The 288358-nt window shown below is 39.4% G+C and overlaps 1 protein-coding gene across 6 annotated transcripts; it reads right to left on the reverse strand.

Moving 5' to 3' along the window:
• Window positions 1-6195: 6195 nt before the first annotated feature.
• Window positions 6196-169745, reverse strand: sorcs1 (sortilin-related VPS10 domain containing receptor 1). 6 transcript variants are annotated; one of them, XM_029278307.2, is made up of 28 exons: window positions 168801-169745; window positions 89409-89476; window positions 78865-78964; window positions 59200-59358; window positions 50971-51044; window positions 47734-47798; window positions 46191-46309; window positions 45892-45981; window positions 43676-43855; window positions 42448-42594; window positions 40451-40553; window positions 35790-35866; window positions 34143-34234; window positions 33663-33770; window positions 31368-31485; window positions 29480-29613; window positions 26438-26551; window positions 25801-25972; window positions 24581-24767; window positions 23777-23910; window positions 22298-22424; window positions 19915-20027; window positions 16177-16311; window positions 13585-13684; window positions 13000-13105; window positions 11711-11868; window positions 11520-11567; window positions 6196-9238 (listed from the first exon to the last, which is right to left on the reverse strand). In XM_029278307.2, exons 1-27 carry the CDS (start codon window positions 169728-169730, stop codon window positions 11530-11532), a joined length of 3948 nt encoding a protein of 1315 aa, XP_029134140.2. In that variant the 5' UTR covers window positions 169731-169745; the 3' UTR covers window positions 6196-9238; window positions 11520-11529. The 6 variants fall into 6 exon arrangements, 3 of the variants coding, with proteins under 3 accessions (XP_029134140.2, XP_020494740.2, XP_020494739.2); XR_010664729.1 differs by lacking the exon at window positions 11520-11567 and having other exon boundaries at window positions 11711-11864; XM_020639084.3 differs by lacking the exon at window positions 11520-11567 and having other exon boundaries at window positions 22298-22421.
• Between the last annotated feature and the right edge of the window lie 118613 nt (window positions 169746-288358).

Raw genomic sequence — 288358 nt, forward strand, 5'->3', positions numbered from 1 at the left:
ACTAAATGATAAGTTAATAAGGTGCATGGTGAATAATGGAACAACAGAACTAATATATACAATATAACTGTAAAGGTAAAAATGAGATAAATAAAGTGACCGTAGTGCAATGATGGATAAGAAACAACAGGAATAAATTAACCAGAACTGAATGAATACTGATATAAAATGGATAGAATAAAGTGATGTAGTGCATGAGACCAGATAAAGCAGAGGCAGTTAAGGTGCATGTCAAATGGAAGGAAGTAAAAAAGCAAGGTTCATTGATGTGTTTCTGAAAAATAACAAAGAAGTGTTTGTGCCTCAACCTTCAAGCATGTTAATGATACAGATTAGAAAAAAACAGATTTTACAAACAAACACTCTGGGTCAGCAGAAAGAAACACTTAACATGTTGTGTCTCAATCTGAAACGCTGAGGAGGGGCCATGACAAAGTAGGCTATTGAATGTATTAACCTGGGGATAAAGACGTGATTTATATTTGTGGGAGGGGAGCATGTGCTTGGGCAAACTTTACACAAGATATCATCTGTTTCTTCAGAATACTTTGGCATCAGCTGATGTTACCAAATTTGGCGCCATTATTTTCTACGTTTTACCCACCTATCCCCATACTATTTAAAATATCATGGGTTTGACATTTTTACTCCAACCTATGCCTCAACAGAAGACGTTCATGAAAATAACTCAAAATGCAGATGAAACAAATGTACATAAACTCTTCAACAGATACATACTAGCTTCAGCAAATGTAACAGGCTACCAGATGTTTGAATGCTGGCACCACCAACACAACCATCCTCACACTCATACTGACACAAACACTCTCATATCCCTGAGCAAAAGCAACACACTGTCCTCCTGCCCTTCCCTCTCGAAGTTTTCTCTCTTTGAGCAATTAGGTCTCCCTCCTGCAGGAGTCTCATCTCTGTCATTAAGCTCAGCTTTTAATTGAACATGACGTCATGGGCCATTGAATCTGTCATTATCAGAGGTGGCCCTAAGCAATGTGGGGATTGGAACAGACTCAGTGTTCATTATAAGCTAAAGGCAACCACCATGTCCAATATGTAGGTAAAAGCTGTCGTAGCTTCTCAGCCTTGCAGGAAAATGCTCAAAAATAGTTATTTCATAATAATCTGCATTTAAACCATTTTTTCTTAAAGAGTGGGATGCACCATACAGTATCAAGGCAGTGTAAAATAATGTGATCTGAGAGGAGAAATACACCACTTTGCATTCAAAGTGGTGCTCCAGTGAAATAGCCTCACACAGTATTTTGGGCATTTAAAAAAACAAACATGATGAGTAACTCAACCCTGGTGTGACACTGACCTAAAAAACTTCTACACGTTGTTCAGGAAAGGACAAAGAAGTCCCAAAAGTTGAATATTTTCAAAATCTAACCTTCAAAAAAATCCCTTTGAACACATTTCTAAATTCAAACTCGACTGTGAGACAGGCGACTCAGGTGCACTCACACATGCATGATGGAACAGTTATGTAATATACAATGAGGTCAAAAGGTCAGTTTTCTTTTAGGGCAATTGCACTATTTTTCTTTTTGTTTCAAACTTACTAAGCCTAAAATAATTCAATGATGCCTTTAGTTTGTTACATCCCTCTGCAGTCACATTGCACACTGTGCTGAGCTATTCAGGTCAGGTACTATTCATATTTCTACTTGCTCTCATGTGAAGCTTAATCTTTATTAAAAAAAATGATTTTTCAACTGCATTGGAAAAGGAAAACTTTCTACACAATTGACATGGTCGTGTGTTCTGACCTTAAACAAATACATGTACCTTCAATATTATGTGAGTGTCTGACTCATGCTGCAAAAATTCAGACTTTAAACCGTGGTTATTCTCTTAAACATTCCTTTGTGCATTTATTAATCCTTTATTTTGATATTAATATTTTAAAGCTGCTGTAAGAACGTTCATTTTGTGTTGATTTTGGTAAAGCATGTGGGTCAAAAGCAAAGCACTTAATGCTGTGACTTAAACGTGCTAGGAGTCCCACCCTTGTTACCACTATAGCATTTGATGTAATCCTCCTGCTATTTACCTCTACCAAGAGCCTCTCCTTTGCTCTCTGAGAGTCTCCTTCACACTAAATCCTCAGTAATACCAGCCTGTATTGGCAGCCGGTCCCGTGGGGGCACTGCAGTATACTACCTTGAGATGTCAGCAGAGCCAGCCCTGTTTTGGAATTGATCTCTTGGTAATCTTCTCTCTCCCTGGGGCAGCCGAGCATCTTCCGGCTAAGAACGATTAAGGAGTCCGTCTGTCCCTCCCTGCGCTCCATTCCCGAACGCTCTGTCTGTTTCCCTCCCTCGACTTGTTGTCAGCAGCAGAGGCATCAGTACACATCAGTGATGACACCGCCCTGTGGCCTGTCCCTCTCCTCTTTTGTTAAGGACAATGAAGGCCTGTGGATATGTGCATCATGTGAACTATGATGACTCCCCGCCATGTGAAGCGCTCTCATCATCAGTGTTACTCAGTTGATGTACGTTCCATGAATGCCTCAGCTGAGAGATATTCTGTACACTGGCATGCAATGATATGAATCCCTCAACAATCAGTCTGTGTTGGTTCGGCCTTCGCTGTGACGACAGTCATTATCACTGCTGCTGCTCCAACCACAGCTATTTTAGGCACCACATAAATAAGCGTAACAGAGCCAGCTGTAATTACTGCTATCCTTTATGCACTATCACTCACTTCAGCATCATTATATTCTGCACTGAGACTTGTTAAGGTTATATCCATGCAGAAATTAACATCTTCATCTTTAATGACTCCAGCTCAGACACTCATCCCTATTTATGAGAGGATCCTTTCTGCTCGACAAACTGGTCTTAACTTCCCTAAGCTGTGAGGGGGAAGAAGGACTGAGCTTTGTCGAGTCAAAATACTGTTAGGGCTGTTTAGGTTTCTCCCAACTAAGTTGGGCATGAATTATGTATGAAAAAATACTAGAATAGCTCCTTTTAAAGTGCTTGAGTACTTTAAGAAAACTTTCAAACTTTTTGAGGTTTAAAATTTTGAGATAAACGTTTAAGCACTAATATTCAGCAAGATGGGACCTGAGTCAAATGTTCTTAATGAAAAGGCAGTAGGGTTTTAGCATAAATATATCAGCATATTTTCCTTAATTAATTTGAATTGAGGAACTTCTATTCTGCTAGGTAGGAGGAAACAACATCAGTAGGGGCCAAAAAAACAGCTTTAAGTGTGATCAGACGCAGGTGCTAACAGGCACTTCACAGGGTTTAAAGATTACATTTTTATCATCATCATCATCAACAACAACAACAACTTTGACTTCACCATCAATATCATCCTCATATTCTTCTAAATATCAAAACCGTCCACCACCTCAATATCATCATTGTCATAAATGCCATCAGGAGTATTAATTTCAATATTGAAATGGGTTTGGTACCACCGGGGGGCTACAGAGGAGAGGAGTCTAGCTCATGTAGCCTAGTTTCGGTAAGGAGGATCGTTTTTTTGTCTGTGTTTTTTTAATAAACCAATAAGTTTAGAATTTGATGGGAGCCCGAACTGGGAACCAATGAAAGGAAATTAATGTAGTGTCATCTGGCAGGAATGTTGCCACTTGGCACTGTTTTGAACACTTGCTGACGTTTCCGCCTTTCTAGATAATTTTTCTTTTCAGATGTGCATTGTTTTGGACAAAGCGTCTTGATCAATGAAATTGTAACATTGTAACACTGAATCCCAAGAAGAGTTGGGGATCGTCATAGCACTAGTATGAGAAATCAGAAGAAAAGGGGACCATGCACTTGCCCTTGATGCACCCCTGTGCATAAGCTGTGCGGTTTTGACACTTCTCCCCTCCAAATGACTCTATAGGATCTCCCTAGGAGGTACCAGCAGAGGGCAGATTCTGAGATAATAAGCTCAGAGAGTGTGGAGAGGAGGATTTGGTGGGTCACTATGTCAAAGACAGCTGAAAGATCTAGCAGCAATAGAGCTGCAGCCTTTGACACATTGAACCCCCAAATCCTCTGTAAGTGCTTACCTGAATCAAGCAAGGTCCCACTGCATAACTTCATGTTACAGAAGTGCATGTTAAAGAGGAGACAGTTGTAGCTGAATAGGGTCTGGAGTGAAGTTAAGCCTGTTAGGTTACAATTGACACTTGAGTGACATAAGGAAGATATGATACAAGGGTTCATATACGGAGAAGAAAAGAACCAGAGGCATTTTGATGCTGCCGGCAATGCTTTTTAGGGGAACCTTGGGTCCTTGCAGTGGTGGCTTTTACTTTGACATGTGCCATATTTTGAAACATGATATTAATATTAAAGAAAGTCAACAAACTGTATTCCCTGATGGAAATTATATAGCACCTCACCAAACTGCAAAAACTGTTCAGGACTGTTTGAGGAACATGACAAAGACAGAGGTCCTCACAGGTCCAAACTGACCAACCCAGACCATAGTGGGCCTGAGTATTTAGATTCAAAATCCAACTGAGTTGCAACAAAGAAGCTGTTAGATGTAATACTTAGCAGAGCTTTATTTTTCTTTTCTTTATTATCCACAACTACCCAGATTAAGGCTGGCACAAACAAGGAGAAACACCTTTTTTTTTTGCTGGTCATGTTGCAATTTACACACCTCGCTTTTTTTGCAGTTTCTTGAGTGTCCACTTGAGGCTAACTACAAAAACCAAAGAATCCACATTATTTATTATATTAAAATGCCAAATGTTATAGCAGAAATAAACTGGTTTTGCAGTCTGGTTCGAAAACCTAATTTTTTATCAATAGCTTGTTTGTTTTCTTAACACTGTATGTTTGGTGTTTTTATCAGTTTTGATCATATTAAGCCAAAATGTTCATAAATGTACATAATTGGGGCGTATCTGAGTTGACTGACAGGTGGACTCGTAGTGGCAATTTGCCATAAGACATAATAACTTTACCTCATTGTCTGTTACAAGATAGACCAGGAGTTAGTGTAAGCGCCATTTTTGCAGTAACAAGTTTGATTATTATTGTTTGGATTATGATTTCCTAGAGCATAGCAGATAATATTTTTTGTGTTTATCTTGGGAGTATGTAATGGGATTATTCCTATTTTATTTTGAAGGTTTGTTGTGATTCTCTAAGACTTCCGTAGTCATGTGATCAGGAGACAGGAAGTAAAGTGTATTGTTATGTATTACGCTGTCTAAGTGAAATAAACGAGTGACGGCGGAGCAACACGGTAGTTTTACCGTGGACACATGGGAACATGTGTGAAGCCAACTCAATGCGTAAAACAGTGTAATGTCGTCACTATAGAGTGGTTAAGAAAGAACTAAGTTTAAGAACATAAGTTTTATTAAGAAGACCGAAGAAACCACTACAGTTAGGTTGAGATAGCTTTACCAAATGGCCACTGCTATCATTGGGCTCCATAAGACCACTGCAGAAACCAATGTGTGATGTCACTGAGACAACGTGCATGTTTTATATGTTCTTTGATCTTCATCCTCTAAGAAAGACTTTTGGGTATTGATTTGGCAATCATTAGATCTCAAGTCAACTGAGTATCTTTGGGATGTGCTTAAAAAAAGGCTGCTTATGCCTTCTTAGCATTTGTGTCAACTTTGTGTCTAGATTTAGCTACTGGAACAATTCTAGATTCTGTTCAAGTGGGGTAACAGTATAAAAAAAATAACACCAGAGACCATGTAGATGTCAATTTTCAGTCTTAAAACAAACCCTTCTCACTGTACTGCTTGTTATTTTCTCCGTAATTTCTGCTAGCTTCACCCTCGGGCATGTCTGTGCTGTGCTAACAGACAAACACATAGAGCAGCGTATCTCAGCGTATCTCTTAAAGGGGGTGTCATTTTAATGAGACTGAATGTATTATATGTACATATTTTTAGAGATTATGTTATGCTTTTTAGCTTGTAAATAGTTTTAACTCTCAGTGAGATATGTGTAACTTGTATAACTTATTTATGCATTTTCTCAAAGTATTCTTTATTTATTCAGTTTTTTTGTTGTTGTTATAATTTCATGTGGATTACATATGTTCCATATAACCGGACACCTTCAGAGCTGTTTTGGTAGCACAAGATAAGAAGAATAAAGAATAACGCATGTTGTTCAATACTTTGGTTGCTTAGTGTTGCGTGAGGAAGAAAATACCAACACATACTTGGTTTGTCTGTTTATAGGTTGAATATTACGCCCCCAAATACATAGTATTTCTTTACAAATGTTGTAAGAAAATGAGAACACAGTTAACAGACGTCTTTCCATTTAATAAATATGATTATAAATGCATAAAACAATTACACACAGCACAGTTGAGGTCAAACAAAAACACTGTAACACCTTACCGTCTGTTCTCATACAAAAGCTGTACAGTAATAAAACTCTTTTTTTTTTTCATTATTATTGTCATTTCTCTACAAAAATAATAATCTTGCTAATTCTGCAGGGGGGAAGGGATGGAGAGAAAGAGAGAGGGGGAAGATTGTGTAGCTCAAAGCTAGTCTTCAACATCATACCGACTCAGAACACTCTCAGGTGATGTTTCACCACAGCTCATCCTCACCAGAAGGCCAGAGATCCCACAGGGTTAACTGGACTTTGTGTCTGTTCAACCTGTCCTTCCCAGGCTCCTACTGCCTGTCTCCCTCAAGCTTTTTTTTTAAATCAGAACCTTTTCTGAAGTGTAAACCTAATCCTTCTTAGAATACAACTTTACATCTTTGCTTTTGAAACTTGAAAATAAATCTTGAAATCTCCTTATACATACAAAATCAAATTATTATTGTATTGCTACATTCCCTAGATGTGTTTTGCTTTCATAAAAATCCAACAACCGCTATCTAAATTCAGCCTATAAGACCATGCAATGGTACAAGATAAATCCCCTTGTAGCTGAGTTTGAATTCTGTCCTGCAACCTCAGATAGAGCCCTAACAGCTACACTGGACAATAAGATGGTGGAGAGCTGTTACCAAAATCCATGTAGCATGCAGCTTGGAAAACACTTTTTTGTTTTAATCGGGGTCATCACATCTCATCTAAAAATATTGGTAACCTACCCAGCTTTACGCAAAACAAATGTTAAAGTATGTCATCTACACAACTTGTAAAAACTGAAAGAATTCCCTTTTTAGAAGAAGAACATCAAACAAAATGGAGGAAGGTGAACTTCAACTGTTTACAAGATCTTTGCGATAGAACTTTTATAAGCAACATGGGGCTTGATTAACCCTAAAGAATGGCAACACATCTCTAAGGTGATTCACTACTTTGTTGTATACTGGTATGCTGCAAGCTTCAGGTTCTTGTATCTCTGTTTTGAGCACTGATTTACATCAACAGACCAACAGCAACAGCTTTCACAAGTCTTCTTTAGTCTTTACACTACAGTGTATCAGACATGTGTTATGGTGAATGGCAAATCAGTAAAGGATCCAGTGGGGAAGCCAAATCTTGCAAATGTGGTCAATAGATAAGTTTGTAAGCAAACTCCTCAGCTGGCATGGAGTTCTGAGCAACCTTGTAGTAATGGATGTTGAATGACATTTAGAAAATATGGACTTTAGAGAATCTAATCATTAACCTTGCGTATAGTTCATGTTTGTACTGTAGGTGGAGTTACAGTGATGTGTGAACAATTGAAGGAAATATCTTTCAAACTGATAAAACCAAAACTCCTTCTCTATTTCTCCTTTCCTTCCAAACGAAAAAGCATCAAAATCAATCTTTTAAAAAGTTGCCCTCAGGAGATTTGAAAGGCATCAATCAGGCATTTGCATCTGTCCGATATCACTCACAAAGTACCACATAGTTTGACAGTCGCTCTGAACACACTAACCAATCCTTGTGTAGCCTTGTAGCAGCTGCACTCGAGTTCCCCTGCTCCGACAGCGCTGTATAATGAGCTGGGATGAAAATGGGTGCTACCAGAGAGTGGCTCAGCACATTAGCCTGAATGTGTCACCAACCTTGATCTTGGCTGAACACGTTAAGAATTCAAAAAAAAATTCAACCTCTTCTTATTCTGTCCTACAGAATGCTCTTAATGCGTCACGACCCCAAAAAGCACTCTTCCGTCTCTCTTCACCTCTCTCTGTCTGGCTGCCGCGCTCTTTGGATTCTCCCACTAAGTCGCTGTATCTCATTACAGCCACAACCTTAAAATCCAAGCTTTGAACACCGTACTCTGCCTCCAGTTGTGAGCTGTGATTTGGGGCGTGGCTGAGAACGACTTTTGGAATGCTTTTCTCTGTTGGATAGTCTCCTCCCGACATTTCTCCGTTTCTTCTTCTTCTAATCCTAAAAGGTGTAAGGTCTGGTGAGTTTTGGGAATCTTCTGCAAGTCAGAAGGGTGCAACATAGCACCCAAGCCATCAAGTGTCTCTTTATCCGTAGCACAAAACATTTTTTTACAAACTGGTATGTATCATAAATAGTACCAGAAGCGTTAGATTAACAGCAAAGGTTAAATTACTCCAGAAACCCTGTATTTCTGTTACTAAATTAAAATCATAAAAAAAAAAAAAATATCTCAGTAGAAAATGTGTATTGTGCCATAAATCAGCTTTCCAAGAGACAATGGTTCAAAAGCTTTGAAGTACCCTATTCATATTTTATAACAGAATTCCTGTTTTAGTCTGACGTTTGTTATTAAAATACACAAATTTATAACATAGACATTCATGATTTACAAAATAAATGTGTAATTCACTCTAATAACATACTTCATAAAAGTATATTCATATGAATAAATAATACATTACTGCTGTTAGCTTCATACAACAGCAAACCAATCTTAGATATGGAAGCAAAACAAAACATTGCTCATTTGATTTTTTTTCACCCTCCCTATTTCATGCTGGCTTTCCTTCTTTATTATGGATCTGACTTTCTATAAATAGATGGCATTTCTCAAAATGTGTAATTCATTGGACATACGGTATGTTAAAAAGAAAACAAAAAATACAGTATGTTAAAACCTGTACACAGTTTTCTTCTGGTTTGAACAGAGCACAGTATGTGTCAGCAGGGTCCAACATGCACAGGTATAAAGCTCAAAACCATTGTGTCCCAATTGGTAAAAAAAAGAAAAAGCAAAAAAAAGATCAATGACGCAGCTGGAGTGGTAATCCAGTCCAGAGTTTAGACGATGTACGTGGGGAGTTCTGTGGAGAATTTCACATGTACATGAGGTTTCATACATCCTGCGGGTAGAAATGGGAAAGAAACAGGTGTCAGAGGATATTCCACACAAGACAAAAAATACATAAGTGGACTTGGGATAATGTGCATTTTTTTGTCTTTGGAACAAGCTAAAAAAGTTAATACCAAAAAAGCTGTCAGCAGCTACTTGCTTACTTACACATCCGTCAGGTTAAAGCCACCATGGCATCAGTCAGTAAGATTATATCAAGTCCAACATTCACTCTGATTGTTGTTCTCTTGGTCCTCTTCGACAGAAAACAATCCCTCAATTTCCATTACTTTCACCAGCTTGCTCCTAACTCTTAAGCCTGGCTCAAACTGCAGGATAATCGGGCCGATTTGAGCTCTGATTCTTCCTTCCCGACAATCGAGGGACTCAAGGCTGCTCAGAACCGATAATCTGCTCAGATTACCTTGTAGTGTGAGCGGTACAAAGATCCATTCTTAACGTCCCCGATCTGCCCGGCGATTGTCGGGACCGATTTATTTCAAACATGTTTGATATTTATAATTTAAAATCTTGACGATTACGTCATGAAAGGGCCCGGCAGAAATTGTTTGTGACTACAATATAATCACGAGAGACAAGGGGGACTGTAGTCATGGCGACCAGCGGCAGGATGCAACCCGGTGTTTTTTTTAATTTTACGGTACAGATCATCAGTGCAGCACTTTTCTGAAACTTATCCATATATCTATTGTATCTACTTTCCTCTATCCTACAACAACTTCCACTTCCTTCTCTTTCACTAACCGGCGTCTGTTGGAGTTTTCAAATGAAACTTGATTAATAATTGTCAACGCTCCGTCCCGATGTCACTCGTACAGTGTGAACTCTCCGGCCATGCCCGACAATCAGGTCGTACAGTGTGAGTACATAAATCTCAAGGTCTGGTCGTCGTAAACAATTCAGTCGTACAGTGTGAGCTGTACAATACAAACGGGGAGAAATCGCACAGTGTGAGCCAGGCTTTACACAACCTGATTAATAAGCTTAAGAGAACTTAATAATAATTTATTTACATGCAAATGTATCAAGAAGTTAGGTAGTGATATGCAGATGATTCTAGATAAAGGAACCATTATTTACTAAATTACTTGATCAATATAACAATTATACAAATGGTATGTTACAGCTTATAAAGCATGGCATCTCAATCCAGTTGAGCTCTGCAGACATTCACTTTCCAGACATTGAGAATCTATGATAAGAAGCACTGAAGCTGTACGAGAAACTGTTGATGGATCATTGCATCACTAAGGCTATGCCCCCTGCTACTTATAACCTTGTCGTGTTTATGTCTTAATGTCAACACTATCCTGGCATTTAAGCTCCTGACAGACTCTTGATAAAAAACCTTTCCAGAATCCCTTGGGGGGGAAGTTAAAAACAATAATGTAGACACCCAACTGCATGCTGTCTATGTCTTAAAAGTCAGTGTGTCTTTCCTGATCCATAAAGTTCCTTGGGATCCTTTTCCAGAGTTTCACAAACAACACCAGCCTTGACCAGCAGAGGCTAACTCTGCATGGATAACTGCATGCTTTGCTAAAATAATGCAACACAATTCTGTACCAAGAAAATGGTACATGGGCTGCTCTTACACTTAGTTTTTTAAGTCTTCTGACCACTTAAGTGCTTTCACACTACATCACATTACTCACATACACAGACGCACATTCATACACTTCTTTGTAAAGCACTTTGGGACGTTCTGTCCTTGAAAGGTGCTTTATAAATAAACTGATAGTAATTATTATTACTGATGGCAGAGGATGCTACTGTATGTAAAGTGGCCATCAGTTTCAGCTAGTCCATTCAGATACATTTGTACACAGCTTTGCCACTGGGAGATATTTTTTTACTGTGGACAGTAGAAGCTGGGATCGTGCCGCCGACCTTCCAATTGAGAGACAACGGAACTGAGCCACAGTCGCCCAATTCCCATTTTAAACAGCTTTATCAGCCCGACATTGGAGCACAGCTGATTTTGGTCATACAATAACTGTTTTGTGTTGGTTAGCTCTGACATGCACAGCCTTACCCAGAATAAAGTCAGGTTATGTGCATTCCCATGCTTGTTAGAAAGTATAGAAATTAATTATGAGGCTAAAAAACAAGCATCAGAAGGGGTTATTTAGTCATTTTGAAACTATGTTTTAAATTGGTGTGCACATGGTCTAAGACAATTGTTGTTGGATTTTTGTCAGTCATCTGTAATTCAAGGATATGAAAACAATGAACAATGTGTTAATTTTTCAACTGAGAAGCAACTTTACTCGGCTCTGTTTAGCTCTCCTTCACCTCCTGACCGGACCCTTTCACTTCTAAGAAACATAAAACAAAAAAAGCACAGGATGAGACTGAAGAAATGGCACATTAACCGTACAATGGTATGAAATAATGGATACAAAAATAAATAAAAAAATCCAGCCACAGACGAGAGTAAGAAACCGGAGCAGATATTTACCGATGGGCCGCGAGTTAAACTCTGTGTCCAGAATCTCCAAAGAATTCACCAGGTCCCGCTGTGAGCTGGGCGTGGCCTCTGTTGGATTAGCTGGACTCATCATTTCTTGTTCTTTTTCGTTCTGCATCTGCGCATAGACGTTGAGGCCTGGGATCTTCCTTGAGGAAAGATTTACAGTGAGGCAATGGGATAAAGACAAAAAGCCTAACTAAAACAAAGAGAGTGAGGACATGACCGGGGAAATCAATAGAATGCTAGATATAACCAACTGGAGCCATGCATGTCTTGCTTAGCCAAACTCTTTGTGATGTCTGACTATGATGGCAAATCCATATTGATCAGCACTGATATTTAACAATACATACATTGATAAGCAAGCCAGCTTGGGATGTGATCACAGAAATGTTGGAAGCTTGGAGAAACCACAAGGTTCACAGATTAAAGGTCCAATATGTAAGATATCTACTGAAATTAAATCATAAAATGACCTTACTAATCTTCAGACTTTAAGGAAACATGCTATGTTGAAGTGCTGGCTTCCCTGTCAACACTGCAGCAGTGAGTATGTCCTCCAAAGTTTTGATTCCAGTGCATGGAATGGTTTGTTTTTGTTCTGACCACAGAAGGGAGGCGCTTTTAAGCTTTGATATGCAGGTTAAAGATGGCTGTTTTGAGTGTTTATTTCCACTGTAAAACATGATATTAAATTAAGGAATATCAGGTGACAAACTCCAATGATAGTGTGTTATCAGCGTACATACATTATGACCCTGACCTGCAATTCTTTAAGATGATAAAGCACTTAATGTTCCATGTAAATCTTCATTCACACAAACACAAGTCATAATAATTGTCTGTAAATCTAAAGTTTAATCATGTCCCTGCTTGTCTTTAAAGCTTATAACCCCTGTGCCCTTTTCTCAGGGCAATTCACCTTGGTGAGGAGACATGATTTAACATTTGATAAAAGGTCAACTGCCCACGTTCAAAGGGCTTCATATTGATAGCGGCTGACGGCTGACGGCTGACTGACATTTCTTTTGCAAAGAACGACCTGCCAAAAGAATTTCCACATGATCCCCACAGATGTATGGTGGAAAAGCCAATTCACCACAAATGAGCGCTGGGGTCTGTTAGGAGCCGCATTTGACAGGCGGCTCTCAACCTTCTCTGTAGCCTCACAGGCAGCTTTTGTTTACCAAGCCGTCTGGATGCTCTGACACCTTTTCCAGCAGCTATCACGTACAGAGTGAGGACTTTATAGACACAACATTTCATGAACACTTTACCTCTTGAATTTGTAGATGACAAATACAGCTAAACCCACAACCACTACTGATAGCAGCATTAGCATGGCAGAGCCACTGTGGTTCTCGCTGGTGTCCACTAGGGGCGCTGCAGACAAAGGGAGACAACAGCAACAGAGTATGAGCAGCACAGCCACCAATACGTCCTGTATTTTGCAACCAGGTGAATCATGCAATGAGCAGTCAACAGCATAAGTGAGACCTCACAGATTAAATCACAGATGAATCATTTTTATTATATATAGACTTCTCTTACTCTTTATCTTATAAGCCCCTTTAGGACAGTAGCAGCATCCCCAATAGGAAGAGGCACACATACTTGTAACGATGCTCACTCTCTGAATGTCTCTGTGTAGCTACATGGTGGGAGCCAATCAGACATAGGGGTGGTTATTAGTTAGAAGGGGCAGCAAATATAATAAAATGATACCTCACTGTCTGTTGTATCTAGGTGTCCTGATAGTCTACATGCTTTATGTATTGTCCCATTAAGTATAGAAAAACAGATTTCCCCCCAGAGTGAATCTAAACACACACACACACACACATGCAGCCGTGTTTGTTTACCTGCTGAAAGGTGTGCCGCGTAAACGGTGACTTGGACCCCTGGTCGCAGAGTGAACTGCACAAGGTTTTGGTTTAAGGCGTTGAGCAAAACCTCAGAGAGCTGTTGGAACACAAAGAGGGACAGGGTTTGAATAACACCGAGTGATTTTTTTTTTTGCACAGGGTTCATCCATTTTCATTGTGTTGTAGTAATGAAATAATTTAGTCAAAAAAATATCAGTTTCTGAATGTCTGTCAACTTGGACCAAAAATACATGAGTACATCACATAAATTAAAGATGTTAGTTTAAGTTAAATTTGCAGTGGAAGTTATTTTTTAAAAGTGGATTCAAGAGAAAGACCAACTTCCTAAAAAAAAAAAAAAATCCACACTGGAAAAAAAAAACATTTTAAGGTTACCTTTTATTTCTATAACCCCCTCTATTTCAGCCCTGCTCAGAACAGGCTGTTTCTGTGTCTGTAGCTTTAAATGCAAATGAGCTGTGTCTGACCACGCCCCCTCTCTGGAAGGGCGAGGCTGACTTAGCCTTTCTTTCACCATACCCAATTGTTTATGGTGAGAAGGCAGATTCAGAGGGCAGAACAAACACATGTGAGAGTGTCATCAATTTGAAGACGGGTTACTGCCCTTTGTGATGTCACAAAGGGAAAATCTCCAAACAGCCTGTTCGAGCACACATTTTCTGAAAAGTGGAGCAGGCAAAATACCAATAGGATGGACGTTTCTCATAATTTGGGGGTTTGTAGACAGATTAGGGACACATATTAGTGTTAGAAAAACATGGTGAAGTGTATTTTGCATAATACTTTATATGACCTTTAAAGGGTAAACTAGATTAATTATGTTTTTTATCCACTTGGGGGCAGCAGAATTATGATGATCTGACAAACACCTGCCTGTTTACACATTCTCAAGTTTCACAGAGTGTGTTCTGGGAGTCTGCAAGCTGTTCTAAGTCACATTAACAACACTCTTAACGAAAGCTATAGCAGTAATGAAGCTTCTGATATTTCCGAAAGTCATTCCATTAGAGGTTTCCAACTTTCCAAAAACAGACAGACTATTAAAACAAACATTTAATTCAAAACTTGTAAACTCCAATCATCCAATCAAATCAAAGCAAAACTCATCAGCAGCTAGTACACCGTTTACAAGCAGCTTTAGCATTGTAAGCTAACTGCTAATTCTGAAATGGATAGCAAAGCATAGTGTTACTTACCATTAAGATAACAACTGAAAATGATCATCCAAAACCATTGCTTCTCATTTTTGTTGATTTTTAATGAGTCTATCAACTTTGCTTTCATTGATGCACTTTTAGTCTGTCTCTGTGGGAACTATTTTTGGAGTTGTGATGCACAATACAGAGGTTACAGCCTCACTTGATCTCCGCTTTCCCAGACGGGCAGGAGCTGCTCTGCTCTGAGAACAACTCATCAGGCAAATCAGGCAGATTACCCTGACCCGGAGGTAAACTAGAGCTGGAGTCCACTGTTATTCCTTTCAAATGTATTCCCTCATAAAGGTTATTTTCATACACTCAATTATAAACCTCTATCCTCCTGAGGGAGTGAGCGTTAAACACAGACCAAAAAATGAGTTCTCTTCAATCTGGACTCCAAAAACAAGCATGGATGTGCAAAACAAAAAAATACTCCATTTCCTCTCTGCAGATCCCATTTTTCCTCCGCAGAGGCTTCATCTATCTCATCTGCCTCATTTGCTAAATTAATTGTGATACGAGTAATTTCTGTGGAGCTCCATTCTCCCCTTTATATCCCTTAGAAGTTTAAATTTAGACCAGGCCATGACTAATTTATTTTTTTCCTAATGCCAGGGTCAGCCAGTCTATTATACATTCTAATGAGCAGAGCAAGCACTCCATGTTTTAGATGCCAACCATGAATGGAGATTTATCGCAGGTTTGCAGGAAGAGAGGATCAAGCAGGCGATCAAGCAGGTGAGAGCAGGGAAGGGGAAGAGGAAAATCTGATTGATTTCCTTCCCATGGATTAAACATTATTATCAGTCAGTATCTATTATATGAGGCTCCGAGCTAATTTGGATCATCTTGATATGCTGGTGATTTAGTGAGCTTGATCAACCGCGATCATTTCTTTGACCAGCTTTTTTCGAGACTCACCTCCTCAAACCCCCACAGGATGTGACTCGGGGGATTTTCAAAGCCGTTCCCTCTGATAACTTGTTAATGCTTGTCAGGCTTATTGATGAGCCCATTGCACAGATTCCTCAGGCATGTACCAGAATTAGACTCATGCAAAGACATGGACATGCTTCAGTGGATCAATACTGACATCTGCTGGAGGAAGGAGGAACTCTAAGCTAAGACTTTGTCGGGGAGCAATTACTGGACAAGCTGCCGCTGTTAGAAAAGGGATCAACCATGACTCACAGAACAAGAAGAAAAAGAAGGATCATTGCTTCACAATTGTACATGAGGTCAGGGCCATTTTAGAATGAGGATAACAAGCTGAAATCCATCCACCTACGCAAATACTGTGCAGGGATGGAGAAAAGAGTGACTATGCTGCAAACACAGCCACAGACAGAGCAGAGCAATGTTGTCCCACCTGATCTAAATGAGCAGAGCTCTTCTCCGGTTTCCCCTCCGTCAGCTGTTTGTCAGGGAGGAGGAAAAACTCTGCTGCTGTGGGTAAACCTGGCAGGACGGTGACCAGAAGCTGATCTTCTCTCACTCCCGTGGACTGAAGGGAAGAAGATGGAAAAGATTCAGAGAAAAAAATTAAAACAAAAAAAAATTATACAAAACGCAGAAAATCGTATACAAATAATTATTAAAGTAATGTATTAATACATAGCTGTGTTACAGGTTCTGGAAGTCATGCATTGTATGTGCAGCTCATAGATCTGAGTCCAGTTTAATTGTCATAATTGCACTTGAATAAATAAACAGTTTTTAGAGGCAGCAGCCTGTGCTCTCCAAACCTATTCTGACTCCAGTATGATGCAGACGGCCCTATTTACTGAAGTCGATTGTTTGCAGAATGAAAGGAGGACTGCAGGACTTAAAAATGTAAACACACGTTCAGTAGAAACATGTAAGAACTGTTAATCAGTAAGAGATGATAATCTGGTAAGGGACAACAACGCTTTAGAGCAGTGGTTTACCAACCCTCCCCCCCTAACAATGTAACTTAAAGTCCCACCCCTTTACCTCTGTAGTCCAATGACATTTAAGCAAACTGTAGATTAAGCAGAACCTCAGTCAACTTTCCCCTTTCTTGTAATACATACAGATATCCAGTGCTAAGCTTTTCTTGACTGAAATTAATACATTTCCCTAAACATTTTAAGGAAAAACCTACAGGAGGGGACCTGTAGATGTGACACCAATCACTATGAATGTGTGTGATGCAGCAGCATGTACACTGATTGGCTGCGAATATGGATCATAAAAATTAGACACAATAATTTATCTTCTGATATTTTTGTCACTTTGCAGTGGTCGCCTCTCATGTTTTCCACACGACAACATGCAAACAAGTACTGAAACTTTAGATTTATTTACTGACTGTATACTCACAGGACAACCATTCTGCCCCCTGCACACTTTCTAACTTAGGCTGGATGGGGCATAGAAACATTTCCTCTCAATAAAATACCTTTTCCCCTCAAAGTTTCTGACAAACTGCCAACAATGAGCAAAACAGGAGCAGTGAAAGTTTGTATTCTTCTGTATGTGCGTGTGTGTGTGTGTGTGTGTGTGTGTGTGTGTGTGTGTGTGTACACACCCTGAGTATTCTCTCAAACAATGACAAACAGTCACAGCTGCTAGAGACGGAGAAAGAATCAGAATTTGCACAGGGAAAGCACCTGTGGTTGAATCCACCCTCGTCAAGTTGATTGATAATGCTCAGTACGGCAATGCCCGCATTCAGAGAATTAGATGAGGAAGGAGACTTTATACACAGACAAGCAATTTACATTTGACAAAAGCCTTTGAAAAAGCTGAACTAAAATATCCCCAAGGGACTTTTTCATAACCTCTTGGTTATGAATAAATAAACAACATTTTCGCTGTGGCTCAGTTAGTAGAATCATTCGTCCCTGAAGTGGAAGGTTCAATCCCCAGCTCTTTCATCAAACCTCAGATGTGTCCTTCGTCAAGACACTTAACCCTAAGCTGCTTCATCTGCGGCATATGAGTGTGTATGAATGGATTAATCACTTCTGATGGCTCTACATAGCAACCTCTGCCATCAGTGTGTGAATGTGTAGGTGTGACCTGCGGTGTAAAAGCGCTTTAAGTAGTCAGAAGACTAGAATAGCTCTTTACGAGCTAAAGCCCATTTACCATTTATTGTATCGTAGCCTTCATCAGAAATGAAATCAGTAACTATAATCACCTGGATTAGTGATCCATTAGAGCCATATTTAAAGTGGTTTCCACATCAAGGACAACACACAGAAGAGGGGACAAATGTGCAACAGGAGCATCATTGACTGAAAGTCTTGCGGTCCTCTGTTTCTATTCAAAGATTATGTGTGCCTTCTCTTTCTTTTTGGAAACACTATCTGACAGAGGAGCAGATTTAAGAGCCACACTGAATGACCTTCATTTGCATCTTTTTTGCCTACCATGAAAGTTAACATCAAGTAGCAGCCTTGCTATGTGTCTTGTTTGTCAGGCTGTTCTGATATGGGTATGACGTGGGGGTTGTCACTTTATTGCAACTGTGTTGTAGGATCGTCTTGATGAGTAACCTAAATGAACCTAAACCGATGTTCATGCCATGTGAGTGCAATCTGATATAAAAACCAGCATTATCCTGACACTTGCACAGTATGTAAATCCCGCAGCCTGGGAGCTCTCAATAACAAAAAGATGACGTGAAGGGCTGGCGGGGAATCATGAGAGTGAATATGTTTACAGACGACTTATCCAAGTATAATTTACATTAAGTTTTTATCACAACAGCACATACAGCAACAGTATGGCAGCCTCCAGTAGCTGCTCCCGCTTGTGTTTCCATGGCAACGATAAACACATCGGCTCAGATATGGCAGTCGCCCCGACAAGACACGTCCCGCTACAACTATAAAATTAAGAATTTCTCAGGGTTTGATAAGTGTTTGCAATATTTGAGGTAATGTAAGTACTCAACAACAACAAAAATATAGCATAAATTCAGTCAATGATTCATAATTAATTTAGATATTTTAATGTAACATTTCTAATAAAATACTGAAAATACCTTTAAGTGGATGATGAATCTGATATTGATTGATTGATTGATTAAATTCATTTCAGACATATCAAATAAAATCAAACATATCAAAAATACAAAACAAAATGAAAAGCATGAAAATACAATAAACAAAAAACAAAGTTAAAATTATTTCACAAAAAAAGAAAAAGAAAAAGCAAATGACATATTCAATTGATATGCCTGAAAAGGAGTCGGAAGAAGTATAAAACTTAATATTTAATATACTTAAATATTGAATGCATGTATATGGTTGTTGTTGTTGTTGTTGTTGTACTTGGTCTGTGAGTGAGGGTGTTGTTTACTGCATGTTGTCATTGATTACTGCAGCCTCTGCTTCTTGTTCCTGCTCTTGCATGGATTTTCTTCAGTGAATCCTGTGAATGTTTCAAGCTATCATGTCATATTTCTATCTGAATTTTCTTTTTTTTTCATGTTCCGCCTTCAAGGCTGGGGTTTTCATGAGAGGATGATGTCAGTAACAAATAACAAAACAGACATGTTCACTGAAGACTGAAGAGCCTGGGTATATTTTTGGCATCAATTTAGATTTTTGATTTTTTTTTAAGGATCAAAAAGTGTGAAAATATGATGCAAGACGGGCAGATGGCTTCTTTCCTCTGAAAAATATTGACGTAGGAGGATGTTGTGGAATAAAACAGGAAATTAATGAAGGAAAGATCTGTACCTTGACATGTAATGTGTACATGCTGAAATCATGTCTTACACTTGACAGGTCAAAAAGCACTCCGAGTGCCGCTTCAGGTCAGTGCAGATGAGGAACGTACCCACATTCATTCTTCTGTACACCTTCAACATCCACAGCCTCGTTACTGTTTGGCCATAAACTCTCAGAGTGTGTGTGAGCAACTGCAATCATCATGCTCTTGAACTGAATTTTTCCCCCTTCTCCTCCCTCTTGCCTTGTCACTTGTCATCATAAAAGTCAGATTCATGTCTCAAAGCCTCGGGGAGGTCACACTGCATTCATGCTGCGTCAGTGGTTCAGTAGAGCACGGTCAGTATTTACCAGATTTAAAGAAACGGTTGCCATTTGAAAACCTAAGAAATAGCTTTTACCTGGATCAGGGAGTTCTTGATGACTCTGCTCACATCCAGCCTCCATTCAGAAACATCAGGGTTGTGGTCGTCCAGGTTTGATGAGAAGGCGAGCAGATGGGATCGGAAATATTCTGCAGGCACAGAAGAGTTTATGCTTGTGGGACATGTCATCTCTTTAATCTGATTTTGTATTTAGATTCAGCTCACATGGATTCAAATCCCCTTAATCATAAAGGTTATTACATTTAAACTTGGATCTACTTCCAATAGCTCAACCATTGTTTCAGAATTTTATTGAACCTAAACTAGGGCTGGGCAATATGGTCTAAAAATATATTCTCCAATTTTTTTTCACACCAAACTCGATTTAAACAATAAAAACTAATAAATGACATAGACATGAACTAAAAACAAGTTTTGCTTGTATTTTACCGATACAATTTTGCAAAAGAAAATTACATTTCACTTAATTAATTAATAAAGTCACTTTCTATTAAGGGGTTAAAGTGTCATTAAAATTGCACTTTTTAGTGTCAGGGTGAAGCAAAAGAACAGAAGAGGCAGATCACCTTCAGCCAAATACCTGTGGCATGGTGGCACATTACCTGTGCCCAGCCAGCCACTCTGTAGGAAGTAAACAAGGGGGGAGGATGTGAACTACGGGAGCTATTACTGACATTGTAGCTATAAATATATCTTAAAAATAAAAAATCTGTATTCATTGTTTTTGCTCAGTTTTCTCCCTATCGTTCCTCCTGCTTCTCCCTCTATCCCACTGTCCAAGCCCAGCACAGTTCAGCAGATGTCTGTTCATCATGAGTCGGGTTTTGCTTGAGGTTTCTTCCCCTTAAAAATGATTTTGTCCTCGCCACTGAAACTTTGCTAAATGTTGCTTAGTGCTGTGCTCATGATGGATTCATGTTGGGTCTTTGTAGATAATATAACAATGAGTAAAGTCTTTGAAATGCTTTCTCCTAGTAAGGAGGGGGTGATGATTCTGACAGCCTAAAGTTATGTTACCTACCAATTGTGCTAATCTATTACATATTGTGATCAAATATATTTAATGAAGAATGCTGTGCCATTAAAAATCAGTTATTGAACTTTCATGACTGAATGCCTATAACTGACGGCAGACACTTTGAATTTAATAACATTTATGAAGAGATTGAGTTCATCATGGATTAGCCACATATTGTAGACAACTAATTTTACTGGTTCCACTCCCCATCCAGCAGCTCATATAAGTGAATCTTGAAATTACAGAAATAAAACAAAGAATAAATAAATACTAAAGGAAGGTAAAGCTGCACAGGTAGTCCCTCAGCTGCTCTTCGAAGTTTACCACACGATCCACAGATCTTAAGCCCAAAGGGAGAGAGTTCCAAAGTTTAGGAGCAATAGTTTCAAAAGCACAAGTCTCCTTAAGTTTTGAGCCTGAAGCGAGTAACAGGCAGCAAACTGTGATCAGAGGACGTCAGAGACCTGCTGGTTATGTGGGGCTGCAGTGGCTTTTTAATGTAGGAATCAATGTGAAGAGCCCTAATGTTTTTTTTTATTATTATTAATAGAGACAATGTTATATTATTATGTGTATGTAAAAATAAAGCATGCAATAGGTCAAAGCTGTACAAAGAAGTGTTATTAGTGGTTGTTGTGTGACAAGCGTCTGTGGACAGATTTTTTTCTGGTAAGAGTCTCTTTCCTGTTTAACTGGTTTGGTGAATCTGGAATTTTTCCAAAAACACGTCCAGTCTTTTGTCCTTTCTGCTTGTAATTTCTGCTTTTCTTTTTTTAAGCAATTGCATTGTCTCACCAGAGTCACATGTTCGTACAATACGAGATTTATGATAGAATAAATCACAATACAATACGATATAATCCAATACCAAACCATACCATACCATACAGTTCTACTGTATTTCAGACACATTGATGTTACGATACGGGACGGTGCGATAGTATACGATACCATATGTTACGATAGGATGTGATAGAAAATACCATACCATAGATAGATCCGATACAATATGGTAGGATACGAGACGATAGCTACAGCACAGTTATATTGTATTTCAGACATAATACATACTTTAAGTTGTATTACTGGTCGACGGGTGATACCCATTCTTCATGCAATATTTATTATCTATTCATGAGCAACATTTTTTTCTATGAGCTCACTCGACAGAAAGTGGGTAATTTTTGCAAAAAAAACAATAAAACACTCAAGATCCAAGTTGTAAACTCAAGCTAATTTCTCCTTTGGTATTGATTAAAATCAATACTAATCAATCAGTATTAGAGTTACTATGTCAAATGTTATGATACTTCTTGCTGGTGTGTCTACACAGCTACAGATCCCCGGTGGAGATGGAGTACCAAGAGTTGGACAGCTCACCGTGGACAGCGATGGTTTTTCTGTCCTGCAGAATAGTATTCCCAGCGGACACCTGCACCGTGACTGTACTGATGCCTTCCCGGGAGAATGTGCATGCCACGCTTCCCTCCAGGGTGATTAGAGGCTGCTGGGGACGAGATAGAGAGATAGAGAGAGGGTATGGATGAGGGGGGATAGAGATAGAGAGCATGAGAGTCTGGGGGGTTCCAGTGAGAGACTCTTATCAACGGCTGGTCTCACACTGCTGTTATTTACACTACGGAGGTGTCAGCCTGCTGGCACACACACACACACACACACACACACACACACACACACACACACACACACACACACACACACACACACACACACACACACACACACACACACACACACACACACACACACTGAGAGAGTTTGCAAAAATCTGTGCTGTGCTTCATACAGCGTAAGGGCCCAGAGAGAGTTCCTTGTTGTGACACTGGCAGCCCCTTCCTGTCATGACTCACGTCTCCATTTGGTCCTCAAATAGCAGAGAGATGCTAATACAGCCACAGTTTATTACAGCTTGACATAAGAGGCTGTCCTTGTGGGGAAGGCCTTTGATGGTGCTGAACAAACACATTTACACAATCATGAAGACAGATAGTAAGAGTGCAGCGTTGCTACATTCGGGGCTTTCAGTGTTCAGAGCATCTAAATCTGTTTGGTCCACAGAGATGGAGGTTGGTCTTTAAGTGTCTCAAAATCATCTAACAGCCCGTGCTAGCTATAAACATCTTCTCAGATTCTAGTGGTATTTTATAAAATGCAGTTTTCCTTTTAAAGTGGACATATTAAGGATAAGTACCCTGAAATTCCCCCAAAATATATCCCCATGTATCCTTAGCGGTGTAAAGACGTAATGAGGTGATGTTTTAAAGTTTTTGGGTCACCGTTTGCCCGATTTCTGGAAACACTTATTTTCTTAAATATGTTAATTGGTTTGCTTTTTTTTTCCCAGTCTTACAGCTTAAGTGCTGTTCTTTATTTACAAAGAAAGCGTCTTCTGATTCTAAGTGACTGTGACAACGTGTCACTCACTTCCCTTAGAATAATGTATTTCCACTTTCACTGAATTGGCAACAGAAGTTTCAAATCTGTGTGCAAAAACCAGTCTGCTTAGATACAAGGATGGTATTTTCAACTCTGTAGGACATAAGCGGGGCTGCCTGGCAGCTTCAGGTGTTAGCTATTGCAGAAAGAATAAATGACGATTCACATCACTGGCTAACAGTAATTAACCTGCCTTGTGTCTCACATACATCAGCATGCTCTGCATTTTTCATCTGAGCTGATTAACAAGGCTGCAACTTTTTTTGCAACCTGGATACACAGAAATAGCTAAATGGAATAATGATTCTCCCTTTTCAGAGCAGAAGAGTCAGCAACCTACTTAATTGCAGAGAAGAGGTAAAAGTTCAGAAAGAAGAGGGAAAAGTCTGGAGTGTACAGTACCTCTGTGTTATTTCCGATCCACCAGATGTAGGTGACCGTTCCCACTTGGCTGGGCCACAGAACTGCAGTAAGGTTCACTTCCTTATTCCTCACAGCCACAAAGGGAGCTGAGAGATGGATATACTCCAGCTGACCTACTCAGACACACATATACATCACAGAGTGAATCTAATGCAGTGCATAGCATGCGCCCAGCAAAAAAAATAGAAATAGAAAAACAACATCTTTATTGTTTCGAATTAAAACAAAAAGTGAAGGTACTGGGAAAGAGTTGGGCTAGGGGGGAGGCACGTCTTTGTTCAGGATTTTCATCCTGACCTGGGACTGTTTGCTGCCATCTGTGTGTTATTTTTCATCCGTGTCACTCCTGAGCCTGCAGTTGCTCTATTTGTCTGGCTGGCACAAAGGATTGACAGATCGGTGGGGGCATCTGCTCCCTGATCAATAAGTCAGTTCCAATACATCTGTCACTCCCTGAATACACTTGGGGTGGTCAGCCCGGTTACATATGAGGGCTTCTGTGGGTGGAGCGTCTGTGAAGCATACGTCGACTTGAGTGGGAGTGCATTGGGATTTGTTCTATCTTACTTGTTTGTTTGGTTATGGAAGAGGAGCATGTTCTTTTGCAGAGATAAAGCACAGAATGTGGTACACAGTGTACGGGGCTGACAGCAGCAATTCCAATGAATGTGATAAAAAGTGGAAAGCAAATTTAAGGCAAAAAAGCAAGAAGGAAAGACTAAGAAGATACAATAAAGAACAAGTTTTTACACACAGGTGTTTCAAAACTCTGGAATGTCTCACATGTCACATGCAGGTAGAGCATAGCCGTCTCTGAGCCCAGGCTGTTCTCCCCGGTGGCAGTAACCCGGTAGATCCCCACGGCTTTGTAGATGTGTTTGATCCCATCCTCAATGGAGCTTACATTGGAGTAGGTCAAAGCATGGCCGTCCCCAAAGTCCAGAGTGATACTTGTCCTCGCACCGTCACCCTGCATAAAAAAAAAGGGAATTGCTAATTCGGCTCTTTATCAAAGACTCCCTCAGGTTTCAGGTAACGTATGCTATTCTTACCCTGAAGGAAGTGGATGTTGTCAGAATGTCGTGACTAATAGGATTGTGGAATGCTGTTTAAAAGCCTACAATTTTGAATTTTGTCTTACGTCATGAATATGGATGTGAATATTAATTTCTGGCCTCTATCCTGACGGGCAGGTCGCAGTGGTGCCGTCAGGTCAGGCAGCCACCCCATAAAGCATATAACCTGTTGTATTGTTACAGGGGGAGTTTTCATCTTTACTGTAAGTGAATTGTTGGATTGTTCATGTTTACATAAATTATTGTTTTTAATGTGCTAGCGTCCTTTCGGGCGGCTGTGGCTCAGTTGGTAGAGTCATTGGTAGAAAATGGTTATAAAAGCTCCAGTCCATTTACCATTTAGTCCATTTACTCTCCATTCAAATGGTCAATCCCTACTTTCTTTTTACACATAAAGCTAAAATTGCATGTAGCTCTTGTGATTGATTATTATTGACTTTATTCAAGCTTTAAGTGTATAATGTCCGGATTTCTTTATTTCTTTATCTCAGAATATAATATATTTCACATTTGTATTTTTATTCTAATACCTGCCTGGTTCTAATACATTAAAGAAGGGATGCAACTGCTCAGCTCATTTTTTTGTACAGTCAGGAGATGTATTTTAAAGTAGAAGGCACATCTGCCAACCTTAGCCATCTGCAATTCCATATTCTTAATTTCATCAAATTAAAACAACTTTATTTCATGTAACATAAGACAAAGAGAGTGACAGAGTGCTTCTCCTAAATTATGACACATTCAGTTGAATCACAGAACAAATCCAACATTCTTAAAGTATGAACTAACACTACATCATTTTAAATAAAATAAAAATACAAAAAGATTCACACCCTTCTTCCCTTGTTTACCTTCAGTATATAAAAAATATTGAGTTGGTTTGACAGTTTAAAAGATTTTTTTGAGAAGTACAGAAAATCAGCTTACCTCCTCCAGAAAAACAAGGAAGGTGACATTGGTGCCCAGTGTGGCCGACAGCGTGCCCTCACTGGTGACCAGGTGGAGACCTTTAGGCGCTTGGATTGGACACTGCTGCCTCCTGGCTGTGTACTCCAAACTGACTCCAGCTGTACAGTTATTAGAGACTACTTTTCTATATCTGGGAGTGAGGAAAAACACAAACAGCATTTACTTACTGTTTGACTGACTCCATATGCAGGAGAAGAAAGAATTCATTGTCATTCGCTTGTCTGACATGTGCCAGAGTATTCTGAAAATATTGGAAGCTAAACTGTAAGACTTTTTGGTATTACTTACTTATTTAACAATTACACCTATGCCAGGTGTGCACTGTTCGATTCTGATTCTATTGTGTGTTTGCAACCCGAACCTGAAGTTTCAAAAGGCACATATGGCCAAAACATGGACAAGATAAGCTCTGATAAGGAAATGTGTTTTTTTTAAATACATTCTCTATGATAAAGCCCACTTTTTTTTCTGCCACTGGAAAAACTAAACAATTGAGCCATTTCAACTTTAGTGTATAGTTCATTTTACCCAGTACCTGCATGTCTCTATAGTGGATGTATTGTCATATTCTGGTCAGCTCTCATCCTGCACTTACCCAGTGCTGTTAAGAAAAGTCATCCCTGTGGTGCAACTCCTGGACATTGTTGATGGATGGAACCAAAAGGCTGGCGTGCATTTGCCGTTTGTCCGCCTCTCATAGCCATAATCACTGTAAAGATTATTAGCAGAGAAAAAAAGAAACCGTCATCCAATCAGGGACCACAGATAAATCACTGACAAGACAGATTCCAAAATTTCTGAGCCTCATGTTGGACACTTCAAACAAGAAACAGACTATACCAAGACTTTGACAAGTTCTTCTTAATGCCTAAGATAACCTTTATACGAATTGATCAGAAGATTCGATTATGTTCCATGTTGAAAATAGATTGAATGCCATGTATTTTACACTTGCAGAAACAAGTTGACAGAGTTGCAGAAACAGCCTGCAGAAACGTAATGTTTCTTTTTACATTGACTTCACAGTAGCTACAGCAATGGATCTGAGCCTCTTTGGCGCTTCTTAAACACATCCCAGAAGTTGTTTGTCCTACAAATTAAAAGGCAGAGCAGCGCCGCATCCCCAAAATGATAGGGACAAATTGCCCCAATTAGAGCTACATGCACGCAGATGCAAAAAGTGTTGCGATTGTTAATGAAAGCTATTAGGCTTGGTGATTTATGGTTTTGATGGTGCTTATTCCAAGAGCTGCCTCACTCAAGAGACCTGCAGATCTGGGACCAAAGTAAAAAAAGATGAAAAAAAAGAAGAAAGAAGGAACACTAATAATGCTGATAATTCAAAGAAAGCAGTATGGAAGAATGTGGAAAACTCCTTTTGTAGTTGCAGATGTTCCAAGAATATCAAACAGCAGCTGTAAAAAGTACTGTGAACATTATCATTTATTTCTCGGAATAATTTGACCTTTAAGCAGTGAAAAATGGCACACGTTCATGGGAAATCAATTGAACATCTTGTAATGAGTACTCAAACTCCCTCTGGTCCTCTTTGGGTCAAAGTTAAAAAGGAAACAAAGGAGCTTTTTAATAAATCGTTTTAGTTTGATTGAATATATGAAATCATGACTAACAGGGGTTTTTCTAAATGTCCACTGTTGGATTGTTAGTCCCCTTTTGGTGGATGTAAAATGACATCAAGGTCCCCTTTAAGTCAGATTCATAAACGCACGCCTGCGCGCACACACACACACACACACACACACACACACACACACACACACACACACACACACACACACACACACACACACACACACTGTCGGTACATGTTTAAGCAGCTGACTGGTTTCCATTTATCAGCAGCAGCCTCCGTGAGAATCTGCCAGGGGTGCTCTACAATTATAATCTGTGGGATGTTAACCATGACGTTTGATCTCTTATCTCTAATCCCTCACTTGAACTCAGTCCCCTTAAACCCTGGAATATAGGAAAATGCATTTGCACACATAAGTCTGACACAGAGTGCAGAATACTTGGGACAAATATCTTGGTTTACACTTAAATCCATTGTGAAAGCTGTTCTCCATCCATTCATCAATGTCACGTTTTTTTTCCACATAATCTTATCTAACTTTTGAAAAGCTTAGCTCGTAATTTTACACTTGTGTCTAATTACACAATCCTCCAAATATAGGTCTTAAACAAGAGGACAATGGCCAATGGACATTTCCTGAAAGTGTAGGGAAGTTGCAGACGTGTTTTCTTTCTATTTAGGTGTCTTTACTGGTCTACATTCTTAAACTGCTCACATTTGGTGCTGAAAGGGGACATAGGATAACACAGTCTGCAAATAGATAGTGAATATTTGTTCAGCCCACTGTTACACTTGTTGGCTGTGAAAAATTTGACACAAAGAGTGTACAACAATCAGTGTATGCAAAGTTTTCAGTTTGCAGGGAAACAACACTCTTTTGTCCAGAAATACAAAAGAGATTATTTCATTTGGGACCATGAGCCATTCATCAACGGCCAAAAAGCACTAAGGTTGAGAAGCATTTTCTTTTTTTAAGTCCTTTGCCCAGCTGTTTTAGAAAGTTACTAAAGAATAATACATACGTCCAAAATAAATCCAAAATCTATGCAGGGTAAGTCCTGAAGTTGAATGACATGCTCTGTGATCAAGGTAAACTTCAAACACAACTTCACCACATTTTAAAGAGCATGCTAAAAGATTTAGATTTGGGTATCCTTATTTTTAAACTACACTGGGAAACCAACATTATGCTGAATTACTGCCCATGTGGAGGGGGGACTTGTTCAATCTTTTATTGTAAAATTCAATACAAAATTTTGGCTGCAGTAGCTTATTTAAAGGCGAAGGTCTGGGGAAGTTATATTGCACTGATGTTAAAGTCTTGAGAGCTCACACATGACTTATTATAAAAGAACAGTCAAAATGAAAGCCACTGGGTTTGAGGCATTCTAGATATTAGTCTTACTTAAGGTCAAGATTCGAAATCCCTGGATCAAGCATTTACCACTTACCATGATGCAACTACAATTATTTTCATTAGAGCCTTCCTGCCTTGCCAACACTCCACATACTAAACAACTCCATGCACCAGGCTTTGTATTATAGAGTATATTCAAAGTCTTCAACCCTGATGATTTTGACATGAGGCCTTTGTGGGTCTTAAATGACAGATTAAAACCAAAATGGATTTACAGAGTTTGTTTTCTTAATTTATTTGGGCCTTAAACTTTTGAGGATACATACATACAAAGCCATTTTGCCCCAGGTTTTATGGACCTGACCCCTTACAAGGATGGAGACCTGCAGTAATAGCATGGTCTAAAACCATCCCTGACTAAACATAAGAAAAAATTGTTCATACACCACATATTCAGTGATATGTATCAGGCCATGGCACAAGAAGAATTTTTGAAGCCAGTATTCTGGAGAGAAAACAAATGAATTATACAACCATTTTCATGTGCTTAGTTGCATAATTGTATTCGTTGACTACCTTAGTACTTAGTCAGCTGACTTTTCATTGAACAACCTAACAGATGGAATGCAAGTGGGATTGAATAAAGGAGTGTAAAAAAAGGTCAAATAAGACAAAAAAATGCTCACCATTCAAAGTCAGCTTCTGTGCAGTCACAGGGGCCAGACGTCATCGACACAGAGTACGTCTTTCCCATAACGCACCTGGAAGGGGGCTTCAGTTTCCGGTAAATTCTTTTCACTCCCATGAGGCACGGTTCTCCCTGCAAGGTCGATTTCAACAGAGAACCAAGAGGAAAATCACACGGAGAGAGTTTTAAAAAAATGAGCCGCTTTTGTAACTTGCCACCATAAATAATTTACACGATGCAACCAAGCATAAGTACATCTCTGGGTGTGTGAAAAGCACCGCTGCCTTACTTCGGCTTGTTGTGCATTCCTGTTCAGCAATTTCTTTTATTTTTTTTTAGGGATTTGTGCTGTGTGGTGTGTTAAACTAAACAACTGTTCCTCCGTCACGAGTGTCAGACCTGAGAATGTGCTGCTTGAGTTCTTCTTTTTTTAAAGGTTTTTTTTCATTTGTTGTTGAGATATTGAGAGGAATGAATAAGTAGGAAGTGCAGTTTCAAAAGCTCCCAGCAACCAAGCCATTTTTAGACATGTATCTATGTGTGGGAAGTAGATCTACAATCAGTTAGAGTACAAAAAAAAAAGATAAGAGGATAACACCAGTCTGTGTCACTGCATCCTCCCATATAACTACTGCTGCTTTTTATTACCAGAACTTTCTGTCTTTGTGCATTAGGTGTCACTAGTGAGATACTTTAAAATCTGGCTGTTCCAAAAACAGATTCAAAGCGCCGGAAATTGTCCTTAAGTTCCCCAGTGGTCCTTAAACACAAACACTGCCCTCTATTTTGAGGTGGTGTTCACCTTATTTCCACAGTAAACTTGGACCCATGGACGTCTACAATTAGGCAGGCTATCCCTGTAATTGGCTTGGACTTTTGTCATCTTCCATGCTATATGTTTGGATCATCAGTCTGCTCAGAGCATATGGTTGTCCAAACCAATAACAGAACGTGGCCATGACTAAAGGTGCTTACGAAGTCCCTGGCTCGGCTTCAGGCCTGGACAGGTTGAGGGGTTTTCAGGGAGGTTTAATGTATGCAGGGGAAAGGGGGGAGGGCTAGGGTTGGATTCACGGAGCACTAGCAGCATCCGCAGCAATCTGCAGAGAATCTGCATAAGTGCTCTGGGTATCGAGAGACATCCCGCTTCAGTCCACTTCCTCCACAGCCAGGCTAAAAGCAAAGCTGGTCAGCCACTGATCACACATTACTCTAATGATGACAGCCTTCAGTTTTGCCAAGCGGCCCTGCTCAAGCTTAACTCTGTTATTGAACCTTGGGAGGCATTGTAGAAAAGATTACAAGCTCGTCAAACTTCAGATTGGTTGACTTTTAATGACGGAAGACTGAAAACTTATTTTGGAAGAAATAGCTCCAGCAGTCAACCTTTAATCCTCTTTGGGTTTTTTTTGTTTATGCAGCAGAATGAGGGCGTGTCAATAAGCTGAGAGTGCTGACATAAGATAAATGGGCTGAACCTGATATCAGCCCCTTTGTGTTACCTTGAGCACCATGTTTACTCTCTACAATCTTATTTGGATGCTAAAATGCTGTGTTCTCTTTAGTGTCCCCAGGTAAACCAACAAATACAAACCTGGTGACCAGAACAAGCACACAACTTTTTGTTATGTCTATAGCTGATATACAGTATATGTATAGTAAAAGCAAAGGCTGCATTAACAATCACTACTGAGTATGTTACACAGTATGTTTGACATGTTCACTGAATTCTCTTTCGGGGAACTCCTATGTACATATATAAAGTTATTATGGGTATTCAAATTCCTAGATGAGTTAGTTATAAAGATATGTTTACTTTTCCTTTAGTATTTTTATTTCAAAATATCAAATTTTAATCAATAATAATGATGATAAAATGTTTGTACCTCGTCGTGCAGGTGCCATGTCTGATAATCAGCCTCTGTACACCTCCTGTTGAAGATGGACCTGAAGTCTATTTTCACCAGCTGCCACTCTGACCGATGACTGACGTGACCAAATATACTGGAAAGAGACGCAAAAGATGCTTCTCATTAGACACATACTGCAGGTAATTATTAATAATAATAACAATAATAATAATACATTAGAATTACACAATTTTTTTCTGAATACTCAAAGATGCTTAACTAAGAACAACGGCAACACAAAGAAAACAATACAGAGAAGAAATAATCCTAAAGAAAGGAGGATGAGAACAGAGATTGGAATTATCATTACACATATTCCAAACATTGGGAAAGTGGTAATCTGTTTCAGATATTCCACAAGGAGACCAAAACCAACAAAGAAAACCAACCCCTAACCCTTAATTATACTTAGTATAATTATACTATACTGTCACCTCATCACTGCAGCACTATAGGTGTACAGGTGCTTTAATCATTATCATAATAATCTCTGTATTTCCTACGTAGGTGATCCTGAATACATGCTAGTATGATAGTATATAGCTGTGCTAACAAGTATTGTTATTCCTCACATTCTTCTAAATCAAACTCATGTAAAATGTCATGAGCAAAGTTTGGTGCATAGCAGTGCACATGCTAAGGACAAGCCGGTGCACATGCTAAGTAGAGCCATTAAGGAAACGTTTTCCAGAAGCTTTGTGGGATCAAAGTGATTTGATATCTATCGGTAGGCTTTTGTATATCAGCCAACAAAGATTTCAAAACAGTATTTAAGTAGTCAATTTTGTGTAGGCTTTAATGTTCCTAACTAGAACCCTTTGACAGGCTGCATCTTGTGTTAGCTAACAGTAGCGTAGGTAGCTAACTAAAAATCCGATGTGATGAAAGTGCTACAGTGACTATACTGCCCAGCTGGTTTAAACAGGTGGCTTATACAGGCTTGGTCATATGATTTATTGGCCGAAAATATCAGAGATTTAGAGTGATAGAAACCGCTGAATAACAGAAGACCTTGGTACATTATCACCGCCTCATACACCTTTACCCATAGAAATCTAATAATCACAATAATGTTATAGTAAATCACAGAATCTAGAAATCTTTCTTTTGATGTCGTTTTATTGACTGGCAAGTTTGGGCTTATAATGTTTTGCTTCTGAAATGCTCAATCATAACGACTATCCACATTTTTTTTCAATGATCAAAACAAAGTAGAATCCAAGGTTATAAGACTAACCAGATAAATATTCCATCTCCAGCTAAATTGAGTGGATGTGTTTTCTGCAGTGACCCACTCGCCATTCATACCACAACATATTTATCACAATCAATCTGTCAATTAGCTCTAGGGGCACTTGACCATGACAGGCACTTACTGTAAGAATGAATACAAATTGATAAGAAAACAATGCATGATGGTCTTATGAAAACAAATGGTATACTTCTGCTAGCCGAGAGGCTCCATGCTGGAGAACTTATTTCAGTGCAAACCTGCCGGTGTTGTCTGTCCACTGCCTCTTTGCCTCCCCACTCTTGTTTCTTCTTTGTTACTATCGCTGTGCACTTTCCTCTCCTCTCTCTCCCTCTCTGTCTCTCCAGCTGTGCCCTTTCACTCTCCCGTAGAGCTGACTACTGAGTTGACTGTCAGTCTGTCATTTGTGGCAGATGTCATGAAACATTGATGTAATGGCTGTGGAAACCCTTTGCTAACACATCCCCAAGTCCTAAAATCTCTGCTGCAATAAGGGAGCAGGGCTGTGTCATACCATATGCATGCACCCAGCTCTGGGCCATTCTAATGATAAATGGGAAAGTGCACAAAAGGAATCGTCATAAATCTGCTTTCTGAGGACGAGCCGGATCGCACACACTGCTCTTTCCCAATTTTTAATGCAGTTAAAACTTTTTAAAACAAAGTTTCTTGTTCTTTTTTTCCAGGCATATTTTTGATCATTTTGAGCATGTTTCCTTCATGTTCTTCAAATGGACAGTCACGCTGTCGCTGGCTGCCAAGGCATTGATCTCCTGTGATCATAATCTGAAGACAGCCAGTTTTGATGTGCAGTAGACCTTGTGAGAAATCTTTTTTTTATTCATGAAAAAGAAAACAGTCAGGCAGTCAGGAATGCTGAATCAAGCAGGCTCAGATATAAAGGCATGAAAGTTTGGGTTGCCACAGAGGAGAGCAGAAATACACACAAACACACACACAGGCTATTTCTTTGATTTTTCAGTGTGAATGATAGATTTCCATGTTGACAAATCACTCACGTCATGATGAGCGTCTCCTCGCCGGGCTCTCCCAGCACCCCGTCCACAAACAGAGGACTGTTGGTGAAGCTGTACTTGCTCCACTGCCGCCCTTCGTCAAAGCTCAACCTGGCAACACAAAAAGGAAGCAATGCTCACAACCTCGAATGTGTGCACAAGCTAACGACCCTGAGAGGTGTATAACGTCTGCATTTTTCATTCTGCGCAGGGCTGAGGCGCTCTGCTCACTGAACACTGATCAGCAGAGCCAGACTCATTATGGCTTCAAACAACGGAGAGGGGAAATTGAATGACAATTGTCAAAGCAGCAGACTTCTCCACCATGGCTGGTGGGTTTTTTTTGTTGAGCCAGAATTGTATCATCCCCCTGTCTGAAGACAAACTCATTTGCCTTTGTTTGACTTACTTAAGACCTGGAGCGTCCTCTGAGAGAATTAGTCATGCTGTGACAAATGCTGCGTCTCTGTCATAATGACTCACCACAGGTGTCGGATAGGTAGCGGAGTGTGTCTTATGGCGACTAAGGCTCCTCCTTTGTCGAGATACAGTACTGCGTACTCCTCGTTGAAGATCTACAGAGACACAGAAAAAAGAAAAAGAAAAAGAGGGTTCACTCTACAGTGGCTTATTAGCCGTGTACATGTCCAACACATGTCTGCTCACACCCACGCTGAATCATTAAAGAAAGTGAAGTAATAATACACCACACACACACACACACACGCAAGACACACACACATAAAGTATACATCACAGACAGAACTTGCTACATCAGCTTCTGTATAATAATTTTTTATTGCTGTGTTGAATTAGGAACAAGCCTCATAAATTAAAAACATGAGGTAGTGAAGTAAGGGAGCAAACCCACCAGCACTGTATGCACTGAATCAAATCACTGCCAAGATTTCATTTGATTATCAACCTGAAACATGTTGCTTAGTGTATGAGGATAAAAAGCCTTTATGACAAAACCAGAGAGAGGGAGGGCGAGGAAGAGGAGGAGGTGGAGGTGGAGGTGGAGGGGGAGGAGGTGGATATTTTAAGTGGCAGGGCAGTCAGTTCATAGTGCTCCATATGGCATGTGGGTATGATTGGCTCATCCTTAGAAATATTAATTATCAGGTGCAACGTTATGAATCACATTCATTATATGATATTTACTGCAGTCGGTACATGTGCGAATATTTGCAGAAAGCTGATCTCAGCCAAAGAAGTGCTAATTGACACTAAAAAATAAATTCACAAAATATGCATACCTCCTGATATAAATCATGGATACATCTATATTTAAAATCAAGGTGACAGCTTGCATTGGTGTATAAAGAGGTATTACTATTATTGGTCTAACATGTTGATAAAATGTGAGAGGGGCAGAATATTGGAAACACCTTTTTAATATGATGCACTCAAGTAAAAACGTGCTCACCCACAATGAGCAAAATAATAATGAGGACAGAATGAAGAACGAATGTCTCTCTTATGGGTGAAAAGAGAACAAAATAAACCATGGGGAAAGTACACTTAATGGCACAGCTGCTGTGCTGGATAGAAATGGTTGTGTACTCATGTAACTAATGAATGTCAACTAAATTTACATCTGTGGTTCTTTTTTTTTTCTCATTTTAGTCAAAAATATAATTTAAAAAAAATCAAAATACTGCAAACATTTAGAGGTCCGCTACATGAGTCTTTTTCAATGGGTGTTTTTTATTTAGCCTTTAAATAAAGCAGCTAATGGGCTAACATTAACAGCTGTTACACTCCTACATTTCTTTTTTAACACTCCAAACCTCGAACATATTTATGTTCTGAGGTTTGGCTGTTGTTAAGTGGGGAGAATTTAAATACATGATATTATAATAATATAAGGTTATTAATAATATAACATAATATTAATACTTTAATACTAATAATATTATAACTGTCAATGGGCTTGTTGAAAAGTGAGAACATCTATGCGTCATTGGCTGTGAAGTGTCAGTGCATCGTTGTCATGGCAAATGTCCAACTCTCTTTTTTATCATAATTCAAAAAATAGCAACAGAAACATTTTAGTTTCATCTTAAAATGTTCCCAAAAGAAGAGAAGAATTCAATATTACTTGATTGTAATGAGACATGTCCTCACCTGTCTCCACGTGTTTCCAGCGTCCGATGTGATGAACACACTGACGTTGCTGGTGCTTAGCTCAGAGCCGATGGAGCCTGGAGGGAAGGCGGGCGTTTTTTACAGAACAGAATAAAAAAAGGACAAACCACAGTGAGTGCTTGAGCTGGGTAACTGCATAATGCAGTCCAAGATCAAACAAATTCCCAATTTTTATAAAGAGCCTTCATATTGGCAGTGGGGATTCAGCAGGGGGGCTCCAGCCTGCAGCTGCAGACTGGGACTATAATTACAGTTCTCCACAAGAGCTGCTGTTACTGTGCCGTGTGACTCTCACGCACACTCCAGAATTATCCAATAAACTCCAGATTATTATGACATCACTTCTGACAGTTTTTAACAGGGCTTTCCTGATGTAGTCGAGAAGGATGTCATTTCTTTAATGTAACGAGTAATTCTTAAACACCACACTGTAACATACTGTTTGTGTTTTAGAGGCATGATTTTCCCCTTTTCTAAAACCTCATGAAAAAACAATGAGTTTTGTAATCTCTGATTTTAAAGTGTAATAGCAGACAATTGAAATATTATCCCCTTGCAGCTGTGATCATATCTATACTTAAGCAGAGAAGTACTGACACGGCAGCAAAGCTAAGTAGCCTTGTAGACGAGGTAGAAAACAAAGCCATTTCAGATTTTTATTTTATTTTCATTTTTTTTTGGGGGGGGGGGGGGGCTTTTGTGCATTTATTCTACAGATAGGACAGTGGATAGAATCAGAAATCAGGGAAAAAGAGAAAGTAGGGAATGAGATGCACGAAAGGAGCCACAGGTTGGACTTGAACCCGGGCTGCCCGCTAGTAGAACTTCAGACTGGTGCGTGCACACCAACCACCACGCCCCCAGCGCCCTCATCAAAAGGTATTTTAGCCACCAAAAATGTAACTTCAAAGAATAACAACCATTTTACTCACCATCAGTTAATATCAGTGTATAAGAATATTTGAAAATTCATCACTTCAACGTCACACAACCTTTCCTGTCGCTGCTACGTTTTTTGAACCAGACAACTTATGTCATCCTGAGCATGCCGCACTCTCAACCGGATCAGCTGTTCATTTATTAAAGCTTTCCTCATGGCTTCAGCAGTGCACTTATGCAAAGTGAAGCTCTTTTGTTTGAACAGCCCGCCATCTTCAACATCTTAAGAAAAGTGGAAGTTGATTTCATCAGAGTTGATCGTTTCACTTTCTGACCCTAACAGTTAATATACACACAGTAAGCTGCATGCTGTAGGAACACAGCCCTTGTACAGTTACAAAACGTGTCTTAAGAAAAAAGAAACGATGTGACAGCAAGAAAAAGTGACAGAAATATTTGAAATGTCATCTATATTTAAACCGGTATAGCTTTTTCTACTTGGGGATTTTTCATAATTGATTATTTTACAGACCAGATAGTAGTAAACATCTTCAAACCGTTTGCAGCTCTGACTGATTGTTTCTCCAGTGTTCCTCCATCTTTCTCCCTGACTGTCTACACCAGACACATACAGTATATCTAGTGGCAATCCAAATGTCATTGAACATTGGTTTCACACTAACTTTCATTTCAAAGTCTAAAGTCGGCTGAGTACTGGCTCTGCATTTCAGCACTCTGCTTGTCGTCTTTTCCAACCGACTTTTTAAAAAAGGAGTGACATTGACTCTCATCCCCTGGAGTATCCCACCTTCACTGGTGGCCAAGAAGCGTTTTTTCAGAGCTGGACTCATTTGAATTATTAGCATAAGGAGGTTTCAGCAGATTTAGCACTGGCTATGGAGAGTGACAGAACAGAACATTCTGAGCTAGGGAGATAGTGAAAATGTTTTTTTCCTGGTTTTGCTTTAGTGTCAGAAGAGCTGATGATTTGCTATCATCCCTTTAGTAATTGCTAAATCACATTAAAGTTACAAAATATGTCCTTCTTAGATTTGGCAGAACATAAAGTGTCTTGATAAAAGCACATCATGTATGTTCTCTGTTTCTCTTATCATCTTTGTGGTTTACATTGCTCTGCAAAAAAAAAAAAAAACATTTTTCTTTAACCTAACCTCCCAACTTTGACCATAAACTCCTGTAGTCTTTGCTATCATTGCAATAGTAATACAGTTTTAGTTACAAGGTGCTTCCTATCCTCTATATTCTCTGCCTTCTTATTCTGTGCACCATTGGAGAGGCCATACATAATTTGTCAAACGCAATCATTTTAAACAAAATAATTGGAATCTATCTCTCTATCATATTTGGTGAGATAGCATAGTCTGTAACAGGATCAACACTTTAAATGAGACATTTAACCTCCAAAATCACACCTCATAACCATTTTAACAGCTCCAAATCATTTTGGATGGTTTCCAGAAAAAGTCAGCAAACACACTTATTTAGGTGCTCACTAGATATGATACAGCACCTGATGAAGAGCCTGGTCAGGCTCGATGCGTTGTGTTCTTTAATGTGTATATCAAATAAATAAGTCCATCTTTTTGAGCCATAGTGTTGTGAGTCTTTGTCCATCATATCTAGTGGTTTCTTTGTGTGCCATAGACTACATAGAAGAGGTTTTATAAGTGAAGCCAAGGTGAAGGTGCCTTAAACCTGCATTCTTTCAAAGTCCAGCAGGGGGAGACTCGATTTATTTAAAAAAGAAATCTAAAGGTATATAAGAATAAATAAGAATACCAGAAAATGCCTCCTACTTCTCCATCTATAATTAACTGAGTTTATCTTAATCTCAAAATCTCAATAATCCTTTTCTTAAAATCTTCATGGTCTCCACTTCTAGTTTCAGCTCTTCTTCAATTTAGAGTGATAACACACGTTAAAAAACAATAAAGCAGAGTATACTATAGTGCATAAATATGTCAATTCCATGGCAAACACTGTCATTTAAAGATCCAAAACAGCAAAAACAGGGCACCGTAGAAATGCCAAACTCAAAACCTTATAAAAGGAAGTCCACTAACAAATAGATGATATCACAGTTGCATCATCTATTTTTTTTTATAAACAGTGAATGTCAGCTCACAATCACAATGAGTCCAGTTGGTGAAACCTGATCTCAGAATTGTTTTTTAAAGGCTTTATATGCATATTGTGTATATTTTACACACTTAAATATAAAATAAATCAAGTATGTTCTCTGAAATAACTCTCTATCTTCAGTTTGTTTACATTGCCAGGACGGCAGCTGACTCCTCCCCTCGTGTATAAAAGTTGTTTAATTGAGGGACTAGAGAAAAGAAGAATAACATACTGTACTCACTGCTTAACTGTGTTTCTAGATCACGCTCATTTCAGGTAAATTTACATGCAGTGTGAAGATACCAGCATAATAAAGATCGCTAGCATTAGCATGCTAACACAACAATGCAGCACGAGTTGTTTTGGTTTCATGCTGGAGCTCAATCAACGAGCAAGCGACATCTGCTGGATCAAAAAATCGCATATAAAGCCTTTAAAGTCTTTACACAACCAGACTTGATAAGTAAAGGAAATAAGCCCAGAATATAAAGAAAATACATTTACAAATGGGAAGTTAAGCCATGATTGGCATGAAAAGTGATAGTTATGAGCTTTTCTTTTTTCACTTGATAACTAAAAAACTACCCTACATTCCCTGTCTGTTTGTTTAGGCTGTTTTGTCGGCTAAATGACTACAGAGATCGAACCAAATCAGTCGATTGTTCCATAAAATTTGTTTGATTCACAATGTTTCACAGAAGGTCCAGACACCAACACGTTAAGCGTAAGCTTGGCCTTCTCCAGGCACCCGGGGCGTGTGCCGATGTGTTATTGACAGTGCAGGTTCATGGGGGAGTAAATATCACTGAGGTGTGAATACGCCTGGGGGCTGCTGAACTCATATTCCTCTATTTCTTTCTTTTCCCCCCACTGAGTCAATGAGACCCACTGCTCCCCCTCCCCCCCACCCCAAGATTCATACGAACAATGGTGCTCTGAGGGCTGAACCTTGAGAATTGTATTTTATATTTGGTGTTCTGGCCTGTGTTGTGTAATCCACCTCTATTCAAAGGTGAGGTAACACGGGGACAAACAAAGGTATCAATATCTGTAAACAGCTGAATGGAGTTGCATAAAGGAACATTGAGAGCTGCAGTGCCATGTTGGAAACCTCAATGCACAAATATGCAGGCATGCGTAAGAGGCAGATTTCTTTTTTCTTTTCTTTTTTTCAGTTGGCTTTGTTTGTCTTACTGACGTCTATGGTGTTCGTCTCTCCTCGTTGGAAAAACAAAATTGAATTGAATTGCCCAAAGTTGGAAGAAAGTAACCAAAACAATACTGACATTGTTCCCTTTTTTTAGATCCTTGCTTGTGTTGTACTTACTCTCTGATGTACGTCGCTTTGGATAAAAGCGTCTGCTAAGTGAATTGTAGAGCTGTAAATGACATTCTGGATTTTGAATGCCAGTAAAGAATGACTGATTCCAACTTGAAATTGAAAACGTGCTAACATTCATTGAGTTTAAAAAGAAACAATTGTCGAAATGAATACATTAGAAAACATTTGAAAACATGTATCAAAAGGCTGTCTTTTCAAAAGAAAACCTCTCTGCGCTTCAAGAGAGAATACAACGAGTAAACAACATGCCACTCAGCAGAGATTTTATCTCACCCACCTGATGTGACAATGATTCCCGGCGATGACTCCCTGCTGGCTATGTTTCCAGATGTGTAGGGATTTGCAGACACGTGGAGATGAAGATGTAATGAGCAGTATGGCTGTGAAAAAAGAAATCAAAAAGTCAATTATCAGAACGATGGAGCAAAGCCAACAGTGTCAGTTAAAAAAAACGTTCAAAAGACACTTGTGTATGGAGCGTCTGTTGGAGTGACTTGGGTGCAACCTCCCCACTGAGTTTGATCCCAAACAGCATATCCCCATTGGCCGGCCTCACCATTAATTTTGATTGGGTTAACCTTTACCGACACAATTCTCATTACGAGCCAGCAAAATGCCAGTGGTGCAGGCCATGTTGTGACGGGCTGTTTGGAGGTTTATTAAAACTCTGACATTTCCTGACAAATGACTGTATAATACGGAAAGAAGGCGAAGCATGCCGCAGAATTGCTAATTGGTTTATCAAAAAATATGGTGATTACTTTTTACAGAAAGTCACATTAAGGGAAAGTGTGCTAATGCGCCTCTCAGATAAAGCACTAAAGAGGATGTAACAGTAATTAAAACCATGGAGTCTACACTGTCATCATAGTCCGCTTACTTTCGCTTTTGAAGACGACGTTCAACAAAACTGAGCTTCAGCACATCTGTTTGTTTCTGCAGTTAAACCAATAGAAATGGTCTATCAGTGCATTCATTGTTATTTCTGTGTATTCGTATGTCATCTTTTGAATTGTTGTCAAATGGTACACCCACATTATTAGCATCTGTACAAAGTTAAGAGGAAACAGAAAGTCAGGAAATAATTCTACTTGATTAAGAATATAAATGTAACATATTAACTTTCATATGAACCTTCTGTTCACAAGATATACAGTTTTAACCCCAGCTCTGTCCACAGGTAGGAAGTCTACAAAGATGTTCTGTAAGTACTGTCCAATTACCATTAAGAAAAATAACAGGTTTAAGTAGATATTACATAAAATACATTAAACCAAATTAATTCACAAAGTAGTAACGTGAGCAAACTATTTCTTAACACTCCACTTGATGTCTGAACTCTGTCAGAATTTCAGTTTTTGAGATGTGTTCACATATGAGCAGAGTATGAAGGAATGTATCGTTTAACTAGAAAAATATGCTCTAGTTAGAATGACTTTTTTCAACGTAAGTTTAAGCATTATCACACAGACAATGATTAGCACTGGAGCTCAGCTTTACCCTACCCTCCGTCCACTGTCACCATGTTTCAAGCCTCATCACATCATCATCAAAAAAATATAACATAAAAACCCAATAAAGGGAGGCCTTAGATTTATTTTTATTTTTTTACAAATTCAATGACTGCTAGAACTACTGCTTTGTGATTCTTTGAGACGCAAGCAAGAATCTCCCAATTGGAAGTTGACAGCCACATGTTGGCGCTGTTTTTTTCACCACACGTAACTAATTATAATGACTTCAGCTTTAAGAACAACTTTTAGGATGTAAAAGTCTTAAGCTTTCCACTTTTAAAGAGAAATGAATTACAGTTAGAATTCATGAAGATAAAGGCTGTTCTTTGGGCAGAACTCTTTTGTTCTGGTTGAAGAGAAATGTACTTTTAGATTCTTTGCTTTACTCGTCTCAACTGTGGCCTCCGAGTGCAAACACAACTCGACTGTGAGGAGCACCGAACTTTAAGGAGCTTTCAGGAGGAAAGAAAGATGGGGGGGGGGAACAAACAGTCTGCTTCTCTGTCTGACACCTCTTTCTCTCTGTGTTTCTTAAATGGGAGGTCGGCTTATTGGACTGAATCAAAATGGCTGACCTTTCAGCTCAGCAGCCTCAGAGCACTCAGCTTTGACGGGCGTTGCTCTTTTTGAGCGCAGCCTCTCGTTGCTGCTGGGATCAGTCAACTCCTGTCAGGGCCTCTCTCTCTTGATGGAGGCACACACACACAAATATACAAACACGTACGATGCCCGGCACACTCCCAGATACCCAGACGCTCACCAGCACGCAGTGAACACTGTTGCCTCGCAGGTCTTTGCTCGGGGCCTGCAGTAGCCTCCAGTCTCTGCCTCTGTTGTAGGTGATGTGTGTCTTCACTTGGTTGTCCGTCTTTCTGTTGGCGAGGAACATCCCCTTTATCCCCGCTACCTGGAAAATAAGAGAGAATACAAAAAATGAAAACAGAGGCAGGCTCCACAGTCCTAAAGATATCACGTATTTCCATATCTGAAAGACACGTTGCACAAGAAGAATGCTAGACACTGCAAAGTAGATCGCATGCCCTGAGGCGATGCAGCCAACACAAGCTAACCTCTTATGTATTCCAAATACAGCAACAAACACTGAGTGAGTAAATGGTCGCAGGCCCGGGGGGACTTTTGAGTAATCAATGTGTGTCGTAAATGAATCTGACTCCCTGTTGGAGGCCCATAGGAATAGCTCAGAGATACTGAACCGAATCAGCGACGGTCGCATCAGGCACTGAAACTCCACTTTAGTAATTGACAGATACTTCAATCTCCTTTGGAGGAGAGATTTAGCATATCCTACGTTTTTGGGTGGCGACCCCAATCAAGAGAGTGAATTTGATTCTATCGTCAAAGACATGAGCAGCATCATCAACAGCTAAATGATTTGATTCAGAGATAAGGTTTTGGCGCTGGTATGTCTTGAAGAAATTAGATCTCCCAGTTCCAGAGGCTCAGCATGAGCTCGACACGTACTTCTGTTTTCTTTTTGGATTAGGTGCATTTTGTGCAGTAATATCTGCAGTTATTCATCAAAGAAAGAAATAATCTCAGGCCTCCCCAAAAAAATCTATATCCCTGGCACAATACCCCCCCCCCCCCCCCCCCCCCTTCTGCCTTTTGTTGATGTCAGCACTTTGAAGCTGCTTCGTATTCACACAATGTACTCGGAGGACTGTAGGCCTACCGCAGCTGGGTTCCTTTCCAAAATGACAAAACAAGTATGTTCCATCATCTCTGCCTTCTGGCTCTGAAATATTGATCAGCCTTCATAATAAAGTTGCTGGCTGGGCACTCATCAAGTGGGGCATCATACAGTTCTAAATAAAGAGTTTGGCTTAAAAGAAGTCTGCAGACTTGAAAGAAGGTGGTGGGGGGAGGGGGGGGTGGTAAACCTCATGTGCACTGTACAAAAACTAAAGAGTCTTTAGTTTGCTGCTTGAAGTGAATATGTTTATGTTTTAACTTCCAGAATCATTTACCTCATAAAGGTCAACCATGACGTTTCCCTCGAGGCCCATGCTGCTGACCACATTCTCCAGAGCAAGTGTGTAGTAGACCCCCGTTGTGTCCGACACGTACAGGTTGTAGGTTTCGTTTTGGTTCCACTCCTGCACCGCTGCAACCACCCGGTTTTCATCTGTACTGATCACATGCAGGTCCTGGCAGAGAGACAGAGTTAACATCAAGGGACTACAGTCAGACATAAAATAACTCATGCTGCCACAGCGCTTTATATTCCCTTTAATCCCGTCGTTGTTTTATGTGCAAGCTCTGTGTGACTCTTCCTTAACTCACTTTCACGTTCTTGTGTACTGAAAATATGTCTTCTTCTAATAAGGTCTGTATAAGTCAGAGAAGACAAATGTTTGTATATGGCAAAAACAACATAAATCACAGCATCAACCCCAAATGAACAGGATGAATTTTTGAATTGTGTTGGTTACACAAGTAGTAGACTATTCAGATCATTGTAAAGGTATGCAACTTTCAAAATAAAATGGAAGTGTTTAGCATGTAACCTTTTATTTTCCATGAGTATAAGTGCTTATTAGACAATATTTCAATTTTTAAGGCACCAGTGTCCTAGTGGTTGGTTTACTCGCTCCATGTACACATGGCTGTACGCCTACAAGCGTGCCAGCAGGGTACAAATCTGACCTGTGGCCCCTTTCCCTCATATCATTCCTCACTCTCTCATTCCCCAATTCCCACTGTCCTGTCTCTGCAATAAGAGCAACCCCCCCCCCCAAAAAAAAACAAAACAAAAATCAAAAAGATATTCTAATTTTTGTCATCAATGTGCTGAGGATGTTTTTTTAAGTTAACAAATTCATATTTTTAATCCCATGGTTCAAATGATCTTTTAAGTTCTTAGCATCTTAGACTTTTTGATGTGTTATTTCAATAATTGCTGCTGTGCTACACCAGTGTGTTCTGAAACCATGACTAAAAAGCAAGAGACAGCGTCAGCATGTTTATTCTGTGAAATAGTGTTCATGGTGGTTTACAGTGCGCGAAAAGGACCAAAAAATAAAAAATAAAGAGTTAATTTCAGACCTTAATCGCATCACAATAAACACATTAACACTGACAGCACTAGTGAATTCCACTTTAAAAACTTAATTTCCATTTTCATTATCAGCAAAAGTCTTCTACTTGCAAGTGTGCATTCCTAGTTTTTGCAACAAGAAAGTTTATCTTTAAAAGTTCATAATGTGTCACTAATCAATAAAAACATGTTGTTATAACACAACATCCTGATGAAAGGAAATCTATTTTAATGAGGAATGTTCTTGCAGTAATTTAAAAAAAGAACAGGATGCACATTTGCGATTGTGGCAGCACTATCATTCACTGATTGTTGTATATTCTTTATTTTGATATAAGGTGTACACCCTCTTTGGAAAATAATTGACTTTGCATTCTTTTTTTTCTAATTAGTGCCTGAAGAATCGGTACTTGACATTTCTTTAAATGCTTCAATTTGCTTCATTCATATCTAAAAGACGTGCTCTTTTGTCTCTAATAGAAACATGCCAACTTTAAGATGCTTTTTTTCTGACACTCCTGCTGGTTTTAATTATATTCAATAATTAGAGATACTTGATCTGCTGTATTCAGGTATTTGAAAGAGGATGCTCTTATCATTAACACTATGTCAGGCTCATTGGACAGAGATTATGCAGCTGAGGCCATGCTGTTCACTTGTGTGCTTCATCTACCTCTCACTGTGCCAGTAACACCTTGCAGTGAGCCGACAGCAACCAGGGCGCCTGGGGCTTGATTGAATAAAACATGTTTAATTGTCAATGGGGACGTGACAAGCAAGGCCGCGCGCACTCCCAGCAGCTCGGAATAACAATTCTGGAATCACTGCAAGAGCTACTTTTGGCCTTGATTCGTCCATAAATAACAAAGAGAGTGTCACGCGGAGCGAGCCATGAATGGGTGTGACTTTAGCCGGAATACCAAACAGAGCTATGGGAGCAAATAAAGAGTCTGTGAATGCAGAAACCTCCTGAGACAATGCAGCACTGCAAACTCAATTTGAAATACCTCTCATATATTATAGTACTACTACAAACAATAACTTTAAATAATTATTTATAACAATAAATATTTTTTTAATCATGAAGACGTAATGAGTCATTTTCACTTCCTTTTTATCAGGTGTTGTTTTTTTGTTTTTTTTTACCTTGGGCAGGGTGTACTTGGGCAGCTTCATGGGTGTAAAGACATCTCTTTTCGCAGACACATAGTAGATTGGCCGCCCTGCCGTCGACACCTTAAGGTGATGATACCGTTGAGTGAAAAAGATTTTTGGAGACACATAAAAAAACAGATAAAGGATTTTTCACCAGAACAGGGTGAATGCTACACTAATAGCCCCTCTCTTAGAATGACCTTGAAATATGTCTTATATAAAATGCCCACAATTTCTGCCTCATACACCACTCTAATGCTTTTCACTGAGCAAACTGGACAATTACCTACCTGGACAAACACATACTCATCTTGCACCACCAGAGAATTGGGGTCAATGTAGCCAGGGAATGGTTTGCCCTTGTTGGCATCGGTGCAATTCTGCAGCTTGCAGGTGACATACAGCGCCTCTGCTCCCACACACACACACACACACACACACACACACACACACACACACACACACACACGTCAAGCAATGGCATCAGCAATGGTATTAGCCAATGAAGAAAGGCAGCCTTCACCCTGAGCCAAGCGGCCTCTTTTGGCTTCCTACATTACTCGTGTCAATAAAGCAGATCAGGGGAAAGGGAGGAGCCGGACGGAGGGGAAGACAGATGACCAGAAAGGCCAATTGCTTTCTTTGCCTTCAATCACAGCGCCTGCAGGGAGCCTGTCTCCACATGTTAGCTCCAGCCAAATATGTGTCCACTTCCTCCACGTACACATGATCAATAGTGATAGTCTCTGGCTGTGTGACTGTAACATCTGACACTACTGATGTTTGCTACGTTTGTTTGTATTGCTGGCTTTTCTGTGTTGTGTTGGCCGCAGACAATCGGTGGCACGGACACTTTGAAGGCTTTTTGGATGGAAAGAGAAAATCATATTTTTTTATTGCATCATTGCATTGTAGATTTATTCCATTGTTCATTTTTGATTGAACATTTTGTGTGATCAGTGAGGTGGCTAAAAGGAGACTAGAATAGAAAAAGGAAGGGTTGTAGTCAAAGAAGCAGAATGTTTTTCTTGTTTTTTGTCGTCCTGTTGTGTTTGGTATAGCTGTGTTGTTGTATATGTTGTGGTTTATTTGGTTGTCATTTCTATAATCTCTAACTGATGTTTGGTTGTGTTGTGGTAATTTGTTGGGTTGTCTGTATTACTTCCTACTTTTTTCAAATCAATTCAGATATTCTCTTGTTCAGCATCACTTTGTTTTACATGTAGTTTTTTGAGCTCATGAGGCCCCCATAATGAACTCCTGATCACATAATAAGGATATAAAATAATTCTATTTTTACAGGCTGAGCTGTCCTCCCTAAAATAACAATTTCTTTCTCTTTCTTTCTATTTCCATAAACAGTATGAAAGTGTTTTTTTTTTCAAAATGTAAACAGACAAAATATAAATAATGAATACAAACGTTAGCATTAACTTGCAAGACATAACATATCAATAATGAAATAAACTATGGTTAAAAAAAAAGTTTTTCTAATCATTTGGCCATCAAACAGAAGAAGTCAATTCAGTCAAATACAATATAACAACCTTCAATAAATCACTGCTCATTGTCATTTAGGAGAATGACTGATTTCTCACTATACAGGACCACTAAGCTATATCACAAAAAAAAAAGATTCTAATGCATGCATTACTTCTCTCTCCATTGTCATTGTGTGTCCCCAGACTCGGCCATGTCCGCTGTCCTTTTACATTACCCCCAGAGGAATTGTTCAAACAACTCCCAATTCCTTTCTACTTTTAACACAATGCTCACAATACAGTACAAAGACAGGAGAAAATGGAGAGCTGAACTTGGAATTCAATTACTCACGTCCTTCAGAGATGCTGGTTTCCAGGTGGATTAAGCCCGGCTCTTTGTCCAAACCCATTTTGGACCTGAAAGTCAGACAAATGTGTTTCAGGAACATTCACTATTCGTCTTTTTGCCTTTTGACCGGCTGCTCTCACCGACCTAGCTAATGACTGACCTGAAAGATGTAAACTGCAAAAGTCCGACACATTTATAATTACAGAGAAGTTATGTGCTTTGACAGCTGTGGTAAACATCAGCGGGGACAACGGTCACAGGAATTACTGTCTTTTCTTCTCCATTGTGGAAGGTATGCTTAAAAGTGCTCAGAAAAAGGAGCTAAGGTTTACTGAGCGATCTTAATGTTAAGAGCCCCTGAATGTCCTTCCCCCCCCAGACTGATGGAGGAAGATGTTTCCTGACATCATTAGCAGAGGAAAAGCCATTGATTTCTCTCTGCCACAGTTTGGGATGTCCACAGATGGAATAGCATATAATCATTACAGCATTAAATATGTATTAAAAAGACTGGGGGATCAGAGGAGAGGCAAAGGCAGCGCACACATTGAGTGGGAGAGAACAGGGAGGTGGAGAGACATGAGGGAGAGAAAGAGAAGGGGGGGATGGTGTCGACAGGTAGCACACACATGAATGGAGAAAGAAATAAAGAGGGTTTGTGTAAGGGGAATGAGAAGCAGACAGAGTGAGACAGTCAGAGACCACCAAAGCTTCTCATCATTATACGTATTGGTAGTATTGGTGATTTCCCAGATGAAACACAGCTGTGAATAGGATGGCCTACTTAATCCGCGCCACATTTCCATTTCCTCTGAATAATCCATTCAGGTATAAGAACAGTGTGAGACAGGCAAAGAATAGCTCTTTGAGTTAGAGAAGCTTTATGGTTTGTTTAAACTTTTCCCCCGCTCATTGATGGGAAGTAAAACTCAAGTCGTGTCTTTGTGGATGACACTGGCTTGGTCTCTGGACAGACTTAAAGGCTTTCTATGTGATTTTTTACACTTAAATGTAACATAAATCAAGTATCTCCTCTGAAAATAACTCTGTGAGTCATGACTGTCTACAATGGGTGTAACACCCGAGTCCCACTGTCTGTGATGTTTTCAGAGTTTTCAGAGTCCTATCATCACCGAGTTTACATCGCCGGGACTGCCGGCTGACTCCTCCCCTTATGTATAAAAGTTGTTTAATTGAGGGACTAGAGAAAAGAAGAATAACATACTGTACTCACTGCTTAACTGTGTTTCTAGATCACGCTCATTTCAGGTAAATTTACATGCAGTGTGAAGATACGAGCAGAATAAAGATCGCTAGCATTAGCATGCTAACACAACAATGCAGCGCAAGTTGTTTTGGTTTCATGCTGGTGATCAAGGGCGACATCTGCTGGATCAAAAAATCGCATATAAAGCCTTTAATGTCAGAACAGGTGTTAAAAATTGGACTCCTGAGATGGTGCTTGCCAAAATTTCAGCATACATCGAGCTCCAGATGTTTTTGTAGAGATTTGTAATGTCATATGCAAAACATTTCATGGCTGCACTCTGACTAAGCTCGCAAAGTGATTATAGCTGAACATGTTGGAATTGAGTGCGCTGCATGTAAAAGTTTGTGCCTTTACACAAATGGACCTGTGCTGTGTGAGCGAGCACTTCTCAGCTTGGCCCCGAATGAGCTTACAAATCTTCATCTCCTTTACATGTTTGGTGGACACATGCACAGCAGACATAAGCTCCATCTGCAGCCTCATTACAGGACATCCGCCACACCTACCACACAGTGTGTGCGTCCCAAAAATAGAACTCTGACAGCTTCTGCAGCATCAGCCCTCCAGGCTCCCTTCACTCCTGGCTGCCCCGCTTGTTACTACCCTGACAGTTCTGCCGCAGTTTGTTGGGGTGAGAGCTTTTTTTGTTAAATGTTAGTTACTGAATCGAGGCCAGACATGTATAGATCCCGCTGAGTTGGACGGCACTTTAGTGGTAGCAGTGAGACCATTTAGCAAAGAATAACATAGGAATGCCGGAACAATAATATTAAATTCAACAGTTAAAAGGTTTGGGGAATTTTTATTTGAAAGAATTGAAACAACTCTGCAACAGCTCCAGATGGACACATCATTTCACAGTTTAGCATTAAAAGCCTTGCTGAGGGGAACCATTCGACTATTTAAGTCTTCATATATGAGTAGTGTAGGTCATATTTAAGGATAGCCAAACTAACGATTCACTAAAGAAGTAGTTTGAAGGCTTTCTCCAAAGTGGAACTGGTTACATAATGTGATTTTCCACCAGGCTAAGATCAGGCATGTCATACACATGAATAATGGAAGTCAACGGAAAAACTCCAGCTCCTCACTTTTTTGGAAAGGCGGAAAGGCAACGACCTGAACTGATCAGGACGAATGGCTTGAAGGTCAAGCTAAGTTAACATGTTCCAAAACAACAAACTACCATGTACACTCTAACCTTACCTGACCTTTCTGCCGATGCCCTTCAGTTTGACTCGCATGTGTGTGGATGTAGGTTTTGCAGGAGGTTGTTGATTAAGAGTTGCACACTGACGGCAACAAATACTAAAACTGATGGAAAATGGATAGCCATGTCCGGGGAGCAGGTCAAAGGTGCAGAGGAAATAAGGATGAACAAGTCATTGCAGAAATGCAGTCAATGAGGGAAATAAAATGCCCTCTGTTCATCACTTATCAGAGTGTCAAACAGCTCTTACAATTCACTTTGCTGCTGTATATGAACACCAGACTGTATAGAACATGCAAACTGTTTTTCTGAAATAAGAGAAGAGATATCTATTACTGTGGAATGAAAATCAATGTGAGTGTAAATGCAGCCAGTGAAAGTCATCTTGTGATTCAGATTTTGTCAAAAATATAAAATACATGTGTTCAAGACTTGTATAACTGGCTGGCTGGAATTGGATTAGGCAAGCTAACACTGTTTATAAATGTACATTTGCTGGATGAGAGACATGACTTTACAATCACTGTGTGGAGAAAATGTTTCACAGTGGGTCAGTGGGTACATTAAGCTGATGTTCGGGCTGGAGATAGTGTCTAAGTTAGTATGGGTGTTAAGATGCTCCTAAAAGATTAGATTTTTCAAAGACAAAGCGCTAAAGCACAGAAGAGAATTTGGATAGTTGTCTATTTCTCATAGGTCAAGATCGTAGTTTTTAATGTCATATGATCTACTTGTTCCATATCCATATTTTTGTACTTACCAGTAGAAGCGATTGGGCGCCACTCTTTCATGCACCAGTTGCCACCTCCTCCCAAACTCCACTGAACTGTAGAGCTGAAGCAAGAAAACCCAAGCATCAGTGATTATTTAGTCACAACCAACTTAACACTAAATCTACTTTATCATTTTGTACCACACAAGCTTGTTGTCACTTATTGAATGTTTTACTTTGCATGCAAAATGATGTGAGATCACAGAGGATTTTCTCTGGATTTGTTTTCATACATTTATTTACTTAGTATCTCAATTAAGCCGCAGTGGAAAAGAATGGGAAAACAACTTCCCCACAAGCATACTCATACAGAAAAAATATACTGTTCATACAGGTTCATTATTTAAATCCACTGAATGAGATTACAATTTTTACAAGATTCAAAAACTGCAGGTGAATACCATGGACTACAGACATTTAGAGATTCAAGCATTTTCTGCCATCCACAGCATCATCCATTACTACAGAAAGTGATTTTTTTCACACACATATGCACACATACATACACATACAATAACAAACACATGTACATTCCTTTAATGTCAATAATGGACTGTGAGGCTATACCCAATTTTGGCCTTTGTTTCTGCTCAGAAATAGAACATTTCATGTCCAGGCCCTTTAAATGCAAACATCTTTTTTTTATTGCCAAGAGTGAACTACAATACTTAAGGATTGTCAACCATACAAAGAGGGGACCTTTAAATACTTCATTGGAACTTTCTGTACCCTATTATTTATCTAAGTTTGTGGGAGTGTTTTTGACCCTAAATATGTTCAATGTTTCTTTCAAACAAACTGAAAATTTCACTTTAATGTCACCCATATATAATTTCCTGAAACAAAAATTCAAAAATTAAACAATGAGTGTGCAACAACTCCAAGGTCCACTGCTTGATACGTGCTACCCAAGTGTGCACACACACATTACAAATTGAACCATCAGGAAAGATGTGCAGGAGCTTGCTTTTGCAACGGAAGAGGAATAGCAAGCTTCTGTAACAAGCCTGGAATGGGTTTGGGGGGATGTGGAGAGGAGCCTGAGCATAGTAGGTGGTCTCAGCACAGCTATTGTTCTCTTGTCAGTAAATCACTGGATTGCTTAGATTTTATAACACTACAGAGGATGGATGGAGAATGAATGGGAACTCTCTGTGTAATAGAAAGGCCGGTAGAAAAAGAACCATAAAGGGTTTGTGTGTGATGTGTGAAAAACAATGTAACCACACTAATCAATTAAGTCCATTTTTAAATGGGTTTTGCTATTAAAATTTCTACTTCTTTAAATAAAATACTTTCTCACTGGAGTTTTAGTCATCCAGTAAATTTTGATCTCATCGCATTAAATAGTTCTCGTAAAGTCAAGCCAAATGTCTTTGTCATAAAAAGATGTGACAGCAGTTTGTTTGAAGTTGAATCAATCTTATCTGATTATTAATGTTAACTTATACAGTATAACTACATGTTTTATGTCGACACAAGTCGACCTGACTTGTGTGTAATCATATGTGCAACAGGTTGCTTTGTCTGCGGTGTCCACTCGTGACATTATTTGCACTGACAGCTCCTCCTTGTCATAGAAACCAATGCTGTACAAGAATTTCAGGGCTCAGCATCCAGAGCTTTAAAACACCCCATGGGCATCAGCACTTTTCTTTTTGCTGCACTGACAGCGCTCTCAGTTTGAAAAAGTTCATTTCATGGAAAATGGCCACTCATGTCCATGTCACTTGCATTGACCAATCAAAATCAAGAAGGGGCGTGACTTCCCATACAACAACCATCCAAAATGTTGGACTATTATTGCCATGTTTTTCTAGGGTACTTTTTTCATGATCCAGAGCTGCTTTTAATGCAGTTTGATGGCATGGTTTGTTATATTGGATTTTTTAAAAAGCAGCTCAAATATTTATTAAAAGCGCACCAGAGACACATTTACCCTCCATTGTTTTGTTACGTTTTCTTTGAAAATTTCCTTCAATAAAATCTCACTTCAAAGGTAAGCGGTAGTGTCATGAGAAAACTTTGGTAACCTAGCAACAGTGAGTGAAGGTGAGCAGCACTCTGAGATTTCGGTTTTGAGATCACAGCCCAAAAACATGGATAACAAAATGTGGTTACATAGGATGATCACAAATTAGAACAAAGCAAACTTTAGTATGTAAAAAAAACACTCTCAACTCTCTTTTAACTAAGTGCCGGCAAATTGTTACTTAGAAGACATTCTGTCCCCTCATGCCACAGATGGACTGTTTCTATCGTGAGTTTACTTTCTGCTTTAGCCGACAACACAAGTGCAAATGTAATGAGATCATCCCAGCTCAGTAAATTATGATTTATTCTACAGTTGAAATGGTCATGGGTGTATAGCTTTCTGGTTTGCACTTTATGAGCCTGCAGTGGCGTAACTGTCTTTACAGGTTTGAGCGTTTTACAGAAGACTTGTGCCTAGCTAGTAAAAATGTAAATGAGTATTCAAAACAATGAAGGCATTCAAATATAATGTCACTGCAGCAGTAATTTAAAAGTTTCTGATATGACATAAATTGTCTTATCTTTCACTTCACTTCTTTTGTAAGCTTTTTTTTTTTTTGCAGGTTCTAAAAAATAGTCTAAGCCCACAGTTTAAAAAAGATAGATAATAAGAGAGACACATACATAAGAGAGATACATTTCATTCACTTAAGGTTCAATGCAAGACCTTAACTCCCCCCCCCCCCAGAAAAGATGCTCAGTACATCAACTACCTCACTGACATACTCACTGAATCATTTGTCTCCAAACACACCTGCGTTCGGTTACAAAGCACAACGACAAATCCGTTTACCCAGTAGCTTACAGCTGCATTTTAATGAGGCCTAAAACTTATTGCAGAGTGTTAAGGCTGGACTTTTTCTATTTAAGGCATGAGCAACCATGCAGAATGTGTAAACAATCGTTTATTAGCGGATAACAAAACTGCGACTCTGTTTGGTTCTATTAATTTCTTTTCTAATTGTGTTTATTTACTCTATCCCGGCGGCTGCCGTCTTGGACTGCATCTAAGCTCGCACGAGGAAACACTTTCTCTGTCATATCCCATGAGATGTGAGTAAAATCAATCATTCTCATTTCATTCCAGTACAATATAACTTATTATTTTATTTATTTTTTCAATTTTTAATGCATTATAAATAACAAATAAATATAATATAAATCAAAGATTAAGGTGCATTTTTTGCTCAAACACAAATAAGCTTAAGAATTTATTACGCCTTTTGAGAAACAGTAAAACCTTGAGGCAAGCCCTGACCTGGTGCTGAAGTTATGTGGAGTATATATCTTCCCCTTACTGTTCCCGCTTCACGGATTGCTCAGCAACGGGCATATGCACACTATATATTCACTGTGACTATTGCATATGATGTGTGTATATTGTTATGTCAAACTGGGAGAGACAAATGGCCTGGGTGGTGAGATTCCCATGACTTCCCAGTCTTGCTGTGCTAAGCAGATGCAAACTCAAGGGGTTGAGGCTGAGAGGGTGGCGGCTGATGGGGGGGGGGGGGGGGGGGGGGTATGTTGGGAAATCACTATGACTAATTATCCTCCCACAGCAAGTTAGTACGTAGCCGTGACAGTGAAGAGGCAGAGAGCAGGAGACAAGGGAGGTGAGGGGGATGAAGGAATCGACACAGCCTCTACAACCTCCAAAGGTCTCTCAATCAACAAATGTGGCAGCGCTGCCAAAAGTAGGTGAAGGAATTGAAAGAGAAGCACTTTTTGAGAAGAGGCGATATGAGCGAGTTAGGGCATGGGTTAGAGAGTGGGTGAGTAAGTTGGCACTGGACATAAAAAGCATTAACACAGCATCACAAATAATCTATAAACAGCATTTTCACTTACACTTCAACAGAAGTAATCCTAAAAGAAATGTCTCACTGTTGTTAAATGTTCTTGGAAATCTCTACATTTTTAGACTCAACCCTGTATTGTAGGGCTGTGGCTCCTTGACTAGAGGTAGGGACTTTGCAAAGCTCTTTTGACACCAAAATGCAAAGCCAAATCTGCCTTGCGTTATTCTTGACTGGGTTGCAACATTTGTCAGATGGTCAAAAACTACAAGAATTAAACTTCAGTTGTAAAACAAAAGTCCATCAGTCTCCATTGTATTACACAAGTGGGAATGCTTAAATCTGGGTTGCTACATCATGATGAACCCAATAGTGTAAAAAAAAAGGTCAAATAATGCAGAAATGACTACATAATAATGGAGATTCATAAAAAGATTCTAAATACATGATTCATTTCAGCAATTTGAGCCAAGCAACATCTTTTACAATGCTTGTTTTCTGAATGGAGTTCTGATTGACCGTCTCTGATGCACTTGAGGAGAAACTGAACCATGATAGGCTGTTTCAGCCCAATTCCTAGCTTGAGGGAAAAAAATCAAAACCCCCTCAAATATTAAACAAATTTGCAAGATTCATGGATAAAAGTAAACCTTTGAATATAAGCTCAAATGTACTCATGTTTTTTGTGATGCACCAAAAAATGAACTTTGCTTTTGGTCTGAGCACACTGTACTGGTTTACACCAGAGTTATGATTTAAAACCATGTCCATGCAGAGAAAATTTATGTTTGGTAACCCTTTAAATTAAGGTTATAATATTCCCTATTAACTGGTTTCTTATTAGCATGCTAATTAGTAGCATCCTGGCTGCTTATTAGTCATTATTAAGCGCTTACTTGTACCTTATTCTATATGACCATAATTTGCACTAGGGCTGCACAATATTGGGAAAAACTGACATTGCAATATTTTTGTTTCCTGCGATATAGGGCATAAGGGAATACTTTTGGTCAATGGCCTGTTAATTAGCATGTTGAAAATTAACTAATTAATGGTAAATGTGACCTTAATTTAAATTGTTACCGACTATTTTTTTCTGATCTAACAGGCAATTCACACCTGTATAATTACTCACATTAAGAAGGTAAACAGTTTTCGTCTATTTGGTCCCAACTGGTATAAGGGTTAAACCTTAAGTACCCGCAGGCTATGTTCTAGGTCCACCAATGTATGACATCTGTGTGGGTGGTTATGGTTGGCTGAAGGCTGTTATTGGTGATGAGAGTCAGTCAATCCTTGCCAGATCTTTGCATGTACTGTAGCCAGTGAAGAAGAACTGCCTGAAACACTGAAGTCAAGAGTTTGTAGTGTCCCTGACTTCCTTTCATACTGTTGGCAGGGATATTTGGGTTACTTCTGAGAGTGTTTGAAACTCCAAAGTGTTTTTAAGATGTTGTTTTTCGCAGCTATGAAGAAATGTTCTTCCTTTGCCTTAAACTCAAATCAACTAGCTTTGTCCAATGGGTCGAGTTTTGTCAAGAAAAAGAAACTTGATGTCTGGGTGTTTTTTTTAAGAGACTTGTGAGAAAATAGATGAATCAAGTCAGGAGGATAAAGTAGCCACAACTTGTTTTCACTGCTGTAAAAGAAAAGTAAATCTTCTAAACCGTCTGCACTGATCCAGTACTTTTTATCCAGGAGGGAAAAGTGCTATAAACTCTACCTGAATACATACTCATTCATAGACTTAGACTCAAAATATTGCCTTTAATGTGTTTTTCTCAAGCACACTCCAATATATGGACAGAAAAGGCTAGGGATAGAAATGCAATCTTTGCAGTAAGTTGACAACTTGTCCCAACTCCTGGACTAACTGCTGCCATTCTCTCTCTTTTCTTTAGATAAGCAGTTTTCAAAAAAACATAAAAGCACAAGCAGATAACCAGCATAGCTGACTTATTAAAAAAAGGAATCCTTTACACTGACTTTAACAAAAATGCTTTGGATTGGTGAGGTTAAACTTGTTGTACTCAATTTCCAAATCAATGTCAAGAGGCTCTGCATCAACTTGTTCAATGTCTCTTCTGGGTTCAATTCACCCAGAATTCAATCTGAAGTGGCTCATTTCCAAAGCAAATTTCAGTGAAAGATTATAAAAATAAAAACTGGAGGGCAATCTAAGACTTTTATTCTATAATTTTTATGAACCATTAAGAGTATCAGGCACTAACTATTCAAGGCTGTACGTTTTTTTTGTGTCTTACCTTTACATTCAAACCTAAAAGGGGTTTAGGGATAGAGGGATAGACTACTCACCAAAGTCTATCTTTCTGATGAACTCTGATGCATTTCATACGACACTTTGGCACATAGAAGCTCAAGGAATTTTAAAGCATCCATTCGTATGTGAATTAGACAAGGGCTGGGTTTTTGCAGGAACCTCATGATACAATATGAATGACAATACTGAGGTAACGATCAGTGGGCTTGTATACGCAGGTATACGGCATAGTATACCCACTTATTTCTCAGCCTGTTTGTTTTCCTATGGATGAGAACAGTCTGGTTTGAATCACTCCCATATTAGGACTCTGTGCAATAGGCCTATACTACAAAAGAAACATAGCACATAATATTTGGTTAACATAAGGCTTAGTCTCAGGAAGTTCAAGTGTTTCTTGTACACTTTGAAGGCCAGAGTAGGCCACTTTTACATGCTATACTCACAAACCGTGCATCAAGTAATGAAAACGTCTTTTTCTTCCTATTCTATCTTGATCCATTTATAAGTAATAAAATCAAATAAGCTGTTGTGATGCCGTCTAATGCTTTGAACCCACAAACCCCATCAGATTATCAGTTGACCATTATCATATAAGACAAGTTTGAAAGCTCAGACTCTTATTTACATTTATCCATCATTAAGTTGGGAGTCAAGGCTGAATTCCAAAACAGGAAAGTGAAGTGAAAAACGCCTGAAAACTCGACTTTAAAATGAATTAGTTAAGTGATTCTGTTTGGGGGGTTACAGGCATCTCTGACTCATTAACCAGCACATTGTAGGACTGTCTGTTGGGTGTGTGTGTGTGTGTGTGTGTGTATGCCCTTGGTAAAAGAAGAATGGTTTCATTATTCTAAGCTAAGCTAAAGCTATTCTGAGGCTAAGCTGCATGCTTAATGCAAACAGTTAATTTAAAAAGTGTATAAATTGGATTGCTTTCTTTTCTTTCTCGGGAGGGGGAAGGTGTTAGGCTGTGTTTTAAATTTTCCTGACTTTCCTGTAATGATAGAAAAAATACCTTTTGACTTGGCTGTAAATAGCTTTTTTTTTAAATTTCATGAAATGAATTTAGAAGATGCAATGCTTTCTGAACCCAAGCAGCGGCTAAACAACCTTGTAGAAAAATGGAGAGCTTCAAGATGAATACCCTGACCAGAGATATCATGACACCTTTCTGTGTATGAAGGCTCATAAAGTCAATGTATACAAACAGATTATCAAAGTCTAATTGAATGATTGAAAAGTCCACATTAGACTGGTCTACTTTGTGTCTTAAATATACTGTATTGAGTAGAAAGAAAATGTTTTTTTTCTTCAAGGTTGTTCATTATTACCTTGCCTAAATAGATATAAAAAAAAACGATATGACTTTTAACAGATTTAAAGCTTTAAGATTGAAAGGCACTGAAAGGATAATAAGAGATCAAATAAGAAATACAACCTTTATTATGTTTTTTTTTTTGATTTCCTGCCTCAGAATAAGAATTTTGTTACTCTGATTTTTTTTATTTATTATTATTATTATTATTTTTAAATTATGTATTATTTATTATTTTATTTATTATATCTTATTTTATTTTTTATTTTTTTAAATCAATTTTGTAGTATTTATCAATTTTTTTGTACATTCTTATTTTTTTTATTTTTTTATTTAAATTGTACTGTATTCAGTTAACAATGTAAATTTCCCCGTTGTGGGATAAATAAAGGATTATCTTAGCCTATCTTATCTCATCAAAACTTTGACTCAGAGTCAGGTCATTTTGACTTACAAAAATCTACATTATATCTCAGAATTGTTGACAATCAACCGAAAACTTTGAAATATCTCTAGCCTTTATCTGTCGAAAGAGAGACATCCTTTTGAGTGAATTTGGAGCTATACCTGAATTATACAACCCTTACTTCTCCACCTCCTTCCTGAACAAACCTTATGAACTCTGGCTGAGTGCTTTGAGCCAAACTCTTGTGTAACAGGATCTCACATGTCTGCTCTGAGGCAATGCATCCCCCCCGTTGTTCCTTATCTGACTTTACACTCAGCTTTTTTTCTTGATACCTCCGAACAGCTGAACAACTGAAGGGGATTGGCCGTTCTCTCACCTTTTGGTCGTGGCTGTAGGCCAGAATCCAGTCCTCTTGCTCAGGGTGGAACAGCAGACTGAGGATGTAGAAGTTGAGACGATACTTCTGGTAGGTCGCTCCTTCGTCGGAGCTGATCAGGAGGCTGCTTTCCACCTCTGGATCAGTGAGCAGCATGATCTGAAGGTGACGCAAGAGTGTGGGGTTAGGGATTTATTTTTAGACGTCAAGGGGGAACTTCACTTTCAACCATCACAGAGAAACACCTAAAACAAATGTTTTACTTTTTAACTTTTTATTTTGACAGGGACAAAGAACTTGAATTAACATCAGTATCATGAACAGGATGTTAGATGTAAGATGCCAGAGTTGAAAAGAATACAGACTTTCATCCAAAGTTCCATAATAATAATACCATCTTTACAAGTGACAATAAATAGATTCAAATAAACACATTTAGAGTAGAGGTAATAAAAAAAGTTAGAGCTTTCATTCCTTTTACAGCAGAAAAGCTGAGATCTTTCATATTCACAACCATGTGAAAATGAGCCAGCAAAAATGAGCCAGATGTGTTATAAATAAGAGTGATTCCTTATGCATACACAAATCCACTTTAAAAAAAAATGTAATGTTAGGAAATTAAATGAGTTGTTTAGTTACAAAATAATGCCCACGCTCGCACGGGGAGAGCATGCAAACTTCACACAGAGGCACTGTCACCACCGTGCATGTGTGGGTTCACTCAGGGTACTCTGGCTTCCTAACATGGTCCAAAGACATGCTTGTTAGGTTAATTGGTGACTTTAATATTGCCCATAGGTGTGAATGTGAGTGTGGCTGGTTGTCTGTCTCTATAATATGTCAGCCCTGTGATTGACAGGTGATCAGTCCAGGGTGTAACCCCGCCTCTTGCCCCAGTGGCAGCTGGGATCGGCTCCAGTGCCCAGCGACCCTGAACGGGAAAATCATGATGGATGGATGGACAAAATAATGAAAATATGTCTAGAGATAAAACATCTCTAAAAAGTCACATCCAGACTCTATAGAAAAGTTATTTTCAATATGGGAGAGGAAATATACGGAGCCCCTGAAAAGTAAGAAAAAATGAATTTTGTGCGCACAAGATATTTATGTACGTACTAAAAAGTAAGCTTTGCCTAAGCACCAGTTTTCTATAAGTTATAAAACTGTACTGTAACTTACTTTATTAACATGTACACATACAAATTTAAGTCTACTAATTATCACTGTATGACATTTCTAGGTTAAAGTAAAACATGATTTTTCGAGTCATCTCCATAAGGCTGAACTGAACAAGGCAAATTCATTCAAAATTAACTTTTGCAAACATCATAATTATAATCATCTTGTGCGCACAAGTTAATATCTTGTACACACAACATAATTATCTTGTGCACATAATTTCAATAGTTGGGGTTAAGTAATGGAATTATGCCAATATACATTTAAAAACCTGTAATTCACTTTTGGTTTTCAAAAAATGCTTCGTAAATGTGAACGATTCATCAGTTCTTATTTTTCTTTATTCATGGAAGCTTGGAGCTTCATTTCATAAGGATGTACGCTAGGCTTTTAGAAACAGTTTGCCTATATCTGTTCAGTCACTACTTAAAACATGACTGTTGACTTTGTTTGAACTCTCTACTGTACGTTTAGAATTAGTTCCATTGTGTTTGAGATGTACAACATGTTACCAGAGTCCAGCAAGTATAGCAGCAATGGATGAACCATAACAGGAGATTATTGTTACCATAATCCTGTTTGTAATGATCTAAAGTCAACACCAACATAGTTTGAGCACAACTTACAAAAATTACAAAACCTAAATGTTACATAGATTGTAGGGATATACATTATTTGAAGGTAATCCTAAGAAATAGTGAGACAATAATCAATGATACCAATACAGGAACTTTAGACCTAAAGCAGAAAACATAAAAGTATCCAAAACTTTCCTCAAAATAAAAAAATGATCCCAGAGTTAAAATACCCATAGGATGAAAGAAATATTGTGCTCATCTTTCTACATTTATTAATATTGCTCTGTTTATCAAGAAAAAAAAACTTCCAATATGTAATTATATTCATGAAATAATTTTAATATATTGTCTATATAAATATGACTGGAAAAAAATAAACATGTTGAAGAAACTGTTTTTATTGGATCATGTTCTACTTATAGAACATGTTAATGCTACTCCTGTTCAGAGGCTTTTCATTATACTGTCTATATATAAATATAATCTAGGAATATGACAAGGATTTGAAATTAGTGTGAAACTTTTTACTTCCCAGATTTTTCTTTGAATTCTTCAGAGAATATTCTGCAAAAAAAAAAAAAAAGAAAAGACAAATCCACGGAGAGAGACAAGAAAATCAAGATTTAGAGCAATATTGAAGATGTAACATGTGTCAGAACTTTGGCTGCAGATTAGTATGTTCTAAACTTGTCATCCATGGACAGGGTCTAAGTGATGAGGCGATATTTGAGACAATCATCTGTATCCTCTAACCCATAGGCTTAATGGGATAATCAGTATGATACATTCTGCGGCATGTGTGTGTTCTCCCTCCATGTGAATGGTGTGGCTGTATGCGTTTCATCATTCAGTTTTCTGCTGTTTGTCTTGCTCTTCATTCTCGCTGTCTATGCTCAGTCAGGCCTTGAAAGCACTAATTTCCCAGGAGCCCCTTTCTTTTCTTAGAGGTCCAACAATTTCTTTTTACCAGATTCTGGCAGCGTCCCCAGAAAAATCACAAACAATTCCCCGGATAATATCAGATGCAAATATTATTGAATCTGTGGACCTGAAGACTCACAAGCTTTCTCATCATTAGGAGTACAGTGGCGGGGGAGTGTGGAGAGTCACGCTTTTGCATGTATTGGTGTGAGCATGTAAATTTTTGTCTTTGAATGAGTCTGTGTGCTGAGGAGTCTGAAACCAACACCGGTAAATACTGCCCCCTGGTGTAGCCCTCATTACAGATAATGCCTACATTTACAGGTTAAGCTGCATGTGTGAACCAAAGACTGTATATAAATATGGGCGTAGGGTTGGCGACATCACCCATTGGTTTCTGAAGCAAACTTTTGAAGCCAATCGGTGGTGGTCGCCATATTGGAAATGCTGACTCAAACTAAATTTTAGGCAGCCTAGTAACAGGGAAAGAGTCGGAGCTGAGGAGGGCCTTTAGCCTCCTGACAAATGGCTACAACGCGCCTTTCTGTCAGTCAGATCAGCCATGCCCATTATTATGAATAACTGTCTTGGTATCTGTTGAGTTCATGAGTTTAAAAAAATAATCACCCATTGTGTGCATTTACAATGATCTATTCACATTGTTTTGAAACAAGGCTGTAAACATGTTTATTTCTGCCATTTTGTTGAACTGGTGTGTATGTGACTGTCAGGGCTTGCAGAGCCAGCCTCAAGTAGTCGCTCGAGGAACAGCCGCTTTTTGCACTTCTGCATTGGCTTCATTTTTCAACACCAACACTTTCAACAGTTGCAAACATTACGGCTGCAGCATACTTTTTTTACTCTCATGTCCGGCCTCCTGAGACCCATTATGGTAGCGGTATGACATTTCTAAATGATGCCGATGCTCTTCCTCATTTAGGGCCCTCCGCTGTCAGTCACTGTTACTATAGTAACCACACACAGGGTAGGATGACACTTTACTAGATGGTGGAGTTAAAGCTGCAGTTTTTATTTAAAAGTTTTAAAAGAAATAAGAATTGTGTGAGATAATCTTGATCTCATTTCTCAGGGAGAAAAAAAATCACGATTCACATTTGAGCAAGAATCATGCGAGTACACACTTCACTGATCAAATCTTTAAACAGTATCAGTACAAAGAAACCATTCATTTCTCCTATGAGTACATGTGCAAACAATAACTGACCACATTTTGTGTAGTTTGAACTTTTTTTGACTAAATATTGTCTTCTTCTCCATGTCTGGTCTCTCTGTGTGCACAACACTTCAGCCATGTGTGTTCGGAGGCATTAAGATTTCTCTTAAGATTTCTACCTTCTGGCGATTTCTGTTTTGATTAGTATTTATTCTTATACTATAGATTTTACTGTTTCAATATGACATATTTGTGATTCTGCTATAAATCTAGAAGTTGTGTAATTTTTGCAGGTTTCAGCCAACCAAAAAGCACATTATTATTAATCACGGTAAATATCTATTTGTCTGACATTTCACAGTTAATTACATGGAATTCATATCTTGCTTGTGCCAGTATTATTGCCAGATGATTAAGAGTGTAACTTTGAGTTTTGTTGGATGTACAGGTCGCTTCAGGTGTTGGAGCACCGCTGAAGTTCTTGCCTGTTGCTAATAGGTCGATGGAAGTTGTCATGTTAGTGCGGAGAAAGAACTATCCCTGCAAACCACACAGGAGCTCACATGAGCTAGCAGAGGTGGCCTTTGGCATGACAGCCTCCATGTTCCCATTATGTCGTCAGACAGCAGTGAGAGAGAGCATATACACACTGCTCTCACAGTCAATATCCTTCTCAGTATGGCACTGCACAGCAAAGTATTTCTGGTTCTCTTGCCAGTGACTCATTTGTCAGCACTCGCTTGGGTAGCAGCAGCCATGGTGGGCAGACCCGCTAACACAAGTTCATCAATCACTGAAGGCAGATGTAATGCCACATACGTGAGCCACATGCTGACCAATCCAATCAAATGCACTCAAACACTGCCTGAACTACAAATCCCAATAATCATTTTGCTCTCTCCCTGAAATGCAACTCAGCTGGAAAAGCGGGCAACTTATAATTGGCTGACATATTTCTATTTTTTTTTTGATTTCCACTACATTAGGATATCGGGATCAATACACCCTAGTTAAATGTTTAGGCACAATATGGAGATTATGGGGCGCTTGTGCAAGAGGCTTTGTTTTTTGGTTTATTCTCTAACCTTCCTTCACACTTTCAATCATAAACAAATAAGAGAAAATGCCAGAGGACATATGCCATAACACGAGGATTCCCGTAGTGTAAAGCTATCCAATTCTGGGGAATGAAAGTGTAAAAATATGGGGGCTTTGCCTTGTTTGCATTCTACACTCATCCATTTGCTCCACATGAAGCTTTTCTGCATGCTGAAGTTGTTTGAAATGAAACTTTTGAAAGTTGATGTTTGCATGTGATTTACACTCAGCATGCTAATCCAAACACACAACAGGCTTAACAAGAGAGTTGGATTCCAGCTTCTTATGAGCACAGACTATCAGAATAAAAACACCTTGAGCATGCAATTCTTAAAGTTCAAAGTAAACAAAATATTTTGGACAATACTATGAGAAAGGTCCGCACACTGTTCAGCTCCCAATGGGCAATTTGATGTTGACTGATTTAAACAGGGAAACGTTTGGATCTGCAAGATCATTTTTAAATCTGTTGCCATGATGTCTGTGGCTGTGGCTACATGGATACATTGGAGAGGGTAATGAATCATGTGCTATTGAGATAGGTTTGTCAGATGCCAAACTTATAAAGCTAACTTGAAGATTGACAAGGAAAGAGACACATTTTTGGTAAGGGATAGATTTTTTTCTAACAGGTTAGATGACTTTCTGCACCCGGTACAGCTGCTAAACATGAGGCAACTATGACACAGATAACGATTTAGTTTAATATTACATTGCAATCTGTTGTGAATAATATCTGCAGGGATGTACATTGTGCTTCTTGCTCAGTAAAGCTCTCTTTTTCATCCATCACCGTCCTCTCCCTGTTAGCCTCAGCCACTGTATCAAACAGTATACATGGGCTAACTGGCTCCTTTCTTAAGATGTTGTGTGAACCATAGACTCTAAGTATTAATGGACAAAGCCTGAGTGAAACCTGTTACTGCAGGGGGCTCTGGAGGCTCATCGACGGCAACCGTCATGCTGGAAATCCTGCCTCAACCAAACTTTCAATCAACCTCATTTCAGGCTGAGAGCTGAGGCGTGTTTTAAGCCTCTTGACAAACCGTTACATCGTGCCCGCCTGTCAATCAGGTCAGCTATGGACAACTATGGATAACTCCTATCGTTCATAAAATCAAAATGGATGTGTAGTAAAAAAATAAAATTCACTCCCCGTATAGTGTGTGTCCATTAGGACAAAACTCATCAGACCAATATGTTTTTTTTAACCAGACTGTAAACATGTTAATTTCTGCTGCAAACAGGCATTTCTGAACGTGGTGTGTGGTGTTGTTCTGCTGACAAACTGAAGGATATTGCACTTCCACATTTTTCATCAGATTGCCACTTGGTGTGAACTATAGTGCTGTAAAGTCACTTCTTGTTAGATGACCGCCACTGAGACAAAGTGTAAACAAGCAATTTGGCAACATTGTGGCCACGGCAGAGATGCCATTCCCCCTTTTGACAGTTGTTATATTGTTAAATCGACCATTGAAACTACTTTTTTTGAGGTGAAAAAGTTTAATACTGTTGCTTTGAATTAACTCAACAAAGTTATTCTGGATTTAAATCATGAACCTCGTAGCAATCCATGAACTGAAATAAGGAAAATGCTTAATCTGCGTGCAAAGTTAACAATCAAATGTTTCTTATCAGCACTGGATTAATATAGAATCCACACTTGTACATTTATAGCAAGTGAATAATATTTCACTTGCTATTTGACTCACACACAAAGAAGTAGTCTATAAGTGTGAGAGAGAGTGTGAGTACATGCACACCAGTGTATGAGAGACTGTAAATCATGAGGCCAAAAAGGTTGAAAATGACAAAGGTTAATGAAGCGTATATGTGCTGGCTGGAAGACATTTAAGATATGTGTAAGGAATACTTGAGTTAATTCCACCACCGCAGTACCGTAAATACTCTGAGATAGAATATTAATGAAATTAGCTTCATATTTTCCATTTCACACAGTCACTCAGTAATTGGATTGTAACTCCTCTCCATAAATCTTTGCCTAATATCCAGCAATACCCCGCAATAAATAGATTTCTGTTGCTGTCAGACTTTAAGCGGGTTTAGACTGGAAAAAGTATTCAGAGAGGGGAACAAAGAGAAGAGCTTGGGATTTATTCGGTCTGTGGCGAGTCAATTCTTGAGCTTTACAGGGATAGCAACTTTATTGGGAATGATATTAAACAAGTTTATGAACGGATTTCTCTCGAATCCTGTATGTTTTTTTTTTTTGTTTTGTTTCCGAGCAAAGAGATGACTTGTGAATGATCCACCTAAGGTTACAGTCTGAACTAGGATTGACAGCAGCCAGCAGCAATCTATAAAGTCGGCCGCTATCTTGTATTTGAAATCAATTTTACATGACAGGGCACAGCTCTGCCCGGAAAAATAAAAAAGGGTCAGAACCAGTTCACATTTTTACTATTATCTGAGATGTGCTCCGTGATTTTTTAGCTTTGAGCTATGAGACTTCCAGTTGAAGCCTACTGTGCCAAGTATGTTTCCTTTCACTTCTGAGTCCTTCCACAAGTCTTTTTTTAGCCCCCATGAATATCTTAAATGTTCTAGCTCTTCTCTGATTCCTCTGTAGCCAGGTGAGAATTGTTCTGTAAGATCCAGCAACAGACAGTGAAAGGGAATAAAAGACATATAACCACTTCTAGCTTTCTTTATCGATTCTCTGTATGTGATGAAGTTTGCTATAAAATGGATACGATTCGTCGGGCCATTATCTATAAATACTCCCCCAAGCCTAAGAAGAAACTGTGGAATATTTCACATCCGTATCAGCAGATGCTGAGAGAGAAGGAAAAGTTAGCTCCGGGTTGTACTTAAGACAGGTACAGGAGGTACTGACTCTCATAATTACAGCCAAAGGGCAGCCAAAGAGATGCAGGTCTTGCCAGGAGAGAGAAGAGAACTCGCAAGAGGCTGATAAATGCCAGTTGTAAAGACATGCTGGACCAAGCTAAAGGTCTCAGCATTTTATGTCGTCACTGCAGACCCTTTTGCCAAGAATGTAACAAGGAGAGAACACAGTGAAATCTTCAAGGATCAGCTCATCCACCAAAAATATATTTCTCTCACCTGACCTGTTGTTGGTGTTAAGCCTTGCAGATAGTTGATGTGCCACACCCAAAAGCAGTGATAAAACACTAAAGAATAGAATGTTGCCGTATGTTACATAGTATTACCCAGGGATCACATTAATCACAGGATGCTATGATGATGACACATAAAATAGTTCAATGCCATCAGGATATTTTTTTTTCTTGAGACGCTAGCTTAGCCTCTCCTCCAGCATTTTAATGTGGTTGGTTTAAACTATTACTCATACAAACATTAATACATTTATTTAAGGAGAGATTAATACAACTTTTATTTTTGGCAATACCAATTTAAGAAATTCAGCCAGTCCAACTAAAACCAAAAAAAATAGTCTGTAAGTGTAACTGTGGGACTGACTTCCTGGATAACATAATGGTGTTTGCATTAAATGAGAAATACATTCATTTTCTTTGACCTAAAATGAATAAAATCTAATATCTCTGACCCTTGTGGGCCCATAATAAACCATATTATTATTTGTGAACTGAAAGATGTGGCCTACCTGCCTGTCTACATGCACTATGCCACTGCCCCAATTAGCAAACTCTTCCAAAGGCTAGCCACCCAAAACTGGCAGAGAAAGTTAGTTGCTACACAAGTGGTATCAAATAGTATACAATCCCAATGAATGAGGTCAGTCTCATTTTTCCTTCTAAACAGTTAAATAATAACTTTAAGAGTAACCAGAACCACAGAAACACTTTATTTTTTAATGTAACTTTCCAGTTTTGTTTTTTTTGTTTCTCATGTAAATCCATTTAAAGTTGTGTTTATCAGGTTCTAAGGGGACATCAGCAGTATTAACTGTTCAGCACAGACAGAGAGAAGACAGATCTGTCTTGACAGAACCTGCGGGACCGTGTTGATTACACAGAGACAGGTCTCAAACAAAGTCAATTTTCTTTTGATTTCTATGCCTGCGAAATGCTGTTTTTATAGGGGCCGATTTTTCAGAAGATTTGTAGTTTGTGGAAAAAATGGGTCCAATATTTACTCGTTTGGCTATCGGGCAAAATAATTGGTACTATCATTCACTTCTCCAATAAAGCTTAATAGACTAAGGACTCGCTGCTATTCCTGATAAATGGCACGCAGAAACATGTGACACAGTGACAGAAAATGATTCTCTGTGTGCCTTTCCCCTCTGAATCAGCTCCAATACAGAGGCCAGTGCAGACTCAGGCGTTTTGACCAGAACAATCTTTTGAGTGTTAAGGGCTGAATACTACCATTATTCTTGAGATCCAGAAATACAAATCAGCCACGTCCAGTCTACATTTGGTTCAAAACATTACAATTAACAATTACAGTTACTAATTTGCTTATTGCCAGCTACTGCTTTTACAAAATGCAACAAAGCTAATACTAGCAGACGTAAGGGGAGACTGTCAGTATTACTAATGATTTAACTGCACCCTCCGAAGAACAAGACAGGCCTCGGTGTACCCATGTGGAACCATATAAACTGAACAAACTGTCAGCATTGACAGCACATAACAAATCAAGTCACTCCCGCTACTTTTCCCCATGAATATTCATGACAAACACCAGCTATCAAACTCCATCAAGCCACGCCGAGCATCGTTCAGGACATGAAAGCCAAAAAAAAAAGATTGATACAGATATTCATAATTATTACTTCTCTCTTCCCCGCCGTCTCGTCTGTCGCATCGACCAGGTGCTTTCAACTGTTTGATCCATCCTATTAAATGCATCTCCTGTCTCTTGATCTGCGGCATTTAAGCCCCGGCTAATTGAACAACTGCCTGACATTTTAACTCACCCAGAACCCTGCCGGACCTGGCAAACAGCAACATGTCAGTTTTCTTGCCTTTCAGTTTAATTGGGTTTCCATCTCCACTGGCGAGCTAGCCGCCCCTTATGGCAAGTACATAAGTTGGAAGGCGTGCAAGCTGTGTGTGAAAACACAGAGCTACAGATTCATCATGTATGAATGAGCAGCGACAAGACAAACAAGATGCGTTTTAGATAATTAACCAGCAGCGTTCCCACTTAGACATCTTGATCGGTCTTGAGTTACTGAAATTATGAATTCTTCAGTGATCATTAATAAATAACAGATCAGCATATGCCATTTGCTGGATGCTGTTGCTCAGAACACGCGTTAGCATGAGTTCATTCTGTTGCGGGGGGAATTCAGGTCCCTCATCCCAGCATTTAAGTCTGTGATCTTCACTCCCCTGCTGAGGAATCCTGGTAAAGGCATGTGAAAGAATACTGATGGATCCCAAAGCTCACCTAAATTCACCTATCCTATCGTCTTTACAGCTTCACTTGTCTCCCCCTCTATCTCCTTGTCTCTCCCTCCGTCAACCTGTCTCCATCTCCTTCCATCTCTCTGTCCATCTGCATCTGTGTCTTTCAGCCTGTCTCTCCTCCTGTGTCTGTGTCTTCTCCAGGGCACTTGCCTCTCAACTAGTTACAGCCATTTCGGAGATTGCGCCTTAGGGCTGACAGATGTTGCGTCCCCCTCCCAGCACCCCCCCCCACACACACACACACACACACCCCCACCCCCCACTAACCACCACAAACGAAAAACCATCATCCGTTAGCTTGTCCTCGATTGCGTTGGCACTGCTGTGTACGCGTTGTTCTGTCCAGCAAAGCATGACTGATTCACTGCGATTCATTTGGCATGTCCTTAGAAGGCCAGTGGACAAAAAAAAAGACTCTTCACCTTTCCTTCTTTATCTCAATACATTGTGCAGTTCCAGGATGCAGTGATATCAGTATGTTGTTGCTGCTGCACCAGGTGGTATCGCTCCGGGTATGTTTTGGTGTAAGTAAGTATGTGCAGTAAAAAACACTTGACCTGTTTTAATCAGGAACTGCTTGGTAATTGTGCCACTCAGTAATTCTGCTGTCGGCCACCTTTAAGTTTTGTTCCACAAGAGAAGTGTTGTTTATTGCATTCTAGAATTGTGTATTTCCATGTATAAGCTGTAACTCTTATTTAAATATCTTTAATCTCAAGGGGAATCTCCTCTCTTTTAGCTGTCACTGCAAACTCGCTACATCTGTTCACTACAGTGCTTTTCTCTAATGAGCAAAATAACAGTCATACACTAATCTCTGTGCCAAGGTAGAGTTGTTAATGCATGTAGTTAAATAACAGGGTCTTTTAAAACACTGAACCTTAAAGTCTTCAAAACAAATGTCTACCACTTCCTAGTTTTGAAGAATGTGCCTATTGTGTGTTTTTCAAATAATATTACAAATTTAGGGATAACACTGAAGTTGTGTCAAAATTCTGAATTTTATAAACACAGCTAATAATCAGATGTCTCATGAATACTGGAAACTATTTATTTGGTTTGCTACTATTATAAAAACTGGCTGATCTGCTGCAGCATCTAATCAATCAGTGACATCCAATAAGGTAAAAAAAAGACTTCCTTGGACGGCTGCTCTCCTGTATATCCTTCCTCATCACTCCTCAGATTTACCTCATCTCTCCTAGATCCTCTTTCCTAAAAGTTGCAGTAGGTGCTTTGGAACAATCCTTCTGGTGTTTCCAGATCTCGTAAGAGAAACAAGCAACCGGATCTATGGAAACAAGCCTTAACAAGCACTGTGAATTTTCAAATAACAACAAACAATAAGAAAGAAAGCCTAGGACGTATGCTATACAAAAACTAATCCCTCTAGCTGTTTTACTTTTGATTTTAGATCAGATTGAACAGGATCATGCAAACAATAATCACCAATGGAGGTCTGTTTCCCAGCTTCACAGATGAAGACCAAAGGTCAGGGTTGGACTATTAAACATATCCATTCCAAACTACATAGTAGTATTATTACTAGTAGTAGGTTGGTGTTAGAGTAGTAGTAGTCATGAACACTTTCTCTACGACAAAAAAAACACATTCAGGTTAGGACATGACCAAACGTCCCCAAACGAGTGTTAGTGGACCCTCAGCAAGCATCAGGCCAGTAAAGCAGCAAACTCTCATATCAGTGTTTTCCAGCATAGTGCATTGAGCTTATGATTGTTAAATGTCCCTCTGTTCGAGTATAGTTTATCATGGTCTGACAATAAAGAATGGTTAAACCACAATCTAATTCCTTCAACTTTCACTCAGGAAAAATCAGCCTTTGAATTCGAAAGAAATTAAATATTTTTTTACCAATCTTTCAAAATCAGTGCATTTAGAAATTAAAGTGACTGAAAATATTTAGACTCAAGCTTCGGCTTATTATGCCAACCCTTTCAACAGAACATATTTTGTAAGGACAACACATATGAACAACATTGAAATCCTTGTAAAAATACTAACCTGGTATAATGCCAAAGTGTGTAATAGACCAGTTTTTCATATTGTCCCTTTCAGTGAGGGACTTCTGTCCTCCCTGCTCTTCACACCTTGACTATTAGGGTGCTGCCAAATGATCCATATTTGCTAACCTTAAAAGCATTTGAACAGCACTGCCAAAATGTATCGGGACATATTTATCATCAGAACGATGCCACCTGACGAAGCTTTATACTACTCTGCAAAGTCACAATCAAGGTTTCCTATTGTTCCCTCCTGGGTCCTTTAATGACCTTTACCAGAGTTACCGTATCTCAGCAATGGAACGAAAAATTACACTTTTTTATTTAGTAAAGCCAGCGGTAACGGTTTTTCCTTGGCTTGTCCTTCTGTCAGATTTATTTTGATGTTGTTGTGTTCCAAGATGATTATTTTGCTCCTCATCCCTCTACATGTCAAGTACTTCACTACCTGTGTGTATTTGTTTAGCCCCTTTGATTTTGTGCCCGTCCACGATTTTTTCCCCCAAAGTGGGTTAATGTGTTAAGTCAGATATTTTTATACCAGCAGCTGACAGTCTTATGTATTTGTCATCCAAAAAGGAAAACTGACAAAGCCATGATAGAGCAGAATTAGCCAACGTTTAATGCATATAACAGATGTTTTTTTGTACATAGCTTCTACTAATTAAGAATAGCTATTGTGAAATACTTTAAATAACTTGGATTCTATCAACCCTTGGTGTTTTGCTCGTGGAAGAAGCAAGACCTTGTAATCTGCATTGTTCCCTAACTTTCTTTTCTATACTTGTGCGCTGATTTGCAAAGCTGCACATGAATGATGTTTCATCATGAAAGGGCTCCCTCACTGATTCAAACATGCACAATGGACCAAAAAGCATCAGACAAAAGTTAACCACAAAAACAATGGCCACAGACACTCTCTAATACACTGACATCAGTGGGCAATCAGTCTGGTATTCCAGAGCCCGTAATGATTACAACATCTTTAGGTAAACCAAAGACCTGTCCTCATGCAAGACGACACAACCTCAAATAGTAAACCAGCCAAATGGAAAAAAAAACAAAAAACCTCTAAAAGATTCTGCAAGCTTCAAGGATCTTTGCATCATACAACCAGACTGTTGGACGTGTCAAAATTCTCACTAATCCATCCTCCCACAAGGTTTTTTTTTCTCCATAACTTTTATAAACTGTTTTCAAAAAAGCACTTCTGAATTTTTCTCAAAAGTTTCAGGACAGCTCGCCCCTGAAATCTCGTAAGTACATTTAGCCTGTCAATCTATTAGGAAGCAGTGTTTTTGTCCCCACACATTTGAATTATACTTAAGATTAAATAGTTTACTTAAAATCTTTTTCAAAATTCAAAAGGTGTTCAATTTTTGTTTCTATTTTACACCGTTTACATTTTACACCCCATACAATAACAATAACGAACACAAAAGAAGTTTCCAATGAAAACATTCAACATAAGATGCTAAAGGTCCTCATGCTTCTACCCTAGGACATAAGGTCAGGGTCAGATCTATTGTCTTCTATTATATACTTGTTGTTTTCTGTCTGTAAAATGTCTGACTATTGGACTATTGGATGATCTCCTACAATCCAAAAGTTAAATTGGATTTGCTGATTGTAAGGTAGATACACTTTTATTTTGAAAAGCAGATCATTCTGATCAAGGTGGAACTTCTTGAATGACAAGGTGCTGATTGTCCCTGCTCTCGTTCTTTCATACAAATATATTGAGCCTGACATCTTTATTAGGTTCCTGCAGGGTGATTTATGAATATTATATCATGTGTAACATTCCTTTAATTTCTTGCATCATACTCTAGGCCTGACCCTGTCTTTTCTTTCCTGCATTATGTTTTTTCTCCCCGTTTGACTTTTCTGTCATTTTGAGGACAGTTTGAGGATATAAAATATTGAAGTTCACTTTTAAGCCCGAGCTTGAATCCAAAAGTGAGACAATAAACAAAAGTCTTTGAAGCCTGACAGTGGGAGAGGTCTCATCTGAGGTGAATTCATATTCCACCCACCTGCCTGTTGTTGCTGTCTGCGCCACACAGAGCCGTAATTGTTTCCAAACACTGAGCATGCAAACACATGCATGCGCACACACAAGACAGACACAAACAAAATTAAGGCCCGTTGCCGTGAATACACTTAAGCCCGGGGACTGTTGTTTTAGTCGATACATTCATGAGAAAAGCAGTTGAGTGATGTATTCCTTAAAGAGAACTCAGAGATGGAGTGTAAAGAATCCGTCTGTCACTCATACCCATCCAATGAAAAACACAAAAACCTTTTTGTTTTCAAACCATTAGAGACATTATCCATTTGTAGACTGAATGTGTGATTTTTTACCAGCACTCTCCATCCCCAGCCATTTACTGTAATAATGTGCTCTCACAAAATCTCAGACTAAAACCCAAAATCGTCTCCCTAATGTGTACTCCAGTTGTGTTCTCATGTGCAGGCTCACTCTGAACCACAATATGAAAATTGATGTAATTGCTCTGTCTGTTTTCTACATGTGTGAACCATTGGCCTCCTCTATTTATTTATTTTGTTGCTGTTTTTTCTCTCTCTCTCTCTCTCTCTCTCCTCACCCCTGTCCAATCTTCCTTATCACTTGCTCACTGTCGGTTCATTTGTTGTCTCTTTCCCCCCTCTCACGTATCTCCGGTTCTCTTTTACTTTCTTTCCTTTTTCAGCATTATATCTCTCTCTCTCTACTTCAGTGCTTCACTCCCTCTATCCCCCCTCAGCCACAGAGACCTGATTTACTTCCACTAGTGGCTGAAGAGAGGGGCTTTTGTCTGCCACCAGCAGCGGTCACATGGCGCCATGCCGGGGGTGACAGCAAGAGCGACGGACCTGCATTCTCTGCTACCCTCCCTCACAAACATGGGAGTGTGAGTGCGAGGGTGCTTGGAATTCACTGCATGCATGTGGGAATAACAGGGCTTGTGTAAGTGTGTGTGTATTTCAGATTGAGAAAGTTCCTTTTTATCAATGCTTGTTTGGACATCTCTATTTTGTTCTGTTTGCTCGCAGTTCATTTTTTTCCACACAAGCATAACAGATAACACTGCCGGTCGACCATCTGTATATCTGTGTAACACTCTTTCAGTGGGAAATATTTGAACAACAACTACTACATTTGTCCAAAATGTTTACTGTCACCACTAGATAAATGTTGGGTCACCAGTGATCTCTAGAATGTTTTACGTAGAGCCTATAGACAGTAAATGGACATAGCTTGTAACGAGCATTGGACAGGAGGGTTGATAATTGTATTTTACACACGTGCCCAAAGGACCCAACAATGATGTGTTTATGAGGCACCAGTTGCAGTGGTTTAACTGTTCATAACATACATGGGCTACAGTAGCTCAGTCTGCAAGGACCTGAGTTGGGAACCAGTGGGTCGCTGGTTTTAAGTCCCAGTGCGGACTAAAGCCTTCAAATTGGTTTGGTAGCTGAAGAAGTGCCGGTTCTCTTCCTGAGCACTGCTGACGTGTCCTTGAGCAAGGCACCCCACCCAGCTCAGGAGCCCTCGCTGTGGGCTGCCCCCTCACTCTCTCCATTACTACATACCCAATAGGATCCTGTTTGTGCATGTGTGTGTATTTCAGCCTAAGTGTGTGTAGCATGTCTTCTTCTTTAACATAGTTGCATGGAGGATGGCATCGGGGAGCGAGGGGAAAAGTGGGTTTATTGAGTCTTTTTAGATTTTACAGCATGAAAGACAGAGGATGCATACATAGCAACATCACTGCTGTATAAATTAGCGCACATTTTGAAATATGAACTGAAACATGCAAGCCAAACAGAGTTACAAAAAAAACCCCAACACGATTCAGACTCCGCCTGTGAGGCTCACTTCAGCACTGTCATACTCTGTCTACATTAATGTAGAGCTGAGCATGACAAAGTCCTCTCCCCAAGTAGAAACTGTATCATAGTTAAACCCTTTTGGTTTGGGTCAAAACCTTTCTCCCTCAGCAGCTCTCACACAAGCCTCACATATTTCATTAGCCTTAGGTAAGGGCCGGAGAGTAGTAAAGTTAACCCTCTTACATTTATCTGCTATGTCTTCATGGGGTCACAGGTGTAGCTATAAACTTGTAGTTTTGTTCATATTTATATCTTTGTAAATGTCATGCTTATAAGAACTGAGGATACCAAGAGTGTGAGAGAGAGAGAGAAGAAAGCTAAATATGTGGTGTGAACGCTTGTAAGACAAAGATAATTATAATGGCCTTCAGTGTGTCAATGTGATTGAGGATGACAAGAGATAGATGAGAGGATAGAAGACAGAAAAAATCAGATGCTATGTGTATTGTGTGTCTGTGAACCTGATGGGTGTGCTTGAGTCGTTTTAATGGTAACCTCTGTGTGTTTGTGAGAAAGTATGTCTACGTGTTTCTCCATGTCCCAGAGTGTGTGAAAAGATATTAACAGCCCCGTCAAGTTATTTGCAGGTCTTCATCAGCTTAACTCTTAGTGTGTTTAAACTGAGGCCTGGTGTTTTTGAGAAAGCAAGGTGTGTAAGGATCACAGAGCTGCTGAATCACTGATCCATACCGGTATTAAGTCCTTTTTTTATTTTAGGGGAAATTTTGGCTTCTATATGACAGAGACAGGAAATAGAGGGGAGAGAATGGGGGACGACTTGCATCACAAGTTCACAACAGGTGGCCCTGCACCAACTGAGCCAAACCATGCAGCACTCCACTGCACATTTGCTCACACACAGGCGCTCCCATAACCACATCATCCCTGTCCGTCAAAAATCTCAGTTGGCTCCCTGTCCCGTACTGTATACAATTCAAAATCCTAACTCCTCACTCACAAAGTGCAAGGCCCCCTCCTACCTCACTGATCTTCTCTCCTACCTGACTGATCTTCTCTTCTTCCTCACTGATCTTCTCTCCTACCTGACTGATCTTCTCCACTGTCACACTCCTTCCTGTAGCCTCCGTTCTTCTGAAGCCTGACTCTTGTCTCCACCAATGAAAACCAAGAACTGTCCTGGGGGGATGGAGCCTTCTCCATAGCTGCCATCTCCCTGAGGAACTCCCTCCACAAACATATTCAAGACTGCACTGACCTATCCACATTGAAATCATTGCTTGAGACTCACCTTTTTAAACAAGCTGTGATGTGTGATTTTATTTGTTGTTGAATTGTTCTTGATTATATGATCTGGGTAATATTTTGCTATGTTTGATAGTTTCCTCCTAATACTGTTAATTCATTTACAGTGCCTTGACTACCTGGACAGTGGTTTTTAAAATAAACTGTATCACCACAGAAAGGGTATTTTAAAGTCAGTCTAAAATCAATTGCAACAAAAGGCAGCCAAAGACATTTGTACTTCAGTTGGCCTCTCACCTACTGTATTTTAAATCAATACCTGCTATGAAATGGCATGTGATTGAGTCCTCCATTCATGGAAGAGTATTATTTACCTAATCTACCAATTCTACTGACAATGCACCAGCCATGGATAAGCCTCAGAAATGGATGGATGGACAGGCAGACTGATAGATGATGGATGGACGAATCCACCCATCAACCAAAATCGAGTGTACAAAGCGTGAAAGGTCAAAAATAATTTAAAAGAAAGCATTTTAAAACAATTGATCTCAAAACTGATGTAGATAGCTGAATTGATGTGATGACAGTAAAGGGTAAATTATACAGATGTTGAAATTTTACAATAATGACTTACTACCAAACATTGGTTCTCACACTGTATAATGGATAAGAATAATACAACGGCTGCATTGGATTGTATCATGGCATTGGGCTCTAATATAGGGCAGCTGTGGCTCAGGGGGAGGATGCATGGTGTTGAACTGATCAAATGATTGGCAGGTTCAATCCCCACATCCTCCAGATCACATGTCAAAGTAACCGTCTGCAAGATACTGAACCCAACACAAACCAAAGGCATATTTGTCTGAATGGCAATGAGCTGGATGAGATCCCTGTGGGTAGTCTGGCACCTTGAATGGCAGGCCCTTAGTGTATTAGCGAATTCAATTTGTGAATGTGTTTGTGGAATGTGAGTGGCCTTATGACTAGAAAGGCCCTATGTGAGCAAAGTCATTTTTTTACTATTTATCTTTGGCTCCTGTTACACACCAAACATGCCAAAAAAAAGACAAATATTAAAGCTTTATGCAGGCTGTCTTGCAGTGTAAAATCTATCAACTGATTTTATCGGAGGCAGAATCTGTATGTGAAGGATACATTTTTTTCCTGACATCTTGAAGGTGTGCTGGCTTATTGACCTTTCTGGATACAGTGGGCTTTGGCGGTATGCTCGGAAATAGTCCATGTGGAAAGCAAAAGAGGCGTCACTCAAGAACTATAGTGGAATACAAGAAACAAACAGCTCTCAGACCTCTACATATAATTGCAGCTAACAATCCATCCATAGGCATTGTGTCTCATCTCCAACTACATTATGGCAACTCAAGTTGCTTATAAACCAACCTTCACATGGGAAAAAAACGTCTTAGCCCAAATATCCTTTACTCCTTATCTATGACGACTACTAGCTACACACTAAAATACTCGTAATATACCATTTTTTCTATCCCCCTTAAGTCTATAATCCCATCAAACCTAGCTTTGTTATCAGCATGTTTGACACCTTTAACTGACCTCAGGGAAGGCTTTAACACTGACAGACCAGTGAACTGGATCAGGGGGTGTACAGGGTTCTGAACAGGAATGGGGTTGCATTTCTTCTTCATTATGAGACAATAATTGTCTCTGAGAAAATTACGCTTCGTCGATTTGCGTCGTGTAAATGGAGAGAGTGGAAAATGACAAGAGTGATCACAGACAGCCATCAATTGACCACAACCCAGGGAACTGTAAGACTGAAGGAACGGCTGCAAATATGAAACCTATCCTGTCCTGTCCCCCTTTTTTTCATCTCGTGTTTAAATTGATTCGGTCCTGGAAAGAGAACAAAAAAAAGAGCAATAATAGCCAAGCTCTCATTTGGGAAATTGGAGAGTACTTTCTCTGCTGCCAGCGACCTGTCTTTATAAATCCAACATGTTAATAAGTGAGTTACTGTTCAAAGCACCTTCTTGACATTGTGGAAAATGTCAGAGGAAGAAGCAAACATCAAACAGACAGAGATGAGTCAGACATCAATATATGAGCTATTTGATTTCGCATACTTGGTGCCAGACCAACAGTGAGCAGGAAACAGAAGCAACCCGCATGATCAAGACAATTATGGAATTCAAGTAACAGCAAAAGAACATTACCTTTCTCTTGTTGTTTGGGCTCACGTATAAATAACTGAGTATTGTCTTCGCTCCCACTTTGTCGTTCAACTTCTGGTACGTCGCTCCGTAGTCAGTTGACCTGAAATGTAATCAGAAAAGGACTGATGAAAAAAACTGATGAATTACTTGTTGCAATTAAAAGTCCTCCCTGGAGAATTCTGTGCGAGGTGGGAATAGAGCTCTGACGTTATTAAGTCCCTTTTGTTCTCAATGCAGCGAGATGCAAGCTAGGAGGAAAGGCCAAGTCATTACAGTCGATGGGTGGTATGTACAGCAGGTCACGCACACAAACAACACAACCTGAAACCAGAGCTATCAATGAATGTCTAATGGTAACCTTAAAAAAAGAGTAACAAGTGTTTTATCAGTGCAGTTAAAAAGCAAGATTATTCTTCTATTGAACAATGGCAAATCCTGCAATCATAACAAAAGTGTTCTGAAATGTTAACACCATTTGTCAAATCTTAACACGCTCGAAGATGTGTGAGAATCGAAGTCTCTCTTCCCCTGTCTCTTCCCCCTTTCTGTGTGTGTTCATGTTTGTCTTCTGTGTGTGTGTGTGTGTGTGTGTGTGTGTGTGTGTGTGTGTGTGTGTGTGTTACCATGTGTTTCCACATGGAGCTCGGTGTGGATCCACACACTTTGCCTCCAATCAAGCCTGCACACCTGCTGCTCCTCTGCAATTAAGCCAGCTACAATTTCTAGGCCCGGCTCGGTCTTCCACTTGTCACCAGATCAGCCATTAACCCGGCACTGGTAATCTGTTAAAGGAGATCTTTTATACTCACTTTCACTATTAATTATACATCAGTCTGGGACACCTGATTAGTGTGTAGCTCAAAAACCTCCTTATTTATCTGACATGGCGTCAATGAAAACCCTCATTTCAGCCTCTGCCTGAAACAGTTCATTTCAGCTGCTGTCTCTTTAACCCTTTGACTTCCGCACTAAGAAATCCATTTGCAAAAAAATATTTGTTGATAAAATTGTGTTCCTGCCTCTTCATTAAGCAACATTTCAGGTTATATTTTTCGGATTACCCAATCAGGAAGCAGGTATGCAGGTCAACCAGCTGTTTAGGGTTACTTTGGGTATGAATGGATTTCTTTCGTTTCTGCAACAAAATGTTTAGTTTTTTCATATATAAACATCACAGAGAGTAGAACTTGTTAAAATAACCTATCATATATTTAACAAATTGAATGAGTAGCAATTGAATGAGGATTAACAGCCAAAGATCGGTTTTCAGAGTTTTAAATACAGCAATATGGTGGCGGAAATAAAGTCAACCACGTGATTACAATGCAAGTCAAAGGGTTAAGGACACCCTCGATGTGACAGCCAGTGTTTCCTTGGCAACAATAAACATGTCTGTCTGTAACATATATTAATATAAAAATTAAGGATTTCTCTGGCTTTTAAAAACAGTTGGAAATATTTGTAAGATATGATGTAATGTAGGTATTCAACTAAAACCAAAATAAAAATTCTGATATTTTATTATAAAAATTCTACATATTAAAATTTAAAGCTTGATTATAAAGAAGAAGAAAAAACTCAGCTACAAGATCTCACCCCGAAAAATCCAGCATGTCTTTGTCTCAGGAGTCTCTGGAAACTCTTTCAGTCTCTCTCTCACAGCCTCAGACCTTTGCAGAATATTAGCGTCTCCGTTGTGTTGCTTTCAACTTGTGCTAACAGTTTAATTGTTGTGTGATTACTCACATGCTGGGATTTTGGTCTCAATTTTTCGTCGTCCGACAGTTTACATCATGACATTATACGAAATTGACCTGTTTTGATGCCTATAGAGCTTGATGTGCTTATTTTGTCGCTAATGATCGATGGACACAATGATGGATCATTTTATGCAAACTATTTCAAATGAGAGACACAGAACAACACATTTGTTTTGTTGCTTTCTTATTAATGACCTGATGTGGAATCTTTCATAAAGATTTAAAGCAGCTGTGGAGGACAGAAAAACAATTACTCATTAATCTTAATGAAACATGACAGGCTAAAAGATACCTGAAAACAATCAGTTTAGTTTCGCTGAGAACATGCTTGGTTGTTCATTGTGTTATAGAAGCTCTCTTCTTCCCCACAGCACTTTTAAAGTACTTAAACATGTGTTTAAATAGCTAAAACAACAAGGACTGTTTCATGTGGGTGAATGATCCACAAGCCCTTTGTATGACAAACCAAAAAAAATAAATACTTGATAAGTGCCATTGTCCATTTGCTCCTCCTCTCCTCTCATGCCTCCATCTGTGTTTGACCTTTGGTTTTGTCTAACGTGATCGGGACACAGAGGCAGTTAATGATCCTACCAATAGCCACAAAATCAATTGCTCTCTTATTTGAGCCTAACAAAAAAGAAAAGAGACAATTATGAGGGAAAACAACCAGATTGAGAAAAGCAATAATCGAAAGCAATAGCATTTTCAGACTTATTTTAGAAATATATCATCCTTATTGGAGATCATATCTTTCATTATTCAATGTTTTATCTTTTTCTTATTTACTACTTTTACTTGTCCATGCCCATTGGCAGGCGTTTAAAGACCTCTCCAGATCTGCTGAGAAGGGTTTGTCAGTGGCTCTTGCTGAAGAGAAAGGATTCCTCCTGGGCCCTGAGGTGAGCAGACGGCCCCTCGGGAGTGAACTCACGACACCAGGATCCACTGCTGAACCCTCTGGAGGTATCACAGGCCTATCAGCGAAACACCGAGGAAGGACGGCGTCCACTTGACAACCCACAGGATGCCATCTCTCACTTTTGTATCCCACAGAGTCACAGTGTCTATAGTGTGCATGTAAGGGACATTAACGCCTCCTAATGAAGGATATGTCTTCGAGATTTTTTTTGAGACGAATTAGAAAATTTACATTTAATTTAGGTCTTAACTAGTGCTACTTTTTGTCTATGAGATAAAAGACTTAAAGAGCATCTTATCCTAACTGTTACTTTGCTTTGGGCAAAAACTTTACAGACAAAGACGAGTGACAAGAAAGTTTTGAAAAGCAGCATCGAATGTGGGTTGAATTATTAAAATGTTGGCTACAACTCTAATGCAAAATTTGTGTTCTGTTGAAATTCAGCCTTTGGGACTGTCATAAAAAAAAGTTGAAATGGATTATTTGTGCTCTCAGGTCTAATATAGTTTGAGCTGGCTGAGGCTCAATAAAGGAGCTTTTCTCATTTCACATGAAGATAGAAATGAAACCCAAAACATGCAAATCTTAAAGATGCAGCAAAGACACCGCAGAAAAGTTTGTGTGACTTTAAATGAAGCGAGACTAACGTGGACTGATGTGGGTTTTTTTTTTATCTCCACCTTCTTTCCATGTAGCTGTTAAATCCAGACTAAAGACCTTTTTTGAAGGGTTCTGAGTTAACTGGAAGATTCACACTTTAAATCTACAAACAGCAATGGAAATACAGATATATTCATGGCACACAGGCAACTTTCTCACATTTACCAGCCCTTGTAATTTACTGCAGGCTCGTTCAAAAGTGAGCACATGCATTGCCACCAGGCAAACTGGTCGGGTCCAGTAACATCCATCAGAAACCATCAACACCATGGGACAATGACATCATCAGACTATTGATCTGCTTCTCTGAGGCCTGGCTGTCAAAGAATCATTTAATTTAAGGGGCCAATGACTTATTTTTTAGTGTCATAGCAACTTTTAACACGAACCAATAAAATTGGCCAGGCCCTGGCAGATCCTGTGAAGATGAAAAGTTACAGCAAATGGAGAATGATAGTTTCTCAAGGACGATGATTCTGAGTGAAACTTGCCAGGGACTTTTGAAAAGGCCATTCAGTGGTTATGTGTGGGTGTTAAATGCAGCTCTGACCACGCTGCTGTGATTTCATCAGATGTGGGGATGTTGGCTCCACAGGGGTTGTAGATGAGCCAACAAACCAGACTGTCCACATGTTGGATCGAACAACGGGGGAGTTCAGGTCACATTGTTTTAGGACACAAGAATGACAACAGTCCTTTTACAATGACATAGCTCACTGCATCCAAGATATATATAGAAGGGCTTTGCCCTAATAAAAAGATGGTGGACATCTTCTGCAGGGTGTTTAGTCCCAATGATGTATGGCTGTTTGCTTGTTTTTATCAGATTTGAAATTAGGTACAGTTTTTGGAAATCTGATATTTGTATCATTTCATTGCTTCTAATTTGATCATTAACTTAAAAAACAGTGCAAAGTCAAAGGAACATTGAGTCATATAAGTTAAAACAACCCATTTGATAACACCCAGTTGACATCCTCTAATGTTAGCGTTCAGCCTAAAACTTACTAAAAACTGCCAGCTAGCTAGCAAACTTTGACCATTGCCTCTCTGGATTTTCACTTACAGTATGATCTTTTTTTCAGCTGCTGTTACAGCTTATGAGCGCCACACCCTTTGAGTGGGTAATGGCCACCATGTGCATGGAGAATTACAACCTGAAACACACTCTTTCACACACATAATTACAATCAGAAGAACAAAACGTCCTGCAATTTAACCAGTTCGGAGTGTGAGAGCTGCCTGCCTTTTAGGATAGTTAAAATAAGGTCAGTCCTTGCATTAGTGAGCGAAGAACACCAGCAGTGAGGTTTGAGAAATGCAGGAAAATGGCTGCAGAGATGATTGTTCCAGGATGAATTTATGAGACCCTTCACACTCACCCACAGTATATATCTGCTGAATATCAAGCTAAATCATACCCTTCACTCCCTCCCTTCACATACGCAATTCCTTTCCATTTTATTGCTGTCCTTTAGTGGCAAACTTCCACTCTTAAAGCCAGAAATATTCAAGTCTTTAAGAGAAAAGGGTGTCATTATATGACAGTAACTTCCTGTTGAATAAGCTTGGGGTGTGTACTATTTTCGTGGTTATAACTTAGATTATTAAAAAACTCGACCTTTCTGCTTTTCAAATGGACAAATCTGTACAATTATCAGGATTTTTCTTTGTTTCAGCAATCGACTCTGACTTTCTTTGGTCCTCCAGGCAGGCCGACCGGGTTTGGGTCTGTCCTGAAGCTTCTTTACATTCCCCCTCTCTCTCTCTCTCTCTCTCTCTCTCTCTCTCTCGCTCTCTCCCTGGTTTCTGACTCAACCACTATCCTATCTCTAAAATAGAGGCCTAACAAGCCCCCAAAAACTTCTCAAAACACGCTGATATTAAACCATATGCAATGTTGCATGTTTTTGTGACATATTTTTGTGTTTTCTTAAATGTGCTCAGGCTTTGATTTTCTGAGCACCTATTACATCTGCCTTTCAGGCTGAGACAAAACTGCAGCCTTAGTTGTTTTATCTCCTAAGCTTTCATTTTTGCTAGTATGAATTTATGGTTTATGTTTGATCGGTTAGTTTGTCTTTGCAGCTTAAAGACATACAAAAAACTAAATAGAATAACAGATTTTTGGCCATATCCATTTATATATCCAAAATTACAAAAGGATAGATTGATCATTCTCAAAAATCCCAACCTTTATTTTTTCTTCAATGGTAAATTAACTGTACCTATACTATACTGGATAGCACTTTCTTAGTCTTCTTAACACTCAAAGTGCTTTTACACCACATGTCATTAACACACATTCACATACTGATGGTGGGGGCTGCTAAAAAGAGTATCCATCAGTATGAATTTATCCCATTTAAACACTGCTGGTTATGCCACCGACAGCATTTTGGGGCTCAGTGTCTAGCCAAAGGACACTTGTGACTGCAGGTTCTGGGATTACCGATTGAGAGATGAACATCTCTATCACTTTGCAGCTGCACAGACCTTTGCAGGATATTAGGTTAGTAGGTTTAAGCTGGTACAGCACCAAAGTGAATAGACAGTAGGTAAATAAAGAGTGTATGCAAAACTGAGGGGGAAAAGCATTGAATCCTACCAACGTTCCTGGATGTGAGAACTTTTGCTTTAAATATCCGTTGGCATAAAGCAATACTTGACAGATTGATAGACTTGTGCATGCTCACATCAAGCCATGTGATTTCACGAAATAAAGGTTTCAAGCTGTTGCCTCATGCTGCTTTTTGAGGCCACAGCGGGCAGAGATACCTAGTTTAGCATCAAATTTTCCCAGAGGAGTCGTGGACTTCTGGCAGACCAGTTGGCCACCTTAAATACAATTATCTGTTACATTGCTCCTCTGTCTTTTTACCTGGCTGTAAATTGCCCAATCACATTCTACACTGTTGTTATACCCTCCCTCCTCACAAAATGTGCACTCTTTTCACATTCGTCTTTTTCTGTCCTTAAGCTTATCCACATGCACATTTTATTCATCACTCCATTAGAAGAGGCTTTGTTTTCTCAAGGCTTCAGATTCATCCCAACATGCGTGAAACATTAGTACTCGATGCACCATTACCTGGTTAATGTTCACTGGAGACACAGTAATATCTTTACACGGGCCAGTTGAGAGCAGTCGTATCATGGTACATTTAGCATAGCTGTTTGAAGGAGCTAAAGCCTGTGTAGACTTATGCCCATGTGCCTATATATAAAACTGTGCATTGTTGGCTCTCTTTTATCCTCGAGGACAGACAGAGGAGAGAATCAGGAAATACTGCAGTTCTACTTTTGTCAATATGGAAGTTTACCCATTATAGATTCTTACACAAAGTCAGGTTTTTCTTTTCAATGTTCTTATAGTTTGGATTGAGATAAATCAACAAAATGTATTGAGAGTGTCACAAAATCCATAATTAATAATTCATTGGATTAGGTATCATGGATTAGTCATTGCAAACGATTTGATAATACAATAAAAGTACACATTTTAAAAATGTTCAATGATGAATAAATATTTAATAATGAAGTCAGAGTTTTGGGGCAGATAAAGCCATTGGACGCAAACACAAACACGTTTTTACTTTCCCTGATTTTGTCCAAGTACTTTCTGCAGCAAAATCCCCCAGTTTCCTCTAAAGGCTATTTCTGTTTTGAAAATCAAACACTACTTATAAATTATATTACATTGCATAAACATTTCAACCCAAATTAAGACCACTTAGACGTAGGATTAGATTCGGTAAGATTGTGATTTATTTTAGGTTCAAGATTTAGAATTGGAGTTAATTTCCAGGTCAATTCACAATGTTTATCTTATCTTTGCTAATAGCTACTTTGAATACATCAATTTTAAGGTTTGCTTTCCCATGTTAAATCTTCAAGATAGATTTGAGACACATGCAAGATCAAAAAAACATTAAAGTTTGTCCGAATGACATGATGTAGTTTGGCACTTTGGGAGACACATTGCAGAAGTTAGCAAAAGGACCGAAGTGGTTCGTCCTCCACGAACGAGAACTATTTCTCAAAGCTTTTGCCGAAAGGAAAAATGCTGGCCAATTTGTAGTCTATAAGTGCGATTGGTATTCATTTAGATTTTGTAATATGCACTGATTGACCTTTATTGTTTATGCAAATGACCACCAATGCAAATATAAACACATTTTCAGTTTGCAACTTGCTGCTGCACATAGTGGAACAGATAGCCCCTAAAACATTGAGAAACTTTTCTTATGAGTGGTGAAGGACAACAACTGAGTTGATAGAATATACAACTCCATACAAATGGCATTTAATTGGCTTATGTGTTTACTCTTATTAAGTGATAGTAGTTGTAGTTTACAGGTGGCTGAGATGCCCATTTAAGCAATTAAGGCATGACATGTCTGAAGAAAAAAAAAACTGACCCTCTTTTTACCTTGAAGGTCACATATTATACTCATTTTCAACAAGTTTAAATATGTTTTAGAGCTCCTAAAATCATGTATGTGACGTTTCTTGCCAATAAATCAATTTTAGAATTTTAGCATGCCAATAAATCCCATTATTTCAGCCTTATTTAGAACAAACACCTAGCTGTGGGAGTGTCACTCAACTGGGGGAGGGGTTACTGCCCTTTGTGATGTCATGAAGGGAAATCTCCAAACGTCTTGTTTGAGCACACAGTAGGCAAAAGATGGAGAGAATGGACCTCTCATAACTGGTGGGTTTGTAGACAGACTAGGGACTAGAAACATTTGAAAGTGTATTTTGCATAATAGGTGACCTTTAAGCACTAAATACAAAATGTTAGAGTCTGTAGGAGTAAAGACACACAAATAATTTGTGATCTTTTTCTGCCCCACAGTTCAAAATTAACCTTGGAAGGAGGGAATTAAATAATCAAACTTGCAAAAAGAGTCTGCAGACTTAAACTTCACAGAAGAAAATTAAGCTGACAAGTATAATCCCTAGTGTAAAGGTAGGATTCTTTGACAAAATTACAGAATCTAATTTATCCGTGTCAACAACTGTTGCAATAAAAAGAAAAGGGAGAGGGAGTAAAGAAAATAAAGTGGGTGCCACAGGTTGCCTTGGCCTGTGTGTCAATTGCTAGTGCACTAAATTGATCCATATTATTGCACAAAGGCAACATATGAAAACAGTGTTTATTGCTGTTAGATACTTGCATTGTTGAGTCCACCTTAAGAATACCATTGACCTTGTTTTTTTTAGAGGAAAAACATCTTGATTTTTTTTCCACACTGACACTCATTGAACTCACATGAAATAAGAGTATCATCAACTTGTTTCAACACTTTATTGAAGTTGCATGAGGATTTCACCAACTGAAACATTTAACCCAAAATGCCATGTTTTTACACCATAACATCAAATGTAAATCATTTATATATCGCATTAATTTTTAATATGTGCCTGCCTCCTGACTCCTGTATCTTTTTAAATTTAAGAGTAGAATCTAAAACAAATTCTGTGGGTTGGATAAACACGGAGCTTCTGGTGAATGTTCAAAAGTTCAAAAAGTTGAAAGGAATACAGGTTTTTTGTTTTTTTTGGTTAAGTTTTTTATTCTGTATGTATTGAACTTCTCAGCTTTTCCGTGTTCATTTTTATATAATTTAGTTGTTGTAAATGTTGCATATTTTTCTGCTTTCATATGTGTTCATATATTTTTAATATAATTGCACAAATGGGTCCTTGGACCTTTTGGATGTTGGCTCTTAACATTAACATCCACTCTAAAAGTTCATAGGACCAGTGCCAAATACCCCCGCAGGCTGCACATGGCACTGGAATGCCAACGCTCCCCCCACATACCATCAGCAACCGTCACAGTGTGTTCCAGCAAGGGCCAACGGCACTGGGATGTCAGTGTTCGCCGTCAGCCACCACAATCAACTGCTGCAGGCTGAACCAGCGGGGGGCACTTGGCACTATGGGCTTCCAGTTTCTCACCTCAAGCTATTGGCGCAATGATGCCAGCACCTAGCTTTTCTAAATAACCATGACAGCCACAGGCTCAAGCGATCCCCCTCAATCCACTCTAGTCCAGCCATCAACCACCAAGGTCAGAATCTGCCATCCAGATATAACAAACCTCCTTTATGTAATTTCATCAAACACCAGTACTAACCAATCTTATTGTTTTTATAAACCATTGAGAGCCGTTCCATGATGTCTATCAAAACACAGGCAATCAAAGTTTACATTGAGGTTACTTTCTAAACCTCCCTACTCAAAAAACTTTGGCACCAAGAACCTGTTCAGTATCCTTGCCCCCTTCCTCTAACAGCAGATTTGTCATCTACATCCATACTATCCACTTCTGTTTAACTGTGCAATCTGTCCATAAACCGGTCAACAATAATTATATTTGCAAATATTGTTCACACATAGTTAATTCCCTGGGCTTGTACTAGTTATTCTTCAGATACTCAAATTTGGTACCTTTTGCTTATTCTGTTATTTTTACAGTACATATTTTATAATCTATATATTGCTATATTTCCTACGGCTATATTGTGTTTAACAGCAACTATAACTACCGATTTTCCCGCTGGAATTACTAAGGTATTTCTGATTCCAATAACTATTGCACTCCAGTTTAAGTGCCAAAATAAAATAAAATTTCAAAAAAAGCTTTTCATACCGATTTTTACTGAAACAGATGATCTTTGGTTATCACCAAATAGGCTTCTGTAATAGAGCCACATGCTTCTTCACTGGCATCGAACAACATTACATCAGAATGGAGTCAGAAAGGAGGCTGACGCTGCGAGCAAGGCAGCTCCACGTTCAAGGCTGGTCAAGGTAATTTGTGGGAATACGCTGCCAGCTCCAGCAGCAATGATTAGTGACTTTCATGTGAGGGATTTCTGGTGCCCAAAGACATTCAAACTGATTGAGGACATGCGGCTGCTCAGGCTCGTCATTTGAGAGATCTTTTTTAGACTGCAGCCTCTTTTTGAAAGCTCTGAGTCTTTCATTTATTCACATTATGAGATCATATGAGTGTTCTGTATTTCTAACAGCAGTGCTTGAAGCCATTCAAACTACAGGATTAAAGACTTCAAAAAAAAGTATGGAACCATAAGTCCAACATTCCCCTCTGACCGATTTATTGTGTCTAACTTCTGCTTGAGGCTTTTCTAGAGATGTCATACACTCACATTGCGTGAGAAGCTTACCTCCACAAGGAACTCTCAGTCACGCTGTTCAGGTTGAAGTCAAAGAGTTTGGTCAGCATCAGAATCACCTGCAGAACAAGACAGAAGCATGACAATCAATACACAGGTCTACTGGTCAAATGTGTGGCATTCAAGTTCAACAGAATCAATTCACTTTTGACAAGAACAAAAATGAGCAGCTGTCAAACCAGCAATCAATTTATAAAAGACCCCCTGATGCATCTTATAGCGTAAAGCAGTTTTCTCTTTAATGCCATTGAAGTTGTTCCAGATTTTGTATTCATTAGCAAAAGTAATACAAAAAAAACATATTTGGTTTTTGAAGATAAACTGTTGTTGATGGCTACAAATCTCGATGGATGCCATCAGAATCAGAATCAGTTTTTATTTCCAAGTACGTTTACACATGCCATTCGAACAATCCAGAGAAAGTGTGAAGTCTCATCATCACTCGATATAGATGTGTTTTCATCTGGATTTTTTACTGGATCAACACTGAAGCAACACCCATTCATTTTATTATGATGTATTCTTCTTGCTTGTAACCACTAGTTTGTTCTATTGTATTTTGGCTATGATTTATGTAGTGTGCTATTTTCTAATAATCTAATGTCAGGAAAAACTACCATAGCATAGGGGCCACACCACTTAGAGCAAAATTTCAGTAAAAGAAAAAAAAAATGTTATTCAGTCAGGACAGTGAGATCTGCATTTGTATGTAAAAGTCCCTGACGTAACAAAAATCGTGGTACATGTTTTTTGTGGAGTCTGAGAAACCATACAAAAACGATATGTAAAAAACACAACAATTACATTTCAAATATTCAAATTATCGTAAAAAATTTACTTTATATTTTCTGTTAATGAGAAATGGTACACGTTAAAAAATATAATATTAAAAACACAGAATTTCCATTTTTACTTATCGAGTGTCCTATTATCTAATAATGTAATGGTTGGCAAAGCATCAAAAGTACTGAACATTTTCCAAAATACACAGATACCTCATATTTGTATTTACTGAAAGTATTTGGTGAATTTATTATTTTGATTATATAACATATAAAAAGTTTGCTCTAATCCCATTATGCCGTTTACAGTGCAATAAGAAATGTCTTATGCTGTAATTGTATCGCACATTCTAAGAGAGATTAAGCTTTTATTTTGAAATGTTATGTGAAGCCATTCTCATAAATCCCATATACATACAAGAGCTGAGCAACATTACCTTTCTAATGCAAGTACCATTATAACAAAGACAATTCAAAATGTTCGTAACTTGTGTTTAAATGTTCTTTTAAAACATTCATATGATCCTGTGTGGTGTTGAATCAGTAACTTTAAGGCCACCTCTCCCATCAAATAGCTTCGTTTTGTTCGCTTGTGGGTAGCTGTACTACAAAAGTGCATTAGTAAGCTCAAGCTGCCACTCTTTGTTAAGACCAAAACATTTCAAATTGTATTAAATACCTGAGTAAGACAAATCCCTGTGTACAATGAGGTGTTAGTGTTCTTCAGTGTCTTTGTCAGGATGAACTTGGCTCAATGTAACAATAGAGATCTACACCCACACACCACTGTGATCCAATATGCATACCACCATACATTCCATTGTTTAACGTGAGCCCCTTTTTAATTGTTCCAAACTCATTACTTAATCATATCAGAATGATTTTAAACACTGCACTGTTAATATTCCTCATACTGCTCACACCCTCAAGGTGTATGGGATGAGGGAAAGTGGGTCAGCCAAAGTCTTCAGGGAAAAACAAGAGGCAGAAACATCACATTTTTGCTCGTAGCATAAAAAGAAGTAAAGCAGCACGGAAACTCACAATCTATTTACTTTGTGACTGGAGGTGTATTTGAAATGGAGAGAACTCGGAAGAAGCAGAGGAGGCAAGAAAAAGTCTTCACAGGGAATGCTGCAGTTTCAGTTTAATAAAGTCTTTTGTGTGTTACTGACTTCTTCCTTCCCATGATGTTGATAACTCTGAAAATCTGCGAGGAGATTTTGTGGTGATTTTGACAGTTATCTGATGACCCTCAAGCACTGTGGGTAACCCATTATGGCACATTGGTCAGATGATGTGGCGTGGGCGAGGAGGAGATGTTGCAGATGGAGAAACATCTTCTCACAGTAATGTCTTTGCTTCTGATGCTCTGCTACATCCTAAGCTCTGCAATCGGGAAAAGAGCTGTATGTATGCGGCATGGTGACACATGCAGATAGGCCTATATCTGAACTTCTGAGTAAATGAACAACTTCAGTGTATACTACTTAAATGTGGTGCCTTCAAAGCCTCTTGAAACACCACAATACACAACAATGGCCTTGTTACTTTACAATATAGGCTCTAATGTTTTATAATGGCAACCAAACAAATGACAGTTTAGTTTCAATTCAAGTTTCTGTCAATGTCTTGATGCTGAGTTTTGATAGATAATTTTTGAATGTATTGGGCTAGCCAATCCCAGGAATAATCAAACGGCAGCTTTCTACCTGTTTAAATCAGCATTAGAATTGCCCTTGGGCCAGGTATTTATTTTTAGACGTCTGGTGTTGAGTGTTGTTGATATAGCACTTGCTAATGCAAATCCAGAGCCATCATATAGCCTTGCATTCATGCCATTTAGAACAGTTTCCAAAACCTTGCATGATTGGGCTAACCAATAACTATGATATGTATAGCAAAGCGTTTTTTTTACTCATCTTTCAGTGACCAATCAAAAGGGATTGATTTCAAAAGGCATTAGCCTCTGCTTCCAATCCGAGTCTGACTCAAACCACATTCAGACTTCTGTTTGAAGGCACAATATTTACAGTATAGGTTTGTTATGTCTCGCCTTCACTATGAATGTTGCATCGGTGTAATGGGGGGGGGGGGGGGGTTGAAGTGATCCCCCTCTTTACTGTGTTCAGAGGTAGTAACAGAGGTGTTACAGGGATGAGACGGGATTCGGGAGAACAGCCCTGTGTGTGTGTGTGTGTGTGCATGTGTGCGCACATGTCTGTCTGTGTGTGTATGTGGAGTTCCCGCTGTACTGTGCTCCAACAAGCTTCCGCAACACCATAACGCAATGTGCATTATTAGGCTGGGACACCCATGTTACACCGTTGCGGAAACAACATGAATGTCTTAAGGCGTATGACGGTGGAGCTTTGTTACTACGTTGTGGCGGAATTGCACTTCATGTTACTCGAAACTATGTCGATCATACCTGAAAGACTTTCAGTCGACTTCACAGAGCCAGCCAATAACCAAAGTGTTTCTCGTTGGCCTGGCTGCCTTTTAATATATATATTTTTTTAGGCAGGCAGACAAGCCACTATGTGACTTGTGTGACTTTGTGAAACAGTTCCACCAGCATGGGGTTCCAGTGAGTACAAGCAGAACAGATGCACCTTGGGTAGTGGAATTACATTGCGAGGTTGGGGGCAACTGTGATCAAGCTTATTAAGTATGCACTAACATCTGCAGTCTCCCCCCCACCACAAAAAAAAACAAAAAACACCCAAAACGTGTGGCGCACCCTGCCGACCTGTGGCTACCGTTGTTGAGGATGTTTTGTGAAAAACAAGCACCGGCAACACAAGTAGTAAAAAGGCATTGACTAAGAGTTATTCAGGAAGGAGCTGGGCGTGTTTTTAGCACAGGGAGATTTAGCCTGGGGAATGAATAACCTCAAATGTCTGGACTAGACCTTTGCATGCTAATGACTGACCAAGTCCATTTAGCTGCCCAGCTGGAGGCTGAATTCACACTCGCCCCACACTGCTTCTCTCTTTCTCTGTATTCCCTCTCTCTCTTTTTGACCCAGTCCCCCTCGTTATTTCTCTCATCCGTCTCATCCGAGCGCTATTTTCTCCTGTGAGTCTCTGCGTACGTGTGTGAGATGGGGGGGTGAAGGTGAGGATAATGGTTCAATTATGTTTTTTAACACATGTGAGTCACTCTGCTGTGTGTGTGTGTGTGTGTGTGTGTGTGTGTGTGTGTGTGTGTGTGTGTGTGTGTGTGTGTGTGTGTGTGTGTGTGTGTGTGTGTGTGTGTGTGTGTGTGTGTGTGTGTGTGTGTGCGTGTGTGTGTGTGTATGGAGGGGTCAGTGTGTACGTCTGGCTGTAGGTGAAGGTGAGAGACAAGTTTTGACTTCACAGCTCTTAAGTTTCCTCCTCTGGCTTGTGTGTCTGTTTGTGTGCGTTACAAGCTGTGATAGGTAATACTTCGGCCCCAGACTGTGGAAAAAGTCCTCTAAAAAGACTGAAGTATATAAGCCGTGTGACTTGGCTTCATTAGTTGAAGGGCAGTGTGCGTACGGGGGCCCTTCTGTCTGCCACATATGGAGAGTTTGTGGGCAGTCATCAGCGAGTGGCCCTGTCAGATGGGCTCCCACTGGAAAGTGCATATGCCCCATCACTGACCATGCCAATTAGGCCTGAGGGCTTCTCCCACTGTAAATACTATGATGGGGTAAGGTTTCCTCTTCACCAGGGCCAGAAGAGCCGGCCGCTGGACACACACACACACACACACACACACACACACACACACACACACTCATTTCTGACAGGGTGGAGACAAACCATGACCATGAAGGCATCAGAATGAGACTCAGCTGGTGGCAGTTTGTTACAGAGATACAGTTATTAACCCTGAAGATCCTAAAGTACCTCAGAGCTCACTTTCTATCATTCAGTCCTCTGGAGTGCCCGTCATTTTAAAAATCATTTCAACACACAATAAAGTGAAAGTTAAATTACTTTTACATGTACTTTAGGTTGTAGTCAAAATACTTGACAAGAAATGAACATAATAACACTGGGGGCATTTTTTGTGTGCAAATTTTCTCTAAATTTTTTCATCTCAAAAATGATTTTACCAACTCAAAACAAAGACATTGTAAGTTATTTGGTTCAAATTCACAACTCATCTAAATTGTAGGTAAACGCCAGGACCTCATTGGCTGTCGCACCTTCTTTTATATAAAAGCTTAGCATAAAACAGGGTATACACTGCAAGATAATCAGACCAATTTCGGACCTGATCACCCACTACCAAAGTGAGCAAAGGCCAGATTATCTGATGCTTCCAAATATTATCCGTCTGGATGTACCTGTGGTGTAAGGTGTGTTAAGAATCATTTTATCCCTCCACAATCTGCTCGGAAGATGATCGGGCCGCCCCCATTTGCACTCTAAATATTAATCATGTTCAATGTTTGCAATCAGAAATCCTGTTGTGTGGAGAGAACACTGAGGACAGCTAAGCACGCGGACTCTGTGAATTTTCACAATGAACGAAACAATAGCCAATGAGGATGCAAGCTGACTGAAGCAGGAAGCACAACAAACGTAACCATGGCAACAAGAGCAAACGTGAATCATAAAGTTATGTGGACTTTAGAAATGGAGGACCAACTTGTTGATTTGTGCCTCCACCTCCACTGGACATACTCTGACAGTTGTACATTATAACTTTAAAAGTGTATTGTTTGATTGTTTTTTTGTCTAAGGTTATCTTTTACAATATTCAAACTCAAACCTGAGCAAAAAAGCTCAAAAAGCAATATATTCAGCAGCAAATTGAAATAGCCTATGTGTTTTTTTCTAAATGAAAACAACTTGGAACAATCTATTCATAATAGAGGTACACACTGTATACACCCCACCTCGCCATGTTGTCTAAAAAACTATAAGACAAACTTGGAACAGTGGCTTCAGGATCACCAGTCATCCTCTGTCTGCTACAGGCAAGATAAGAAGAGAGACACATGAAGATGGCTGTGAAGTTTGAAGGCAACATGCGAAACAGAAGTTGAAGCTGTAAAACCTTGACTTTCACCGCAGTGTTGTTAGTACCCAGCTGACATTGAAACCGAGCTCTTCTGGGGGTTAAGAACAAAAATCTAGTCTTCTAAAACATTACAGATTACTTTTATTGTAAGTATTACATTCATTCAAGGGTAGTCATTGTTTTGTATTGGGATGTGACAATGGATCCAATGACAGCATGCAATGAAAGTTGACATTCATCATCATTAACAAAATCATTGTGTATCAAAACTGTAGTTGCAGGGCATTTGGCAACTTTTACACTATTCCAGCTTTCTTTGAATCTCATTTTTAAGGACATGGATCTAATAAACAGAGACGGGCACAAGTCACTTATTGCAAGTCAAGTCTCAAGTCTTTGGGGTAAGTTAAGTCAAGTCTCAAGTCTCTGAGGGGCGAGTTAAATCAAGTCTCAAGTCTCTGAGGGGTGAGTTAAGTCAAGTCTCAAGTCTTTGAGATTAGCTGCACGTCCAAGTCAAGCTTCCTACGGTTTTCAGAAATAACAAGCAGCTGTGTTTTTTTCCCATGATGCTTTGGATGTCCTAAAAAAAAATGTCTCATAATAAATAAATAAAAACATCACAGATGCCTTTGGTCTAGAAACAAAACGTCTCAACTGTCAAGAGGAATTAGCTCACTGTGCACAACAGTTACACTGCAGCACTGTCACCCAATCTGACAAACCAGATCAACAATGATTACATACCCCCCCCCCCATACTTTACCAAACTAATTAATATATAAAGAGGGGATTTCACAGTTTGGTCATGTCTGCTTGTGAATGCTGAAGTTCAAATCAACTGAATGTGTTCATTTACTTTTTGTGTTACAATAAAAGTTTGAAACAACATTTAAACTCAGAACTATTCAGGACTTGTTTTTCTTCTTTTTCTTTACTCTGCCTGTAATAATAATAATACCATCAAAATGCGATTTATCCTCTATCACTCAGGGAGCCGGGATTTTGAAGGATAAAGAACTAAGTTCAAAGAAAAACTTGGATGCATCTTAAGAGTTTGTTTCAGAAGGATTCCAAATGTGTTTAAAGGGGGGGAAAAGTGCAGCGGTATTAGTCATGCAAAGGAAAAAGAAAAAAAAGCCTCTGCTCCGGGTGGGGATCAGGAACAACTGTGTCTGCTCTAAGCTTTAGGTGTTTAAAATATCTCCCTATTATTTCTTTTTAATCAAAAGTATGCCTTTGCTGCTAGCAAACACTGTTATCTTCTATACTGTTTGGTAATTGTCCTTGGATGGAGGAGAGAGAATATCATCATGGATCAAAATACCCAAACGTGTATAAACAACAATTACCATTTCCTGGGGCACAAAGAAGGCAGAATAAACAAATATGAAATGCAAAGTGTACGCACACATTCTGCCTCTCCCCAAACAGGGAAATGCACTGGGTTCATGTTCTGCAGGGCATTATGAACTATTTGTTTTTCTCACATCTCATTTTTGTAATCACGTGAGACCAGATCTCTCCAGGGGACGGATCTTCTTGTACTGTTTTCATTACTGTGGTGAAAAAAAAAAAGAATCATCCAAACACAGAAGACGACGCATATATTAATGGCGGGCAAAAACAAAGTTTCTTGCCGCATAATGAAACCGAAAAGTGTTTGGCAGTGTCTTTTTTCTTTTTAATCAATGATTGAATTCAGTAATAAAGACTGGAAAACACTGCAATGCACACATATAATGATGTAAACAAATATCACCGGTACACATCTCCATATAGCTCAATATGTCAGGCTCACAGGGAAAGAGGGGGATCATCCAGCCGGGAACGCTTCTCTCTCTGTGGATTAGCCTGTCACATCTTCCTTTGGAGCACTCACCACTCGTGCCTGTCGCTAATTTGAAAGTGAACATACCTGAGAAACAGAGTTGTTTAAGGGTGCATGTCAAACATCCCAAAAATAACGTGTCTTCATCTGCATCGAAAATTGATCAAGACCTGTCAGAGGTGTGTGTGTGTGTGTTAGTCCCAGGGAGGATATATTTGCCTCAGCATACTGATGTTCAGCCTCTATGTAGTCAACAAATAATCAACTCTTCGGTGGCCTCATTTCACTTGAGATTGTTCAATCTTCATTAGAAGGGATAGAACGGCTTAATTGAAACCCGATGTGGAGGGTGTTATGTTGTGCCATAAAAATGATTACAACCTTTTCTCTCCCTCCCAAAAACAAACACCTTTAGATTACAGATATAATACACATTTTCTATTTCAGATTCCCATTGGTGCAGAAATATTTGTCAGACCTGTGTTGTTAACAGAGATGCTCACAGAACACTGAGGAAGTCTTGAGCTTGTGTTACTGTACCTGCAGTTCCATGTTGCCGAGTGTTTGATCAACACACACCTGCCACTTTTTTGGGGTTGTTTGTTCTTCCTCATGATGATGCTTCCTTTTTGGATTCCAAACCAGTTTTTTTTTTCTCTCCTTGATCTTTAGCTATTTGCTGCTTCTAATTGGTTGTTAACCCACTTTCTTTTTCGACTTGAGAGTATCCTTCCAAAGCAGTGGAGGAATTCAGTGGATGAAAAGTATCGCGGTTAAGTGGCTGATCTTTTCGAGTGTAGAGCGGCTAATGCATTTTAAAACATGAAAAGCTTAAGGAAGACATTAAGGGCATACTTAGTGCTAATGAGCATTAATAGAGTGCAGAAGGAAAATGATTACATGCAGATCAAGATCACATGTTATTGGCTGTTTTTTTTTTGTGATGTGACAGTATGACAGCTCTTCATTGCACATTTAGGTTTAATTATATATGCAGGGGGAAACTGTTGAGGAATCACATGCATGGCAATGTAATGAATATGTTGAATGTGTCAGTGTGCATGCAACAGAGGAAGTACAAGGCTATAGGCTTTTAATACTTAATTCTCTCACGTGTGTGAATTTATCCACACATGCATATTCTTCTTGAAGTTGCAGTGATTGTAGTTTTTGTGTGTCTCTTTGTGGATGTCTTGTTTATCTTTGTTGTCATTTCGCATATTCATTGTGTCTCTCTTTGTAGATGTGGGTCTCTCCTTCAAAAAAGAAAATCATTTCAGAGAAGTTTTGTCTTATTAAGTAGCTCTGTGCAATACTGTGTTGTACTTTTCTGCATATGAGTGATTCTTTTGGCATCTTGTGCCTTTATTGTAGAGATGGGACTGTGGATCGAGTTGAATCAGGGGGATAGAGAGAGACAGGGAGAGAGAGATAGAGTAGGGACTGACCTGCGGGAAAGGAGCTACAGGTTGGATTGGAACCTTGGCCACCCGCTTGGAGGACTACTGTTATTTTTTTCTCTTTGTAGTTGTTTTATGTCTGTCTGCAGTATTTTGTGTTCCCTCTGTTTTCTTATTTGTATTTTTGCCCTGCATCATTTTTGGCTATGTCTTTTTGTAGTTGATTGTTTTGCATCGCTCTTACTGCGTTTACATAGACCACTAAAAGATCCCAAGAGACTGGTCAAATGAGGCCCATATGGGAAGAATTTTCATTCTGATTGTTTCTTCCTGGTTGTAGTTAAAGTATTCTGACTGTGCATTGACGCACAGGTCTGACGGTCCTCTTGTACTCCAACCCTGTTTTATATTACAGGAGAGGTATGTACTGCTAAGCTTGCTGCTTAATTAGCGAGAATCGCATTAAAAAAGTATGGGTACAGTACACTTGAACTGTAAAAAATAAACATAAACAAGCCCAACACAGTTTCAGCAGACGACTGGTCATCATGAGTCAGGTTTTGTTCGAGGTTTCTGCCTCTTAAAAAGAGTTTTTTTCTTGCCACTATAACTTTGCTAAATGTTGCTTAATGCTCATTATGGATTAATGTTGGGTTTTTTGTAGATAACATCAATCAATCAATCAATCTTTATTTGTATGGCGTCAATTCATAATAAATGTTATCTCGTGGCATTTTGCAAAAAGCAGGTAAAAGACCTTACTCTTTGTTATTTAATATTACAAAAGAGCAGGTCAAGAGACCATACTCATCATTATGTTACAAAAACCTTACTTATTGTTATATTACAAAGACCCAGCGTTAATCCATCATGTGCACTTTAGCAAAGCAGCAAAAGTTACAGTGGTAAGAAAAAACGTCCTTTTAACAGGCAGAAATTTTGGGCAACTCCAGGCTCACGACGAAACAGCCATCTACCGAAAACTGCTCTGGGCTTGATAATGGGATAGGGGGGAGATATAACAAAGAGTAAGGTATTTGAAAGTAAAGACAATTTAGAGGTGGGACAATGGAACGTCTGGCACACAGCGAGGGGGCTGATAAATGTTTACGCAGGTCTTTACTGAAACAATACATTTAGAATCCATGTCAACAGTAAGAGTTTGAATCCCTAATCACAATAATTTATTTGGGTTAAAGAAATATTGCAAATATAAACATAGCTTCTGTAAGTACAAAATAAGTTTGATGACTTCTAAAACAGCATCAAAAAAAAGAAAAAAAAAAGGAGAGAGTAAGGGTGTGAGTGCTTATTGCTATCTGTATCTACTTGCGAGTTTAAAAAAAAAAAAAAAAAACCTTCCCAGCTTTAAAGGTGCGATATATCTACATAGAATATACATTTAGGTAATAAATCACAGTTAAGCACTGTGTCATAAGGGGGAGATAACACCTGACACAATTATTGAAGAGGAAATTCATGGGCACTTGTCTGGCTGATAACAGACAGAGCATCACTCAAAGTGTATTATGTGTTCCTGCACTGAATGGAAAGTTTTAACAACCTTGTTCAACTTCAAAACTGCGAGTAAATCACCGACATAAAGTAAACAATGTTTGAGGGAGGAATCATCTTCTCTTTTCTGATTATTTGAACAAAGATACTGAAAACATGAGCCTTAATCATATCAGTCCATTTTCCTTTTACCCTGGAGATTTGTTCATAAGCAGCGGATAAATAAAGAGGACCTAAAGACCTGTGCTGCATTCAGGTGCTCCTCGGATGGTCCCAGTTTCTGAGTTACGAAGTTGATCTTCCGACTTCAGTGTGTTCACGTGTTTTCAGTTCATTGTGTCTGAGTGTTGTAACAACAAAAACAAGCAGCGTGGACGAAGACGATGTGTAGATTGTCTCTGTTACAAGTTATATTTGAGCAAAAAGTTGATGTGCAATACGTGAATTACCAAAAAAGTATCTTAACATTAACAAAACATACTCTCAAAATCTCTCATCATTTACGTTCAACAGATTGGCGTCAGTGTCTTTAATCTGAGGAACCTTGTTGTCAGCGTGGATTAATTATTCAAATTGGCATTGTCAGGAGTACCACTGCTTGCCTAATTGTTAAATAGGCCTTTAAATGGATTTAAAATAACATCATCTCCAGCCAAGACACTGTAAAGTAAGAACTAAAAAAGAAGAATTTGTCAACTCTCTCAAAGAGAATGGAGCTTCATTGATTTTTCTTAATTTCATCCAGTTCAGACGCTTTAGGGCTGGGTAGCTGTTGCCCAAGGCGATGCTAGATTAAAAGAAGTCCCCTCAGGACTTGCCTGGAGAGCCAACCCAGTGGTGGTAACTAACAAGCTCTTATGTTTTCTCCCATCTTTCTCTTTGTTCGCATTATCCGGGAATTAAAGATTCCTTCTTCTCATCGTTTGCATTTGATTAGAGGTGATTAGACGAGGCTCTGATAAAAAAAAAAAAAAGAAAAAAAGAAGCTCACCTTTCTTCCTCTACGGCTTAATCAACATAGACAACAATTGGGAAGCGGCATTGACCCTCTTTTGTTTTTTGTTTTCTCCTCCTCCCTACGTCTCATCAAAGCACTGTGTAAATTGCTCTTGCAAATGCCAAAAAACTGTACATGCAATTATTTCTGTGGGGATATCTGTGCTACGAGAGACTGACAGAGACAAGAGTAGAGCCAGGAATGTAGACAGATGATGCTAACAGAGACAAACAGGCTGTCCAAAGAGGGGAAGTTGACTCATCTATTCAGGCAAAGCAATGTACAAAATTGTAAGGTCATGTATCCTGGTTATGACATTGTCTAAACGCCATGGTAGGGACATGATCAAGTGCCTGGAAGAAGAGTCTACTTGTATGTAGAAAGCTGTACCAAAGCCAATAGGAGCATTGAATCCGACGAATATGCAGCACACAAAGCAATCAATGGATTATTAATAACTCTGAACTTTTACAACTTTCTATGGCTGCAGCTATGGTTTTTAAATACTCTCTGAGATACACCTTTTATTCAGGAAGGTCAAAACCAAACTGTCTGACTTTACTTAAGCTACCCCATATCTCAGCTACTCTTGGCATCCGATCCCTCTCCTCATGATACCGGCCCTGACCAAGAATTCAACCCAAGCCCGCACAGGAAGTCATTCAAGGCCAGGCTGTCGGGCCAGATACAGCTTTGGCTGCAGTGATCATGTACAAGCTGAGACAGAAGGCATGCTGGCTCCCTTTTTTAGAGGGAATAAATCCAAGGACAAATGAGCAGGCTTGGCAGGACTGAAAGCGAAAGGAAAGCAGGCGAATCAGAGGAATTGAGTCGTTTCTCTCTTTAAGTATCATCAGTGGAAGCTCAGTGGCTCCTAACCACAGAATCAATTTGCAGACAGTGCAGTAAGGAGCATTGATCTGAATGGGTGTCATTACCTGCAGGTTAATGTACACGACATGAGTAAACATGATCAATGTCTATCTAGCTGTGGCCTTCAGTGTGAACCTCAGCACGATTGCAACTCCTTGTGTTCCCGCTCTGCAGTGATTATTTTGGAGAATGTCACATCAGTCTTTAAAGTTATGATCCTTAAGACATGAATGAAATGAAAACACATCTTTTGAACAGTATTTGCATTCTTTAGTTGTTGTTCCACATTATATCCACATTTGTCTTCTGATTGCATTACGATCCTTGCAAAAAAACTGGGCATGATGTGTGTAATGTAAACTTGAAAATAATGGTAACATGATTGGATCTCAGCAGCAGGCAACAAAAACCTGAATCACCGGATGTTGCAAAAACAGGAAAAAAGGTCACTTGAGACATAATGGAGATCTGACAAAAATGCCCAGTAATAAATTTTCTAACTTTTTCATTCGATGTAAAAGTAATTGTTTAGAGATGACAATTGAATGATACAACAGAGCTGAAATATGATCACAAAGCAGAAGAGCCACAGAGCATTTTGTTGTCAGCCTGCAAAGGGATGAACCATTAGAATAGTCTTAAGGGCAGACCAGCAGATAAAAATAAAACTCAAGGCGAGTTAAAATGAAAAAGAATGCTAAAAAATGACAGGTGATGACAGGACTGACAGAGAAGGAAGTGAGTGTCCAAAGAAAGTACAACTGTAATGGGCTTCAATTACATAGTTCCTTCTGGTTTATTTCGACCACTCAAACACCACCATGTTCAACCCACACACATACAGTACATGCATACACTGATGGTGGAGGCTACCACTCAGGATGCCAATCTTCCTGCTGATTTTAGGGGTGGGAGCAATTTCAGGCTCAGTTCTGTGGAGTCAAACCAATCTTCAAATTGAAAAGTGGGTGATTATGGATACAACCATGGGTATTGCTGTTCTTTTGTATTTATGATAAAGTAGAACATTCATGTGTTTTTCTTCAAAGATTGCAGTACATGTGAACAAGTACACAGAACTGTGGGGTCGATCAAGATTCAAGGCGGTGATTAAGATGTAGAGTGAACTGCAGAACCATCTATGTACTACAGGAGTTACCTTGACAACAAAAAGCAAAGCCCACAGTTACAATTTTGACAACATAAAAAAAAAAATCCCCCATTCATTTAATTTATGTATTTCAAAGCTTATAAAACTAAAGTCTAAAACATATCTAAAATGTTTTTTTTTTAAGAGCAGTTGGCTAGTTACCTAACGACAGGTTCTTCAATCATCTGTTTTTAATGGACGTTTGTACGTTGTTTTTTTAGCTACACTGTATGTTAAAGAGCCCATATTATGCCCTTTTAGGGGTTGGTATATTTAATCTATGTACCTACTTTTGTACGTTCACAATAGATAAAGTTTGAAAAAAGTGTCTGTTTCATGTACTGCTCCTCCTTGTTCCCTCTCCGCTCTGAGTCCGTCAGCTACACTCTGCTGAGCCCACACTGTTAGACCCCACGTGGGCCAAGTCTGCTCTGATTGGTCTGCCGATCCGCTCTGTCATTATTGGTCAGTTGCTCAGCACGGTTCTCAGAAATTTCAACATGAGCTGCTGGGCTTGTCACAACAAGCCAATGGGCTTAGATCAGTGATCTCACACTGACAATGACGCCGCACTGACAAATCTTTATCGAGGGGGGCTAGAACCGAGCGTTACATGCAGCTAATGCTACAGCTAACAGGAGGACGTAGGAGAAGCCGCGTTTCTGCGGACTTTGAATTTTTGCACATAGATGTGCCTAAACATGCACAGGACACTTGGAAAACACACTAAAGAGCATATAAAACCAGAAAAAGCATAATATGGGAAAATAAGGGGTAAAAAAGAAGATATTTAAGATTTTTGAACATTATTGTTCTGCACATTTGATGTTCTTTGTATTTCAATTTGAAAAGGGACTTTGAAGAAGGGGAGCAAAATGCATGCATACTTTCATTAAGTTTTACCGTTAAGGCCTGATTGTACTTCAATTCTTACTGCTTTACTCCAGTTAGTTGCTGCTTTAGATTTTGCAGAGGGTCAAAAAACAACACAGCATTGGAAACAAATAGAGGCAAATCCCAAAGAGGCAACGCTCAAAGGAGATTAAGCGTGATGTTGTTTGGGTGGAGGCCTCGTGGTGGACGAGCGACAGTGATTGATTGTTGACCTGCTTCTTCCAGCCTCTTTATAGTTTTTAATGGTATTCCTAACACCAACCAATTACTTACTGTGGTATCATTTAAGCCTGCACCGTCCAGTGGATGCCATAGGAAATTTCAAACTGGACGTGTTCCAAGTTAATGCATAAATTAATAAGTGGCTGACTGGGAAGGGAAGGTAGAGTCTATAGCAGAGTGCAGGGGGAAGGATCACACTAAATACAGCTGCACCATAAAAAGTAATAAAGTGGCAGAGTTATTGGTAAACCATAACTTTATACTCTGTTATCCACAAGTTGTTTTAATGCTTGCCAGCAGCGGCCGCTATAAGCTACAAAACTAAGTCTCAGTTTACCTTTGTTCGCTAGAAAAGGGTAAAGATAAAATGTAGGATTCTCTTTGAAAGGAGTCCTCAGAGAATCCAGGTGCAGATCATAGAGAGAAGAATATCCATCAGACAAGTGTTAGTAGCTTTCAGTCTTTAATCAATGAAGAACTACTTAACTATCTATTACTTAAAGTTTGAGGCTGACCTTGTTCCAGAGATTTATAGGAATATAGCAGCGAGAGAAAGAGCTGAGTTTAGACCTGTAATGTTCTCACTAATACCAAATCTGTTAAAGGCTTGTCAGTAAATTGACTGAAAGCCCCGAATAAGATGATGTTCCTGTCTCACTAATTCATTTGATTTGTAGGAGTTAAGCTGTCAAATTCAATGCAGATTTGATGAAATAATAGTTATCCAAACTAAGATCACATCAGAAAGGGAATATGAAAGGTCATTGCCTAATCCGTCAACTTGTTATGAGCAGATTGATTTTTGTGGGCTTTGACAATCCCTTGTAATTCTGCACAATTCGGCTGAGTAAATGACATTTTCAAATGTTCTCCCTGGTCGAAAGAAATGTGAATGGAAGGGTTTTATTGTACGACAGCTTCGGTGTGTTCAGTGCATTGTAATTACAGTTGTGTATCCAGGAGATATTGTGATTAGCAAAGGACATGTCGGCGTGTAAAGGAGCCAGAGCCCAGCTCGACGTCGCTATTATTTTCCTCCTTTCACCAAATGAACCCTATCAGCACTTGCATGGAATTTGCCTGAACAGTTTCCTTGTCTGCATATTTACCCTTTATAATTAAAAAATCGGCTCCCATGGTGAAGGAGGTAATTGTTACTCAGGAGCCAGACTACACAGCAAAAGAGGGTCTTGTGTAAATCAGCAGTCAAATATGAGGATTCATTTTCTGATGGCTTCATATTGTCAACATGAGTGGGTGCAGCAAAGTCCTCAATTATCTTACAAATTGCACTTAAGTCAGAAAACTGTCACGAAACTGAAACGATAAACAGACAGCGCGTCATTACATGGATCCTTTCCAATTCAAAAAAAAAAAAGAAATGTCTGAGAGCCGTCTGTGCATTCTGTCACAATTACCTCACACTTAAGTAAAGCATTCCTGAATAACTGATCAGTTTCTAAAAGCTGCTCCTGTCTTAATGGGCAAAGGATGGACACATCATCACACTATGCAGGACCAAGATGCCCAGAAAAGGGCAACAAGTGTGGAGATTGACAGGAGTTCTTATTCCACGGTTTATAATACATTTTCAATGGAAAGTTTTGTCACTATACATAACATATTTTAGCTGCTTCAAGCAGATGCTTCTGCAGTTTTTAAATAAAATGAAGCTAACAGGGTCTTCCTATTTCTTGCTCTTGGACCAGAAGTAATTTACAGATTACCTGAAAATTATTTCAAAATAAAATGTAGATTCAATCACTTGTTTCAGATTACTGATATGATAGTAGTAAAAAAAAAAAAAAAATTCCATTTCCTACACCAACTTTGATTCCTAAATTTACTTATGAACTGAGACCAAGTATCCAGCCGATACCAGTGTGACACTTATTAAGTGACTTCTGTGTACTTTTGTCTTTAGAGGTGATGACTACTATCACAGTTCCCCATAGTGTTGGAGGTGTGATCATTATAATGTAAAACTGCTTCAAGTGCAAAACTCTTGCAGAAACAGTAACCCTGCAGCTGCTGTTGATGATTGTGACAACAGTGGCCTGGAATTAGCTATTTTTTCTCTAGACAAGTTGTCACTAGTGGCTGTCACAATACCCCCATGGTAGCAGTAAATCACAGTTTGCTTGTGCTACTTTTTGGTGTGGCAGAAAATGAATGATTTCTGATGAAACAAGTTGAGTTTATTCAGAGCCAATCAATTTTGATATTGCTTCAGTGAAAAGGCTTGCTTGCCAAACTGTGCATTTGGCAGTATCAGAGGCTTTTTTGTAATACTGCAGGTAGAACAAATCCAGACAAAATACATTAAATATTTCAAATGAAATTAACTACTGTACCTTGGTTATATGTATAAAAACTCACTTTGCACTGCTTGAAGTGATGATGAGTTAAGAATGAAATACATGTAACAACAAAAAAGTTAAGGCTTTTTTTACATCATCACATTTGTTTTAGATAACATCTGCTTACGAAGGACCCCATCATTTAGCTTTGATATTTTCTCTCCATTAAGGTCTTTTCGGTCTGCCAATTTTGGTAAAATATTTGACTCTTTGGCTGCCTAATTCTACACTATGTTCAACAACTGTGTTTATCTGCTCTTTCATACTGGGCCATCAACAGAAAGTGGATTTAATGAAGATATTTAAAAAAAATCAGCTGCCTACACGGATCAACTTGTGACACTAAACCAAAACAGTCGTGTGGCATAAAACCAAACTGAAAGCTCAAACATGCTATAACCACTCTGTAGGGCTGAAGGAAACCAAAAAGTTGTGTTCTTCACCTTAAGATGTATTTCACAATCACGCATTTCATTTAAATTTCAAATAAGAGTCGTTATAACTGTAAATCAACATGAAGAAAACACTTACTGTGACAGCCTACCAGAAAGCTATATTGTGGGCCAAACATTTCAGATTACCTATAGTTATGCATATCGCAAAAGACATCTGTTCTCACATTTGAAGCTAAATTTAGTCAACACAACTGCCCCATGGTAATCTACTCTCAAACATGAAATAGATGATCCCCTGGCCATATAGGCCCCATTCTTCTGAAGTCCAGATGGCTATGGTGTTCAGTAAGGCTGTCTGGGGATTCATCTAAGGACATTTTCACATTTCTAGTTCATTTGCTCAGGGCCAAACCATGTTACAATTTGTTACGTTGTTGCGTAATTACCTCAAGTGTGGTCTATGTTCACAAGGGGAAATTTACATCCAGATCAAAATGTGTGATGTGCAAGGAAAATGCTCTCTAATTGGTCAGAATTTAACAAAGACTATTGACTTCTGCCTGGCTGTGGCTGCTCCAAAGCCACTGTCCAATTTCAAAATGGACAGACAACTACACAGATAATCTTCCTTAACCAAGGCCTGCTCATCCACTGAAATTGTTTCCAAAGATCTGTCAGGTATGCATATGACTACACCTCCTTGCGAGTCCACATCTGTCCACAATTCCTCATGCTGCTGCTGTGGTAGTAAACGGCTACCAATCCAACCCATATTGCATTTTGTGACTGACTATGGTATCTGGTTTAATCCAAAATATCAAATGCTTCCTGCAGCTATGTCGGATCGAGGTTGATTAATGTTCTTATGAACGGACCGCACCTGAATCTGGAAAAAGACGCAGGCATGGGGTGATTGTTCGATCTGCATTAGGCTTCATTTGACAGCTTTCACACCAGCGCAACCACACCGCACCAACTTGGTAAATGGACTTAAGGTCCTTTACCCCAAAGGTTAGGTGTGAAAACACCCTAATAGACTAAAGCAGATTTCACTTGCACTTACAGTTGCCCTCCAGCTGGACAGAGAGTTTTTACACAATACTTTTTGACAGGTCATCAATCTATATAATTACTATGATTATTGCAGCATGATTGCTGTACAGGAAGATTTTTGATGAAAAAAATGATCAATCAACAAGCTTGTACTATTTATCCTCCTTTTAATTTGTTTTTTGCTAACAAACATTCCTACATTGGTACTTTTTTAAAACATAAATCATGATAATTTCATAACCCTTTCCAGGTAATTGAACTGAGCCAAATGCAACACTTTGAACCATTTAAAGTTATAAGGGTTTCAATGGTTGTTACATTTTAGAAGATAGAAAAAAAATGTACAGTTCCTTGGCCAGCTAAAGTACAAAATGCTTGGGTGAATTGGTTGAATCGTGTTATTTTCAACTTTTTTTTTATATCTCTGTTTGTATTAAGAAAGTTAAAAAAATTAGAAGGTTACCAGAAAAAGACTGGCCTCATCCCTGTGGTGATTCCTGGATAATAAGCATTCACTTTGGGGTTTTGGGAGAGTAGGTACTGAAAGATGGAATGAAAGTCACTTGTTTTCTTTCTTTGTGTTCACAAACTGCCACATCTATTTTCTCCAATCTAAAGTCAATCTTCACAGTGTGTTGCACCCTGTTGTCCCTTCATCCAATTTCTTCCAGGGGAGCACCTCTCCTACAGCAGGATGCTCTAGCAGGTTTCTTTCTACTGTCTTCTGCCATTCCTTCTTCCAGTTCTTTAGAAAGTGATTCTATGGCAGGACAGTCCCATTCTTAACACTGATGCTAACAATTAGGTAGACTTCTGTGTTGAGCTGGAGGCAAAAGCTTACTGGAGCCAGCACTGCACAGTCCATCACCATTAGGACAGTATGATTGTTCTATGGACCTTTAGCACTGAGTGTCCATGGTTGCTTCATGGAACCGGGCCAAATGAGACCCTCAAGATAGCCATGTGTCTCATAATGCTGACACTTTCAACAGTGGCTCTGAGTTGTTCCCATATTGGTCCCATACAGTCTTTGGGTGCTTCTCATTACATGAAACTTGCTCATCCTCTAGTACTCTCTCCTGTACTGATCCGCAAATTGTTTCACCTCTGCCGTGATGACAAATCGAACAATTCCTTAAACGCCCATGTTGGAGACGACAATCAAGCAAAGAGACAGCTGCTGGAGGAGCTCCGAGATGAGGGAACTCAGGTATCCTCACAGGTGTATCCTTCGCAGAAGCCTTTTTACTAAAAACGTGACAAGGTTGGTGATGGTGTTTTGGGATTTGCCGAAAAGTTGCATCTCCACAACGTTCATTACCTTTATTTCACAGTTAGAACTCACAGCAATGATCTACACTAATTTTTAAAAATGCAAACACTCCCGGACTGCATAGTAAAGAGACACAACTACACACAGGATAGTTCAATTTCAAGGTGTTGATGCAACACAAAATCAAAAGACGCTGTTTTGTTTGTTCTTTAATTAAATCAACATTAAGCTCTTTGGTGAATTATAGTTAAAATCACAATATGCAAGTTAAATAAAAAGCCTTGTTTATCGCACCAAAACTCAGTGAACTCAGTGAGTATCAGATCTCACATGTTCCTCAATACACATTGTAACTGTAATATGCATGTTAATACATGCTGTGTGTTAATGCATTATTGTATACGTCGTCATATTACTTAAAATCATTACCAAACAAACATTTTCTGACTTTAATACTTGAATATCTGGACACATGAACATCATACACCACACACTGATCTCTACATAAAAGAGAGCTTCAAATGGAGATCAAATGATCCAAAATAATAAAAGTAATAACACTAATAGTTAGCTATGTTAAACATTTGACATCCCTTAATGAACAAGGTTTCTTATCTAAGACTTCTATATGACTGATATATCTATATATACGTAGTATTTAAATGAGCGCTTCCCTGAACGTGTGTACTGTGCTGTGTGGTTTCTGCTACACAAGCTGCGATTATGAAGACGTTTCTATATTGAAAAGCATAACAAACCTCTACATTTCCCCTCAGCTCCATCGAACATTTGAACTTCTTTTAGCTTCTTGTAACCAACCTCAACGCCATTTGGCTGTTGTTGTCAGATAAAATCGAAATGCTTTACTAGCATAACAGTTATATTGACTCCATATGTAAAACATTTCTAGTTATGATACAAGTATTCAATAAATTAGAAAAAGCATTCTGCATGAAAGAACTTGATTTTTTTTGTTGTAGATTTAGAAAAGTAAGACCACAGATACTACATTCAAATAAACCCTCAGGCTCAGGTTTTTATTTCATGTATATATTCATTTATGTATTTTTTATTCAATTATCAGAAGTTGTTGCTTTTCGCAGGATTATAATTGATTTAAACGGGCGACAATTATACACAAAGTCCTTTGTTGTGAAGATAATCTCTGTTTTATTTCTTGTTTGGCTAAGATGTTGTTGGTAACAGTTTTGCAGGAAACAAAAGAATACTTAATGGGTCAGCTTTTCAGATGCACAATCCTCTCTCAGACTGTGTCATTGAGTGAACGCCAACTCTAATAAAAAAAAAAAAATCAAAGGCAAGCCATAAATTGTTTTGGAAACGCAGTCTGTGCACAGCTTTGAGGGTGCCAGAGCTGGGTGAAAATTGAAGCAGAGTGAATGTGTCTGAACTTAGACAGATGAGATATCAAATTGGCGGGCAGAAGTGTGATAATCAGGGAACTGGAGTCGGAAAATTGCATCAGAATGGAATCATAAGCCTGGCCAGAAGTGAGGATTTGCTGATCCCTGACCTTCTGTTTCAGAGCTGAGGATTTTAAGTAATGAGATCCATGCAGTGAAACAACTCCCCTGTCAGACGGCCAGACTTCAGAATGTGAGGAGGAGAGCGTCTGCCACTACACAAAGCAAAGCAAACGGATTTAACACATATTTAGAAACGTGCTGTGGCAGCAGTGAAAGACGCTAAGGGTTAAGAAGGGAGAACGAGAGGAAGAATGAGTCCTTGCATGAGGGGTATAATGTGTATGAAGGGCTTCTCCAGTGTGTGGTGTAGAATATGTTATTCACCAAACATCTTTTAGATCAAAATGCAGTCTAAAAAAAATGACACAGATGAGTTTCAAAATGAATTGAAAGAAGCTGTAGATGCTCTTACCACTCAACTTTCCTTTCAACTCTTTTTCTCTATTCATAACTATCACTGTTACCCCCGAGTGAGTCATTTAGCACACCTCAAAGGTTAAATTTGTGATTCAGTGGCAGCCATCATCATCATCAGGTCGTATTGGTTGTAATAGATAAGATAACTGAGTGTTTGCTGTCCAGCTCAAACTCCTCTTTCCTGCATTTTGTTTCTTGACCATCATTCTGTTTATGGATATAGCAGTACTGAAGACACAATGAAATAAGACTCAAACTGTTAACCTCTATGTGAGCATCGGTCCCTTTTTCTTGTGATCACTTGGTAATTGCTCCCAACACGCTATTTTGCCTGGAAATGATCCCAAATAAAAAGAGAGAGAGCCTTTGCAGCCCGACAACGTTGAAAATCCCCTCATTAATTCTGCTGTTATCACTGGACTGATTAGATCGTATTTAGAGAAAGTTGCAAGAGGGTTCAACAGCTTGAGATGTGGAATTACTAATTTTCTGCAGTCTAGAGAAACCTTTTCAATGACATCATTTAATTTCGGATAATTAGTGTGAATAATTAACCTAATTGGACTAATTTGCTTCATTATCTTCCTTTCACAGATTGTGTATGGCTGGGCGCCTCGTGTTTTCCATCCCTTTCGTTTGTAAAAGCTTATTATTAAGAATGTTGTGCAGCTACGAACACATTTAAATTAAGCAGTGAAATTAGAATGTTTATCTTGGTACTGAATGCATCGTTAAAATAAATTTAAAGAATTATCTGCCACATATGCAACAATTAACAGGTTCGCATATCATCATAATACTGGCACTCATATTTCTGTAATGAGGATTATATAGGAATATTTATATAAAGCTTGGGTTTTAAGTTAACTTTTAAACCTTTTACTTTATCCTCAATATTTGTATTATTGTGCAAAATACAAATGAAAAGAAGTCCTCTTCTATTCTCTTAAGCCTGATTCTCCATACTCTTTGTACAACCGGACACAAGGACCATCAGTAAAGGGTTAAAAATGTTCCGGTGGAAGGTTCCAACAATGCAAGCAATATAGCCGTCAATGTGACCCAAAGGAAGTGAATTATTCTGTTAACACACGCAAACCAAAGACAAGCACACATGGTATCCCCAGCAAATCTAATGCAAATCCTGGAAGCCTTTACAACAATCCCGTAATGTTATCACAGAACAGCATCAGATGATGCATAATTAGGTGTCTCAGTGGTGAAAAATGTCCCAGCAGCTACACAAACAGGTGGCAAATCTGGTTATGGCGGTGTCAGGAAATCTGAATCAGCTTTGAGCCACTCTACAAGGCATTTGGGATATGATTTACAGTGGACAAAATGAGATGTGTTCACATGTTACTCATCCTATGTTAGGAGATTGCTCGTCCAGAGATAAAAAAAAAAAAAACAATATTAGTTTTGGGGGAGGCTTATACCATTTAAAAGTTAAAGGTCACATATTATACTCATTTTCTACAATTTTAAATAAGTCTCAGAGGTCTCCAAAAACATGACTGTGAATTTTCTTTCCAAAAATCCACTCCGATCTTGTATTTGATCATGCCTATAAACCCCTCTATTTCAGTCCTGCTCAGGCTGTTTCTGTGCCTGTATCTTTAAATGCAAATGAACTGTGTCTGACCACGCCCCCTCTGGAAGGGATTGGGTGGCTTGGGCTTTCTTTCACCATACCCAATTGTTTACAGTGAGAAGGCAGACTCAGAGGGCAGAACAAACACCTAGTTGTGGGATTGTCACCCACCTGGGGGAAGGGTTACTGCCCTTTGTGATGTCACTAAGGGAACATCTCAGCCTGTTTGAGCACACATTTTCTGAAAAGTAGAGCAGGCAAAAGACAGAGAAGATGGACTTTCTTATACTTGGTGGGTTTGTAGACAGGCTAGGGACACAAATTAGTGTTAAAAACATGGTAAAGTGTATTTTGCATAACATGTGACCTTTAAGGTTCAGATCTATATTTTGCCGCTCTTAGCTGTTCATGTGGGAGTTAGCAAAATAGGGTTAAATCCACTTGGACTCGTACTTTTTCACATAAAAATCTACCAAACATAGAAGAGTTTAAGCTGCAGCTATAATCAGTGCGCACTATGAATTGCCCTATGCATAAATGCAACTTTAATGTTGACTATTATTCCACAAGCTGATTTCCTTTGATGCACCCTTTCTCAGGGACCTTTAAAAGGAGCTGCTTAGTGAGTGCCGTAAAGATTCAAGGGTGAATAATGTCCCGACTTCCCTTATCAGGGTCTGACACGCTAGCTGACAAAGTATTACCATAACAAGCTGCAGTGCATTTTCATGACTTAGCAGAACTGTTGGCGTCAGCAAAACAAAATATGGCTACAACAACATGCTCACCCCTGATCTTAAGACATTGGAAGAGGGGAAAGGAAAAGAGAGGAGCAGCAGCCTTTGAAAATACATTCATTATGTATTTGATGCTAATGTGTATCGCTAACTCCTCAACAATAGGGCTAAAAAAAAAAAACATGCTGTAGGATCCAAATTTAGCACAGAGGCGCACTTTTTTTAACCACAGTGTTCCCATTACTGTATCAGGAAAACAATCTCTAATTACCTTCATGGGATAACATTTGGAAAGAATGTAGGGCATTAATAAATTTACCTCCCCTACAAATAAGAGTGTCCAAAAAATGAAAAAGGAAGCCTTTCCCCCTGTGTGCGCCGTGTGAGACATGACTAGGAGTCGTGCCAGCCGCTTGCAAATGCGGTCTGAGCCCCTCAATAGTGATCCTTTAAGCTGCTATCAGCACAAATAGAACAGAAAGCCAACTGCTTTACATTTTCATTGATTGAGGATTAACTTTTCTTGTGATTAAAAAAATGCTCTTTCAAAGAGGGATGTCTCTGTGTGGCCATTAGGGCTGCATCTTGCCTCTTGCTCCCCACCACCCACAGCGCCCCCACCCCCCCCCCCCCCATTGCTGTCAGCAAATCTATGATATCCACCAGCAGCGATTCACGGCGGGGCCCTGCTTCCGACAGTCCCGAATGGACAAATGATGCCAACACAGTAGCTGATGCTTCCAATCCTTTATAGGATTCTTGTATTCTACAGGCTGTTACACATTAGCCACCTAAACCTATTTATACACAGAAATCATTAATCTAATCATGTTGGTGAACCCATGTAGCTGTGTTCTGTGCAATAATCAGGTGCTGGAATATGTCCATCAGTTCCAAAAGTGCACAGACTGCTCACGCCAGGCAGCAATACATTATCTTGTGATCCCCCCTAGAGGCAGTGCATTTCCACAGAAGCGTTTAATGTATATATATATATATATATATATATATATATATACACATATGTAATGTATGCAGCCCCTTTTTATCGTAAACCAACGATGTTATGTAAGCAGCTTCGACCAGAAAGTGAAGGTAGGATCAGAACATGTCGTGATCATTTCCTTCTTCTTCACTATGTTGCACTATTTCCAAAGAAATAAAATAAAATTGTGAAAACAAAAACTTTTTCTTTTTTTATTCATGACATGCAAGAATCTTTCATCATTTGAATGTGGACGTCTTTCACCATGCAAAGTAATGCGCACTGTATTTAATAGGGGTCGTGCAGTTCACACTTTTTAAAGTGTTTATGAAACATGAAAATTATCAGCAAAGAAAATCAACTCAAAAGGATCCCAAAAGTTGGACCGTAATAAATGTTGCCAAAGTTTTGGGCCCTTTTTTCTTCTTCTTTCTACATTCAGATTTATAACCTTCATATTATTGCTCATGAATTAAACATCGCAGTAGATTTGGAGGCAGTTTTATCAATTTAGGGATTATAGCTTACTTAAAATTCTCTAACTGATCCCATAAAACAGCCACTTTGGATGCACTGTACAGGCAGAGGGGGCAAGCGCAGAAGCCGCCTTTCTGTCACTTTGCAATTTCCAGGTAAACGTATAATAAAGATTAATAGCCTGCATAAAGGAAAAGCATGGGAGCTAAACTGCAGTTTTAGAATAGCAGCAAATCATAATGACACAATGTTTTAAAGCTCTGACAGTGAATCACAGCGCAGACCTGAGTGCGCACTGCAGCACTGCTCAGCAACTTGTTCTGATGGCTCCCCAATCATCTAGAGATATAATGAAAACAGTGTTGGAAAATGCCTCCACACAAGATGCAGGATCAAGTCTTTTTTTTAAGATTAGTCTCCAATGTATGCAAATATCAGATACCCATCATTTATTAGCCATGAAGGAAGAGTTCAAGCAACCCTGTCTCCAAGAGATTATGTTTGTATATTACTTAACTGATTCCTAATAACCTTGTACTGACATGAATGATGTGAATGAAACACCACATAAATCTATAGCACCGCTCAAAGTGCTGAATGTTGGTTAAGACAAAAAAAAAGATATGTGACTTCAGTCAGATGTTAATAAAGAACTCTGAGTCATTGTTGTTTACTTATTTAGAAACACAACCATTAAAATAATACTTCTCGGGCGTCGGTTGCCTATGGGCACACACCCAACAGAGGCTATAGTCCTTCAAGCAGGCGGCCATCCAGGGTTTAAATCTGACCTGTGGCTCCGTTCAAAAAAATGCATTATGACTACTTCCTGCAACTTCTTTAAAGAGCGAAACAGTAAGGGAATGATCAGGTCATCTATTGCGTGAGGAAACAATAATTCTGTGCAGAAAAAAGGAGCATTAGTCTTAGCTAAGCTGACTGACGCAGTTCCACTTTAATACTCAGGGGGGGAAGTCACTAAGAATGGATTACGCCCCCGTAGCTCCATAATATTTCTCATCGATTTCATCTGCTAAGGTCTAATTCACGAGAACATTAATAATGTTCAAGTGTAAACACACCCATAACGTTTCTCTGCTCTGTGCAGGCTGCTCTTATATGTGTCTGATTGTAAGGCTTCAGCCATCACCATCTCCTCTGTCTGCTGCGCGGAGCTGTGATGCGCCCTCAAATCAATTCTCAATTCTGTCCACATGTTAGATGATGAGCTGAATGGCAATGGAGGACTTTTTCCAAAAAAAAACCTGTCCTGTGTCACAACCCAGACCGCTTCCATACATGTTTACAAAATGTGTGCACAAGTTTTTAGTGAGGTTTGCAGCTAAAACTGTTCAGAGGTTATATTAATAATAGTAATGCTAAAGTAATACTAAAATACTTTGGCTCATTTGAATACGTGGCAACAGCCCCGGCGCACAAATACACAGTTTGCTCTGCGGCGCGCCGAGGGGTGCATTTCATGCTTTGCTTTTGCTTTGTGAATTAGACGTTGCCTTTTTGTCTCGATTAGGTCCCACAGTGTTTCTCTGACATTTTAGCTGCTGCTTACATTAGCTTAGCTTTTCATTTGGTGGCACAGCTTGTTTTGGGGAAAGGATTCCTTCAGTGTTTTAAAGGTCACATATAATGCAAAATGCAGTTTACCGTTGTTTTCTATCACTAATACGTGTTCCTAGTCTGTCTACAAACCCCCCAATTATGAAAAATCTCCATCCTCTCCGTCTTTTGCCTGCTCCACTTTTCAGAAAATGTGTGCTCAAACAGGCCTTTCAGAGATGTTCCCTTTGCGACATCACAAAGGGTATTAACCCCTCCCCCAGGTGGGTGACAATCCCACAGTAAGGTGTTTGTTTGGCCGTCTGAGTCCGCCTTCTCACAATTGGGCATGGATTGAGAAAGCCCATGCCACATCCCCTTCCAGATAGGGGCGTGGTCAGACACAGCTCATTTACATATTTAAAGGTACAGACACAGAAACAGCCTGTTCTGAGCAGGGCTGAAATAGAGGGGTTTATAGACATGATCAAATACAGGATCAGAGTGGATTTATAATAAGAAACTTCACAGGCATGTTTGGCAGATCTCTGAGACTTACTTAAAGGTCCCATATTATACTTTTTCTGGTTTTATATGCTCTTTAGTGTGTTTTCCAAGTGTCCTGTGCATGTTTAGGCACATCTATGTGCAAAAAAGTCTGTGGAAACGCAGCTTCTCCTACGTCCTCCTGTTAGCTGCAGCATTAGCTGCATGTAACGCTCGGTTCTAGCCCCCCTCGATAAAAATGTGTCAGTCATTGTCAGTGTGAGTTCACTGATCTAAGCCCATTGGCTCATTGTGGCAAGCCCTGCAGCTCATGTTGCACGCTCATTAACTTCTGTAGCACGCCCACGATATGCCATAGCCTGCGGTAGCACAGTAGTGCTAAGGTGCTAATGTTTATGCTATTGGAGCCAGTGGCTGCATTCCCAATATGGTAAAAGAGGCGGGACATTTCCGAGACGCGTGCTGAGCAATTGACCAATAACGACAGAGTGGATCGGCAGACCAATCAGAGCAGATTTGGCCCACGTGGGGTCTAACAGTGTGGGCTCAGCAGAGTGTAGCTGACGGACTCAGAGCGGAGAGGGAGCAAGGAGGAGCAGTACATGAAAACAGACACTTTTTTCAGACTTTTTTAGCTATTGTGAACGTACAAAAGTAGGTACATAGATTAAATATACGAACCCCTAAAAGGGCAGAATATGGGCTCTTTAAACTTGTTGAAAAGGAGGATAACATGTTACCTTTAATGTTCAAAATATTTTTGAACATTAAACTATTTGGTCTGTATAGTTGGCTGTACTTCTATGCATATTTGTTTTCATAAAAACTAGAGGCTTATTTGGTGTAAGATGATTGGTCCTGAGATTAGCTACATATCACCTATTGCTTGCCACTCTATCATTCCCCACATGGACAGATTCCATACTCTACTTAAATTACAAATGGAGAATTTAAATACTCCTATTGCTCGACTGCCTATTCTAAGTTCTTCTTTTCAGATATCTGTTTATAGAAATTGCAAACCAACAGGTCAACCCTCTGATAAAAAACGTGTAAAAACACTGAATAATGCAGCTTAATGTTTACAACCAGTGTTTCCTCAATGCCCCATCCGCAGACATTAGAGAGAGGGTGACAAAAGCCTTTTTAGTTTTGGTCTACATTCATGTGTTAAAAGGTTTCACCTGTGCCCCTGGTACACAATTAGCCATCATATAACACCCATTTAGGATTAGTTGTGCACAGTGGTTATGTTTGAAGACTCTCCAGCAGTTATTTAATCCAAATAGTTTGGGCCAATTCACAAGTTCAGGGATCTGATTAGCAACAAGGAAAGGAAATTAGGTCTGATGCATTTCCTCTTTGAAAGGCTGAAATCACAGAGGTGATTATTAGAGAATAAATGCACTCGTTTCTTGTTTAATCCTTCCAGAGGGAGAAGAAACAACTAAAGACACAGGGTTTGGTGGGAGATTCTCTTAAATGCTGGATTTACAGTAAATAAAGAGATTTGTGATTGAATTGTAAATGGTTAACCTTAAAGCAACAGTACTTAGCATCATACAGTCCAACATAATCTGTCCCCTGTGTAATCAATTTAAGGAGAAACATCTCATTAGGGGCCAGGCAATGCAGCCAATGATCTCGACACAACAGCTGGCAAGGGCGCCGTAAAGGGGCCACGCAGTGATGCTCCTCGCATTAACTTTCAACTTATGGATACTGTGGCTCTTCTCCAGTTATATCTTCAGCCCCACCATTATGACAGCCAAGGTCATATCTGATGAAAACATGATGAAGCAGCAGTTTATCTTTCCACTTTTTTTTTCTATCTTTCCTTCCTTCTCTCTATCTACCGCTCTCACATTTTCGCTCCCCTCCTTTCCTTCTCTGTCTCTCCTGGTGCTGAGTTATTGAACAGTGGGGGACCACTGAGTTTTAATTACAGGAAGATCTGTGGAGTTAATTGAACATAGCGCAGTCCCTAATTTCACTTTACCGCAAATCAAGATGTTAGTTATGTAAATTGTCTCGTGTCCCACTGGGAGACTGGTGGGGACTTCTGCCAGTCACCAAAGTCATCCGCTCCCCACTGACACCAAGCTGCTGTCTCTGCAACTTACCTGAAGGACTTTTTAGAACAATACTCTCTGTAAGATACTGATTCTACTTATTATGTTCACCATGGCAGCACCGCGGTCAAATTTCTTTACGTGCAACTTTTATTAAAATTTAAAATAAGCAATTGAATTTCTAACCATGACATCATAATCCTCCAGTTTTCTTTCTTTATTTAAACAATTACAAGAAAGCTTAAGGTTCTGTGTCCACCTAACCTTTTGTTTCGGAAAGCCGTCATCTTCTATTGTTTTCTATAAGGAGAGAGTGTTTACAGCAGAAAGCGGCTGGCGGAGAAAAAACGCAGTGATCAGAATTTCTCAGTTCTCAGAATTCTGAGATTAAAGTCAGATTCTTTAAAAAAAAAGTCAGAGCCTAAAGAATTTTTTTTAGTGGCCCTAATTCTCTACTATATCTTTGCTCTGTGTCTGATAAATAAAATAAAAAAGAAATAAAATATCTAAAAGAAAATAAAATACAGTAAAAAGAAACGGAGCAGTGTCAGTCATTAATCAGCCGTTGTCAACAGACTGTTGTCATAGAGACAGGACGGATGTGGTGCTTTTCTTCTCAGCGCGCAAACGCTTCAAGCAAGCACTGCCGAGCGCATAGCCAGCACTTTTCTACCCAGTTAAAAACTCCAGGTAGCCTAAGTCTGCAGCAAGATTGAAATCTGTATCAAAATAATCATGAGAGCAAAATCCTCCCCTGCCTACTGTGAGTAAAGAAGCATTGAATAGTACAGAATTGCACAGACATTTTATAAATCTCTGTCATGGTTAGAAACTTAACATGAAGCATTAAGGAGTAAAACATCTATTACTTTTCAAAAAAGTCTCAAATCTTAAAATGTTACTCCTCATTTTGCAATATGGTAAAAAAAGATATTTGTTTGGTGAAGCTTTAAAGTAACACTGTCGATTTCATTTGTTTTATGTTTTTAAGAGGGTGCTGTTCCAAGAGCTCATTATTGCTGGGTATGACCTTCCTCAAAATGGAACAGTCAATGATTTAGCAATCGAACGCTTGATGTTTGAGTGTGTACAGGGTAAACTTTAGTCTAAACAATCATATAAGCTTGGTCGGAGGCTGTTTGCCAGCAAAGTTAAGAATATTACATGAAGTCACCTCTAACTTTCTTTTCTGACAGCCAATAAAGCCGAATACACCGCAGGGCACTTTTCATTAAACTGACTTTACATTGATTATGTCGGATTATCAAGTCATTATTTAATCACCACACAGCGCAGCAGTTTGGGACATTATCTGTGTGCCATAATTAAATACGTATCTCAAAGTGACAGAGAAGTCTGACGGAAAAATACTTCAAACATTTATATTAGAACAAGTGAAACAGGTTCATCTGTGTGTAGTCGACTCAAGTGGACGATGTGTGACAGTTAACGCTAATGAAGACTTTTCTGGAAAAAAAAGGAATTCTTGATACAAATATTGGTCAAAACAAAATTGCTGATATCTTCAGATAGACCACTTTAAAGGCACTTACAATGATTTTTGATTTTAAAAAAACTAAACTCTAAAGGGTCCCTTCATTCACTTTAGCAATGATATGGAGTTGGCCAAAACATGTTTCTACTTTTCCTGTTGCAGTCTGTTGAAGTTGGCATCCCTTAGTATTTTTTTTTTTTTTAGAATTAACAAATCAGATGAGGCTAACGGTCACATCACAGCCAAACAGTGATTCATCAGAAGTCTGCCAAGAGAAGCCAGTGGTCCTCTGGCACTAAACGCACGTCTGAGCGGTTTGGACAGCGCTGGTCTAAGTTACAGTCGAGGACACGATCAATTCAAGTTCTTGTTTTTTTGTCCCTCCACCTCTGTGCGTAACTGCACTCTCACTCTCGCTCGTCTCTCCCTCTCACGCTGTGAACCACTTCATGGTGTGCACGAGGAACCAACCAGGCTGGCAGCGCCACTTTATAAGAGCTTTTGTCCCTCATTATTAATACTTAATATTTAAAAAAAACGGTGATAGAATGTTTCGTGAATAAACTCAGGGAGAGGAGTTTATGTTTTACAGACTGTGAGCTGTGTGAGCAGAGGAGCTGGGCGGTGCGTCACAGCCAAGTTGACGGCTGATTTTAGGGGGTCCTTCAGCCAACCTTAACAACCCTATTTCCCTCGTCTCTGGGCTAATGCGAAGGTAGGCCAAGTTTATTTATCTTATGAGAAAAAGAAATCACTCCCTTGGAATTTTTAACAGCCCCCTCAGTTATTTTTACAAAGATGTTAAAACATAAAGGTGTTAATGATAAAATCCTTGTTTTGTGTGTGCATGTGTATGTGGAGGATGGAGGAGAGGCTAAATCTCCCACAATTTCAATTTGTCAGGAGTTCTGAGAAGAAAAAGAATGAAAAAAAAAACATGGCAGCCTGGTATTTCTCCTGCCACAGGGCTGCACCAAAACTTGGCACCGGGGAAAACGACCAGATTAAACATGGCTGTTGGCCTCCTCTTTGAAATGTATCCCTTCACCAAGAATCTGACAATCACATGCTGTAAATGCATTTTGAGGAGTGACAGCTGTAAGCGGCAGCTGCAGCATGTTATGGATCACTTCAATCAGATCAAATAGATTAGAAGGAATCCTTTACTGCTGACAAGGTGTTAACTGCAGCCTTTGTTTTCAATATGTCAAGGACACACAGGAACACGGTAGAGGAAGACTGAGAAACATGTGATCCTATTTGGAAAGAATGTGAAGCTATTAAATGCATCAGTACTTAAACCTGAAAATAACCAGGGATTGTGTTCATCTGGTTGATTTGATTTAAGCTCTGATGAGCTCCAAGGGGAGGTAATGTGTGGATGGCAATCTTACATTCTGAATGCAACACTATTGAGCTGTGAAAGGGGAGGAAGCTCCACATGTTACTGATTGAATTAAGCTCTCTGCAGGGCCGATGGGCGAGCACTGGCCCGACAGGTTTTGTTTGAAGTCCCATGATACCGGAGTGCTACTGTTTCTGCAGGAGGGTTCGTTCACTCAGCTTCCCCCATAAGGTCTGTTTGCACTCCCCGCCTCATGGGAAATCCCATGCAGCTGCGGGCAATGGTTGATAACAAAAGAAAAATGTTCTCTCTCCCTCTCTCTCCATCTCCAGCCGGGGCCTTATCTTAAATACCTTGAAGTGGATGGAGGCACTGGTTTGTTGGAAGTGGAATGAGTGCTGCAATGAGGAAAGGCCTCTCTGGGGGTTGATAGGACAGTTGGAAGCTTCACACTCAACACAACACAAGGCTGTATTACACAGCTTGTACATGTTTCATATGCTGCAGTAAGATTGCCTTACAAAAGCAGTGCTCAGATTCCTGAGTAACGCCTGTTTTGGATTTCTGCTTGAAGACAATCTACTTATGTAAAAAAAAAAAAAGCTAACAAACACCTCATGTGAGATGTGAGAACATGTTCTGTTAATCTTTCCAGATTTTGTTCAATCCTCTGTGACTTGAGCACACATTTTGCAGAAGGCTTTCAGCTCAGGAGGGTTCCTCTAAAAGCCCCCCTGAACTCAATGAGACAGCATGAGTCTTTGCGATTTGCCACCAGAAGCACCATTACAAACGCGCCTAACATGACCAGCACTCTTCCACTTGGACCAGACTGATGGATATGCCCCCCCCCCCCCCCCCCCCCCCAAGCCTACATGCTGAGGACTTGCATCACTATTCAGGATAAGACAGAAAGTGAGAGATTTGGGGAGGAGGATGTCAAAGGCGAAGGCATGGCGCTTAGTTAAATGTCATACTTCCTATTTCATTTGCATGTGTGAAGCATAAGAACCAGAGAGACTTCCAAATGGCAGACAGCAGCAGTCCCTGTATACATGGAGCATGATGGGAGGGAGGATTCTGCTCTTTACGCAGACAGCAAGCTGGATGAGATTTAAAATGCAATCATTGCTATTTACACTTAGGAGTCTTTAACAGCTCAGATTGCAGTTACAAGCTCATTTTAAATTATGTTCACAGTCAAACTCGAAGATTATTTCTTGAAGATATGTTTCAGACTTTTTTTTTGCAACTGAACATTTTTAAGCTTCCTGCATTGTTGACATTGTTGGTTTCAAAGTAAAGGCTGCAATTGGATTTGTTTTTCTGTTAACACATGTATTAAGCAGTAACGCATTGTCGAAAAAACTTAAAGGAGCAGTATGTAACTCTGACACCTAGTGTTCAAAATGGGTACTGCGGTCCAAAATTCAAACGACTGAAGAGTGATGTCTCCCCCATCCCCTCCTCCCTCGTGTGGATGTGAACGCAGGTTGCCACGTCGCTGAGGTTAACCAGCTCTGCCTCCGTCCTAAAATCATTTCTCGGTGTTCTAATCTCTTTCCATTTTTCAAAAGCATCTCAATTTATTTTACTAGTTTTACCTCATTTGTGGTCGTTAGTTTGCTGTTTGGCAAATCAAGGGGCCTCGAAAACAGCCCTAAGGGGGTGCCTTAAAACCATCAACCTCTATGGTCGAAACAAATACAGACCATTCTGGGCCGGACTTAAACCTTGGCTGCTGTATTGTTGAGAGAGAAGCCAGCACTTCAACAAAGCATGTTTCCCAAATGTCTGATGATATGATGAGGTCATTTTAGGATTTTATTCAGTAAATGTCTTACATATTGCACATTTAAGAATACAAATGGCGACATGTTAGATTTTACACAAAATCTTTAAAACATAAAATATGATTTGGGGGTAATTTCAGCTTTTGAGCAAAACACAAGCCACAAATGAGCTTTATCATTACATTTTAATGGGAACATAAGTAAATGATTCATTTGATTTGTTCACATAGCCAAACAGAAAAATTGTATAAGTGTATAAAATGTATAAGTGGTCAGCTTAACTTCTGTTAAACTGTCAGGTTTCATGGATAAAGCTAAACGGTGCCTCACCAGTGACTTGGGGAATGTAGGAGCACATTTTTCGGATATTAAACTTGTCACTGCCAACTCCAGCAGACTTGGGACAAACAGGCAGAGCTGGAGAGAGAAAAAATACTGACAATCTCCAGTCTCCGCTTTTCATTTCAATGAGGAATTGAGAGATAGAGAGACTATGAAAGAGGGGGAGCCCTCTTTCATAGTTTGGAATCAATATCACAACACCCCTTTTTATTTATTTTTAATTTAATTTGATTTAATGTAACATGCTTTATTAATCCCTGAGCGGAATTCTGGTTTACAATCTGTTATTGAGAGACATTCTCACACATTGGCCCGAAATACATGCACAAACAGGACCTATCGACATGGAGAAATGTCAGAGTGGGGCTGCTACACTGCTACGCAGGGAGCGCTGCCAGAGCAGTTGGTGGTTCGGTGCCTTGCTCAAGGGCACCTCGGCAGTTACTCAGGAAGTGACCTGGCATCTCTCCAGCAACCAGACCAACTTCCATATCCTGTACTGCACCGGGTAACCCTCCAGTTCCCAACCCAAGTCCCTGCAGACTGAGCTACCTCCACCCATAATCATGTAGAATATTTCATAGAGAGTTGTTAAAACCAGGCACATGTGCTGTACTATTAATGTTTATGTTTATTGATAGATTAAATCTCATATTTCCATTTACCCCATCTATTCGTGGTTATTGTTATTAATACAGCTGCTAAGCTAAAAGCAAACAGAGCTAAATATCACAGGAGGTGGACGGAACAAAATGATGCCTGCGCTTTTCTGGGAATTAAGAAAAAAGGATTGGCACAGGACAGACCCAGCAATGCTCTCCATTCCTGTCCTTCTCTTTCTGTTCATGTTTTTTCTCTCTCATGTCTGCAGAGACTAATTATTTTAACCACACTCAGTCCTCTATATTGAAGTGGGAAAAAAAAGACAAAATGGCGATGGGGTCAAGGATAGCGATACTTTTCTCTCCTCATGACTTTTATTTCTGCTTTAACCATGTTCTACTTTTTTAGGCCTCACAACGGCCAAGGTTTATATGTTTACCATCCATTCTTATGAACAAGATATCGAAAAGAATGCCTGGAAGGAATATGTTCAGTTATGACACAGACCTTCACTTGGGCTCAAGGGTGAACGGATTACATTTCAGCAGGTCAAACGTTACTGCAACCAATCAGAAACTGGCCATAACTCAAGCATTCATACACTGGGTGTTAAAGAGTTTCAGGTAAAATGCCTGAAAGGATAAAATAATTATAATATCATACTGTATGATAATAATTTGACCCAAAAGGTCACCCTCATTGTGATACGATGCACTGAAGAAAGTTTTCTCTGGCTATTAGTGAGAACAATATGTCAGCATTACCTCAAGGGAATGTCATCAGATTTGGCAAGACATTCCCCTGATTAAGAAGTCAAGGGTAATGTGACCTTAGGATTCTGGAGGGAACTTTGCAACATATGTGGTTTTTGTTTGTTTGTTTGTTTGTTAGTCTACTGAGAGGACAATGCCAACATGGATTGTTCAGTGAATTTCCCTTCGATTTACTAAACAGCTGTTGAGACAATTCAATGATATGCAGTGAAACAGTGAGAGAGATGTTCTCACTACTGTCAATGGTTGTGTTAAATGTTGCTCCTTTAGAGGAAACATATATATATATTTTTCTGACTACTTTCAATGTCATTTCTATGTTTTGTACACACTCTTTGATCCTGTCTCTCGCTGCTCATCTGTCCACATGATTGAGTCTTAGGGGCCATTAAGAGCCATGTGGTAGATGAGGTAGTATTAGTGTTGTGAAAACATATGTTCTGTTGAATGTGGCAATGCTGTGTTGGCCGTGGAGGCCTGATTAAGGGGCCATGTGGTAGATTATGTGACTGATCGTTTTTGGGCATAATTGGGAGGAAGAGGTTTCCCCACTGAGTGCTTATTCTTTTCACGAGGAGAACAATTATCGTGTGATTTCCCTTTGAATCATCCATGTTGCTGTGTGTTGCCATCGGAGTCTGAACACATATGAGCTATTGTATAAGTGGAATCTCTACAGAGGGCATCAAAGGATCATTTCATTTATTGGCAGTCTTTTTAAAATCATATTTGCACACCTCATCCCTTCACAGTGTAATCACAGAGAAGCAGTGCTGCACTGTATGTAGTGAAAGACGATAGTCTGTACTCCAGGAAAGAAGTGGTTAAAAATGGTGTAATATGCTGTCAAATTCTTACAGACACATGACAAGCACGGCACCTCAAGCACACTTAACACGTTTTATTTGCTTTATTTGAATTTCTCGACTGGGGCGGATTGCAGATGACAAGACATATGTGTTTTCGTTTTTATGAGAAGCACATCTCGGGCTAAAACGGGAGACTAATTTGCACACAGGCCCTCACACACACGCACACACACACACACACACACACGTTCATGCTAATGATTGATAATGTTTTATTAATGCAAAATATTCTGTGCCAAGGATCTAAACAAATTGCGGCAATTTAGTCCTTCCAATGTGCGGCATCAATCATTTGTACCGAGGAACTGTCATGCATCAATGCCAATTTTCTTCTAAAAGAGGTTGAAATGCTGCAGGCAGCTGCTGCACTTTTTCAACAGAAGGAAATCAAAAGTTGATGGCATTTCCCCAACAGTTTCTCAACTGAAATATTCACCTTTAGAGCAAGGCTTTTGATTTAACATTCGTTATGTATACAATCAACTTTTCATGAATACAAACTTTTCACGGAGAATCAACCGTGTGTGTGTGTGTGTGTGTGTGTGTGTGTGTGTGTTGGGGTGTTTTCTGCAGGCCTAATGAGGAGCCCGACAGACACACAGCGAGGAAAGCCCTGTGGCAAACTGCACTGGGGAGGTTTTTCCTCCTGATGAAAAAGGCTGATGGATGCCATTTAATGAAGGAAGTGTTCACTCAGGAGACGGTTCAATAAAAAGTGAATGGAGCAACACATCTTAAAAAGCTACCATAACTACCTCTAATATGAACTCAACAGTTTTCACCTACACTCCGCCGTCAAAAACATTCATCAGTAAATTAAATAAGACATAATTGTGGAATTAAAATTCAAAATAAATAAAACGATGAGTCAGTGTGGTATAATAGAAAATAAAAAAGTTAATTCCTTTACTTATTCCCCTTGTATGCAGAGTTTGTCATATACTTTAATTCACTTATCATTTCACCGTATACTTTTCCTGATTTACTCCCTCTTCAATTTGCTTGAAAACTACTGTACATGTGAAATTTAGAAGGAGTGATGTATTTCGGATTATCAGCACAGCCGTGACATCGTCGTAGACACAAGGCCACAAGACAGAGCAGTGTGTGATTTAAGATGCTGATGTATCACATTGATGAAAATCTTTTTTAAATTGTCTTCTGAGGCGGAGTGATACGTAGAGTAAATAGTCCCAGTGATGTTGTTCTATTCATATGCACTCATGGAATGCCCCTTGTCCAATCAGAATACTCGTTTTGATTGTATATTTATTCATATAGCATTCACTGGTCAATAACCACAGTGATTATGTTATTATCAACTTCTACATTCATCAAATTCTGGGGTCCAACCAAGCCGCAACCTTCCATTCATGAAAGAATTAGTAAAATCATGTTTACAGCCTGGTACAAAAAAAAAAGAAATAGGTCTGATCAGTTATTGTCATCACTGGCACACACTGTATGGGGGTGAATTAGTTCTAAACGGCTCTGCTTTGATTTTGAAAACGATATATGTTATCCATAGTTAGGTGCGAAGCTGACATGATTGACAGGTGGGCGCAGTGTAATGTTTGGTCAAGAGGCTTTAAACCCACCTCTGCTTCGGTTGACTGAGAGTTAGGCTTACCCCCAATTCACACATACTCCGTGCGCGGTCCGTCAGTGCCATGCACTACGTTGTACTTAGCCTCCACTCTAGTCAATCATTGTGTTCACACAGGGCGCGGCACTGCGCTCTGCTCCGTTTCAAATACGCAGCGAGTCTATTTTCGCCGGAGTACGCTGCAAGTTCGCGTCAAGCTGGACAGAATATGACAGCCCGGACAGGAAGTCAGACAAGGAAACGCACAGAGCATCCGGTCAATTTCAAAATAAAACACAATATATGGACTCGCGATCATATTTTTCATCACTTTATCCTCAGAAAGACAAAGCAACATGTTGTTTGCGCGTTTTTCTCTTTATTCCCGCGGGATCTTGTAGTTCTCCTGTGATGTGTCATGGGTGCGCTCCGCTGCGCTCCGCTGCGCTCCGCTGCGCTCCGCTGCGCTGACGTCCCAGAAACGGATTCAGTGTGGATGGGCGCGAGCCGTCCGACAGAGCAAAACCGTGGCGCTGACGGACCGCGGCGCGCACGGTGTGAATCCAGTGTGAATTGCGGGTTAGGCTTAGGCAGCATTTCCAACATGGCGGCGGCTGCCAATGAGCCCTTGGAACCCCTTTGCCGTAACAGATGGCTGACGTCACTCAGGCTTAGTAAATTAATATTTACAGTCTATTGGTCCAACTAATGCTACAAATTCAGCAAACACACGTTTGTGAATGATGCCTGCCAGCCTGACCTTCACAGGTCTCCATGCACATTCTGCTGCAGAGGAGAGGAAGAAATGGAAATATGTCGTCCAGCTGCCAGTTCAGGGAGATCAATCACTTTGGACAGGTCATTGTTCTTCTCAGTGCTTTAAAGGACAGAGGTTTCTCCCTGAGGTAGGAAGGGGTTTCAGGCAGGAGCCTTGGCTGCCAGCCGGCACCGCTGCCCCCAGATTAATCAGGAAAGGGGCACAAAAGGGACGAGACAGAGGAGCAGGGGCTTGGACTTTCTGTTTCAAAAATGTAATTTTACCCATGAAAAAATCTCTAGTGTGAAAATGAATATATGAATATGTTCTAATGATGTCTAACTGTCAATTCAAGCAAGGTTAGTTTTTCATGTTTATCTGCCTTACACTCACACGTCTTCTTGTTTGAAACAAACAATGTGAGACATGTTCCTATCTGTACTTCTCAGCACACACAAAGAATGATCTTGCAGCTTTACTGCTTTTTTGTATTGTATTAAAAAAAATTCTGACATATACCTTTTTTCTTTCTTGGGTATTTGAGTCATTTGACATCACAGAAAAGGCAAAATGATCAAGCCTGTCTCTCCTCATGTCACTATGTCTCTACAGCCCACACTTTCTGTACAGGTGGAAAAATTGTGCTTATTCAAACTCAGTGATCAATCACACTACACTGTAAAAAAAAAAAAAAAAAAAAGTTGAGAAAACTTAAACAAGTAAGTAAAACAAGGTCTTTTTGAGTTAACTCTACAATGCTGTGTCAACTTGGTTTAAGAAGTTTACTCAAAGTGATGTCTTCATTTAACATTACAAATAAGATCTGTTCATATACTTAAGTTGGAAAAGCGTACATTTATACATTTCATGTGTAAAATGTGTGATTATTAAAAACATACATCAACTGCACTTTTTTTTTTTAGTTAAGAGAACCTGATTTTAAAATTCAGTTCAACTCAAAAAGGTTTTGCAGCTGGTTGCTTTACTTTTATTTATGTTCTATACTTTTTTTTAATTTTTTTTACAGAGTACAGTTCAATAGCGGGACAACTTAGTTTGTGTTGTAGACAGTAAACAGAAAAGTGTCTTGGTACCTCCCTTATGAAGCTAATAATCACAGTGAAATGTTTATTATCCGCAGAGATAGTGTTGATTAAATAGGCACTGTCATGACAGAAAACAGTCTGTTCTGCAGTCTCTGAAACACCCACCCTCACCACACAACAAAAACATTACAGGCTCAGGATTTTGTTTTATATAACTCTAAGCCCTGTACTTTCTTTGAGTCCTAGCTCCCTCCCTCTCTTTTATCCAACACCAGCGATATAACATTACTCTGGTCTTCTTTCACCCATTGACTTTCCAGCTGTTACGGATACAGTATAAACCCAAGGTACATCAAGCTGGGGGCAATTTTTGGCCTGTGTAAAACATTATCTATGTGTATGTCAGGTTTTACGTAACAAGAAGTTGCAGCTTGAATAATGGGGATTTAGATTTTGTGTATGATTCCAAACTTTGTACTGTGACTAGTGCTCAAACGCTCGATGCAATACACAGAAGCACATGTAAGTTTACACACCATTGTCTTATTTTTGCACATGATATTCTGCTTACACTTTAACAGACTCCAGCGGGTCTTAATAATGTATTTTTTTCTTTCGTTTGGTTCATGTTAATGAAAGCAGGATAAAACCAATATAAGACCACACACTGTTGAAAATCATTTTCTTTATCCTCTTGTTCTGGTCTGCATGTATTACAACATTGCTTTTCAGAAACCCAATAGGGAAATCAAAAGTAATATATAAGGTTATGTAGGAAGCATTATGTTGCCATTAAGTATTTGACTCAGTCCACATGGGAAGCATTAACATGTGTATATGTTTAAAATAAAGCCTGCTACTTAAGTGTTAAAGTGTTTGTTTGCAGCTTCTCCCTGGTCTGACTGAGGCTCATTTTCGCCCTTTGAGTGTAGAGAGGAAAATATGACAAAAATAATCTGCAGCACCATGAAGAATTATATAGGCTAATAAAGAAAAAGCATGGGGTGGCCATTTTCCTATGATGTCACCCATGGTGTTGGAATTTTAAATCCTGGTAAAAGAGAAGAAATGATTACTACTGTGATACAGGTCGCAGCTAGTTCAAATGAAGGGAGTTTGACCTTTTGTATCATTTCACTACATTATTCAAATACTTGTACAAGAATAGTGACAATTTGTCTTTTAACTTGGACCTAACTTGTGACTTATAGTTCGTCTACAGCTAACGTTAGCATTTTAGATAACAACAGAACACGTTTGATCTGGTCAAACGGTCTGCCTGCTGTTTTGTGTAAACTTCTCCACACAGACTCTGTCAAACAGCGCTGCGTTATAAGCTCAGGCGGATATAGTGCACACTGAAGGCAAACTCCACTTTTCACTTCCAACTCATGCCGCAGCAGCAGTCAGTGGTGCACACATGTCCAATAATGAACAGTGTGCTTATGTGTTCAACATTGTCAAAGGCATATTGAGAGAAATGCTTGTTTTTTTTTAGGACTAGGTCAAATGTATTTTTCACACATTGGATTTTTGTTTTGAGTTTTGATGTTGGAATGCAGGGGCGGTCAGGTCTCAATTTCCTTGATCTGATAAAATGATCCAATCTAAGGCCTAAATCTTACCGTATTAACTCATTAAATGCACTGTAACAAATGTGTATGTGAAACTAAAACACAATTTATTATTTTGGACGGTATAAATTATGCTTGGCTGGTGAATTTTTTCATCTACTCACCACCTTGGCCAGTGAGTCAAAAAGTTCATTTTGGACCCTTGTTGTGCATACACCAACTTTGAGACTTAACAGGGAAATACAGCCGTCAGTTTGTTAAAGGAAAATGGAAATAGCTTTAGGCTTGGCTGCATGGGTAAAGTTAAGAGAGTGGCAAAATGTAGAGCAGCGGTGGTAAAGTTTCGTTCGAGGCTTAAAACACAAAATAAATCCACTGAAAAGATTTAACCATTCAATATCTTGACAGTATACATGTCACTCTTTTACTATTACATACAAGTTGAGCAAGGGGCTCAAGTTTATATTTTTGTTTATCCGACTCTATATTTATCTCCACATCACTGAGTGTGAAGGAGGCATGAAGCAGTGCTTGCAGGCATACATATAATTGACTATGTTGCCCGACAGGCAAGGAACGGAGAGATATGGCTGAATGCAAATAGCATTACAAAATACCAAAGCAGTGTCTATATTTATGGCAGGCTGAAGATGTGACAAGTGAACAGGGAGAAGAGGGGGAGACGAGGAAAAGAGAGAAACTTTTATCTGTAGGAATGAGTGGGAAGATGGAGAAAGTTACAGCGGTTGTAATGCTGTCTGAAACTTGCTTGTGATGGAGAAGGGGAGAAAATTTGTGAATCCTGACAGTTTTTTTTTTTTTTTTCCGGCATTGATCTCTTCTGGCTTGTCATAGGTGCTACAGAAAAAAAGTTTTGCCTCGCACACAGTTCTCACTCTGGAATAGTCAGCCACTGGGATTGTTAAAGCGCCGCGGGTGTCAAAAGTAAGCAAGTGGACATCAACGGTTGAAGCGAGGAAGTGCGATTGGCAGGGAAAATCAGTAAATGATGAGATCAAACAGTGTTTGTGCAAAGTATTGACTGATAGATTATTGTAAAGGGAGCGAGAATAGAAGAAGGAGGCGAGCAGATGATGAAAAATCGTACAATTAGCAGAGAATCAGGGCTAAATCTTCCGTCACAAGTTTAACTAACACAATGAAAATCCCCGGAGACAAGCAAGAGCTTTGCATCAATACCCACCATGCAGTAATTGAAGCAGTGACACAAATAATGACCACTTGCAGAGAAATATCAGAGTATTGATCACTAATGGCTAGAAGGGTGTGTAGAAGGTCCTACATTTCAAAAATAATTAGCATGTAAGCATTTTAAAGAGTCAGGGAGGAAGTTTTTCAAAAATGTGATATTTGGCCAGCCATTCTGCGGGCCGTGTGAGATCAATATGGTCTGAATTAATGGGCAACTTAACAAGGCACTTAAAACTCTCTTAACAGGACAGATAAAAACCCGCTGAACTTTGAGAGGTAATGAACATGTTTTACCCCTATGAAGCTGCTGACTTTATTAGCTGAAACAAATGGAGCAGGCCCTTTAAATCAGACACTAAAATTGACTTCTAAATGAATAAAAGCAGCTGAGAATACAACAGAGGTCTTTTAAGTCAGCTCTGTGGCAAATCCATGAGGTAGAGGCAAACAGAAGGAGCGGTATTTGTATTCTCCAACTTCTCCCCTGAGCTCTCCACAAAGACTAGAGATGATCTAAGGTCATCAGCAAGCTTCAGACCGAGCTGTGACGTTTGAAGAATGGCGCCCCTAGTTCATCATTAATCTCGCTCCTCGTGAGGATTTGGAAGCAGTCGGCCGTTTCGAGGTCTGACAGATTGTTGTAATCGGGACAATCGAGACAAAAATCTAATTCCAGTCATCGTTTCTACATCTTTCAAATGAAATCGTCAGGCTTTCAGAAGCAAAATGTTTGCTTTGTTAATTTGCTAGCGTCATCTAAAAAAAAGTTATTTCTTGCCTGATGTCCAAAATAACCACACAAAAAAAGATGTTAAAACATCGATGGGCCTCTTTCTACTCTCAACCTCTAAGGTTAAAGCTGCAAAATAATCAATATTTAGAATTGAACAATGGGTCAAGCTACTTTGTTGGCTGTGAAATGGTTTATTCTCTGATTATCTCTTTTGAGAACTCAGAGACAGTTATAATCCGACCCTGCAGTTCCTCTCTGTTTTACATTGGTTCACAGAAACTCTTGGTTCTGGTTTAATGACTGCAACTTTAACATTTTCTCAGTGCTCAACTCAACCTTCTTTTTTCTAGATGCAGTAACACTGTAAAGGTTAAAGGTTTTGAATGTTATGCAAAATACATTTTACCATCACTTTCTAACACTAATATGTGTCCCTAGTCTGTCTACAAAACAAAAAAAACAATTATCAGTAATGTCCATCCTCTCCGTCTTTTCCTGCACCACATTTTTTAGAAAATGTCTGCTCAAACAGGCCGTTTGGAGATTTTCCCTTTGTGACATCACAAGGGACAGTAACCCCTCCCCCAGGTTGGTGACACTCCCAAAGCTAGGTGTTTGTTCTGCCCTCTGACTCTGCCTCCTCAGCATTAACAATCAGGCATCAAGTGAGAAAGCATAAGCAACCCAAGCACTTTCAGAGGGGATTGGTCAGACACAGATCATTTCCATTTGAAGCTATAGACACAGAAACAGTCTGTTCTGAGCAGTTCTGATATAGAGGGGTTTATAGGCATGATTAAATACACGATTGGAGTAGATTTTTGGAAAGAAACTTCACAGACACGTTTTGGAGACCTCTGAGACTCATTTAAATTAGTTGAAAAGGAGTATTATATGTGAACTTTAATAAGCAACACACACAAGTGAAGAGACTGAATGGGGTAAATAGTGAAGCCTTAAGCAGCTTAAAAGCAGTAGACTAAAAAAGGAATTCCAAATAATATTCTATTTAGTTCTGATTTTAAACCCAATTGTCTGCTAACATGATGGCCATACAAATTAATTGGAAATCATTTTATAAGGTCTGCAACTAGCTGTTGAAACATGTAGTGCAGAAGGTGTAATTGAAGCTTGAGAATACCAGACGAATACTGTTCTGTCTTTGGGGAGGTTTTAAAGATGTACAAGAATAAAATTTTAAAACTTTCTCTTCACTCTCTCTTGAAAAGGATATCTTGTATCTCAACAAAAATGTTTTCCTGGTAAAATTATTAAATTACTGAGACTGAAAAGGCTCTTTATGATCCTTTAAATCTTGAGATTCCTTGCACACCAGGTCAGAATGCTAACAAGGCTAAACAGAAATATGCTAATGTCATTTAGAGAAAACCCCTCCAGGAACGGCCCGGGATATTGCCCTTTAATGAGAAACAAGTCGATCTAATTTCTCAGTGATCCAATCCAATTTTGAAGAACAGATTAATAGCTAACTGCATTAATTGACTCACACAGAGAGCGCTGAGGAAGACCCTGCGAAAACATCATCTACATAATATTCAATCACTAGAGATCCACCTTCCCTTCTCAGAGCACCGTGTGACACACACCCATGGCCCTCCTCTGAGGACCGCTGACTCTGGATTGCTGATTTTCGACAGGAGTGACAAACTTTGTTTGGTAAATTATCAGAGGCTGCAATGGGAACCGTGCTCCCCCAAGCAGATGGCTCCTTTCGCTATAATCAGTGTGCTAAACACGGGATGATACAAACTTTAATGAGTTCAATGCAAACTTTCCCTCACTCGCTCACAGCTGCTTTGCCTCAGAGTCACAAATCAATCCATTATTACAGGTAAAACAACAGCAGAGCGAGAGGGAGGGAACTGTGGTCATTAGTGCTGACAAATGAAGGGCCTGGGGATGCGGGGTAATTCATCTGGAGCTGAATATTCTTACTTCAGGAGCCGATTAAAAAAAAGTATTTGTTCCATTTTTTATATACCACACAATCTATGAAGACTCTGTAACCATTGGTAATGTCTAAGTGCAAAACCAACTAAATATAACTCCCCTTAAAGACGAAACAATATCAATAGTCGGTGATATATTCACAAAAAATCCTTCGACTTGAGCGGCTTCCTTCATTGCAACTTAAAATGAAGTTGGATCTTTTAAGAATTTATCAGTCTTTTTCACTGTTTTACCAATATTCTCTCCCTCTATTATGAAAGCATTGTAACCGCAGCTCATTATAATTCCCGATACGTCCCACCTGCTCTGAATCACACCCTTCTGCCTCTGAATTTTGCACAAGGCATACCAGGCTAACAACTATCTCTAATGTAAACCCATCTGCAGCGATATTAGACACTTAGAACCTCTTCTCCGGCTGTCCGTCAGGTGAGATGTCAGAGGACGTCATACAAATACTGATATAATGAACTCAGGTTGTGGAGGTGGAGGATGGATGGATCTAACGGCGCAGAACTTCAAACCCTGAACTGTCATCTAAAAGACTGGATTTTAAGTTCTCTTAACGTAAACGTTCATGTTGATCACATCATGATGTGTTTCCCAAAATGAAACTGACACACTGATAAGTAGAAGCAAATATTAAACAGACTTTCCCAGTGCATCTGTTGATGCCAAAGGGGGTGTGTGTGACAAAGCAATGCTTTTTTAGAAGATTAAATAGCCTGAAATGTCCATAAAGACACATTTATAGAAACAGCAAAGCAAAACTGAACAGAAAAAAACAAGCAAATAATCTTTCAATAAATGAACTACATAAATCTTCCAACATCCATTGAAGATGAATATTTATTTCACTCTTCAATATGTTTTTTGTCTTTTCACTTTTTGAAAAACAGACAGCCTCGCTATGGACGTGCTCTGCTGCTGCTCATTCATTTAAGGATCTGACTTTCAATGACCAGGAAATGTAAGTTTACACATTTTTCTTAGAGGGTTTAACTTTAGTTCAACCTACTGTCCAGCATCATGCACAAATACTCTAATGACTCTGAAAGTCTTTTTTTTTTTTCCGTGCGGCTTCAAGTATGACATTTATTATGACATGTGCTGCAGCAGCTGCCCTCTTGGCCAGGTCACCCTTGTGTCTCAATTGGTCAAACAATTAACTTTACTTGCAGAGCACTTTTTATACAATAATCTAAAACCAACAATATGACCCCCAACAATATGAAATAATTAAAAACATTGTTCTTTACAGTTACATATAATGATTGATTGATTATCCTGACTTGGATTTGGAATGTAATAAATTCAGAATAGTGATAGACAGTCTAGTTCAACAGAAAACTGCTGTAATTTGACCTCCAGCTGTTTTGTGTTTTTAGTTACCAATGTCAAACATTAACCAATATTTCACACTATAATCTCTCAAAAGGCACTTTAAGTTTTGCATCCAGTGTTTCAAGAAGGACGAGTCTGTGGCAGAGATGAACCAAGTTCAAGAGAGCATCTCAGGATCTCCACTGCAGTGCCACTGATTGTGCACTAAAAAACCTCTGTGACAGCCTATCCCACCCTGTGGACTGTCTGTTCTCTCATTTCTTCAGTGAACAGGGATTTATACTAAAATAAAATCCACATAAATCATATAATGTAGGCTGTGTTGTGGAAAGCCCAGAGTCCCTAGTTGAGTTGCTCTCTGTTCCCCCTTGCCCTCCGTCCTGCAGACAGCAAATTTAGCTGAGGCCTGTAGCAGTGGATCTCCTGGGCACAAAGGGACAGATTTAACAATGGCAGCAAAAGCTACTTCAGTTGGATCCAGAATATTAGGAAATACTATCTTACTAGTCAAATGCATCCAGATCATAAATCAAAGCAAATAAAAAAATCCCTCGGATATTAGCATCTCTTGAAGAAGTACAACCTCAAAAAATCCCTTTTTTAAGTTATTATTTTGGGATTTTTTTTGCCTGTTGGATAGCACAGCTAGAAAGAGATAGGAAATATTTTGAGCAGAGATGGGGGATGACATGATGCAAATTTGACCGAGGTAAGATCCAATCCCACGGCCGCTGAAACGAAGACTGCAGCATCGAAACATGGGGCACACATCATAACTGCTAGGCCATCCGGCACCTCAGGCGGAGCAGTTTTTAATGAAGTTATACTGCTAAGACATTCCAAATACAGGTTAAGTGCTTCAGACTCCAGCACTCAACTTGATGCAACTCATACTTAGGACTATAAATGATTAAATGTTCCTTTAAATACAATAGCTTCATGAATATATTATCAGGATGCAGAGAAAGTGTTGGCAGAAATCTCTGCAGTTTGATACATGCTACTCTCACATAACATATTTAATGAATGTGTTCTAAAAAAAGAACTGCCTTTTAAAGAGCGCACATTATGGTGTTCTGTAAAGTAATGATTGGGATAAGCTGGATAAACGAAAGGTATAGAAACATTTAAAAACTTTGGACTCTTGTTGACCAAAATACCCTTTGGGGCATATCAGCCAATCAGTTAACATCAACTAAAAGTGCAAAAGTCTCAGATTGTTATTCCAAGTGTCTGACTACATGACAGAGGAATCAGTACAGTAGATTTCTACAATTCACTGAGCAGATGCTTTTATCCAAAGCGACGTACATCAGAGAGTAAGTACAACACTAATCCATTCATACACCACCACCAAAAGCAATGCAGGGTTAAGTGTCTTGCCCAAGGACACATCGGATATGTTGCTCACCGCCGGATCAAACCCTGGAGAGGGGGCCAGTTAAAAGGCGGCGACTCTACCAACTGAGCCACAGCCACCCCACGACTTTTTAAGATTCATTTTTTTAACCAAATTAGATGATACATAAATCACTCGCAATCAGACTCCATCGATGAAAAGATGGGGGTTGGTTTTCAAAGGCAGCAAAGATAAAAACAATTTAAAACATTAAAGTCACAACTAACCAATCACCAAGGAAAATTTGAGCCATTCCCCTATTCTGTGAAGTCAAAATTTGAGTTTTGTTAATTGATATAGGTGGCTTGAAAGAGAATGATGTAAGAGCTGTTTTTGGTCAAAAGGAGTCATCTTAAAAATCCTGTGTGGAACTTTTGGATTGTATAGATCTAGCTTTTTCTGACACCAACCCCCTGCAGCAGTTTCAGACATAACAGTTTCCAGAGGTCATGAACAATAAGCATTTCTAATTTACATAATTACAGTATATTAGTTGCATGACTTTGCAAAGGTTGCATTGCAGCTATAACATCCCTGTTGGCTACTGCCAGCTGAATTTCTTTCAAAAATAAAGTTGAGATTTGAGATTGATAAAAAGAACAGGGAGGTTTGAAATGACAGGAATTTCCCTTCAACACGCAACCTGACTAACTTAATGTAGAGTAAAGCCCATCACGTTCCCTTTGTGTAAACGCGACTGAAATCCTTTTGAAATACTTGACAGACTTTGTTGCTCCCCTGAAAAGAAACTTGATATTATTACAAATGATGTAACAACGGAGAGACCAAACATTTGTCTGATGAGCTTTTTAGCACAGGATGACAAACGACAGTGCATAATGTGTTGTAATTATGCAGAGTAATGCAATTCTCTGTGAAGCTCTATTCTCTGCAGCCTTTTGATAGGGAAAACAAACCCAAAGCAGCATTCAGCTTGTGTTCGGGCAGAGCTGTCTGTCTGCAGCAGCAGCAGCTGTTTAACGGGGATAACGAAGAGCCTCCATTCAAACTCGCACTGATCACTCCAAGTCTTTTGATTTCCCTTTTCTGTAAAGTGCATGAAAAATAGTAAGAAATTGTGTATGGTGCTGTGAACCTCTTCAAAAGTCCTCGTATTGTTCAGCTGGTAATACTAGATGTCTTTAAGTCTGCGTTGGATCATAGAACAATGCTGAGGAGAAACACCCACACATATAGGCTTTTCATAAATGTACTGTTGTGAGGGTAGTTGTGGATTCATTTCTTTTCTCCTGGGTCAAGATCACTGGCTGTTTTATCAGCCAATAAGCTTTGATTGTATTCCGTATGATCATATGGTACAGTGTCTAATTGAAACCCTGCCCTGGCTGGAAGCCTTGAGTGCGCAGCAGCACACGCACTGGGTGTGATACCAACACCGATGAAGCATTCAGGTGGTTAGATTAAAGGTTCTGAAAAAACGAGCCCTGTCGATTGCAACAGCCATTACTATGAGGCAAACCCACAAGTATTACAACCTTTAATTTTACACTCTTCCGCCAAACACTCAAGGTTCAGGTTGTACCCAGAAGTGCTCACCAAAGAATAATAGTGTTGCTATCGTAACCATTGCAGAGAAGTTTACAGGTTTTTCTATTTTTTTGAAGGCTTTAAATGCGTGATCTAGAAACACAGTGAGTACAATATGTAATTCTTCTTTTCTCTAGTCCCTCAATTAAACAACTTTTATTCACGAGGGGATTATGGGCGTTACACCCATTGTAGACAGTCATGACTCACAGTTATTTTCAGAGGATACACTTCATTTCTATTACATTTAAGTGTGAAAAATATAAAGCATATAAAGCCTTTAAGTGGGGTTGTTAGAGGTATTTATCAATAGTTAGTGTACTAGGTTCAGTAGATAACAGTCTATAAAGTCTGTTTGGAGAAGCCAGAAAATATGACTAAATAGACTGGGACTCTTGAAGCATGTACTCCAGCCACTAAACAAGTCATATATGTGGCACTGCCAGGCAGAGAGCAGGATGACTAGAGGCCTCATTGTGTACATACCAAAATGTTGCGCACCCTGTGTTACGCGAGGATGTATAAAAATCAGTGTAACGCGACAATGTCTGCCGCAAACTCTAGACCAGCCATGAAAAGGTGCAGGCCATCCCGCAATCTCAGTCATTTGACCGTCCCAAACTAAAAAGTTCTGAAACTTACCAAATGTGCCAAAATAAACATGTGACTCAATCAAAATGCATTTCGATACAAGTTTGAGCTTCAATCTGGATGATGTTTGACATCAGAAAAGGGAAACAAAAACATTTCTAAACTAACAGATGACTCTGCCAAAACCAAAAGTGCAAGTAAACTGGACAGTCCTCTGTATTTATGTCACATGGAGATGTTAACACACATCAGGGACTGTACAGTTGCCAAGGCGCTCAGATATCAATGACGCATAGGAAGTGAGGCGCACTCCTTTCGACATATACTGTAAAAGCATGTAGACGGAAACGGTGTACCTGTGCCTCGATGAACCAGACCCCGGCCCCGACACCTGACTATGAGCAAAACCGACAGTTATACAGTGCCATTTGGATGTGATACACAGATTGTGAAACGCTGCTCTTAGTTTTTTAACAAGGGCTTATAATGTGTGTGAATCAAGCTTATTTCTGAGTTTCCCTCAAGACAGTATTTTAGCCGTCACATTTCCTTCAAACAACTACGACAGTTTTTGACAGAAAGCTGAGTAGAGATTAAATCAATCCTTTATTTGTCATTTGTCACTGTAACCAAAAGAAAATGGCTTCTATAAAGGTATGAAATTGGCCTCCATCCAAAACTCTTACCGTTTAAATTAAAGAACTGCTGATGTGTGTTTTTCAGGAATGTAATATCTTTATGTTAAATTCCCCCCTATCACTCTGCATCAAACATTTACAGTACATGTGGGAAGACGATGTGCCTTAACAAAGTGTACATGCTGAAAATGAGAGACTGAAGAGGTTGTTTAGCTCTGTTGAAAAAATCTGACTCACTTAAGAGCACAATTTCTACCATATTGCAAAATGCTCCTTGCGAGGTTGCTGCTGATTTTATTCCAGCTTCCTAAATTCTAGTGAAGAGGCCTATCGTTCTGTAATAAGAGTGATAAGTTTCCAAACCGAGTGATGGCGCAACATTAATCTTACCTGATGTAACTATGGGGGTGTGAAAGAGATTTACAAATTGCAATACGGTGCAGATCAGAGTGCTGAAAAATCCTACCTGTTTGATGTCTGTCTTGATGGAAACTACACACAATGACTGATGGATACACACCACCTGTCTCTTCTTCTGGGCGCTGATGGGCTCGAGTCAGAATAAAATAAAAAAAACGCAAAGTGACATTATAAAGAGAGTTATGGCCCTCTGGGGGAAAGATCAGAGGGAAGGCATCACACAGCGATCACGGCAAACATGCTATTCAAATGACAGCAAAGAGCTGGATTAGAAGCCCATACAGGAGAACAGGAGGGAATAAAAGAACAGCAAAGTGCCCGTATAGAGGAAAAGATGTCGGTCCAATTTACTCTAAATAGAGTTTGATTGTAAATTGCTCATTCTCCATTTCATCCAATTTCTGCTTTTGTTACACACAATGTGTAATTGTGAATCGAAAACAGCAAGCTGCTAATCACTCTCCTCTGCTTCGGTGGAGAGGAGTTGTGTTTCTGTCAAGAGATTTAATAATAGTGCACAACTGAAACGCTTTCCCTTCTCAACCTCTCAGTCTACATCTTATCGGAACTATAATTAAAAACCTTTGCGCTCAGCGTATCAGCACATGCGTGGAAATGGTGTTGTGACCAGTGTCGGGCAGTAACGCATTACTAGTTACGCGTAACAGTAATAATATTGCTTTTACTAGTAACGAGTAGTGTAACGAATTACTAATGAAATTCCAGTAATAATATTGCAGTTACTCACGCAAAACATAACTCGTTACTACCTTACTGTTGTTGTTATTACCCCCCTTTTGATTTAAAATGCAACAATTCTCAGCTTGGAAGATGGAAGCGCTCATGTTTACATTCAGCAGCTGCAAAACATTCCCATTACTTTAGTTTTCTCAAGAGGAAAGATGACAAGAACATCGTTGTCAGATGTAGATTGTGTCCCGGTACTAGGTCTCTTTCTACTGCAAAAAACACGACCTTAAACCTCCTTAAGCACTTACAACAACAAAACAACAACGTGAAGCTCCTGTAAATAAACCCCACCAATGAGCCCTCTGCGGCCGCGGAGGATAGCTGTAGCCCTACTATGCCTACAAAACAACCAAGACTGGATTTTAAGCAAAAAAGAACTAATGAAACGTGTGGCTTACTACAAAAAGTAATATAACGAGTAGTGTTACATATTACTGTTGGCAGGGAGTAATAAGTTAAGTAATTATATAACTTTAAAAAAAAAAGAATGAGTAATGAGTAATACATTCCTTTTTTTCAGTCACAGTCAACAATGGTTGTGACACACAGTTGAGTTTGTCACACTCTGATTACAGCAGAACGAGGCTGTGGAGGTGGAGGAGGGTTCAGGTAGAGGGTCTTAATGCATAATTCACACATCACATCATTCTTGATCAGCTGACTTCCTCTCTCTGACACAGAATGTTGGTATTGAAATGTGCCAAGGCCACGCTGTTGATGGGACTAACTTCATTTGAGTGTTCAGTCGTTGTAATAATCTTCTGCGGGGGAGAGGAAGTGAGACACCCCGCTAACACATGCTGTTTACTTTACAGGTATGAAGCAGAAGCTCTGCATGATTATCTGAAGGTGACATATGCAGTATTTATTTTAGGTGTGCTGTATTTAAAAATCCTTAACAAAGACAGAATCAAATGCCAGAAACATGAACGACCTCCGCCTTTAGGAATGGATAATGAAAATTGTCAGTGTTGTATCTAAATTTAGAATAAAACAGGATGTTCAGAAGTTTTAAGTCTGAATAGTGGAAAATCTTTCTTTGTGCCTCCATTGATGATTTTCTGCCGTCTTTAGTCATACTCTACAACAAAGAATCTTCATACATGACTAATTTAAGCAACATACAAACAATACATGTTTTAAATGGATAATAAAGAATTAAGGGACACTCAATTAAATAAATAAAAAAAAACACAAAAGAAAACAGCTGACATCAAACAGGAATTAACATTTGAAAACGTTCAGAAAAGTAAGTTAAAAAGGTAAAGAAATTATGTTGAAAACATAATAATGAATAAAGCACAGTGAGTGCCATATTGCACATTGCATGTTTCCAAAATAACAGATATGTTCGGAAAATAGATTATGTGCATGCAGTAGGAAGAGGCCAAAGAAAGTGAATTTTTCATTGCGTATGAGGAAAAAAAAGTAAGAAAATCTTTCATGGGAATTCTATTTGGTTCAGTCCCTACCTTCTGCTCAACTCTTTGCACTTTTGAGATGATCCTTAACTTCTTAGAGTAATTCCTGACTTTTTTTTTCTTTAAGTTCCTTAACTCCATAAAACCCTTTGAGAAGGTCCCTTACTATTCCTCATCCGTTTTAAGACGCTCCCTAACTTCAGTTCTTCCTTTGCACCTCAGCAGACCCTTTGTCTTTTTACCGTTAATATTCAGGGCACTTAGAAAAAGAAAGGTTTCCCATTGAAGTAAAAACTTCAAAGTCAAAGAAACTTGATATATAGTATATAAAAGAAAAAAAATCCTCAGCATTTTTTTTTCTTACATATATTGCTTTCATTTATTTTGTCAGATCAGCACTTTTCACAGTTATGCTATATTTCTTACATGCAATTTTTTGTAGTTAATTGTACTCAGACAATGAATAGACTACCACAGTAAACATGTCAAACTGCTGACACAAATGCTCATCTGATGTAATAAAGGATGTCTTGATTATATGATTCGTAAATGTATAGGTCTCATATAGGGAAATAGCACCCTTCCTTGAAAGAGGTTGTTCCAGAGTGTATGATATCTGTGTTTGACTGAGTCACTATACTCTGAGAAAAAGAGACAAAACCACAACAGATTATACTCTAAATGGACTCCGGTCACTTATATTAAGAACAAATCGTCTACTCATATCTATATACTGTTATAGTTTGTCAAATCATTTTTATTCACTCATACTTTCACATAACAACTGATAACATCTTGAATTCCAAATAACGGCGGTGTGCTTCATTTACTCACCCCAGTGAACTGCTTTTTAAACAAACATTTCATCACTAAGTCTTTGCCTTCAAATTCAATTGTAAATATACATATATATATATATCTCTTAAATTTCTGGAACTATCTCTATGAGTATAAAGACAAAGAGGAAATCGGGAGGAAGGAGACTGAAGCCAACATTAATCAACCAAATGAACTACTTCATGATTGATGGTAATGCAAATAATTGTCTGAACTGTCCTCCCCTGTAAGTATCATTAGCAGAGTTCAAAACCCTCCTGGATGCTGGCGATATCTGTTTGTCTGGAGCTCAATTGACATACAAGGTGTATCCGTACTTCAGTAGAGCTTGTGGTCATAGCTGAACTTTAACAGTGTTGGACGTTTAACAACTCTAGCTTTAACCACATTGTAATAAAATATCTGTACTTTACATGAATGCATGTGGGCTATACTTTAAAGGGACAGTTTTGGTTTTTGAGGAGGAGTTATTTGAGGTATTTATGTGTAAAGTATGTAGATAACAGTTGGACAAGTCCCTGTTTAGAGAACCCCTCCGCCCAAGAGTTTCTACATGGAGGCTAAGAAAGGCCTCCAAAGGACTTTAGCCACTTAAAAAAGTTCCAACATGTTTGAAAAACCTTTCACTTAAACCTAAGTTTAAGCAATATTTCTGGTTAATCATCACTTCTCCTTGGTGTAAAAAAGCCTTAGTCTTTGATACTATTTTTTTATCCCAACAACAGTCCTGTATAGTATCTCATAGAACTCTAAATTAAAACCAAATCTATCCCTCTAACCTGAGAATATTAAATAGTAAATGGACTTGAGCTTGTATAGCTTTTCTAGTCTACTCAAAGTGCTTTTACACCGCATGTCACACCTACACACTCACACACTGATGGCAGAGGTTGCTATGTGACCATCAGAAATAACTAATCCCAATTACACACACTCATACGCCCCGAAGAAGCAGTGGGCGCAATTGGAGGTTAAATGTCTTGCCCAAGGACGCATCAGACATGTTGCCGCAGGAGCTGGAGAGACGACTGACTCTACCAACTGAGCCACAGCCGCCCCTAGTAGAGGGTATTAATGGGGGTTTGTTTTTATATCATGTGCACTGCATTCCCACTATCAGTGCTTGTTTCTGCCCACATGGATGGGGAACCAACGCAAGACATTTCCTTGACATATCCATGTGTTTTGTATTAAAACGAACAGACAAGAGAAGAAAACCCGACCATGATCCAACCTATCACAGCCATCAACGTTTGAGCCGATTCTCAGAGCAACAAGAAAGTTCCCCATCCGACTGATTCCCACACTGTGACACAATAAATGCTAATTCCATTTTGCATATTTTGTTAGATATTAAATTATTTGACTTGAATAATCTCCCACGGGAATCAGTTATCTTCAACTTCAGTGAAGTTGACATGTTCAAAGCGACAAAAACGTCTCCTCCTTACTTTAACTCTCTCATCCAGGTCTACACTCCCTCCCGCCCACTACGCTCTGCCAATGAAAGGCGTCTGATCCAACCTTCACAACAGAGTCCTAAGTCTCAGACTAGACTCTTCTCCTCTGTCACCCCCCGGTGGTGGAATGAACTTCCAAACTCCATTGGATCTGCAGAGTCCCTCTGCACCTTTAAGAAAAATCTAAAGACCCAGCTCTTTCATGAATACCTACTAACTTAATGATGATAGTCTCCATATTATTGATGATGATGATGGTTGTGACGATGGTTTTTGTTTGATAAACGACGACTTATAAGATGGTTTCTATACTGATTAGAGCTCTCAAGAACTGCCCTCAATGTTGTGCTTTGCCTCTGGTCACTTCCTGTCAGCACCTGTGTGTCCAATCAGACTCAAAGCTGATCATTTGCTGGGGTGCTGGTGACGCAGTGGTTAGTGCACGCGTCCCATGTTTGGAGGCTGTCATCTCAAGCGGGTGGCCCGGGTTCACATCCCACCTGCTGTGGCTTCTTTCCCGCATGTCGTTCCCCATTCTCTCTCTCTGATTTCCAACTCTATCCACTGTCCTATCTCTCCATTAAAGGTACAAAAAGCCCAAAAATCAATCTTTAAAAAAAAAAAAAAAAAAAAAGCTGATCGTTTGCTCTTACTGACATTGTTCCCTTTTTTCTTGCTCCTTGCTTGTGTTGTACTTACTCTCTGATGTACATCACTTTGGATAAAAGCGTCTGCTAAGTGAATTGTAGAATTGTAGAATTATTATAGAAACAGCCAGTAGAAATGTCCTTCAGATGATTACTTTTTACTTTGAATACCTTTCCTGTTTCAGAACTAGTTTTTCAACCTAACTTCAGTGAAGATTTGAATCACTACTTTACTTTTTTTTTTTTTACTCAAGAATGTGTACTTCGACTCAAGTGAAGAATGTGTGTTCCTTTGCCACCTCTAATTGCCTCAACTCCTAATGCAGGAGTTGGTTTTGGGGGTTTATATGTCTGGATATGTAAACAGCAAACTGTCATAAATAAGCCTAGAAATAACTATGTGTTAGATGAAACAGCCTGAAGCCAAAATAAAACTGCACCGGATGCAATAAAAAGTTATTACAGAACAAATGAAACCTTGGTAGGGACAAGTTGAAAGTTTTTTTTTTTTTTCAAACCTTACCTCATCAGTAAAGTGTGATTCTACCATCTGTTACTGACAGTTATTCTCTGTAAAACCAATCCTAATTATCTTTTTCATGGATTCTTGTTGACGGGACAGAAAATTCCTCATCTAATGACACACGATGCCTGCGCCACTCTGACCCGATCCTCTCTTTCCCAGCAATAATAGCTTACACACAGCACGCCTTCATCACTCATCATCTGACAGTGGAGCACTTTTTCCTCTCTCTCAGATCACCTCGTCAGTGCAGAGCTGAGGGATCAAACAGGGTGGATTTGCTTGAGGTGTGAATATGAAGTCCTTCAATGGAAGAATACGGTAATAAGACCTCCACTTGAACTAAGCAAGGCTCCTGAAGCCCCCAGGCAAAGGGAAAAGCACAAGGAAATCTCATTAGGCACTAAACCATTTCTACAAGGCTGCCCCATCACAATGTCGAACTTAAGGAATCCCAGCAGTCAAGTTTAAGCGGAGAAAAAAAAAAGTAGCAACCAGGAGAAACAAAGACATCCCATTCGCCTGAATGTGTCTCGGTGGCAATGAAACAGACGCTTTTTTTAAAAAGAGAAGCAAAAGTGCAAAGTTCCTATCATGAGACGAGGGGAAAATGCTCGTACCAGCAATATTTTCGACTCCCAAGCGGAGGAAGGAGAAGCTCTTGCATATGAAGCACACATAAACAGAAAGTGGGGAGAAAAAATGGTCTCCCTGAGATAAAAATAGACGACTTCAAACAAGTCTAGACTTTGTTCTGTTGCCTGCTGAGGGGAGGAAACCTTTTTCCTGAGTCAATGCTGCAGCTCCAAAGATGCTGATGGGACTATCTTCAAGGCCAGCTTCAATGTTAAGATCCGGAGAAAAGAGAAGTTCATGATTGTCTTTCAAGTGGACATTGCCTTTAACGAGTGGGTTACTTTAATATGTGAACATGTATTAATTAAAGCTGTAGAGGCTCAAGGAAACTGAACTCCAACCAGCCTTTGTCCTTGGATGATGTTTGAGGATATTAAATGCTGGTGAAACCATATCCAATTATAAGATAAACAGTTCTCCTTTGAATAGTCGATAAGTCTTGTAGTACTTTGTTTTTAAAAAGGGCCGCTGTCCATAGCTCCATATGTTAGGCTTCCGGTTTGTGTTTGCTCCAAATGTTGAACGTGACGAACATTCGGTCCAAAGAATACTGATCCCAGACCTGTTGTTTTCCATCACATAATTTAGATTTTCCAACTGATGGCCCCACAGTAACTGCAGTGTACAAGCATCTTAAATTCATTATTATTTTTTCACATTTTAATGCTTAGGTCCTGTGGGGGGAAGTGTGTGGGGGCGGGGGGGGGGGGGGGGGGAACCAATAGACTTGCAGTCCACAGATGAAACCTCTGAAAAACACTAATGGAACAGTCATACCATTTCTAGCCACTAGAGGCAGCAATACAGGTGGAAAAACATGACATTTTAGAGTTGCTTCTTTTAACAATTGCCATATAAAAGAAAGGAAACATTGATTTTGCCTGTAAGGGTATGCTTTAGTTCTTAAAATAAGTTACTGTAGCACACTTCCAGAGAGTGTTATGTAATCAACACCAATTAGCACCATAAGCTTCATAACTCTATGAACTTGAACCAGATTTTGATAAGAGATGGTAAAAAAAAAAAAATTACAGTATAAAAGTGCGAGATCACAATTTTGTAATCTTATAAACAGTATGATTATGCAACACGTAAGACATGGCCTCTACTCAGAGTGGTATAGTTTGAGCTTATTAGTAACTGCGCTGTAAACACAAATTGCTTTGAGTGTCGACATCTTTTCGTCTGTTTGTCGTGACCCTCCCTCTACCACTCTCTGTGGCCCTGAATTTGATAAAAAATGGATGAACGGCTGTAAAAACTAAATTCAAAAGCCTTAAGAGTATAATCACAGCTGATCCTTCAACTGATATTACCACTTACATGATTCTCAGTTTCTTCACAGCATGCACACGGCACTGCACATAATTATCAGGTTATTCTGGGAGGTGACGGAGTGCACTTTTGTAACAGAAACGTATGTCTTGGATGAAACTACAAACTACCAGTTATAGCTGCGGCAGTCTGACGGAGAGAGAGATCCTTAATGTCACCATTATCTGCACTCGTGTCACACTTTATTTGAATAACCAAATCAGTAAATGTCCCAGCCCCATTAAACAAAACCTGCATGCTCTGTCAGCGCTATTTGCCAAATTGCTTTATTACATGTTGTCTCACTTCTGCCTATGAATCAGAAAACATTTGTATTACAAGATCCTTGGATGGTTCTAGTGTAAAAGATTAGACATGTGTCTGTCTGACATTAATATTTCATGTCATGCCTTCTCATTTAATCCATGTTTAAATCTATTTCCCTTTCCAATTACTTCTGAACACCTGCACCACATATTAGCAGATCCCTTCTATTTTTCAAGTTACACAAGCTCCTGATTTTTTTTTTTCTTTACAGGGGGAAGTGAAGCCACTTTGTGCATCTCAATATCTAAACAGGGTAGAAGCATTGTCATTTTCATCAGCGGTGCTTCTGTTTCTGCACCTCCCATCTCTAACCTGATTCAGTCAACATCTGACAGCAGAGAGTGAGATGGAAAGAGAAAGCATGGAGGGAGGGAGATGTAAGGAAGTGCCCCCGCACAAAGCAAACACTGCTCCTGTCTTGTGTTCCGCCGCTGAGAAATGTGAGAGGTGCCATGTTGAGGGTGGTGGCTGCTTTTTAAGGGGTTGGACTTTTATTGTGGCAGGGTATTTGTTGTGTTGTGAGAAATTGCTAATTTATGAAAACCAGAATTTAATGCAGAAGAGCAAAAATATGAAAACACTTTTGGCGGCCTGCTCAGGTTTTGGAAATAAATCTATGTAGCTTTTGAATTGAGTTAAATGCACAAGGTTAAAAAAAGGAGAAATATTTTATTTTATATTCTGGGACTTTTTTTAACCTTGAGAAATCCTATATATTTGCATTAAAAACCCATCATTTCTAAAAGCTCAAATTGCTTTCTGATCTCATAATCTCATTCGTAGACAGATAACATTGTATCAACAGCTCGGCCGTGTGTTGCCCTGGGGATGTTTCACATCAGCTTCCGACTGAGCCTTTTTTTTTTTTTACAGATATGAATCGAATAGATATGCTTGCATGGTTTCTTCTGCCTGTAACCTTGACCTTGAGCAGGCCTGCAAGGCGAGTGAGCATTGTGTGTGGAGAGAGTGGCCGGATCACTTTTGAGCCCCAACTTCCCTCAGCATGCTGCACTGCAATGCACTGCATCATCTGGGCCATTGATTGTCGCTTTCTGAATTTTACAACAATCAAGCACTGGGAGAAATGTTGTAAAAGGTTCTACATGGCTAAAAGCTCCAGTAGATCGAGTAAGTTGGACTTCTGAATTTGAATCTGTCCTGATTGGCTGACTGTGTGAAGAATTGGTGTCATTTCTTTTCAAACCACGGCAGACTGTTCCATGCTTTTTTTAAAGGATAGAGTATGTTCAGAGAACTTTCACACAGCTAAGATGTACTTAAAGTTGCTGGTAATCTGGCTTTGATAGTTCAAAGGCATATTTGGTAGAAATGTTGAGAGTCTCATGAGTGGCATGTACAAAAATATTAAATATCTAAATTCATAAGAAGTGTAGTTCAACCCTAAATAGCAGAATAGATGTCATTATACAATTGTATTATTGCTTCCCAGAATTTGTTGCATAATCGTCTTAATAAATACACACAAACACTATTCAATCCTAATATCAAGAATGCCCAAAGCAGGTGGAAGACCGACTATTTCAATGTATTTATCCTGAATTCCTCTACCACTGGATCGTTGTCGTATAAAGACGTTATCAGCACACATACTAAAAGAGCGTTTATTTACATTTACAAGGCTTACTCTCATGGGGGAAGGAGGTTCTATAATCCACACAGGGCCCCCCAGAATCTACCTCACGGTTGTTTTCAGTGTCAATGATTCAAGCTGGATAGAAACCTATTCATTTGTATTACATTTTAGATGCATGTTATAATGTAAGACCCCAAATCCCATAATCAGATGATATTGTGGATATTGGTTTCCATCGGCTATTTTCAATGGGAGATATGTTACGTAATAAGAGACATACAGTTTTGCATTTGCCTCACCTTTAGAATGTATTACTTCCTGATTTTTGTTATCTCAGTGGTGTGCATAATCAAACATTTCTGCCGCTTTAGAATTCTTGGTTTTCATGGCCAGTGGTCTGCAGAAGGGCTCAGGGGGAGGGCTGAGTGATGTAGCCCCATGGAAGGGCCATCTGGCCTGAAGACCGCTACCTGACTCCGGCCCCCTACACCAGGACCACATGCACCTGGTAGGGCTGGCAAGGTATGCCTCGGCAGTTTGCCAGATATGGAAAGATACCAGTTCAATTTGGATGGGTCCCTCAGCATGGAGGGCCTCTGGCTGGAAGGTTACCAAATGGAGCAAAGGAAGTTCAAAGTGCAAGCTCTGCTGGAGCTTCATCTGCAAGCCACACACTCACAGAGAGGCACATCTTAGAAAGAGATGCTTCTGATTTGGATGAAAACTGAAGAAGAAATTAATGAATTGTCACCATGATGAAGTTAAGATATGTTGTGTTGTCGCAAAAGGTCAAATTGAATCTGGCAATTATGCAGCATACATCAGAGTTCATTGACTTCAAAATACAGAAGAAACCAATTAAAAGGAGAGCTCATGTAAGGTGACAAGCAACAAAAGCAAATTGTAAAATACTGCACAAATTCCTTGTGATAAATCATCAATCCCAAGGCATTCTAAAAAATAATGCATAAATCCATGGGTAAGTTCTGACATCGTAACTCGATCGATAGAGCTAGATGGACCACCACTCCAAAATTACAGGAGGCATTGTGTAATAAGGAGGTAATACTTGTAGTAACTGTTACATCTGTGCTGTTTGTCCCTTCTCCCCCTCTGTTGTTTACAGCCCAGGTGAAGCTACTGATTGCACCTGGCCACAGAGCTTAAAATACAACGCTGAGTTTAGGAGCAGTGAGGTTTCTGAGTTGGGACTGTGTGTTGTAGTGTTTAGTTAAATTAGTTTCTGAGTTGATCTTTGTTATTATTTATTCTGTCTATTGATAATAAGTCCCTTGGTTTTGACTTTGGTAAGGTGGATGATGTTTTTTATTGGGTCAATTTGTGGGTTTGTTGTTAGCCCCATAGGGCCGCTTTATGGTGGGGCGTGACATAACGATGAATTCTGTTTGGTACCACAAATGATCTGGCAGCCCACGTCCTGCTTTTTTTTTATCAAAGTACCATTCCCAGACAATAATCACATTGCACCTACTACTTCAATTAACATAAACTCAAATACACATTTGTTTGTATTTATCAACACTGTTCAAAAGTTACCAGATTTTCCTGTAACAGAGGAACCCAAGACAGTGAAACACACTTATATTGTTTGTCTGAAACATGTACATCTACACATATATCATGATCAAATGTTGTATTTAGAGTGGATTTAGACCATACAATCAGGAAATAATCACCATTTTCTTTATTTTCTCACCATTTTCTTTATTTAGAGTACCTGAATAAGACCAAAACCAACGAAAGCCTTGTTATTGTCCGACGTCCCACTCAAGACCATTGCATTCTGAATGTTTCATTTTGTTACTGAAACAGAAGGAAAAACTGGTTTTTTTTGTTAAACTATTGTACTATTTGGGCTATTGAGTTTTTACAAAGCTGTATGTACTGCAGTATAATTGATAAATCTAACTTAATACATTGTATTCTAACCTAAGTGGATGTATTGCTTTTTTTTCAGTCGGCTTATATCGTTAAATAAGCATTATGTAACAAAGACAGTGTAGCAGTCTTTGGCTTAACGCCTTGTGTTTCCACAGTAGCAATAAACATGCCGTACCTGTCATGGCGGCTCTGTCATTGCGGCCGACAAGACACGTCCCGTTACAACAATAAAATTAAGGATTTCTGTGGCTTTGATAACTTTTTAAAATATTTGAGGTAATGTAAGTACTCAACAAAAAATATATAAAACATAGGTTAAGTCAAATTCTTCTTATATTAGATATTTGAATGTAAAAATTGTAGGCCTAATTTAATTTGACATATAGTACGTTTCCAAACACAAGAATTATCCCACTAAAGGTAAGACTGATAGGAAGGTACTTTGAGTCCGGTGACCTTGAGAAAAGTGTTAACTCTATTTGAAGTAACTGAAGTATCTGCATACTAAAAAAAAAATCTTAAAGCCATCATCTTGTCAAGTTAATTGATTTTTCATTAGTTTGTGTTTTTTGTATTGCATACACACTTTTGTAGACAATGTAGACTATCCGAGGTAGTGTCCTAAATTCCCTGAATCCTCCCACACTGCACACCTCCACAGCACCGTTGGCTCAGGCAAACAGTGAGTCAAAGATGTGAGGTACCTCCTATTGCTCACACAATGATAATCACATGGAGCATCACCTTCTCTCACACGCTTGAACCTGAGCTTTCTGTCGACTGTCAGTGCATTACTTCGAGAGCGGGGAGAATATGAAAGGTACGACGCGCGGAGACAGGGCTCAATTAGGCGTGACAGACCCACATTTTTTTTTTCCTTTCAACTGCAGTCGGCTGATTTCTTTCAGTCCATCTCTGCCCCGGGAAGGTTTCCTGTTATGATAGGGGTCCTGCTTTAAAAAGGTCCTTGCTACCCCCCTGGACTCACTCACTGCTGAGTGGATGAATTAATTAGCCCCCTGTGTTCCTGGTGACCAACTAGAAGACCTACTATACTAATGATCTAACATCTGATGTCGTCAGACACACTTATCCAATCTATCATCCAGCCTCCCAATTGCTACAAAATGTTATTTTCATTGTTGGGCCATTTCATAATCTTAAATCAATTGTGTCTCTTAATCCAGTGGACAAAGGAGAATGTAGTATGATAATAATTGTTTAAAACTACAAGCTAGTTTCAGGCTTTGGACTTTTGAGCATGTATCTATAGGCTACCTTATTGTTTGTCTTTATTTTATCTTTAATTATTCCACTTTTATTTTTGTCTTATCTTCATTTTTATCTAATATCTTAAAGAAATGTAATATAATTAGTTGCTCTTGGTTATGTGTGTGTATTTATTCTCACTAAACTCATGTGGTCTTAACTAGAGAAGCAGAATGCAGATTCTTTCAGTACAAGTCATTAATAGCTTATTAGGTTATAAACTTATTGTGATTCTTCCTGATTCAAAAACAGCATCAAGACAGGAACACAGGCTGAGTTTACAGGAGGCAGTGCTCTACCCTGCCTTAAGGATATAGGCACTACAAGAATATTGTAAGGAGAATCATTAAGGATACCGACCGACTCAAAAATGGTCTTCTCTCTCTGCTGCAGTGGTGAAGAAAGTACACCCGATACTCCAGGCCAGCACCGAGAGGCACAGGAAGAACTTTTATACCTCCAGTCGAAAAGTTTGAAATGAGGACACAATATTTTAGGAGGAGTTCAAAGAGTGACATTTCACTTTGACTGTGTCCTGTATGGGTTTACGTACATTTATAATAACCTTTTTGATAGGAGCTTTACATTGACTAAAATAACAGCAGAGAAGGAAACTTGATTATATCAGAGAAAATAGAAACTGAAAGCAGCAGTGTGTTAAGTGTGGAACAAACCCGGTTGTTGAACTGATAGAAAAAGATGTTGCCAGAGTATGATTTGTGCTTAATGCAAATGTTGTAAAGGTTATTTCATCCAGTCATGTTATTTAGTTTGCTTTTATGTGTTGAAATCAGCCACACCCTAGATCAGTATCTGCACATTTATTTTTGCATTAAAAAGAAAGGTTAACATTATGCACTTCTTAACACCCTTCTAACTTTCTCTCTGGATGTTCCTGAGCTGTTAATAGGAGGTGGATGTTTTCTAAATGTGATCCAGTGCTGCCACTGTAGCTGAGGTGTCCACAGCCTGACTCTGATGCTGTCTAATGGGCTCTGATAGCTGCATGCTGGCGTCGAGAGCTGTGACAAGGAGAGCTGGGCCGATCAAAGCCTCATCCCAGAGAAACATGCTAATTCACATGCTAATGACAGGGTTGAGCTAAATGTATTTAGACATTAGCAGATGTGGCAGGCACTGTATCTCCAGATGTCTTCATCTGTCCCCAGTGTGTCTTTTCAAGGATGACTCTATACCCAGATGGGGCCTGCCAAAAAGCAGGAAGTGATTTATTTTTCCAGGCAAGTATTCTTGGTTCATAAAACACATGGACACCTCTTGCAGGGCATTGCCAAGCTGAAGACTGTTCATGCAGAGCTGATGCCAAAAGTCAGCAGGAATGTAGGACAGTTTGATGTGCCCACAGCTTTTGTACTGAGCAGTGAATTCTGTCTGAATTTCACCATTTGATGAGATGCTAGTCTCTTTTGTAAACATCCCCCATTCAGCCAATACAGTAGTGAGTGACGGTCCAATTTTGATTACATATGTTTCTACTTCATAGAAGTTTATTCAGAAGCCGCTAAAGATGACCCAAGAGGCCCACAGGCCTCATGTTGTTAAATATTTGAAAAAGTATTACAATGCAAGGCAGCACAAACAACACATAACTTTTCAAAACCTTTAAAACACTGTCTGGCAAATGATCTTGATTGAAAATGATATGAAAATAATTAAGAGAATGTGTTTTGTTACAACTGTTCACACATTGGATGTCTGCTTTCTGTTGTTTTTATAAAATTTTTTGCAATATTCTGTTTTCATTATTTGTCCTTTTGGTCAACATAAAAGTCAAAGAATGTAAGATGTAAAGGGAAGCCATGCCATGTCACCTTTAATCTGAAAGTCTGTGGGCAGGACTCTGACAGCTTATTGTTTATTATCATTATTGCAGTTGAACTATCAAGTGATATCTGCATTTATGCTGTATTTCTTTGGTAGCATTATGTGGATTTTAAGATTATATTGCTGTATTCAATTGAAGATCCTTATTTTGGAGACAATATTTTATCAGGTCAGTGCTAAAAGAAACTGACAAATGAATCAAAATAAATATCCCCTTACAGTAAAATTACAATGATTTCATACTTATAGACTGAGTTGGTGTATGTACATGGTGTTATTTGAACATTTTAAAAGCAAACATAGTGTTGATATGTTTGTAATAAGTTTAAATTTCACCTTTTCTTACAAAGTCAAGAAACCTGAGGACGCAGGGACTTAGTGTCATCAGGGTCTTGATGCTACAAAGGTGTTTACCTGACTATCAAGCTATAAACAAATTCAAAGGACAACACAGAATTATTGATCTGTATTTTTTCATTTGGTGTAAACTGTCACTCCCCGCTTATGCTGTGATAAACAGAACCAGAGCCTGCAGTGTAGAGAAAATGGGCTGAATCATCGTAAATTAGATGCTTTTGACTCTTAGCACCCCAATGAAGTGTTTGGCAACAAAACTGGACCACTTATCTCTGTGTCAGGCAAAAAAAAGAACCAACCAGAGTTGTAGTGGTGCGTGGAGAAGTGGACATACTCTTAATGAATACTCTTACCAGCCCGTCCAGCAAAGGACTAATGCCCTGTGTGTTAAAGATGTGACTGACAAAGAACAAGAAGCAGTGAACATACCCCCCAACACACATGCATATAAAAAGGCATATAAGCTTGTAAAATGTTTACTGTGCCAAAACATTAAGTTTATTTGTTTTTGTCCAGCAATAACCTGGACTACAGCCTACACCTCTAACAACACTGAGCTGGAGGTACGACCACCTAAAACCACTGTCTTACTAAATGTTCTTGTTAATGCTACTCTTAGGTAATTGTATGTTGTATGAAACATAAGTTTCACCCAGAACGTCTGTAACTGGCTAATTCAAAGTCTTGGATTTGCATTTGAGCACTGACATGCTATTTGCTCAATAGCCCAATATGGGGGTTGTATGTTGAAGTTCAAACTTTGCATAGAGTAATGTCAACCTCTTTTTATTTTGAAAGATTTATTTTTTTTAGATTGTTTTGCCTTTTCTGTAGAGATAGGACAGTGGATAGAGTTGGAATCAGGGACAGAGAGAGTTGAGTACAACATGCGAAAAAGGTCGGATTTGAAATGTGGGCCGCCCGCCTGGAGGACTATAGCCTCTGTACATAGGGCCCACGCACTAACCACTAGGCGATGGGGACCCCAACACTTTTTTTTAATATATCACTTGAGCAACGATTAGAGCAGTAACATTAGCTAAACCTAGCTACAATCCAACATGCAGCAGCTCTGCCAAAGAGTGTCACAGGCCAATTTTAATGCTCATTCAACGCTTTACCATTTTTTTAAATTATTGGATCCAATTGTTTTGAAGATGTAAACTTACCTTAAAACCTTAAAAGTGCATGAACATGAACAATAATCACTCACTGAATCCTAACCTAAAAATAGGCCATGCACTTTAAAGCAGGCTGAGCATTTGCCATGAATACAAAGCCTTTAAATAAATTTAAAAAATACTCTATGATATACAGAGTAAATTCTTCTGTTCTGACATTTGGCAGCATTTGCTTAAAGAATTTATGTTCCCTCCAATAATTCAGTAAAGCTGCTGGGTGACTCTCTCCCAACAGTCAAGTGCATTTTGACATCGCTGTACCAAATCCTTGCAGTCGGCGGGGGAATATATTCCAGCTGTAAGGCTGATCCACTTTTCTACGAAAACTCTCTGTCTATCTCGCTGTTGTCTTTCCATCAACAAATATCATCATCATACAGAATCAGCTTCGAGTGCCTGTTTTGGATTGTGTACCCCGACTCTTTTCCCACCTACAATTATTATTCATTGCGTTAATTTGCAGCACTAATGTGACATCGTGCTCCTCCACTAAACAGAGGTGTTAATTCATCCATGAGTCACACAATCATTTCAAACGCCAGGTGTTGGATGAATGTTTCATTGTGTTTCAGAGGTCTTAATTATAAGGAAGCACAAAGACTTTGCAGCAGACAATTATTTGTTAGTTTCTTAATTATGCTAACAGATATCCAATTAGGAACATTCTATTCAGGCACCTTTATTCCCCCGTATTGTTTCACCCACAGGAGGTTATATACACAATGGTTCTACAGCCACAATGGCTGAAGCACTGACCCTTTAGAACGTTGGCAAGCTTACAAAGAGAGCAACATTGCCTGAACTTCAACATCCAGCAAGATAAGAGGGGGGAAAAAAACAAGAAATAATGAAGCATAGTAATGAATAGTTTGTTTTGTACTTGTCAAGCAGCCACATTTGCAGGTAGTTGTAAGGTAACAGGAGAACAATTTGGTCTTAATGATCGGCAATGTGATATGAACTCATTAAAATATCTGTGAATTGCTGTGGTGGGTCATACGTGCATGTAGAGCCAGGAAGTGTGTGGGCTGCTGTAGAGGCTGAGAAGAAAAAAAGGCTTAGTTGTGCTCTCTTTTGAACACTAAGTATTTCGCATACATCATATGAACTTCAAGAGTCTGAGTGGGCTACAAAGGATCCCTTCTTGACTCTTACTTTAATACGAAGCAAACTGAACAGGAAATAAACGCTGCTTATTTTAAGCTACAACCAGCGTGAGTTTAGAAGAATTTCCTTTCTTGCATGGTCTTCTTTGAGTTGTTCAAGGCTTCTTCTTTTTTTTTTCTACTACTTGCTGTCAACATATTATGTCACACTTGTTCAATTAACTTCACCCGGCCATTTCATCTGCTCCTCTCAGTCAACATGGGCTCTTGAAAAAACACCACTTTCATCTTCACTTTCCTACATACATTCTTGCAGTTTACAGATTGCCAGGGAATCAATTTGTGCCACCGAAATGTCTTGTCCAATTCGGAACCTGATCAGCGGTTGAGATGGGGCTCTCTGCCTCCTGAAAGAAGACCTCTGACTGCCTCGCAATGGCTGCCAGAATCAGCCTTGTCAATCTGAATTGCTAGGAGGGGGAAGAGGTTTCAAAGGAAGCAGATAGTACAAACACCATGACCAGCAATTGAATCCTTGAGCCTCAGATTGGACATATTCGGTTCAGGATGTTTCAGCTCGATCTTCACAACCATCACCTGGCAAATCTGTCTTTTTCAGAAATTCTAAAGCAAGTTTAAACTCCTCTAACTTAACACAGCCAGTTGCAGCCTTTATATATTTGAAATATAAACTAACCTAACTGTTGCATATGTCCAGACAAAATCTGATCTTTATGGCAGTGCTCAACCTCAGCAGCTCAAGCTCTGAACTGTGCTTCAGCATTTGGCGCTCCTCTGTGCCACGCACCCATCACCTCCATCACCATCACTCACATCAAAGTGTCAATCACATCAGAGTGCAGTGCATGGGGCAGCTGCAGTTATGTCACCTATCAAAGCCGATAATGTCCTGCTCTATTGTTCCCAAAGAGACACTGATATAAAAAACATGAATTATATCTAATTTACAGACGGATTCATAAAAGGTAAGGCTGAACCATGTATCATTTTTCCATCGCAATAGGGATGTGGCCATGCACAATAGTGATGTACGCATGCACAATAGCCACATTGAAGGACAAGCAATTTCAGTCATGAACTGAAGCCCGTCATGCTGCCACTTTTGTGTTTTGTGTGACGCAAACCAAGACCACCAGTCTCCTAGTTCCCATGAATAATCTACAAAAAAAAGTTTTTTTCTGATATCACCGTCAGAATTTAGAGAATTGACCACTGGGCGTGCAGTCTGTTTCCCCTGCATATAAAAATGTGTAGACTACAGGTGGTGCTGTTGCCGTCACAGATACCACAGCATGACACTGGAGGTAGACGCTCATTTAAAGATTTCTAAGTGTATTCCCGCTGTCAGCAGCACCTCATGTGATCGATAATGCTGTGGCCACATATACAAACCGTTAACAAGAGCACACGTTTGTTAGCAGCTACACCTGCAGCCTCACACGGTGAAATGTTCAGTGAGTGATAAGCCAACTCAAGTGGGTGAGCTTTAGTTGAATTAGATGTTACACTCATTGGGGCTGGTCTTGTAGACTAAGCGTAACTTTGAACATTGTTAGAAATGGTTGATGACATATAAGTAACACAATTTAGAATCATGGAGTGTCTTTGTAACATTTATGAAGAAACATTCTGTCCATCTGTCCGCTCTCCAGAAGCAATCATTTGTTTTCCTTATTTCAAATATTGTATCATTATTAATATGTTCTAACTGCAGCATGTGTTGAATAGTTAAACAGAAGTTGTTTATCACCTCAGCTTCAAACAAATGGTCATGCTAAACCCAACACAATGCAGGTGTGTATGTGAGATTTAAGGTTTGGTCAATTATGACCCTCTCATTGACATTGCAAACTAAAGACATGGGCAGAAAAAAGCTAAGAACGAGGGTTCCCTGTAAAGCACCAGCCTCCTTCATGGTCCTTCAGGTCCTCTATACACTGCACTGTGAGTGGATAAATGTCTGTGTGTACAGTACAAGACAAATTCCCCCCACTTACTGTAAATTGAAGGGGCCACTAATTGAGTGGGCTTTGAAAAAGCACCAGCAAAAATATTTTCATCGCATGATTGAATGGAAAAAGAACGCAAGAGGGAGAAGCAGAGAGGTGTCAGCAATAGAAGCGATGCTCTCAGGAGCACCCAAGGGCACTTACTGAAATAAAGTGAGCGCTCCTGAAGCCTCACAGGCTTGGCTCAGCGTGCGCCGACATATTACCCATATAAAGTCTATATATTTTTTTGTCAAGAGTCTGCCTACAGAAAGACTCTGACTCCTCTCAACAGTCTTTAACAGAGTATACCTTCAGAATAAAGGAAATAATGACTCACATGGGATTTGTGTGCTTCTATTGAGAGAGGGACTAGTTTGTTTATGGGCACATGAAGCCTGATGGCGAGTAAACCGACTTACTGGAGCGTGGCGGCGTCCGCCTGCCTGATTACTCCTAGGCACTTACCCAAAGGATCGCTTAGCCCACACCGTGGCTTCAGTTAGCTTTGTTGTTTCAGTATGACTTTTCCGTTTGGTTTTGGGGGGTTTATTGTAGCAGGATTTGTTAGGGAACAGGTCTGAAAGCGCTCAGATTAGACTCCGCTTGTGTTGCAATCGGATGTTCACAACCTGATTTGGAAGCTCACATTGTAATTGCAGCATTACACGGAATGAGGGTGTCTGAGACATTAGGTCCATGTGTGCCAAGTGTAGGGAGAGAGTAAGTGGAGGGAGAGAAGAGACACAGCTACAGTACTAGGAAAACTAGAATTAACACATGATTGTATGCCTCCTAAGAATAAAGTTGGAGTTTAAATGTGTCTGTTTTTCTCATTAATCGACCATGAGCTGTGGGAAAGACAAGGGATACTTTTGTATATTGAAAGTATTTGAAACTCAAAACTCAAAATGACAGCACTAGGCCTTCATTGAACAGGAGAGGTCACAACACAATCATTTAAAGGATGGACATAAAACCAGAGAATAAACGTTTCTTCCTCTTTAAGACTTTTTCACACCTGTACTCACATTTCACCTACAGACTGCCCCTGAAATCGTCCCGAGTTGCCTGTTTTTATTTTTTAATAACATTACATTTACATTTAACATTTTATGGGTGAAAAAAGCGTTAGCATTTCTCTTCAGATTATTTAAATTGTCAGTAGAACATTCTTGCAAAAGCTGAACAGACAAGAGGGAGGCGAGATCGTCTGCTAACAGCGTCTGATGATGTCATTCTCTTGAATGGATGTAGAAATAAACATTAACCAAATGTCAAAAAAATTCCAACTGACATGTCTAATTTATATAGTTTAAGAGATTGGGAGGGATGTGATGTCACAGTGACCTTGACTTATTACAGTTGACCACCAACGAGTTCAAGTGGACTGATAGTCAAATTTGAAGATATTCTGCAGGTGTTTTTGAGATTCATATTCATAAGAAGAGAATGTATGGGCAAAATAATAACATAAATACCAATGTCATGTCAAAGTGAAGATGTAATTAATTGTTTTTTTGCAAAAGTTTGTCATAAAAAGTGTATGAATGCCTTTTTGAAGGCTAACAGCTACCTTGACCTCAGAGGACAGATTTTTAATATGTTCATACTTCAGTCATAGAGAATGTCTGTGTTAAATTTTAATTCCAGGTGCCTTTTGACAGACAATGTTTGCAGCGAATAACATTCATTCAACTCAACCTTTGCATACTCATTCACACCTTTGTGAATTCTTTTCTACTTGAGAAGTAAAGAGTGAGCCTGACAACCGGGAAAACTGTTAGTCAGTACTCTGAACAACAAAAGAGCAATAGAATGCCAAAGCAATTTGGAGGTCAATTACTCCGAGAAACTTCTGAAAACTCTTCAAGCACAATAAAAAAAAACCTCAGCTGTGTAACTTAAACTGTGTTTTGAATGTTTACAAAAAGTCAACTGTTTTTGGCTAAAAAGTTGGTCAAAAAAACAGCCAACTCATTATCTATTTAGAAAAATCTCCCTCTTTTTAAGCATGTCACATTAAAAATTGATTTGAACTGCCTTAGACCTCTAAAGACATAAACACACAAGTTTATTCAGACACATCAAAACAGTGCATACAACATTAAAATTGAAGAACATTTGCTGATTCACTTAGTTAATTTATATGATTTAAACCAAAATCCTTTCATTATTCTTCAGGTCTATGAGGCAGTATTCAGGCAAAGCAATGTTCAGAGCTAAATGTTCAAAACGTAATGCTCAGAGCTAAACGTTGAGAGTCATATGATCTATCTATCTATGTAAATGTTATGAACTAAATGTTAAGGGCTATTTGTTCAGAGCTAAATATTCAGGGGTAAATGTTCAGAGCTGAATGTTCAGAGCTAAATATTCAGGGGTAAATGTTCAGAGCTGAATGTTCAGAGCTAAAGGTTCAGAGCTAAATGTTTAAAGCTACATCTTCAGAGCTAAATATCCAGAGCTAAATGCTAACATTGGCATTCCAACATTATATCCTGCAGATGCTATTGGTTTATTGTCTTAGTTAAGCATGTTAGCATGCTTACAATCTTAGTAGCACAAAAAAACAAAGAAGAACTGAGGTTCATGAGATCGTTAGTTCTGATCAATCATCAGTTTTGGCTTAATGATAGTGCAAGAAAAAAAGTTACAGTCAGTGAAGTGAGAGAGAACAACACAAAAGGGAACATGTGCGTCCTAAATAAAATTCAATGCAGTCCTTTGAAAAGTAGCTAAGAGATCGAACCATGTGTTGGTGGAAAGTTGTCCCCAGTTGTTAGAATCCATTCTCTGTGAACTGCTACTCTATTAAAATGTGTGCCAAACTATCAGGTGGATACTGTATGTATGAAACCCAACGATGAGTGAAAACTAAAGCTGATGGCAAAAGAGAGAATTTTGGTGGATGACTAAAGTCATTATGATTCATACTCATTCGAAGAATAAATATCTATACCAGATGTAATGAGAATTATTCGTACACTTAAATCGTACACAAAAATATAAAGTGAACCATCAAACAAAGAAGGATTCTTCCACTAGGAACAATGATATTTGGCAAAATCTGAACAAAACTCAGTCTTGACTAAACTTGTGGAAAAAACTGACAACCATTTGTCAAGTCATGCCACTAGCATGACAAAGCTATGGTGCATAGCCAATTACAAATCATACATTTAAAACATAACAATGCTTTGTCCTTTTACAACTTCAACACAAACATGTTAAAAAAATGGACAAACTATCAGATACTACTGCAGCAACCTTAAACCTTTCTCTGCTGCACAAATCTAGTCACTTAGCATATGTTTGTCCTAGATTGCAGCTTTTAATTTCTGTGATGTCTGATGAGCAGATTGTGAATGTGTTCACTGAACAGCCAGCCTACTACTCCATGAGCCGTCAACAGCCTTCAAATGTCTGAAAATGAGCACACTATAAAGCCTTGATGTGTGGAATACCACTGCACAAAACAGACCTGACTGTGGTCAACCTAACGTTTGGATTGGCAGTAAATTGGGCGTCGCCATGGCTACGAGAACGCACAAACAACCATATTCCCTCAACGCCCCGAGAGGTAGTGCGAGACAGTCGACGAAGACAGCATATGTGAACGTCTTTCTCACAACGCTCCGAAGAACACCATGTGATCGACTCCTCATTAATTGGTGACAAAATCTCTTGATATATCTGACTTGTTCATCTGTGTGTGAAAATCTGCAACATTACTGTTCTCTCTAAAAGGATTTATTTTATAATTTACCTCATTCTGTTGGCTTTTATTTGGACGTGTTCAAGCAGGAAATGTCCAACGTCTTTGGCCGCATCAAAGCTCAAGAGTAAACTTCTACGACTGATAGACAATATGTCAGTCTGAATACATCAGAGTGACGGAGCAAAGTACTCAATGTGTGACATTTCATAATGTAAATAATACGGTGGCGGTGCATGCTGTACATCCACCTGAGCAATATGCCACAGGCCCCACAGAGAGGCTGCTCTTTGCTTGTAACCTTTTACTCAGAATCTCAATTATAGTGGCAACAACTCAGCAGGTATTTGTTTTCTCACTTTTACTGTGTTGCAATAATTGTAAATGAAAAATTGGTTGGTAATAGCTGCCTTGTATTATTCTGGTGACATAAAATGTTAAAAGTAGTGGCATGAAAATGTTTCACTGGAGGCCACATTGTGCTTTTATTATTTTTGAACCATTCCAGTTACAAATAATCAAAGAGCTAAGATGCACAAATAAATCTTATATTAAGGGACTTCTCATTTGTAGTATCCAAAAAGACAGCAGTGTATTTCAAAATCTGCCATGGATAGCTAGAGATGCCGAGAATGAAGGACTCAAACAACAACAACAACAACAACAAAAAACAGACAGCTCAATTTAATGCAGGGATTGTCTTGTCACCAGTTTCATTTTTTTCATCAGGCTAAAATGTGAATATAATAAAAACTTTCTATGCTGTCTTGAACCAGTAGGTAATGTATTTCTTTTTACATTCTTTGTATTATTTCTGAGATTTTGAAAAAATAAATATGGAACAAGAAACCCAAGCAAACAGGCAAGCCTGACATTTTAAAGCCTGGCAACAAGCTAAGTGCTAAGCAGCATTAACTAAGTCTTAATTTGATGATAAAAATGAAACCTGAAAACATTGGAAACATTCAGATAATCTTACAGGGAATCAAAAATTGCTTCTTTTTGTATTATTATGGAGTGGCAGATGGAATTGGGAAATATATGAATGAGGACCACCACAGCCTGATTTGGTGAAAATGCAATCACAGGGGTGCTACGTCCCATTAAGCAAATGTTAAAAACAGAGCAGAAAATGTTTTCCATAGATGGACAAAACCAAACATCAGTACACTTAGTGTTGCCGTATTTTGTTCTACTCTATGGATTCTCGAGAATAAAATGCATTTTAGCTTATTGGATAAATCATTAGACTGGCCTGATCCAATGAAGCAACATACACTACATTCACATGTATGCACAAATTGTTAACATTTATTCAAAAAAGGGAGGCCTTAAAAAGGCAGAGATGTATGAACAAAAAAAATCGAAAATTTTCTAATGTCTTTGAATTTGATTCAGACATTCTTTGGACCAGTGCCTTACAGAGCAACGTGGACAAATTAAGGTTGCATTAGTAATTACACTTCAATTCAGAAACATAAAGCTACCCCCATTGCTTCCCTTTTTTTTTTTTTTTTTGGACTCATGGGAATACTGGGATTAGAAACGGTGGTTATTCTGGCCAAAAATTTGACCAATTTTCAAAAAATTTTAGATTTCTACCAAAACATGCCAAGAGGAAACTGCAACCAAAGGAAATAGAAAATGTATGTTAATGACACAAACTGGTTAATGGGAAAGCATAATGGGATATATCACAATGGCTTAAGACTGAGGCATGGTGACACATACTGCCATTTTCTCCTATATTCAGGACAGTCCTTTGAACTGTTGTGTATTCTTTACCCATAATACATTTGTTCTCCTGTTTTGCTGATAAAAGCTTGTATGACTCCTGTGGCCAATGTTTCGTGAGTCATAATTAGAAGCTACAACCCAATCTGACATACAAGCTTCCAGTCATGCAGGCTGGTTAAGAGACACGCTTTGTAAATGCCTTAAAGGTTAAACATTAAGAGCAGCGAAGCCCTTATCTGCATCCCTTTCACTTTAGCTCCATGGCATTTTGTTGACTCATCTGTTTATTTATACAGCAGCTCAGATTGTAAAGACAGAGGATGCCTGTTCCGGCTTATAGCAACAACTCTACATTTTTAATGCAGGATCTTCTATTCTTGCACGCCTTGAGTAACTCGTGTGGATCAACTGAAAGAATAGGGGCAAATAGTTTCATCGCTGAACAAGTATTCAGATCACAGAAAATCAAACGGTGCTGCTAAATAGTAATGACTGTTTTGTTTAGAGGGTGCACACAAATTGACAGAGGCAGAGACTTTCAAAATAACAATGAAAAATGGAAGAAAAAGGGTTGGGTGGGGGGGGGGGGCATTATCCAGATTTTTGTTTCCCCTGCCTCTCCTGTAAGGTCACATTGTCATGAGCAAACACTACTTTGTCAAGCCCTCAGAAACACCGGAGGCCCAGGATGGAATTTCAGTGCAGGGCTTGGGCGCTGGTGATACATGTTTGACTGTAATTGGTTTTGTTACAGACATGGCTAAGTGGTGTTGGTGCAACACAGCTGTACGCTTGTGCGAAGTCATCAGGACATGTGACAAATTCTTTTCTTTTTTTCTTCTCCTGGAAACCAGATTTTCTTAGAAATAAAAATGACATTGTTACATGTAATGCCTTCAATATCTGGTCTACACCAATTAAAATTTACGAAAGAAGAAGGAGGAACAGAAGGTTGAGATATCAGCCCTCGCAGCAAATGAATACACTCGCACTACTGTCTTTCAGTACTTCTTTGCTTAATCTGCCTGAAGTCTTTCCTCTTTCAATTTTAATTAAAGTTTAAAGCAATAATCTGAAATTGCATTGAGGCTTCGGTTATCACTCGGGATCCGACATAAAGCATGTTTGCCCAGGTTCTGATTCATGCTTGAATTGAACAAAAGGCAAAGCTCCTCTGTTTCTCCTACAACCTGTATGTGTTGTCTCTGAAGAATGGACAAAATGCTGCATTAGAGGCAGCTGGTAAAACAAAGTAATAAAATGTGCTGCACCATGGGTGACAGGGCTCAGAGTGACACATCCAGCAGCACTGCCAGCTGCAGCGTGTAGAGGTACACAACACATAATGCTCCAATGAGACAGGTTGCACAGGGACTCACATAAAAGTGGATGTCTTATAATAATAGGGCATCATGGCATTCTTTGACATCACTGTTAGAACTCTAGCTTTGCTCGTCTTTGTTCAGTGTTGGGACATTCAAATAAATTCCAGGGGTTGTGAGACGGCCTTTGAAAGATGAGAGATGAACTCGTGAAGGACAGATTTGGTCACTTATGAATGATGCTAAATATCAACAGTCAGGAAATGCTCACTGTCTGTGCGTTGCAGAACAATTATAACGACAACCTTGAGTGATCAGGTGCAGGGCTGCGTCATTTGAAAATGAGTCATTTTGAGGCAAAAATGACGACTGAGTTTCAGTCCTGATACTGAATACTTAAGAGCTGGAACACAGTTGTATCAGAAAATTGATTATACAAACATTCTAATAAGCGATGTTTTTTTTCAAAAGAATGCACAACAGTGTCTTTGCTCTTTAAACTCTCAAATGACTGGCTCTCCTTGTCTCAGTTTGAACTGAATATCTTTGGTTTTCAAGGATATCAGATGGACAAAAAAGTACATACAAATGTCGCTGAGTTATTAAGAGCATATTTTCTACTGCTTTCGGAAAAACTTGACCAAAAAATGGCTCCATTCATTAAAATTAATTAACGTAAAATACCTCAAATTTTCCGCAGAAAATATATTTCGAATCTAGCATCATATTTGTCACCCCATTCGTTTCCATATGTAAACCAAGTTGATATTGGAATCCTGCCAATATCAAACTTTAGGTCAATTCTGTCAATATCAAGATGTTACAGGTGGGTCACACACAATAAAAAAAGAAAGGAAGAAAGAAACAGGTGCATGGAGACCACTGCTGGATGTCTGATTTGGTGCGTCAACAAACAACTGAACATACAATTACATACTGTGAAGTTTAGAGACTCTGTAAATCCCCTTTCCTCTCCACTAAGGAATTCTTTCAATGTCATGACAAAACAAGCAAGAAGCTACAAGAAGAGATGCAGCTCTTAAGTTTGCAGGTACATTCAGGCCTGTGGCTCGAGGAAGCCTTGCTTCAGAAGAGGGAAGGAGGAGTCCGGAAAATTGCTTAACCTCTCCCACAACCTCCAGCTCCACTTGAAAATCCTGCCCTCTGGTCAGAGATGCTCCCTGCTCAACATGAGCAGCTTTAACCCGACATCAATTCAGCTGCTCAGCCTGAAGAAGCTCCGGGGATAAGATCCCCCCCCATTCTCTCTTCCCCTCCTCGAGGTCACTTTCTCCTTCTACAACTTAAATAAAAGGCCTGAACAGATTGAAAGGGGCATGTGTGTTTTGGCCTTTTTTTATTTTATTTTAGATCAGAATATAATGTCCTCATATCAAATGATTGAATTACAAACCAGACCTTTTTATGGAGCATGGAAATTCATTGCCAGATGAATCCCAACACTCTTTGTTGTTTAAAAATGCAGATGTGAGAAGATGTTAAGAGAAAGACATAAGCCTGTGTCATTTCATAACTTAGGTGACAGTTTATCCTACAGAAGAGTGTTTCTCTCACCTCTCACACTGTAACCGTCTCTCTCTCTCTTTCACTCTCTCCCCTCACACACGTCGGCTACACAAACACATGCACTGCATCTCAAAGGGCGCATCACACTGAGATCTGGTTTCTCTCTTGAGGGTGCTTTTGTGCCCACCTGATGGACAACATGAGCGCACATCTGCCTCCTCTGTGGGTTCGTTCATATGCCCAGTGAGGCTTCAAGTCAAAAAATATTTAGATAAATGACTTACACTGCTGTTTTGGCCGGACCAGTGCACCATAGCCTGGTTGTGAGATGAATCCCCGGTTAAGGCGAACATTGAGCTGTTAAGTTTGAGCTCATCCAGTCTCGCACTGGCGGCTCTCCGCTCCTCTCCGCTCCAGCGCATTTCAGATCGCGTCACTCTGCGTCCGGCCGCGGAGCTCGTGCCCTCTCCCGGGTCTTGACTCTTGGCTGAATCGGGGGATCTGACTTTACCACCATCACTATTTCTTCTGGTACGCTTTCTGCTCCTGCTCGCAGAGGCCAAAAGTGCATCACTGCCTTGCTGCTGACCGTTCATTTTGTCATCAGAAACTTTCGTCTTTGCAAACTCGCCAACAACAATTTCGCCTTCTGAGCTCAGGTAGTGTGTATTATTCCGTTTCAGTCTCGGCTCCGCGTATTCCGCCCGGTCTGGAGCGCATTCAGCGGACCCAGATGCGCAACGGAGACGCTGACTTTCGGCACCTGCAGCCCCGGATCTCCCTGCCCCGTCTCCGCGCACCAAAACTTCTCTCTTTAATCCTGTTGCGGGTTCATTTGTGTCGAATTTCAGAAGTAATTCCTGTGCACGCCACTTATTTCCAGGCTGGCATGACTTACAAGTTATCTCAGCTTCGGTGGCATGGTAGAAGCAGCAGAGCGTCATCAAAAGCAAAAGCCAAAGCGCTAAACTGTGCCACTTTGGGGGAAATCTGACCTCCCTCTCCATCTCCGGTGGCAGAGTAGTTCTGCTGGGGGATGCAAATGGTCCCTCTTCCTCACACTCGTCTCGGGGAATTGAATTCGCGCTCGGAGGAGGAAGCGGCGGAACTGCTGCGCAAGTTGTGGCGTTGCCCAAATGCAGTGTTGTAAAAAGTGCAGCTGAGTCTAAGTGGTCCAAGTTGAAGGATTTGATCAGACGAAGCCCCGCGCGCATGGGGGAGGAGCTGAGAGTGAGAGATGGATAATGCTCTGTCTTTCTCCATATTTGTTATTTTCCACCATATGGTCTTCTATAATTAAAGCAGTCAGTAATACAGTCATTTTTTTTGTTCTGCTTCTCTTTTATTTCCCCTCACGGCCACATTCTCTAAGAAGCTATTCATGGTGTGTTTTTTTTTTTTTTTTTTAATCTTCTTCCCCCTCCATGCAGATTTTATCACCAGCCTCCCTCCAGGAAAGTCAATTGCTTAATTTAGTAGATGAAACTGAATTATTTTACCAATGATGAACCTGGATCCATTCAACCCTTTCAGGTCTCAATAGGGGGTTTTTACGGTAATTGGAAAATATGAATATGTTTCCAATTAAGTGCAGTGTCAGTGGATGGTAGCTTCCATGACTTATTAAAGAGCAATAAAGAATTTAAAAGCCTACACAGAACATGAGTTTTTTTCTGTACAACACATCTCCATCTGCATGTGTTTTGCAACTGATCCTGCGTTTCTACTGCTTTCCATCACCAGATCAGCTGAGGGCAAGCTGAAATATGTTGTCTGGACTGAGTCATGAATATTTGAATGCTTTGCAAAAAAAAAGAGACATCATGTTTCACTGTAATATTTCTGTACCCAACGAGCAGTATCTAAGGCGACAGGGCCGCTCTAAACAACAAGACGGGATGTTCATCTCTCCGATAGCGGCCCTGCAGCTCTTCATGTCTAATGACTGGAGGTTATGGTGATTGCTGGTGAACACTCAGTAGCACAAAGGGACACACAAATGGTCACGGGCTACTCCAACAGCTGTCTGCTTTTGACTTCACGGCAAAGGAGGGGGGGGGGGGGCTGAAACGAGCAGATTGGTGCCTTGAGAGGTGAATCATTCCACCGCTAGGAAGAATATCTATAGGCCACATTAAATTAAAGATTAAAGAGTGAAGGATTAAAGCATTAAACTGTCAAACATAATGTCAAAACCTGTTGGCCATCCCAACACATGTTGCTTTATGTGCTCTGAACAAGAAGATGAATTGCTTTTAAGGCCGTCATAACCTTTCTTTGGTGATCAGAGCTCAATAATGCTCACATTAGTCATTCACTCATCCTCTGATATTATAGTCATATAACTATTTATTGAGGGTAAATGCACATTATCTTACCTTTTAGTCTTAGTACCATCAAGATGGTTATGTTATTATACGCATGGTTTTATTTGCACTTGCCAGGAGCACACTTTAAAACAACCTAACTCGACCAAACAGAATAAAAAAAAAAAGTAAAACAACCAATATGAAAACACAATACATCATAGACATGACAGTCAAATCTGTTGGTGGGAATAATCTCTCCGTCTTGAAAGGAGGTCTAGGTTGGTCTAGAGGCTTGGTAAGGTGGGATCTTTTGGATCAAGTTGGTGCTCCCTGCTGGCTATCAGAATGAATGCAGGTTTTATGCTATGCCCTTCCTTTCATTGGCTTCCCCATTAAAGCCAATGAGGCAAATGTTATATACTGCCTTTGGTCAGTACTGCACATATTGGCACTATCCAGGGTCCTGATCCTGTGCTAATGCTTGCACATAGGAGCCAATAGGGAGGATTGCTCATGACCTACAATGTCGAGTTATTGTCTTTACCTGCATGGTCAAGCTTTACCTTTGGAACTATGTCCACAATGTAAATACAAATGCTTGCTGTTTACATGCATGTAGTTGTTTCCAATCACAGACTTGCATTCAGTATTTTACCAGGAATAATAATCTTCCTTCAACCATCAACCTCAACAACTGTTATTTAATATAACAGCAGAATATTATCTCTCATCTGGAGTTGTGTTTGTGTTTACCTGATCATTGTCAAGTCAAATAATTTATAAAATACATCACTCAGTATGTGAAAACTCTCTATCTTTATATATATACAGTATTGAGAGAAACCTTATTGTTTTTGTCATGTCATTGTTTTTAATGGTTGGTGTATGGTTAAAAAAAAACCATTAAGAATTCTCCATGGTTTAAATGAAGCAGTATGTGATTAGAGATGATAGTGAGTCTGCTACTTCTTTCTAACAAAGCTCTTAGCAGTGCAAAGGGACCCCTATATCTAAGATAAGAGTCCACTTAATAATTGGCTTCTCTGGGCCAACATGAGTTCTGTGATGTTTCACCTGCTGTGTTTCAGGTACAAACAGGAACCTCAAAAGTCTCTGCACGGTTATGGAGGGAGATGTTTTTGTTTTTTTATTTATGTGAGTGAAACAGTGCCTTATATTACACTCTTAAAGTGGAGTCTGATTACAAACTCCCTTTTTTTGAGGGGGGAGCGATCCTCCCCCAGCCTTGTCCTACCAGAGACGTTAAAGATGATAAGTGTCGCCTCTCCTCGTGGCACACGGCATTAAGCAGACATATTGTGTCGGATTAATGGTGCTGCAATGGACAGGGCCACATGGCTCTCAGACACTTATCAACCCGTTCTTGCTGTGTTTGTGTGTGTGTGTGTGTGTGTGTGTGTGTGTGTGTGTGTGTGTGTGTGTGTGTAAGTGTAAGTGTGAGTGTGTGCGTGCGTGTGTGCGTGCGTGCGTGCGTGCGTGTATGAGTGTGTGTGTGTGTGTGTGTGTGTGTGTGTGTGTGTGTGTGTGTGTGTGTGTGTGTGTGCGTCTCCTTTTGTAACACACCACATCATCTCCTGTCCCTGCCTGGACTCACCATCCATTCAGAGAGAATCAATGTCCTGCCAATAGCAGAAATTGATTTTTGAGGATGTTGCAGAAGGCAATATGCGGGCCTGAGTTGTCTGATTTGTAAGTCCTCAGTCTATGAATCCACAACAAGGTGGTAAGCTCTGGAAATCAGAGGGAGACGTTTATGCATGCAACGAGAATATGCCCTGCGGCTTCCCTGAAAGGTAACACATAGTAAAGGGAGTACAATTGAGAGGTTTTTTTCAGAAATAGGCCGTGTTTCACCGCTGGTACTTATTTCACATACATATTCATACTTGCAAGTATAGAGGTCTTCATGGGTCTAAAGGCAATCCCTTATCTAACCATTTTCACTGTCTGGATATGAAAACTCAAAAGTTTATTTAATGCCACGCTGCGGGTTCCAGGTTAAAACAGACTGAGGTAAAGAATCAGACTCATTGTCATTGTTGTCATTTAGAAAAAGGAGGTGGTTATATGCACATCTCGTAGGTGCAAAAACAACAAAACTGAGGAAGAAGATAGGCCCGCACTCTTGCTGAAGAAGACCTCTAGTCGAAACGTTGTGATCATTAAAACCTTTTTCTTGTGGCATTTGAGCGAGTGTGCGGGCCTATCTTCCTCCTCAGTTTTGTTGTCGTTGACGCCTGACGGATTGAGCAGCAGTCTGGATAATGACAATGGGGCCAATTGTGAGTTTAACCCCTTGACCTGGGTTTATTTTTATGAACATGACAAACAAAGTAGTAGACTAGCTTCTTAAAATGCTCCTAAAGTTTTTAATGTTGGATTCAATAGCTGCTCGTATCTGTCTTTCTGTCTTTAATTGAAAAAAAAAAAAAAAATCTGATTTCATTTTTTTTACTCAGTGATAAATCTATCATTTGTATTTTTTTATTGTCTTGTTGTATGAGCTGTTATTATACCTTATTTTCCCAGGCTCAGGGATCAGTAACACTCCACCACACGTGCTTAAGTTAACCGGGCTTACATTCTTGTTGTTTTGATAAAAGAGGAGCAGCTTTTGACATGACGTTAAAAGGTAGACGAGGAAGTGGCAAATGAAGAAATAGAGTTCGCTATACATTTATACAATTCACCTAGCAGGCGCTTTTATCCAAAGCAATGTACATCAGAGAGTAACACGACAACACAAGCAAGGATCTAGAGAGAAGGAAACAACGTCAGTAAGTGCAAACAATCAGCTTTCAGTCTGATTGGACACACAGGTGCTGACACAGAGGCAAAGCACAACATGGACAGCTGTTCTTTAGAGTTCTATTCAGAATCAAAACCATCCTAAATATTGTCATTGTCATGCTCATTATCAAACAGAATCATCATCACCACCACCATCATCACCATCGTCATCATCATCAATAATATCATTAAGAGCGTAGGTGTTAATGACAGAGCTGGGTCTTTAGCTTTTTCTTAAAGGTGCAGAGGAACTCTGCAGAGCGAATGGAGTTTGGTAGTTCAATCGCTATAATGAGAATTTTTGCCTTTATATCAGTGTTATGTGTAGTTGGACAGAACAACAATATCAACACAAGTGAGGAGAACGACATACTGGAGCAATGGAAACATAATGCAGCAGTTTAGTTTAATGCACAGAAATCGTAGAGGTTGCGTGCACACAGTTTATGAGCTGTGCATCAGTCACAGGATATGAACTTCACAATGGCTCAAGGTGAATTCTCCTGATCATATCCTGCTGTGTTGTCACATCAGCTCATTTGGACTTGCTGCAGAAAAAAATACGAGGGGCGTTTACACATGGACATATGAGGAGTTTTTACACAATCAGTCTGTAAATGTCCAATTGTTTTGTACACGCAATGAGAAACAGAGCAAGGACTCATGGTAATAGAATAGTTAGGTCTGTTCTTGGGGTCATAGTGTGAAGTGTGTTGCCTCTCGGCATAATATGGTTGGACTTTTATTTTGACGTTTGTCTGTCTTACTTAGATAACATGTCACTTCCTTGTTAGCTGGTTTGGAGGAAGCCTGCTGAATGTGACCACATGCAGTCCATACTGTAGACACCACAGAGGCAATATCGTGAGTAAATTGATAAATATTTCATATACTTGCACTTGTAAGATAAAGTTAAAAACATAATTTACATTTAAAGGTATTTATTTGATGAACGATTTATTCACATGTATTTACACTGTGAAAAAGCAACATGTGGTCACCAAAAAGGTTAAAATATTGTATTTTGTGGGTTACAGTTTTCACTGTCTTTGTATGAAGATGTTATGAGAGTAAAGCTAACTATGACTCGAGTCATGTTTTTGCAAGGAAGAGTTTAGCTGGTTGGTTAACAGCAGCTTCTACGCTGTAGGGAAGACAACATATGAGGTTAGATCTCTACTTTAATTAAATACATTAAATGACCCTCCAAATCCGTACTGCTTGTTTGACATTCTTTTTAAAGCCCTTCATATTATTTTACTCTTTCGATCAAACAATCAAACTGACTTTTTACGACATAGTCCCCCTTTCCCCCTCAGCCCAGTAAAAGCTTTAGAGCATTAACACAAACAGGAGCTGGACTCAGTGGAACAAACAACAGCGTTCTTTCTTTTCCCAAGCAAAAAACATTCCTGTTTCAAACAAGAGGGACGGACACAGAGGAAGCACAGTAAATGCAGGAGCAAAAGCTGGTGTTTTAAAGGTTCTTGGTGAACGAGTCAGAGTTGAAAAGAGGAAGTCAAAATAAAGGAGGCAAAAGCCTGAAAGACAAGGAGAGGAGGGAGGGGGGGATTAAGTAAATGGCTCATTTATATTCCTTGTGTTTGGACTTGAGTGGAAAGTTACCCCAGATAAATAAGTTTCCTAGTAACATATACTTTATTGGTATTCACCCACATGCAGAGAGCAGGCGTGGGGTCAGGAGCAATCAGTTTGCTGTGGGCTCATAGAAACAAGTTAAACATCTGAGTTCAGCATCTTTCATTTTCCAACACTTTTGGCATGTTTGTGTCTCAGCCTGCCATTAATTGCAAACTGTCCACCCATAACAATATGAGTTTGTAAGATGAGACAAAAAAAAGGGGGGGGGGGGGGGGGCTTCCCTTTCAATTCACGGATTTAATTTAAAACAGTGTCCAGCCCTCTCCTGTATTATCAAGACATTTTAAAAGCAGTATCGTTGGAAAATCCCTTTTTAAGATGGTGGGGAGGGATCTCCCACATGAGTACAGGGGGGGTTGAGAAATGCTGTCATCTCAAACAGAAGCCTTCAGGATGTACAGTACAGACACAATCAATCTTCTGTTACTGAGGAACATGTTAAACACTGATTCAAAACATTTCAAATGAGTGATTCTCTGAGTCTCTGCAGGGGTCATGGCAAGTGCACGGGCTGCAAGTTGAGCTGACAGCAGCTTAGAAGCTCTACTTGGTTGAGTTTTTTTTGCCGTCTTGTTTCTCAAGTTTATTTTGTTTTCTTGAAGACATTTTTTTGTGGCCATTTTTTGCCTTTGATGGATTGGACAGCTGAAGAGAGACAAGAAATGTTTGGAGGAGAGAGTGTGGGATGACATGCAGCAAAGGGCAGAGGTCAGATTCGCACCCACGGCTGCTATAGCCTCAGTACAACATATCTGCTATAGGCTACACAGCACCCCTTTCTTTTATAATGTGTTATCAGCAAACGTCTCCTTTTCTTAAAGAAAGAGCTGACCCAGTGTTGTTAACAGTAAAAATACCAACACAATGTCAGATAAAAAAAACAAAACTATGCTATCATCTGATGTCTTCTGGTTAGGGGGCTATACACCAAAGTCACGTCGTCTTGTTCCACTATTAATTTTGTCTTATTTAGAAAAGACAGCAGCTTCCTTTATCAGCAGTCTGCACTCCATACAGGGATAAATATACAGAACAACTGGCTGTTTGCTCTTTCTGTCGTGTGATAGGCTGTTTTATCTCCACAGATAGGCTAATACTGTCCAAAGTTTGTCATTGCTTTAGATATAAATGTAGGTGTCTTCCTACTAAAATACTTTTATTGACCAAAGCCTTGTGTACTCAAGAAGTTTCACAACTAACATTTATTATAAATACTTTGCTAAAATACAAATGTTTTTGTTTTTTCCTTGCGTCTCATCAAACAGTGTTGTTGTCCATTTCAACCAAACTGCAACTCTTTAATATCTTTAACCACATAAAGATGATTTTGCAGCATTAAAACATGTCACTAGTGTCAAATGTTTCTCACCAAGCCTTAGCTCAAAAGTTTGTTTCAATGTGGTTTATTCATAATGGCTCTCCATTTGAACATTTAACTACAGTTGTCTGTTTTCTGACTCGCCCACAGAGCCCTGCATGTTGCAAACAGACACTTGTGTGGTCCTCGTATTTTGGATCGAGGGCCGCTTATCGAGGTGCCATGCTCGACAAGTTGGGAGTGAGATAAGTGATAACATTCACACAGAGATGAGCGCCCTGTCTCTCTACAGAGATAACTCACTAGCAAAGAGTGGCTCTAATACTCCTCTCCCATTGGACGTTATGTTAGAGCAGTTAATGCCCCACTGCTCGGTTTCCAATGGCACTTTGGGGGGCCATGTCTTAATCTTTACTGCACTCTCCTTAATTTACTTAATGCATATATAAAAGCCACAAATTGATGCTTTCTATTTAGTAATTATCCTTATAGGCCAATGAAGAAATCATTGAGGCTTTTAGGAACTTTAATTGTGAGTGAACAACAGGAGGAAGGAGGGATTTCTCTCTCTATTGATTGCAGCACACAGTGACTTCATTCATACAGTTTAGGACATGCACATATTTCACACACAAAAGGCAGCTCTCAACAGTATCACTCAGCGTTCCTCTGTGATGTGTTCTGCTTTTTCTGCGAATGACCCCTCCCCCTTTCAACATCCGGCTGGGTAAAAATGAAAAAAAAAAAAACACGACTGTTCCATAAAGTGTTTGTGATTGGACACATAATCAGATGTGCTTCTGATATTTAGAGCAGAAACGGAATACAGCTGCTGTTTATGCACTATTCAGCCAGAGATAAGTCATTAGCTTCTATTCATCAGGCTGGCTTTTTCTCTTCATTTCCTCTTGAAGGCAGAGCAGCGGGGTCACCATTTTTTTTTTTTTTGGAGGAGGGGGGCTGTCACTGCGGTTTCCTGCTGACATCTTGAGCACTTGTATCAACATGAGCCATGAGAGGGGGTAGAAGTTTGGGAAAGGCAGGTAAAGAAGGAGAACCAAATCCACATTTGAAGAGCCAAATGCTGCTTTTAAAAGCTTTCCTAACAGGGCTAAAATATTAATAGTTGCTGCTCAGGAACATTACCACCAGTATCCTCGGAGTGAGGCCATGATAATTATTGATGCGTCTCTTTTTCAGACCACCGTGCAGGATGTTTCAAAGTTCCTGCAACCCTCAGAGGGAAAGTAAAAAGCTTGGCGTTGCCTTTCATCACCAGTCAGTAGACTAGAAATGAACAATATCTTACTATTCTCTAAGCTCATCTTGACAATTTGTTTACCTCAGTGGTTGTGCTCGAGATGACTTATTCATGAAAATGTGGAAACCCTTTTATTAAAACAGAGTGATCAGACTATTTTTCTACTCATTGATGCTTCAGGAACGATGCAGCCAGTCTCTATGTAGCAGACAGACATCTTTTGGAGTCAGCACAATAGGTTTTCACAAAATAAAAAGGCAATGCTCCAGTATCCATAAACCTAAAAAAAAACATCAGAAACAAAAGGCTTTTGACTTTTTGCTGAGTGTAGATACAACATTTTGAACATGTGTTGTAGTTCCTGTAGTGAGACTACGTATCGTCTGCTGAACAAGAGCCACCGTGGCAAAAGAAATGCAGATTAAAAGATGAGACACTGAAAACCTGAGATTCTCCAGAGCCATTTTTTTTAAAAGCTGCTCCAAGTTTTATAAATCAAAGTTACACAGAATGACTATTTCTAATGTGTAGTTGTTGTGCGTAGTGACAAAACCACAGATGAGTAACAACCAACTCTGCAGTCACACTAATCTGGAAGGTAACATTGACCATCTTTCATCTTTTTGATTTTGATTGACGATGGTTTTGATTTATTTTTTTTATTTTTTTGCCACAGCACTACTCAATGAACTCTTCATGATCTCATCATGCAATTCTCAGGCCGCAGCAGATGCTTTAAGTATAGTTCCCTTAATGCAAACATCAAACAGAACTAGTTAGCCATAAACTGGTGAATGCAATGGATTTTTTTTTTTTCTCCAAAAGAGAAGTGACCTCCAAGTGTTGATCAAGAACTAAAAGTAGGATTAAATATTTTACCTAAATCGTTGCACGGCCATACGCTTGTTAGGTACACATCATCTAAAGTTTGCAACATTAGCTAAAACCAACGACCATAAGGCCAAGTTAGACTGTGCTTATAGTAACCATATTTTTCATGCAGGGATTCCAAAATTGGTGCTCATGTCTCCCTTTCAACTCATTCTTCTGATTGGCCAGTTTTCCAAAAGTAGTGGGGCTGTATGCTACATGTGAACCCAGCAAAAGTCTGCAGGAAGTGTGCCAGGCCTATAGAGCCAATACGATTAAAATGGCCAAACAGTGTTATTACAACTACAAGACCTTCACGAGGAGCTTCAGGCCAAAAAAAACAAAACAAATTTGGTTAATTGTAAAAGAATATGACTGTAAATCAGCAGATAATGAATAAGTGTGGAAGACGTGAAATTCAGTAACAGAGCAATCGACAGTTTTTTTTTCCACAATGCTCAAGAGTTGCCACAAGTGTTGGTTAGCAGGGTTACAGAAAAAGCTTGTACGCTTCAGAGATTACCTGGAATATCCTGGTAATTCATCCAAGCTTCTCTGGCTTCACTGAGCAGCTTTAATGAGAATGAACAGTGCCCAACATCCAATGCTGTATACAATCCTTTCCCTGCAGTGTTTGCAACCTGTGTGAACAAACGCTAAAAAAACTTTAGAGAAATGTGTTTCCCAGCTGAGTTTGAGATAAAATTCTGAGATGGACAGTTGGATTAACCAATCCCTGCCATCATAGACGGACTGTATGTAGAGATCTATGAAGAGGTCACTCAGGGCAAAGGTCGAGGGAAACATAGGAAACCTGTTATCAAGAGAAGTCTGACACCTTAGATTTCTGATGTATTACTTTCATAAACTTTTACCTCAGTGTTTCAGACCCTGGCCATGTTTAATCAGCCTCTGATATAACCACATTATATATATGACAACAAACGTGAGAAAAGAAAAAAGTATCCAGTAGGTGTAGATTTTGAGCTTTATATTTCCTCAAGAGGGACATAGTGATTGTGCATCATCTTGCTGTACCACAAAACTTTACATTCTTCTCCTGCAGAACAATTTTCATTCCAACAAATGTTTCAAACACATAGTCCACTACACTTACCAGATAACTGATTCATTAGTTCCTGAGGTTGAAATTGCAAACCACCGGCTAACATGCACCTCCATGCAAATAAGTATATTTGTGATTGACCTCACATCTGAGTAGAGGCACCAGCCTAAGAGGATAATTATGAGAGGAGCCGTGCTAATGATGTCTTTAAGTTTCAGTGCCCTTCGCCAGACAGTCAACTTTGACCCGAGGAATAAGTTTGCTATGGCATGATTGTGAGAAGTTTAATTAAGCTGTAATTTCAGGCAGAGACTGCAGAATGATTGCAAGACGGTGGGTGGTCTTTGAGTTGTGTCTGAGCATGCCTAATAAGCAGTTTGTTTCACTTCTCACCAGCTATTAGCATCTGTTCCCTGATGTGAGATGATACTGAAAAGAGAGATTGAAAACAGAAATCTGTTAAAAATGTATGTCCCCCACAGAGTTCAGAAAAAAATAATGAAGAAAGTCCTGTTTTGCCTATATTTAATTGGTAAAAAAAGGCTTTAGAATGGACTGTCGGATAGGAAAATGTCAAATATCCAGAATATCCACATATGGATTGGAAAGCAGAAGACTGGATGTTTGGTCCATTATAACTTACTTTGCATAAAACCTTGTGGCTAAAGAGCTCACATGTAATGTATACAGTACATGTTCATATAGAATGAAACACATTTTCTGTATCTGCTATATTGGCCATAATTACTTGAAGTGGACTCTAGTAGGACACATCTGTTCATTCAAGGGCGTGTGCTCCTGGTGATTTCAATATCAAAGTGTTCGACATTGTTTTGCTTTATGCTGAGATGTTGTCTAATCAAATACATATGTGAGCATGAAACGAGACAGTATGCGGGAGCCCTTCTCATGACCCGACGCACCTGTCAAACATTCAGGTGTGCAGAGATTTGTTTTCAATGAAAATCAAAGCTTTCCCCATTGAACTCACTCAGAGAGCATAACGAAGAAAAACATATATTCTTTAATGCACTACATTGATGTTGGGTAAAGTGCTGATTTGCCTGTTATCCTATGAAGCAGAATGGATTGTTTTCAATCTCCAAAATGGCACGAGCCATTACTTTACCCAAGCTTTATAAGGACAAATCACTCTACAACTGTCAGTGTCAGAGGCCTTCGCACCTTGATTTCCTTCAACTGAGTCCAATAAATGCTGTGCTTGTTTCCGAAAAGGTTCACTCTAATCTATGGCCATGACGGTCGGCATATAACACACAGAGTAATTGAGTCCACTATGCATATTTATGACTAAATAGACACCCTGTCGGCCCCTGAATTTATAGTGGAGAGTTGTGGTTTTGGCTATTGGCTCCCCTCTGCAATATATGGCTTTATAAAAAGGCTTTAGCCAGCTAAACAGTCAATCTGTCATTCCTATTAGGATGGAATATATCAGCAGACTGGCTGCATGCTCTACAGTTCATGTTTCTGTTGGCAAAGAGTTTAAACAGTCAACGGAAATGAAGTGATAACCATTAGCCAAATACCACGGTAAGGATAATGTAGAGCTAAGTGCACATTGAGGGAGATTGTATCTATATTTTGAAACATCAAGATATGGAAATGTAACAATATATTAATGTCGTTAATTTATATAAACTCAGAATCAAAGCCAGACTCTATGTTGGTTACCAAAAGGACTATACCGAATGTACGTTAATTGATTATTTTGGTAAAGTTCCTTTGAATGTAATTGTAGGAGTTTATCTTTAAAAAAAAAAAGAAGAGTAATACCTTTCACCGGTGTACAAATTTATGTATGTATGTAATCCTCCAGTAAAAGGGACTAAAGATTATTCTGTCTGTCCTCACGCAAAACGTAATGCACCAAAATGTGTACATGACCTGGGATGAGGATGAATATATGTACACACTGAATTTGACAGTATAAAAATTGCTGGTAGCTGCAAGCTGCATGCTCTAACCAGGTAAGCTGTGTGTTTTATGGCAACATACAACAATTCTATAAGTGTAAAGTCTGAGCTCACTTTTTGTCTCCCTAAAAGCTAGAGAAATACTTTAAGATTGGATCTAATTTCCCCTACCACCCTACAGTACCAGTTGATCCTTTGAGATTTCTAAAAGTCAACATAGATGTAAAGGAATATGTAATTGGATCATTGTAACAAGATTTCCAATAAGCACTTTTAACTCCATCAGTAAAACTTTATTTAAATAAAGGTTCATGAGTGACAGTGTATTTCATGTCCCCTGTATGTAGCTTGCAAAATCAAATCAAACCTTTATTTATTCTCGAAAGGACACTGAGGTTCCCCTCATTTCCAATGCCGTCGAAATTACAAGCACAGTTAAACAAGCAAAAACACAACAAACACTCAGAACCAGTGTCAAAAACCTCTGAGATCAATTAAAACAGGTCCAGTTTGACACAAAGTAGTTTGAAATCAAATTCCTAAACTCTGGAAGAGAGGGAACATAAGGAGTGGTATCCCATTTCACTGGTGAATCTTTCAACCCCTTTCACCTGTAGGTCATTGTGAAGCTAAACCAGAAACCTAGACATGGATACAATAGAACAATGTTCTATGTTGCACTGAAGGTCTGCAAACTCCAAAAAGCTTTACACTACACAGAACCGTTTGATCCATTAAAAATATGAATCCAGCTACCATTGTTGAGTTAAGTGAACTTCAACTTATTCAACCCCATAACAACTCTTCCATACAACAGGAATGTAACCATGTTGTGTCAAAGATAGTTTAAAAGAAATACATGCACACATACAAAATATTTTGCGGCCATGTTTCTGATTTCTTCAAGCTTTTTTTCTATTTATTATCATCAAACAAAGAAGCATCCCCTGAATGATTCTCATGCAGTACACAACACTGGAAATGTTCTTTTTTTAGCTACTGTATGATGATGAATGTGTGTGAGCAGAAGGGCAAATGGGAAAGAAAGATTAAACACAACAGTTATTATTTTGAATCTTCAGGGAACAAATAATGACCTTGGGTAAAAAATGAAGGAGTAAAGAAAAACAGCAGAAAAGTTTTATTAGACTTTATTTGCATTCTCATAAGGTAGAAGATTGCCGGCAGACGTCTCATATTGATATTTTGAAGATAACGATGTGTGGGTGTTGATGTTTTGTAGGTCTGAGTGCATGAGTATGAAGCACCTCAGCCGAATTAAGACATATTACGTTTTCATTCAGGGTTCTTTGCACTGTGTTTGAATGAGTCTGGGATGAACAGTGATAATGACATGATGACTGTATAGAACACACATGCACACAGTTCATATTCAATAGGAAATGGTCCAATCAAAAACCTTTTTCAATGAGTCGCATCACAAAACAAACCTTGTTTTAAAAAGAAACACAGAATGATACAGGCGTCTATTGGCAATAAAAGCCAAATTAATGAAAGCGTGCAAATGATATTTGCTACTGAATTGAGTGGAAAAATCCATCCTCTAAGCAGATTTGCTTTGGTAGTGAATGGACAGAGAGTTTCCACTGCAGCTTACAGCAAAGTAATTAAAGTGATACTGTGGCTAACACACTGTTAAACACCCTGGATATGACACCAGGGCGGTCGGATGCACAGGCAGCAGGGATGTGACCAGGCAGTGTTTAACAAACATGCTGCATGGAGATGCTTGGGACTGTCTAAACCCTGGAGGCATTGTTAATGTGATGGCATTTACAACTCCTGGCTCAGTGTGTGGATCAGAGCAAGGAGTGCAGTGTCTGCGAAGTTTTCTCTCCAAACCACCCAGTGGCACTGCGACGTAACAAACACAACACAGTGAGCAGCATGAAAAAGGTCATCGTCTAATTAGATCATTCACAATTGATATTAAGCACTTGTTCTGCAGATTAAAGATGGTGTGGATATAATGACATGCTATGGAGAAAGTCTACACTTTCAGGTGTGTTTCATAAACTCTGGGTCGAGCTTTGCTGACTGTGTGCACTTTCTGTTAGCAGTGCTATACTTCACATTCAATTCTGCATAGTTACACACTTTACACCTGCCTACCAAGTGCCAAGAATCTTCAACTTCTGGCCACTGGGCACTTTCAGTGGAGCAATAAGCTTGCTGAGAGACACACTGGATGAACTGTGGAGCTGTTTCCGACCATATTTAGGGTATCTTTATTGATCTAGTGCTTGAACCTTTTTCTCCTTTTCTAAAATATGCATATAGTAATCAACAATGATGACAAGTTTGAAGTGTTGTCATGTCACAACATGAACTTCTAGACTTATACTTGTAATACTTGTACTTGTGTATTCATTAAAGAATAATTGTATTAGGCATTCAATGGGTAAGGCACATTGATAAACTGAAGTAGAGTCAAAAGAAAACCTAAATATCATACACAGTGTAATACAAAATACAATCATGATTAGATACAAGATCAGAGTGGATTTGTAACTAGAAACATCACAGACACGTTTTGGGGAGCTCTGAGACTTATTTAATCTTTTTGAACAAAAAGTTCAATATGTCACCTTCAAAAAAATGTTCAAGAACCTCAAATAAAAAAAAACTCACTTAGACTCTCTTTGACTTTTTAATTTTTCAAATAAATCCAGCTAGCTTGGTAATCACCAATATATAATTTCAAGTTCACTGTGTGGGATAAATTAACGACAGTACTGAGTGGCATTTTTGGAAAATAAACATGCAGAAACAAATCAATACAAATGCATGTGCAAAGCAGACAGTGCTTGAACCGATCCTTTTCACATTACAGTACATGTGCTTCCTCTAGGTGATATTATAAGGAATCACTGGATACATTTTCACTGTCATGCAGACAATACTCAACTATACGTATCAATTAAGCCTGATGGCACCAATCAGTCAAGTGAAATAGAAGTGTGCCTTAAGGACTTTAGGTCCTGGATGCTACTTAACTCAGACAATATTGAAGTTATTTTGCTTGGCCCTAAATACCTCAGAGAGACTTTTTCTAATGTTATATCCTGTCCTTCATGGCATTAGCCTGGCATCCAGCACCACTGTTTAGAATCTTGGAGTTCTAGTTGATAAGGAAATGTCCTTCAATTCCCAAATAAAACATATTTCAAGATCAGCCTATTTTCACCCTCACAATATTTCTGAAATCAGACATATCCTGTTGCAAAACGATGCAGACAAACTACTTCATGCATTTGTTAATATGATGAATGTATTATCGTACTTTGTTGTTACTGCTAATACTACATACACTTAAACAATTATTACTGGCATTGTAGTTATACATCTATCTTATTCACAGTTGTTCCTGTTGCTCTGGTTGTCTCTCTGGCTCTATATGTGCCTCTAAACCTAACACAGTTTCGTCAGACGGCTTTCCAACATCAGTCTGGTTCTGTTCAAGGTTTCTTCCCCTTAAAGGAAGTTTTTCCTGCCAATGCAACTTTGCTTAATGTTGCTTAGTGCAATGCTCATGGTGGATTAATGTTGGGTCTTTGTAGATAATATAACAAAGAGTAAGGTCTAGACACAATCTTTTTGTAGAGTGTCTTAAGATAACACATGTTAGGAATTGGCGCTATACAAATAAAGACTGATTGACTGATTTATGTTATGCCAAAAGCACAAATCTTAAATGCGCCACCAGCTTCCTTTCAATTCATTGTGTCTTCTGGCTCCATGTTCTATTCTCACATATTTAAATCACGTTGGGGCTTAAGTGGCCACTTTCTACAAACTGGTTTTATTCCAGGAAAAGTCCAATTCAAAATTCACACCATCACACCAGCGCTAACAGCCATGTGGAGCGTGACTGAAAATATCTTCAGAGAGTTGGTTGGAAAGGTGAGTGGCTACAGATATATATATATATATATATATATAGTATAGACCTATATAATTTGGCCAGGAGCCGAACTGTGTGAGTTGGGATTTCATGATTGCAGTTAATCATATAAAATCACTGAGTCTCCCGAGTCATTCAACAGCTTATAGTTTCAATCATCTTTTCTGTGAGGATTTTTTTGTTCAGCTTGCAAGGACAGATAGGCTAACCTTACACTTGTGTTTGTTGTGCTTTGAGTTGATCTTGTAACATTATGCATTTCATTTCTTCAGCAGAACATGTGCACAAATCCCCAGTAGATCAAATCCCCAGTAGATTAAAATGATAAATGCCATAGGTGCAGTAAGTTCCACTCTGCTGCAAACAGAAGCTGGGTCCTCATCTCAATTTAAGCAAGCATGCCCTCAAGTAACAATAAAGAAATATTGGAAACAGAGGAATATGAAATCTGAGCACTATAAATGAGCGACAAAGAAAAATGTTTCACTCAGATTTCTTTTTATCCGCTTCACCATCCTACTCCCTGCATCTGGACCACCATCGTTATGACACCGTACAACACACTTCTTAACGCAGCCACTTTGAATTATTCACCACCTTTGCAATTTTCATGAGCTAGGTGATTACATAGTGAAATCATACTGCAGGCAAAACAGGAAAGTATTTCTTCACAGCATTAGAGGCTTTTCGGCATTGGCAGAGAAGGACTTCCCAACATGCTAACAGAAAAAAGGATATATATAGTTTCAGATATATATTCACTTTAAGGCATCTATAAATGTCTTTGGAACAATCTCTCTGTTGCATCTTTTAATAAGGGTTGTGAACTCTGGCAGGGCACATGCAGATGAAAAAGATTTCTCCATACTGGGAGGGTGGGAGCAGCACATTCATAATGGAGACTCCCAGTTGAAGTCGCTGAACAGAGGGTCTTCAGTTTGATGGTTTGGTCAATGACTTCAATTGTGCCAGCAAAGCTTCTCATTTGGAGGCTGATGTGGAACAAAACCTCTGCTATTGTGTGTATGCTGGACCAAAATAAAAGTAAAATGGACTTGATACAAATAAATACCTGCATTGTTCCAAACAATGGGAGCTACTTTGTGACAAGCTGTAATAAAATCTCTACTAATCCATCACATCTGGGCTAGTCTGGATAATCTACACTGATCATGCAGAACATTATGACCACTGACAGATGAATTGAGTAACACTGATTATCGATTTTTAATGGCACCTTTCAGTGGGTGGTATATGTTAGGCATTAAGTGCACATTTTGTCCAAAAAGTTGATGTGTTGGAGGCAGGAAAAATGGGCAAAGGTTAGTACGGAGGCAACTTTGCCAATAGCCAAATTGTTATTGGCTTAACAACTGGGTAAGTGCATCTCAAACTCTGATACTGTTGTGAAATGTACCAGGTCTGTAGTTATCAGCACCAAAAGTCCTCCAAGGAAAGAATAGTGTTGACTCCATGGTTGTGATATTAAGCATTGCATGTAATTGAAATGTGTCACAACCCTAAGTGTTTGGCATTTTGTTCCATATGGGGCTACTAAGGCAGAGACTGGTCAGACTGCCCATGCTGACTTGTCCATCATCGAAAGAGCCTATGGGCAAATGCACATCAGAACTGGACCACAGATGGTGGAGTGGAGGAACACGGCAACAAGTTTAAGGTGATGAGATGGCCATTTCCTAAGATCTCAATCCATCTATCAACTGTCGAGTATGGGATGTGTTGGAGAACCACGTCTGATATATGGAGGACCCACCACACAACTTAGAGGCTTTAAAGGATCAGCCTCTTCATATTTGTTTTTTCTATTATCATACAACACAGTGGGCCTTTACACAACAACTACAAGGGGTCTTCCTTGATATTTTGTTTATTACTTTGTTTAAGACTTGCATTTTTATTTGTCTTGCGTGTGTATTGCTGGAAGCAAAAAATGCACCTAATAAAACTACGATAAACGTGTCTAGTTTGTGGATATTTTTGGACTTAAATTGTCAGATGCAACATTATCCTAAGAACTTAATTACAAGCCTTCCTCAAGATCAATTTATTTTTGGAGACATACAGCCACTGGCTGCTGCCCAATGCCTCCAGGGCTTTGGAAGTCATGGTTCCAGTTACTGTTGCTCAGTTAATGGTCAGGTCCTGCATACAGTAACACAGTAAACCTTAAGGTGAAGGTGTTAACCCTGTCAATTAAATGAAATTTTGTGTTTTGGATCCAAATTCAGAATTTGGTTGGTTGCCAAAGTATGCATGGCTATGTGAGTCTACATTGTGAAAGTGTGCTTGAGAGGAAGCAGTGATTTGAATTTAAAAGAATTAAAGACTGTCAGTCATGCACTGTCGGGCTCAGAAGGTCTTTAAATCTTGCGGTTGAGGCTATTCGTCTCTGTCCGCAGCCTCAACGAGAGAAAGATAGATGCATTCAATAAATGTGGTCTTGAGAAATCTGCAGGAAATGATTAAGAGTGATAAATGGGGACAGGAGTTTTGCAGGACCGAGTTTCATGTCACATCCATAATATCAATGGCAAAAAATAAAAACTCCTACTACATTTATGCATGTGTCTTTGAAGCAGGAAGAAGATTTTTTTTTTTGGAACCATTATCTGTAAAAACCTGAGATGACAGCAGAGGAAAACAAGATCTCTTTAATGAATGTTTCACTGCTTGAAAACATCTCTTTGCTAATTAGGCAGCACCATGTCACATTTTTAAAGAAGGAGGTGTTTATGTGAAAATGTTTTTATCATTACCCAGACAATCATCGTGTTAACTAATTCTCCTTTACAAAAGTATTGGACAGATAAAACACAAATATCTCTGAGAATGCCTTTTTTGTTTTTTACTCTGCTGGTGTTTGGAACATAATCAGGTGCTAAGAAACAGTGGCTAACTCTTAACGCAGGGAAAGTGACAGACTCCTTTCTGTTGTTCAAAAGGAGTCTTTGTTACTGAGGATGGATGCCTGTAGGGTCCGTTTTTGTCACATAGTCAGTGTGTTGCCTTACAGGAGATTAGACTCACTCTGAAGAGATGTAGAGGGACCAAACCAAGCTGTTCAACCTCTAGAGGAAGCACATCACCTGTGGCAGAGAAAATGTATCAAAGCAAGTGCTCTTCTTATGAGGAATAGTCCTCCTTTAATGTACTTTCCTGCTGAGGTGTGACAAGTTGAAAGATTACACGCTCATAGGCTGTTACTAGCAAAAAAACATTTATGGTCTTCAATGATATACAAAGCTTTCTAAAAAGTTAGCAAAAAAGCATGCTATAATTTGGTTAAAATACTAAAAGATTTGTTCATTTTCCTATTTTTTTATTACACACTCACCCACATATATATATATATATATATATATATATATATATATATGCTTACATTTTATATTTCCCTTTTTTCATGTAACAGACACACACCTCCCTCCCACCCCCATGCACAGAGGTAAAGCATTGTTGACTGTATATAAATAAGGACAGCATTCTTTGTCTCCTTCCGTTGCCCAAGTGAAGCCAAAATAGCCCCGCAACAGGTACTAACTTATTTCCTTGGTCATGTAAATTTGAATCAAGAGATGTGCAGCTGGGAGCTGACTGCTGGAACCTATGGATCAATGCTGCACCCCATGTGCTAACGGAAGCTAACATATAACATTCTGATAAGACTTCAAAGACCCCTGAGGTCAGAACAGTCCTCAACAGAAAATATTCTTGTGTTGGTTTGGAACAAAAATGAACTGAGTTTAAAAATCCCTTTTTAAGAGTGTTCCTGCCAATACAGGTAGTAGCACAAGTAATAAAAGTTTCAAACAACAAGGAGCAGCCATTCATACACGACACTTCAAAGATTGCGTTGTTAGTTTTTGTTTTATCTCACCTTTTCTCCCCTACACTACTAATCCGGTTAAGAATGCTGCATGAGCATGTCGATCATGAAGTTAAATACGCTCTTTTTTGCTTCAAATAACGAATAAAAAACAAAACTACTCGGAAAAAAATAACACTTGGACATAAATCAGCATTATTATAACTTAGTATCTCAACAGGTTTGACAAAAAAATCAATTGCTGTGTTTATTAATGTTAGAGTTTGACCAATGTCCTGTCTGTTTAAATGGAGGAGGCGGGGTCTGTGACATATCCTGCTGGCAGTCAGCAGAGAGCTCTAAATATTTTGGCTTCCCTCCCAGGCAGCTGATGCTCCATCTATCTTAATATACAGTAAAAAAGCAGAGACCCTGTTCGGTCTCCGAGGAAAACATTGCTGTATTGGGTGAAGCCATGTTGCATTGATTTAAATGAACATGTATTCATCTTTGAAACATGCTTTTCATTATTTTTCTTATATTATAGTAAGGTTCATGTACATTATTATGATTATGATTATTCTGAATATTTATATGACAGAGGGTATGTTTCATGGTCATTCTTGATTTGAACTTCCTGCTCTCTTGCAACTGTGTGGCTGTGGAAATATTTCACAGTCACTCGTGTGTCTTCCCATTTATCAGACAATGCAACAGAAAAGTCATTTGCTTTCAATTTTTATTGAAATAGTTCATTACATTTATGTGATATCAGAGTACATAAATTGTCACTCTCTTGTCAGACACTGTTATAACACATCAATCTTTATTTGCGCATTACATAATTCATTTATAAAAGCATGAGAGGTTTCAGAAAACATATGCCCTCCTTCAGCCTTTAGGGGAAAGGCAATGCCTTCTAGAGGGCATATTAATTCTCCAGCCAGATAGCTTGGCTTGATTGATTTAAAGTCTATTCTTAGTTGGCATTTAGCTTAGCGCTAAATGATTTTCATCTGCCTCTTCCTCTCTGTCCTCCTCCATTCCCCCCTTTTGGTGTTTTGTTTTTCTCACTTTGTGGCTTTTTTCTCCACCATCTTTCCATCCTTCCTCACCTCGTCCTCTCAGTCCTGTTCACTAATTATATCTCTTTCCCCACCATCTTCTCTCCCCTCCCCTCCTTGCATCACTCCTAATTCTTTGGTGCATAAAGCCATGAACTGACTGGATGAGAACAGCTGTCTTTCCTGTTTACCAGGCATGGACAGATCTTGTTACGAAATACTTCTTAGCCAGGCTGTCAAGAGCGCACAGCTCTTTCACTCTTTACTCTGAGAAGTTAGTGCTCCAATTAAGGTCCACTCGATTTCTCTCGTTTCAAGAAGAATACATGTTTGCTACCTGTAAAGACCTCGATGCGTTGAAGAGGGTCAAAGGTATCTGGCAAATCCATTCAATTTTTACCCTTCAACCTCTTTGGGAGATGAGCTGTGCTGCTAAAAATGAATGCCACTGTGACATGCATCAATCACTGTGAGATAACACTGATAAAGCTGCAGCATCAATGAGCATTAACACAAACAGTTAGCTTCCGACGTTAGACCTTAGAAGTTTGTTTGACTTCATCCTGGGGATACCAAGACTGTGTTTACAACATTTCATGGAGATGTATCAAATATTTGTTGTGGTTCAGTATTTCCGTGTCAGCCAGAATGATCCCAAAGTAACTCTGAAAAGCTGAATACATCACACTTAATAACTATAAATATGTTTAAAACAAATTGGATTAAAAACATTAAGCCTCCTTGAGGGATTGAAACTCTTCATCCTCTACTTGTGTTATAAAAAAAATGTCTCAGTGATATAAATACATATTTATTCTTGGAAGAGATGATGTACTTTATGTCTGTCACTCTGAGTTTGCAAAGATTTAGGGACAATTTGTGGATTATATTAGTGGTGAGGGTGTCTGACAAGTGCATTCATCCATGTCTGTCTCTTGAGGAACTGTGTATTCCACACTTGCTTCAGCTAAGACTCTCTGTCTCTCTGTTCATCCGTTGTCAGTCATGATGATTCAGACTGCTCTTTGTTTCCTCAGGTTCTTCAATCCTCTGCTGGACGTTGTGTTGCTTTGTTTGCTACAATATAAAAAACTTTTACAATATACTTCATGTATTTGGGCCTTTTTGGAGGATGAGATCATTTTTTCAAGTGAGTGTATTTTATATATAAGTGTGTCATGATTTGGTCTTCTTTAGTTTTGTATTTCAGCATTTAGGTTTCCATGTTTTCTCCTGTCCATCCTATTACTTGTTTCCCTTGTGTGTTTTCTAGATTAGTCATTAGTGTTTCCTGTGTTGTTTTGTATCCTTGTGTCCCTCTGTGTTCTAGTCTGTATATATTTTGACATTCTTAAGTTCTGTCATTTGTGTTCCTTGATTCATGTTGTAGTTCTTGTCGTGTTTCTACTCTTATATTTGTTCCTGCCTCTGTGTGTTTCCGTCCTGTCTTGATTGCCCTGTTTGTCCTCACTTGTGTCTTGTTAGTCCAACCAGTTTTGATTACCCCTGTCTATTTAGTCTCAGTGTTCCTTTCCTCGTGTTGTCAGATCATTGTTGTTGTATGTTGAGTGTAGTTGTTGTTACCTGTATCTCCTTGTAGTCTTTACCTTTGTGATTTTTGAAGTAAGTTTTTGTTTGCACTTTGGCCTTTTTCTTTAAATAAATGTTTAAGTTGTTCTGCACTTGGGTCCTCCTCCCTTGTTTTTATATATATTATATTAAAAAAAAACATGGCCTCGTCATTAATAATTCTACACTAATAACACTGTAAGCAGCAGAACAAATGTTTTTTTTCTAATGGGGAATGTGACAGTCCACTCTCCTAACTCGCCAACTTGCCAAATAGTGCAGGGTGGTTACTGGCCCTATCTTACAAAATATGATAATGCAGGCACTAGGGGTGTAACGGTAGGCTACACAAAAAATTTGGTTCGGTACAGTTCCAAGTTTTGAAGCTTCGGTTCGGTACATTTTCGGTACAGTAAAGGGAACTGATGCAACACTTTTTTTTTCTTTATTAGGAACATTTAGAATTTCCCTTTTACACATTGGGCTAAGTGCAGCATCGACAGTTCAGACTTGTACACCTGCTCAGGTTACTTTTTAATAACATTTTAAATTAAACATTGTAAAAAAAACATAAAATAAACTATATAATAAATTATACTGCATCCTTCAACCAAAAGAGTCTCTAATAAATAAAAGATATGAATGAAATAAAGCATTTTAGAATTAAATTAAGTAATTAATATAGCCTATATGTAAAAATATTTATTTTAAATAACACTGACACCTTCTAGTTTATTAAGCCAACAGTTTTTTGAATGCACTTTGAGCACATAATAAACCTTATCACATCTGGGACAGTATAGTTTCATCTCAGAACTATTAATATTTCCCTCTGTCGATATAAGAACTTCAATGGCATTTGTTATGGCTTTGGCCCGTTTAGAATTACTAGCAAAAGGCTGTCTGTTTTTTCCTAGTTGCGGTGATGTTTATGTTCGTGTGGTGCCTTTTCAAGTGCTTTAATAAGTTGGACGTGTTGCCTGCAACGTACCCAATGTCTTCGAACAACGACGGCACACTACTCTCGTCTTGTCCACGTCGCTTTGACCATTATTGTGGGAATGGGGAGGGAGGATGTTCATTCTATCATGCTGCAGGTTATGCTCCCACACAGACGCGTCTCCCCTTTTGCGCTGCAGCGCTGTTGGAGCGGGATCATCACTGAAAATGAAAACGAAACTTAAAAGTTAGTCCGTAAAAAGAACTCCATTCAGGGCTCGAGGAACTAGTAATCTGCACAGTTTGCACAGTTTATGTTTGAACTTTTTTACAATTTACTAACTAAAAGGCGTGTCCCACACCAGTGGCCGCCACCTTCCTTCACCCTGTGGTGTGCTGCCGCTTTGCGGTTCGTGTGGGAACACAGATTAAAGCACTTTTGTTCCGTGCGGACCGGACCGAAAGACCTGTACCGAAATGGTCCGGTCTGAGTACTTGTACCTTTACACCCCTAGCAGGCACCCCTTTAGAGTAATTACTTTAATGCTGACATCTCACTTAATGATTTTATTCTCAATCAAAGTCATCTGATATAGTATGAGTATCGCAAATGTCCTCTTAGATTGGCTCCACTATCAGGAGCATGAATGGGATATACAAACACATGACCTTCATCAAGGAGACAGATGTTTGATCTTGTTGAAACCGATACACAAGTAAGCTGGCTTAGTTATTGTAAATAGACTCTGAATGGTTAGTTGAATTCCATCAATTAGCCAGAACCATATTGTTAAATCACAAGTCTCCACCCAACCCTGCATTCCCACGCCTGACTTTCCTACCATCCCTGTTCAAGCCAACACCACCAACATTAGAAAAGCCGGCCCTCAGGAGCTGCTTCTAAATATTCCCTTTGCATTTACCTTCTTTAATGAGAGTAAAGTAGACCTAAAGTGGATGCATTCATGATGTAAAATCATCCACTCTGGCTGCATGTTAAAATAAACTGGTGAAGCAGCATCAGATCCTGTGTATAAATATGCACGCAACAAATGATGTTCTATGAAGCGGCAGCAATTACATTTTGGCTTTTTGAAATATATACTCTTTCAGCAGTGGTTACAGATCAACTTTCATGACAATTGTTCAGAATTTAGGAAAGTTGTGGCAAACAGGCAGATAAATAGCAGCGTCTAATGACAGCAGGCAATGAGGATCCACTTTCTATAACTATGGACTCAAAGCATAAAAAGGAAGAGACACAAGTTGCTATGGAGCCAGCTCAGTGTCAACTGTTTTAAAGAAACAAAGCAACCATTTACCTGTTAGATGGTCAGACATCTCTGCTGACCATGATGAAGCAGATACATAGTATGCCAATAACTCATTTTGATGTTCAACCCTCCAGAGCCTCTGAAACAAGTTAAATTGTGTAGAAAAAAAACAGGAATTCAAAAAGTGGAAAAATAATTTGGAACCAAAGTATGCAGAAACTTCTAAAAACTGAAAATAGCAAGTTTTCTTGAGCCGTATGTAGTGATTGAGGACAGGGATATGCATTGGTGCGTATCCTGGTCAGTGCATTTATCCCCATGTGGGATGGAGCTGCAGGGGTAATGCAGATGAGAACAATATAGAAAAGGCTTGCCTATGTACGCCATAGCTTAACCATGATATCACGAGCATGTTAAAAGGATGCCTAATATCGTCTTTTTTTTTTTACCATTTACCAATGTACCTTGAGGTTACATTATTTCTAAACAGAAGCCCCGATCTGAAATAGAAGCTTTATTTGGCTACTGTTAATACTTGTAGCTGGAGGGGGCCTAGTTTCAGTCAGCTGCTCTATTTGTTGCTTTAGTAAAAAAAAAAAAAACATTTACATATTGAACATTCATTAGTTTGCTGTCCTCACCAACACTGTTAAAAAATGAATAATTCGTCAAACTTTGTTGAATAACGTTTTTTCTTTATACATGCCTACTTCTTCTTTTCAGGATTTGGAAGCTTAAGCACTTTATTTTGGTTTGCATAAGAGCAATGTTGTGTTTAATTTTCTTCCCCTTTTCAAGGATTGGTTTATTCATACTGTGAACTCTAGGTCCACCCTGAGGCTGATTTAAGTTGTACTTGCCCAGAAAACTCAGTGAAAGATGCCCAAGAGGGATTTTTTATCAGATCTTCAAACTATCTCTAACTTCTTTCCATGCAAAGGAGCAACGGCTCTACTCAAGGTCACTTCCTGTGTCCAAGCAGCTTATCCTCTTTCTAAGTTTGAGCCCAGAAACCCTGTAGAGACATCTAAGATCGGCCGTGTATCTACAACTTCATTCTTTTGGTAACTACCCAGACCTATTGAGTTTTTGAACGCAGTTTAAGTAGTAAATCAAAAGTTTTGCTTTCCAACTAAATTTTGTCTTCACTGCGACTGTTGTCTCCGTCTGTAGGAATTGAATGACAGCTGTGATGAATAATCACTGACATCAACAAACTGTCCGCAGAGTTAATATTACTTGTATTACCAGTCACATAGAACCCAATCCTTACTCGGATGCAATGACTCATCCAATTAAGGGTTAAGTGGTTTAAAATGTACAGCATGATTGAAGAAACGCTTAGTTCTGATTAATTGGTGTGACTAAATAGTAATTCCACCTTGGAATATTACATGAATGCCCCAAAGGCGAAATACTAGGACGTTTTTGCTGTTCTTCCCTCTCTGCTTGTGTTGCATGAGTGCGGTATAAGTGGTGACTTGAGGCAATCGGAACCACACAGTAAGAAGGCAGGGTCAACACTTATGCAATCCATCATCAACCTCTAGTTTCTAGTTGTAAACGTGAGGGGCTTTGAAAGGTCATTTCCCACTTAGATCGAGGAAGTTTGCTGCTAATATCGCTCTGCATGGTAAATGGCAGCAGGTTCCCAAATGGAACAGATTCTGATGATATTTAGCTCAGACGCCGAGTCATTACCGGGTCGAGGTCAGTTTCAAATGAAAGCACAAACGCCCACACACAATCTCAGACAAACACACAGCATTGAATAAGGCAGAAAAAAACAGTATACTATGAGTTATGTGTGTGATTCGCCATCTTGTGATTTACTGTTTGATCAGTGTCTAAAAATTTAATTTAACTGAAAACAATTGGTTATGACGGGAGAGTAAGCTCTTCATATTTAGAAATGATTGCCTGTGAGGTCCTTGTTACTGTATTATGAAGATGCAACAGTGGGACTATAAATCATGTAAAACTGACATCTTTGTCCAGTCAAGCTGCATGCATTTTTACTGGAATATTTAATACACGTGCTTAAGGTGACCAAGCGTTTCACGATAATTGCAATAACAGTAATACTTCCTCCGTTTGTAATTTATGCAGCTTGTCACTGCTGTTCACTTTTATATAGGTCACTCTGAGTGGCTGATTTATGAAAGCTCCAAGCGAAACTTCTTATCCGTCCGGTTTTATACCTCCATTAGGCCCTCTTTGGGTGTTATTGATGGTTCTGCAGAGATACATCATTTATGTCTCTGCTTCTGACACCAGTCCTCTAGATCAAAATCGGGGGCCAAGGCGTGGCATCTCCACTTCCTCCAACAGCAATCTCTATTTGTCTCCATCGCTCTTCCTCTCTCTCTCTCTCTCTCTGCCTCTGTAATGCCCCCTCCCCCTCCCCCATTACTGTCTTTTTACACTCCAGTAGTTTATGAAGACGCTGAGAGATTAAGTGTCATGCATAATAACAATTTTTATGTCTTCAAGTAAAACGCAGTGTTGATGTGGCTTGCCAACATGGAGACAGCTGGTGGACAAACTTTAAATCCCAAATGTGTACCTCAACATTTGGCACGTTCTGTCGGTGCAGCGCACTCCAGAGCTGATCACACTCTCTCTAGTCAGTGCTCGTGCTCCCCCTGTACATGTCTGTTTCTGTCCGTTCAGCGCCTGATGAAAGCATGCATCAAGCTGAACAGATTGGATCAAGAAGTCAGACAAGGGAACGCATCGAGCATCCAGTCCTTTTTCAAAACAAATCACAATCCCGTTAGTGCATCATGTCGTTATATCAACATTACATTAAGTCAGGCACCAAATGAACAGCAATTAAATTCTACATTTCTACAATTTATTTAGGAGCCTCTTTTATCCAAAAAAATGTATATCAGAGAGTAAGTACAACACAAGCAAGGATCTAGAAAAGAGGCAACTACGTCAGTAAGTGCAAACTAACAGCTTGAAGTCTGTTCTTGAGAGTTCTAATCAATATCCAAACCATCCTACATATCGTCATTATCATTGGGGGGAGGTGTTCATGAAAGAGCTGGGTCTTAAACGTTTTCTTAAAGGTGCAAAGAGACTCTGCAGATCGAATAAAGTTTGGTAGTTCAATCCACCACCTGGGTGCGACAAAGGAGAAGAGCAGAGACTTAGGGCTCTGTTGTGAAATAAACCAAATAAAGGCAAATCAAATTGTCCATTTTGCTTTTTCAGGGCAATTACTATTCATCACTATGAAAGTTACAAGAAATGACTGATCAAGTTTATGAAGTCAGTGTCTCAAATTGCAAACTTTAATATGTGAGTCAAAAGTTTTTTTTCTATTTCTGTCTTTGTTTTGTATGAAGTACTTTTACATAATACATTTGAAAAGGATGACTTACAGATCTGCATGTTGCATTTTAGTGTTTGTGATTAGTATAGTGAAACTCAGCCTATATGATGCAGCAAAAATTCTGCAGCAAAAATTCAATGAAGAATGTGCGACTTTCTGAATCTGTAGATGTTGCCTTTGAGTACCAGCATGGAACCAAAACTGTTTGGTGACACCGCCGTCACACTGAATCCTCCGCTCTCCTACACACCTCCAACTGCTCTCCCCTCGTGTTTGGAAAAAGAAGTTATCAAATTGGAACGCACATTAATTAAGCACTAAGTGCTAAGTGGACAAAATGGCCCTTGGTTCAAGCTGCATTGTTATGTTAGGCTTTAGTTTGCTCGTAGCTGCACATTGCATGTAAATTAATGACCATTATGTGACGCTCAAATGTCGCACACTCTGCCTTTAATTGATCGAACATTTTAAAAAACTGCAGAATAATGTGAAAGTTCAACCTTTACAGTTTCATGTTTTAATTCTTCGGCAGCTGAAAGGAATGGCTGGAGGGCAAGCCTATTATTACAGTGCATCACTGTATAAAAGATGTACGACTTTTTTCCCAAATAATACAGAATAAAAATCCGACTTGCACATAAAACACAAAGAGACAGAAAACTACAAGTCAAAGTATCCCAAAAAAATCAAAACAGGCACAGAGAATGCTGAATTCTGATTGGCCAAAAGATGACAATAGCTAGATTTTAAATTGAAATTGTTCGATAAAATTGACAAAAGCAGAAGGGAGAATAAAAAGCCCAATTTATGTTGGCTTACAAAAGCACCATGGAACCAATGGAAGTGTAGCTTGAACTCCACAATAGGAGTGAGTTCTGTACAGAGATGTTGGATGTTGGTGATTGTACTGTGTTTTCAATCTCCATTGGAATGTTCTGCACTGCATGCCAGCTTACAGTAATATACATGTCAGTATGTTATAGATGACCTTGAAATTAACCTAAAGGTCTAAGGGCAAAGGTTTGTAAGTGTGCTAACAAAAAAATGCACAAAAAGTTCATCGCTCTATAGCTTCATGAATTATAATCATTTTTCATTTAGCAACAATTCTGCTAGAGACTTCTTGAAAGAGCATTTTCGATGATTTATTACAGACTTTCAGACAGTGTTTTTCTTTTTTTTAAAGTGAGCAAAAATCCGGACATACGGGAAGCACACTCATCTATTGGATGCCTAGTTATGATGCACTTCTTTCTCGAAAGAACATGGCCCATTCTTCTGGCTCTCAATAAACACACACAGTCTCTCTGCCAGATAATTGGCAGACTTCGTTTGCAGGCCAGACTCATGCACACACACGCTTCCAGACATAGTGACTCTACATCTCTAGAAAACGCTTGTAACATTACTCCCAATGTAAAAGGAGAACAAAACCCCATAAAGCCTCATAAACATATTCACTTTACTTTTGCACTTCATAATGAAACTCGTGGCCATGCACAAAGCTCTACACTGAAGAGTGGGTGGTATATAAAGTGTATAAGTGTTGAGAGCCCAACAGCTCACTCATTGAGCTAAATTAGCCTGCATTTGAAAAACAAGCTGCTAAAAAGTACCACAGGGGTAACATGATAATTGTGCGTGTGCCATCTCCATCAAACCCTCTCTCGAGCCTTTTCAGGGTCTCCACCCTCTTACTCAGCAGGCGAAGGAAATATTAACTCACCGATACTGCAGCACACTTACTTAAACAGCAAATTGCTAATTGTCAGATTTGTTCACATGTCAGCATATTCTAAATAGGGCTCATGAAGGGGGAAAATAAAGCTGCCAGCACAGCCGAGAGCGGTAGCAGAGGTGCTCGCTGGTAGCTCGGAGCTGAGTGGGGGTGGCACTTCTCAAACAGCCTTCTTCACTGCCAGCACTTCTTTGAACAATGTGAGGAAGTCAAGAGAATCACTGAGCAGTGAGAAGGACTGAGAACACTTTTTTTTATTCCTTTTCTTTAAATGTATCTTTGTTTCCTCCCCTGGGGGATTAAGTCCTTGAGCATGGAACAGCACAGACTTGTTAAACTAACGCGCTTTACTGAACCAGAAGAGGCTGCAGAGAGGCGCTGAGAATCTGTCAACCCTGTCTTTGTCCAGTGGCATCCCAAAACGCTTCTGCATTAAGAGTTTTCGAGGCTAAGGAGTGAATGACAAAGAGGAGTTTTTATGAAAAGCAGAGAGTCTTGCAAATTGAGTTTTGCATTTTTGTTATGGTACAGAAAACTCAAATCCTTTGTGATACAATTCAGAGTGACTAGACAAAAATCACACTCAAGATAAAAGAAAATCATATAATTCTCAACATATTCTGTCACCAAAAAGCTGTTCCCTCTTGTTCATATTGTGGACTCATCCAAAATACTCTTCAATAGCAGTTTAAAGTTTCTGAACATGTTGTACATGTTTTTTTTATATTTTCAGCTGCAGGAATTAAGTGTGAGCAAATGATTATAATGATCAAGAGCAGCTCTTTTTGTTTGTAGGGGTCGTTTGGTTCCGTCGCAATACAACATCAGCTGTCGACAAAGAGCCATCATCCAGCATGTGTGCTTCTTCTGACTGTTTCAATAAAGGACTCACAAATGGGATGCATCACACTGCGCTGTTAGTGAGGATGTGAGCCAGGCCAGGTATGTCAATCGAAATGTGATTAGCTGCACACCCACAGTCTTCCGAAATGTTCCAAACAGAGGAACCAGACTTCTTTAAAATTTCCTGATATTTGTGAACATTTACTTTCACTCGGAATTCTGTGAATGCTAACTTTCCTTTTGTATATGCATCATTACTGAATGAAGCCACATTTTCAGAGGCTTTTGACTAAATCATTTTTTACATGAGCTCTTCTGTAGTTGCCATTTGTTTCATTTACAAGGTTTAATGGATTTAGTTTGCTGCTTCGGAACAAAAACACTGTAATGAGTAACGCTGTTGGTCGTTTGTGTTTGCTGTCTAAACCCCTTTCTAATAAAAGGCCAAGACCTGGCTTAGGGGATCCATCCCAGTGCATTCCCCTTTAATAAGACAAGAAGGATGCCAATTATGGGTCCTCTGCTGCAGACTCAACTCCCAGACGTCCCCTTTAAATTGGACGCTTGAGCTATTGATGTGTAAGGAATGCCCACACTATCTTGTGTTCAAGTTTCACAAAGAAAGGGGGGCGGGGGGGATGTGGATGGGTGGGTAGAAAACAGGTCTTGTTGGCATACAAGCTGCTTGTATTTGGAAAGTTACAGTGAAACGTGCGGTTGATTCATCACCAGTTGTCAGTGTCAGGGGGCCTTGGGATGAATGTGGGATGTTTTGAAAAAGAGAGGAGGTAATGGTTCCTTATAAACAGGATCAGGAGGATACTGACAGAGTGGTGGAGGGGGGAGCAGGTGGGGGGTCGTAATTCATCACAGAGGAAGTGATTTACAGATGATCAATGGGTGGATTGTTGAATTGACTTGATAAGCTGTATGCACTGTGGGTTAAAGGAGGTTGCACTTAAAAGACTGGCCTTTTACAATTTCAAAACATCTTGAAAGTGGAGAGAAGAAGAAAAAATGTAGATATATTATTAAAGTTAAGAATCTCATAAGAGATCCACTAAAATTTGATTGGAAACAAACATTAAGGCAACAGCTCATTTTGCTGTTTAGACTGTTTGTCAAACCTTTTTGTGTACAGTGCAGATTAGTCTCGCCCTGCACACAACAATGGTTAATCAACAAAATGATTGAGTCTCTGGGTCAGAATCAGAGAAGAAAGCTGAAGCCCTGCTATATGAAACTGTGCAAATGGACACTATTTGTAACATAATAAGTGGTTAGCATACATGTAGCATTACCTGAGATTCCTTTTATTTGTTCTCCTGCAGCTAAAGTAACACAACCTTAGTCTACACTTGAATAGCTGCCATATGACTTTTCTATATGGGATGTGAAATGAAAATGTTAATACTCTAAGAACATACCCACACCCAATTCAAACAATTTTACAGAAAAGTCAATTTTTTTATTATTTCTTTTAATCCAAAAGTCTCAAAGTTAAATCCAAATTAAATCCAGCATGCAGCTGCATATAAATCATCTTTTCTGTCCCTGTGCCCCATCTTCAAAGAATATGAGATTTTAAGGAAATATTTGCAGTGTTACACTGCACCGATCTCCTCTGCGTTATCAGGCTACAGATTTTGAATGGAATTTAAAACCATCACTGTTAGTATTCACAAATGACCTTCAATAGAGTCCCAGAAGCACTGCTGGGAATGAATTAAAGACACCTGTGTTCACCAGAACAAATGAGCTAAATGTGCTGAATTCACTGTGAAACGCTGCAAAGATTTTTATCAGCGTATTGGGACATCTTGATTGGTGCCAGTAACCCATTCTGTCATTTCCATATTACAGCTTGTCTTGGCAACTTATAGTAGCTCCTAAAATACAGTGAATGAACCATGAACATGTGAAAAAAGTGGTGCGTGTCATGACGCCCAATCGTGTGTTTATGCCAGAGTGTAACATCGAATTCACACAAACTTGCCAGTCACTGCATTGTCCGACAAGCTGAGTCAAAATGTCAATGTTGCATGGCAACAGAAGGGCACACAGAAGACATGAACCGGAGCAGAATTGGTACCTGTTGACACAGGTCTCTACATTACTAGACCCCAAGAAAACAAGGGTCAGAAGCTGTACAACCTGTAAGCTAGCCATAGTAGGAAATTGACCTTAAATAGAACAAGTATTGTATAAAAGATGTAGATGAAATAATCATTAAGTTTGTCTGAAGTCTAAAAAGTAAAACATTGCTCTTAATTCTGTTTAAATTACCCTCGAGTTGCCTCAGCCATCAACACCTTGCCTCTGTGCTCTACAGAACTCAATTTCACAAAAGTATGAGATATTGATTCCATACAGATTCAGTCATGTCTGAGCTGTTACATTAGGACTTGGTTAATCGCAGGCCTAGAGAGAGCACTGAATGTGTCGGGTATCAGCCATAAATCTACACCTCCCCAACACCTGCAAAAAATCCTCCAGGAGTAGCTCCACTCTGCTGATGTATTAAAAGCAACCAGGCGTAAACATCTCTTGATAGACTTGGGGGAGTGCAAATCAAACTTCCCTGTTGTTCAGTATGTAATAGCACAGGTCGACTGCAGCTTGTGACATATATGCTAACCTTTGTCATCAAAACAGAAGCAGCTGTAACACTTTAATTCCACAGAGGAGGAGTCTCAGACCTTCATGAACTCTAAAAAAGTCAAGTTTACTCCGCACGACAACATAATCGCTTGCCTATTATACGTGTGCAGACTCTTTGACCCGTGTCAGTTCAGGTTCAGAGAACATGTGCAGCTCTGTAGCACAACAGTGAAATTGGTAGGGCAAATGTATGACTCTTTGCTCTGGCCACAAATGTGAAGTGCATACAATGTTTGATGAAATGTTGTGCTCTGTTAGCTGTATGTCTTTTATATTTATAAAGAACTTGTGTAAGAGCTAGCTTGTAACATTAACAGGCTTATTGTTAGAAAATAGCATTCGGAATTAGCGTTTGTTCAGGTAAGGATTTTTCAACAGCAAACTCTGTGGTTTGGGCTTCTGATAAAAGGGACAACAAAGATGTTCAGGCTAAATTTCAGATAGCTAGCAGCTAGCAAAAAGTCGGCCTAGTAGCCTATAATAGATTATATAAACCTTAAAGTTTAAATAAGTCTCAGACGTCCCCTAAACATGTCTGTTCTTGCAAAAAAAATCCGCTCTGATCCTGTATTTTAGCATGCCTATAAAACCCTCTATTTCAGCCCAACTCAGAACAGGCCGCTTTCTGTGTCTGTAGCTTTAAACGAGAGTAAGCTGTATTTGCACCCTGGAAGGGCTTGGGTGGTTTGGGCTTTCTTGCACCATGCCTGATTGTTTATGGTGAGAAGGCAGACTCAGAGAACAGAACACCTAGCAGTGGGTAGTGTCACCAAAGGGGTTACTTCCCTTTGTGATGTCACAAAGGGAAGATCTCCAAACATTCTGTTTGAGCACACATTTTCTGAAAAGGGACGGAGAGGATGGACTTTTCACATAATCAGGGGGTCTGTAAACAGGTTAGAGACAAATATTAGTGTTTGAAAAACATGGTAAAGTGTATTTTGCATGATATATGACCTTGATAGCATCTAATCAAAACATGCCAAAGCTGTTCTCCTCTATACCACTTAATGTGTACTGCCTCACTATTTAGTGCAATTGTGTGCACAAGAGAGCTGAGGCAGGTTAACCTTTCAATCAACTCTTTTATCATGATTTAAAGGATGTATTACAGGCTTCTGACAGACAAATATACAGGTTTTATTCTTTTTTTTGTCTGAGTATTTGATTTTTGATTTTTTTGCTGTGGGAATTCAAAGAAAAAGAAAAAAGGCTTCCTCAGTAAAAGCTTGAACAAGGCTCATTGTCATTGCTAAAATGGAAACTTCATGTAACTAAGTTATCATCTAAAAAATTAGTTCCACCTGTTCGATAGGCTTCAACCTGCAGTCCTGTATCTGAAGGAGTGTAGGTTGAGGTGGTTTCAGCCTTGTTCACATTCAACTGGATGGCTGTGGCTCAGTTGGTAGTCAGTTGTCTCTCAACTGGAAGGTTGGGGGTTTGAGTCTCCAGGTCCTGCAGTAATGTGTCAGATGTGTCCTTGGGCAAGAACCTTAACCCTTGCTCCCGCAAGTCCATTTACATTCTAGAGTGGTTGCAGAGCCCCTGCATGTTAAATAATCACCAAACAATCATATCAAAGTGTTTGTGTCTACTAATCATGTTTTCCACAGATAATACCTTTGATTACATTTTGTTGCACCAGTTTGGACCCACACATGCATTATGGGTCTGTAAAACATGGTCCTGTGAGGATGACGTTGTTCAGGATGTGTTAAGTCAGGTAAAAACATTTAATAGGACAGTGATGTCATGGGGAGTGCATGATAAACAAGTAATAGAACAACAAGTCTGCCCTGTTGAGCCTGATGCATAATAATAAGCAGTGATGTTCCATATTCAGTAAGCAGCCATAATTGCATTACCAATCTGCTCATTAGCCGACTCACAGACTACCCTTGGTCTCACTTTTTAAGTGTAAAAGCAATTTCAAATTAGAGCTACCACTCCACACAGCAAGATGCCTTTATCTAATGCTGTGGCATCCCTACCACGCTGTGTGCCTGCCTTTCAAGGGGAAGATTATAGAGCCTATAATCTATCACAGAGAATACTAACCACTTTCTCCCAGAAGAGTTGAGTAGGTGAACTATTTCCCCCAAAAGGGATCTTTTTCAGAAGGCTTTAGTATGGATGAAAACATTCATCTTTTCTGTGTTGCATAAGGATATCGAGTATATCGATTTGTAGGAAGTGAATGGACAGTCACACTGAGGATGTCCTCTAAAGCTGAAGACATTTTCCTTCAGTTTTAGTTTCATCGCCAACAGGGTGAACTCTGAGTGTCTGTTTCACGACAAAGCAGGGTTAATTAAAGCCTTGTATTGATGATTAGTTTTTTATTAATGGGGGTGTAGATAAGTGGGACCCCCTCAGCATTAAATAATTGTAAAAGGTGGTGGGGGGTGGTATGCTATGACTAATGCTGCCTCTGTCTTCATTTCCAAAGTCAAAACTCCTGGATAGCCCTCCTGCATTAATTACTTGGGTTTTCATGATTGGAAAAGGGTACTTAATGGTTTTTAGTCAATGCAGCTTTGAACTTTTTCACATCTGCATGTTTATCAGAATGTTTCTGTTGGAGAGGGTTAGCAAGGAAAGAGAAAGTAAGAGTGCAAGCTAAGCCCTGGCCTAGACTGGAGTCAGATGGAATCCATGCAGCTCATTAGTAGTATTTCTGTTCCTGAACAAAAGCAGGGGGAAAGAAATATTGTAATTGATTTCCACGCTGGCTCACCCAGCCTTCTTTTAATGAATAATTACTTCAAATGAGCAATGAGCAAAGAACTGAGGCAAGGGTTATTTTTATATGTGGCATTCATTTATTTCATTTTATCGTTCCTTTTTTTCGTGGGTCTGCTGAAAACTAGCTAAACAAGTGACACAGATCCATCTATCATCCCAGTGCTGACAAACGAAGCAGAGGACGTGCTGCAGCTAAATGTCAGACGAAGACTTCAGAAAATACAAGCAAATTAGCTGCTCTCCATTGATCTTTCTCTGCTTGAAGGCGGACAAACTTGAACACTTGTTCATGAAAGTAATTCTTCTATTTGACCATGTTAGATTTGCAAAAAAAAAAAAAGGCAAACAGAAGGCGTCCTGGGTCCCCTGTCTTGTTTGCATTTATGTAAATTAGGAAATATTTTAAAAATTGGTGGGATATTGTCCCCTTCCTACGAAAAAAAGCCTCTTTGCAAAAATCATCTCATCCACAAAGACCAGCCTTCATTGCCACAGGCAGTTACAGGGTTGCTATTTAATGATTGAGATCTGTGTATTAATAAATGCAAAATGGACGGCACATTGCACATAGCTGGTGGTTAACTGTGATGCAGTACTTAGGGCGCACTCACACTAGACTCAGTTATCCCGTACCTTGCTTAGGCATGATTGTCCCCCCCTTCCCCCGCTGGCCTACACTCACACTGCTCCAGGACTAACCGGGCCTGAGCACAGTTACGACTTGTATATAACGTCGTAATTAAACACATGTAATGTATGTGATCATGAAGTGTGCTTAGTTTACAAGACAGGCGGACTCTCGAAAAAAAAAAAAAAAATTAAAAGGGACGAAAAACATTACAGTACAGTACAAAGCCTAACACTATTGTAGAGACATGTCTCCCATGCTCTTTTTAATTAAAATTTTTGAATATGCGAATAGGCGACACATGCTTCTGGTGGAAACCTAGACTGTCCATAAGAAGTGGATATAGCCTCTGGCTCTGAATGGTAAGCTAATAGATGTGTGCCTTAAATCTGCATTCTATCTAATTGCCAGTAGGTGGCGACACCACTAATTTAAAAAAGAAGTAAGATTGTATGGAAGTACATGAGAACAAATTATACTCCAAGATTGGGTTATTAACTCATTTAACATGTCCTTGGTAACTTTATGCTCTCAATCGGAACTATTAAGTCATCCTTTTTTTAGCGTGGTGCTCAAGACGAGTATTGTATAATAATTCACATACATTCAGACAATATGAATGGAAATTGGAAAATGTATTTTAATTGGTCAGTTTTATATGAAAAAATACTCTGATGAGGAAGTACACTTTGCTTATTGCCTGTTGTTTGCTCGCCAAATCTGCATCCTAATAATATCACAGTATCTGTGTATAATGAATGCACTATGCTAATCAAGCTATTGATTAGCTTAGCAGCATCTTGTCCAAATATGCTCCATGAAAACAGCATGAATCAGCCAAAATGCAAAATTCAAGGTTTCATGCCAGTTGGGGATGTAGCTGTAGCCACATGCATTTTTTTATTATATTCTACTGGGGAAACTTAAGTTTGGTTAAGACTCAGGGTGTCCTTTTGAGGGATAAAGACAGCTCATCTTTATTTTGATTAAAAGTACACTAGAGTTATGCATTTAGGTAAGGACATAATGTATTTTCTCAAAGCACAGAGCAGCAGAGTAAAACTAATCGGTTTTCCACAGAAATGTTTAAATGTTAAATTTGTAGTCCTGAAAAAATGTGGTTGCTAGCAAGGTTATCTGAAGAGATTTGATATTGTTTCTACAATAACCCATAGCTGGTGAGTTGATATATATATATATTTTTTAAACCTGTTAGTTGGCCTTCTACCCACACAGCATGTGTGTAACACCCAGGTAAATTAGCCTTATATCACAGATGTGGGAAAACAAGGAAGGTGGACCCAAGTTCAGAATAACCAAAACAATTTATTTTAACAAAAAGGCTAGAGGCAAAATGCAAAACAAAAACTTACAAGAACAAAATCCAAAAAGGGAAAACAAGGAAAGACAGGCAACTACTCTGAACTTACAAACAATGATCTGACACCACGAGGGAAGGAACACAGAGACTAAATAGACAGGGGTAATCAAACATAGGTGAGACTAACAAGACACAGGTGAGGACAATCAAGGCAGGGAGAAAACACAAGACCAGAAACACTGAGGACAATACAAAATAAATCATGAAACACTGAAGACACACAGAACTCGAGAATGTAACAACCACTAGAACATAAAGAACGCTAGGATATGAAGATACAAAATAACATACAAAACACTTAAGACTAAACTATGAAACATTAAGACAAAAACATACATGGGAAGCACTAAAGGCAAGATTGACAGAGGGAAAAATAAACTACAAAATATAACTGGAAACACTAAAGACAGAGAACTCAATTTACCAAGAATACACACTAGGACAAAGAAACACAGGTATAGGAAATACAAAATAAAAACTCCAGAAACCAAGCTAGGAAACATAAACTGAAAATACAAACTACTTAAGACCAAATCATGACACCTCAATTATTACAGGGTTTGAGAAGCACAGAAAACAGATCAAAAGCTGGGCACTTAAATTCTGGCATGGCATGGCACACATGGATTATTAAGTGAAATGCGCCTTCACATTCAACCGTCAAATTTATTGAATCATTTTCTAAGAGCAAATTCAATATCTTTCTCTTTGTGAGTTGTAAAATAAGTGACCATATGTTGTTGATAGAAATCTGTGTGAACACTCTGCTCCTTGAACTCTGAAAGTTATCATCTTATTCCATCCAACCCCTCCTCCTTGGCAGGCGATCGGGGCTCCGTGCCAGCGAGATTAAAACCCTGGAAATGTCCCTGAGTGGCACTCAATATAACCCTACCAGACATTTCTTAAATTCAATCAAGATGGACTGAATGATTCATGATGTCCTTACATGATTGATAATGTGACAGCCATCCAAGTATCCCAATAGCCCTCTACTGGAAGTAATGCAAAAGCTCTGAAAGTTTAAGACCAACAGTGTGTACATAACAGTGTGTAACATATATATTAAGAAAATTAACATCCATACATGTATTATTCCTTATGGAATTAAGAAGTTCCAGAGTTGATTGAGATTATGAAAGGATTGATTGTCTTTTTTTTCACTGAACTAATGATGGTGAAGTTTTGAAAGGCTTGATTCGACACACTGCTACTCTGGCTGTGTCCCAAAAAATCAAACACGAGCAACATAACTTGGCACCTAACACCATAAATACAGATTTTAAATGCTGCTTAATTTTAAATTAAGGTTAGCAAGGACCTTACAAACAAGGTGTCATGTTAAATAATATGCTTAATGGAAGAATGTGCAACATTTTACAAATGAATACAGCAGAAATCCAGTACATCCAGTATATGTCTCTCTGAGTCATGACTGTCTACAATGAGTGAGAAGCGAGAGTCTCGCCAGCTGTATTGTTGTCTTCTGTGTCTACATCAGGTTGACATAGAAGGGACGCCCTTGCGTATAAAGCTATTTTAGGACTCGAGAAAAGCCTACTCACTGCTTACTTGGATGGCACGTTAGTATGTTTAAATCAAGGTCATTCTGTGACAATTTATGTACAATGTGAAGCTACGAGTTAACCAAAGTGTGCTAACATTAGCCTGCTTACACAACAATGCAGGACACAGGCAATTGCAGTTTGAGCCATGGACAATTTTCTCTGCCACTTGCTCTTAAAGAGCCCATATTATGCCCTTTTTGGGGTTGGTATATTTAATCTATGTAACTACTTTTGTACGTTCACAATAGCCCAAGTCTGAAAAAAGTGTCTGTTTTCATGTACTGCTCCTCCTTGCTCCCTCTCTGCTCTGAGTCCGTCAGCTACACTCTGCTGAGCCCACACTGGTAGACCCCACGTGGGCCAAGTCTGCTCTGATTGGTCTGCCGATCCGCTCTGTCGTTATTGGTCAGTTGCTCAGCACAGTTCTCGGAAATGTCCCGCCTCTTTTACCATATTGGGAATGCAGCCACTGGCTCCGTCCGAGGGGAGCAAAAACATGAGCACCTTAGCACTACTGTGCTACCGCAGGCTACAGCATATCGTGGGCGTGCTACAGAAGTTAACGGGCGTGCAACATGAGCTGCAGGGCTTGCCACAACGAGCCAATGGGCTTAGATCAGTGATCTCACACTGACAATGACGTCGCACTGACACATTTTTATCGAGGTGGGCTAGAACCGAGCGTTACATGCAGCTAATGCTACAGCTAACAGGAGGATGTAGGAGAAGCCGCGTTTCCGCAGACTTTGAATTTTTGCACATAGATGTGCCTAAACATGCACAGGACACTTGGAAAACACACTAAAGAGCATACAAAACCAGAAAAAGCATAATATGGGACCTTTAATGATGCTTGATTATGGTGCGTTTCAATTGATAACTCCTTCATGTGAACACGAGCAGAGAAGGGGTTGGAGGTGTGCCGCTAGAAGTGACGCCAAACCGCAGTTTGTTTTGGTTTAATGCTGGTGCTCAAGGGCGACCTCTACTGGATGGAAAAGTCGCACATTCTTCCTTTAAGGTAGACGTAGATACTGTTTAATGTTTGGTGAGAGCATAGCCAGAAGACAGCTTTTTACCTCTGCTTTCAGTGTTTATGTTAAGCTTAGCTAGCTGCACGATTATTAATGACATAGTGTCAATGTTCTTTGGGCAAGAAATTCTAAAGTATATAACCAGAAATGTTATATTCTCTTTTTAAAAATGGCAATTTTTAAAACCACCATCCGACAATTATTTGATTAATTTACAACTAAAAAGCAGTTTAATGAATTGCGAAAATTATACTAAGTTGGAGTATTGCTGTGTGGACAGAAGTGCCACTTGTTGTAAACTGCTCGGTCCTCTGACACCTGCAGTAAACCAGCCCTCAACCCATTTCTATGTGTGAAGCCTCATTGCCATTTGACCTTTCTGAGACCTGAATGAAGGTGTGCATGGACTAACCTTATTAGCAGCCTTTTTTTCAGGGCATACTTTTCAATACTGAGGAATCTGCTCAGATGTGAAGGAACCTTTGCGGCACAGCTCTGCATGCAGAGTAATGGAGGAGGACTGGTAATCAGGTTGCCGAACTGACAATGGGCCAGTTGCAATCAAATGTAATGGAACAAGCCTGAGGATCAATACAAGTCACTGATCGCAGACAGACAAAGGTTGTTTAGTAGCAGGCAGCACTAATTGAAATCAATGGCTAATCTGATGACAGTTCTTAACCTTTACACCTCTGAGGATTCATAAATAGGTGGGATTCACAGCAGGCAGGCTGCCGTCTCTTTACAATTACTTTCCCCAGAACACCATCGTTTTTTGCTGATTCACACTTTCTGAGGTGCCTTAGTAAGCCATTCAATGAGGTTTCATTGCCGAGGATCAATGCAGTACAGTACTAACACTTTGGTTTAATGGCGGCTCTGCTGCATGTGGTGGATCATCAATAAAACCCACACAGGTAAATAAAATATGCACGGGAACGTCCCATTGTCAGAAGTCCATACTGCACATTGAAGGCCATTCAGCTAGTAATTGATTCATTCAGCGAGGATATAGAAGTGTCAGTTAGGCCATTGAATTTAAATTGAATTCATGTAGATGCACATGGGTCAGGTGAATTGGGGTGTCCATCAAACAGGATTGAGCCCAATCTACATGCAATTACAAGTAATGCCCTTAAAAGCTGTGGTTAATTAATCGAAGAAGCCGTAGTCTGTCTTGTTTGGAGGATTGAGTCGCCAATCAACGAGTGCGACAGCCCGAGAAAAGAAGACAAGACTCAGAACGGACATTTTAATCACCGGATGTCAATAACCAATCAAGTGGTGGGGCACAGAGGTAGATACATGGTGAGTTGTCGCAAACAAATTGTCAAGAAGAATCATAAGAAAACACCTGAAGTTGATTGGCCGCTAAGCGTGGTGTCACTTTCGATTGAAGGATCTCATCCTGTTTCAGGGCTCACTGGAGTTAACAGTAAAGCACCTCTCCGGAGTGGAATCATACTTTCTCTGATTGGGACATCAAATAGCAGCCCACAGCTTTATTTTGAATATTCAGCCCAGTATTCACACTAGAGCTCCTCTCAGCTTGAATTGTAGGTGAGTAGGAGTTCACTTCAGAGACATCAAGTGTGTTGTAGTGAGATAATCACCACAAACGGTTTAATGAGGCTCAAAAGAATTGGCGCACACATAACCAAATGGATGCTCCAAACCTTAGCAATTTAACTTTTCTTAATTCTTCATGACAGATAAATAGTTGACCCATGGTAATGTGGTCCATTTAAATGCAGGTGTGGTGTTCAATCCGTGGGAGTAAGAGCATGCTTGACATGTGTGTGACGGTTAAACACAGCCACAGAATAATGTGCTGGATGAAACTTTATTGATCGTCCTGTGGGAAATAAGCTATGCAGGTATTGCAGGCCGACACTGTTGTACCTTTCTTGTGTCTGAATCAAAGCGATTTCATATTTAGATGAAGCACAATCTTTTATTTCTTCATCATCTCTGAAGTCATATTTTCAAACACGACACGATGTTTCATTTGTGCCAGCTGTTGCTTGGTGACAGCTAGCTCTCTACAAGGTCCTTGGAAAACTACAAAAGAGACATGTGCATTATGCTATCAAAGTAGTCGGTGCTTTCTTGTCTCATTTGAAATCAGAACAGTGTGTCTGTATTTGAACAAGGCTTTGATTCATGCATAGACACACTCCCTGATCCCCCCTGCTTAATCCCTCTATTGGCTGGGACAAGGACACGTTGACAATTTAAGACCTCTTCCCTCAAACTCTCTTAAACAGTCCTGTTGACCGATCACAACATAGTCTCCAGGATTTAGAAACACACTTTTTAATTAATCAGCTTGCAACATTCATCCCAACTAGGTAAATATATTCTCAACAAGCTTGACATTTCCTCAGAATGACAAATAGATCTGACAGGTGATATTCTCAAAAGTTTCAACAAGTCTGTTTTCACAATGTTTGTGTAGTGTGTGGTGTTTAACAGCCCCAAGATGGATTTAGTGGTAATCATACACAATTTACTTTCCCCCAGAAATGAAGGCAATTCCATACTAATTCTAAGGAAAATTAGAATGTCCTGGAGTGAAAAAAAACACTTATTCATTCCTCGTTTTGGTTCCCCAGATATGTATTGTATGCTTTCATGAAGAAATTTTCACAATTTTTCTAGTCATTTATTTCTTATTCATTTGACCTCCGTTGCAAAGACTCTCTTCAATCTGCTAGCAATCATTTGCAAACACTTGGATGTGTGGCTTTTTAATACATACCTTTTTCCCATTATTTTTACCAAATTACATTTGTCTTGCCGGGAAACTTCCAGGAAAGTATATGGATATTGTAATACCTTATGGGTATTGATTGTTACTGATTGATTGATTAATAATTGATGATTATTCTTTGAACTCTTATAGAGCAAAATAAATAAAATAAAGAATCTCAGAATCTATAGGACCTTTAATGAGGAAGGTGTCAAACAAGTATATGGGGTTTCCAAAAGAGAGTGCTTTAGAAATTGAGGTTACCTTTTAGTAAACCAGAAGAATGGGAACAATTCTTTAAATGTAAAATATCCTCTCTTCGCCTTTTACTCAACTGTCGCTGGTCAAGTAAATGTTTGCCCATCTAAACCTTTCTTTTCAAATAACATGCATGATTTTCTTTCATAATGACAGTGGTGGACTATAGTCAAAAGTCAAAACTTTTGCACCAGAGTTGAGAATTTGCGACTTTATTTCAAAATAAAAGTATTGAATTCAACAATGAATTTAAGTACCCTGAGCTTAAGGCAGTACAAACGTACAAAATAAAAGCCAAATAAAACCTTTTTTTAAATGTGAAATAAAGGAATTTTAAACATGCAATTAAAAATGGGATTAACAGCAATTAATGGTTGTTATAGGACTTCACCAGTAAATAAAAATGTTTTATGTCCTCTTTTAAAAAGAACTTACAGATTGAGGAAGCCTCTGGTAGTTTGTCACACAGATGAGTTGTGTAGAAACTTAACGCTGCCTCCCCATGCTTAGTTCTGGCTGTGGAAACACTCATGAGTGGTCTAGATGTCTCGAAACTGACTAGCAGGTCTAATAGGTATTTAGGTCCAAGACCATTTAGTGTATAATAGTAACATTTTACAACCTATATTTTGATTTACAGGAAGCCAGTGTATAGTGCTCTGAGGACTGGTGTTATGTGTTCTACTTTCTTGATGTTGGTGAGGACTCTGGTTGAGCTGCCTTTTTGCCTGGACTTTTTCATCTAACCTGTGAAAACACTGTTATAATAATTTAGCCTTCTAAAAATAAAAGTATGAAGCAGTTTCTCTGTGTCTTCTTTGGACAGAAATCCTTTGATTCTTGCTAAAACGAATTAGATGGTTATCGGCTGATTTTGTAACTGTCTTTTGTGGCTGTTTAAATGTAGGACTGAGTCCTTAATTACACAAATGTTTCTGGCTTGATTCTTGATTTCTTTATTTAGCAGTAGGAATTCTGGCACATTTATTCAATAATTCCTTCAACTTACTTTCTCAGTGAGTGTAAGGGACTGTAGTTATTTGATACCACTGAGTTGTCATCTGCATAAACATGTTAAGAAGTGTTGTGATAATCTGGAATCTGAACCAGCGACAACATGGAGATAAGAAATGTCCACTAGTTGGTTAATCCTTGTGACAAACTGTAGGCTCACTTTCAGCAAATGTTTGATTTAGTATGCTAACATATCTTTTTGTTTTAAGCCAGGGTAAAGTAAACAGAGACAGGGGAGGGAGGATGTTGTCCATGCTTTGTGATCTGACATAAAAGGAACACTGACTAGTCATCTTCAGTCATGAACAGTGTTGGGCACGTTACTACTAGTTAAAACATTGAAAAGTCACTGAGTTACTGGTAATAATAGTAACTAGTTACAAGGTGTGACTTTAGTATGACTTTATTACTGGGATTAATGTTCACAAATCATCCTCAAAAAAAGAAAATGGAATATGTTGTTTGCACGTTTTTGTCTTTATTCCTGTGTGATCTTGTAGTTCTGCTGTGATGTGTGTACAGCTGATCATGGATGCTCTCTGCAGTGCTCACGTTCCAGAAACGGATCCAGTGGGGCAGCAGACCGCGGCGCACACTCAGTATGTGAGGACTGCGGGTAACAGAAAACAGATCAACTCAGCGTCCGCCAGTTAAAGCCAACCCAAAGTTCACCCTTGTTTTATAATGAGCTTTATCCTTGTTCCCTTTTGCCTCACTGTGGTTAAATATTTTCTCTTCTTTGCTGCTATGTCCGTCATATTCTTCAGCTGAATCATGTCAAATCGCTGAATTGTAGCCACTCCTAAACTCATCTGTGCGCTGTCATTGGCTGAGGGAAACAAAACAACTCCCAAACCAGAAATGTACCGAGTCAACCGAAACGAAACAAAACGTCAAAATAATGGCAGAAGACAGGGTCTCTGCAGACACAGTCACCACCACGCATGTACCACGTCCCATAAGTGATCATTCAGTAACATTACTTGTGATTAAGTCTATATTTAATTTGTTAAGAAAAGGCTATGACTCTATCTTTAAATAAAAGCCTAATATCTCTAAATTGCTTGATGAATTCAAAGCTTTCAACAAAATTTGCTCCATCTGTTGGGACAGCTTTGAATTCTAAAAGGAATAAAAAAAAGCATTATCATCCATTTAAAATAAAAGGCTTCTTCATTAGCTCACAAATACATGTAGTCGACACATTGAAGAGAGAAGACAGATATCAGAGGGGCATTCTTGCCCAAAGTGAAATATTGTATTCACTTGAAAAGTTTATACTCTGCAGAATTCATAATATATCTAATATGCATTGTCACAAATTTGGACAGTCTAAGGCCGTGTTCACACTTGACTTCTTTTTTCAGAAAAAAACGTTGCTTTCAGCGCCTTTTGAGTGCTTTTGTGCGAGTGTTCTGTAACCATAACAACGGGATCTAGCCGGCCGGAGCACAACGCATCAATTTAGCACAGAAAAGAACAAACGGGACGGGAAGTCAGACACCGATACAACATTAAAACATCCGAATAAAACACTCCATTTTGACGGTTCAGAAAAACCACCGTTTGTGTGTTTGTTTATGTGTTTATAAGGTTTTTATTGAGTTTTATACCACGAACAAAGTATTATCTTGTGCTGTCGCGAGTGAATCTGTAAAATTACGGCGGAAACTCCTTTGTCTTCATACTCCAGCTGTCCGGCTGTGCTCTCCGTGCTGCAGACTGAGAACGCAGCCGGTGGGTGTTGACGGATGAGGGTGCACGGAGCCGTAACAGACCGGAGCGGACACGCAATGCACACATATCTGGTGGAAGTTTGCAGTTTTTGGGCACAGGTAACTAGGGACGTAGGTTACTACTCGTCCTGATTGGTCAGCTGTCAGAAAGGCGCTTGACTTCACCCAGCGCTTTTCTGAAAAGTTGAAATAATTCAACTGAAAAAGGCATCGGGCGCAGGGCTTTTCGAAAAGGCGTCATCCTTTTTTATTTTTCCATAGGCTTGTATATAAAAAAGGCGCTGGCAGTTGAAAAAAGAAGTCAAGTGTGAACACGGCCTAATGAGAGCAGAAGTGACAATCAATCAAAGAAGTGACTTACTAACAGGCATGATATGCAAATCGATCTGCTTTGTGGTGTGAGAATGACATTTTATTGCTGTGATAGACGGACACTGATGAGCCATTGTAAGTACCAGCGTGTGTGCGTTTAACAGCTCAACATCACAGAAATTAGTGTTTTAAGCCCTGGAATCTCAGCACCTGGCAAAGAATATGTTGAGTCACTTGCACTGATTAGACAAAGTGATCAACCTCCCACAGATGTAACACAGTCGTGTGTGCTGTGAGGCAGTGAAAGTGTTACATATTCCTGCTTTAAGCTTTTCTTATTGAGAGAAAGTCCACTGCGGTTTTCTGGATATGCCCGGCTTGACATTCACACTTCCACGCAATTACACCCACACACTGCCTGACGCAATCATAGGCCTTGTGTTGTGTTGTAAAGATTTGATGCCTTGCTCAAAGGCCTCTTTATAGCAATTTCCTCACCTATGCTTCATATGTTCAGCTGTTGTTGCAGGGAGACAGGGGAGGTGTGATTGGTTCATCAAATTGGTACCTCGTGGCACACATTGGTTTCATTTTTTACATGCTTACAACTGCTACTGATGACAGATTTGTTTTTGTTCCTTCTTCAGAGGACATGAGTTATTCACTTCTATCTGACCTAAAGACAATTTCAACCCAATTCTAAAAAAAAGTGTATCTGGAGAAAATGACCAGCTTTAAAAGCTTCTGCAGCAGAAAACACATCAAATCAATTTTACAATACACATAACTTTTACAGTTTTTCTCAGTCGCTTTGGTACATTTCTCGAATCATCCTCGACATTTGCAAAACAGTAAGTGCATTTCTCAAAACAATTCGTACAAATAGCAAAACACCATGGATTACCTGCAAAAGCCTCTTGCTCAAAATCCTTAGTTCATCTCTCAAAAGTAAATATCTGTGTCAATGAACATGTCAGTGCCATCAGAATGACAAGTCCTTGTGTCATTGTGTACGGATAAGACAGTCAAATTGCTTAGTCATGTTGTCAATATAACAGTGTACTCTGGAGGGGTGTTCTGATATAAACTATGGCTAAAGTTCTGATGACAATTATTGTAAATTGTAAGTTACACCTTAGTATATGTGGGAGATTGATTGCAAGAGACTGAACAAGATTCACATTTACTGTTTGTACTGTAATTTGTTGACAGACCATGTCATTGCGATACAGAAAGGAAAAGACAGCACTGCAAAAAAAAAAAGTAGAAATGTGAACATAGGACAGTCTCCTTAGAGAAAACTGTACATGCAGTGCTGGAGGAACTACAGTGCAGTCTTCCTACACCTCCTGACGTTCCTGTCTGTTGGGCCACAAATTCTCATCCACATCACAACGAATATCTTCTCTTGCGATGCAGCGTGGAAAGAATCTTTTAGAGTGTCTTATCCAGCCTCTGCAGGCATCTGCTGTGATGTCATCACACGCTGCATCCATGGCAGCCAGAAGGGTCATCTGTGTATGTGGCTGGCGATCATATACTTTCCATCTCCATGCTGAGAAAAATTCCTCAATGGGGTTAAGGAATGGGGGGTAGGGGGAGAGGAACTCCATCAGCATCCTGTTGTGGGTCGCAAACCATTGCCTGATGATGTTGGAGCGATGGAAACTGACATTGTCCCAAACTATCACATCATCTCCAATCTGACCCCTTTTTTGTTCAGGGATGAGATCCCTGTAGAGAGTGTCTACAAAGGTGACAAGACGCTCTGTATTGTATTGCCCAATAATGGGAATATGCGTTAGCACACCATTCTCAGAGATAGCAGCACCCGTGGTTATGTTCCCGCCCCGTTGGCCTGGCACATCAACTGTAGCTCTGTGGCCGATGATATTTCGACCACGCCTTCTGTGTTTCATTAGGTTGAAGCCAGCCTCATCCATGTAGATGAAGTTGTGCGGTGGTTCACTTGCTTCCAGTTCCATTATACGCTACATCCATAAGACACAAAATGAGTTTTATGAATTACATGCATTTTCATTTTGGACAAGCTACAGTTACATCAAATGTATACAGCACATATTGCATCTTCTTTTCTACAGCCATAGTAAATGTGTAAAGGTCACACTTACTGTACTGTATATCACTGTACTGTTTACTGTGAGGCACAGTTACTGCATGCTCATACATTTTTACCTGTACATACTGGTAGCGCAGCTCCTTCCCTCTTTCACCATTTCTTTCAAATGGAACAGTGTACAGCTGCTTCATATTCATTTGGTGTCTTTTCAGCACCCTGTCAATGGTTGAGATGCTGACTGTTTGGATGTTTTCAAAGATGTTGTTGTCCTCTATAATGGCACTCTTTTTCTCCCTTAGTCTTATGGCATTGTTTTCTACAACCATGGTGCAAATAGCCTCCTCCTGCACTCTGCCACCCCTGTGAAGTTGTCTTGCAGTCCTGTGTGAAAAACATATAGTAATGCAAAACACAAAACTGAGTAAGATAAAATGTCACTGTATAAAGTATACTTACTGTATATTGTAAAATGCAAGTGGAATACTGTAATATTGTATGAAGCATTACAGAAAGTATACAGTATTACAGTACAGTGCCCATTGTTAGATTAGATAACTGTTCTGTCAATGACAAGTCTGATTGATTGAGGACACAGTTGTTCTCCCAACATTTGGCTGCACCCTTCGACCAGCCTCGGCCATTGTAAGCCCATGATTGAGAACGTGGTCGACAAGTGTGGCTCTTATCTCATCAGGAACGTGCATATGTCCTCGGCCTCTTCTGCCTATTCATCTGTTTTGCCTCCCAGCTCCTCCGCCACGCAGCCTCACTCCTCTTTCTCTTCTTCTTCTCTCTGGCTGTTGACCCTGTCCAATTCATTGTCCCTCCATTGTCAGACATTGTAACATTGTGTTGTGCCCTGTCTATATATATATATATACTTGCCAGTTGATGGTTCATGAGATGCACCTTTGAGCTATTTCAGAAAACTGGTTGATCATTGGTTGATCTAATGCTTCACACATTTCCCTTCGTTAGAGAAAGTCAAGATTCACCTGGGAGCAATTTACCAATTCAGGACCTATTTAGAAAAAAATGTATAGAAATATGCTTGACATACAGTATTATGACAACTTGTTCAACCATTTTGCATGTAAAGACTTATGCGATGAATGTTGTGGGGGGTGAGACTATTCAACAGAGACCCATTATAATACATTTTAATCAACATGACATAAGCAATTCATAATGTAGGAAACAGCAGAGAATTGTACATAATCATTTGCATGGATGTACCAAAGCATTTGCAACTTGTTCAAAGAAATGAGAAACTGCTTTTTTGATGTGCACAAGTGACACAATGATGTGAAGATTGAACTAGTAGTTTTGAGAATTTAAATTCTGATCTGAGAAATGTACCAAAGCGACTGAGAAAAACTGTAAACAATGTGTCTCGGTAAGATACCGTGGCCCGTACAGGTGCATAGACATAGACATGGCAACAGCTGAAACGAGAGAAATGCACAGCACATTTAGAAGCATTGCACTTTCAACAGCAAATACAAACATGCAACGGCTGACGCACCACAATGACACAAACGTGCTGCAAAGAGGTGAAAGCACTTACACATACAAGTGCAAATGGAAGAACACTGCAAGCTCAACCTTTTCAACAGAAGTACATTCTCCAGGCCTGTAGGGGGCGCTCTGTGGGACAGTTTATTTAGAGGAGAGAGTAAGACCAGGCAGTCAGTGGAGATGGAGAGAGACGGGGAAGTGAATTTGTTTCATTTTAGCCTAGACATACTGTATGTTTTTGTTATTTTCATTTGCATTTTGAAAGAGCAGTGTTTCTAAATATGCCGCGTGTGTGTCTAAATGTACTTAGTTTCAGCTGTTGCCAAGCCTATGCACCTACCCACCAGCGTAGTTAAAGCATCTCTTGCACGTGCATCACTTTTTTGTTTAGTCTGGCAAGCGTGGCGAAAGACCTGCTGCTGCCTGTTTTTCATTCACAGCTCTCTCTTTAAAAAAATCTAGAGCAAAGATTCATGTCTGTGTTTTTGATAAACAGAAGGACACATAAGTGTATGTTGTAGTCCGTACCTTGGACTACTTTTTTTATTATTATACAACAGCAGGTTTGCGGTTCAGCACATTAATTTAAAAGTTATCAATCATGCCAATCTCATCTCAGCTCGGACTTTCCATCTGCTACCTGCAGGATACTCCAACACCTCATTGCTGTCAAATCTTTAGGCTAAGGCAACACCAAAGCTGCTCATATTTTGGTAAAACTCGACTTTACAGTTCCAGCTAAATGGATGTATGTAGAGCTTTCCTGAAATCTTAGTTTTAAGTTAGTTTTAATGTGTAGTGTTTAGTAAATTGTCATGTCATGTTACAAGATGTAGTCTCTTACACACTTTGGTTTCAAATATTTATTTTCCGGTTCCTTTTCAATTTTCTGTTAATAAGATCAGACAGCTGTAGAGAAACAACATGGGGGAAGAGAGATAAGGGGAAGCGGAAAAGGTCCGAGGACTGAACATGAACTGGTTCCCTGCTGCAAGGACTTAACTTCTGTAGGCCTACCCTATAGTCCTACGTAGATGACACACATAATTATATCACAATGCCAGGCGACCATGGCCCTTTACAAGCACTGGGTAAATGCATAGAACAAATCAATGAGTGGATGTGCGAACATTTTCTCCGGTTAAACAAAGACAAAACTGACATAGTTGTTTTTGGAACAAAGGAGAAGCGATTAAGAGTCAGCACACTGCTTCAGTCAATAAGACTGAAAACCACAGACCATGCAGGCTAGAAATCCAGGATGGACACAGACCTCAATTTTAAAAGCCACATTAGTCAGCCTACTGAAACCTGAAGAGTCCTCACCAAGGCCAAGAAAATGGATCACATCAGTCCAGTTCTGAGGTCTGGCTCTCACTCCATCAGAGAAAAGATTTTTAAATACTGCTGCTGATTTATAAATCGCTGAATGGTTTAGGGCCAAAATACATTAGTGACCTTCTGAACCACTCAGGTGGTGTATTCTATAAGGCAAAAGCCATTGCTGTCTGTTATTTTCTTCTAATTGAATTGAAGTTTAATTGAATGAGTGAATCTTGAAAACCACCGTCCACATTTACAACAGGTTTTAAGTTTTACCCTCTTTCATGAGGTTTAATAGTCCTGTGATGTAACTTCTTAAGTCAAAGCTGACATCAGGAGCTGGTTAAAAATGAAAAAGTAATCTCCTCGCTGAACTTGTTTTGCAAGTGCTGCCAGTTCTGAGTGTCTGCTAAATATTTCCATCTCCCTCTTGCCTGCAGCTCAGTGCTTCATTTCATGTTGTTTTATCACAATATTCCTCTTCTGTAATGTGTTTGTTGGAGCTGGAGTAGGGCCTGAGCGATGCTTTTACCAATGATACTATTTGTGCCTATCTGTGTGCCCTGACACAATTTGATATATTCCCATGTGATAATGTTCTTACTCAACTCACAAGAGGACATTTGTCTGTTATAAGTGTGTTAATGAGTCCTCAAACTATAATTTTCAGTTTCTCAGGGACTGGAAAGTGTAGAAGATAAAGATTTTTCAAAGTCCAAAGTCCAAAGTCCCTTCATTTTTTGTCTTTTTGATTACACAATCTGAGCGTCATGAGTTTGATGAATGTCTGTATCCACAGCATTTTTACGTGCAACTTTTACAATATTACTATTCCATTTAGCAGATGCCTTTGTCCAAAGTAAAACATCAATCTGAGAACAGATACATCACAGGTAAAACCTAAAAGCAACATCACTAAGAGCCAACATACAGCTTCAAGTCAAATCTGATGCAGGTGCCGACAGGCTGTGCACAGAGGCAAAGCACAGGGAGTATAAAATAGATTTATTTTATCAGCATCAATAACAGCGTTAGTCGCTTTATCATCAAAATCATCCTCAGTATCATCACCATCCAAATCACTAGGTCACTATCAATAAGTGTTTTTAGCTTTTTCTAAAAAGTGGAAAGGAAATCTTCACATCGCATTCCACTAACGACTAGAGGAGAAGAGTCTAGCTAGTGACTCTTAAGGCCCTGTTGTAAACGGGGTTCCTGACGCCTTTCATTAGATCAAAAGATGTCAATAGTGTCATTACTGCATGTCTTTCTCACATGAGAAGCTGTGTTGACTCTGATCCTGACGGGTCAGGGTTGCAGAGGAGGCGAGCTTCAATTTTGCATTCAGTAGAAGTAGATATGCTCAGTTTTCCTCACAAGGAGATACAAGGATTTGTCTCTGTATATATGTTAGACAGGCCACAGGCCCATTTGAGAAAGAAGCAGCCGCTGCATTTTAGCAGACAAACAAGTTGAGATAATGATGACTTCTCCCATTGGGGACAGATGAAGGGTAGGAGCACTGGTCTTTTTTTTTTTTTTTTTTTTTAAAGAACACAGTGTGAAGCACCAGAAGTCATCAACTGGAATTACACTTCAGCTTGTATTTCTTACTCCTTTTAGGTTGTGCCAGGCAATCACCGAGCCGACGGGACCAAGCCACAGACCTGCCTTTCTTTACAATCAAGCTTGGAGCTCTTCAGCTCTTCAACAGTGTCAAGATATGGTTGCTTAGAAAAAGTCGCTTGATTCTTGCCACAAAACAATAAAGGGTTGAAATTGGGTGGCAGCGCCTTGTGCCCTGAAGGTAGAAATCTCTTGCAAATTGTCTCTTCTGCTGCATTTCATTACTGGTGGGAGACTGTTGCATGATGTTCACAAAAAGCGGGAGAAATAGGTCATGGTACGACATTTGTGATCACTTGAGAGCAAACAGTTACTGCAGGGGAGACGTAGTTTGTCCTGCCAGATAATTACTGAACAATAATGAGCACAGCTGGATGAATAATATCATTCCTTGACACTTTCCAGAGGAGAATTATCAGTCACCTTTCTAGTTTATACTTGGAGATTTATCCAATTTCCGTTTTTTTGTTTTTTTTTGCATGTGTTTTGGGCATGTGGGAGCAATGCTTCTGGGCATGAAGGTTTGTGTGGGTGGTTGTTTGTTGCGACTGTCTCTGCGCCTGTCACTGTTTCAGTATAAGATGTAGACATCTTTCTGGTTTACTGAGAAATAAGAGACATTGAACCCAGTTTTTTTTTCCACTTGGATTTGTTAGGTTGAAAGTTGTTTCCTGGGAGGGTGTGATGATGATGAAGTCTAAGTCTCCCATCGTGGGGAAAACACACAGAGCCTTACAAGCTTGAGATGAATCATATCCAAGTATCAGATTTAATAAAGGAAGACAAAACAAAGACGCAGAGAAAACAGATGACTCACTCCTGTCAAAGACATTAAGGATTGTTTATTTTTAATGTGTCACACTTGTCTGAAACAAATACACACAACTCAGAATGGTGTGATTAAAATGTGATGCATTAGCATTTGAAACACATTTGCAGTTTTAATGACATCTTCAGGAGTTTGTTTGACAACAATTGAATCTGTGAATTTGCAGACGTCAAGATCGAATCATAGTTTGAAACAGTTTTCAAACTATGATTCGATTGCTAAACAGAGCTAACTGTTTAGCCTTCCTAAAGTGTTGCGGGATAAAACACAGGTGGCGGGAGATTCCCAACCTCAGGGATGTCCTGGCTCTTGCTGCCCATTGGTCTAACAAAGTTGGGCTTGGGGGGCGGCGGGGGCCGATAGGGACCATGAGGTAGGGTAGGTAGTATTGGCGTTGTCACTACCTGGCCAGCTCTCACACACGGAGCCTGGGTCTGTTGAAGGAGGCAAAGCTGTTTGTGTTGTCGTGGCAACCAAGCACAATGTGGTGGATTATGCAACTTATCGGTAGGGCATGAGGGCATCATTGGGATGAGGGGGTCTCTTCACAGAGAAGGGCTAAAAATGTGATTATTGGATCGTTACAAACTTTCCAATATCTGCTCCCTGAGAATGAAAAGTTGATGCGGTCCTCAATTTTAGGCTGTATTGGAGGGATTGATGATGCGGACATTGGCATCAGAACAATTCAAATTTTAGTCGCACATTAATGCTCCTTTCATGTCAGTGAACGAAGTATAAACATGTCACTTCACCTTCATGAGTACCAGCAACTTTTTTACTTCAAAAACCCTGCTCTATGTTGTCACTTGTTCCTTCGAGGACAGCGACACTCAATCAGTCAGTCATCATCTGAATCTTAGGAGTGGATCAGAATGTATAATTCATGTCCCAGTCTGGAGTTTTGAATGTTTTCGACCACTGCCAGTCCAGACGGATGAGCAGTGGCACGCTGCAGTGGAATCTGACAGTGAGTGCTTTTTGCTTTAAAAATGGCAGCTCTGCAATAGAAGAAACGAACCACCCCTCGGGGCGCCGATACTCTCATGTGAAGTATAAGCAATCTGTCGACTCCGCTCTAAAAATAAACACCAACGAAAAGGGGCAATATCTTATTTATCTCTGTTTGTGAGCGCATAATCCCTCAGTTTCTGCTTGTTGTTCTCAGGACTGATGAGAGCGTCACAACCTCGCAGAACGGAGCATCGATTCAGTGAAATGTTGAATTACTCACCCCGAGTGAGCCAAACGTCTAAATGCATCAGATTCAGAGAGGAGGACTGAATATTTGAGGGACTTTTCATACCACTTCGCTCAGTTCCACAGAAAGGAAGAAATTTCACATTACCATGATTGAAGATGATGGTTGAGGCATCCATCCAACTCCTAGGGCAGTGTTTTGTGAGGGTCAACTTTGTGACTGACAGCTTACATGATCGCTACGTGTCAGTCATCACGAACGAGCTGATTTTCATTTCACATTATAGAATACATACGGTTTATATAAGTCGGCATACATGTAAGAAGTTTTTAGCTCTTATTTTCTAAAGGTACTGACAGTATGGATCAAAGTTGGATTATTTCTCTGGACACTCACAAATGAAGAAACATGATTAATCAATTAGTTCATTGACTAAACATCATTTGCAATTGCAAAATAATGACCCATTATTTGTCATTTTACAAACAAATACCTTATTTTTCTGGTATCATCTTCCCATGCTGTGAATGTTATTGAGTTTCTAACTCCTTTTACGGAGAACTCAACATTTTTGGGGTATTTTTTTTTTACTATTACTTAGACCAGGGGTTCCCAAACCGTTGAGTTTGTGACTCCAAAAATAAGGGTTCCACCACTTCCTGTTGTACCTGGAAGTGGTGGAAGGGGTTATAATGTAACACACACACACACACACGCAACAGGCTTATCCATACACGGGTAACACAAACGAAGCATACAAAAGAATAACAGCCTAAAACCCATAATATTATTTAAAATAGTATTTGATTGTAAGAAAGGTTAGAACCAGAACACAAGTCGTTTCCATGCATAGACATAGGCAGTCTGAGTGGACTAATTGAAGTTTGTCCATCTTTACATTTCTGTCATGTGCAAACTTACAAGCACTTTGAGTAGGCTATATATATTTACATTATTTGTGGGCGGCTGCGGCTCAGTTGGTAGAGTTGGTCGTGGAATTGATCCCCACTTCCTGTAGTAACATGTCCGATGTGTCCTTGGTAAAGACCCTTAACCCCAAATTGCTCCCACTGCTTCGTCGTCGGCGTAAACTGGTGTAAAAGCTGTTTGAGAAGTCAGAAGACTAGTAAAGCGCTTCACAAGCTCAAGTCCATTCATCATTGACGGGTCAATTTTGTAAATTGAAATCACTTAACATTTTTATTGGTATCTTAATTAAATTATTCTTCTTTTTTTTTTTTTACTTTTAAAGGCATCTTGCGTCCCCCCCCACTTTGGGAACAACTGGTTTAGACGATTTAGGCTTATTGGATGTTGAAGTGGGTAATCCATAAATGCAGACCTACAATACTCCAATATAAAAGGCACCAATAAATGTTTAAAAACAAAAAAAAAAACATTTTGATACAGAGTTGCTCAACATGACAGGATATACACAATAGAAGAAGGAACAACAACTGTTGTCTTTGTTTGTAATATAATTTCTCAGTGCTGAATTTTGATTCCAGGGTGCTGAAAATAAACAGAAACTTTATGGGCCTGATTTACTAAGATCCCAATTAAAGAGTACTAAATTCAACAAATTGCATGTTTGGTTGGTGGGCGTTTTGCAGGTGATCTACTGAGAAAATCTGTGCGAATGACACCAGGTGCAAACCTTGTGGAGGCGGTACTATTTAAGTTAGGTTTTTGCATGTTCTACTGGTTTACGTCAGGAAGAGTTTGGACAGAAAGCAGGATGACTGCAAGCGCAAAATAGGTATCAGTGGAAGAGGCAAATAAACGCACAATATTTTCGAGTTATAGCAGACAAAATGCCTTCTTTTGTTGTGCCTATGTCTCCTCCTAACTTCAATAACAGCAGCCTGTTGTGCGTAATGCTGGTATCCTGGGTTAGCACGTTCTTTTCAAAGATGTTAAATACAGACACCGTCACAATTACTGCCAATTTTGCCAGGTTTGTTAAATCCCAATGCGTGTACTAACTTCAGTTCTTTGCATTTTCTCCTCCCAGTATTTTGCACGTTAGGGCAGAAACGCCCATATTGCATATTCATTAAGGCAAACGTGCTAAAAGGACAATGCGTGTTGTTTTGCTCATGTGAAAGATTCAATCCTCACTCCGCACTGTTAAGAGATCAGATAGCACATTTTTTGCTGGTGGTATCAAGTTTGCACACGTTTTTAGACACGCAAACCTTTAGTAAATCAGGCTCACATATGTGTCTTTAGTGTTTGTGAGCTCATGTTGCTAGGTGAATTTTTTTTCCACACAACAATCCAGATGGTTTTAAAAACTGTATCCTTTATCTACGCTACAAGGACAGTCAGGCTGTACAGTATTCTCTGAGGAAGTGTTTCTTTCAGTGGAGCGTTCTTAATAAGCAAATGAAAAGTAGTGAAGAGGGAGAGAGACAAGATGGAACTCAGGTCTGTAAATCCTTGTCACCGTGATTGGTTTTCTCTGACAAGATGACAGAAAAAAACAGTTTAAAATCATCCCGGTGCCAAAAACACAAATAAAAGTAATTAAACACAGCAACATCATCAATCTCCCACACTGAGCGCCTGCCAGAATGGTCCCTGCGCTGAATTAACACTGGGTGGGCTTCTGCCGGCCGGGGGGGGGGGGGGGTGCGGCTGTCTGGCAGCCTGGGCTACTATCTTACCTGGCGGCGAGCCAGAGTGAGATACTTTGATTGGGCATGCGAGATAGGAGCGCATCGTTCACTCACGAGCAGCTGAGGCTGTTTATGATGAGATTATTCTGCAAACCAGTTGACTAAGTAGACACACAAACACACATATATATCTGTCTTGGAATTTAAGAGATTATACAAGATGGATTGAGACGTACAGAAAATGATATGCGTAATATTGATGTGGTCACCATAATCCTATTGATTAACCATTTTCTTCTGCTACGGTGCAATACATCACAGTTTGAAGAATCATGTGGATGAGATTCTGGCTATCACAGACTGTGTAAATACGCCGTGATCTCCAGAGGGCCATGGGATCATAATTATATACATCTTTATCGATGTAGATGAGCTATCAGCTAATCCAAGCATGAAATCCAGTCATACAAAATCCTTCTCCAGAGTGCGATAAGTAATTCAATAGCTATGAACATTAGCATTAGCTTATCCTCTCTCACTACATTTAGAGACCTCGGCAGGAGATGAGCGAGCGCGTCCCCCGCGTCCTACCGCTCTGTCTTAAATAACACAGAAAGGAAGGAACAGTGAACGTCCAAATGATAAATGTGATCATTTGATGTCACTCAGGTTAATTAAAAGGCTGTCACGCATGGTGATGGAGAGGATGTGATGAAATAGGCCTGAATAACCAATTCTTCCTCTTGCGTGTTATGAAAATGAGCAGATTTGAGTGCCGGCTGCTCCCTTGCTGATGTAAAGGCCATTATTTCAGTTCTGACCTTCACAGTTCATTGTCACAGGGTCCTTAAAAAAGTATTGTGTAACGTTTTTATGTGATCATGATATATTTTAACTACTCAGAAAGCATGAGCTGAAGAAAGTTAGTGATGCAGTCCAGGTGTTGTCAAGATCATTTACAAACTACACATGCTGGTTTTATTTGTCAATCTTTGTTCTGATGCTCTACAATGTTTTTTTTTTTTTTTTTTACCAATGTGTTCATTAATGCTCCTACTGTGAGTTTACAAAGGATTAAGCACATCTTTTTTTAGATACATTGATTTTAAAAGCTTGATATATGAGATTTAATCAGCAGTCAGGACATTTAGGAATCAAACTTTGTACATTAGTACCTAATATGCCGACAAGTGACATTCTTTTTAAAAAGAAATCCTGTCTGTGGTTCCATGGTTTTCTCTTCATCCAGCCACTTTCCGAGACACTCTTCTTGTTCAGTGTTGCAGGGCAGTGAAACTATTGGAATCCATTCATATGTGTGAGCTTATAGGTGAGTAAAGGAACAATGGATTTTGCCAAAACGTCTGTACAACTCTGTAAATATGCACCTTAAGAATTCATAGATGTGGCACAGCGGCATTGTTGGTAATATCTCAACCGGAAGATTGGGGTTCAATCCTCAGCTTCTGTGTCCTTAGGCAAGACACTGAACCCCAAATTGTTCCTGTTGCTGCATCTGCAATGTGTGAAATGTGTGAATGGATTAGTTCATACTTATAGACACCAAACCTAGCAGCCTCTGCCATCAGGGTGTGAATGGGTAGGTGTGTAGGCCTCGCTAGCTGCTGAAGCTAACTATCCAACCAGCTAAACAGTCCCCAATAAAACTCCACGAAATGTTGCTGACTCTCATGAAGTTTACTGAGGTTTATTTTTTGTGAAACTGAAAACAATACAAACCTTATTAATAAACACAATAAGGCAGTTGACTGTGCATGTCTACACATGTTAAACAGGCTAGTGTAGCAACACAGCACTAGCATATAGCATCTTAAACAAATGAATGGTAAAGTTAACACTAGCTTAGCAGTTAGCATCTATATAGATACAAAATACGTCCTTTCTAAAATGAATACACATAGTATCAACGTTTATAGTTACAGACGTTGCATTAGCGTGCAGGAGTAGAAGAAACATGTGAAACTACTGAGCTATCAAAAGTGCTGCAGCCAACTCGCTGGCTCATGGTCTACTATTTTACTTTCAGTTTCTATGATAGGAAAAGTAAGGTAGATAAATACAAGCAAACACCACAAGGTGGCACTGTAACACAACAACAAGTAAGATGTTCTTAAACATGACATTTTATGGGGCACAACAGTAGGTTTGACCTGTCAGAAGACTAGAAAAGCGCTAAACAAGCTCAAGTCCATTTACCATTTAAATACCTGTGGGCACAGTAGCTACATACAGCATACCTACTGTATATTACTTCTATTTTTGTATTTCACTGAACTGTTTTTTACTTTTATTTGTATTCTTTCATGGACTTTACTCGTGGGGTTACAGAATTTTTGTCTTGTATTTTTGTAGACAATCTAGCACTACGGCATAGCTTTGGGATTAATTAAATTCAAGTTTATCTCTTGTCATAACAGTTATCTATTTTGTCAGCGCAGCTAAAACTTAAACAATAATGAGCAAGAACATGAGACAGGATCATTCTCTATACCTTCAACTGGATAAAGGGAACCTCTCTTTGTTCAGACTGGCTCCAAGGAAGTTTATGTGATGAGTATGTGGGTCCAGTAAGAAGAGATATCATTTTTGACACCATGTTTCCTCATTCTCATGTTAAGTAGTTTACCTCGTCCCCTCATTGTAAGTATCTTGACTCAGTGTGGTTTAAAAGCTGGAGTGGAGTGGCATAGGCCATGAAAGAGAAAATCAAGTTTTTCACCATATTGCTAATAAATAACCTGTCAATGCTGAAAGATTTCTTTTTTGTGTTGCATGATAACACAAAACTAAATGCATGTGTGCAACTAGACTTGAATGGACACACATTATCTCCAGACAACAAAACATGCCCATTGTGAACAACATGGATATGAAATTTGTTTTTTTCTTTAGTTTCAATCCAAGCACTAATTATTCAGCAGGACAGTAACAGCCAACCAAAATCCATCGATGACATTTAAAATGTGTATGCTACTGGAACTCTAATTTATACTGTTAATCTTTATTAATGAATTTCTGGTACTTGAAAAAGTGCCCAAATGATGATATAAGAACATGAACATGAGATACATAGGATGCTGTGTAGTGCAAACAAGTCAACTCAGACTAATATGATCCAATTAATCATTACACAAGTGATCACATTTAGTCTAAAAGCTAGGAGTGCAACTTTTATTGAAACAAATCTCATCAGCTTGCAATAACCGGCTCTCATTTTTGTTTCCATCTATATGACAGAGCAGGCCAACAGACCACACATTACACCAAAAGCTCGCATCAGGTTGAACTTTTATAGATTGCAGTTTCACACAGTTTTGCTTTCAGCTTTGTTCAGAGGAATGTGGTTAATCAAACTCATTGCTGCTGCTGACATTTAGCTTTTCACAACAGCTTTCCTCTGGGTGACACAGTAATCATAAATTTCCTTGTCTCGCTGATTTTATCTCATACATTTTAACTCTCTTCCTGTGAACGGCTCCCATAGTCAGACAAACCCCGAGGTGGATGGTTCGTGCCAAATCTGCCCCCCCACCCCCACCCCCCCTCTCTTTGCCTGTCCCCCCCCCTTATTTTTCCTGAGCGTGAGGTAATTACCTCCCTATGAATTCTCTCACAACCAGATCTGTGGCAGATATGATAAAAATAGCTGACAGGGATTTTGACATAATAGTCACATTGTCTCATTGAGAAAGGGGCTTCTAATGAATTCCGACGAGGCCCACCTCGATAATTATCTCCATGTCATTCAGATGAGGCCACGATAGGATGTTTTGTTTGCTGAGGCTGGCACTGATTGTTGAGCGAAAGCTACTAGATTCTGACTTTAGAACAACCTTGGTATAGAGTTTATGATGACTTTGTCTGGGCTGAAAGTACTTTTCTGCAAAGAAATCCTTGAATGATAACCGCATGTCTGGTCTAGTGGGCCGACGGTGGTCGCCGTCGTCGTGCGTGGACATCTTTATTTGCAGCATAAAAGCCGCGGTTAGTTCAATCAATTTCCCAGTTGTGTGCTTTAAGAGTTTATATGAAAGAATAAAAATCCAAGATTCATGAATAAAAGCCTCCCCTAATCCTCTGAAGCTTTTTGAGGGCGGCAAGAGATGGGCATAATACCGGGGGGAAAAAAATCGACCGGACACTGCTCGATTTCTTTTTTCCTGAAAAACACATTAACAGTCCCCTGGATGGTATTAAGTGGAAAGCCATGTAGAATGACACCGAAGCACTTTAATTTTTTCTTTATCAGGTCAATGTCCCTGACAAGGCCACTCCCAAATGTACCACATTATAACAATAATTGCACTTTAATGCTAAACTGAGCAGACCTGTAAAAGAAAAAAAGACGACTAAAAAAATAGTGCCCAGGGCATTTTGTTGTCCAGGTGAAAAGATCAAAATGAAGCCTTTGCTTGCTGCAGTGTTTACGATCAACGATCAAGCAGACATGAGTGGGTGTGGGTGTGTGTGTCGGGGGTGGTGGGGGCATGTTTGTCCTCCACAAGCTGCAGTGTGAATCTTATCAGAGAGGCTATAGGGATCGTACTGGGATCTGCTATGTCAGCCTTTTCTGATCCTCGAGTCAGAGCCTCGATAGCATGCTTGTCCCTCCAGAATTTAATTTGGAGAACAAACCTGTAATTATCTGCTCGGGCTGTGACAACAAAGAGGACTGTGTTTCGGTGGCTCACTTGAAGGTGCAGTAATTGCAGCAGAGAAAAAGAGCATGTGTGAAGATGTTTGTCATAAACCCAAGTCTCAGTTTGACATGGAGCAGGAACGAGACGAGTTGTGTGGGTGGTTTGATAAAGAGCGATGGGGCACTACAATTCCATTGGTGAAAGACATGTTTCATTGACATTATTTGTTATTATGTTGTGTTTTAAGGATGCAAATAAATGTCGGTTATCACTCTCAAATAAACGACTTGCTGTTACAAAAACATGTTCATGCAATGAGTTATAACACAGTCAGTCTTTGGCAGTTTGCAGACGAGGTACGACATTTACCTGACATGTGTGGTTTACAATTAAAAATGTTGCAACATTACTATGTTAAATTAGGCTACACTTTTGAGTTACTGTAATGTATTGGCATGCATTTAAGTTCAGGTATTGCTGACTTGATTTTATAATTCAAAACCTGTTGGGGAAAAAAAAAAAGATGTTTAAGACATTATTTGCAGCATCAGGTCTATAAGAATCCATGACATGGTGATTATATCCAACGACACCTTCAAATTCATCAAGCTTATGACTAACTCTGATCAGTGACGCCGCTCAATTTTTCAGCGAGGGTGCTCTGAGATATAGGGTTCCCAATGCCAGCCACAAGTTGAATTTCTACTGCAACGCTCGCAAGGCTGTGACACACACGTGCGCACATATACAATTCTACAATTCTACAATTCACTTAGCAGACGCTTTTATCCAAAGCGACGTACATCAGAGAGTAAGTACAACACAAGCAAGGATCTAGAAAAAAGGGAACAATGTCAGTAAGAGCAAACGATCAGCTTTGAGTAACAGGTGCTGACAGGAAGTGACCAGAGGCAAAGCACAACATTGACGGCAGTTCTTGAGAGCTCTAATCAGTATAGAAACCATCTTATGTCGTCGTTATCAAACAAAAACCATCGTCACAACCACCATCATTATCAATAATATGGAGACCATCATCATTAAGTTAGTAGGTATTCATGAAAGAGCTGGGTCTTTAGCTTTTTCTTAAAGGTACAGAGGGACTCTGCAGATTGAATGGAGTTTGGAAGTTCATTCCACCACCAGGGGGCGACAGAGGAGAAGAGTCTAGTCAGAGACTTAGGACTCTGTTGTGAAGGTTGGATCAGATGCCTTTCATTGGCATATAGGTACCCGCTCTGCAACATTCTGTGGTAAACACAAGGCTAGATATTCAGCTCATGGGATATAGATGTACGTTCACAAGCCTACCTGCGTAAAAACACCTCAGCGTCATCATCACCTGTATTAGCGCTATTTGGTTCCTCACACTCGTTTCCAGGTTTTGATTGAATCTCTGAGTCCATATGTTGACATTTAGGGACTAGAAAACAATACATTTTCCCCTTGGCTAACAGCACATACAATTGTGGATAACAGGAGGAAGTGGAGCAAAGTAAGGTCAAATGTTCGATGTGTACTGCACCCATTGGCCAAATCCCCTGTCTTGGTTTTAAGTTTTTAGTCTACAATATGTTTGTTTTATTTATGTATGTATTCATTTTTGAAATTATAAATTATAGCTTGGTAAGCACCACCAGGAAAATTCTAAATAAACCACATACATTTCCTGGTGGTGCTAGGGGGATGCCATGGCTATCCTAGCGGTAGCTACAGCGCCCGCAAGCCCCTCCCTGGCGCCACTCATGAATCTGATCATGAGAGTGAGTCATAAACTTGAAGAATGGAAGAGTCTCTTAACCTTTTCTTTTGAAGAAGTTTTGAGGGTGTAGTGGGTTTGATGAAAGGAAGTCTCTCTTGTGCTGTCTAAAGTCTATTCTGTTTGAAAGCTGCTACAGATGAATTCTGCATGCTATATATCATATATAATAATGATAATAATTTAGACTTTATTGATCCCGCGAGGGGAAATTACATTTTACACTCTGTCTAGTTAACATGCTACACACACATAGGCTGAAATACACACACATGCACAAACAGGATCCTATGGACATGCACTAATGGAGAGGTCTCAGAGTGAGGGGGCTGCCCACAGTGGGTGCTCCTGAGCTGGTGGGGGGGTTGGGTGCCTTGCTCAAGGACACCTTGGCAGTGCTCAGGAAGTGGACTGGCACCTCTCCAGCTACCAGGCCAATTTCTGGACTTGGTCTGTGCCGGAACTTGAGCCGGCAACCCTCCGATTCCCAACCCAAGTCCCTACAGACTGAGCTACTGCCGCCCCTTTCCAAATGTTAAATATACAAATAAAGTCCTGATGTGGGAACTGATTCTTTATTTATAGCAGCGAATTAATTCATCTGTAGTTCTGTATCCATATAGTCTCCCCTCTACATTTGCCAAAACCTTGAATTGTAAAGATACAGGAGGAATATTTTTTACTTTAATATTACTAAATTTGACAATTTGATGGTCAAAACAAAACAATCAACGCAGATCTGCTACGAAGAGTTAACACATTTAGATCTGAATGCTCCTGTCTGCAAACTCCGCATCCTTCCATCTGATGAAAGAAAAGGAACCACAGCATTATAATGTCACTGAATTTAATTACAAATTAACCAAAATACATTTAACTATAAAAAAGAAAATGCAAAGTTATTGTTGTGTGTGAGTAGTCATCAGAATCCTTCTTGCTTTGAAATGCAAAGTGCACCTTCCATCTATCATCCTGGCTAATGTACGCTCCCTCCGCAATAAAACAGACGAGTTACAGGCCAACATTAACCACATGCATGAGTACAGGACTGCCTCTGTTCTCGCTTTTACTGAGACGTGGTTAAATAAGAACGATGATGATAACACGCTGCACGTTGATGGCTTCTCCCCCTGTTTAAGACTTGATCGAGACAGTGAGCTCACTGGGAAACAACATGGCGGCGGCGTGTGTCTTTATGTAAACACACGCTGGTGCTCGACGATCGTCGTGAGGGAGAAACTGTGCACCTCGGACATTGAGCTTCTGGCTGTCTCCCTTCGCCCTTTCTATCTCCCCAGAGAATTTCCACAGCTTTTTCTCATCCTGGTTTACATCCTCCCCAGAGCTAACGCAGCCACAGCCACTGAACACATCACAAACTTATTAACTAAACTGGAACTCATATCACCGGACTCTCCCAAATTCATCTTGGGCGATTTCAACCATTGCTCTCCTGAAAAAGCACTAAAAGGCAACCAGCAGTACATTACATGCAGCACCCGCCTGGGGAAGACACTGGATAAATGCTATGGTTCAGTTCCTAACGCATACAGATCTGTTGCTCTCCCCCCTCTTGGCTCTGCTGACCACCATGCCATCCTGCTTGCTCCAGCATATACTCCTGTAATAAAGAGGGTTAAGAAAGTTGTTAAGAACATCAAGCAGTGGACCAACGAAAGCATTCTTACACTACAAGGATGCTTTGAATCCACTGACTGGGATAACCTCTTGACCCCCTCCAACAACATTAATGAGCATGTGGACACTGTTTCATCGTACATCTCCTTCTGTGTGGACAACATCATCCCCTCCAAAACAGTCACAATCTACCCCAACAATAAACCTTGGATCACCAAAGAGCTCAAGGAGGTCCTCAACAAGAAGAAAAGGGTCTTCTTCGCCGGCTCCGAAATGGAAAAAAAGGAGGTAAACAGAGAAGTCAAGCACGCCATAAAAACTGCCAAGCTCAAGTACAAGAACAAAGTGTAGGAAAAATTCACACAGGGGAACCTCCGCTCAGCTTGGCAGGGCCTCAAAAACATGGCTGCACTCACCTTCAGCAGAGAGGATGTGGTGAGAGCCCTCAGGAGGACAAGGGAGAGCAGCTCACCTGGTCCAGACAACATCAGTGGCTGCATCCTGAAGCACTGTGCCGAGCAGCTAGGGGGCGTGTTTCAGACCCTGTTCCAGAGCTCTATGGACAGCAGCACAGTCCCCCAGCTGTGGAAACACTCCACAGTTATCCCCATCCCCAAGAAAAGCCCCGCTAAATCACTGAATGACCTCAGGCCTGTGGCCCTCACGTCTCTGGTGATGAAGGCCATGGAGAGGACCATAAAACAACATATCATCAGAGAAAACGACTCCCAGATGGACCCGCTACAATTTGCTTATCGTGCAGGCAGAGGTGTCGATGACGCAAAACTGTTCAAAAAAACCTGGAGCACCCCAACACCTCAGCCAGACTCCTGTTTGCAGACTTCTCCTCTGCATTCAACACCCTGCAGCCTCACATCCTGGCTGACAAACTTTCAACTTGCTTCCATCTGAACGACCAGCTCATCCTGTGGATATTGGACTTTCTGACCAACAGATCACAGAGAGTTCAGGTCAACAACACCTTCTCCAACCTCCAACACACCTCAACTGGCTCCCCTCAGGGCTGCGTGCTCTCACCTCTGCTCTTCATCCTCTACACCGATGACTGCAGAACCAAACAGCCAAACTGTCACCTGGTGAAGTACGCAGACGACGCAGTTCTCCTGTCTCTGCTGTCAGGCCCCTCTCAGCACTATGGAGCAGTTCTTCAGGAGTTTGTGGAGTGGTGTGACAGCTCCTGCCTCGAACTGAACGTGAGCAAGACCAAAGACATGGTGGTGACCTTCTCCAACAAGCAGAGGGAACTGGCTGCAGCTGCAATCACCACAATCCATGAGAATCCTGTCGAACTAGTAGAGGAGTATAAGTACCTGGGTACCATCTTCGACAGCCTGCTGAAATTCGCCTCCAACTCCGAGGAGATTCTCAGGAAATGTCAGCAGCGGAAATACCTCCTAAGGAAGCTCAATTCCTTTGGAGTCAGTAAGAACATTCTTCTGACCTTCTACTACTCCTTCATTGAGAGCATTATTACATTTTCTATAACCTGCTGGTTCCACTCCACCACCCTCCAGAACAGAAAGCGCCTGCAGAGCACGGTCACAGTCTGCTCTAAGATCGTTGGACTACCTGTAAGGACTTTGACATCGATCTATGAGCAACAGACAATCAGGCTAGCAGGTCGGATCATGCAGGACCCCTCACACGCTCTCTTCCCAGCATTTGAGTGGCTCCCCTCATGACGCCGGCTTCGCTGTCCCTGCTGCAGGACCCCCCCCCAACAGACACCAACACCTCTCACCCAATGCACACTCTCAGCTGTGAATTTCCTTTATATTGCCATGCACCTTAACTGCCTCTGTTTTATCTGGTCTCATGCACTACATCACTTTATTCTATCCATTTTATATCAGTATTCATTCAGTTCTGGTTACTTTATTCCTGTTGTTTCTTATCCATCATTGCACTACGGTCACTTTATTTATCTCATTTTTACCTTTACAGTTATATTGTATATATTAGTTCTGTTGTTCCATTATTCACCATGCACCTTATTAACTTATCATTTAGTATTTGCCTACTTGCACATAGCTCTGTATATATATATTTATTTCTTGTTTACTGCACATAGTTCTGGTTACATCTGTTTACATCTGTTAGTCCGATCACTGTCCACTTATATCTACTCTTTTATATTTTGTATTTTTAAGTTAAGTTTAAGCTTTAAGTTGTATTTAAATTGACACTTTCTATTTAGGTTAAAATGTTTTGTTTACTTGCACTGTTGTTAATTTACTGCTCTGTGTGCCTTTGAATTGCCCCCCGGGGACAAATAAAGTTTTTTGAATTGAATTGAATTGATGCAATTACATTTATTTGAAGTTTCTCCACATTTATATTCCCTCAACACACTCTCATATAAGTCAACTTTGTTTTCGCTTGTTTTTTTTTTTTCAACAAACCATTCAGAAGTTTTAGCCCGGTCCTACAAAAGTCAACCTCATGATGCAGTTTGAGACAAAATCAAAATGCAAAGGCTGAAGGGTTTATCCTCTGCGCAGCATTAATGTCCAGTCATGCTGCTCAGAATCAGATTTGTTTTTTATTGCCAAGTACATTCACCAATGCGAGGAATTTGTCTTGGTGTTTTGGTGCAAAACAGTTAGCAAGGGAAATAAAGCAAAAATAGCAAGAACTTAAATAAAATAAAATATAAGAAGTAATAACAAACATATATAATAGAGTGTAAAAAATATAAAAACAAAAATGTAAAACATGTGCAGTAAATAAAGAGGATGAAAGTTCAACTTAAAGTAAAAAAACTGTTATTTCCATCTAAAAATATATGAAAAACTTTCAAGACTTTTTCTTACCGATTGCCATAAAACAAAGTAAATTAGGTTTTCAATAGCTATCTTTGGCGGAAAAAAAAAACTGAAATCTTTAGAGTTTTTTAGATGAATGTTCAACAGTAATTTAAAAATGGTGAGTAAAATTATCCATTTGAAGACGTGATGAAACAGAAGGTGCAAAGAATAAATTATCAAAAATATGAACAGGTTCATGAAGAAGTCCAAATAAAGAGAAGTTCATACATCCTTAATGAAACAGGTAGCAGCTGCAGCGCCTCACATGAATGAGATACATTTGTCTTTCAGCTCTGGAGCAGCCGCCCTGTGGGCTCCCAACATGCAGGGGATTGTCATCACATTTTCTGCAGTGCAAACTGTGCTTTAGAGGACGAGGGTTGTAACACCCGCCAACACAATGACAGCCCACAAACGTATATTATCACAAATGTAATACAGATCTGTAGCTTTTAAGGTAATAATCCCACAGATGTAATAAACTTCTCCCAAACGTAATAGCAGTTGCCTACTGAAAATGTAATACTGAATATTAATAGCTATTACATTTTCAGGGGTTTGTTATTTTTGTGGGACGGTGAAAATCATCAGCTTTCAAAATACTCTCTGTGTTCATTATTGTTTGTTTATCAACTTATAAACCTGCCAATGGGTTGCAGTCAGCTCAATATCACAGGTTTGGGCAGAGCAGGTCAAAGCAGAGCTCTGAGTCAGTAAAAGAGAACTTCCACCTTCTACCTTCTCTTCCACTTTCTGTCATTCTCTCTCTCTCTCCCTCATATACACGCAGTCATATCATTCACAGTCAGTTCACAGTTTTTAGGCACGTAAATATCTGGTTTAAATTTATGATAAGGATTTCTCAGCAGCAAGTTCGTCTGTGTTTCAGTAGTCTACCTGTTCAGCATCGCAGACAGCTCGATGGCTGAGACCTTGACACGCTGAAAAAATGTCTTTTCTCGCTTTCTTGATAACGTTCAGTTCTGGTTGGGGAAGGGTTCGGGTCTTAAAACCCCTCTGGCCAACACATCTCTACTTTTGACAAAGCCTTTTCTAGTATAGGCTGGTGACGGTTCAGACTGATCAACATATCACCTCTGCATACCAAGTTGCTTTCTGACAATTCATGAAAGCATGAAAGATTACAAAAATGTCTGCATGAGTTTATCGGGTCCAAATGAAAGCAGTTTAACAATCTGTGAATCATAGTATTATTGTGTAAATATATCTCTGCATATTAAAAGCCAAACACTTGATTATTTATCTATGAGTCTTGCATTCTTTGACATAATAAAAACAAAATCTCAAGATTCATGACGTTCTGATGACTGAAAATTAGAGGCAAATAATGGATGATTGACTCGAGGTTCACATGAATGGATGTTAGTGAATAAATGAGAGAATTATATTTCCCCTCTACTCAACAGTATATTTTCCAGACAAAAGAAAATAATAGATTTTAACATTTACTTTAAATAAAAGTAAGTTAAGGGTCATCCAACCTCTCATGACATTACTGTATATGTTGTTGTTTTTAAACATGCACGCTTTTTATTTCACTTTTATAAATTGCAAGTGCGTTTTAATAATTTGCATGTTTTTTTGTGAAACAGGTTCAATAATTTATTCATTTGCATGCACCTTTACCTTGTGTGTGATTAAGAAATTCACATGTACATTTTGTTTTTAGGAAGTGGCACTTGCAAGTTATTAAACCAAAGTTAAAATTACTAAATGGGTGCTCAAAATACAAAATAAAGTATGGCTGCAAATAACTTATTGGAGGAGGAACAGAAGATAGAAGGTGAATGCACACAACAGTGTGCAGAAGTGATTTATAACTTTATAACAAACAGAAAGAGGTGAGTTCCGGCAACTGATCAGGATGCCTTGAAGGCAACGCCCTTTTGAGGATTTCAGTCACACCCCACTGGTTTGGGACCCAGGGGAAGACCCAGAGTGCACTGGACGGATTACATATCACATCTGGCCTCGGAATGCCTCTGAATCCCTGAGAGGACCTGGAAAATGTTACAGGTAGAGCGATGTCTGGATGAACTTGTTTAACCTGCTGCCACCACAGCCTCGACCCCTGATAGGCTGAATAAAATGAAGGATAGAAGGATCCTGTGTGAAAGGTATTTTTTTTTCATTTACATGTCACTAACAAGCATTCTATACACATTCAGGCGTTCCATGTGGGCTAAATGAAAGGTCAGGGGATTAATCCTTTGTGGATGAAAAACCTAATTCATGGAACAGCTAAAGAAAAAATCCACTAAAAGTTTTTAATGAACTGACCAATGAAACCAACACTGCTTCCCTTGAGCCATGCCGCCAGCATACTGTAGCTAAAAACGGCATTCTGGAGAATGTCTCCCACTGGGGAAAATAAAAGGAATATGAGAATATTTCAAACAAACAAAAAAAAGTGACGCTGTAAATTCTACAATAGAGGTACAACTCACTTGCTTCCATAACACAGGCATCGGTTTGGTGACCTCCCAAACTCTTGAGGGCTTTTGTTTCAGCAAAGTGGAGAGATGAAGCAAAGATAGCCTGAGGCGAGTAATCGGGTTACGTCTCTCTCAGGTGATGAGGGAGCCTGGATCTCAAGGCCTCAGGACGCAGGTATGATATGACACAGGCAGCCTTGGGGGGTCATTTGCTGTACGGCATAATTAATCTAACATGTCACGTTGAGCTTGTTAAAGCTGGTGTTCAAAGCAAAACAAACGAGCGATGCCACACATCGTCCGGTTCGGCACTGTCAACATGAGTGCACTCAAGGATTCCCGCGAGAAGTAATGGATAAAAAGAGGCATGAATAATGAATTATTTATCACGGTGTATTAATTTCACGGTCTGCTACTATCCTGGACAGTGGCACGATGTGTTATGCAATTCTTGCTCCTTGAAGAAGTCTTGCTGTGAGCTTGATAAGGAGCTTCATGTCTGCCTTTTTTTTTTGTTACCTCCACGCCTCAACATTAATGTTCATGTTTATTTAACGCCTTGCTAATAAGGAGTCCAGCTGTGGTTAGTGTTCCTAATCAAATCCTGATTACTGTAATCTTATCACGTTGATGCTAACATTTGAATAAAGCAGCAGAAGCAACACACAACATGTTAATTTGTTAGAGGATGTACAGTTTGAGCTTTTTTTTTGTGGTAATGAAAAGTAGGATTCAACACAATGCAAAGACACACTCCAAACACACACCTGTTGTCTTTGCTGCATTACATTAACATGCCAAATGATTTGTTGTTTTGCCGTTGACCCGTTCAAACGATTAATATTCAAACATTTGATCTGAAAACAAGTCAAATGCAAATCGTATCTGTTGAAATGAAGGACAGAAATCAGAACTGGCAGCATTGTGTTTGTAGGAAAGGTGGTTCGTGTGGGTTGTCTGTGGAGGGGGGGGGGGGGGGGTGCAAGTGCCAGCAGCCAAATGAAGGCCTGACGCTCAAAAAAAGCCATGCAAACGATCTTAAGCGGTGAATGCTTGGGTTGTATGTCATCACTTTATGTGCTGCATACTTAAATATCTAAGTGCTAAATCTTTTGAAGAAGAAATAGAAGCTCCTTCCTCTTTTTTTGATCTGATAGAAGATGCTGGCTTTCTCTCTCTCTCTCTCTATCTATTGCTTGCTCAGGCACTGATTCCATAAGTGTGCATGGGAAACTAGAAGATGTAGAAGATGAAGGTGTCATACACATGCTGGAAAGGTTCTTGATGGAATCCTGCCAGTTCCACTGCAACAGAAACACGCCACCTTCTTTACAGACATTTTTTTGCAAATATTGTACAAGTAAGACAGTTAACTGCACTCCGCAATCCTTATAATTAATGTTCAGTATATATGCACAGATGTTTTGTGGTGAAGGATGATCCTGCACAGGATTATTCTCTCTATAATGGCCGAGTTTGTGCACAGACTGACTCACACTGACTCCCAACATGACCTTTAGGAAAGAGATGATGAAGCAACTTTAGATGCTGCTGTCCTCCCCATCCTGAGGCCTGCAGTTATAATTCCTCAACTCTCTGCCTCATCTCTTTGTTTTTCTTTTGTCCCAAGTTCTCCCCTAAACCATCCTAAAATACAAACTTATACACACACACACACACACACACACACACACACACACACACACACACACACACACACACACACACACACACACACACACACACCACATGAAATAATTCAATTCAGAGCAGGAAGTCTTAGAGCTGCAAGTGTTTTCCTTTATCTGCCCACGGACTGAGTCAGATCTAAATCTTCTTATTGTTATCTTTGATTTCACCGGTCTAATGTTTATCTTATAGATGAATAATGGCCACCGGGGAAGTCTTCAACAATTATAATCTATAGGGGAAATAGATGTAGATCTCACTGCGGCTTGTTCTTGGCTGCATTAACATTGAGGAATTAGAGAGTAATCCGTGCTGAATGAGCGTGGCCTCGCTGTCTTGTTCTGACTTTTCCTGTTTGTGGAAAGGAAGACGCACATCAGCACACAAATATGTACAACATTAAACCGCTAATTCTGGTATTTTTGAAAGTGACATTTCCCCTTAACAGACACCCTGACCCCTGCTGCATAGCCATTAATGCTACACGCAATTAATTCCTGGCAATCATGGAGAAACAAGCCCCGCTGTTTTATGGAAATGCATTTAATTACAGTAACACAATGCACGTCTAGTTTGAAAACTCTCAACTGCCCCTAGCTAGTTCAGTTAGCATGGCCATGACTTAATGAAAAGATGAAGGCTAATATTGAAGTCATGCCATTTAGGGTTCATTATACTAATAAATCTCATATGCTGTTAAATGGCACAAAACTGTTTGGTTTCGCGTTTCCACAGCAACCATCTCCATTATAAACCGCTGGAATCATTCATAATCGATTCATAAAGATGACAAGTTATGAATATCAGAGCTGTAACAGAGCTAAAAATGACACAGGTGACACAATATATTCAGAACTCATAAAAGGGAACTTTTTGTAAGGAAAAGCTTCAGTAATATCCACTGGCTTGCCGTGGGGGCTTTTGCATACTTTATATGAAGAATCGATGTTTTGGGGCTATGTGACCTTTCTGTGGATCTAACCATAGTTGTGAATGACAAGTACATTGATTCCTGTAGCACATGCTTTGTTACAGAGTTAAAGGTGAAAGTGCTGCTGTAATAGGAAACAGGAGAAGGAGCAACACATGTGATAACATATGCAAGAGCAACGTATCTCCAATTATGCTTACAGAACATCCTCCAATGAGGTATTTAACACAAATGTCCGTGTTTGTTATTGTGCCTTTTGGACCCGCTTTCTACACATGCTCTCCCTCTTTATTTTAAACTTCCCCATAATGGTGAATTCAGGATGGAAATTAATCATTCTTATCTCAGCAAGCAAATGTCTGTCATGTGCCAGCATGTTTTGCTTCAGGGATTCAAATACCATTCGTCCAAGACTTATTGTCCCTGTGAAGAGGAAACATGGGACATAAATAACCTTGAGCTCTCATTGACAGCTTGTTACTCAGTCTTTATTAGCAAAAGAGGCCAATAAATCAAGGCTCTGGAAATGATTAACTTAAACATATGAGCTATGGTGAGTGTCAGCAAAGAAATGAGTCAAAGAATGGGAAAGAATCAGAGATGGTGATCGGTATACAGCAGGATAGAAAATATATATAATAAATATATACTAATATCAGTGATCGATCAGTCTCATCGTCAACAGCTTCACTTTGTTTTTTTTTTGGTTTCACTTTGATGAAACTTAGCCATTTTACTGGTAGTAAAATGTCCTTATAGTGCTCATGAGCGATGGCCTGAAGATGAGGAATACCCATGGCAGTCTCACTAGGTAGTATCTTCCCACATTAAGCCACGGTGCTTTTGGGGAATGGGCTGAAGGCAAGGCATGCCCAGGCTCACACATAGTAGAACCTCACAGCTAGCGTCTGGCTTGGTAAATGTGCAACTTTGGGGGGGTTTAAGATATCCCATCACTCATGTATATTCAAATTGTAAAGAGTGATTAGTGACAAGTGGGAGCCTAGACGCCAAACACAAACTATGTTCTAGTATAATAAATATATTTTTTAAAGATTTATTTTTGGGCTTTTGTGCCTTTAATGGAGATAGGACAGTGGATAGAGTCAGAAACCAGGGAGAGAGAGTGGGGAACGACATGTGGGAGAGGGGCCACAGGCGAGATGCGAGCTCGGGCTGCCCGCTTGAGATGACAGCCTCGATGCATGGGGCGCGTACCCTAACCATTGCGCCACCAGCACGCCCCTAATATAATAAATATTTTAAACGATATGAATGTGGGTGTGTGAGGGAGATCGCTTTAGGAACTCACTGAGCGTGGGGACGTAATCATCTCAGTGCAGTGTCAGGTGTGTATGTGACTAATTGGCCCTGATTTGGACCAGGTGTGTTAAGCTTATACATTCCCTTGCGTTGCAGCACTCGCTGTGTTTCTTGCGTCTTTTAGATGTTTGATTCTGCATACAGTAAGCACCACTTGACTTGCTTACTATTTCCAGCAGTTCTACTAGTGTACTTTGTTGGGGCTGGGATTTTCAGACCCAAAATTGTTTTGTTTTTTTTAAAACACAAGCCTGGTGGCCTTTGTGTCTCAGCTGTACTGAGTTTATTTGTTCTTCCCTTGAATCTAGTTTATCAACTGCTCAGCAGCATTGGTTTTGTTTCTCCTTATCTCAGGGCTATTTAAACCAGGGAGTCTATTTATTTGGAGTGTAACTATTTTGTGTCATTTCCCATCCTCAATCCTTTGTGATTATAGTGGTTATCTATTTCAGTGGCTAACTGTAAGATGCCCTGGGGTCCACAATTCCAGGGGTCAGGGAAACTTTGACCTGAATGATAAATTAGCTCTACATGGGCATGCTATCTCTGCTCAGGGGGCTCTTTTAGGCTCCCATGAGCAAATGCTTCGGGCTAGTACTTAGCACCAGACTGCTCATAACACCACTGATTCACAGCCATTGTTCACAGCAGTAGTTAGCCAGCCCACTGTAGCCAGAGCTGGCTGACATAGCTTAGCTTCTCTGGTAGCTTCCGAACAGCCAGGAGGCAGTGGCTGGGTTACTGTCAGAGGGAAGCATACAAAGCAAGAAACCAGTACTCTGAAACAAATGTTACATACATTTGAAAGAATGTGGCTCCACCAAAACAGAAGAATCAAATTTATTTTGGCAATAAAGTCATAACAAATATATGAAGGCTCTATGTCACGCTCACGCTGCATACTACTCCTCTTTAATCTTTGAAAATAAAAACAATCCTAGATGCCTTTTTCAGCACTGTAGCCAGGCTTACAGAGAGTCATGGCGCCATTGAGCCATGCATTGCTTTAGCCCTCAGCAGTAATGATTTAATGAGCTTTTTTAACAACACAATTTGAAACATCAGAGACAAAATTAGTAACCTCCTGCCCTTAATTGGTGCAGAATCCTCCTATAACTCTGATACAGCAGAATCCACTCTAAAACCTGATAGTAACCTTGACTGTTTTTCTCAAATTGACCTTTCAGAACTAAATTCAATTATTTCTGCGTCCAAACCGTCAACCTGCCTTTTAGACCCAATCCCAACCAAGCTGTTTAAGGAAGTTTTTCCCTTAGTCAGCAGCTCTATATTAGATATGATCAATATGTCTTTACTGGCAGGATAAGAACCACAGTCATTTAAAGTAGCCCTAATTAAACCGCTTCTTAATAAGCTTATTCTTGATTTAGGAACCTGAGCGAAAATATGGACCTGTATCTAAATTTCCTTTCGTTCTGTTAGATCTAGCGCTGCATTAGACACGATTGACCATCACATCCTATTACAGACACTAGAACAATTACTTGGAATTACAGGGACTACTTTAAGTTGGTTTAAATCACACCAAAGTTAGCCATGGCATGCCACAAGGTTCAGTGCTTGGACCGGTTCCCTTTACATTATGCTTCCACTGGGTGACATTATGAGGAAACACCCCACAAACTTTCATTGCTATGCAGTTGATACTCAGTTATATATATCAATGAAGCCTGATCATTATGATTATCAGTTATGTAAACTAGAAGCATGGCTTAAGGACTTTAGGACATTAATGACCAGATTTGGTTTGCTGCTTCACTCAGACAAAACTGAAGTCATTGTGCTTGGCCCTAAAAACCCTCAGAGACTTTTTCTAATGATATAACTGGCCTAAATTGCATGGAATCTAGCACCACTGTTAAGAATCTAGGAGAACTTTTTGATCAAGATATGTCCTTTTAACTCTCACCAAAAAAAAATTCAAGGACAGCCTATTTTCACATTAGTAATATATCTAAAATCAGGTATATCCTGTTGCAAAACGATGGAGTAAAAACTCCAACTTCAGAGTCCAGAAAATTGTTGAGTTAGAGTCCAAGTCTGACTTGTCACTGCAGTAAATCATGAGTCACAAGTCGCGGGTCCTAAAAATCAGTACTGGAGTCGAACCTGAGTCCTTGTCCTAGACACAAGTGCTCAACACTGCTTAGAGTTTACTACTACTGTAAGACGCTGCACAGCATGATGCCGAAAACCTTATGTTAAGAGCTCACCAAGTTAAACAAATGTCTTTGGTATTTAGACTTTACACATTAGTACTTCCTAAGATAAATGCACATCTGTATTTGTGTTTGTGGTAAGTGATCAAAATGTAAAGTTAACGTAATATGAGTTAGGAGAAAAAGGAGCTGACTTATACTCATAGAAGAATAATGTCTATTATTGTCACTAGCTAATTGCATTGAACAAAAGGTAGGGAGGGAGGAGATAATTTAAAGTCAAATTGAATGTTTTATTTGAAATGGAACAAATCTATTAACAAAACTCGTGTGGAGAGTACCTGCATCAGAAATGAATGGGTAATTGACAAATGTCTATGGTAAAGTTGAATGCAGCAGAAATGTTAAACCAACCCCCAAAAAAAGAATAATCATGATTGCTACATCCAATTCTTTTTCATGGTCAGTCTATGCTCCCAACCTAGCACAATCACTTTTTTATGAATCACTAAAACCAGCATTGCCTTATTCATGTCACACCAGATAATGAAAGCCCAATGCTCCACCCTACATGACTCTCCAGTAGATGATTTTTTAGGGACCTTGAAAGTCTAGTTCCCCACAATTTTCGACCTTTCCAAAAAAGCGTCCTACTTCTGTGTGGCTCCCCTGGGGTTCTTGACAGCGCTGCAGCACTGGGCATCATCAAAATCCTTCTGTGAAATCCCTGACATTGAAGCACTAAGTGCCATATTGTAAAGGCTATGCACCCAGGCAATGATCGCTCAGGAAATGTCTGCCCGTTTAGCACTACAGGTAGTAATGGGAGTTCCATTTCGCTTCCCAAATGACCATGCCTTTACTCTAAAGGCTATTTCCTGTATGTCATTCTCTTGGTTCCTGTCAGAGGTAAGCTGACAGTAATACAGCTAACTAACAGCATCCCATGAGGACCATGGGACTGGAATATAGTTAGGACTGGACAAGGAGTCTGGCAGCTACTCCTATTTTCTTTTAGTCATGTGGTATGCCGAGCTGGAGGAGAGTCATTTATCATCCGGTCTTATGGTATTCTTTTTCTTTCTCTGACTGGTGTGTGAGGCCCACATGACCTTTTATCATCCTATCTGTCACCATGTTCCTTGTTTCCATGTCTCTGCAGCACAGATGGAATCACCCACATTGTCAATCCAGTTGAGATTTGAGAGTTTCACCCATAGTTTTTCATCTCACCCTTGTGTGTTACTTTAAAGAGCAAAATCTCACAATAATTAAATCGTTTTAGAAGCATAACCGAACTAAGTTTAAACTTGGCTCAAACTGAAAGAGAAGCAAATTCTCACATCATCATGCAGATACAAACATAGCCAAGTTAATTTTACCTCCTTTCCACCGTGTTCCATTTTAAGCTGAAGAGTGCCTGTCCATCTGTTTCAGATGAGTGACAGTTTTTATGTATATTATGTTTATTAAATTCTGGCTTACAACATCCTTTAAACAAATAGATCGTATCTTTGGTTTTGAACACCATGCTGCAGATTTGCAAAATCAAGTCAATTAAATACAAAGGGAGGATTCAATATTTTGTCAGATTTGTCATGAAAGAAAAATGCAAATGATGGTTTCATGTTGGCCTGTGTACATTTATGTTGGCCAACAAGTGTAAACAAACTATAGTTGGCAGCACTGTGGCTGCTGATGGTCTTTAACACAATGATGTTTTCACTTAACATTTCCAAATGTTGAACATTAAATATGAATAAGATCTGATTATCCTGTATCATAGATGTACGAGAGCAGATGCCGGCTGTCTTATGAAATAAAACCAACAACATAATGTACAGCCTGTTGAAGACTTTTTCTCTAAACAGAAGAGTCGAAAAGCAATCTGTTAAATTTTCAAAACACATGTTCAGGTCATTAAATCAGGTCGTGCTAGAAAGAGAGGAAGATGTCTGTGTGTGCTTCTAGTGAGGTCTGCAATTTGGGGTTAAGTGTGTTGACTAAGGAAAGATCGGACATATTGATACAGAAGCTGAAGCTCGAACCATCGACCTTCCGTTTGAAAGATGACCGACTCTACCACTGAACCACAGCCACCCAAAATCCCTTGGTTTTATAGGGTAAGGTGTATGATGTGTTTTATTGTGTCAATTTGTGGGTTCTCGACACACAATATCGAGCAACATCTAAATACATATGAACAATTACATATTTTTTTATTTTTCTCCACCTAGTTTGCTTTATGCAGTTTTGCTGTTTCAGTGTTTTTTTTCCAGTTAGATTTTTCTCTATACAAAAAGGAGCAGGTATTTAACAGAGCATCAAAACATAACCTTTACTGTCAACAAAAAGCCCAGTGTTTCTGGCCTTTCCAAGCATATTAGAGAAGTGCTAAATAAACTAAATGAGCCAAAAAAGATCAACTTCTAGCCATAAAAAAAATACATATTCATTAGACTGAGCCCGGATAGTCTAGGGCTGAGATCACGCTGGGCTCTCACACTGAAACTTGGATAACTACACTGATACACAGGTCTGCCTCCCATATGCTCCCACTAATGAGGTCAGACCTAGTCTCACACTTTAGCGATCGGTCCAGCTGCCTTATAATAAGGCTCTATGTTCGTGTATGCTAATGATCTCACTGCTAATAATCTCATTTAGAAACCTGCCAACATTTCACCCTCACTTGTTTCTTCCTGTATGTCTTTCCATATGAATAAGCATTTTAAATATGATATACAACCTGGGAAAAACAACAGGGGATGGGTTGAACTGATGTCAGTGTTTGTTAGCTGATCATCAGCAAAATCTGAGTTATAGCCTATAGTGCAGCAATGGAAGCAGAAGAGAATGAGCGAGGACAATTCATGGCACTTTGCAGACATTTAAGGATTAACTGTGCAAAAATATTGTACTTTTTGTTCAAGTTTGACCCTCGATTATGCAGTTTCGCTCTCAGAAGCAGAGATTTTCAGTGATGCAGAACTTCGACTCATGGGGAACCTAAAGACTCTTAGTAATAAAAGATGCCTTAGCTGTACTGACATCGAAGCCATGTGTACCTCTTCAGCTGATACAGGGAATAATCTCATAGTTAGGACATGACAGCCATTGACGGGATCTACAGATTTATGTGAACTCATTTAAAAAAAAAATCCATATCCTGTCATTTCAAAACACTTGGCCACTCCTGCCCTGTCAGTACTAATGTGATTATTGGTCCTAGAAGGAACAGTGGAGACAACAAAAACTGAAGAGCTTGTTTCAGTTTTGGGGGAAATTTAAGGGTAAAACTTTATTTCTTAGATTCCAGATCATCATTAATCACTAATGTGTGTTGAAACTGTTTATTTATTGAAACCTCGATTTGAAGACTTCAATTTATACATTTATTGAAACGATAAAGACTTGTAAATTCTGATTAAAGTTCACATTTTAGCAAAATGATTGCTGTTTTTTAACAGGTGATTTCATACCTTTATTAGTATAAATGTAATGATTGGCAGAGATAATGCTAGCCGAGCAAAAATTAAATGACGAAGAAACAAATACTGCTTAGTGCTTCACTTTTCTTGGATGAGGCAACTTGAGTCACTCAACAACTTACTTCTATTAGGTGACAGTTCTTCATCAATTCATGCAGTCAGACCAACTTAAATAAATGTATCCTTTAAAGACCAAACTCACCTTTAACAGCCTCTAACCCAACATCTTCACCACATGGGAGGTTGATTTTATGTTATGATTGAGGGCGCCGTCACACTGGCCAGCCGTACCGTGCCGTACTCAAGCACGATTGGCACCCCGCTACGCGACTCCCACGCTGGCCGGCACGGCAACACAGAGAGCATGACAGCTACTTACTGACCTTGCGGCTTATTTTAAGCCATTTTAATCAGACACAGCCATAAATAAATAAACAGAACAACACAGTCAGGCTTGCCTGCAGCCGGTTCAAAATGCATCAGCTAGATTCATCATAGGAACCATGAAGAGAGAGACCACATCTCACCTGTGTCTCACCTGGCCTCTTTTCCCTGACTACAAGCACAAGTACAGAACTGTATGCACGATTCTTTTTTTTGTTTTAAAGCACTGCATGAACCAGGTTACATCTCAGGAATGCTCATCTCACGTTTGGAAACATGCTGGTCTATGAACTACTTTTCACTTGTTTTTATGAATCAATTTATACATTTGATATATCTTTGCAATGTAGTGTGTTATGACTTTGTATTAGGATGTATCAAAGACAAAAAAAAAAAATCCCAAAATCTAAAATTTGTGTTAAAACAATATTTCCAGAATATATTTAGATAAGGAAAATTTGTGTGTTCACAAACTGTTGTCGGGATTATCTTATTTTTTTGTGAAGCAGAAAAAAGGTATGAATATTAAATGTAGTGTAGTGTTTATCTGTTAATCTCATCATTTGGTTTGCTGTATAAGTTTAAGGTTCATTTTACACTTCTCTCTTGAAAAAAAAGTACTCTCCTTTTATATTTGTTTTTTATTTAGCCTACATAAACGCCTCAAAAAAAGTTTATTTAAACGTTATTTCGGTCTCTTATTTCGCACCTTTATTAATACTAATTGGTGTTGTATCATATATCGTTGGAAAGCCTGTTTAGTCACCTTTACAATAAAGTATAACTTGTAAGGATCGTGCATTCGTGGAATGAGCAACACAGCTAAACCTGTGGGTAGTGCACTAAAAAAATGTGCCAAAATCCCCTGCAATGTTTTTCTGTTGGTATTCACTCCTATTTTGAGCTTCAAGTGCTGCCAGGTGTGTGCCAGGTATGACTGGCACCTTATTGACAGCCCTTGTGGGATTAGTTTGGGCGTGGTTGACCTTCATCATCTCTTGGTTGATGAATGGGATGCCATCCCATTCCGAAATGTGACCAGGCTGGTGACCAGCATGAGGAGGAGGGGCCAAGCTGTTGTGGCTGTGTATGGATCTTCCACACACTACTGAGGTCCCTGACAGTGTAAAAATGAATAAAGTGTGAAAATTGCCAGTATGTGTTGTTTTGTCCTTATTACTTATGAGAGTGCAATCATCCAATCCACCAAGCAACTCAAAAGAGTGACTACCAACAGAAGAACATTGCAGGGGTTTTGGCACATGTTTTTGGGGCACTACCCACACGATCCTTACAAGTCATATCACATTGTAAAGGTGACTTATCAGGCTTTCCAACGATATAAAATACAACACCAATTGGTATCATTAAAGGGACGAAATAATTGACCAAAATATTGTAACGTTTATACACTCAACAATCGATCATTTAATTGACTTATTTTACAGTTTTTGACGTTTACTGAAAGCACTTTTCCGTTTTTGATGTGCTCTATTTATAACCAAACTAATCCTGATTGTAGTTTATAAACACAGAGCACTAAAGTTGCAAATCTTTCAACTATTCAAAAAAAGGCACCGTTGACATTGCAGGTGATCTTTTCCAAATGTATGATATGCCCCGTAGTGTGTCTTGTACCCACGTCCTATTTGCTCCGTATCTGATCGGGAAATAAACGTTCTATAATAAAAACAGATCCATTAAAATGTAACGAAGCAGTGTTGATCATACAAGATGGCTTTGTCAAGAGACTGTTGTCATGGAGACAGGACGGACGCGCAAGTGCGGAGCGCACAGCCAGCGCTTTTCTGACCAGAAAAACACAGGGCCTTACTCTGTTGTTTGCCTCTGTCTCTCTCTCTCTCTCTCTCTCTCTCTCTCTCTCTCTCTCTCTCTCTCTCCTTCTTTGCCTTCCCTTCTCTGCTCCAGTGAAGATATTTGTTAAAGATGTTTTACCTTTATTTTTAATGATTAATATGTGTATGTGTATGTATATGTATGTCTGTCACACATGTGCAGCTTGAGGTTTGTCAGGAAGTATCCAAATGTATTTCAAGTGTCCCATGATCATAATCGTGATGTCTGATGTCGTGATTCTGCATTCTCAGGATTATCAGTGAAGTTTTTAGATTACTCTGCAGCCTGCAGTCTCTGTTAATAGAGACAGACAGATTGACAGCATCTCATATAAACAAGTCCTCGACAGGATGAGAGTGCATCGTTTGATCAGCCTATTATATTCAGCTTTTTGAATCATAACAATTTCAGTACAATTTGTCAGTAACTGCTTTTTTTTTTACCCCACTTAATTCTTAAGCAAAAAGCTAAATTAGACGACCAATCACATATCATAATTATGATTTATTCAATTCATAAAACAAAATTCTAACTGTGTACACTCTTAAAATGGTGTTTATTTGGGCCATCACGGCTTTATTAGATATTTGTAGGTAAACTGTTTTCTACATTAAATGGCTGCTGATCTAGAAAGGAGAGCAGTGATTTGAATAATGATATTGATTCATTTCTCATTACTGTTAATAGTTTGTCATACAGGCCAAAGAGCAAGCACCTTTACCTCTATGATATTTATGGCAAACATTGTGGGCAGTAAATCGTATGATTGCCTTAATTGTATTGACCTTGATATGACAGGAGCAAATGTTCACTCTCTGAACTCACATCGCTGAGCAGCAACAGAAACAGCAACAACAAACGATTCATTTCACTTTCCCCCCAGTGTTGGGTTTGTTCTTACTCGTTTCCAGGCCAAAAAGCATGTAACTACATTACTTTGACAACAATTGTATTGGCATTTCTCAAAGTAGGGTACGATAAAGTGATTTAAAAGCGGTGCCGTAAGCATGTTTGGCTCCTTCACCTGATTGGTGGGGGGAAAAAAGGAAAATACAGCAGGTCATTGAGCTGTTGAAACCAAAATGCTGATTCAGTAAAAAAGAAAAAAGAAAAAAAGAAAAAAGGAAACACACAGAGGTGGAAAAAAACCCTCTGGTTTTAAGGGAGAAGCTGGAAAAACATGGTCTAAGGAGAAAATAAATACTGAAATATATTTAATTTTAGTGAATGAATTACCAAAGGATTGCTATTATTGTCACTTATGGATCTGGAAATTCAATATACAGTATGTCTTGTGAAGTGTTCAGAAAAAAAAGGATAATAGTGGGGTAGAATAAGACTTAGAAATAGTTAGGATGCTCATTTGTTTGAGATTGTGAGTGTTACGCACCACCATAAGAACGCCTAACAACCCACAAATTGACACAATAAAACACAACTTACACCTTACCATTTAAAACCAAGGGATTTTTGGGGGGGTTTGGAGGTCGGCTGTGGTAGAGACAGTTATCTCTCAACCAGAAGGTTGTGGGTTCGATCCCCAGCTCCTGCAGCAACATGTCCGTTGTGTCCTTGACAAGACACTTAACCCCCAATTGCTCCTTTTGACCCATCTGCAGCGTATGCATTCATATGAATGTGATAAGTTTCTTCTGATGGTCACTTTACGTAGCAACCACAGCCATGAGTGTGTGAATGTGAAAGTGTGACATGCGGTGTAAAAGCGCTTTGAGTAGTCAGAAGACTAGAAAAGCCATTAAGTCCATTTACCATTATCAATAGACAGACAACTAAATCATGACAAAAATCAACTGATATACTTATAACGTAACTAAACACCACAACACACAGTCCCTGTCGGGGCGATATAGCAGTCCCAACTCCAAAGGTCTCCCTCCTCCTGCACACATTCATGTGGTGTCGGACACATTGGAAAAAACTGTTTCCAAGTTGTAAAATGCAAATGAACACCTGCTCAAGTCAGAACAACAACTCAGAAACTCTGAACAGAACTAGGTCACTGACTTGACGTCAATAGCGTCAATACTTTTTTGTGCTGTTGTTACAACATTCTGACTTTCCGAACCAAAATCACCTGAACACACTGACGTCGGAAGAACAACTTACCAACTCGGAAACTTGGACCCTCGTGCAGCACATGAATGCAGCATTAGCAGCTGGCTTTAAAGCACTGAGGGACAGCTGGCCTTGTTGTGCAATCAGTAGCTTCACCTGGATACAACAGCAGGAGAGAACAGTACAGGGGACCACATACAGCTGCAACTGAGTGTGACCATGGAAGTTTCTATTTGTGCATGTACAAGAGTTTTAAATCCACATAATGAATTCTTGACAATTCAAACTTTTTATTAAAATGTGTTTAAAGCTCCAAAAAGAGTCAAAACAGGTATTATTTCATAGTTTGATATATTAAGCTAATTAGAAAAAGAACTAAACGGTGCAAAAACACTGAGCTAATGAAATGAAACATCGTTTAAAAGGGAATTTTTAAACAAGGTTACAAGCTCTCTTTTCCGCTGCATGCATCTAACTTACTGCATATGTTTAAAATGTCCTTTAAAATTCCCCTCTCTGCTCCAGATGGAGACAACAACAAAATAAACCTTTCTCTGAGGCTTTTTTATGATGCCAATGATTATCTATTCTCCATCTCATGAACTTTGATCCATCCAGAAATTCAGCTCCTCATTGCATCGCTTCATTTCACCATCCTTCTTCAGCACTCTGTGATCACCTCATGTTTCACTGGACCTCATGAAAGCTCCTCCTGACCATTATTCACTGCATGGGTGTTTTTTTGTTTTTTTTTGCATGCAACATCCTGCCCTGTTGTGTGATATTGTCTGAAACCCCGACAGCAGGGGGCTGAGAGCAGACTGCTTCGTCTGCAGGTGGAGAGGAGACTCACATGTGGGTGTAGATAATGTGCGTGTGTGTTTCGTTTGCCACATATTGGATTAAGTAAGTGATGCCTACGCTTATGAGGTTTTTCAACATGCAGTGACTGAGTATACCCAGAACTGAATTACTTTCTTCCTCCAAAGTAATGTTGTATTATTAACAACTCATAGACCACTCCCGTAGAAGTTTCAGGAATCTGTCCTTACTTTTATAGTATAGAAGTAATATGGTGTCCCTATAGTTACAGAACAGACCTATTACTTAAGCATCATTTGTCTCCGGGGGAGGGGGGGGGGGGGCAGTTAGACCTCGACACCATGTGCGGAGGCTGTGGTTCTTGTCGCAGAGGGTTCGGGTCTGACCCCTCAGCCCTTTGCTACATGACGTCCCCTGCTCTCTCCTTCTCACATTTCCTGTCTCTCTTCAGCTGTCCTATCCAATCGCAAAAAGGCTAAATGCCCATTTTGAATTGTTGTATGACGCCTTCCAAACATTAAGACTGATTTTAATCTGAAAAGAAATGGAGACTAACATAGCAGAAACGTAAATTGATCAGGATGAACTTTTTGAGAGGAGAAATGGAGGCCTCTAATAAAAAAAGGTGTCAGAACTGACAAGAACAAGAAAAGTGGATGAAGCGGACAACAAGACATTCCTATTAAACTGATTTTTACATTGCAGTTATTGCAGTTTTTACTCTTAATTCAGCAGAAGCTGTCTCAGCACTTTTACTCCTACCAGAGACTTTGTCTACACACGTATAGTTTATTTACTTGAGAAAATAATGCGTGTACATTCAACACGGCTGTGTGTTCTCTGTACTTTGTAAGCGGTAATGTTTGGCCTTATGAGAGGACATTTTACAACAAGCAGGTCAGGGGGCTAACGGCCTCCTCACTGTCAGCTTCATTCATCCTGCAGACATTAGCAGCTTCATTAAATGAGAATTGTATCTGCTGCATGGCTATCTACACCCGCCTTTGTATGTAGCATAATGCCTACCACAGCAGTTGTGCCTCATGCAAACATGTGGGTCTGTAAAGGTTGTGAATTATACATGATTTAATTAAACAGATTCAGAGAGCACAAAGGAAATGAGATAACTAACACAAGATAGCCTGCTGCACTTTTTAACTGCGATATTAGCATTGTGTGACTTCTTTCTCTTGTCAACGCCATGCTTTTTGAATAGGACAATAATAGCCACAGTTTCATTGTCGGTGAATAATGAGTGGTGAGAAGAGAAATGTGCTGATTTCAAACTTTTGCTGGAAACAGCATGGCCCCTAAGAAGCGGGGCTATGAAATGTAGAACTGTCTTTATTTTCTTCTTCGCCGTAATCACTTAATTGCGACTGATTAATGGTGATTCTCATCAAGTATTTAGAGCCGATAGTTTACTTTACTCCCTAAAAGAAGCCCACTTGACATATGCAACTGACAACAAACAGAATAAATTATTGTTGATTACAAATGATGAATATTAATTGGGGATTTTAAAAGCAGTAATTGATATTCTCCATACTGTGCATCACTTGTTTCTCACCTTTTCCTAAAAATAATTTCCCTCCTGATTGGCTGGTCGGGGGAAGCTCAGCTGATGAGCTGGAATCATGATCTGACCTTTGGCTCATCTGAGTAGATGAATCAGAGACAGAGGGGAGTCTGGGTGACCCTCATTTCCCCCGGCGGCGTCTCGAACGTGGCAAGCTGATGCTCAGGTATCTGCAGGATAATGTGATTCCAGTTCATCGCAGGCATTATTGCCATGCAGACAATGGCACAGGAAAATGAGGCCGTTTTGAAAATTGCCATGTAGGATGCCAGAGCTGTCCTCCTCTAGTCAGCAGCATTTGTCAAACTCAGATTGAATCAGCGATGTTGTGCTCACACAGGCGATTAGGGGAAATAGGCTGCGCTTCAGCTTCTCGCAGTCTATACAGCCACTGTCTCGTATTTCACTCATAAGCCTTAAAGGTTGTGTGACTCCTCAAATTAATGGCAAATCTGTTACAAAGTCTGGCAACTATTGGAGTGCTACTGCCTCCATAAGAGTGAAACGGTCTCATTTAGTATGCTTCGGGTATTTCCAGCCTTTTGATATATTGTAAAACAAACAGAGCAGCAAGAGAACCTCTGCAAGAACTTAATCCCTGGAACTGAAACTCCTGCTGCCATTGTTCCTGCTGCTATCGCTGCCGCAGTAGTACATACTCTCTCCCGCCATCCAAAATAATGAGAATCCCCCGCATAATGTACATTTGGAGCTCTTTCTACATCCCTAGTGCCAAGAGATCCATTTTTTTTTCTCCACACCACGGTGGATGCAGCCGCTGCCACAGTCTAAATTTGGATTCCTCCTCTGTTTTCTTGTGGTGCTATGCTAATATGGCCCCGAGTCGTCCAATGGTTGCCCCTGCCCATTAGTGGCAATTACACTGTTTGTGTGACTAGTGACAAAAACTTGGAACCTGCCTGTGAAAACGGTTATTTTCCCATTAACCGTTCCAGTGCTTTATCAACCCAGCGCTGGCTGTGCTCTGCAATGGCGCCATAAAACATCTGCAGTAGAAACAATGCAATTATAGAAGCCATCTGGAACAATAATGGAGGAGAATAGATATGATTAACACTAACACAAACAGATGGCAAAGTGTTAGATTGCTGTTGGACATGAACATAATAGGAGGGAACCTTATATCCAATTATCAATGGCAGCAGTGTGCTGAGTCTGTGCAGCGACACAGGGCTACTTGAGCCTTTGGTGCAATCACGGCTCGCTTGACTGGGGCACACTTTAGGGAACACCAAAGCAGCGTCCAGGTACACATTAAGAGTTCATCAAGTGGTCTGAGTCAGACCGGGTTTATGTAGATGAGCTGTCTGAATGGTGGCCTCTCATGGGACAAACAGCACGTGTTCAGTGGAAGTGTCCACAGTTAGATGCCGGAGCATCATTCTTTGTTACATCCCTCCTAATGACCACACAATCAATTATCAATTAGAAGGTCTGCCTTCATTTGAATCCACTCCATTAGCAAAGGCGACAGTGGCCATTAACTAATCCTAATGACCTATGTAACATCAGAGAGATTTCTCTAAGGATGATGTAGGTACAATGTCATGGTGGTTGGAGAAATCTTTTTGATTTATTTTTTTAAAAGAAAAAATACAGAAGTTTAACTGATTACATATGTATTTATAAAATCAAATTTGTTGAACTCACAGCTTTAAAATACTTGTTGCAGATATTTCAGATAAAAACTGTGAGGTGTTATTCCAATGCTTTGGTCCCACTTTTAAATGGCTGCTTTAATTTCTTCCTGATAACGAAACCCTGAAGCTTAAAAAAAAAAAAAATTCGGCACAAATAGAAGGAAAGCCCAAGAGCATCAGGCTTCATCTGCCCATCCCTGCCAAACACCAAAGTCCAACTAAAGTCAAAGCATGGGGGAGAAAATCCACAGATGGAGCAGAGAGAAAAAATCTTAATCAAAAACAAGAACTCAGTGAAGAATTCATATTAGGAGTTCAGAGACAGAAGGCAGGTTTTGACAACGGACTGACACTAAAGGGAAGAAACATAAAGACTAAATAGACACTGGGGTAATCAAGACAATCAGGGTGGGGCACACCATCACAGTGGAGGGAAACACACAAAGGCAGACAATGAAAGTAGTCTAGAAACACTGGGGCACAAACATAAAACAGGAAACACTAAAGACGACTACAGGGAATAGAAAAATAAACTACCGAAATGACATAATACATATAACTACACAACAACACATGGCAATAAGTATTTATAAATATGTAAAAAGTTAACAGAACAAACATTATAACCAATTTAAAAAAAATGTATGTATCAAACCTTACATTCAATGTTCTTTATACTTTGTTATGATATATCCATTCAATTATTTTGGGAAGAGTTACTTTTGGGCAAATTGGGGGAAGAAAATCTGGTGTTTCTGACCTCTGCGTCAACCTGCTGTGGCTGAGGAGAAGACGGAATGGGGGGATAGATATGTATCAGACGTCGCAGCCACCCTTCTTGAAACCATGAACGTATTTTCCCCCTGAAAACATACTTGGGGAATACTGCCATGTTCTTGTATTCAGTAAAACTAGCCTCCTCAACTAATCTCAGTTCAGCATCTGTTCACTTTGCACTACTTTGAAATGTACAAAACAAGATACACTCCCCCACCGCAGACACCACCGACACCTTCCCTCAAGCATCATTCAAGCCTCCAAATCCGGCAAAAATGAGGCTTCTGTGGGAATCTGTCCAAAATGAAAATAAACCACATTTGACTTGGATTTTACAAAATGTTGTTGGCATGAACTTGAAAATATATCTCACAACTGCCCTGTTGTACAGTAGGTCGCAGTGTGCACTGGGATAAATGTAACAAATTGCATATTGTTGTTGCAAAATAGTTTTTCTTATTCTTAAACGTACACTACATTAAAACAACTTCTTCATGATGTGTTACCACAGCTAGAAAAGTCTATCCTTACTTTTTTTGGACACAAAAATTCTTATAACGTTATTAAGCTTTTTTTGAGTTGGTGTCAGCTCACTCAAACACAACCCAATAAATCAAATGCAAGCCCTGATTCTAAGTGAAAGTCATGGTTGACATGGTTCAGCACAAGTTGTTTTGGTACCTAAACCTCACTGAAGACTTCTGCCTTTTTTGTTTGTTTGTTGCAGAGTTTTCTTGTTGGATAAAGTTTAAAAATCAGATAATTTTCTGTACACTTACTGCCAATAACAAACTGCAGGAAGACTGGCACATAGGCCTTAAAAAGACAGATCTTATCTTCATGCTGGTGTAGAACACATACAGAGCGAACAGTAGACTTAAATGTATTCAGTCACCAAGTACAACTCCAAATTCATTTTAAAACATCTTTGTATTCCAAATGTCTGGCCCCATTTTCTCTAAGTCCTGGATATTTGCTGGTTCAAGATCATCCTTCCAATCACTGCTGTATCTGCCTGTTTCATTATACCCTGAATCTGCTTTCATATTTGTTTATTTGGTCATGTGTCCCATGAAAGAGGTGCTCAAACCCTCAGGTCCATGATTAGTTAATGAGTTGGAAATTATGTCTTTGTTGTGTTGGTCTTTGCACGGCACTCTCATCCAGCCATGTAGAATGAAACAAATTAATGTGCCAGACATTAACCTCCTGCCCACACTGCTGTCATATGTATTATCCTGTGAAGACAAGGATTGGAGCTGCTGGAAGGTACGACACTGCTGATGCACACATTCTGTAGATGAGTTTGACATTTCAAGCAGACATGCTCTTCATTGAAGCTGACAGCTGTGCTAAATAATCAAATGAATTTGTTTTACTGAGATGGATGGTACCGCTGCCACGTTTGGTGCTTTTATACATTAAAAAATGAGCATTGAACATGGATTATGCATGGACACTTAAATTTGTCATGTGCAGAAAAATATAGAAAATATAACTTTAAAGTTGTCATTGTTTCTTCAACTGGAGAGAAAAAAAACAATGAAAAAAAAATGCATCAAGTCTCAAAGCTGGTAGGGTTTGTTTGGAATAATGGTTCCATTCATCACTATTTCAGTGGTATAAAAATGTGCTTATGGTTTATGTCGGATTGTTCAAGGCTACAAATGTGTACACCACGTGTTTCAGTGCTACACTTGTGGGGTTATATTTACGGGATAAAAAAGTTATGTTGCCGTCAGAGCACACATCCTTTTAAACACACATATGCACACACGGAGAGGAGGGAAAGGGATAAATAAAAAACCTGTTTAATGTAACCCTGGCATCCATTATTAATCACTGTGTACACCGCAATGTCTAACAGCGAAAGTAGCTGTGTGCACGCATAAAGAATTAAGTTATTTTTGATCTGCAGACATGAAATTTAATGAGGATCAAAGAGTGAGCAGTGAGGCATGGCAGGCAACATTTCACCTGCCCATATATAGGTAATGTTCTAACTGACAACTCCACCATGCACCATTAGTACACTGGGGAAAAAAAATAAAGCTATTTACTTAGTTTACAATACGATTTGACACTATACGCTTCCTTATGAACATCACCTTCAATAACAGACGTCTGTTATAATTGGTCACAGTTTCTCATGACTGTTGCTTCATGGTGTCCTGTATTAATCTCTGAGGGAATCCAAATTTTATTTAATCCAAAAGTCACAAACTGAGATCTCACAGACTACTGGAGGATGGTTTTTACTCTATGGTTCACTCGAGTGCTCAGAGGGAATATGAAGGTATGCTGGGACACTGCATAAGATAGTATCAGTCCCTTGAGGATGTTTTTTTTTTTTCCAGCTTGAAGCAGTCGACTGTAAAAAATCTTGCAAGTACTTTTTTACCTCTGGGTTCAGCATTTGTGAGTTTCAAACTTGTCTACTGCCTCAAAGAGCCATAACTGTAGTAACTATACAAACCGTTCATCTAAGAAAGTGTTTGAACTGGAGGCCAAAATTGTTTATAATGATTGAAACCATATTGCACCCATCGTTCACGTACTAAAGGTAACTTTTATGCTGAAAAAACATGACAGCTGATTCAGCCAGCCCCCTTGTCCAATTTTGCTCTCTTCTGGCCACAGTAAACCAACATGCTGCCAGCAGTGAAACTGAACTCAAGAGTTCAGAACAGCAGTTCAAAAACCAATGGGTGAAGTCAAGCCAAAGTTGACTTACTCTAAATAGCCTGAAGTGGTAAAATACAAGGATCGAGTAAGGTTAGGTGTGTTATCTTGTAGCCTCCTTTGTTTACTGTTGACATGTTTGAAGTAAAAGGAGCAGAAACCAATTATCTTTTTCTTTTATTTTTTTTCTTGCTTATTCCCAAACTGAATCATTGTACCCATGACCATAACCAGCTATGAGGACAGAGGTCTGGACCTCTGGTAATAGCGTGTGAAAGGGTGAATGTGGCAAATATTTAAAAAAAAAACAGCTTTGAGTAGTCTAGAAGACAAGAAAAGTGCTTTCCAAGTCCATTTACCATCACCATTTTTGCCCTGGTAGGTTGTCTGGAACTTGAGTCTAACAGTCCCAGTTAGCACAGCAATCTGCTACAACATCAGTGACTTGCATTTGAGCACTCATCATGTTAGATTTAATTAAATACAATACTAATTGAGCTGAAGTTGAAGGAACAAATAAGGTTTAAGACACTTCAGTTGCTTTATGTTTGCATGTGTAAAACAGCTTTACAGAGCATGAGAAAGCAAAAATAAAGAGTTAACCTCCTCTTTGATTGACAGATACATGTAACTGAATTACTCGCATTGAAAGACCTGTGAGTAGTGTGGCAGCTTCGGTCTCTTGTGTTGAAGTGCCATTCAATTTATGCAGACAAATATTTGAAGAGTTTTGATTGCTGTGTGGAAAGACTCTCATAGCCTGCCCTTTGTTTTGGTGGGCAGGGCTCATAATTAAGTATTTGTGTCAACATTTTGTTGAATATATGTTTCTAATTTCTTCTTATCTTAATTGACAAAGAGAAGATCCTTCGGGACTAGGTTTAGATGAGTTTTACTTACTTTTATCAGAGGACATAATGAGGGCTTATCTGCTAAACAAAACAGGCCTGTTAGATTCACATTAACATCCTCTATTAAAGTTTCATAGGATAGAGTTCTGTCCTAGATGAAACCTTTTGACACTATAATACCTGACTTCCATCTAGCATCACTAGGATGGAGACATTTTACATTTTTTTCCCATTGAAAAGTAAAAATTGTTAGACTTTTATTTTGAACTTCGGATACTTCATCCGTTGAAACATGAATCTGTATTGACATTGGGTCATATATGTAGTAGAAATGTGAAATACATTTTGAAGTTGGTGCCTTCTTGGCCGAGAAAAGGCAGAAAATGTATTTTTGGCTCATGTGGATGAAAGACACCAAATCTCAGAATGCACAGCACTGCAGGCCACTCCCACTAAGGTCCTCTAGTTCAGAATCACAAATACTTTATTAATCCCAGAGGGAAATTCGATCGTTACAGTTTCTCCAAAATATTCAGTATAGCAGTAGAAATATAGTAATAAAAACATTTACAGACATATTTACTTCAACACATAAGACCATTTCCTCAACTGATTCAGAGATTTCTTCCAGAATTGATCTTGCAAATTCCTGACAGAAAACAGACTCTATGTCTGTGTCTATAGGCAAACAGTTAGTTTTGATTCTGGGAGTGAGTTTCCACCCACTGATCTGTGATTGGTCTGGAGCTTCAGTGGTCGAAAATATGAGAAACTAGCGTTGTAGTTTCACCCCGCTAACCGCAACAGCTTCCAGTGACGCAAAATGACGAAGCTCCTTTTCAGACTTAGAAATACAAAGATTTCCCATCTCAGGGGAAAATGAGGGCGGGATGCACGACCATTCAAAAATACTACCAGATAAGGGGTGTATTGGCTTTGTTTATGTGGACTGTTCAAGACACTTTGCACATAACTCGTTCTATTTTCAGGTGCGACCAGAAGTTGCAGAAGTGCTGGTAATGCTGGTGCTCCGATACCTCAAACACCTATCATCCACTCTCCTTAACCACTGTGAAGGGCTCTTATGATGTCAGGAAGATCCATGAAGCTGTCTTTGAAAGACAGGTTCTACATGCTCTTTTGTCACATCGTCACCGGTTATGATATGGTTTCTGCAATCAGGGGCCATGTGAAATGGACTCTATTTAACGGGTTATGAAGGAGAAACTTATGACCACATGGACATCTTGCTTGACATACAAGCTACAAAGGATGCAATGATCGGGGCTGGTGTCGCGATTTTCCAGGAAATATTTCATGCACCAGGTAGTACTGAAGGTTCAATTGGATACTTGATCCTGCACGAGACAGATGGATGGGAGTTCATGGATATGAGCCTTTTCCAACATTTGATCCCAAGGCTCCTGAGAAGCTACTCTGGTTCACAAGCTGTAATGTTTATGGAGCTGCAAGAAGAATGGTGTCAAGTGTATCTCAGCGTACAGAAGTTGTAAAAGCATTGCATGCAAGAACTCTATCAATGATAATGTAGAGTTTGGAGAAGACTCTTTTTTTCTACCTACTGTAGTAGTACAATATGTAATTGTACTGACTGATTATGTTAAAGAGCGTGATCATAGAGACTGCAGGAAACAAATCATGAAACATAATGGTCTAAAAAACAAATGGTGAAGCTGAGGAAAAAGTGGCTGCTCAGCTTTTATGACGAGAACATTTACACACACCACACACAATCTGGGCATTTGGTTGAGACAAGGTGCATGAGAAGTGACTAAGAAGCTAAGGCAGGTAACTGTCTTTCCAGGGGGTACAGTAGTGCTGAAATGGATCACCAACGGTTCGAGCTGCACGTTATCTGTGGATCAATGGAAAATTAAGAAAATATGGTTTTAGGCTATAATAAATCCCTGCACAGAGGCTCAGTGAAAAGGCAGCGTTTAAATAGTGACATGTAGACCCGCTGTACAAATTACAGCCTTTCAAAATACATTTTATAGGTTATTCGCCGATTTTCGCACAGTAACGGTTGGTGTTTGTGTTTCATTCATTGTGTACTGGCACTTTGTTTCAAACGCTGCTTGGTCTTTTATCCGTTCACTCTTATGCAAGTATAACAGCCGGTGACTGTAGCTTCATTATAGTAACTTGAACTTTACAACCGACTGTAGTCTGTTGCTGTAAACGTAGACAAACTCCATTACAGAGCACTGTGTTTGCTCCAAAGAATGAGGATATAGTTCCGAAAAATCCCACGCTGCAGACACATGGTGAACACACACACACACACACACACACATCCGCTCAATGAACAGTGGCTGTGTGTTTGTGTGTGTATATGTCCGTGTGTGTGTGTGTGCGTGTTATGTATTAAAATAGGCAAACAAGAAAAAAGATTAGAAGAAGTGACTTCTGTGGATTACAGCAAACGAGTTTTCCACCCAAAGATTTTGATCTTGTGTTTAAAGTTCAGGTCCCTTATGTGGTGCTAGAAATACTGATTTGAAAATGATTCACTTTTTTTTGTTTTACAGTCTGTTGTTCTCAGATTTTAAATCACAAAAAGAGAGTTCAAGTTTATCTAACTGCTTCCATTATGATTATGATTAGAAATGTCATCAATGTGTATAACCCATAGCGAAAGAATTATACATTATTAAGATTCATGGAGAAGCATTTTGATTCGCAGTCATTTTAAAATACACAGTTTTAGTGATGTCTAGCTGAGGAGTGAATACGTTTATTTTGAATGCCTTTTCATTTTGGTTGATCCAATCCGTGATCAGGAAATCCCTGATCTGACTGAACCGTGGGATTTGTGATCTGAACACCACTAGGGTACAGTGATTGTGATTGATCCCATAGGCTCTGACTTATGCTTTCATGCACTTTCAACACTTGAGCTGAATTTACACAATTTAGCCAAATAGGACGCAAACAACTTCACCAAAACTTAACTAAACTGTGGCCAGAAGCCAGCTAGGTGACGCCATGCATGCAGAGGCACACTCAGGTGACAATGACTGGAGATGGCAATTATTGATGTGTAATGCAACTTTCTGTGATTTCCTAGACTTCTAGTTTCATGCTATGTAGCCCTGCTCATGTGTAGTGACAGCCTGGCATGAATAAAGGGCCCATTCAAGCTAGTGAATTACTGTAAGGAGCCTGGGTGTGATTTATGTTCCTCTTCTAGCCGATTTCAATGCAGCAAATTTGAATTATGATGTTAAAATTGCGCTGGAATATTGAGCAGTTTATGAATTCCAAGGATGGGCTGAATGAGCTGCGAATACATGGAGGTTACTCTGAGAGGTATAAGAAGGATGAATGTCTAACAACCAGTAAATTCCCTGTGAGGTTGCTGATAATATTCTACAATAAATCAAAAAGAAAAAAAAGTCTTACAGCTTGGATTATCACAATGTTCGTGGTATCTGCAGCTTGAGGTAGAGGGGAGCCCTTTGCTTCTGCTCTCCCTTTAAATTACTTGATCATTTCATTTTTTTGTATGTCCTTTTTGGTCTTCCCTAATATTTCCACTGTATCTCTACCCTCCCTACCTTCATTACAATGTCAGGAATCATCATAGGACATCTTTCAATAGTCAAATGTTGCCCATGCGCTTGACAAGGCTTGTTGTAGACAACCACCCCCCCTTGGTTCTAAATTGCCTGTTCTTCTAAGGAGAGCCGACGTGACCTGGTTATGTTGCTGCACAATGAAATGAGGGCCCTCCACGCCTGCCTCCACGGCTATTTTAGGGAAAGGTTGGTGGGGAAACTGAGTTGGCAGATATTTCCAGACTTCATAAATGAGCTCTGCAGAGGGCCGTAGGGGACAAAAGGGCAAAAGATACTCTGTGAATTGGAGAAGAAGAGGAAAAGGAAAAAGGAAAAAGAAGAGCTGGGCTCAGTAAAGTTAATGGTTCCACTGACGTCAACAACAGCTGGAAGAGTATTGTCCGCTCTGTCTGCTTGTGTAAAACAAAGCAGGGCAGCTCAGAGTGGCCTTTAACATTAAGTGGACTGCTTGTTAAGGTGGTTTGACACATGACTCTCTAAGGGAAAATGTTGTGTGGAAGTCATTCATCACAATGATCTTTCTCTGACGGGACTGAAATACTCAGTAGCTTCATCGAGTTACAAATGAGCTTCATGACCATACACTTTATTACTATTGGACCTTCTACTGGACCAATTCTTTCTAACTGCCACCAGGAAGTGACAATATAGTTGCAAAGGTAAATCTGGGTGTATATACTGTGTGTCTCCCTTCTCAGGTTATTTATTATCTTAGTGAACATTCTCCAAACAAGTGTATTCTCTCTCTTGCTACCTTAAAGTCTTCTTACATAGACCATGATGTTCTTTTTTTTAGCTTAATAAAAGCTGGTTATGATTTCACGTTGCAACAGTAACCAATAAAATCGAGGTAAGCTACAATGCTTAGTGTGCTATCTTGTTAAATCAAATGTGTAATTTACCAATCTACTCTGATAGCCGAAGTAGAAACCAACTTTGACAATATGTTTCACACTAACTTCTCCAAATATGGTCACTTCTGGTTTGAAAAAACAAGATGATTTTGTCAATAATTTGAAACGATATTCCAAAATGATATTGTATTGTACTGTTGTGCATATAGCCCAGAATAGAAACTGAAACATATCTAGCTCTGGGGAACTGTGTTTTCTGTTTGTCAGCTCTTTGTGTAGCTTGTTTAAAACAAAACTTTATTTAGGAACCATGTTACCATTCGGAAATTTCAAAACGCAGGTTGTTACACTCAACACAAAACACAGTTGTTAAGTGTCTTGACATCACTGGTGAATTTACCTAAATGTGCAATGTAATAAAATGACCAATAACAACTTGCACATGGTGAATGCGGGTGTTCTGGAGCATCTGTAGATCAGAGACCTTTGGCCTATGTGTGCCTTTCTTTATTGTCCTGTTATGTAGCCTTGTTTTCTTTTGTGTCTTTTCTTAATGCTATTTGGTTTTATGTTTTAATTGGATTTGCCTTGTTGTTGGTAGGTGTTGACGAGGAAAAGCCGCCTGGAGAACACCAGGGCCTTATCGCACGACTGAAACAAAGCGTCTTGGCATGCAGTGTCTTTCCTGTATTTCCCCTGAAGCAGTTGTCCTTTTCAAGATTTTACCCAGTGCTCAAATTGTTTGTTTGGAAATAAATTTACCTTCCCGAAAACCTGGTCTGAAGTCTGTGGCGCAGTATGTTCCTTCTATTTAGAGAGTATTAAAAAGATGGGAATACATGAGCAAGTTCACAACACACTGTCACTCAGCTTGGTCCACACACACAGAATGCACAACAGCGACCATACTCCAGAGTTTAATATTAGTTTATTCGAAAAATAGACTCCCAGCGTATTTGAAACGGAGCATAGCGTATGATGTCACGCTCTGGAGACGGCGGCGCTCGCTGTGAAACACAATGGTTGACTAGAGTGGCAGCGAACTATAGCGTAGTGCGTTGAGCCGATGGACCGCGGCGTGCACAGAGTATGTGGAAATTGGGGGTGAGACAGCAACCGACAAGCTCTCCACACTCCAATGCATGTTCTGTCAAATACACATAAAAACGTGCAAGTAAGAAGACATGCTAACAGACAACAAAGAGCTTGATTTCTAAAAATGATTCTATATAATTACAAGTGCCTCCGATAGTCCACATTCTGAAACAGGCTGTTCAATGTCCAATAAACACTCATTACAGAATAAAACCAAGGATTCCAGCACAGAAAATAAGTAAATAAATGTTCAGAGCCTATCATTTGATGTTGAGCACAGAGAACATAGTTCACATAGATCCTGTCCGATCCTATCTACATGTGAATTCTATATTAAATGAGAATATGCTTTTGCACCTAATGAAGAAATGTTCACCATGTCTTTTTGATCGTTTGACCACTATCAACATATCTCATACAGTGTCAAAGGTCAAAGGTATCTTTATTGTCCCCACAGGTGTCCTGTGCTTTGTGTGTTCAGAGCCACAATGAAAGAGAGGCGTTAAATGAGTAAATAACATTGAGCCAGTGCACCTGGCTCTAAGAGGGAACGGCCCTTCACCTCACTTAGCGCCCATATTGTCCTTCGTGTAACCAGCAAAATGTAGTCAGAAAAGCCTCAAATCAGTCCGAGCCATGCGCTTTTGACTATGCACTTTAGGCCGTCAAATCAGGTCCCTTGGAGTATTGATTTGATAATCTTATTTTTCAGTCAAATCAGCCCTGGTTTCCCAGATGTGTTGAGGTTTGTTGACCTTTCATTTTCCTGATGTTGCATCAAGAGCAGCTTTCTTGACCGCTCGTCAAGCAGTTTGTTTTTTCAGTTTAACCCCGACCTGACCCACCTGTGTTGCAATGTGTGTAATTATGATCAAACCATTTATGCGCGTACCATTTTCCATCAGGTTTTTATATAATCTTGTCTGTCCCTGGTCTCTGAAAAGATGTTTGGAGCCAGCTTTTTGGAGTTATTGTCTTTTTATGAGTCATTTGAAGGGCTCCTCATGTCTGAATGTATCTTTGGTCCCTGGAACAGTTATTTTTGTGTTCTTGGATAAAAGGAGAACACATTCATAAAGATGTATCATATCCTTCAGAAAACGTTTTAATGATTTTCACCACTTTAATGAGATTAAACCAGAACCTTAAGAGGAGCAATTAAACTGATTTGTGCTGCCCTGTACTGCAAAATGACTTAAAATATCTGTGCAGCTTTGACAGAACTGTCGATCAATACCAGTTACTCAATGATTACTTCACCAGGTGCTGACATGTCTGGATATTAAAAGCTTTTATTTTCTGGCCAGTGCTCTTTTGTTCAGGTAAAAGCTACCCATTTCACATCCATTTATTCCCTTCACCTCCGACATTTTATTCAACTTAAAGACTGGAGATAGCTGAAGTTAATGGACAAAATGACAAAGCACAAACTGCTGTCACTTCATAGTGAGGAGGAGGAGCTGGGACAGAGAAGCAGCCTTTCTGTGTACATGAATCATTTGTACTGGCTGTGGAAAACAAATTCATATTTCGATTCCTTGTTAAACAAGGAGGCAGGGTTGATGGTGGATAGGGTTGACACTAGAAACCAAAGTGTGCATTCTATTTTCTACTGGAGTCAGTGTTGGTTTCTCTTAAACTTCATCATGAGATGAGTGGCAAAAAGCTGATACAGTTTGAAGTATGAAGCTTAGCCTACACTGATACTTGGGATACGGGACAAAACAAATTTGACTTTCTATTTCTATTTCTATTACATTAATCTGAAATGAATCTGTGTCTAGAGCAACAGTATGGCAGCTTTCAGTAGCAGTTACAGCTTCCTTATGTAGTTGCCTTGGATTTAACTTCAAGTAGCACCTTGCATTGGTCCCTGTTCAGCCTGACACACACTTTGAAACGGACATTATGGAAACATAGCTCCAGTTTAGTCGTTGATACTCTCCAAGATGTTTCCACACACAGTAATTGTCATGCAGCAGACTTGCTTCTTTGAAGGTATAAATTCAAGGACCTGAGGACGCAATGCCTTTCCATTGTATAAATTGTCTTTGTGAAGTCTCCCGGTAAAAGCAAATATTAGGCATACACAATAACTACAAAGGAACACAGTAGTGCTGTAAGACAACTTTTGTTGGAAGGAAGAATAAGTGCTAGTGAGAAGCACTCTTAAACGGAGGTCGTGAGCACTTCCAGCGCAGAAAGCCCTTAACTTCTATGTCAAACCAAACTAGTGGATCTGGTGAGTGAGGCAACTTCTTTAGAAACTTGTCTGATAAAGTAAGTTGTTGACCACTTGACTTGTCAGGTACTCATATCAAGACAGTTTTGTGCTTTTTCTCTCTACACAGGGTATTGTGGAAGAGAAGGATTCCTCAGTAGGCTTTCTAAAATCGTGTCAGTTCTGTCTGTGGGGAGTCCAATGGTGTTTTATTTCTTCTTATTTGTGTGCCATGTAATTGAGTTAGCTATTGAGGCCTTCTTTCTGAACTCATTCTTTGATACTCCCTATTTCTATTTCTGAGTTCATCCACTGACACTTTCTGTCTGGCCTTGGTTGCATACAGATCAAACAATAAAATAGCTAATTTAGAAACTATGAAAACTTTGCTTTCACTTTTATATATTAACTTTTAACTACATATTATATATTAAGTTTATATTTTATGTGTGTGTGTGTGTGTGTGTGTGTGTGTGTGTGTGTGTGTGTAATTGTGTAACATTGGACATAAAAACAATAAAGTGATTTTTCTGCAATCATTAGGCATCTTGTTTCCAGGTAACATGTATTGTCATGCCTCTTTTTTTTATACCATTTCCATCTCTCATAAAGACTGACGCACTTACACTGCATGCCTACTGTTATTAAAACCTGAATGTTCAGTGCTCAGGCTTAAGGGTAGTGATTCAACTTTTTGTCTATTTTGTTGTTGCACTTGTGTATACCTGCTGTATGAAGGCTGATAAAGGTCATAAACGTATTACTGCCCCTTCAGCGGTTAACTGAAGAGTAACTTGAGATGTGTGGGTGGTTTTCATTCACACACATTATTACAGTTTTAAAGGGCGAGGCAGCTGACATGGTTAGTAATGACCGTCTGAGGGGGCAGGTGGGCCATGAACCCAAACGCCTGCCTCATCTGACAAGGCCCTCCAACCCTCCCTCCATGGTGATAGTCTGAAGATACCTTATTAATTGCACAATGTGTTGTACTGCCATGTCAGCAGGGGAGTCCTCCTCTCCCCTTTCAATTGAGACCTCATACACGGCTGTACAAGCTACACCAGGGTAAATACAGGTTATGGAGCCGCCTACACACTGCAGGTCCACCGAGAAAAGCCAGCGGTCCCACGTTTAGTTTGTTTCAGCAGCAGTAATGACTGTAGTATCCCCCGTTAAGGATACTGGAAGTGTTCCTGTAAACTACATAAAGTCCCAATGTGAATGTTTGTGTGTTGCAGCTTCTTTCAGCTTGTGGATTCTTACCAAACATCTTGACAGCTGGATGGCACCTTGCAGCTGAAGGCAGCACTGTGCTTTGGTCGCTGCTCTGCCATGTGGTTCCCCCTGTAGGACTGAAAAAAAAAGATGTTTTTACAAAGGGATTATTGTCCCCTTCCCTTGTCCTCATGTACTTTGGATGTAGTTGTACTTTCTCGAAGTTAAACTTTGTGAAATGTTGGCAGCTGTATTGGGAAAATATGTCAGTAGCCACTGTACAATCCCTGGAATCCTCTTTAAATTTTAAAGATGACACATAAGATGCCTAGAAAGCTGACATTTTCAGTATTCTATACTGTGATATTTAATCTGTTTAATTGGCAATTCTGTAAGCCTTTGGAGGGGCCGACTTAATTAATTTACTGTGTAATATCGCCGACAACCGAAACCCCCACCTTCTTGTCTGAGTTATCGGCTACCTCAAGCGTTTGTGAAGGCTGTTAGTGGCTTTAAGGTGAGTAATTTCTTTAGCAGGACCTCATTAGCCAGATTTATCATCCCTAAACGTGTTTTGTCAAAGGCCATTGGCTCACTGATAGCCGCAGTCAGCTTCTTTTAGTATCTTTCACCTTGCTGCCCATGTAAAGGTTCTTTTATCATAGCAGGACAATTGTATCCTCCTCATAAAGCCGAGTCCAGATGCTGCTGGGTCGCATATGGTTGTACTTCTGGATTTATACGTGCAAATGAAACACTGAGTCAATCTTACACTATTTATTTCTGTAGCAGCCAGGACTATAGCAGCTAGATGGCCCAGTTAGGAGCTAAGAATCCTCCTCTTCAGCCTGTCAAACTTTTGTCTGCATTTCTGTTGAATTAAATGGCTCCACAGAATAATCCACTAACTGTGATTTTCAAACTTTCACAGTTATTCGCTGAGGGGTTAACACGTTTTTTTCCAACATTTTATACATCAAGTTTCTTCAGACATAAGTGAAGGGTTTATAGATCAGCTATCCCTGCATATTTCCATGTGTCAAGGAAAACAAGGCACCCTACAGCTTAAAGACAGTATCACAGAGCTGGAATGAAAAGGACAGATCGACGCCTCTCAGGAGAGACCAGCTGCTCTGATGTATATTCAGGAGAACAGGAAAAAGGTGACGAACCTATTGAAAATGTGTCAAGCAGGATTCAATCACGGGGCAGCGGGGCGCTCTGCCAAGGGAGAACATAGGTCTGAAATCAGCTCAGGGGCCGTCTCCTTTACAAACCTCTGGAGCGGTGCCCTTTTGGTTGATCGTGCTGTGTCATCGAGTTGGGATTCACAGTGGAGGACGAATGATTAGTGTTTTACATTTCAGCTCTGCTCAACGGCAATAGGGACACAATGTATTTACAAATGTTTTGATAACCTTTACAGTATGTGCAGACATGTTTTTGACAGTATTACAAAACCTATACATTTCTTTAGTTATTTTTAATAGGTCAGCATTCAGCAACAGACCAAGATTTTTTGATCTGAGGATCTGAGGGATTTTTCCCCACTATAGGGGAACTGTAAAGAAATGTTTTAACAGTAAATAAGAAGTTGATGATGCGATCCCGTCTAAAAAGGGATTCCAACGCGAAAGTGCTGTAAACCTGCTTTCTTTCTAATGGCCAGCAAGTGGCGACTTCACTTGTTGCATAAATATGTCTAGTTGTATGGAAACAAGATGATAAAATATGCCTATACTTCTTTTTTGATATCTGACCTTAGTAAACATTTTCCTTACTATCTAGTGGACTAATACACTTATTTCAAGTATTTTTTCATAGAGCATGGGCATTTTAATGTTTCATTAACTTTACTATAAACAATGAAGCAAGGTATGAGGCATAGTTTCCTTTTCATTGACAAGTAACGAGCAACTCTGAAAATGTCTAGTGTAACATTTGCTTGATCTGAAAGACACTGAAGAAATGGTGTTCTCTTTTGTTTCAAGCCTTATTTATGGCCAATGAATTATGAACACCCAATGCTAATGAGGCTAGCACTAGCGTTGGCTGATGTCTTAACATTTTCCAACTCCTCGTTCCTCTTAAGCTCCAACTCCACTTCCAAATATGGGCACTTGTGCTTCAGAAAACCCAATGGCAACAGCCCAAATGCCAAACTCAAGTCGGTAAATCACAAGTCAACAAACCAATTGATGAAGTAATGTTGTCCTAGTCCTCTTTCAATACACAGTCTATGGTTTTAAAGATCAGGTCATTACTCTCTTGAGACATCTTATGCTACATAAAGGTTGCAATACTATTCAGAACTGCGTTGAAAACTTCAAAGACAGTCATTCTGTCACAGCGCATAAAAGAACATGTTCTTTGATAGAATACTCATGCACGTCAAATCCCTTTTTCTGGCTTGAGTTGCTGTGCACCTGTGACGAGTGAAGAGATACCCTGCCAGTAGGTGAAGGGCAAGCTGGATTTTTTTATTGTTTGGTAGATATTCAATGTTTGGCTGACTTCGCTCTGCACAGCTGAGGGTGGCAGAGAAACTGTTAGACCTCAGAAAGAGAAACTGAAGTCAAACAAGTTGCAGATTTCAAAACAATACAAAACTATTTTCATGTGTTTGAAAAGCGATTACACATGTTTGATGAAACACGTACAATTACAGATAAGATACAATAATCATTGTATAAGACATATACAATGAATTTTCAAATGAATGCAGGAATAAGAATAAAAACATGTTTAACATTTCAATCTCAGATTCAGATTCGATCGGTATCAATAGGTACAGACCTCTGTTATACAGCTGCACAGCAGAAACTATATGGCAATGTACAGCCTATATAGAGGTAGTGAACATTTAAAATGAGTCTGTGCATACTTAAAGGCTGAACAGCTGCTTTAAAGAGGCTGCCTCTTTAAAGCAGCTGTGCAGCTTAAAATGCTTGAACCTACTGGTCATGTTCTTTACCTTCACAGTATGATACGGGTCAGTTTTGATGGCCATTAATCTGTTATTTTTGTAATCTTAGTTAGCTCAGGATTAATGGATTCTACTATGTTTATCTATTTGTCACGTTGCAGGTGTTTGTGCTTGCAGGTGCAGATCTCACAACTGTTTCAAGGCACCCTCTGTGACTTCTGTTCCTTCTGTGCACCATACAACTAATAACTAATTAGATATTCCTGACAAACATAACACAATTATTGTTTGAATTCCTGTTTTGCATTTTCCTTGAAGTTTGATACGGGTCAAATGTGACCCCAAACATTTTAGCACCTTTGCTAAAACTATAAATGTCAATGAAGATAACTCTTTTGTGTATTTTGGCCTTGAAAAAGTAATCAAATTTCATACTAAAACAATGACATTTATGGTGTTTTTACTGCCAAAAAGTATATTATGGTTAAGTCCAGGCGTAACTTCCACTTTACAGAGAGGCTTTAAATCGAACGGCCAGCGGGACACAATAGTTCCTAAGTGTGTGAATGGAAAGCAGTTTGTCCAGGGTCTGTCTCTCTGCTAGCAGCACCAGAGAGTCCAGCTCTGTGTCCACCACAGAGCCAGCCTTCCTCACCGGTCTGTCCAGCCAAAACCCTCTTCTTGCTGCTTCCTTCCCAGCATACCACAGCATATAAGAGGACACTGGCCACCACAGACTGGTCAAACATCTGCAGCAGCTTTTTGCAGATGTTGAAGGACTGCATTCTTCTCAGGACGTACAGACAGCTCTGTACTTTCCGGTAGAGAGGGTCCATGTTTGATGACCACTCTAGCATGTAGTCCAACTGCAGCCCCAGATGTCCGTAGGTCCTGACCACCTCCACATCGACCCCACCGATGGAAACAGGTTGTAGATGTGGCTTGTTTCCAGCAAGTCCACAACCATCTCCTTGGGCAGCTGCATATAATTTGACCTGCATCACGTCACAAAGTCCTCAACCAGGATCCTGGACACAGTCTCTTGTCCATCACTGATTACAGTGTCAACACTCCACAAATGGGTGTTCATCGTCCTGTGGTCTGATAAGAAATTCACTTCTACGTCTTCCTCACACAAAAACGAAACTTTTGCTTACTGACGTTATCATGAATAAAACCTTGTCTAAGGGCCAGTTTTTCTTCAGTTTCAAGCTATTTTTAAATGCAGTCTTAATACTCATTTATTCAGTCTGGCTTTTATATAGTGTTTTATATAAATTCAAATCTTAACATTATTGTATTGTCTTTTTTAAATATTCTTCTCCTATGTATTAATTTTAATATCTTATTGCTTTTATGTGTCGTATTTTATTTTTTCATTTTTATACATATTTTTTAAATTCTTATTGGTGTGCATTAGTCTCTCAGTGATTTTATAAACTACTTTTTCATCAATAACTTTTCTGCACTTTTGTAAAGCACTTTGAACTGCAATTTAATTTGTCTGAAAGGTGCTATATAAATAAAGTTTGATTGATTGATTGAATTAGCTGAAATTAACTCATTTTGATTTTTGTCTCAGTTTCATTAAACAAGACGAGAATTCTTAAGTTTTTAGCGCACACCTGGTTGTTCAGAACAAAAAACAACACACACCACAAACTAACAGCAGGTTACGTCTTTGAGATTGAGCCTACTAATATTTAAGTTTTCACCAACAAGCTGGCTTCATTTAGGTAAAGTCAACTCTCATTTTGAAGACAACACAAACTTGATCCAGACATATGTGCATGGGCTATAACTCCAAGTGACAACTGTATTCTTTAACAGGCAGGAGGCGTGCACCATAAGCATTTAATGACTGTATTTTCACTAGACTGCAATTGGCTTTAGATTGCAGAGCTATCTGAGGCAGCCCAGTCAAAACAATTCATCTCTTCTTTTCTTTTTTTCTGGATGAAGAGAGAAAGTGAAAATGGCATGTTTACCAAAAAAGTGTAGGTTAAAAGAGAATCCCTGATTCTTCTGATACTTTCTTAGTAAGCAGTTCAGTGAAGTTTTTCATGCATTCAGGTCAGCTTGCTTCATGATAAATTCATGAATGTAAATCGACACTTAGAGAAAAAAACACTTTCTTGAACTTAAGTTCTAAGCATCTGTTGAAAATCCAAGCATGATCTATATTTTCCCATTTCTTTTGGCTGTAAATGCAAATAATCCTGCTTAAAAGCTGCTTTGTCCTTCAGTGCCCACCCTGGCTTTACAAGGTGTCTCTTCTAGCTAAGGCTTAACTACAACAAGAATCATATCAAAGTACATTACAGAGGCTTTCTGTTCCTCTAGAAAATACATGTAGTGTATGTAATAGATCATTAACATTATCAGTGATCTCAAAACTGCACAATAGTAGCCCGAGACGAATCCACAAGCTTATGTCTGTTGTTGCAGATGAAGATGCTTCTATATTTTCATATTGAGATAGATCTGCAATGAGAAACTTGACAGAATTCAAATCTGCTTTTTGAAGCTTTTTGTAAGAACGACCATTGAAAGCTTAAATATCAAGCAAAAAATGTATCCTCTACCTTTTGCTCATCTCTGACTGTGCCAACATTATATCCTGTTATTAAGCAGTTGAAAGGAAAACATCATCTGAGGGCATTTGACCAAAACAGCAGTCAAAAGGAGTTCACATTTTTACATTTCTATCACTTTTCATCCTTTCGGCTCTGAATGGACTGGTGTGACATAGAAAACAAAAATCAGTTCTGATAATAAGAGTTATTTTCTTTGGCTGTGTCATCAAGGTTATTTCTGCTCAGCCTCCAACAAAAAGGCACTATTACTTTTTATAGTACCTAGTGCGTTAAGAGGCATACAAGCCAGGGCGACTCAGCCTCTGCAGCACCTTTTTGTCCACTGGTTTCCTGATCTGCCCCCCTCTCCTTTATGAATGACTTAGAAGAAATGGAGTGCTGTTTCTTTTTTTTCAATCTTTCTGTTGTTTCTCCCTGAGAATGGCGCAGCACATCAGTTTTGAATCAGTTTTGACGTAATGATCCATCTGAGGCGATGATTTTCTTAAAATGCAAGTAATAGGTCCACTTCTGAGAAACAGCAGTTAGAAATAGCAGTCTTTAGTGCTCTGTTCTCAGAAAGTGGGTTGAAAAACTCAAAAGTGTGGGGAAAGGATGTGTACTGCAGAAAGCAGCCCTGTGCACAACGTTGAGTAGATGAGATGGTAGTATCCATCCCATATAGTCTGTGAGTCTGAATGTTAATCAATAATGGAAAAACCGAGACTGCATGCTTACAACCTACTTGCAATCAGATCCATGTTCGATTACCCTTATCACAAGAGTTGTCATGTATTTAGATATTTAGATATAAAGAGAATGACTATAGTGGTATTGTTTTTATGTTTATGCATTCCACCAATGACTTGTGTATTGGCAAACTATTTAAAAGTAGGTTCAACTTGGAAATAACAAGACAGTTCTTGGCCTGTCTTTAAGTCATCTGAATTCTGTTTATGCCTCAGTTCTTGGAACAGCTCTGGTTTTGGATGATTGGAGGCAGCCTGTGTTCAGGTTGTCAGCATAGTTTCCTTATCCATTCTGTGTGAATCAATATCTTAGGAAAACCTGGAGGGAATGTCTGACAATTTGGCACAAATCCATTTGGATTCAAATATGAACTAATGATCATTTGGTTATAAAAGGTTATTGTTCAAGGGGAATGTTGTCTCATAAAAGATTAAGAAGAAGAAAAACCCAAATGAATGTAACACAATGTAACACTAATGTGTACTTTAACTAAACACTGTTGGGATTATATTCTTTACCCAAGTAAGTACTCTTATCAATGTTGTAACTGTAACATGAACGAGTGACAGAACAGAAAATTCTTGTGATCACTCGCATGCTGGATCAGCATCCGTTAAAGACCAAAATTCCCCAAAACCCTTTTTCAAAAGGGAGTTGCCCAAAGTGAACCATTGAAAAGGCTCTTCCCCCATGCCTGGGTTGACTTCAGTTGTGACTGTGACACAATAACCCTGTCCAAGCCCAGAACCTTGATTCCAAAGCACCCTAAGAGAGATCTTTTGACCCCAAGTGATCTTACATGTTGTCTTAGGTCACAGTGAAGAGACCAATTGATGACTGACTGGAAAACAGGAGAAGAATGGAGGGAATCTTGACTGTGGGTTTTTCCATTTTTTTCAACTAATTCTGCATTGAATGTCAATGCTGTTTAATATTTAAAAAGAACTGAATTGCACATAAATTGATGCAGATTCAAATGTATTAACTGTCTTAAGTTATTGCTTTTGGATGGTTTGAGAGAAAAACATGCACTGGATTTAGAACCCTATACTTTAGTATTTATTTTTCTTTTGAAATGACAGTAAAACATTTAGTTACATGTACATGTGCTCTATTTTATAAAGGGTCAAACATTAACAAAGTGATGTGATATTAAAATCTGGAAATAAGTCCCTCAAATTTACCACAGTCAACTTTGGACACAAGGATTATGATTAGATTTTCTTATAACATTTTAAGCTATTATTCTTTATGTTGCGTGCTTTATCTAAAGATGGAGTACAAAGAGTTTTGTATACAAAGGTAATGCCTCTCAATCGTTCCTAATGGTCTGCCATACATGTGTGGTGGTGACTGTGTCTGCAGAGACACCCCGTCCTCTGACTGTATTTTGATGTGTTGGTTTGTTTTGGGTGACTGTGGATGTTTCTGGCGCTGGTGTTTTTCTCTCAGCCAAAGACAGTGCGCAGGTGAACTTTGGACGTGATTCAAACAGGCAAACATGATGGATGTGAACATAGTGGAAAAAGGGGAAAATATAATCATAGTGTGGCAAAAGTTAAAGCTTGTTCCAAAAAGATGGTGAACCTTGGGTTGCCTTTCACCAGCAGATGTGGAGTTGGCCTGCTTTCTGTTGGACAGGCAGGCGCCAAACTCTGGTGATTAGCTTTTTGCTAGTGTGCGGTAGCTTGAGGTACAAGCAGTAAATGTACACACTACGTCTTGCAATGACTTTGATCTTTAAGGGTTGATGAGCAATGAACTACTGACTTTACCTTTGACATCACTGGGATTAAATAAAGCACTGCAATTACTGTTACAGTAATATTTATCAATCTGGATAGCAAGTGAGGCCATCATAAATCATCAACTCATATCTACTGATATTCAAAAAATTCAGAGGAATATTTTCAGAGAACATCAAGCTCACTTTTCACAGATTCTGTACAAGTCGTAGCTTAATGCACTGAGGTCACAGCCTCTTATCTGGCAGAGTTGAAAGTTATTCCAGGAATCACTAAAACCATTAACTGAAGTGGTAATAGGTGAGGCATGGTGAGGCAAAGTGATTACAACAAAATTCTAAATGACCTCTTTGTGTAGCATAATAACTCCTGTAATGAGCTTTGACAGATGGATGAGATATAACAAGTTTAGGATGGAATTTTCTTTAACATTTATCAGGCCCTGCGTCGCTGGCTCTCCTCCTGACTGGAATTTAGAGGACTGACATTTAACTTCACATTTTTTGTCCAACATGAAAGTGTTTTAAATGAATCACCTACACTATAAAAAGCACTTCAAAGTGTTTAATAGCTGATATGTCAATTTGAGCAAAAGATTCAGATTCTTGTGTGACGAACATGACAAGCACTTCTGCCGTCCCACAGAGCAGCCGACATATTTGGATGTTAATTGGCCCGATTCCTGCCAGAGCGGTCTGCCATTGTTAGAAGTGACCTTTGGAGTGAGTCTGCAGGCAGCTGTTCGATTGAGCTGAACAGGGTGGGTTGGTTCATGAGTTTCAGGGTATTTTTGCGGTTATGTTTGATTTACAAGTGTAGCGCTTGTTTTTTTTTGTGACATCTTGTTTTGAAGTTTTATAAATTGTTTCAGTATACCCCACTGGATCGCAGAGGTGGAAATGATTTACTAATACATCATCTGGACTTTAATTTGGTTCAATCTCTGAACTCTTACTGCCTTTGTTTTTTGACGGGCGTCTATAAGAAACACATTTATTTATGAACAAAACCCTCTTCCAGCAAGGTTGGAACAAAAACACATCAGTGTTTATTTCAACCAGGCAGAATGTGTAGCTAAGTATACAATTAGGCTTCCTTCCAATTAGCAGATCAAATTAGAATTCATAAAGTGTATCCATCTTTTCAAGACAGCAAGTCTATGAGAATTTGCTGCAAGAGAGGGACAAGAAAGTGAAACTCAACCATGGTGTTAGAGGTGTGTGGTGAATGTGAAGTCTCAATGAAAAATCCCAAAAGACACGCACATCCCTCAGTGGGTGATGGATCTAAAAAAAACAAAACACAAACAGGTAAGGAAAGCCAAAACAAGATCCGCACACCAAGAAGCTCCCGTTTGAAGGATTTGCTGAGTGACGGTTCGAGCCAACATGCTTTTCCTCAGATTTGAAGTCTGCAAACAACAGAAACAATTGTAGCAACATTGATAAAACTAAACCAGCCAAAATGGCTGATGACATCAGAGCAGATTGAGAGTGGCAGGAAACCCACTGATATACACATTGAAACAGCTAAAATCTCCTGTAAGGAGTTTTGAGTTTGTCATGAAACCGACTTACTTTCATACTGGTTACGGCTGTAAAGATCTGCGATACTTGAACACTTTCCAAAACCACATGCTTTAAAATGTTATATGTTACTTTTATGTCCAATAGTACCAGAAAGAACCAAAGCCAAATGAAAGAACAAAAAAGTTTCAACTCACAGCTGGAGCAAGCAAAAGACAGAGAAAGAGCAGGGTAGGGTCGAGCGCCACTAATGACAACAAAGTGGTGATACAAAGAAAACATTTCTTATTTTCTTATTTACTGACAAAAATGACAAATGAAATGTTGCCATTTACACAGCAGATTTCAGTTTTAAAGATTTATTTTGGGGCTTTTTGTTTCTTTATTGAAGAGATAGGACAGTGGATAGAATAGGAAATCAGGGAGAGAGAGAGTGGGGAATGACATGTGGGAAAGGAGCCACAGGCTGGATTTGAACCCAGGCCGCCCGCTTGGAAGATGACAGCCTCCATACATGGGGTGTGCACACTAACCACTGTGCCACCAGTGCCCCCAGATTTCAGTTTTGATCTTTAAGTAGACTGCTCTGAACAGCGCATGTAACTTGTCCCCTTCAAATGTCCCCGAACTCTCAAAACACACACAGTTCCACCGCATGACGTGTTGGTGATCTGATTAACCTCAGAAATGATCAGAACCTATCTGCCTACACTGGGTTTAGGCACATGGCACAGCAGCGTAACGTCATGAATGATTCAAATCTCCAGAGAAGCTTAAACAACCCGACTGGATTCAAAGTTACCTGGCGTACGTTGTGCTTACCATCACTGAAAGGCTGTTGATCTTTATTTACTTATTTTTGCTGCTGGATCTCATGCATGGATATATTATCTGCTGCATGCTTAATGGACATGCATGTGGAGAGTGCATGGTGGGGAGATTAGTGCTGGTCTCAGCAGGAGTTTTTCCTGCTTGGGTGGGAAACTCCTTAAGCATGCATCTCAGAGTGGGGGTTAGTGTAGAGGGGGTATTCAAAGTATGCCATCTCCTAACCCTCTTGAAGAAGTAAATTTAAATGTATTGTGGGTGTGTGTGTGTGTGTGTGTGTGTGTGTGTGTGTGTGTGTGTGTGCGTGCATGCGCATGTGTGTAACAAGCGCAGTGGAGGTTGGGAACTCGTCTTTTAATGCCTGTCTTTCTGATGCACCCTCCATATAATTTAGAAGGAAACTGCGCCATTGCTGAGATTTTGAACTGGGTTTAAGGTGGTCTAAGACATGGTCACTTCCTGTTTCCTTAAGATAGGGACCCACCACCTGTGCATCTGACTACATCTCCTATGAAGAACAAAACACATAAGGGTGCTAAGGTAGTCAAAGTCAATTTACACAATGTGGCACTAGGCTTGAAAACGACAACTACGTCAGGTGACACTTGAGCTGCACGGCAAAACTGTTTGCACCCGTTGCACAATAGGGCCCTTAATGTTATGTCGGTTCAGTAAGTATCTTGCACAGAGACGCTGGCTAAAATGGCTGAAAAACCTCCTTTTAAAAAAAATGTCAGGGATGAACACAATATTAGAAACAGTATAAATTAATTCTCATACTGCAAGGACAACATTACGGTAATGTGTCCATGCCATAGACAATAATTGTGTGAATGGTTGGTGCTTCTAGTACATTTGACTCACTTTATCACTTTAATTGATTCAATCTTTGGCTCGTGTATGACTTCAGAGTGTATGACGCATGAACACTGACTCAAGTACAGAGCCACAGAAGAGATGAACATTTGCCTGAGTGAATATCAGGCTTAAGATGAGAATACATCCAATTTTCTTTGTATACTCAGAAACATCAGTGTTTTGTTTGTTTTACCTGAATATGTTTGTTTTAATGTGAATTGAATTTGGAAACAAAGTCTCATCATGATTGATCTACTTTGTAATAACAAATATCTGCCATACTCATTAATAAAACATACTTCTAAATATTACTCAAAACATGTTTAAATACATACATTTGCTCTGTTTGAAACATTGCAGCAAAAGCTGCAAGACAGGAGAAAAAGTTAGTCTGTTTACTCTGTTTGAGCTTTTCAAATTTCTTAGTTTTAAGAAAAGAAGCTTCATTGCTTCCCCTATTATCCCTTTATTGTTAGTATTCTATTACAAGCTATAGTTAGAGAGATGCACCTCTCAGCCATTCAAGACAACAAGTGATATTGCTAGCAGTGGATTAGACAACCGATCAATAATTCATGCCGTACTCGAATCTGTACTTTCAGGTGGAACATATCAGAGGATCATGAAGCATGATTTCTACTGTTTAGATGACATGAATGATGCTTACAGCCAAACAATTGAGTCATTTTGCTCATCATAAATGAATAGTTATTCATGTGTGACGATGGAGTGTGTGTGTGTGTTTACTGTTCATAGTGCTTCACACACTTACAAGCTGATAGACAGAGTTCTTATAAAATTGTGAAGGATATGATAAGATACAAGATCAAATAAGAGAATAAAATTGGTGTTTTCTCTGCATCATAATCTGTACTGCTCGCCTCAGTTGTCTGCCTTTTGTTTTCCACTCTTGTTGATTGTATTGTTAAAACATCTTATTTCCATGCTGTGATATTAACCCAGAAACAGTCACCATTACTGAAGACTTCTCGAGGACTACTCCTCCACGCTCAGCCATGGCGCCCCGATATATATATATCAAAAAATGAAGCGCCAGGAAAACATTTCTGCAGCTGCTGTTATGTTCATAGTCTGTGTGGTTTAAAAGAGTTGGATAATGAAAGTAAGGAGCGCTGAAACGGCTGTGAAAGTGTCTGAAAGATAGACCAAAGATTCTCTCCTATCCTGCTGAGATCGCTTCTTTTTTATTGGTTTTTCTTCTGGTATAGGCTACCAGTGATTGATATTGATTGATTGGTAAATAATATCAAACAACATGAGGAAGGACCCATTGCTATTATAATACCACAAAATGCTGAAATAAGTTTTAGAAAATGACAGCATGATATGTAGCGTGCTTGTGTTTCTTACTACATGTCAAACTTGCTGACCTCAGAAAGACACTATGCTCTTCCTCTATAGATCTTATGACCTACTATTAGCCTTAGTGTATTCATGTTTAACATTTCTCCATGGCTCAGTACTTCAGTCAATCTGTATTCAGATAAATAGTATAAATATATTTCTTTGGAACAGACTGTCTACACAACACTGAGTCATTTCAGCTGCCTGACAGAGATGTATCATTAAAGTCACTGTCAAGTGACCTCCTCACAGCGATCCTATTTTCTGAGCCTGTTCTGAAAAGGTCTTATCTCATAACACGCTGTGTGATTGTTTTCTGAACAAAACTCAGTCAGAAATAAGTTCAAGCGAGAGGCAAACTGTAAAATGAGCCTATTCAGATATTTTTTTCGGTGTCAAGATGTGAAACATCAGGTTTTTTAGAGACATCTTTTAGAGCTGAAACACTGGTCAAGGTCCAAAGCAGCAGCAGATTGCATAAAAAGAGATATAGATGAATTAAAAGATAAATCAAATAACTATACTAAAACCACAAAATAAAAACACAATACTGCACATTTCCACACTTAATACACACGAGCTGTGAGCAGCTATAGGCTCCTTTCCAGCATGTAATTCCCTACTCTTCCTTTTCCTGATTTCCTGCTCTACCCACTGTCCTCTCAAATAAAGGCGTAATAGCCCAAAACAAACCTGTCGGGCACCAAACATACAGTATGTGGCCTCAGTCATGGCAGAGGGGAGTGTAAATTCTGCAGCTTGAGTATCTTTAATGTTCAACACAACACAATGTTCTTCCTTTGTTCCCTTTGGTTTCTCTTTCTTGAGCGGCATCCAAACACAAAGTTGCCCTGATCTCAAAACAAAAAAAGGTCCCCATTGTTGTTATTTAATGACTGTTTCGTAAATTGTAATGGGAGACTTTTACCAAACAGTTTTATCACAACCACTCAGAAAGTGTCCAATGAATATACACCCTGTAGAAAATCAGAAGGAAGATTTCCCCCAGACTATCATGATACCTTCATCATTTATAACTGTTACATTACTACACCGAATAGATACGTTCTGTAAAGAGGAATAAAACATATCAGGGTATTACGCTGTATCTTTTTTCTGCCTTTCTTGTGTACATGAAGCATAAAACCATCTGTTTCAGTCCCTTTGTTAAAACTGACAGTTTTCAGGTGGTTTGCTGCTCACTGAAATGACCTGCAGCAGCCGAGTAACAGAAACACTCGAGCTAATCAGCTGAATCAATCTTATTGGTCTGATCACTGCAGATACCAGGAGCCACTGTCATAACAGCAGCAGCTTCATTGTTCACTCAGCAGCAGCTATGGTTAGACATGAAATGATGTCGAGGTTGTCAGCTAAGTCTTTCAATGCAGCCATGATAGCAAGATGTCGTATCAAATAGCTTCTATTACTTTGTTATCTCCAGCTTTTCAAATTCAAAAGAAAATAACCTCTTTCTGTTGACCTGCAGGGAATGTAGAGGAGAGTGGGGAGGGAACAGCTGAGAGGAGGAAGAGGTAAATACTCCCTCTAGTGGGGTGTCCTGCTGGGTAGTGACTTAAGATCAGATGATCAGTTTGTTCAATATGGAGCAAGATACTTAACAGCCTCTTCTCTTTCCTCAGTAAATTAAAAGACAACATTTAATCGCCAAGAGGGACTGGCACTGACTTACATTTAATATTGACACAAGGGTTTAATTAAGATGTCAATACAGCCCCAAACCATAAATACAACTATCTCAGCATTGTGCAGGATCCAAAACCAACTGCTCATAAATTCTTTGCAAAGCCACATTTTTTATATACATTACTGGAAAACAAGTTTTATTATGAGGTTATTGAATAGAATTTCTCACAAAGAGCTGACTAATGAATTGCTAGTGACTGTTTTCAGGCCTTATAAATGTCATAATGTGTATGCATGATAAAAAAAACTGTTCAGTTGTTTGTAATTCAAGACAAATAAGTCATTACCACTACTTCTCTGTCAGATTACTATGCTAATGTGATTATTTTGGTGTGCTCATTCTGAAGTGATTGAGGAGTACACAAACCGGCGCTGTCATTCCAGGATGTGTGCCTTGCTGATTTGAAATGTGAAATATTGTACAAATGACCACAGTCATCTGCTGGTGGAGGGACGATAAAACTTTCCCCGGCTAAATATACCAGGGGAGACAGGACGAGATAAAATATATGCAGGGCAAATTGTTTTGGAAGCCAAGTGCTTCGGAGTGAGAGAGAAACACGATCGTGATGCATGCTTTGTACACACGCACACGTCGAGGATTAATTCAAGAGGCATAAATATGTAAATGAAGTCATAAAACTCAACAGTGTTGACAAAATATGAGTCAAAGACAAATAGGTTCTGGAGACAAAGCGCCACATCAGTCAACAGTTCCCCAAATATTAACACTGATAGTTAATCATGGTCTGCATGCATAAACAGTGTTCTCAGCGGTAAAGAAATGTCACTGAACCCTTTGCAGGTTTGCAGTGAAGAAGTAAAGGAAAAGTTTAGGCAGCGTAGGGGTTTGTTTGCTCATGCTGTGATTGTGTAAAATGTCCATCTTTTCTGAAAGCACTTCAGTCTTACTGGATCGTCTGTGGATATGTGAAAGAGAAATTTGACCATAGCTTTAACATTGAATTCAACTTTGGTAACTTTTGACAGATGTTGCACATTGTTTGACAGTGCTGACCTTTACAGGGGTGGAACACCTGAGTCTAAAAATAGAGACCCCTTTAAGTGTTGCACAAACCATTCTGATATAAAAACGAACCACAACCAACCCTCCTATTGTCCTTCCAGATTAACAGTTACACTTTCCGCACCACAAATGGTATGTGGACTGTGGGGCTGTGCATACGGAGATGGAGGTGATGTAGCAATGGTGATGTCATCAGTCAGTTTTTGGAATATTGTTTTTAAAGGCTTAATATGCGATTTCTTGATCCAGCAGATGTCGCCCTTGAGCACCAGCATGAAACCAAAACAACTTGCGGTTCATTGTTGTGTTAGCATGCTAATGCTAGCATGCTAATGCATGCTTTATTATGCTCGTATCTTCACACTGCATGTAAATTTACCTGAAATGAGCGTGATCTAGAAACACAGTTAAGCAGTGAGTACAGTATGTTATTCTTCTTTTCTCTAGTCCCTCAATTAAACAACTTTTATACACGAGGGGAGGAGTCAGCCGGCCGTCCCGGCATATAATATATAAAGTCTTTAAGCTTTAAATTAAGCTTTTTTTTTAACATCACCCTGTCATCTAAGTTGAACCCTATCTGATCACATTAAGATAAAAGGGTGGATATGCATTACTTCACATCTATCCTGGTTGACATGTTGATGTGATAGCAACTTGCCAAACACATGGGTAGCTAACCCTTAAAACAGAATTTCCCCTTGCGGGATCAATAAAGTAAATCTATCTAATTATAGCCAGTTCATTCATCGATTTTACCATGACTGGGACAATGATTTACAAAAATACGAAAGGAGTTATATCGGAACATTGTGGTGAAGAGGGAGCTGAGCCTGAAGGCAAAGCTCTTGATTTAT

The sequence above is a fragment of the Labrus bergylta genome, chromosome 1 (genome assembly GCF_963930695.1).
Source record: "Labrus bergylta chromosome 1, fLabBer1.1, whole genome shotgun sequence".
NCBI lineage: Eukaryota > Metazoa > Chordata > Actinopteri > Labriformes > Labridae > Labrus > Labrus bergylta.

Coding starts and splice junctions, on each gene's coding strand:
- sorcs1 (XM_020639083.3), bottom strand. CDS start 169,730: ATGCGCGCGGGGCTTCGTCTGATCAAATCCTTCAACTTGGACCACTTA. Junction 40,554..42,447: donor ACAGTGTTCACTGCGTGCTG/GTGAGCGTCTGG, acceptor CTTTTTTCACAG/CCATACTGCTCATTACATCT. Junction 20,028..22,297: donor AAAAACCATCGCTGTCCACG/GTGAGCTGTCCA, acceptor CTGTGCCTGCAG/AATATTTCCGATCCCATCTG.